We start from the raw sequence: 288,358 nt of genomic DNA, 5'->3' as shown, positions 1-288,358 counted from the left end.
CAACTCTTGGGCCTTGGACTCTCGGACTGGCGCTCCTGAGAGCCTGGCGCCCGGGTACCCCACACCCCTACCACCTATGGGTAAGACGGCCCTGGTGTTGTGCTATGTATGGGAGAAATGCTAGGCTTTAATGAATTTTTTGCTCTTGGGGTAGGTACTGGGCAAAATTATCTGATGGGATTTAGCAGTCTTGTCCCCTTCTGTGTTTATGTCTTTTACTTCTTTCATCTTTGTACCAAACATAACTGAGCAATCCTGGCAATGCAGTCCATTTCATTATTTTGTATATTAGTCTCGAATCCAAGCTTTAAATGTTAGTTCCATTTATGTTGTTGTTGTTGTTGTTGTTGTTGTTGTTGTTGTTGCTGTTGTTGTTTTTAAATTTATATACTGCTTTACATGCCAAAACGGTGAATATGCCAAATTGGAGCATGCACAATCTGTGGAGGAGCTCAGCCTCATCCCTGTTGTATGATACCTCCAAATATTGTCTCTGTGATGTATTATGACTGACAACCCTGCTTGTACAACATATTTAACTGTGGGCTGTAATTAGCTGGGGTGAAATGCGCCTGACTGCGCTGCAAACTCCAACTGCAAAATTTATACCTTCAGCTGTGATCTCAAGATATAGCAGTTATCAAAATAGCCTTAATTGCTCTGCCATTGTTTGATGCTCTCGCGTGATTGATGCTACACTAAAGAAAATTGAAGGGTATAGTTTGTTTTAATAAAATGGTATGGTTTCATTTCATTACAGTTGCCTAATGAGTGCAAATCCATTTTGTTATACCAAGAATTGTCTCTGTTGGAATCTTTGTGAGATATTTAGCATGTTTCCTGGCACCATTTGACATCTACTCTGCATAATTCTTTATTCTACAAGGGCCCATTTTCTCCCTTGAAACATATCTAGAATTCTTATTAGGGATACTGACACATTGCTATCAGAACTTATAAAAGAAAAACCATGATTGCTATAATTCCTGAGGCTTGTGTAACATAATGAAAGGGTGCATCGTTATCTATGGATAACGATGACGTGCTTTTCCAGTTTTAGATAATGCAAAATGTTGCTATGTATCAACAAGGGAGCGTGGCAGTTTTCTTTTCCATGTCCTTTCATATTAATTTAGGATGGTTTAAACGCGTGCTGGTGGCTAGGTCCTGTTAGTCTGAGATGATCACTTGATCTTTCTTTTTAAAAAATAAGTTTTTATTGAGTTTTACAATTTTATATTCAATAAAGTCGTCATCAACACAAGAAAAAAATGTATAAATCCAAATCTCCCCCCTCCCATGACTTCCCTGAACCTCCTCTTCTCGTTCTTTAGTTATTCACCTCTTCTGCTAATTTTGTTTTACCTTAATTTTAAAATCTTTTGACTATGTATTCTCATATTCTTATCATCTTTATACCATATCTTTCAAAAGTGAACAAAGGGCCGACCAAAGTTGTTGACCTTTGAAGTTTTTGAGGTTGAACCTTTTTTTACGATTTTACCCCAAAGTTGTTGAGCTTTTTTTTAGGATTTTACCCCAGGAAATTAACTGCCATAGGGGCCGGATTAAACCAACCGGCAGGCCAAATTTGGCCCCTGAAATGCCCCCAAAATGGACTTTGAACATGCCTGCTCTAGGCAGTGGGAAAGGGAGAGAGAAACAGTTGGAAGATCAACAATATGGAGCTAAAGAAGCAGAAATGGTTTTTGATTTGACTTCCTGCTGAAGCATATGCCTCTTCAGTGTGTGGGATAAGCGATAGGAACCTTCTCAGTACATTCTGCTTGTCCGTTTATAAATCAAATATTATTGAGGCACCACAAATCTCAAGTGTTCCATCATCCCTAGGAAACCGAACCCAGTTGTGTTGTCTCTTCAGGTACAGGGAACACACAACAATGTTTTGGGTGGTGGAAACTGCTGAGGTTGTCCTTCAAGGAATGCTGTGTCATTTCCTTTCCAGGGTTACATGCGAGAAACAAAGGAAGGCTAAAAGTAAAACCTAGGGGTGCTTCCTTCATTGCTCCCATGTGTTCTACCAAACCTGTATCTTTTTTATTATTTTTTTCATTTGCTCCCCTTTTATGTTGAAAAACGTTGCTTTTTGGATTGTGACCTGAAAGGGTCTGTTGACGTCTGAGAGCACGGCATGGAGATTTTTAGTACGGTGCTATATTATTATTTTATAAATTAATTCTGCAATATGGTTATGCTATGCTATTAATAAAAGAGTGTTGCAAAACAAATTTTAAATTAAAAGGAACCATGTTATTTAACCAAACCCCTGTCTCCCCAAGGATCAAGTCATTTTATTCCTTGTGATTTGGCTATTCTAAAACCACAAAGCTGAAAGAGTTTTGTCTCCATTTTATTTTATTTTTATAATGCCACTCAGGGGGAAGGAGCTCTTCCTTCTATAATTCACTCCATGTTTGTATGTGCTTAAAAAATACAATGGGCAATTCTTTTTATTGCACAAACCCTGCATTCTTTCAAATGGAAGGGGCAAACTTGGATCACTCTTCTATCTTTGCTGCAGAAAAGAAAATCCTTTCTAAGAAGTTTCTGTCTGGCGGAGCAAATAGAATATGGCTTCATTGGTCTATGCACACAAAAAAAGGAACATGTGAAAATTGTATTTGAAAAGTCCGGATGGTTTTCAGTTGTTTTCACTGGGGAGCGAGTTGTATTTCTTTCAAGGTGCAACGAGACGACTCTTAAATCTGTATATTAGCCAGTAGGTGGTGCTATTTGTACGGATGTCATCATCTAGTTTAGAAGGGAAGAAAAGCAACGCGACTTTCAGTTCCTGCATAGCTTGCCGTGATCGTATAGTGGTTAGTACTCTGCGTTGTGGCCGCAGCAACCTCGGTTCGAATCCGAGTCACGGCAGAAAGGAATGTGCATATTTTTTAAAAGCCTAAAACAAAGTGCTTTGCAATACTGTATCGCTCAAAGGCTGCTCTTTTAAAACAATTATAAGCAATCGCTTTAGCATGAGGACTGATACTTTTATAATGTTGAATACAGGAGTTTCATTCCAGGCATGCTTTTGATCTAATCGCTATTCATTGATGGAGACTTTGGCACTATCAATATTTAGCTTTATACTAAATAATAATAATAATAATAATAAATTATTTATACCCCATCCATATAATATCACTTTAGAATCCAATCTTTTAACTCAGATGACTATATTCATGTTTATTGTCTGTATATTTTAATCCTCCTCCATGTCTGTGTATATTTTAATTCCCCCACCCCAATCTTTGAACAAATAAAATAAAGACATAGTTTTAAATAACGCACACCAGTTTAATGAGATAGAATAGGTGAATACATACGAACTGACATTATACTTTCAGGAGCTCTTGAAATCTGGAAGAATTAGGGAGTTTACTTGTGTGTGCATTAAAAAAAAATTGTTCTAATACAAGAGTTTAGAGGTTTGTTGGGATATGCCTTCCATGCAAAAATCTGTGGGCTTTTCTGCATCTCTAGTGCTTCCAATCTGGCATGCAAAACACAGAAGACATTAATTTTGTGCTATTTCCAGAATGCAGTGCATCAGAAACTAGCCCTACACACATATATGGGCTTGTTGTATGGAACTTATTGATGCTGGCAGTGTATTAATTAATTTATTTATTTTTAAGAGCAAATAAAGTTTCTTCCCTCCTGCCGTGACTCGGATTCGAACCGAGGTTGCTGCGGCCACAACGCAGAGTACTAACCACTATACGATCACGGCAAGCTACTGGAGAAGTTGCTGCAAGGAACTTGGTTGGTATTTTCCTTTAAAGAGCTGTGAGAATATTGCCACCTAGCGTCTGTTGGCTAGGAAGGCTCATAAATCCCAAAGCACTTCTATGAAACAAAAACAATCAAAAAACAAGGCTTGTGTGAGTGAGCTTTTGATTTTGTTATAATTGTTGGTACAGGGTTCCCAGCATTGTTCATTGCACCGCCATCTTCATAATGACGGTCAAATAACCTTTGCTTCCAAGATGGAATATACTGTATTTTGGAAATGCATTATTTTCTGTTTGTTAGGTTTCCATCTCCTTTGCAAACGATGTTTATAAAGTGGATGATTAAAGCGTGCGGTGCTGAAACAACTTATTTTCTCATTTCTTAGCTGGGAAAGTCAGGACTTTTTTATTTTTTAAAGATGAAATGCACACAAATGCACTCACCACGGGTGAGCTGCTTTTTATCCTCTGCAAAGAGAAAAGCTCAGCACCATCAAATCTTGGAAAGCTCTTTATTTCCTCCCAAGTTGAGATGAGAGCAAGGGTAAGAATCATAGAATTGTAGAGTTGCAAGGGACCCCAAGGGTAATCTAATCAAACCCCCTGCAATGCAGGAATCTCAGTTAAAACATCCACGGCAGATGGCCATCCAACCTCTGCTTAGAAATCTCCAAGGAAGGAGAGTCCACCACCTCCTGAGTGAGACCGAGACAGCGAGACAGCGCTTATTGTCAGGAAATTCTTCCTGATGTTTAGTCGGAATCTCCTTTCTTGCGACATGAAGCCATTGGTTCAAGTCCTGGCTTACAGAGCACTATAAAATAAGCTTGCTCCATCTTCCATGTGACAGCCCTTGAGATATTGGAAGATGGCTATCATATCTCCTCTCAGTGTCCTCTTTTCCAGGCTAAGCATACCCAGCTCCCTCAACCGTTCCTCATATGACTTGGTTTCCAGACCCTTGATCATCTTGGTCGCCCACCCCTGCACAATTTCCAGCTTCTCAACATGCTTCTTAAAACGTGGTGCCCAGAACTGGACACATTATTCCAGGTGGAGTCTGTCCAAGGCAGACCCATATGTCATGCTGAGACTTGAAGACACTTAAGAAGCTTTGAGATATTTCTTAGTATTGTCCAAGTATCTTCCGCTGACCTCAGGGACAAAGCTCTGCTTTTGCAAGCTGGGGAGGACAGATTTCTGCTGGCTACCAAGGACCAGCCAAAAGTGACAGACTTGGGGAGAATTCATTGATAATAGCACAAGTAATACCTTAAGGCAGGCATCCCCAAACTGCGGCCCTCCAGATGTTTTGGCCTACAACTCCCATGATCCCTAGCTAACGACCAGTGGTCAGGGATGATGGGAATTGTAGTCCAAAACATCTGGAGGGCCGAAGTTTGGGGATGCCTGCCTTAAGGACTATACGTGACATTTGTCTACATAAAGAAATGCTGACTTCATCAGAAGCATAAACCCTGGTGGGGGCAGGAAGATTGTCTTTATTGTACAACGTGAGGTTCAGAAATAAATAAACTGAAAGCAGAGAGATCATCATAAATGAATCAATCACTTAGTGTAGATTTGGCCAGTTGACAGCCAACCTGTTCTATGTGTGTCCGACATGTAAATAACCCCCCAGAAAAAACTTCCATCAGTCCCCCAGTTGATAATGGGTCTCATAGTTGGGTTTTTTTCTGGTGGCCTTTAACATGAAAAAGTTTCCCCACTTTTGGTCTAGAGGCGAGGTCCTAGCAGGAAAAGCTACCTCTTCTGGTGTCTTTATTGCAGGATTGTGATATTGCTCTAATAGGGCTGAAAAGGGTGACTGGGAGAAGTTGGGTGCTAAATTTCACATAATGTTGTGGACTAACCAGACAGTTCTTTGGTTGCAGGCTTCTAGGGTTGTTTCATTTTTTTTATGAGTTTAAAAAAAATGTGATTTCCAGATCTTATTCTTCTGTGCAATGTTGAAGGGATTGGCTCTAAAAATAGGCGACACGAGTTTTGCCTTTTGATTCAGTAGCAATGTTAAGGGTGATCTAGCCGAGAGAGTGCGCTATTTGGACAAACAGCTAGAGGATAGCGGTATATAACACAACAGTTATTGTTTAATATACCCTCATTAAATCCAAACTAACTTGAAATCTCAGGCAAGGTAAGTCTGTGAAAATCTAGAAAACGTGATTTTCACATCCTTATTTGAAAGTCTGTCCTGCTCCCACCATTTTATGGGGAGTGCAACTGGGAATACAGAGATTCTCTTTGAATGCCAATTCTCATGCAACTCGCTTCTTTGTACATCAGTCTGCTAGGTATAAAAATGCCAACAAATAAATAGCCTGGTTTGTTCATGACCTGGAAGCTGTATTTTTTATTTCTGAAAATTAATCCAACTCAGAGCTGGATTAGAGATGGCACATCCTTCAACAACAGGCTTGTGGGATCAAAGCAAGCAGTCATTCTACCTTGGCTGGAAATCCCTGTGTTTTTTATGCGTAGATCTGATTCATATCCATAGATGGCTACAATCACAACCATCTGTTTTGAATGAATATCAGTAAATCATCTTGCATCTGAGTCAATCGTACCTTGAAACATCATAGGGTAAGTGGATCAAGCAAGCCTAGGCTTTGTTTGGCAACTCATAATGCAATACCGTACAATTTCTGCGCGGTATTGAAATCACATTTGAGTGCTGCTGAAGCTATTCACAGCATTTGTGCTGATTTCTCTGTTGACAATAGTCTGCATAAAGGCAGCAGTTGATTGGTAAGAAGGTAAATAGAGAATTATTCAGTGATGCTTAATAAAACAGGACAGGGATGTCCAACGTCCAAGAGACTGCAATCTACTCCCACTAAAAAAAAACCTGGCAGTGATCACGATTGACCTGTTGGACATCCCTGAAATAGGACATGGTGGATCAAGGTGTCAAATCTGGAGGAAGCTAAGGCAAGGTAAGAAGAAGTCCCTTGTGGCCGGCTTCCAACACACACAAAATTAAATAATAAAACATCAAACATTAATAGTATCAATCAGATCCTATATAAAAAAAGTCACAATAACCAGGGCTGGCCCTACGGCTAGGCTGGGTGGCGCAGGGTGCCCGGGCGCCTGCCCGCGCAGCTCCGCCCACCCGCCGCGCTGGGAAACGGAGCAGGGCGGGGGCGCCGGAGGGACCCGTCGCACCATGGTGCCAGGGCGCCAAATATACTTAAGACGGCCCTGACAATAACTTTAAAATAAACAACTCATAACCAAATAAAGCAATATGCAATGATGCATTAGAATACAATAGTAAACACTATAATTAAACATTAGCAAGTAATAATTATACAGTTTACACTTATCAATTACAATAAAGAATTACTCATCTGAAATCGATAAGAATAGCAGCAAATCACAATACATAAAATACCACAAATCATACAGGACAATGCAAAAGGATTAAATTAAGAAACAAAGACACACAACTTTTAAAATTATTTAAAACAAAACAAAACAGAACTTTCCTCCCAGCTGCCTCTGCTGTTCTCAAAGTCATGGTCTGGGAAAGAGGAAAAAAGATTAAAGATCTAGGTTTAGTTTGCAAAAGAAGAGATAACACTAACACATCAATTTTTTCCCCAAAATAAAGGGTTAGTGCATACAAAAAACACAACTCAGTCTTTCTTAGGTATAGTTTTATCAATTTCAAATTAGCATAACATGGCACAGAATGACCTTCTGAGGGGAGGGGGCATTAGCAAAATGTCTTGTTATTACCACGGCTCTAAATTTCAGTCTCTGTTGTGAAGTTATTGTGGAATGAGGCTCAACCGTGGCTTCTTCTCCTTGCTTTGAAAACCTCCGGGATGTGATAGATGGGTTTCCAAAATCATCTTCTTTGTTGCCTTCTCAGAATCTTCTTCCTTTGTACTATCAGCCGCAACATGCTGCCTGCCAGCTGTATCACATTATTACTCATGTACGGCACAACAAAATCCTGCCTATAAAAACTTGACTCTCCGCCAGATTTGCAGTGGTGCTTCCATTCCATGATTAAAACTCAAGAAGTGTGAGGCCTACAGAGAGATGATTCCTGCCTGTGACAGTGTCTTTGTTTTGCGGCTGCAAATGTTTACTATAAAGCCGCATGGCCACTCAGCTTACCTATGGCTATCTGCTCCTGGCAAACTGTTTTTGTAAGAATGTTTAGCTATTACTGCTGTGCTCAGTTGATGTTTATCCCATATTACCAGGTTTTGCGTTGTGTTGTGGCTGGAAAAAAATATCATTAATATAATAAACATCTGGAGATGGAAGAGATAACAAACAGAGAAGTGGGCTTACTCATAAGGGGCCTAATCAAAAGCCTAATAAAATTGTTTGAAAATCTGCCATGGAAATTGATGGTTCTTAGTCTAAGGCAGGTAGAGTTGAGTGTAACCTACTGAGTTCACAAGAGACTTGCCTGAAGGTTGTTCATTCATGTAAAATGGTCAAAGAATTAGGAAGTCCAATGGCTCACAGCAGAAACTTTACTCTTTGATCTTAGATGTGTTGTCCTGGTGGTGTTGTGGGGTTTTTTTTTTTTAAGATTATCACAATCTTCTTAATGAAACCAGCATTGTTTCCCTCACTTTGAGGAATTACAAGGAGTGACTGAAAAGATCAGTCACAGAAATCGGACAGCGAGAAATATTCAAACATGCATGCCTTACAGGCCTTCAAAGTAGGCCCCCTCTGATACAATGCACCGTTGGCAACGTTCATAGAACTGTTGGAAACCTCTGGAGAAGTCCACTTTTTATACTGCTTTCAGTTCCCTCATCACAGCAGCTTGGACGTGTGAAATGTTGGGAAATCTCTGCCCTTTCAGAGCAGATTTCTGTTTTGGAAAAAGAAAGAAATTTAGTGGGGCTAGATCGGGAGAATATGGAGGGTGGGACAACTCAGTAACCTCGGTAATGATTTCACACGGAATACGCAATTCTTCTGCCATCATTCGGGCATACAAACGCTGATCCCACACCAATAACTCACAAACTCTGTCAACATTTGCCGCCGTTCTGCTCATTGACGGTCTGCCAGACCGAGGGTCATCTTCGATGGTTTTCCGCGCTTCACGGAAACGCTTAAAACACTCATACACTGTCTTTCAGGTTACACCTTCATCTCTGTACACAATTGTGAGCATTTCATGGGTTTCCGATGCCAATTGTATGTTCAAATATTTCTCGCTGTCCGATTTCTGTGACCATGCACCGAACTTTCCGGTCACACCTTGTATTATTTTATGCTACTGTGGAAGAGGCACCAGTGGCCTTTCTGTGAGCACCCACCCACCAGTCGTTGGCTTAACGTTGGCGCTGTCACAGGCTGTGCATTAAAAAATATTCCTGGTGAAGGAGAAAGGTCAGTTGTAGGATATTCAAAATCAGTACAGCAGCTGTGAAATATTTATTTTTTGAAAAATCTTACAGGAACCAAAGGTGGACGAACAAAGCAATAGAACTGAAGAGATGCAAGTCAGGAAAACTGAGGAACCAAATAGGGAAAAGTCAAGAAAGTGTCTAGGGAGAGGATTGTTTGAATACTGCAGGGAGACACGGGAATCAGAATTTGAATCAGAGTCCTAGGGGGAAAGAGGGACAAGGAGGCAGTAGGGAAAAGCAAGGGGATGGAAACCTCAAAGAAGGCCTAAGAGTTTGTATGGTGACACAAACCTTCATGCAGAATCAGAAATTTTTTTGGCTCTAGGTCTCTGTATCCTGTCATATCCCAAAGGCTTAGAAGCAGGTTGCATGTTTAATCATAATTTTAATACTCACAGTGGGACATAGGAGAGGAGGCCATATACTAGCTGGGGGGGGGGTCCAAAAACATCCCTTACAGAAATTCCTCTTAGATTGTGAGGCACCAAAACTTTCAGTTCTCTTTATGTTTAACAGTTGCGTTTTAGAAGTTTGGAACATCTGAACAAAACTTCAGATGTGCCTTAATTTACATAACTGGGTAATGACAAACCTTGCTATTCTAACATTTCCAGTGGAAGCAAGCAGATAACATTGGGTGTTTCCTGATGAACCTGTTACGGCATTCCCCCCCCCCCCATTTCTTAATGGATTTTTAATGGGACATCTACATGGTATCGCCATCCTTTTGACATTATCCTGTGCTTTTCTTCTTTTCATCCACTTATTTTCTGATAACCTGGGGATGTGGGGAAAAACAGTTTTAATAAGATCTGGAACAGCAACACACACACACACACACACACACACACACACAACAGCACTGTTTGTGTCAGTAATTTTAGCTGTCAGGTTTAGGTGATTGTGGTTTTGAATGCCGGTAGTGACTTTCTTGGAACTTTCTACACCTTGTCTCCTTCTAGTTGTTCCTCGCCAAATCACACCAAGGCCATATTGTTTCAATCCATCATTACTGCCATCCATGCTTTTGCTTCTATCTGTAAAAGCAATTGTGTTGTAGAGCTCTTTCCTCAGGAACACCCCACAGTTTGTTGTTTTCAATTAAAAAGAAATAAAAATGGATATGCTCCTGAATTCTAGTATCTCTTTATAATGAACTACAGTGGTACCTCGGTTTATGAACACAATTGGTTCCGGAAGTCTGTTCATAAACTGAAGCGTTCATAAACTGAAGCGAACTTTTCCATTGAAAGTAATGGAAAGTGGATTAATCCGTTCCAGAGTACTTAAACTGAAGCGTTCATAAACTGAAGCAAACTTTCCCATTGAAAGTAATGGAAAGTGGATTAATCCGTTCCAGACGGGTCCGCGGAGTACTTAAACTGAAGCATTCATAAACTGAAGCATGGGTGTAATTGGTTCCGGAAGTCTGTTCATAAACTGAAGCGTTCATAAACCGAAGCGAACTTTCCCATTGAAAGTAATGGAAAATGAATTAATCCGTTCCAGATGGGTCCACGGTGTTCATAAACCGAAAATTCATAAACCGAGGTGTTCATAAACCGAGGTTCCACTGTACTGTAATAAGCAGCCCTGACCTTCAATACAAGGAGGAATCTGCCAGTTACATTTTTACAAGTGTTATCTTGTGCATTCCATTGTGCAATGCAAATTACAGCGCATATATCTCTGTAGGAAATGAATGTCAGCAGCAAACTGAAACTTACCTTCGCTTTCTGTTTATCTAAGGCAATTTGCTAGGAGGACCAACAGGATTAGAAAGGGAAGTTCCGTTTAGAAAGGAAAGCTCGGGAGGAGAGATATTCAAGGTTCTGAAATGCTAAAGCACTTTTAAAAGAAGCAGCACATGCAGGTCTGCCAAACACCTGTGCTCATGCTCAACAAGCATAATTAGTTACATGGAAGGAATAGGGAAGCTCAATCCAGGAACATCTCATCATGAGCCATCGAGAGATGGGGACAAGAATGGGTGCAATCAAACAGCATCAGCGTTTGATGGTGTGGGTGGTCTGTTGCTGTTCTGCAACAATGGAAAAGCAATGGTCCACTTCCTAGCCTGTGTTCCTCCACCCCACTTAACTACAGCCAACTCACAACTAGTACACATTTAATTTGTGTTGTTGTTTAGTCATTTAGTCGTGTCCGACCCCTCGTGACCCCATAGCATGCAAGGCACTCCTGTCTTCCACTGCCTCCCGCAGTTTGGTCAAAATCTTGTTCGTAGCTTCGAGAACACCGTCCAACCATCTCGTCCTCTGTCTTCCCCTTCTCCTTGTGCCCTCCATCTTTCCCAACATCAGGGTCTTTTCCAGGTAGTCTCTTCTCATGAGGTGGCCAAAGTATTGGAGCCTCAGCTTCACGATCTGTCCTTCCAGGGAGCACTCAGGGCTGATTTCCTTCAGAAATCCTTCTTCTTGCAGTCCATGGGACTCTCAAGAGTCTCCTCCAGCACCATAATTCAAAAGCATCAATTCTTTGGTGATCAGCCTTCTTGATGGTCCAGCTCTCACTTCCATACATCACTACTGGGAAAACCATAGCTTTAACTATACATACCTTTGTTGGCTCCACTTTTTAAGATGCTGTCTAGGTTTGTCATTGCTTTTCTCCCAAGAAGCAGGCGTCTTTTAATTTCGTGACTGCTGTCACCATCTGCAGTGATCAAGGAGCCCAAGAAAGTAAAATCTCTCACTGCCTCCATTTCTTCCCCTTCTATTTGCCAGGAGGTGATGGGACCAGTGGCCATGATCTTGGTTTTTTTTTATGTTGAGCTGATGTTGAGCTCTCCTCTTTCACCCTCATTAAAAGGTTATTTAATTCCTCCTCAATTTCTGCCATCAAGGTTGTGTCATCTGCATATCTGAGGTTGTTGATATTTCTTCCGGCAATCTTAATTCCGGCTTGGGATTCATCCAGTCCAGCCTTTTGCATGATGAATTCTGCTAATAAGTTAAATAAGCAGGGAGACAATATACAACCTTGTCATACTCCTTTCCCAATTTTGAACCAATCAGTTGTTCCATATCCAGTTCTAACTGTAGCTTCTTGTCCCACATAGAGATTTCTCAGGAGACAGATGAGGTGATCAGGCACTCCCATTTCTTTAAGAACTTGCCATAGTTTGCTGTGGTCGACACAGTCAAAGGCTTTTGCATAGTCAATGAAGCAGAAGTAGACGTTTTTCTGGAACTCTCTAGCTTTCTCCATAATCCAGCGCATGTTTGCTATTTGGTCTCTAGTTCCTCTGCCCCTTTGAAATCCAGCTTGCACTTCTGGGAGTTCTCGGTCCACATACTGCCTAAGCCTGCCTTGTAGAATTTTAAGCATAACCTTGCTAGCGTGTGAAATGAGCGCAATCGTGTGGTAGTTGGAGCATTCTTTGGCACTGCCCTTCTTTGGAATTGGGATGTAGACTTGTGTTACCACAGCTTTATGTGTTTGGCAGTCAGCCAGCTGAAATTGCACAACCCCGGCGCAAGGTGCAAGTCAACTTTATACAAAGTGGCTCAGAAAAGACTGTAACTTGGTGGCAGGGCTGGAAATTGCTGCTGCTGCTGCTGCTGCTGCTGTTTATTGCTTATACTCCGCCCATCTGGCCGGACCTCCTAAGCCACTCTGGGCGGCTTCCAACAGAATATTAAAAACGCGCTAAAACATTAAACATTAAAAACGTCCCCAAACAGGGCTGCCTTCAGATGTCTTCTAAAAGTCAGATAGTTGTTTATTTCCTTGACATCTGATGGGAGGGTGTTCCACAGGGTGAGCGCCACTACCAAGAAGGCCCTGTGCCTGGTTCCCCGTAAGCTCACTTCTCGCAGTGAAGGAACCGCCAGAAGGCCCTCAGATCTGGACCTCAGTGTCCGGGCAGAACAACGTGAGTGGAGTTTCTCTTTCAGGTATACTGGGCTGAGGCCTCTCTCTGATTGGCAGCAGGTCTGACTCAGCAAGAGGCAGCGTTCTATATGCACAACTGATATCGCATGGGTGTCACTGTAGGCATGATCACTCGTGGAAGTCGAAAGAGTGTCTACCCAGCGGGCTAAGATTTCATTATTCTTCCTTGCACTGATATACCATAGATGATTCTTCAAGTCAACAAAATGTCACACTTCTGGGAGCAAGCACCATGGAACAGAATGGGACTTAGTTCTGATAAGGGTAGGATTGCCCTACATGATATTTACCGTAAAAAGCTAGGCTTCAGGCGCCTTCACCATTTGAGGTACAGCATGGAATGAACTGGGACATGGCCTTTTCTGCAGTGGCACCAAGGTTCAATAATAAGGTTACCAGATGCCCCCATTTCTCAGGGACAGTCCCCAGATTTACAGATCAGTCCCCTGACAAAATCCTATCATTCCGACTCATTTCAATGAAGTGTCTTCGGATTCATTGAAAAAAAATCTGGTAACCTTATTCTAGAAGGAATTCCATTGGTGGTGGTTTTCCTGCATTGAGCTGTAATAATAATAATAATAATAATAATAATAATAATAAATTATTATTATTTATACCCCGCCCATCTGGCTGGATTTCCTCAGCCACTCTGGGTGGCTTCCAACCGAATATTAAAAATAGTGAAGCACTGTATCATTTCAAAGGTGTTGTACTAGTGATTATTGTATATTGTATATTGAGGTTATTACTGCTCTTCTACATTCCCTCGTTTTGTCGATTATGCTTTTACTATACATCCGGTGGGATATAAATACTTCAACAGAACAAATAAATAATAATGTTAGCATGAACGACATGAACAAAAATGGCAAATCCTAGCTTGTTACCATTAGTTTCTCTTCAAATGAAAATTTCTCACTGTATTTATTTATTTCAGATTTTTTGTATTCAAGTTTTCACATGCCCACATTAAAAGAGTCTCTCCTGGTGTGTATTATTTGTATGGCTATCACATCAGTGCCTCTATACGTTTTCTTGCTTCCTTTAAGACAATAACAAATGTTCTCAACATCCTAGATTGCATGTGACTGCTTTTAATAATATAAAATGTCGATTTCCCCCCCCATAAATCGACTCAACTTTCACCTTTTTTAAAGAAAAGGATCTGTCCTATATGAAAAATGTTTTTTCATTATTTTTATTAGGAAAATATTTGTAGAGAATACTTTATGTCACAAAGCCCCTATCGCTAGTTGGCAGTAGAAACAGGATAATAAATGGCTGTGTGTTACCACATTATAAATCAATCAAGGGTTCCATGTGAAATCATACAGGAAACCTCAAAAGCGAAGCACAAGCACTTATTAATAACATCTGATTCCTGAGATTAATCTACATTATAGCTTAGAATCACAGAGCTGGAAAGAGACTGAAAAAAAAAACCCTGAAATAAATTGTGTCATTCCTTCCTGATGATGCTGAACATGGAGGAGTGATTATTTTAATTATGATCTTCAGCGGGATAAAGCAATAATCAGTTTTAGAATGGTTTGGACAGGTCCTCAGAGGTGGGGGTGTGTGACGATGGAATAAAAGAAATCCCTTCCTAATGGGTCAAGGTAACGTGGAAAAGAAATATTAATATATGCTGAAATTCCAGGATCGGCTTTATTCCTTATTAAGTGCAGGCACTGTGTTTATGACACCCACTTCCAGCATAATGACTGTGTACACTGATTAGCTGGAATGCATGCATGCCAAGTCTGCCAGTTCCTCAGATTGTTGGAAAAGAAAACAACATGCTCGATCTTTGGTCGAGACACAAGAATAGAGATCAGACCGATCTGGTGCATCGATGGCTCCACCTAGGTTGGCAGTGTGGATCTATGGGGAAGTGGTAGAGAAGGTAAATATAGAATAGTACAGGGGCATAATGTCGCTCCTCTTTCCCAAACTCTAGGTTAAATCTTGCACTCTACCAAGTGTTTGGTAAGTTCATTCCCTTTGCCCTAATCTTTGCACCTCCTAAACATGGGGTTTGTCAAGCATAGCTGCCAAGTCTCCCGTTTTTCACGGGAAACCCCCGTATTTTAAACCGTTTCCTGCTGGCAGCCCGGATAGGAAAAAATCCCGTAAATCCCCTGGATTTCCTACCTGCCATTTTGGGTCCTGGTGCCGCCCGATTTTCGGTGCCCAGACATGGGTAGCGCGGCACCGGAAGTCGCTTCTACGCATGGACATGCGTAGAAGCGACTTCCGCTGCCGCTCCGCCCATGCCTGGGCACCGAAAATCAGGCAGAGCGGCACCGGAAGTTGCTTCTACGCATGTCCAGACATGCGTAGAAGCGACTTCCGGTGCCGGGCCACTGCTGATCCCACATTTTTCAGCGGGAGACTTAGTAGCTATGTTGTCAAGTCTGTCAAACACCTCACAGTTTGCCAGACAATTTTTATTCATGACAATAAAATAAAAAAGAGGAAGTTCACAAATTGCTGCAGAATTCATGAGGGGGAAAATGAGAAACCAAGAGAACCAAAATGGTCAGATTCTTCCATCCCTAGAGATAGTGAAAGGGAGTCGGATCCCTGGGGTCTGGCAGCTAAGTGATTCAGCAAGTGATTTCAGGCACTGTGATAATTCCACACAGCGGAGCTGGGGAGCTGGAACAGAAAAAGGCTTTAGGAGTCCAAATATCTCAAAGGAAATTCCAGGATAGATTGGATCAGGGGGGCATAATTCTCCATTTCCTACACCTAGTATGAGTCGTGTGGTCAAGGTGATAGGATTTTCTTGTGCACACAGGTGGTGGGATTCACTCCTTTGACTAGAACTAGATTTGAGCAGGCTCCTCTCCTGAGGGCCAAAACGTTACAATTGTTTTCAGATCGCACTGATTGGATTGCACAAGGTCATGACTGGTGACATCACTTCCATGGAGATGACCAGTTTAATTCCTTAGGCCATGTCCCCCATCAGGTCTCAAGCAGCCCCCTTACAAAGTGAATTAAACTCAACCCATTTTCGAGCCTGACTGTAGCCGGCCTGCCAACAAAAGGAAAGCAAATTCTGTTTCTACGTTGGCTCCGTTTGCATCACCTTATGGCCTTGAAACAAATGCCTCTGGAATGAATAGTCTAAGGACTGTGGCAGGATGTCTTAATTTAGAGATAATCAAATCATATTATCAATGATCCGTAAATGATGGTTGACTTTGGAGTGCAGTATCAGCAGCATGTGGGAGAGAAGGGAATGGGGTGAAGCTTGGGCCACGGCTGAGAGCGACTGGCTGGTGGCATGATGATGAAAATAGGAACCTAAAGGAGGCGGATGTGAGGGACAGGGGATATCGCGAAGTCCCTCCCCTCCTGAGTTCAAGCCCGTCCCCGAGCAAAGGGGAAAGCAGGGAGAGTTCCGATTCCAGTGGGGAAGCAGGAAGTCGTGTCCGAGGCTCAGGCAAGGTAGAGGAGCCAGGGTCCCAGGTGGGACAGGAAGGGGCAAGCAAGGGGGGAAGACCCATCCCTCCAACTCCAGAATTACGCAGGAAGAGGAGGGGCAAGAGGATGGGTCTGCCAAAGCTTTTGTGTTGGAGAAAGACGCGCCAAAAGCCATTAGGAGGTTCTGAAACCGACTGACAACATCGCTCCGTGTAAATAGCAATGACTTGAGCACTGTAAATACGCAGCACCAATAAAAGAATAAAATGCAGAGCTGCGTAGCGTCGTTACTCTGAAGTAGTCCACTCCGGCCACTGTGACAGCAACCTCCTAATCATTTTTGGGCTACTTCGGAGTTGCCGGGATGAGCGTGTCCGAGGCGGAGAAGTGGCGGCAGATCGCTGAGCAAGCCCAGCTAGAACTGCAACAGCTGTCGCTGCAGGCGCAGGGAGAATTGAAGGCAGCTAAAGAGGAGACTAAGAAGGTCCAGGACGACCGGCTACAACTTGCGGAACAGGTGAGAGAGCTCCAGGAAAAAGAGCAGCATTTAAGGGCGGTGGCGGTAGACCTCCAAAACAAGCTGGATGCAGAGAAAAACAAGGCGGGAGGGGCTCCCCAAGTCCAAGTGCTGCCAGGAAGGAGAGCAGGGACCCTTGTAAGCAAGTTCAATGGAGACCCGAAGGAGTTTCAGGGCTTTGAGACTGAGATCGTGTATGCTCTTGAGCTGCACCAGAATGAGTTCCCCGATGATGAGCACAGAGTAGCGTTTATTGTGGAACATCTCACCGGAGCAGCCAGGGAGTGGCTAAGACCATTAATCGCAACCAAGAATCCTTGCATGAAAAATGTCCAACAATTTCTAGAAGGTTTGAGGACGATGTATTCGTCCGATAGTCATTTGGACCAGACTAAGGAGGAACTGCATAATTTACGCCAAGGAAATATGACAGTTCGCGCATATTGGGCGAAATTCACCATGCTGGTGCACAGACTGGGGTGGGTTTTGGATTCGCCTCCCATGCAAGCTGCGTTTTACTTGGGTTTGAGCGAGGAGGTGAAGGATGAACTCTCGAGAGGTCCAAAGCCCAGTACTATGGATCAGCTGAGCAAAGCAGCTCTGGCGGTGGGGGTGAGGCAGGAATCCCGGTGGAACGACAAGCAAGCGACGCGCGCAAAGCGGGCTTGGTTCCCACGGTCGCAGGAGAAGCCGCTCCCTCAACAACCCTTTCAGGCCACGCCTGGAGCCAGCCAGGACCAGGAGCCCATGCAGATTGATAGCGCGCGCGCGCGGGCTTTTCAAAACCCAGCGGCGCCAAGACGCAAGGAGGGAAGGGGCGGGAATTGCTTTCTCTGCAACTCACCCCAGCATCTCGTCAGAGACTGCCCACATCGCAGGGAGTGGCAAGGAAAGGCGGGAACGGTGGTGCCCTCCCCCACTGACGCAGCACCACAGCAGGGAAACGGGAAAGCCTGGCTGCAGGAGACAAGGGGCAGCAGCCAGGCACAGTCAGCAGACAACAGCCCCAGCCCGCCCACCCGCACAGAGAGGTGCAGAGCCAGCCCACCCCTCCCAGAGCAGGAGTGGTTCTAGAAGTGACGCTAACGCTCCCAAATGGCTATCCCCTGACGGTCCTCGCCTTAATTGACAGTGGGGCGTCCGCCAACTTCTTCTCGAGAAGCTTTGCAGAAGAGCACCAAATCCAGCTTTTGCAGTTGGATTTTCCTCTGCACGTAGCAACCATTGACGGCAGGGAGCTGCTGGGCGGGGCCATCACACATCAAACCCCCCCCATGAGAATGACGGTGGGAAGGCACTCAGAGACACTGGCGTTCAACGTCACCACCATCTCAGACCCCCCCATCGTCTTGGGCATGAGCTGGCTGGCGCGCCACGACCCCTCCATCAGTTGGCACCAGAGGTGCATCACGTTTGGGTCAGACTTTTGTCTGGAACATTGCATGCAGCACCAACCAGGGGAGGGGCCTCCGATAGCCACGGTGGCCACCATGCATATCAAAGGGGGTGAGGCAATACCCAAGCAGTACTGGGACCTGCAGGAGGTCTTCAGCGAAGCGGAGTCCGACCACCTACCCCCGCACAGGCCTTTTGACTGCCAGATCAACCTGGTGCCAGGGGCGACGATACCCCCAGCCAAGCTGTACGCCATGTCAGACCAGGAGCTCGAGGATCTGCGCGCTTTCATCGACAAGAACCTCAAGCGGGGGTTCATAAGGGAAAGCAAGGCAGCAGGGGGCAGCCCGGTCTTCTGGGTGGACAAGAAAGACACGCAACAGCGCCGTCTTGTGGTGGACTTTAGACGGCTGAATTCGGTGACAGAGCCCGTGGCTTTCCCCATGCCCAGAGTGGATGATCTCCTGACAGCGGCACGCAGGGGCAAGATTTTCACCAAGCTGGACCTAAGGGGGGCGTACAACTTGATCAGGATCCGGGAAGGAGATGAATGGAAAACCACGATGTTCACGCCTCTGGGCTCTTTTGAATATCTGGTGATGCCCTTCGGTTTGCAAGGGGGCTCAGCATGCTTCCAGGCCTTCATGCACCACGTCCTGGGGTCCCTCCTCTTCAGGAAATGCTTGGTCTTCCTAGATGACATCCTTATCTACTCGAATGACCCAGTGCAGCATGTGAAAGATGTCAGAGAGGTGTTGCAACGCCTGAAGGAGAACCACCTGTATGTGAAGCTGGAGAAGTGCAAGTTTCACACCAAAGAGGTGGACTTCCTGGGCTACAAGCTGTCAGACAAGGGGCTGGCGATGGACAAGGACAAGGTGCAGGCCATCCTGGACTGGCACAGCCCCAGGACGCGCAAAGATGCCCAACGCCTACTAGGCTTCGCTAACTTCTACAGGAAGTTCATCAAGAACTTCTCTCGCGTTACGGCTCCCATCACGGACTGCCTGAGAGGCAAGCAGAAGTTCAAGTGGACACCAGAGGCGCAAGCAGCGTTCGAAAGCCTCAAGAGAGTGTTCGCCTCAGACCAAAACCTGTTCCATGTGGTGCAGGACGCGCCCCTACGCATTGAGACAGATGCTTCTGAAAAAGCTGTGGGCGCAATTTTGTTGCAACTGGACGCCAACAGGGAGTGGAGACCCTGTGCCTTCTTCTCCAGGAAGCTGACACAGCCTGAACGCAACTACACAGTGTTTGATAGGGAACTTCTTGCGATCTACGCTGCGTTCCAGCACTGGCGACACTTCCTGGTGGGCGCGAAGCACCCCATCCAGGTGTGCACAGACCACAAGAACCTGGAGTTCTGGAGAACTGCCAGGGTGCTCAACCAGCGGCAGATACGGTGGGCAGAGTTCTTCTCGAACTTCAACTTCTCCATCCACTACATCCCGGGGGAGCAGAATGTCAGGGCGGATGCCCTCTCCCGCAAGCCAGAGTACATGGAGGAGGAGGCGCCACCAGCCCCAAGGCACATTTTCCCCCCGTCGGCATGGTCCTGCGGAGCAGCTGTGGTGAGCGAGGCAGAACTCACAGCACTGACGGCAGCGGATGAATTTGCCAACCGCATCTTCAGAGAACTGAGAGGGGGGAGGGAGCAGGCAAAAGACTTTGCAGAACGCAGAGGGCTGCTTTTCTACAAGGGTGCGCTGTACCTACCCACCACCCAGCTTCGACGTACGGTCCTCAAGCAGATGCACGACAACCCTACAGCGGGGCATTTTGGAAGGGACAAAACCGCTCACCTAGTCATGAGACACTTCTGGTGGCCAGGGGTGCGGGAAGATGTTCGAGACTATGTAAGGGGCTGTACCACCTGCCAGCGGGCGAAGGTGGTCAGAGCAGCGCCACCAGGGTTGCTGGAGCCCTTAGCCACACCACACAGGCCGTGGGAAGTGGTGTCCATGGACTTCATCACAGATCTGCCTTCGTCCAGGGGTAAGACTGCAGTGTTGGTGGTGGTGGACCTTATGTCCAAAATGTGTCACTTTATACCGTGCGCCAGGGCAGTCTCGGCAGAAGAGACAGCCAAACTGTTTGTTGATCACATTTTCAGACTGCATGGATTACCTTTAAGGGTTATTTCGGATCGTGGCCGCCAATTTGTTTCCAGGTTCTGGCGGCGGCTCATGAACCTCCTGCAGGTGGAGGTCAGCTTGTCGACGGCTAGACACCCGCAGACCAACGGACAAGCGGAGAGGGTCAACGCCATTCTGCAGCAGTACCTGAGATGCTACGTCAGCCAGCGGCAAACGGACTGGGTGGATCGCTTGCCACTAGCAGAATTTGCCTACAACAATGCAGTGCACGTCTCCACAGGGGTGTCGCCCTTTAAGGCCAATTACGGGCGCGACCTCAGATCTTTCCCAGAGAGGGAGAGGGAGGAGGAGGAGGAGGAGGGCCCACAGGCTGAGGATTGGGCAGAGGAACTGGAGACGGTGCACCAGCAGCTCAGAGAACACTTGGAGAGGGCCAAGGAAGCGTACAAAAAGGGGGCAGATCGCCACAGGCGACAAGGGGAGGTCATCAGGGTGGGGGACAAGGTGTGGTTGTCCTCGGAGGGCCTTCCCACCAGAGGGAGGTGCAAAAAGCTGGCACCCAAAAGGCTGGGCCCCTTCACGGTCACGCAACAGGTAAACCCGGTGGCATACAGGCTGGCACTGCCAGAGGACATGAGGGTGCATCCAGTGTTTCATAGATCGCTGCTGTCGCCGTACAGGGAAAGCAGCAGGCTCCGAGACAGCGAACAAACCCCCGAGGGAGGGGGGGAGAGGGAAGGCAGGGAGCAACTCAATGAGGCCACGGCCATCCTGGATTCAAGGTGGGGGGTGGGGGGACTGGAGTACCTCATGGCATGGGAGGATGCTCCACCGTCCCAGAATGAATGGGTCCCAGCCACTCAGATACAGGAGGAATTCTTGGTGGAAGAATTTCACGCCCTCTTTCCCCACAGACCCAAGCCCTGGCACATGGAAAGGGAGGGGGAGGAGGAGGAGGCACGGGAGAGCAGCTCACCATGGCGCTGGGAAGCGGAGTTTGAGGAACCAGAGGATGAGGTATGGGTGTCACCGAGATCCACCCAGTCAGAGGAAGGAGCAGATTGGCAGAACGTTTTTACCCCCACCAGCTCTGACGCCACGGACTTTTTGGGATTCCCGTCCGCCCAGGCGGAAGGGGGGGGCTCGCAGGACTGGGGGGAGGTATTCACACCAACGGGCTCGGAGAGCACTGAGTTCTTAGGCTTCCAGTCGTCACCGACACATGGGGGGGGCCTGGGGAGGGGTGAAGGAGAGCTTGGGAGGGGGGTGGATGTGAGGGACAGGGGATATCGCGAAGTCCCTCCCCTCCTGAGTTCAAGCCCGTCCCCGAGCAAAGGGGAAAGCAGGGAGAGTTCCGATTCCAGTGGGGAAGCAGGAAGTCGTGTCCGAGGCTCAGGCAAGGTAGAGGAGCCAGGGTCCCAGGTGGGACAGGAAGGGGCAAGCAAGGGGGGAAGACCCATCCCTCCAACTCCAGAATTACGCAGGAAGAGGAGGGGCAAGAGGATGGGTCTGCCAAAGCTTTTGTGTTGGAGAAAGACGCGCCAAAAGCCATTAGGAGGTTCTGAAACCGACTGACAACATCGCTCCGTGTAAATAGCAATGACTTGAGCACTGTAAATACGCAGCACCAATAAAAGAATAAAATGCAGAGCTGCGTAGCGTCGTTACTCTGAAGTAGTCCACTCCGGCCACTGTGACAGCGGCTCTTCTGGGCTTCAAGAGGTATAGGACCAGGCAACATGGGTGAGGAGAAGCTGCCAAGATCAGGTGCTTCAAAAACTGGAGCATCAATTTTGTAATTTGCCTAATGTTCTGAAATCTTGCAATCCATTGTGTGAAAGAAAGAAAGAAAGAAAGAAAGAAAGAAAGAAAGAAAGAAAGAAAGAAAGAAAGAAAGAAAGAAAGAAAGAAAGAAAGAAAGAGTCAGGGAATTCAATGGAACTCAGTTCCGGCACTTCTCAGGTGGGTTCCAGAACGCCATTGCACTGCATATAGTGCTCTTTTTCTAGAAAAAGAGGTGCCGGAACTCACCATGAATGCCTCCCTCTTTCTCTTAGAATGGCAATGGTGCCCACCCGAGAGGTGCCGGAACTGAGTTTCAGTGAGTTCCAGCTGGAAAAAAACCCCGGGGAGGTAGACAGACATATGTACAGTCAAACCTCCTTTCTCGAACGGCTTGGTTGATGAACAAATCAACTCCTGAATGCCGAAAACCCAGACATAAGTGTTCCGGTTTTCAAATGTTTTTTTCATAAGCCGAACGTCTGATGTGGCTTCTGCTTGAGTGCAACCAATCAGAAGCCACGCCTGCAACCAATCAGAAGCCACACCTTGGTTTTCGGATGGGTTCGGGTGTTGAACGGACTTCTGGAACAGAGTAAGTTTGAGAGCCAAGGTACCACTGTATAGATAGACAGACAGACTTCAGAAAAGACAAAGCGCCTTATGATAGCATTGTTTTTCTCATTTGTATTGACTTAGGATGTTGAACATTCCCACTCCAGTATTAGACTAGTTTGTGTTATCAGCAGCGGAGGAAGCTGCTCGGGCGCCTGGGGCAGCATGGCCAGGGATGGGGCAAGCCGCCCATAGGGGCAGGGCACACTGTGGGGGCCCCTGAAGATTGCCTGCCTCCTCCCACTCAGCTGCCCTACAGCTGGGGGGGAGGCAGTGGGCGGACCGTTTGGGCAGCGTGGAGCCTGCACGCGCCCAAGCCATCGCGTCTCTCCCAGGAGAGATGCATGGCTCGGGAGCGTTGCAGGCCCCGCAGTGAGTGCCGCCTGGCATTTTGTCACCGTCCTCAGTGGTGAAACCCGGGGCGGCCCACACCCACCACACACCCCTTCCTCCACCCCTGTGGCCATAATCTGAAGTATTAGGAGACTTCCAACTGCCCATTGCCACCAAATGTAGACTGCTTACACCATGGGTGGAATGATGGAATCATTCCTTGGGTTGATTCAGCACTCAGCCTCGCCCAACCCTTGCCTTAGAGGATTTTGGTGGGAGCTACATACTGGTGTGATACCAGGGAAGGACAAGGGCAGGAAATTTGGCTGGAGTGATCTTTATTGGACACCATATAATTTATGTTCCGGTACTAGACTCGGTGTTCTTTTAAAAGTAGCTCCGAGAGGCTCTTGTAGGTGTAAAGTTGAACACAAGTATTCAAAATAAAGAAATAATAGTGATCTATTTTACACAGTTGCTATTAAGGATTTCTGAGGAAATGCACACTAGAATAAATATTAAGTATTATATTGATAGGTAATTATGAAATTATTCCCCAAACTTAGAAGAACAAAGGAAAAGGTGAATACAGAATTTGAGCAACGGGGTCCTGTGTGAACAACATTCACCTTCCCGAAAAATACTTTCCTCTGCCTAGGGCTGAGTTCTAGATGGGCTTTTCAGTAGAAGCTGGCTCTGTGCACAATACTGATTGGCTGAAACCCGCAAAATCCCCAAACCAATCTTGGCAAGCCCCGCCTCCTATAAGCAGCTTTTCAAATACTTTATAATTGATATTGCTTTTAAAAACTCACAAAAGAAATAAGAGGACAACTGTACATTTAATTGGATCTATGTACATGTGGCACATTTAAACATAAAGGCTGGAACAGGGAGATAAAGTATGACAGATGAGCAAATCGTTCAAATTGCTGGTATCTATCATTCACATTGGACGTGGGTGGTGCTGTGGGTTAAACCACTGTGCCGCTTGGGCTTGCCGATCGAACGGTGGGCAGTTCGAATCCCCGCGACGGGGTCAGCTCCCGTTCTTCGGTCCCAGCTCCTGCAGTTCGAAAGCACGCAGTGCAAGTAGATAAATAGGCGGGAAGGTTTATGGCATTTCCGTGCGCTGCTCTGGCTTCACCAAAAGCGGCTTAGTCATGCTGGCCACATAACCCAGAAAAACTGTCTGTGGACAAACATCTGCTTCCTCGGCCTTTAAAGCGAGATGAGCGCCACATCCCCAGAGTCATTAGCGACTGGACTTAGCTGTCAGGGGTCCCTTTACCTTTACTATTCACATTGCAAAGGCAAATAAATTCTGGCCACATATAGGGAAAATATGTGATGATTCCTGTTTTAAGGCGGGTTCTATGCAACAACCACAAATCCGACATACGAAAAGTGGAGGCCGAGAAAGAAGTATTCAGAGAAAGAAACTAGAGGCTCCATTTGGACTAAGGGTATGTTTAGCTGTCTGTCTGTCTGTCTGCCTCCTTCTCAATGGTCCACCTTTTTTTTTTAAGATGAAGAAACTTTTTCCCTTTCACGCCATCCTGCTCAAGAGAGGCAAACGAATGTCAGCAGGGCATGTTGTGTCTCCCTGCTTAAGAACCCTTCTGCATGAGCAGCTTGAATTCTGAGTTGTGTGACCTTCTTGTGACACGATTGCAAAGTCAGTTTGGCTGTACACTTTCCTTGCTGGAATTTCAAAGACGTGGCTCTGGCAAGGAACTTTCTTCCCTTCCCTGCTTTTAAATTAAAAACAAATAAAGACTTCTCCCTAATGGCTTTTTAGGCGTAGTGACTGCAGAGTGAATCACTTCTCTGCTGCTGCTGCTTAACCACAAGTTCTCAAAATGAGCCACAATTTTGTATCTCCGAAAAAGACAGAAAATACCAGCTAAACACATTCCTGTTGACAAGGGTTCAGCTCAGGCACAGTGACTGAAGAGTGATTAACTTCTTCTGCTGTTTGACTGCATTCTGACCCGCACAAAATTGGATTTAAGAGCTCACCCCATGTTTTAGTGCTTTTAGCCAATGAATAAATTTGGAAAGACTTCATGGATACTTAGGGAAATGGAGCTACTCAATGCAGGCTCACCCACACCATCACAAAACTCTCCCTGTAGCTTGCCCGTTCCTGATTTTTCTGGGCTATGAATCACATGCTATTTACTATGTCCTGTTGGCAACCCAAATGTCCTGAAGCAAAACCCCACTTTTTTTAACAGATAGTGATGTGGAAAGGTTTTGGGCCCCCTCAATATTGAGCAGTAACGCCACACACCACGCCAACACATTGTGTGTGATGTCAGGACTTCGTGCGATGTCAGCCCCCTCAATAGCTGGGAGAAGCCAGCAGGGGCGGAGGAAGGGGGCGGTGGGGGCGGGTCACCCCGGGTGTCATCACTGAGGGGGGTTACATTTGGCGCGCTGCCCGCCCATGACTCCCAAGCCTACCCTGAGCCGTCGGGGGAAGGGTTGGAGCTGCGCTGCCTTGCCAGCGGCCTTCCCCCTTCTTTTTGACAGCTCAGGGGAGGCTTGGGAGCAGCGTGCCATAGCCCCCCCGTTCCCGGGCTGCTTCTGGGGGGGGAGCCTCCCCTGAGCTGTCAAAAGGAAGAGGGATGGGAGGGAGGCTGCTGGCAAAGCAGTGCAGCTCCCTCCCCGCCTCCCGCCCAGGAAGCAACCCGCCATGGGTGGCTTGCCTGCTGGGACGCTGGCCCCGCCCCCATAGCCCTGCCCCTGGGTGCACAGCATGGCCCCACCCCCAGGTGCCGGAGCAACTAACTCCACCTCTGCAAGCCAGAGCTTCTGGGAGGGGGGGAGAGGCAGCAGAAGCCGAGTGTAGTGGCAGAAAGCAATGCCACCAGTTTATGGGTTGGTGATGAAGGGTCGGTGGGCAGGTTTTCAAAATGAGCAACGTGGCACTAGATTTGAGAAACAAATAATCAGGGCATGTGGTCCTGTTGCAATGGAATATGAGAACAGTGAAGAAGAAGCAGTGGTATGGAACATGGAGGGCAACAAGGCACATACAGATTTGGAAAATGGGAATTTTCAGAGGAGGTGTGGAAGAGCCTAAGATTATGCTTAAGAGTGTGGGCAACTGGGCATCTCTACAGAGAAGGTGCAAACCTGCTTCTCCCAAACACTCTTCACCATCTCAATGAGAAGTGGCAGGACATAGAGTTTGTGCTTCTGATTTGTTTGAGTATATGTGAATGTTATGGCCAAAATAAAAAATAAAAATGTGCCAAGGGAAATCAGTGATCAGGATCTCCTACTTGGTGAATTTTTGTTTTTATTTCTTACTTCAATTATTATTATTATTATTATTATTATTATTATTATTATTATTCTGCTTCTGGTAAAACACGAAAGGTGACTTTCAACAATAATTAAAATGGTAAGACTACAATATAAGGTAGCTAGAAGCAGCAGTTAAGAGCAAGCCATTAAGATTCAGCAGAACAAATAATCAAAGCTTATTGACCGATTTACAGATAATTGGAAAGCTGCTGTATGAAACTGCTAATATGATTGAGGAAGTCGTGCTGGCGCTGAGCAAGGGGCATATGGCACCTTTCCCCTGGTGTAAGTCCCTTCCCCAACCCCTTCCCATTTCTTATTAGTTATTGATTATTGGTCTTTTGCATCTTTTTTTAAAAAAAACCAACTGTAAACCATCTTTGGAATTTGTTTAAGGGCAGAGTATGAATCCTTGAACTGAATCAATGAATGAAAGAATGAAGGAGGCAGAGAGGTACAGATAGCATGGGACCACTTCCCCCAATCAAATTATCAGGCCCACAGGAAGGGTGGTTTGTTTTGTCTAAATGACACCATGGGATATCTTTGAGTATAGATATCTTGCAACACATATGGCCCAGCTCTTGATGAGGCATGAAAAGTAGGAGACAAGTCAAATTTAAATCACACGTGCATGCTAAATGTTTAAGGTTTGATGCTTAAATTACATAAAAGTCAAATATGACACCCAGTTTGAGCTCACTGGGGATTTTTGTGGTGGGGTGGGGTGGGGTGGGGTGGGAGCCCAGTATACCTAAGGAGCATCTCCAGCCCCGTCGTTCTACCCGGACACTGAGGTCCAGCGCCAAGGGCCTTCTGGTGGTTCCCTCACTGCGAGAAGCAAAGCTACAGGGGACCAGGTAGAGGGCCTTCTCGGTAGTGGCACCCGCCCTGTGGAACGCCCTCCCATCAGATGTCAAAGAGATAAATAACTACCTGATATTTGAAGACATCTGAAGGCATCCCTGTCCAGGGAAGTTTTTAATGTGTGACATTTTAATGTATTTTAAATCTTTCTTGGAAGCCGCCCAGAATGGCTGGGGAAACCCAGCCAGATGGGCGGGGAGCAAATAAATTATTATTATTATTATTATTATTATTATTATTATTATTATTATTATTATCCTATCTGTGATTGTTGTATGAGGTAACAAGGAGATTTTGGGAACCACATCCACCAGTAGGTGTCTCTAGAAGCCTCCCTAGCTATTTGCTTTAAAATACCTCATTTTGCATATACAAGCGAGCATTAGCAAATCCCAGATGTTTCTGCCTTCTAATATAGAAATGCTTCTCCCCCACCCGACAACAACCAGACAGCGTATTTAATTTTGAAATGAAACAACTGTTTTGTTTTGAAACAGGGTTTTTGTTTAATTCTCCCTTCCAAACTGGACATGGGAAACTGAATGGGTTGTTGTTGTTTTTTAAAGGAAGAAGGTTAATCTGCACATAGCAAGAATCCAAAAAGTCATAAATACCTGGAATCCATTGCTACATCCAGAATATATACATATATTTAAATGCAGGTTTGCTTTATTGGTGTTAAATGTCCAAAAATGTCTGCTAGTTCAAGGTCCCCACTCCCTTTCACACTCACAGCCCTTAGCCAGCTCCTTGAAAGCAGATGTAAAGGGTTGGCGTGCAGTTATCAGCAAATGTCTTACCGTGTCCTTCACCTTGTTGTAAACATCTGGACGTGGATTTATGGACCTCTCATGAATTTGTCAGCAAGCTGGTTTTTGTGAAGCACACGTGTGTCTATGCGTGTGTGTTTTCTTATTGAACAAATTATGCATTTAAATACACATCAAACACATTTTTAGCTCAATCTCTCTTCCTCTCCCACCCCCACCCCCACCCCGGGCTCTCTGTCAAAAAAGATGGTCCATTTCCTCAAATAAAGCAAGCATCATAAATGCAGGAGTCTGGAAGTGATTACGACATATTTAGAAGTTAAAAGGTAATCATAATGAAATCTTGCAGACAATGGTCTCCATTCTCACCAAGTGATCAACAGGGCTATTGTTATGGAGGAACACACACACACACACACACACACACACACACACACACACACACCCTTCAGCGATACAATACAAAACAAAGAGGCGGGAATCCTGCAGCATTTGGAATGTGGTGAGGAGCCTGTGGCCCTTCCAGATGTTTCTGGACTTGAACTCACATCAGCTCCCCGTGGACACACAGCCAATCGTCAGGGATGATGGAAGCTGTAGTCCAGGCATCCCCAAACTTCGGCCCTCCAGATGTTTTGGACTATAATTCCCATCACCCCTGACCACTGGTCCTGTTAGCTAGGGATCATGGGAGTTGTAGGCCAAAACATCTGGAGGGCCGCAGTTTAGGGATGCCTGCTGTAGTCCAACAATGAGAAAAGGCCACAGGTTTCCATGTCTGCCTTAGAATTATTATGCAACAAATGTAAGGTAAATAAATAGTAAAGGTAAAGGACCCCCGGATGGTTACGTCCAGTCAAAAGCGACTATGGGGTAGCGGTGCTCATTTCACTTCAGGCTGAGGGAGCCTGCGTTAGTCCACAGACAGCTTTCCCAGTAGTCATGCGGCCAGTAGTCATGTGTGTGTGTGTGTGTGTGTGTGTGTGTGTGTTAGGGAGGGTCAGTTCCTGACCATAGCTGTCAAGTTCTCCCTTTTTTTAAGGGAAATTCCCTTACGCTGAATAGGCTTCCTCGCGAGGAAAAGGGAAAACTTGACAGCTATGTTCCTGACACTTATTAAAGATTCGGGCTTGTAGGACATGTGATCATAAAAAAGCACCACTAGCAGGAAATCAGGTGCTGGAGAATATATTTATTTCAAGCCTGACATGTTTTGGCCTAATATATGGAGTTACTTCAGGGTTCCATGCAACTGATGGAAACAGCTTATGCAAAATATTTCCCCAAAGAAGGATTAGTCTGAAATGTGTTGCACTTGAAATAAATCTTTCCGCTTGCCTCGTAGGACATGGGCCTAACGGCTCCAGCATCCTCCAAGTTGCCCTCCTTTGGGCTTCAGGCTAAAGAGAAGGGCTGCTTCCATTCAGCCTACAGTAGGTGTTCATCCCGACTGGATAGGTGCTTAGGAATGTGTGCTGCTGTCTGCTGCCAAGGATCTCAAGAGAAAGTTGACCTGAGCCTTTTGAGAGTTTGAGGTGGTGTCAAATTATGGCTGTTTCTAAAAAAACCACAATTTCCCTAAATCATTATCTCTTTCAGTGTGTCGGGATGCAAGGAACCCACCTTGGAAATGGGTTCCATACGGCATTTTGTGTTCTTTTAGATGTCAACTTTGCAAAATGTCACCAACACTGATATTGACATATAGGGCTAGATTAATGCCTGGAGGCACAGGTCCTTAGCTTACGCCCAGTAACAGAAAAAAGCAGAAAGTGGGTTATTTCATTAAGCGTTTTCATTAATCACCACCATGCCACCTTTTCATAGCTCTTTTTGAGAAGTAGAAAAAGGCATCTTTTTACTAGTGTTGGGTGAACTCCAAAATCCAGGTATTTTTCATCAGTTTTTTATAAATAAATCCCCTTTATTTCAGTGTGTCTTGCATTTGCATACCTGCATGCAGGATTGTAGCAAAGAACAGCATTGCTTACGCAAACAGAGCAGCTCCCACCAAACTAACTTCGTTGTATTTCTTTTTTTTCTGGCACCTTTTTATTTACATTCAAAATCTGAGTATGTAATTGTATTGCCTCACTGTTCTATATTTAAGAAAATAAACCCAATGTGGTTTCCAGTAACAATAAAACACAAGAAAATAATAGTCAGTTCAAAAATGCACCATAAAATATATCAAAGCTGCTCTTCGGATCTCCAGAAAGAAGAAAGAGGAAAAGTTCTGGAGTCTTGACACCACTGTAGAGAAAACCTTGCTCTGTTCTGTAACTGTTCTTCCTCCTCCTGTTATTTTCCTTACAGATGGAATCCTGGGAAAGGCATCTCTGGAAAAACTCAGAAAGTGGAAGTGGGATTATTCAGGGGAGAGGAATATTATGAATACAAGCCCAGTTGAAATCCATGAGAATGGTGTCAGTCCCCCAAGTCCAATAAGACGGAAATGCATTTTTCTAATTGGCTGGTACACTTTAAATCTCTGTGCACTGCAACAGATGCTTGCATACTTCAGGTATATAGCCAAACATAAGGTAAAGCAGTGTGTCTCCACTCACACTGTTTGGGCAAGTATCCATAGACTGGAAATATTCTTATCTCTGAGCTGAACTTGCAGAACAAAGTAAATAGGCTCAGAAAAGAAGCCCTTAGGTTTCTATCCCACTTTAGGTTGGGAACAGGTGTTCCAGGCAACAGACAAAAGACACAGCACAAGTTTTAACAAGCTACCAAATAAAATGAATGAAAGAACCAAAAATCTGGACATGCATCCAATCTTCACTCATTGTGTGCTGAGTCCTGCACACTGGGTTTCAAATCTATCATCTGCCTCATTTGCAACCCCACACATGCAGCAGCGCCCTGTTTCCTTGAAGCCAGCCGCAATGTGGCTCTCCCTTGCACTGGACATTTCTGGGTGATTCTGTGAGTTTTGGGGCGCAGTCAAGAGCCAATGGCAAGGTGTCAAAACACCAAGCAAGTTTGCATTTTCACTCTTGCAACTGCCATTGGTGATGTTTCTTCTTGACCGTTTTTTGCTTTCTAATAAGGTCAAGAGTAAAACAAAACAAAAAAACATGGCTCACGCAGAGCTGTTCATGGGGGAAAGATGCAAGGAAACTACAATGAATATGGGCTGGAACTGATGGGTACTGAGTACGGAAAACATTATGGAATTCCAGCAAAGCATGTTTTGTAAATTCAATATTAGCCTTAGAATGCAGCAGTATATCATCATGGCATGGTAGTTCTGGGGGGGGGCACATACTCTGGTTTTATCACTGGAAGGAAAGCAGCCATGGTGGCCACATAGCAGTGACTGGGCATCCTTCCAGGCGACCATTTGAAGCTGCCAAGGGAAGTGATGCCAGATGGAATATTATTATTCTGCCCAACTCCCTGTATTGATCTGGGCGCACTCACGACTAATGCGAACATTCTGGCAGAGGGCATTACTCATGGCATTAGAGATGATAGATGATAGATAGATAGATAGATAGATAGATAGATAGATAGATAGATAGATAGATAGATAGATATGATCTGTAGTGGCAAATTGTCCTGTTTAGCAGAAATAAAGGTTTTTGGAGTGTGGCACAAGGGTGTGAAAAATAAAGATTCAGGACTGGCTAGTCAGCCTTCCCTTCTCCAGCTGATCCATGCTGAAAATGTGCCTTATTGCCTCTTCTCTTTGCTCCTCAAATTATTGATCTGATGAGCAGGGAGCGTAACTTGCCTCCCCATCAGTGCACTAAGCTTCAGGGGTGCATAGATCTGTATTTTTATTTATTTATTTTTTGCTGCTCCCACCCAAACTGGTTAGTCTCAGGAGTGCCAGATATATGGGGCACAAGGGTCTTCATCCTGCTAAATAGTTTGAGGCTGGGGGCAGAGCACCCCCAATATTGATGGGTCCACCATCCCCTGCTGCCCCAGGCTTGAGCCAGCATGCTGGGCTGGAGCCTTGGAGGGCGATTTTTGCCCTCCCCCCCCCCCAATCACCAGAACGTCTTGGTAGGCATGGCCCATTGTGGGGCCCAACTCAGTACTCCTAGTTGGTCTTGCAGGCTGGGGGAAGACAAATATACTTAGAGGGTTTTTTAGGGCCCTGATCCAGGGATTAGCCACCCTTGATATAAACACACGATTCATCATTATTTCTTTTATTCTTTATTAAGATATTCCACAACAGTCTCATGGCACCGTTCACAATTAAAAATAGAGTGCACCAACAAAGACACAGTTCCATATGCAAGAAATAAATCTATAGGTCACAAACTGGATCATTCCCGGATCGCATGTGGGCAGAGTGCTGTTGGTCTCATGTGCAGCCTGCAAGCTACCCTCGGGCGTCTGCGTGGCCACAGTGAGAACAGGATCCTGGAGCAGGTGGGCCATTGGCCTGATCCTGCAGGCTCATCTCATGTTCTTACGAAAAGAATAGGGAGTGCAGTTACACACTTAGATCCCAGCCTCCTTTTTGCGCTGTCGATGCAAGAGCCTGTTCTGAATAAAGAACAGATAAAATCCTCAGCATAAAATTTCTGGGTCTCTACAAGGCATGCCTGCTGTACTTCCATTGGGTCTTCAGGTCAGTGGGTGGTTCCTTCGACAACGGTACTGATCCCGGATTTTTCAGCGGGAGACTTGGCAGCTATGTACAGACCACGTCAGTACCCTATAGCTTGGGGTACGATGGGCCCCATTCATGTTCTAACACAACTGGTCCTTTGGTATCATATTGGTTGTGCGTAAATAGAGTTGGCTTGAGATCAGTGCATTTCATGGGCCATGGCTGCCTGTAGTTGTACACCTGTTTGGGACTCAAGTCAGAAAACCCAGGATGCCTAACTTTCCACTGGGGGGGGGGAGAATACTGCATTTCTAGTACTGCACTTATCAAATGATAGCCTTTGATAAGATGATTGCAAAAGATCCTGCCTTAGAAACAAGAGACATTTAAAAAGAATTTCAAATTATTTATGGTTTTTTTCTAAATCTCATCATTCCCGGAGGGCATTTTATTAGGCTGAAATTCCTTCATGCCCACATATCTTTAGTTGGGTTACAGCAATGTTATGCATTAGAACAGGGGTCAGCAAACCTTTTCAGCAGGGGGCTGGTCCACTGTCCCTCAGACCTTGTGGGGGGCCGGACTATATTTTGGGGGGGAAAATGAACGAATTCCTATGCCCACAAAGAACCCAGAGATGCATTTTAAATAAAAGGACACATTCTACTAATGTAAAAACATGCTGATTCCCGGACCGTCCGCAGGCCGAATTGAAAAGGCAATTGGGCCGCATCCGGCCCTCGGGCCTTAGTTTGGGGAACCCTGCATTAGAATCAGAAGGTGTGAAGGTCTCTGAGGCCCTTTTTCAGCTGAGGAAAAGTCACATGGCTTCCAAGTCGCCTAGATTTTTATTCACGTCTCGATAGCATGAAAGGGTGGTTGGCTTCGCTGCCTTTCTCAGAAGGCAGCCCTTCACTTTTTCTTCGCTGCAAATAAAATGGAGGGCCTCAGATTTTATGCTGTCTTTTCTGGTATGTAATATTGCGAGTAGATCTAAATGTTTGGGTGAGTGCCCAGTTTCAGATGTCTAAAGCCTCTGTTGAAAGCGATGGAGACTGCCTGCTGGCCAGGTTTTTATGTAGGCAACTGCAGATTGATTATCTAATGGCAGTGCTAGACTTTGATCATGAGCATCTAAAGGGAGACATATCAGTAGAAGCCCCCGTCCCCCGTCCCCCGCAGCCCCACACTCCCAATCCATAATTCCGATATGTTTATATATACAGTTCTTTTTGCTTGCCACAGAGCTTTCACTACTAATGGCAGAGAGGTATGAAGGGCCCTCCCCTACCACCCCTCATTTCTTTTATGCACTGGGAGATAGAATCACTGCTAGAGGAAATTGAGCAGTAAAACATATTAACCATTTACGGCATAGCTGACTTCTTAGTCTTTTTTGGATGGGTGTGAGGATGAAAATTTCCTTTCTCGATCTCTCTGTCGTTAGTAGGTCATAGTGCTTTTGGGGCTCTAAATGAGACAGAACATTTTTTTTTAGTGGTTGTGAGACTTTTCTGTCATTTTGTGTTTTGTGTTTGGGCACATGTGTTTGTGCATATGCCGTGGGATTATTAGAGAAGACACAATATGTTGTTTCTTCTCTGTGTGATAGTTTGTTCCGATGACAAATTGAGGTATCATCTACAGCTGCGTTGGGTTTCCCTTAGCACGTTGAGACCGCTTGCCAAAAGAGGCTCAGATTCTTCTTTCAGACGCTCATCCCTTCCAGAGTGTATCATGAGTCTTCCTTATCCACATGGGAAGCCCCTTCAGAACAGTGACACTTCACATCCCCACTGTAATCTCTAGTGCAGTTGGCCACTCTTTCCAAAAAAAGTGTCAGGCACTGGTACAAAAAAAAAACCCTTCTATGCAATTGAGAGGATCCATATAAAGCAGGCCATGCTAAATGTTACGATTGAACACTGGAGATCCCCATGAGAAGCCTCCGCCTCATAGATAACTTTAAACACAGAGCAGCCTTCAGAGCCTTGCCTCCTAATGTTGAGTGTGACGTCCCTATTTCCATTAGAGAAATGCTGGACAGTTTGGAGTTATGTGACCCCTGAGCCAAGGAGATAAGTAACTGCTATAAAACTTTTAGAAGACATCTGACGGCAGCCCTGTAAAGGGAAGTTTTTTTAATGTTTAATGCTTTATTCTGTTTTCATATATGTTGGAAGCTGCCCAGAGTGGCTGGCGCAACCCAGTCAGATGGGCAGGGTATAAATGTTGTTGTTGTTGTTGTTGTTGTTGACGTTGACGTTGACTTCCCTATTTTCATCAGAGAAATGTTGGAGGGTATGGTGTGCATGGCGCTGTGGTCTAAACCACTGAGCCTCTTGGGCTTGCTGATTGGAAGGTCAGAGGTTCGGATTCCCGGGATGGCGTGAGCTCCTGTTGCTCTGTCCAGCTCCTGCCAACCTAGCAGTTTGAAAGCACACCAGTGCAAGTAGATAAATAGGTACCACTGTGGCGGGAAGGTAAACGGCATTTCTGTGTGCTCTGGTTTCTGTTATGGTGTTCCATTGCGCCAGAAGCAGTTTAGTCATGCTGGCCACATGACCCAGAAAGCTGTCTGCAGACAAATGCCAGCTCCCTCGAACTGAAAGTGAGATGAGCGCTGTAACCCCATAGTCGCCTTTGACTGGACTTAACCATCCAGAGGTCCGTTACCTTTTATTATGCTGTGGGCCTGTGGCAGGGCCTTCTCAGTTTTATTCCTGTATAGCACATAGCTATTTGCATAGCAAAAAACAACAACCAAACAACCTGTATTAAAATGACTAGGATACTTACGAATTCCAAGCATTTGATATTTTGAATGATTGATAGGAATATCATACAGGTTCCTGATAACTGCTTGATATGTTAGGAGCTGGAGCAGAAAGGATGTTGTATGTTGTGAATAAGAAAGATGTCCACAATAGAAGAATGGGGAAATAAGATGCACAGGTATGCTATTTAACGTATTTTGTAAGAACAAAAGAAGGTGGACTAACATTTGTTCATTGCATGAAAAACAGCTCAGCAAAGCACACTCTTCCAGCAGCGTTATCCATGTATTCCATTTGGTTTAAAGCAGCCAGTTTGTATATTTTATATGTTATTTTGGATATTCTTGAAAGGTAAATAACTAAATATGGTTTTATATTAGTACTGAAAGTGTTAAGGATCAAAGGTGTAAGCCTTTCCCTCCATCAGTTTTTTGTTCAGGCTCTTTAATACAGGCTCATGTAACCCAACACTACTTTCTACTTTCCTTTTTATTAAACCTGCTTGTTCCCAAGTTGGGAACAAAAATGGGCTCGCAGATTTAACCCTCTGTTTGATTGTTGCTTTTTTACTTGGAGACTTTACAGTGCAATCTGGTACTCCACTTACACTGGCTGGAGAGGTAAAGGGCACCAACGTCCTTCCACAGGGGGGGGGGGCATTGGTTTCCGGGCGGGAGTTGATCACAGTGAGGGTTTGCCAAGCGTGCCTTCCTCTTAGCACATTTCTTCCTTGTGTCCTGAGTTCAAGTGTCTTCAAATCCCATGACACCTTTAGTAAAGGCTGTTCTCCAATTGGAGCACTAGCAGGCAAGTGTTTCCCAATGATGTTTAATGGCGGAAACCAAAATCCTTTCTCTCTTACAGGAGCTATTTCTCTAAGGCAGGCATCCCCAAACTGCAGCCCTCCAGATTTTTTGGCCTACAACTCCCATGATCCCTAGCTAACGGGACCAGTGGTCGGGGAATATGGGAATTGTAGTCCAAAACATCTGGAGGGCTGAAGTTTGGGCGTGCCTGCTCTAAAGGCATTGTTCCCAATGGAACTTTCCTCTTGTTAAGCTATGGAACAGGTGCCCTGTGTGTTTTCTTGCAAAGCTGTGTGTGATGTAAGGGTATTCCTCCAACTTCAGGGATTCCCAGGGTGTAGGCATGGTAGCTGTGCTTGTGTTGGGGGCATCCCCAGTGAACCAAACTGGCATGGGAACTGTGGTTTGTTTCTGGTGGGTTGTGCCTTGGCTATGTGAAAGAACGAGTGGAAATGCTCTTCTGCCACCATGCATGGATTGGTCCCTGATACAAGGGCATCGTAAATATGTAGTACCACGATTGCTTAGAAATGACAGTGTTGCCATAGATAATGAGGCAGTGCCTGTCAGTGTTAGTACATTAGTCACAATTTAATCTGAAGAAGTGTGCATGCACACGGAAGCTCATACCAATGACAAACTTAGTTGGTCTCTAAGGTGCTACTGGAAGGAATTTATTTTATTTTATTTTGTTTCAACCATTTAAATTGATATTGTTTGCCGCTTTGCTGCGGGAAATGCCTAGGATCCTGACTTCTAGATTCAGGGAGCCCCACTGTGACGATCCCTGATAAAACGATATGTGAAAACGTCATAGATCCTTACGATCCAGATTACTGCTTTCTAGAAACTTGCACACTTATGTAGGGACTGAAGAGCGCCTGAGCCGACATTTTATTTTATTTTTTGCCATAAGTTTGCCATTTCAGGCTAAAGAATGAGCGTAATGGATACTCCGTCAACTGCTGCCAGGATATGGCCTTTAAATCTGTGTGGTGCTACTGGTACATATTGACACACATGGTGCGTTTGCCCCCATGTGACTGCTTTCTGGGCACAAATTCTTAAGGAAATCGGAAGCAGCATTGGCTGTTCACCAGCCTTGGACCCCCAAATGTTGTCTTCTCTCTATTTCCTTGGGAATTCATGCTGATCTCCCTTCACAACCTTTGATAATTTCCCTTTTAGTTGCCGTTAGACTGGTTGTAACACTGGGTTTCAAGGATGTTTCTGTTGTTAATGTGAACTGCTGAGATCAGAAAGCTTTGTTCTTAGCCATCTCAGAAAAATCAACCCATCATCTTAAGGTTTTGAAGCGGGCTGCTAAACCAATGGACTTTGTTGCCACTCAGAGGACTTTTGTGATGCACATGAACAAACAACATATGGAGCCAATTATCCCAGTGAAATATAACTTTATTCGGCAATACCGGTATCTATGACATATGACTTCGTTTGACTGATAGGTATCAATCATGCCCCCTTCAGCCAGTGCTTAACAAGATGCCACCCCTCCTTTTCATTTATTTCCCTGTGTCTCCCGTAGCTGCCTTGGTTTTCTACAAAGCCATTCTGGGGGCTTCCCCTCCCTTTAGTATTTTTTTTTAAAAAAAATTATTAAATTTTCCAAATAAAATAAAAAAAGAAAAGTTCATTGCATTTCATCTTACATTCCCATGTTCTGCATTGTGATTTATTAGTGTTGTTGTCCTTTTTAAATCTTAATAATAAAAATTATTTTAAAAATAGAAAAAGAATATATTTTTAGCAGGAACAAAGCCAGCTTTTTTTCATTTTTCTCATAAATGAAGTAGATGTTTATTTGAACTGGAAAGTCAAAATGACTTGTCCTGGTTGACGTAGAAACAACAATAAAAATATTATCTATTATAATAGTACTAAATGTGAATTATGTATTATTATGCACTTTTACATTCCCAAAAGTCGACTGTGCACATTAGTATTTTAAGTACATATGTATACTTTCTTTATATAGTATACCAAACACAATAAATAGCTCATTTTCACATACTAGCCTCGAAGGCCTAGATCAGATTTAAGTTAACTCCTACGTGGTGCTATAATTTTATTAAAGAATGATATGCAAATGCATGTCTCAGGGTTAAACAGCTCCATGGTGCAAATAATGACCCCTGGTCTCACACTGCTTTTCCTTATTCTCAAGACAGATTTGCAAATTTGCACTATTCTCTTCTTTTATTGGGGGGTAACAAAAGTGAAAATCTGGTATACAACACAGCAATGTAATTTTGGCCGTGGTGGTTGCATCCTGGTCTCTGTCACGTTCTTTCTTCGGGAACTGAAATGTATAAGCTGAAACAGAAGGATCTCAGCCCCACAGGTTGCCGTCGCCATTTACCAAAGATGGGAGCTTGGCCAGGAATCCAGGAAGGATGCATGTGTTCGACGCAGTCAGGTGGACCAAGTGAGAAAACTGGGAACTGCTGTCCCTCATGTGTGTCACATCAAAAGGCAAGAGGAGAAATCCATGTAGCTTTTTGACCTTAACAAAGAGCCATGTTTTAGCCTTTGAGGCTGATAGGCTCACTTCAGCATCCTATTGCTGAAAGAGGACCCCCTCTCTTGTGTAAACTGCTGTAGCTGTTGCAGATTATCCTGCTATATAAATGGGAATATGCTGGGATGGCAGAGGCAGAATGAGTCCTTGCGAAGTCCTCTAATTAGTGCAGTGTGAATGTGGACATGTGCTCATAATCACAATCCACCATAAAATGAAAGCTTATGCCTTAAGACAGTGTTTCCCAACCTTGTGCCTCCAGATGTTTTGGGACTACAACTCCCATCATCCCTAGCTAGCAAGACCACTGGTCAGGGATGATGGGAATTGTAGTCCGAAAACAGCTGGAGGCACAAGGTTGGGAAACACTGCCTTAAACCACCACCTCAAATATTTTGAGGATGTCCAACCCTTCTCTATTTCCATGTACATTATATAAGGTCAGATCAGATTATGCACTTATTTCTTTATAAGCAGAAATATGAAATTACAACATAATCTGATCTGACCTTATACAATGTACATGGAAATGGAGAAGGGTTGGACACCCTCAAAATATTTGAGCTGGTGGCTTAAGGCATAAATTTTCACCTTATGGTGGATTTTTGGATAACGAGAAACTCACTACAATGATGTGATTCTTAGGAAATTATTGTGAGAACTGGCTTATATTTTTGTGATGATTCAGTCTGAAGAGACAGTTCAAACAACCCCCAGTGCTCTTGGCCATGCTGAGATCCTAGAAAATGGTTACTTGTTGCCAGAATCGGACCCATTAGGAATTAGCACACACAACTAACCTTTACTTGAACCCCTCTGGGTAGATAAAATGTGTGTTTGTGTAATGAGATATTGCAATACTAATGGAGTGCTTTTTAAAAAAATTGGACCTGACAATTACAGATGCTTGTATTTCTAAAGGGAAAAATATTTCTGGTCCAAAGACTGCATAAAAGAGCAGCACAATTATAAATGTAGATGCAATCTTTTTTTATATAAAAAAAATTCGTTTGAGAACAGGAAGACCATGCTACAGACTCTCTTCCCAAGGTAGGGTATTGTAGTAGTAGTAGTAGTAATAATAATAATAATAATAATAATAATAATAATAATAATAATAATTTATACCCCGCCCATCTGGCTGGGTTTCCCCAGCCACTCTGGGTGGCTTCCAACAGAAAAATAAAACACAGTAATCTATTAAACATTAAAAGCCTCCCTGAACAGGGCTGCCTTCAGATGTCTTCTAAAAGTCTGGTAGTTGTTTTCCTCTTTGACATCTGTTGGGAGGGTGTTCCACAGGGCAGGCGCCACCACTGAGAAGGCCTGTTTCACACTCTCCCTTCGCCAAACAATGGGAAGTTCAAGGGGTCAATGGCATTTGGAGGAGAGAGTGCTGGAGGTTTGGGGTGACCGTGCAATAATTTGTTTCTCTGCAAAAGTATTGGCTAAGCAAATATCACACGTGTGTGAAACCAGAGGCAGGAAATCCTAGTACCAACAGAATGTTAGTCCCCCACAAAGTTTCCAAATCAGCTATCAGTCAGATTTAAATTATTGCTACTGCACACTCTGCTTGTGGATTTGATTAGCAATCTTCAAACATAGTGCTTTTCCCGTATGTTTTAGATTACAGCTCTCGTCAGCCAATGGTCAGGGATGATGGGAGTTGTAGTTCAAAGCATCTGCAGGACACCAGAATAGGGATTGCTCAAAGTAGGTACGGTAACAGTGGCTGCTGTTGTCCATTGAGAGTCAGGGAAGTCAACAGTAGGTGGCGTCAGAGCCAACTACAGGTGGAGCCAACATATTCTAATTTTATACGCATCCTGCTCTACGCTGAGCTTTGCAAGAGCAATATTGCAACTCAGGAGGAGGAGGACACCAATAGGCAGTGCCACCCCCTAGGCTGGCTGTATGTAAGGTGGCAAGCAGGTGGGACCAACTGAGAAGAGACTCAGGCCAGGTGGTCATCTTCTGAGGCTCTTCTTTGTGTGCTTCCCCCATGAGACGTTCGGTGGGTGACAGTTCGAAAACGAGCCTTTTCTGTGGTGGCTCCCCATGTGTGGAACACTCTCCCCAGCGAGGCTCGCCTGGAGCCTTCACTACATATATTTAGGCACCAGGCAAAAATGTCTCTCTGTAACCAGGCCTTAGGTAGATTAAAATTCTATGGCCTTTTAAATGTGTTTGTGGGGGGGGGGCTATTGGTTTGTTTTTGTTTACTTTTGTTATGTATTTTGTGTTCTCATTTTGTATTTTTATGTTGTGAACCGCCCTGTGATGTTCGGATGATGGGCAGTATATTATTATTATTATTATTATTATTATTATTATTATTATTATTATTAATTTCCAGATAATTGAAAAGCAAACTGCCCTCTAGTGGTTACTGTCACCCATGAATTTCCAGGCCATGCCAATACCGGTAGTAGGAACAGAGTCATCTCTCCACTTTGCCAAACACAATAGCATGACTCACAGTTTATGAACCTTGTATGTGTTGGTGATAATTTACAACAATAACAGTGCCATTAGTAATAAGCTAAGGCAGAAATCCAAAACACACAAATGAGGATATATGTTTCATTAAAGTCAATGGGACCTAATTCAAAAGAAATGCTTTTAAGACTGAGACACTACTATTTTTTCAAGGTAAAGTGACTCCCTTCAAACACAGCTCAATAAGCCTCTTATTTGCCTTTCTATTAAATCCAGAAATTCAACAAGCGGGAAATAGAAGCTTTTGCAGTAAAACCCCTTACACGTTTACTCAGAAGAAAATCCCATTGTTTTCAGTGGGCCTTACTCCTATGAAACTATGCATAGGGTGCCAGCCTTGGTGTGATGGGCTACATTATAATCTTATGATCATTCTGGAATATATTAAAGCGGGCTCCTATACCTTCAGGAGGCAGAGGAGGAGAGAATCTCAGGGGTTTGTTGTGAAGATAAAATGGGGGAGCAGGAGAGGCCACATTTGCCACCTTGAGGGGGGGAAGGTGGGATATAAATAATATAATCCCAAAATAAGTCAGTTGTTGGTTTCTGCTTGTTCAGGGGGGGGGGGTTGCTTGCTGTTTTTCTTTTTTAAAAAAAAACATAAATGCTGTTATCACAGAATCTACGTTCTTCAGTTGAAATTAATTGCACAGTAAATTTATATAAAACGTTTGCATGTTTTCCTCCCTTTGACTCGTTTGCTTTGCATACCTGTGGGAAGGGGAGGGGTTCTTGGAAAGTTTGGAGCTTTGTGCTTAGTTTGCTTTCACAAGGGCTGAGAAAAGCGGGTTTGATCTTCGGAGTGGGGGAGCCAGCAGGATGGAGAAAAAAAATCTGCACAGGTAGAGAGACGTGCATTTCCGGGGTGTAGATCTGGCACCTTAAAACAGCAATTTCCTTCCATTCCCCCATTGCAATCTACAAGGTGGTTTGTTTTTTTTAATGAAAACGGCTAGCCTGCCTTCACATTTTCTTGCCTAGTTTGCCAGTGTGTCTCTGGCCGACCCCGAGCTTCTGGACTGCGCGTGAAACATCGGTAATTTGTTTGTTTGAATTCCTCGGAAGGGAAACGCGCCGCTTCCCTGTCGCTCCGCAGCCGCGAGCATTTCAATTCTCTGACACCAGGGGGCGGGGGGGTCCCTTTCCCTAGGCCTGCAAGAGAAGCGGTGCGCGGTAGCTGGCCCAAACCTTGAGCTTCGGGGGTTCCCAGACGGGGTCCCCGGCCGCCTCCTTGCAGAGGGACCCTCTGCCCACTTGCTACCTGTGCCACCTTCCAGGGTTTAGCAAAAGCCCCGTTGGTTCCTCGACGCCGGGCACAGAGAGAAAGGGGCGCCTGCGCTGCTGCTTCTCTGCTGCACGCATCCTTCTCTCTTCCAGGACAACTTTTGCCTCTTCCGTCGACTCTGAGCGACTCCAAAACCGGCCGTGGGGTGAGGAAGCTTTCCTTTCCATCAAGAATATGGTGTGAAATATGGCAAGAGTGCAGGAAGAAGACGGGGTTGTCCAGTTTTGTTTTGTTTTGTTTTGTTTTTCCTTATTCTTTCTAAGATCTCCCTTGGAAGTCAGGCGTTCTGTGGAAAAAATAGGAGACGCACTAAAAAACTTCGCTCGCAGATGTGCATCGCTTGGGCGCAATCATTTGCAGGATAGCTGGGGAGAGAGCGACGTCCCAAGAGGCTTCCTCGTCGTAGGAACGTTTAATGCCACCCCTTTCTTGAAGGAGAAGCGGGGCTGTTTTCAGGGCAGCCCCCTTTTGGATACGGGGGGGGGGGAGCCGCAGGGCTATTTCCTTCCCCGGTTCGCCTGCCTTCAGCACACAAACTGTTGTATGTTGGTGAGCTCCAGCATACTGTACCAACTTGGTGCATGCCCTTCGGGTATTCGGATGCGAACGTGCCCATATCCAAGCACGGCACCTGAAGCACCGAAATCATGGGGTGGGAAGGGACCCCCAAGGATCAATTAGCCCAACCCCCTGAAATGCAGGGATATGCAGCTTAGTGGAACCTGCTGCAACCTAGGCGTTATCAACACCACGCTCGAACCTACCCAGCGTCTCGCATAAAAAGGGAGAATGCCAACGAGCCTAAACATATTTAACTCCTACGGAACTGTGATTTGGAATAATAATAATAATAAATTTAAAAAACCACATGCATCCTCTTTCTCTGAAAGATTATTTCACTAGCTACACTTTGTGAAATCTTTCTCTCTCTCTCGTGATCTGAAATAGGGTCGCTGCAGGGCAGGGGTGCCAACTTGAATAAAATATTGCGGGGTGCCCAGGTAAGCCCTGCTCCGCATAATCGATAACATAAGGTGGTGCACGCACACTGTTTGAATGGCAATACCCATCAATATTTTATTGGGGGGGCTCCTATGCTCCAGGGGTTTGACATGCAGTATGGGTGCCCCCCGACGGTGCTGCCTGCTGCCCCAGGAGGGTTGGTAGAGGGCACCCTCCAAAGGCAGGCTCGCCACGAATGCCAGGCTGCTTGGGGAAGCCTTCGCCCAGGGAAGGCACCGCTGGGTCCTCTCCGTTTCTGGCGAATAAATAACGGCGGCCTGGAGGAGAGGCGACGCCCTTTTTCCTGGCAGGCGAGCCTAAGAGGAAGACGGCTGCCTGGCAGGCCACGGGAGACTCCCGGGCAGCCAAGGAAGGAGACAAGCACCGGCTCCAGTTTCTCTGACCCCAAACTACGAGGCTCTGGGGAGGAGATGCAGGACCTGGGCACGGCTGCAGCGTGGGGGTCCTATGCCCTGGGCGCAGGAGGAAGCTTCTGTTGAGCCCCCGACAGAGTTGCTTTGGGCAAGAGCTTCTCGGTTTATCCCCCTGCTAAAGCCCACTAAGTCTGCGGGATCCCCGTGGCTTAAGAGGTTCTCTCCTGCTTGCCTCGGAGGCCGTCCGGCCCGGGCTACAGCCTTGGGAAACGCCGCGGCCGAGCAGGCCCCCGGCGGAGGGGTTTGCGCGCTGCTGCATCCTAAAGGCTCCCGAAAGCTATTCGCCGACGTGCGGTTTCCACGGAGGGCGAGGCGACTGTCTGCTTCGCCAAGTGGGAGCCACGGGCCTGATCCAGCACCAGGGCTCTCCTTGCCCGCGTCTCCTGTTCTTGCAGAGAATGCGTTCCGGTGGCGCGTCTCTGACCACGGGCAGAGTATAGAGGCAGACCAAAGGGCACAGACCCGTCTCCATTTCGTTTAGGAGCAGATAGGCGGCAAGGCTACGGCAGCCTCCGTGGACGCCTGCTTTCTCTGAAGTCAGGCAAGCTCCCTCAAGGCTTCGCAGCCCGCAGCTGTGATTCGCACCCAAGCCCCAAAGGCAGAGCGGCGCGGTTGGGTGGCCTAGCTGCGAGAAAGAGACGGGACTGGACGGCTTCGCCCCTGTGCCGGCCGCCTGGGGAGTCAGTGCCTCCTGGCGCCCTTGCGGCTTACTCCCGAGTAAACATGTTGGGTTCTTCCAGCTAGATCCCCTGCGTTGAGTTGTTGGGGGGTAGAGGGGCCTTGCTCCCAAGTCCGTGTGCGCGGAGTTGCAACCTCGGGAGCGGTTTTTCTCGAGAGGGAAAGTGGCGTCGAAGAAGTGGCGCTTCCCTTTCGGCGATCTTGCTTGCTTCTTTTCCCTGAGCCGAGCGACGGGACGAGGAGGCTGGCGGGAATCGCAGGAGGCAAGCAGCGGCCGATGCTGACCCGGCCGCGGCGAGACCTCCGACTGCCCCCCAAGCAATGGACCCGGGGGTCTCGCTTCCCACCGACAACGCGTCGCGGGTGTGGGTGACCGGATGGGAGGGGTCCGAAGCATCCTTCGAGGCCTTATGACCTCGAAGTTGATCGCCCGCCACCTAAAAGCGAGAGTCAATGGCGAGTTGCGCTGAACTCCACCCAAGCGCGTGGGATCCTGCGCATCGCGTGGAATAAGGCTGTGTAAACTCACTAAGCAAATCTGTGAAAAATTCCCCTGGATGAATTTATTGAGAAGCAGGTTGTAAGGCAGAAATATTTGGTAAAACACCTTAAAAAAAACCCATCCATTCCCTTCCGTGGGATTTATCACTGGGACTTCAACAAATTACTCTGAAAACAACGGTCCTTGTTTCCAAGCACGGGGGTCTTGGGCTGCGACCCTCAGGACGAATAGACTTAGTTGGAAATCATTCCCAGCCCCCTCTAAAAATGCTCACGGGCGCAAACTCCACGGAAACTTACAGCGCTTACTTCGAAGTTATCGAGCACGTTGTGTAAATGCGTCGCTAGTGATGATTCTGGCTTAAGTAGGCTGCGGATCCGGACGTCTAAATGTCCTTTTTTACCACTTGGGCGGGGTATTTAGGGCTCCCAACTAGTATCCTTGCGGAATAGTTTGTTTCCGGGAACACACAAATATCTGTCCCAAAATGTGTCCAGTCCATATCTGCATATGACAATAATATCTGTATATAATAATCGAATTCCCGGAGTGGGGGACGAGAAATGTTTACTCCAACTTACTCCAACGTGGGATGTGGAGAAAAAAACGTGGGGAGACGTATTATTGCTTAAAAGGGAGGGGGCCTCCAGTTTACCGGAAATGTTTAATTGACGGTGACTGCCTAGTTTGAGGGGGGGGAGGGGAAGCCCCACGGGGAGGTTTGTAGAGTAGACGACGAGAGGTGCCGTTTTCAGGCGGGAATAATACAATGATCCGTTGAGATCTTGTCACAGAGATGCAGCCCTGTGCAAAACCCAACCCCAGCCCCTCTTTAAAACCGACGGCAGGTGACGCGAGAGGGAGACGAGTTTATTATTATTTTTGACACGGGACAATGCCAATCAAAGTTCCCTTCTTGTGACAGCCACCCCCCCTTCCCACGCAGATTCCCTTTTATTCTTTATCTCCCCCCCCCCAAAAAAAATAGTTATCAGGCTGTCGGACTATTGCCTCGACGACAGGCCAAACCTGCAGTCTTTAAATATCCGGAGCCGGGACAGGCAGGCAGGCGGCGGCAGCAGCAGCAGCAGCAGCAGCGGAGAAGTTGTGGGGAAACATTTTGTCCCGGTTAAAAATAGGCGCCGCCCTTCCTCTCCCTCAACCCCGTCGAGCGAACACGCCTGGACGGGGCTACCCACGCCCAGAGCCTGGTTCGTGGCCTCTCCGTCTCCCGTCAAGACGCGGAAGCGGGTCGGAACACGAGCGCGGATCCCGAAGCAAGAAGCAGGTCGGAGGAGGAGGCTGTGCCCCAGTAGCAGCCCTCCCCGTCCCATGGAGGGGGGGCGGGTGTCTGTCTTTCTGTCTGTCCTTTCTCTGGGACTCGTCCCCGAGTTATGGGGCCGAAGAGAACAACGCCAGGCTAAGCGTGGGAAAGAGCCTCGGCTCCCCTCCCGCCGCTACCTGGAAGTAAAACTACGAGCTGAAATACGGTAGTCCAACTCGGCTCAGCGAGTAACTTTGCTATAGTCAAGAAGATCCGAAGCGGCGGGGCGGGGTTGAGAAGGAACATCCCGCTGCTAAGGCAGCTCTCTCTGCCCGCCTGGAAGGAAGCCCCCCCCCTTGACCCCCCGCCCCTGGAATTTACTCCCAAATAAACGTGTTGAGGCTCCTCTGCGTCTTTCTGCTTGAAGTTGTTTCCCTAGGCAGCGCGTCTCCTCGAGCTTCCCTGTGGGAGGCATTTCCTTGGGAATGAAACGGGACTTGCTCCCGTGTAAACACGGCTGGGATCGGAGTGCTAGAGAGCTGGGGGTTGGGGGCGACACGGCAAGGAAGCTTCGCTGGAGACAAGCGGAAAGACACACACCCTGTTTGCAGCTAGGGGGGAGCACCCCCTCCCCGCCTATCCTGTTTTCGCAGGGCGACAAAGGGGCGCCCCTTCGCCGCCTCGGATACCTACAGGACTCCTCCGGCCCGCCTTTGCCAAGTCTCCTAGCAGGAGAAAGAGGAGCCGAGGGCGACCCAAGCAGCCTCTCCACTCCGCTTAAGCGCAAACGCGCGGGGAGAGTTGTCTTCGTTCACTTCCTCGCCATTTGTTCAGTCCGAGGCCAAACTAACGCCTCCTCCGGTTTCCTTTACGCACCATTAACATGTTTTAAATGGCGCCTCTTCTTCTTCTATTATTATTATTATTATTATTATTATTATTATTATTATTATTATTATTATTCCACCTGCTTGAAGGGCCATCTTAAACCTCGCTTAGAGTACCCCGACGATTTGAGTAGCGAGGATCAGCTTGCGTCGGCGGGGAGGAAAGGAGAGGTAGAGGGGTTTTCCTTGGGATGCGCCCCAAGAAGATGCGCTCCTCGGCTTGCTTCGACCGAGGCGCCTGCCCAGCGAAGTTTCCCCAGCAGCAACTTGGTGCTGATGCGCTCCTGTCGCCCTCGCCCCTTTTCGCCAGCCTGAGTCTCGCCTGGCACCCGTTCCCACGTGCGGGAGAAGCGCATCTCCGGCTCCGGCGCCTCTCCTGCAGCCCCTCCAGCCGCTCTTGGGACAGTGCGAGTTGTGGGTCGTTGCTTAGGCAGCTTCGCCCCCTCCCTGCGCGCCCCACTTCCCCGCGTCTCGCTCGGGCTGTTGGGGAACGTGCCTGTCTAAGTTGCTGTCTAGCTGGTTCGCACCGAGCCGCGGGAGGAGCTTGGGCTCTCGTGATGTCTGGGGTTCCCTTTTGGCCCTGCACAGTAGCTTCCTCGTGGCCACGACAAGCACCTTGTGCGCCTGCAGCGGGGCGACCTGTCTCCCCCTGCCCTGCCCTGCCCTGCCCTGCCTTCCACTCCCTTCTCCATCTCCAGGAGCGAAGTCTGCAGGAGCTGAAGTCTCGCAAGGCAGCAATGAACCGCCCAGCCCCAGGAGGTGCAAGAGGAGGACGCCTCTCGAGGGTCCTCTTTCCCTGCGGGGGCAGCGCCACCCACCGCCCTCGCTCGCCTGCTCTGAACCAGGGGCCAGCCGGCCACGGGACCCCTCCATGGATGGCCACGGCTGGGATGCGCTTGGCGAGCGGAGAGGCCGAAGCAGGGCCCGGCGAGCTGCTCCTCCTGGCAAAAGATGGGCGGCAGCAGCGCAGGCCGAAGAGGCCTGGAGGCAGTGCCGGCTCTCGCCTTCGAGGGGCTCCTTGGAGGAGCGGCTGCTGCGCTGCATTTCTGCTTCGCGCAGACTGTGGACGGTGGCATTCAAACAGCCAACCGGGGCTCGCTCGCAGCTGCTCGCAGAGGCGGGCCCCCAAAGAGCCTAGCCCGCTCTCCAAAGTAGCAGGGGAGCCCACTTGAGTAACATATTGGGGAGCCCAGGTAAGCCCCGTTCGTCACACATAATCGATCACAAGATGCGGCACACGGGCACCATTTGAATTCCAATCGTCTCCAACTTTTTTGGGGAGCGGGTAGGCCCCCTCAAGTGTTTTATAGGTTGCGAAGGGACCTCGGCTCCAGCAAGGGGAACTTCAGGTCCTCCTTTCCCTCCTCTGGCCCTTCCCTACCCCGCCGCAACTGCGTTTGCATCGCGTCTATTACGCGTTGGGCACCTTCGTCGGCATTCAGAACTGGGGTGCGACGCACGTGGGGGTGCGCTTAGGTAGCACCCCCACCCTCAGTGGCAAGGGGGCAGGACCCCAAGGGATTCCCGGAGGTATAGACTAGCCCCGTGGCTCCCCCCCCCAAAAAAAATCAACAACATTGCAGAGCCCGATCCAATGCACGTTTACTATGGGGGAGAAAGTCCCGCTGAATCCAGTGAGGCTTGCTCCCTTGCCAGAGCGCGCAGGAACCGCAGCAGCAGAAAGGAAATCTCAGGCAAATGAATGGGGCTGAATTTGGCTTTGGGGTTGCTGCGGAGTCACTCCGCATTGGAGGCCCAAATCTCTCTTCTCTCCCCTGGCACGGTATGACCTTTAACGGAACTTGCACTTGGTGGGATAAAATGGCACTTAAAGAGCAAAGAGGAAATGAAAAAGCGGCTCTGCTCGGGCTTTGCAGCGGCCTCAAAGTCTTTGCTGCCGGCTCCTTTTTGCCTGAAGCCGAAGTTTCAGCGAGCTGGATCCGGCTTTTCCTTTTCTGCAAGGCCCTGGGAAAGGCATTTGCTGGAAGAGACGGAGGATCGCCGTGTGGCGCGTGGCAAAGCAGGATTCCTGATCCGTGGTCTTGGAGTATCAGGGAGAGGAGGGGGAGTGTTAAAATGACCCCCCCTCTATCTACACATACACCACATTGAGGCTCCTGAAGGGAGGAGTTTCGCCGCCGCGCTGATCCCCAAACTGCTGCATTTTGCAGCCAACCTCAGCAGATCCCCGCACTAGGCAGCCAGCTGCCTGTCCGAAGTGAGGCAGATCCCTCGCTAGCCTGGCGCTGGGGAAAGAGCCATGCCGGTGCCTAGCGGGGCAAAGCGAAGGAGAACAGGACGATGGGACGGAGAGGTCTAGGGCGCCCAGAAGAGGAGGAAGAAGAAGAAGAGGAGGAGGAGGGAAAGGCTGTTGCAGTTCGCCCTCTTCGCGGCCCTATGGGGAGGGAGGAAGAAGGGCTTCCCCTGCTGGAACAGTTTCCTAAGGCTCAAGTTGCGTTCGTGGGGGGTTTGGAGGAGCCCCACCGTTCTTCCCCTAGCTCCTGCTGAGCCTCTTTATTCTGACTGAACTGGGCGTCCTGCCCCCTAAAGCCTCGTTCCCTATGGAATCTTCTCCCTATAGGGCTCAGGTCTACCCACAGGCAGGAGGGTCTCCAGCCCCGAGCCTCGTTTCCTTTGGGGCTGCTCCTCTCTTCCTTGGGGCGGGATCGGGCTCCCTGGTGGTGTCACACAGGGGACAGGTGAGTGCCGCCTTTTTTGTTTTTGTGAACATGATGGCACAGTCTTGCTTAGGCCGGAAGACTTGAGGAAACTGCTCGGTGTAGGAAGAAGACACCAGACCATCGCATCACCTCTCGCCTTCCCCTCACAGCCCATAGTCGCTTTAAACCTTTCCCCGACGGCATTCCCTTTTCCCTCCCTCTCCATACACTCTCATAGGCTGCCACCGTTTATCGACGACAGCTTTCCGGCAAGAGAAATGGGAGTTTCAGGAGGTGGATCAAATAACAAAGAACCAGAAAACGGAGCTCCTGCCAGTATTTTGTTAGTCTGTGACAAGGGGGTGGTGACTACACGCACACACACGCGCGCACACGCTTTTGGGAAATGCTCTTGAGAAATTGTTGGGCTTCCATAAAATGTTGAGGGTCCCATAAAATGGAAGGGAGAAATTGTACTTTGCAGTGGCCCAGAGATCATACCTGAGCTTAGGAGGGGATTTAACGCATGTGAGGATGGCAAGAAGTGCAAACTTGTCTGTTGTTAGTCTCTCCCTTTGGGGGGCAGCATTTTCAAAGCACAAGGAACAGGAGAGAACAAATATATGTTAAGAAATAACATCTGACGTGGAAAAGCAGTTCTTCTCTGCTCCCATAACAGAGCTTGCTTGCAGCACCCTTTAGCCTGTCGTCCTTGTCATATACATGGGGAGTTTAGCAGCTTGCTTCTACACAGCCTTTCTCATGATTAGGGGGTCCATCTGCCAGCAGCTTGCACTCCTTGGTGGCCATTGCAGCATATTAAAGTCACTGCAGGCCTGCAGAAGTTGCCGGTTCATGGCAAAGTTCAGCTTGGCTGAAGCAGTGCATCTCAAAACTGCATGCAGTGCAGTGGGGCAGCCTCTCCCTCTCTCTCTCTCTCTCTGTGTGTGTGTGTGTGTAAAGAGAGCAACATATCCTACAGAATCTGCAGCCTGCCTGGGGTGGCGGTGGGGGGGGGAGGAGGAAGGAGGCGATGGTGGGAGGGGAGAGAGAGAGCCAAGCAAACAGGACAACCCAAACAGCCGAGGCGTGTGCATGGAAACCGAGCCTTGTGTGCCAGCAGCAGCCCATTCCTTCCACACGTCTGTAGGAACAAGCCCTTTTGTTGTAACATCTCCTGCCACATCTGCATCTGCTCCTCAGACATTGGCATGTTTGGCAGGCTTTGGGCAGCAGGTGTCAGGCAGGGAAAGGGAGATACTCCCAGGGACCAATGAGATTGATCTGCAGTGATTCCCAAAGTCTTTCCCCTTCTGTGAGAGTTCCAGCTACTGCCGCCTTTTGGAGTGCAGGCCGGCAGGGGAGAGTGTCACTATCCAATGGCTGGAGATGTCAGGTTTTCAAAAAACAAACAACAGAGGGAGATGACTGTCTGTCCTAGAATATGCACTTTGCTCTCGCGTTTTGCAAAGTGGCATTCTGCAGAGCAGAAGTGTAGAGGAAATGAAGGCCTCTGGATTCAAGCCTAAGGTGTTGCTGTGGTCTGGATCAAGAAATGTGGCAAGTCCTTTCCTTTGTGGTCTTTGGCATTCACTTTTTCATGGAGAGGCCTGGTTAGAATTGATTATCACTCCAGCCAATGAGAATTTTGTTGCTGGAAGCCATGCATCAATAGGGCTTGTGCCAATACTTTGATCGCTTGTTGGACTGTGGATATATTATTTCAGGTTGGGCTATTTCTTCAGTGTGCAGGACTGAATGCAGTGCCCTTATATTGCAATTCAATTCTGTATTCTTTTTTTTAATCTTTGTTTGGTATTGTATACGGATGCTAGCTTCTAGTCGGTTACTTGCTTCAACAGTGCCCACATACCATCAGTAATCACTGTGATGACATAAGGTGTTTAAGTAGGAGGTTTTTGCCCTGTTTTTATTTCAAAAAAAAAAAATTAAACCACAGATTTCAACACAGATTTCAAAATGCCTGCAGGTGCCTACTGCAGGACAAAGTTTTTTAATGCAAAACTGGTGCAAATTTTTTTAATGCAAAATTGTATACTGTGCATTCATTGATATTGCTATAGCAGTTTCATCTTATCCATGCTATCCTAAACAAACAAAAACTTTTAAAAACAATATTCTATGGGTTTTATTTTAAATAAAAAAACATATTTTTTATTTGCAGCACACATTTGATACTTGGAAGTGAGAATGTACACACATAGGGATTAATGGATAATAGTCTTTGTCTGAATTCGAAGTGGACCGTAATCATTTTAATGGGATTTTTTGTTTAGTTTTTCCAGAATTAAAATTACGATAATACGTCGTCATCTTGCAAAGCATGTGAGGAAAAGCACAACTACACATTTACATTTCAAATCCTACTAAAAGGGGGGGGGAGAGATGGTTGCACTAAGCAATAGAAAAATGAAAATAGAGCAAACTTCTGAACATTTGTTGATCACTTTTCCTTTAAGATTATTTATATAAATGGGAAGGGGAGGGGAGGTTCTTTTATTGTGACAAACTCCAAAACCTTTCAATAATAATAATAAAAAGATTATTTATATATGTGTGCTTCTTGTTTACATAAGATATTTGGGGACAGTTTCCCAATCCTGCCTAATGTTGCTCCTGAGATAGATAGATAGATGATGATAGATAGATAGATAGATCCTTCTTCAGTCTCATAAATTTCACTTTGGAAAAACAGAAGTATCTTTTTCTAGTTTTCCTTCATCACAATTCAGACCCTGGACTGACGCAGCTTTCCTTTGCTTGACCCAGTCTGACCTTTGGCTGATGGCTCTGAACTCTTCCCCACGCTGCCTTTTGCTGTGTTGACTGCTTGATGATAACAAGATGCAAGAACAGATGCATGTTACAGCTTATCATGTGACGGTCTATTACAAAATTAGGGTTGTTAACATATTAGCCAGCCTCCCTGTGTGTAGCAAATTAAGATTGCATCACCTTACTTTATCTGCTCGGTTCTTTCTGGAAACGTGGCCTTTGGGGCTGACACACTTTATGCCAGATTAAGAACTGTCTCGCTCTAGGAAATCGTCAAAGAAGACCATATAAAGGTGCAGATAGTTTTAATAGGAAACTGAAAAAAATGAACCTGGAGTATTAAAGTGCCTCGGGGTACCCTGTCTTCAAAGGTTTCACATGTGTCTGTCTGCATTTCATCTGTGTAGATTTTTATCTCTCCAATTCAAGAGAAGTCTACTCTGTATCTGCTACAAGACAATCAGCACATACACAATCACCAGGAAGCTTGCCTCAACCACTATGACCTACTGGGCAGTTACCCAGTGCCAGAAAAATACCTGAATTTTGGGGTCGCTCCATTTCTCCAGTACAGGAGAGCAGAGGAGTGAAAATTCTCAGCTTTGGTCAAACAGTGGAGCCATCACAACCTGCAATTTTACCTGGAAGAAAGTAGGAGGACAAAATTATTAAACTTGTGTGATTTCCCAGTCTCTTTCCTTTGTTTTCTTTTGTGAAGTCCATCACAATGGTGCTCTGCCGATCACCTGACTTGATAATAAAATGTTGCCAGGTAAAGGAAGTCACAAAAATATTAACTTTTTGTCCTGCCTCTTTTGGTGAGATGTGAGCCTAAATAGTCGCTTTAAATACCCTTCTTTTATGTTAAAGGCATTTCCCAACTCTTAAATCCTTAATTGCAACTATAAAAAGTGCCCAGGCTCTCCACAATTGAGATCTTCGGACTCTTTAGATGATTTTTCTTTTTTTTCTAGGCTGGTTTATATATAGACATGTAGAGATTGAATTCCAGCTGTCTTAACTTGCTATAGTTTTTAACATGTCCTTTATCTATTTTGATGTAAATTATTTCCTATATGGGTTTTAATGTCATAAATTCAAAACAAGTCCTTGGGATTGTTCTAAGGAATCTCTGTAGCTGAGAACATAGTTCCTAGGAAGATGTGGGGGAGGGGGAAAAGGCAATCATGTATTAAACAATATAGGTCTTTGTACATTATATCAAACACATTGAATGTAATGTAAAACCAAAGCAACTTCAGATGTGCTAATGTGTCCTATAAAACAAAAGGAGTTTTAGTGGTATAAGTTTCATGTTGTACCACTTAAGATTCCAAGTGAAAATTAAAGGTCAAGCTGTAAAGAGATCATATTACAATAAATAACAACAGTTTAAAATTCATTTGTTTCTGTGAAGCATTACAGACTATTAGAACTTGGTTGAAAATGACAATAATGGTTTGGCGAAGTGAAGTTACTATCCTGTGTTCTGTTTACCTGGGAGTAAGTCCCCTTGAACTTAGTGGGACTTACCTCTGAGCAGACAAGCAAAGGCTTGCATTGTAAATTGACAAACAGGTTTCAGCTCAATAATACTATATATTTTTCAAGTTAACCGATTGTTAACAGCAGGTGAAAAAAAGTTTAGAGCAACCTCCTGAACAAAAGAGGTTTCTTCTAATTACCTACGTTTATCCATTTTCTACCTTCTCTCTATAGTAGCCCTGTGTTCACTGGTTATTCCATAAGAGACATTTCACAGTGCAATCCTACACAAGTTCACTCTAAATTATTGTATGATTTAGTGCAGCAAAGAAATTGCTAGCATGTTTGCAAAGCGAAGCAGGGTCTGATACGGCTTCAAATTGGACGGGGAACCATGTGCATTGCAGGGGGTTGGTCTAGATGACTTTCAGGGTTCCTTCCAACTCTATTATTCTGTGACACACAGAAGAAAACCCAGTTCAGATTAATGGGGTGTAAAGGTGTATAGGATTGCAGCCTCAATCTCTCTATTTTGGAGAGTGCTGCCCTTACTGAAGCGATGATGAGGTGGGGAGGGGGAATTAGATCTGTTGATGTGAATATTTGTTGTTGTGGAATGTTAAATTTGTGGAGGTTGTGTTGAAGCACAGTTAAGTAGATTCAACTGAAATTTAAAATTACAAACTGGCTGCTTTGTTCTCCGGATCATTTATTCCGAAGATACTCCCATAATACAAAATATATTTCTGAAGTTTGCAGCCTACATATCAATAACCTCACTATAATCTGTTTAATTTTTAAAAAGCACAAGGAAGTAGTGTACATTTGTCCACATCAAAGCTCATTCTTCTCAGGGTGGCAAGTTGAATTATATAATAAGGAGATTTTTTTTCTGATCGTATTGTTTGTTTAAATATTTCATTTCACTCTGCAACTGCATTGTTTTTACATTCAACTCAAATGCATGGCCCTGTGTTTGTAGGCTTCTTGCACATGAATGCTATGAAATTCAGGAATCTGGGTGTCAAAATTAGGGTCATGGCATGAAACTTTTTTTTAAGGCTCTTGGTAAAATGATATATAAATGCAAGCTTGCATTTATTCTGGGCTTGCCGAATAAAAGTCTCTCTCTTTAAGGAGCCTGTGTCTCTTTAGTCCATTCTGTTAGTGCATTGCTAGGCCAGGTTATATGAATACAAGGTCACCATATATGACACTCATCAATGTTCTCCCTTTTGACTTGCAGGATTCTCATCACTGATGAGGTTTCAGGCTTTGCCTTTAAAAAAAAAGTATAAAAAAGTCCTAAAGCCCCAAATCTCTGTAATGTATTTGCAGTCATTTTAATAAAGTGTGCTATATAATGTACAGCATTCTTGGTCTGTGGCTTTTAAACTTCTATAAACCGGGGGGGGGGGGGGGAAAACCACAGGTTCCCCCTGGCATGGAAAAAGGCCTGCAAACCAGATAATTGACTGGATGTTATGTAGTTTGCAAAGTCCATGGCACAGACCGCCTGAGCAATCACTTTCACTAAACAAAGGGAATGCAAACACTGTACAGTGCAAATTCCCCGCCCCCCCCCCCGCAGATATTTTTAATGTGGGTGGCTGGGGGGGGGGGAGGAATAAGACCCAAGCAATTTTCTGAGTATTTCAAGCTGCTCTCCGCCCCCGAAGTTTTGCTAATGAATTGTTCATGTGAACACTCATAATTTTTTTAGAAGTTTAGTTTAAATTAATAACCAAAGGGTTGTATCCAGCTCCGCTCCGCTCAGATTAGAATCGCTGGAGTTAATTGACCAAAGTTAGTCGTGGCCATTTATTTCAGTGAGTCTACTCTGAGTATAACGTTGGATAAATTGATTGTAAGGTCTTGTGCTACACTGACAGTATTTGCCCATTTCACAAATAATTTTCAACAGTAAAACAACAACAAAAGACCAGTTTAATTTGAAAGGCGAAGCCTCTGAAGTCATTGTGACTGAGCTAATGCATGAGCATCTGGATATTTTATATTATTGCTTATAATAATATAAGTTGATAGCTTTAAAAGGAGTGTTTTATTCCTCTGTTGTCTATACAGTACCATAGGCCATGCTCCAGCCTAAAAAGTCTTTTTAAATGGTGCAAGAAGAAATTTATAATTCAAATATCCGTTTATGTTACAGTTCAATATTTATAGCTTGAAACATTTGCAATACGAAAAGACATTATAATTTGTTTTTTAAATCATTATTTCTCTCTTTTGTATTGACCCGGCTGGTTTTTGTTTTTGTTTTTGCTGGAAAGAACATATTCATACAGTTCTACTCAAATGAAATATGTTGGAAACCAAAGATAGGTCAAGTAAAGCTATTATACTATGCCAGACTGCTAGAAAGGAGGAAACATAAAATGCAATTGTTAAAAAAATTGGATGCCTTTAGAGGTTTGCCTCTTGTTTCCAAATTTAGCTGCGTAAATGAATTGGCAGTTTGCAAAAGCTCTGGCCGGGTGTATTTCTACAATGAAGCTAATTCTGTATTCCTTGCACATCTGATCTTTCCATTAACTTAGCTAGGAGGTGGGTGACCCAGACTCTTACAGACAGGTACCAGTTTCATGAATGCTAACTTAGTGTCAGCTCTCCACTGACCATTTATGTTTTAAGATTATGGAAAATGATGCTGCAAACTCAATGCTATGTTTATTATTATTATTATTATTATTATTATTATTATTATTATTATTATTATTATTATTATTATTATTTGCAGAGACTGTGTTAACTTTTATTTAATCAATTAAAGAAGGGGGGAGAGATAACTGTGTGTTATTGTTTAAAAGTACTACCACTACAAAAAAAACCTATTTATTCAAAGATGGGTTTTTTTGTTCTTTTCTTACCATTCTCATTTTCCGTTTACAGCAGGCGTTGTTCTGCTGTTATCAAGTAATCAGGTTGTTGTTTTTAAACAAATACTGTATTCTGCACTCCCACAAAGCAATACTGGGATTTAACGTAATTTAACTTTTAGGAGAGGGGAAAATGCCTCGGTTCTTTTTCTCTCCAGCAAGCGCGCACCCGTTTGCGCACGCACACACACACACTTTTGTTTAAGAGTCTGCAGACTTCTTTGACATGCGGTGATTTCAGGGTCTCTGACCTGTCTGGAACGGCATACTTTATTGCGGGTCCCCGGCTCCGGTTCTCCGGCGCTGATTGGCTGCTCGGATATGAATATGCAAAAAAACCTCTCCCATGCCCTCCCTTTTCTTCTCCCTTCCCTCCCTCGGTCGGTTTCATGCAGCCGCCAGGCGGAAGCGAAGAGCCGCTGCTTCCCACGGGTTCCGAAGGAGGGAGGAGGGGAGGAAAGGAAGGCGGGAGGAGGAGGGAGGAGGAGGAGGAGGCGAAAGGCAGCTTGAGAGGGCGGTGCTTCAGGGGAAGCCGCCGCGGCGCTGGCCAATAGGAGCGCGGTGGAAGGAGGCCAAGACGCGCAAGGGGGGGGGAGAGAAAAGGGGAGAAAGAGGCAGCAACACACGCACAGGCGCACACACAAACACACACACGCACACGCACACACACGCACACACACATAGAGACCAGCCCCGCTGGAAAAAAAAAGGGCTCAGCCTCTCCTGGACCACGTTCAAGTCAGCAACCACAGCGTACTCTCTCCAGCCTTGCAACTCAAAAGAGGAAGGAAGATTGAAAAAGAGGGAAAGGAGGAGGAGGAGGAGGAGGGGGCCGCTCACTGCCTGTAGACTTTTTTTTTCATCTCTCTTTTTTTGTGTGCCTTGGCTGCTTCTCCTCCTTACCTATCCCCCCCGCAAAAAAACTCATCAAGATTTTTCTTCTTCCCTCTCTCCGATTGCCTTAAAAACAAAATACAAGAGCAAATACTTCTCTTTCTTCGATTTTTTTAAAATTTTGTTTTTTTTTTAAAAAAAAACAAAAATCTCTGTCGATCTACCTATCCATACGTTAAAAAAAAAAGACAAGAGGTTTTACTCTGGGGAAATCCAAACTAAACAAACAAAACTAAAAAAAAAACAGCACCCCTTGAGAAACGCAGGCCATTTGTTCACTGAGAAATGTGAAGCCAACGGTCCCGTGTTGAGTTACAGAATTCAGGATCCCATACGTTTAATGCAATACAGTACAATGGTATGTGGCATTGGAAACGATACTGTGTTTCTTCTTTTTTTCCTTTTTTCCTTCCGAACTTGCTTGTTGGCTGTTCTCCTTTCCCCTCCCCAACCCCTTTGAGATTATTGTGTCTTTTGGTTTGCAAAGTGGGGAGGCCGTATATTCGCCCCCTTTTGTCAACGTAGATCATTTCTGGGTTTATCGGATGAGCTCTAAAAGTAGTTGTGTTGTGTGTTGTGTTTTGCTGCTGCTCCCCCTTATCTCCCCCCCTCCACCCCCCACCCCCCAAAGTCTTGGCAGCTTTTGTATGTGGGTCACACTTTGAAACTGTCGGTGGGAGTTTTGTGTACAAAAGTGCTGAACTTGGTAACATTTCCTGTTTCCAACTTTCTCCCCTCCCTCCTAACCTTTCGCTGACGGGTCTCCGTTAAACACTTGGAAAGATTAAACACGAATTGTGGGTTTGATTCATTTTGCAGCTCTGTAGTCCTTTTTTTTTTTTTGCTTGTTGTAGATGTGTGCTGTTGCGTCCTTTTGCTAATCTGGTCTTTCCTACCCATGGTGTGTGCCCTCCCCCAATTAATACAAACGTAGCTTTTTATTAGCAAAAGCATGCATGCATCTGCATTTTGTTTGACTCCAAGCTAATATGGAGATACAGTATCCAACAGTATTGTTTATTTTGCACCTCTGAAATACTATTTATTGTGTGTGTGTTTGGGTCTTTGCTCGCTGTATCCCTCCGCAGTTCTCAACTGTTGTTGTTGTTGGGTTTTGTTTTTTTTTTTTTCCTGGGAGGTTGTGCATTTTCCTTTTATGCTTTTCCTTCCTATTCCCCGGGTCTGTGCCTGCCTCTTCCCGCTTGTCGTCTCTCCGCCTGTGTCTGGGCCACATTTTAATGCACAATATCCCATCCATTAAGTTGTGGTTGAATGCGGAGTGTGTGAAGACTTGGCAGCTCTTGGCTTGAAGGGGGCGGGGAAGCCAGTTCGACTTTGACACAAGATGCCGATGTGGCGTGATCTGAATTATTATGAGGGCTGCGAACATGGCCATCTTTTCCTCCTCCGCCTCCTCCTCCTGCGGAAATGCTGCCATTGAACTTGAGACGGGACAGACAAGATCTCTCGGATCCCCCCCCCGCCCCGCCCCGCTTGCAGTGCAGTGCAGTAGCTGGTAGAGCAAAAGGCGCCAAAATACACAAGATTAACGCGAGCAATTCTTTGAAGTGATCCTGAGCAACTTTTAACTAGGAAGCCCAGGAATAAAAATAAAATAAAAAAGCAACTACAATTAGAAACTTTTTTTTAATGCAGCAGTTTTAGAAAAAATGTTATAACTGGTTCTTTAGGTAGTTTCGGATCAATACATTAGTGTTTCCTTTGTTCTTACTTGGTGAAAGTGAGGGTTGAGTGAACTTGACCTTTTTTTTGCAGCCAGGGCAGAAACTTCTTAAGTTGTGTAACGTAAGACGTTGTGGTTTTCAGTTTTATATTTGAGGTCTGATGTTTGCATTTTCTGGTCTGCGAAATGGAGGAAGCTCGGTTATTAAGAGACACCATCAAACCATATGTGGACAGAGGTCAAGCACACAGGCTGTGAGGGAGATATGTGTGCGCACACCACAGACATTTAAATAGCTGCGTACTCAGAAGTATGCATGAATTATGTGCACACATTTCTTTGACTAGGAAAACTTTTACTAAGCGAGGACATTAATTCGCAGCTTAGTAGCCAGGGTGCAGTTTCGCTCAGTGGCGTTTTTAAATAAAATAAAATAAAGAGTAGCGCCGAAATGTAAACGCATAAAAATCTGATGTGCATTTAGAAATCATGGCAATTCCATTTATTTTTTCCAATTGCAGTCATTTTCTAATTCGGGTTAAAATTAAAATCCTTTTTGCTGAATAGGTGAGCACATGTGCGCTTGCACATGCAAAAACACACCCATGCCCAGAGAAACAGTTTGGCGAAGATTTGTAGCACAGTATTTAACTTGCTTTTTATTTTATTGTTCCAAGGAACACTGACTGTGTTCCTGATTTAAAATGTACAGTATTGCTGTGTTACGAATCTGCATGGTGTGAAACTACAATGCTTGTAAATGTTTTTAAACACTCTTAAGTTTAGTTGGAAGACTGATTCCTCACACAGGAATAGCTTTAGAACACAAATAAAGATTTTTTGAACAAGATACAGATTTAATTTTTTTTTAAAGTATCATGAGTGAATGGTAGCTTCGTCCTAATGTTATATGGGGATAATAACAGCAGTATGTAAATAGGAATGAACTAAAATGCAAAAAAAACTAAAATATGTTTTAATGTATAGAGGGGAGGAAACACATCTTTATGTACCGTAATAGAATTTGCTGAGATAATGTACATGTTGCATCTGGGTTTTACAGTGCTGTTATAAATAAAGTAGAGCTTTGTCACACAATGGACAGACTCCCATGTTATCAGTGATCCAGACATAGGGCTTTCCCATTCTGCTTTCTCTGCCCTCTTAGAAATATAATTGCCAAAGCACTTTGGAATGTGCGTGCAAAGTTTTGCAGCATCGTGCGTTAAGGCAGAAAGAATAAGAGCATTTTGTTTCTGAGCCCAATAGAATGAAACACTGAATTGTCGTCTAATAGTGGCTGGGGTGTGGGGTGGAGAGAGCTAACCAGACCTTTCAGAGTTTCTAGTTTTTGATTAAGCATACAGTTGAGCTGGCTAACCTCGTACGTTGCACTGAAATCAGTGCTGCTTGCTCGGTGAGTTTCAACTGTACATACGCTTGAAATCTAGGCAGACAGATTGGTATGCGACGTCTTTAATAACTGTGCATGTTTATACTGGCAGTAACATAATTAACATTGTAATTTCTTAACTTAATGTTGTCCCCCAAGACAAATATAAATATATACATATGTCTGGGATGTCGGGAGCAGGGGTGAAGAGCAAGTCTAAGTAGCCCAGTATTCTTTGCTATCTAGACATATAATTAGATACAAATAAGGTATGTGGCTATGTTAAAAAGGTACTTTTTGTACTATGGAAAGCTCTCTGTGGCCTATTTTAACTCCCCCCCCTTCTCTTATTCACAAATGTCTAATCCTTCCCATCTCAGGAAGACTGGAAGTGTTCCACTGTAGTGCAGGCAATGCAAGACTCTTAAGTGGATTCGCTCTCTCTCTCTCTCTCTCTCTCTCTCTCTCTCTCTCTCTCTCAGTATTCTGTGCTGTCTGATTCTTGGGTTCTGAGGGCATACTTTCAAGTACTATTTAAGACAATGCTATATGTTTCATTCTCAAACGGACCAGCTAAGTGACTGCTTATATCCCTCCACAGAAGTCAAAATTAAAACTTGCTATCAGAAATCATTACAGAATTGTGGACATGAGGGAAACAGTTGCAGGGTTTCCATGTGTTTTGAGCACCATCAAAAGATAAATATTCAGAAACAGACGTGCATAAGAAAAGGAAATGTACTGAGAGCTGTACAATTGGTTTCTTTAAGTCATATGGTACATTTGTGTAGAATTAAAGGAGGACTTCTTCTATATTTTCTGGCAGTGTATTCCTCATATTTGTCTTGCCTTCCTGTGTTGAATTATGCCTACTTAAGGGCAATTTGCTATGTTTTGCCTTCTGCAGAGGAGCTATTTCTCACAAAACCTATTGCGTTAATTCAGCAAATGACACTCTACAGTAAAATATCCTCCAGGAGCATGTTTGGGGTTGGCATGTGTGTGATACCTGTTTATGCTTCTGTATATTCTTAAGTAATTACTGTACTCTATATCCTCGGGAGAAACTTTCTGGAGCTGGTGAATGTTGCTAGCATGTGGTTATTATGCTTAGATTATTAAAGATGGGCATTCATTTTGATGAATCACAAAATAATTTCCCCTCCCTTCTGAAGGATGTCTTTATGGAATGGGCTTGTTTGCTCTTTGCTTTCAGTCTTGTTCCTGGAAAAGCCTGCAGTTGCACTGCTGTTTGTTAAGCTCGTATTGCTGGTTTGTCGGTGTCTCAGTGAGTGAATCTGTATCTGTCGGGCACCTGAGGACAGACATACAATCAAAGTTTTCAGGAGGCTCCCCATCACTGCGCCAGAAGTCATTGAGTTCTCGTCTCTTACTTTATTTCCTCTTATGGGAAATGAAGATTGGTTATCTGTGTTTTCACAGCTTCCTTGCACTATGAATATGTATGCTACGTGTGTGTAAAAGGGTCGCTTCCATAGGTGACTCTGCCCCCCTTTTATGTATTGTGATAATGCCAGCAGCTGTGCACCTATCAGCTGTGAGCCATAGCAATTAGCTTATTTAATTTACTTCTCTTGACATGACCAAAAAACATGCTATGGATGCTGTTCTTGCCACTGGTGGCATTGGGTTCTTGTGTGTGTAGCATCTATGGTGATTACGGACCAGAACACATGTTGCTGTCACTACCTATGAAAATGGCCTATCCTTAGGTTATAACAGTTTGAATGACTTAACCCAGGCTTCCTCAAACTCGGCCCTCCAGATGTTTTGAGACTACAATTCCCATCATCCCTGACCACTGGTCCTGCTACCATAGCTAGGGATCATGGGAGTTGTAGGCCAAAAACATCTGGTGGGCTGAGTTTGAGGAAGCCTGACTTAACCTATACAGCCTTCATGTTACAAAGCTGTTCACCCTCTCTAAGTGTCCAGCAAGGATGAGGAGCTGGGCTATGATAGTTGAGTACAACACCTCAAGTGCTTCTAAATTGTGCAAGCAAACTGGGCTAAGTTATCATTGAGTGACCAGTGCTACAATAAAAACAGTATGGGTGCTCCAGCCCTTGGAAAGGATCAAACTAGCCAATGCAGTGTGATATACGATTGCAGGTGGGACTGATCCAGTGCAAGTCTGGATATTTATTCTCAAAACCAAGTGAAGCTTTCAATTTAGTTTCTATGTTGTGGTGTTTTCTGTTTGTTAGCGGTTTGAGATCTCCCTTCAAAATCAGTTTTGTACTGATTCACGATAGTTTTGGACAGTTTGGATAGGTATGATCGCCATCTTCAAATATCTCAATGGCTGTTGCATGGAAGAGGGAACAAGCTTGTTTTCTTCTGCTCTAGAGTCTGCTCTAGAGGGTAGGATTTGAACCAATGGCTTCACGTTACAAGAAAGGAGATTCTGGCTAAACATACAGAAGAACTTTCCACAGTAAGAGCTGTTCGAAAATGGAGTTGACTCCCACAAGAGGAGGTGGACTCTCCTTCCTTGAAGATTTTTAAGCAGTGGTTGGATGGCCATCTATTCTGGGTGCTTTAGCTGAGATTCCTGCATTGCAGGGGGTTGGACTAGATGACCCTCAGGGTCCCTTCCAACTCTATGATTTTATGTACCATGAAGCTTGATGTTCACATTGAGAACGTAATTCTAAGATTGAAAGCTAACTTGGTCCACCGCCCGCTTTCAGAGATGAAAGGAAGGAGACATTTAAAATGTATTCATTGTTATTACACAAAACTGATGGACTTGCTGCGAAAGTTCAGTTACATGGAAAAACAGAATTCTGTGCACATGGTGCATGTGAGGCGGTGAACAGTGGCAGATAATTATGAAACAATGGAACCATGTAAATGGAAGTACTCTGCCCAAGCCCCGGTTAGGTGATCAAAAAATTACAGGGGTGTGCTGCTGGCCCCTTGCAGTCCTGTGATCTCCTTTGACCCTGACATTCACATGTTAGGTGTGGACATCTGTACAGGTGAAGGCTATGCCTACATGTATAGAGCTCCCCAGGAGTTGGGACCCTGACTGTGCAGAGGTATTACGAAGACCTTCACTTAGACCCTCTGTGTCTTAACACGTGTGTCAGATGTGGGGCCTGTTCACCCTTGAGGGTGAGGACATCTGCACAACCCTACTTCCCCTTGATCACATAGAGACTCCTAAATGTGAGTAATGTGTGAGCAAAGAGCACTTCAGACTACCAAATGTTCTTCACATTGCAACAGTCTTTCCAACAACCCTGTAAAGAGGTAAGTCTGCAGTATTATCTCTGCTGGACAGTAGCTTGTCCAAGGCCACTGAAAAGTTCATAGCTTGAAAGGGATGCTACAACCCGAGACTTCTGAGATCACACAAGTGCAGCGTGATCGTGAGTGTTTACCTGGGGATCCCATTCGGCATCTGGTTGGCTACCATAAGAACAGGGTGATGGATTAGATGGGTCATTGAGCCGGTCCAGGAGGGTTTTCTTATGCTCTTATGGAACATCAGTTCCAATGAAACCCATTGGTCTTAAGTCTGGGTTCAGGCCTGACCATGAGACTAAGTCAGCCTTGGTTGCCCTAATGGATGACCATTACAGAGAGGGTCAGGGAAGTGTGACCAATCTTCTGCTTCTTGACCTCTCTTCAGCTTTCCATTGACCGTGGTACCCTCTCCAACCAGCTCTGGAGAATGGAAAGGGGGAGCCTTGTAATACAAAGTAGTTCCTTCTGACTCTACCTTTGGGTCCGTTTCCAGAGAGTACCATTGGGAGAACGCTTTTCAGCCCCCTGGTAGCTACGTTATGGGGTGCTGCAGGTCACTATTTTATCTATTAAATAGATATATAAAGATTTTGGCTGCTTTGTATACATATTTAATCTGGGTCATTCACAAAATTGCTATGTCTATAGTTCAGTGGTTTGTGTGTGTGTGTGTGTGTGTGTGTGTGTGTTTTTTATAAAGACTCTTGTTGTTCAAGAGTCCCAGCAGTTGGAAAAAGGTATGTTCAGGTATGTTGGTGAATTTGTCTTTTATGGCAGTTTAATGGAGGACATGCTGAATGTTTATTCACAAGGGAAACTTCAGGTCTTTAAACCAGAATTGTCGCCCCTCCCCACCCTGCCTGTAGGCCTTAGAGCATTTTCGGATATTTTTTAAAAAATTGTGTGTGATTCACTCTATCTAAAGTGAAGAACGGTACTCTAAAGTAGTCACTTTACAGCACTCCTTAATAAGAGAGGAAAAGTGTTATTTCTATGGGTTTACACCAATGGGAAGTGCACCTACCGGTACAGTTGAGGTGGGCTGCCTTTGAAGGGTTAATCTGTTGGACATAGCCATTTGCTTTGACATTACCTGCTTTGTACCAACCCCTCTGTTTCCTCCCCCTCCCTCTGGCTTGTAAATTTATGGCAATTGCAGCTGCTCGACTTGGCAAGCTCCCCTCATTAAGAGACCCCTTTGAGAAAGGGTTGTGTTTGAGTATTTCCCTAATGAGGACAGGACGGGGTTAAAAAGTGACCATTTCATGGTTGACTTGAACCTGCCTGCTTCTCTTGATGTGTCGTTGTGAAATGCCTGACGTGAATAAATCCCACTTTGCAAAAAAGAAAAAAAGAAAAAGGGAAAAAGGAAAAGTCACTGGTCCCTTCAGGACAGTTTACACAGCGGGGGGAAGGGGCTGGAGGGAGAGGCCAAGGAGGAAAGTTTACCTGAGGCAGGAGGCAGGCAGGCGCTGGCCTGGTGGAAGAGTCTCGCTTTTGCCTGTTTTGGTTCATCAGGTCAAAGACTGCAGAATTTGAGGCAGGGCAGGGTGAGCGTTGGGCGCGTTTAAGCAAAGGAATGCCCCTTATACAGCTGCAATGTTCTAGTGCAATAAGTTGGAAAATAAATTTCCCAGTTGGCAACCTTAGAAGGCTGTCCTTTTGCAACCTCCCCTTTATGTTGTCAACCCGCGAGGGGGGTTACTTCGAGTCTGTTGCAGGAAAAGAGCGAAGAGCCCTGCAACACCTTAAATGCAAAAAATAATAAATCTTATGGCACACAAGCTTTCATGGACTAGGCTAGACCGTGCACGGAGCAGCTGTCCTCAGGAGTTAATATATATGTGTGTATACCTGGATGCAGAATGAAAAGGGGACACGTTCCCAAAAGTTATATTCCCGGATCTTCGCACCGTGTGAGAACCTGGTCGGCCTGCGTGTTTTTTTTTTTTTTATAGTTCGCTTGCATTCCTTGAAGCGAAAAAAGGCTGCAACCCCCGCGCGCGGGCGCGCGAACTCTTTTCAGTTCCCTGGCACGGACTGGCTGGCGAGATTGAAAGCAGACTAGTGTGCTGCTACCGCGGGCTTTTTTCCTTTCCTCCCCCCTCAGGAGGAATCCGCCACCCATTCCCTCCTTGAGCTGAGGGGAGAAAAAAAGCCCGCCGGAGAGGGACGGGAAACCAGCCTATCCGAGCAGCGCACACGCGCGTGAGCGCGGCGGCTCCTCTGCCGCCGGGCGGGGGATAGGGGCCACGTGGAAGGGGCTCCCCGGGAGGAGGGCGTCTCCTCTCCTTCCCCCCTCCCAACTCCGTTCCGTCACAGGGTGTCTGCAAGAGCACGCCCAGCCCCATATTGCAACGGGGGGAGAGAGAGAGAGAGACCCCCCCCACTTTGCCCCCCCCCAAGCACTAGCTACACAATGCAGTGACCTTGGCTCCACATGCAAGGCGACAGGGTAGCGAGGTTTGTAGACGCTGCCCGTGCTGGGAATGCCTCTTGCAAAGGAAGACCCTCCGGCGCACATTTCCTTGCCCCCACCCCTCTCCATTCTTGTTTGGCTAATTAGTGGCGAGCTGGCAAAGTTTCCGGCTTTGTAGCCCCCGCACGTCTCCCCCGCATCTGCGAGATCGAATGTCCACAGAGCGGCGGACTTTTTTTTAAGGGGGGGTTGCTTCCCCCCCGCACTTTCCCTTTTCTTTTTTGTTCCCTCTTCCTCCTCCCCACTTTTTTCTGTGCGGGAATTTTCCAGCGGGAGCTTTTCAGGAGCGAAGTTGGGCTGTTCCCTTCTTTTGGCGCTCTCGGGGAACTTGCGCTTTGCAAATAATCTCCCCGCCGCCGTCCAACCCCCCCCCCTGTCCACCTCTCCCCAGTGTGCGTCCTCCTCTCCCAAACCCAGACGCCCCCCCTCTCTCCTTTCCCCCAGCACAGAGTTCCCCCTAACGGTTAACCATGGGGCGGGAGGGCGAGAGCGGGAGAAAGTGCAAAAGCATGTTTGCGAAATGGGCAGCAGCCGAGCTCTCGTACAGTGCGAGATGATGATTAATAAAGAGGAAAAAGGCACGGCGAGGGGAGGGGGCTTGGAAAGGAATGTGTTTGCAGCAGCGGCGGCGGCGGCAGCAGCAGCAGCTGGGGGAGGAGGAGGGCGAGCATCGATGGTGTAATGAAATAATAAACCGAAATCCTGGAGTCTGACGGGGGGACGGGGAAGCAGAGCTTGAGCGCGGGGGACGGGACGGACCCGGAGAAGTGCGCTCGGTGCAATGCAAAAAAACCCCACCAAAAACACGCACACGCACACACCCTCCCCTTCTTGAACGTCCAGGTCTTGCAGAAAGGAGATCATAAAGGAGGGAGGGGGAAGAGGGAGGAGGAGGAGGAGGACGGGAAGAAGAAGAAGGGGGGGGAGAAGAAAGAGATTGATCGTTTTGAATTTTCAAGAGATCATTTTTATTACAGTGGGCGTTTGGAAAGCAGGCTCTGAACATTATCCACAGAGAAAGGGGGTGGAGGGTTGGGAGGGGAGAGAGGGAGGCACAGGCTGCTGCTGCTGCCGCCGCGAGAGGAGCCCGGCGGTTGCGCGCTGCTGCTGCCGCTGCTGCGAAGTGTTTTGCAGCCTTGGGGGGACGCGCGCGCGCACACTCCCGGGCTGGCGCTCGAGCGCACAGGGCTTCTCTTCCTTTGCAAAACTTTCGCCTTGCCATCACCGCGCGCGCCAGGATTTCTTTCCCGCTCCGCTCCTCCTCCTCCTCCGCAGCCGCCGCAGCAACCTTGAACTTTGGCAACGGGGTTTGACAGTACCGTGGTGTATCAACCCCCGCGCCGCGACAGCTTCTCCAAGAGCGATTGCAGATCCGGGAAAGAAAGAAGTGGCGGTGGTGGTGCAAAACGCAGCGCGAGCGAGGGAAGGGAAAAGTCTCGCCAACCCCCCCTCCTCCTTAACTCCTGCTGCATTCCATCCATTCAGCCCCCCCCCCCCCCGCACACCATCCGGTTTCTCTCTCTCTCCCCCCCCCCAGCCCCAATCCACCAGCAGCAACTGCAGCAGCAGCAGCAGCAGCACCAAGCCGGAGTCTCCGAGACACAAGAGGGTTAAAAAGTGCAGATTGGATTTCACCCCGGGAAATCCAGCGCTCGGAGTGAACTTGAATCTCTTTTGGCTATTTAAGGAGGACTGGGGTTTGTCGGGAACTCGCGGCGCTCCGCGGTCGCTCCTTCTTGATTCCGATTTCGCCCGATGACTCTTAACATGAACAGATGAGACCGTTGCGCTTTTGATACTTTTTCTCTCCGCAGAAGCGCATTCTCAGAGCGAAGTCATGATGTATTCTCCCATCTGTCTCACTCAGGTATATATTAATCGCTTTTTCTTACAAATCCAAAAAAACCCCCCAAAACAAAACACGAAACTTGCGCTCGGCAGGCGGGTGGGTTTGTAGGAGTTGCAAACTGTTCGAGCCGCTCGGGACTTTATGGGGGGGGGGGGCTCAACTGTGTTGCATGCGTTTTGTTAAGTTGTGAAATCTTATCTCTTCGAGGTGTGTGTGTGTGCGGGAAGGACGCGGGGCGGAAGAAGGAATGCAATGTTTTATTTTATTTTATTTAAATGCCGGTGTTGTTAAATATTGTTAAATTGTTTCTGGAGGAAATAATCCCAGTGGTTATATATGAGAAAAGTCTATAATGAAAACGTAGGTACGAATCGTATTGATCTAGACCAGAAAATACTATTGCTGCTACCAGCTCTTCTGTTTAGGTATCTCCGTGAAAAAAGGAGAAAGTGTTCCATTATCTTTAATTAACCATTGACAGTGGCAACATAATAGGATCCCATGCTGAATTTTATCATATACTAGTGTATAGCCTTTCCAGTAATGTGAGGTTCGTTGGAAAAGAAAAGAAAAGGTCTCTGAGCAGTAGGAGTTCTCATTTGGCTATCCAGTACATTTTTCCTGCTTTACTTCGGTTTTTTGTAACTTTATAAAGTCGATGTCCAAGGTCAAAAACAAAATTAAACTTTTGCTGTCACTTTTGGCCTGCAGGCTTGCGTATTCTTTTGGATGTTAGAAAGAGTCATTTTATGTACTGCATATAAATTCTACTACTTGGTAGAGCATTTGGACAAATAATGTTTTAAAAAAGTTTTAACTGCAAATAGCTTTGATGCAAAGAAGGTATTTATAGTTTTAACATATGGTGAGTCTTTTGTGATGATTGGCAGGATAAAAGCTTTAGAATAAATAAATAAAAGAAAAAGATTGCAGATTCTGATCCGATATAAATTGCAGCATAGTGCCATGTGAGATGTTAAGGGTCTACAGCATGTAACGTTAGTAACATTATTGTTAAGTGGTCAGAGTATATTTCAGGTAAAATGTGAAGCTCTAGGTCAGTTCTGAACAGTTCTAGTTAAAATCTTAGCAGGGTGCAATTTGAATGGTTTAATCTGCAATTATATGACTAATAGGTGTGGAAAGAAAAGAAGGCTCTGAGTTGTTTAATATTTCTGTGGCATACATTGTGATATAGTTAAATAATTAAGATTTCATTTGACAATTAGAAGCCATTGTGGTTCCAAAGGACTGAGGCATTCACAGCATTGTGAATGAAGATTTAAACAATGATAAGGCTTATTCAGTGATTGGATACAGTCATGTAGCTTTTTGGCTGACACGTTTTTTATTGTTTATATTTTGTTTGGCATCAAAGTGTGATTAACTTGGGGATCTTTTCGGCAAGGGAATGTAAACTTCATTGGTGCAAAACAGGTGGGAAAAGGTGTTGTAAGATATTTGAAACATGTCAAAAAAAAGTCAACATCCCAGCATATAGGTATATTGTAATAGATTTAGACATACAGCATTACCAGATTTTTTTCATTCACTAGGTACTCTGCTGCGTGCAAAATTTGATACTTCCACCTCTGTATTGGGAACATTTGCATAGAAATAAGTTTGGCTACTTTAAGTGGAATTTACTTAAAAAATACAGGAACGTTGCCTTGATTTCATTATTTGGTACTCTGTGCTGATACAAAATATGTATCATAATTTACCTTCAAAGTTGAAACTATAAAAGGCACCTCCAGTTATAATGTATATGTTATGGTTTGTTGTTATTTCCCGCCTATTTGCCTCCTTTCCTGTGTGTGTGTGTTTGTTTGGTTTAGTTTTTTACAATATTTTCACAAATGCTGTTGAGTGAGTTCTATCAGTTGTGTGACATAAGCATCGTTAAATATCACTTTTGGTTTATGCAAGATAAGTAGTTTGTTCAGGTTCAGTTTGTATACAGCCCACTGCTCCGAACAGTTTCATGGCAAACCTAGCAATACATTGTTTTAATACTTCTCGAGTGGTTTAAAGACATACCTCCAAGTTTTGAAATGAAGTTTTGTACGTCCAGCGTTTTTCTAAGTCCTATTTGCTCTGTCAATTTGCAAGTCACTAATTTCTGAATACTGAATGGCATATTGCTGTGCCAAATATACATTTGTGGGGGGGAAATCTAGCAAAAAGGCACCCCAAAACTAGCGTTCCCCCCACACTTGCACAGCGATTGATGTTTGTTGTGGTTGTAGTCCCGACAGTGCTTCATAGAATATCTGTGCACAGTAATCTTAGGAGCTATTGGAGTAAAAAAATTAAGTATGTCTGACTTTTCCTCTTTTTCTTTGAAGTGGAAATGTTAGTGTGTTTTAAGAATGTGATCCGAAGCACACCAACTTTGGATCACACTCAGCTACACTCAGTAGGACAGAACAGTAAGTGAGATGTCAGCTGGAATTTCGTACCTATGAGATCTATATTTGTTATGCAGAATGGAGGATTAGTAATAGAATACTTCCCTCCTCAGTTTTGTACAATTAATAAAAGCTTTTCTTTGCTGAGGTCTGTGGCATAGATGCTAGATGCTTTTTAACGCTCACATTCTAGGAAACTTTTTAATAGTTTGGCTGCATAAGTTGTCCAGCAAACCTAAAGGTTTTGCTATAATTTATTTCTCTTCCTACATTGCTTATGATTCAGTTTAGAACAGAAAAGTCAATTATAGCAGCTTGCATACCTTTAAACATATTGTTATGGAGTCATCTTTTTTTTTGGGGGGGGGAATAGTCTCCTACATCTACTAGAAAATGAATCGATGGGAAGGACAGAAGGTGTTATGTGAAAATACTTTTCCATGTTCCTATTCTGGACAGAGAACTTGACCATTTTATACTACAGTTGCAGAATAGATATAAACCATTTTAAATAAACAATTTTTGTACAAACTGTCCATGCATACAAGTTGTCATACAATGCGTACAATGTACAAATTGCCAATGCACGTTAGAACATTTGAAAAGCTTTTTCTAACCGTATCTTCGTTGCAAAATGCAATTATGATCACTGATTATTCATGTTAATTCTTGCCACATGCAATTGCAACATGCATCTTTATTTGCAATGTTTCGTCTGTCAGTACCCTCCGCAAAATACCAACTTTCATAAATGACCCTTTAAACAGTTTTGAGGAGAATGTCTGTGATGTCAGATCTCAGCTGGTTAAACTTTGAGTTGTTTATTTTCAAGCATTTTTTTAAAAAAATATCGCAGGTATATATTGAAGGTTATAGAGTTATTCTATGCTACGACAAAAATGACATGGTTTGGTATTAGGGTTTAATTTTTATTTTATTTAAATAACTGCTGTTCTTACTTCCACTTTCATGACAGTAGATATGTTTCCCCATAGCTTTGCATCCATTATGCTCCTGATTTTAGCAGTTCCTTGCATAGCTGAAATATGCAAAATTTAGGTGTATTGTCTGGACCGAAATAGTAAGTTCCATTGAATTGGATGGGGTTTACTTAAACATGCTTAGAATGGTGCTTTATGGCAATATTTGGTGCGTGCCTAAAAGTCAAGCTGAAGTCCGAGGCTTCACAATTTTCTTGGTAAGATCCACAACACTATACTTGGACTATATCACTGACAGAATAGGGCACTTCCTTGGCGTCAGTGTTACGCGATCTAAAATCTATTTTGCACAGTAATTTTAAAACTACCAGATACCACCGCTTCACTCATCCCTTGCAAATCGGCCTGCTTTGCCACTTTCCTTCTACTGTATATGTATTATTAAAGTCCAGAGTTCTGTAATAGCTGTTTTGCATAGTCAATTCTTTTCTGAAGCAAAGAAATAAACTGTAGTAGTTAACAAAAAGAAAAAGAAAGAAAAAGAAAAAAGCATTGAGATAAGGAAGTCTTATCATGGGCTGTGGTTGCTCTTGAGCTATGCTGCCTTCCCACACAAAGAGCAGTTTGTGGTTTAACTCTTTCCATGGTGTAGCCCTCAAAGTGACAGAAATCTTCAAAACTCTGCAAGGAAACTATGATTCTTTTGCCACTTTGCTTCACTTTATATTGTGATGATTTTTGAGTTTTATACTATCCTTTCTGTCTTAGTTCATTTCCCTCTCTATAGAAGGGGAAGGTTTATGTTTTTAAAAAACCAAACCTGCAGTAATTCGGAAGACCTCTGTTTTCTTTACTTCTAAAAATGCAAGGCCTTAGTATAAAGAACATTAAGTAACAAAAATACAAGCATAGCTTTATTTGTTAAGTACTAAACTCCTTGGGTTGAGAACCAGCAGCTTGCACAATCTATGCAGTAATTATAAAAGCAGTAAAATATACTCAATCTTTTAATCTAATGTGCACCTGCATCCTATATATATATATATATTGTATATAAAATAGTTCATTTAAATCAGTTTGACCTGCTTTCAAATTTAACATGTGTTACTACCAGTGTGTATTAATATTTTGCCCTTCTGAAAAATACAATTTGAATTTCTAAGGGAACAATTGTAGCATCAGCATTATATTCCTTGTAACATGACTTCGGCATTTAGTTTGAAAGTACATTGAGTGATTTTTAAAAAAATTAAAAACAGTCTAAGAAAAAAAACACGCCTTTAAAACCACTCAGAAATGCATATACCAAAGGCTGGGAAGCAATAATATTCCCCTTATTTTGGCACAGTTTTCTTTCAAAACCATACAGCAACTTGCCATGTGTGTTTAGGCTGTTTTGGTTACAAAACAATTACATACATGACAGAAAGAAATGTCTATAAGATACAACCTTGAGGTGAGCATCTTCCGCTTCACAAAGTAACATAATTGCTGAAAGTAATGAATAGAATCTAAATTGCAATAAATATCAAAATTAGGAAAACAATGTATGAATCTTTATCCATAGCCTGATGATAGGAAGAGCTCTCTAGAACTATAAATAAATAACATGTATTTTAGAAAAGCAGGATTTACCCAACGATGCAGTGTGAATGTCACTGTGCCACAGACTGCTGAAGCACAAAGAATGCAAAGTTTGTGCCAAGTTGTCCATTTTCATTGTACGCCTGAGATAGATTTTTTTTTGGGGGGGGGAGGCCCAAATAGTTGCCACATACTCGTGACCAGCTAACAAATTAACTAACACTGTAAGGCTTTGAACCCCCCCCCCCACAGTAAAGTGGAGCAAAATTGCTGGGACAGCAATAATGATGCGATTTTAATTCTTAAGTGCGTCAAGTTTTGTTTCACAAAGTTATGAAAGGAAAGGTAGAATTGTGCAGTGCATAAAACTTAAGTGGTTGGGCTCTTGTTGTACATGATGTTCCTTCTTGCCTCCTTTCCTTAATTTCCCCATGTTTTCCGAAGGCATCATCAGCGCTGGAATGACCCTGTTTCAGCGCTGGAATGTTGGGCGATTGATAAGAGAATGGATCAAATTTTATGAGCGCATGCTCTTTGCTGAGCTATCAGTCTCGCGCCGACAACATGCTCCAAAAGTGGGAAGTGTATAGCACCACACTTATCACGCATACGCTTTGTGTTCCTGTGCCACGGGGAAGAGAAATGTGTGGTGGAATTCACACCTACGTTCTTAAGGGTTCTGTTGGGATGTCTTAGCAAAAATGGTACTGTGGCTTGTCGCACATCTGAACTGCAAATGTTAGAAGCCACTTACTGCTCTATTTTATTTTAAGAAGCAGTTATATTTGAGTTGTCATTTGGGGACCAAAGATGAAGGGGTGTGTGCGTTGGGGGGGGGGGGAATCTGATGCAAACCAAAACTCCATGCGAATTCCAGAAATTAAATGTGGAAGTATTTTTGGAGCAGTTATTTATATTTTTTTGGAAGTTGGAAGTGTGGTTAAATAAAACAAAAAGGGCCTAGCGCTCATGGTATTAAAGCCTCTTTTTTATTTTTATTCATTTTTTACTTTAGAAATGGAGGGGAGGGAACTGTTGCTCTTGCCTTCACCGTGCAAACAGAACTGATCTTTCTGTTTTCTCTCTCGCCCCTACCTCACCCTGTTCTTCTCCCAACAGGATGAATTTCACCCATTCATTGAGGCACTTCTCCCACACGTCCGTGCAATCGCTTACACTTGGTTCAACCTTCAGGCTCGAAAACGCAAGTACTTTAAGAAACATGAAAAGCGAATGTCAAAGGACGAGGAAAGAGCGGTCAAGGATGAGCTACTTAGTGAAAAGCCTGAAATTAAACAGAAGTGGGCTTCCAGGCTTCTTGCCAAGCTGCGCAAAGATATCCGCCAAGAGTACCGGGAGGATTTTGTGCTAACTGTTACCGGGAAGAAGCACCCGTGCTGTGTGTTGTCCAATCCTGACCAGAAGGGTAAGATTAGGAGAATCGACTGCCTGCGACAGGCAGACAAAGTCTGGCGTCTGGATCTAGTCATGGTGATCCTCTTTAAAGGTATCCCTTTGGAAAGTACGGACGGAGAGCGGCTCATGAAATCCCCCCATTGCACAAATCCAGCACTTTGTGTCCAGCCACATCATATAACAGTATCGGTCAAGGAGCTTGATTTGTTTCTGGCATACTACGTCCAGGATCAAGGTAGGTTCCCTTCCGTGTATGAATATGTTGAACCCTTTTAGATCTTTCTCCTTTAAGCCAAAGAATATGCACAAACATATATATATATATATCCCTGCATACATGTACACAGGTGCATGCTAATTTGCATATTTGTACATTTAAGTGGCATGCATGTCTGATAACGTTGGTAAATCTATTGATACGAGCAAATGAGCAAAAGCTATATGCACTTATTTAAACATATTCATATCTGTTTATTTCAAATCTTGCCTCCTATCTCTTTCATGGTTTTAGCAAGGAAACGCTCTAACCACTACAAAAAAGATTCAGTTTTAGAGTATGGCCTATGTAGCATCTATATATTAATATGCACTAAGAGTGCTCGTTGTATGAACATCTCGTGTTCTTCAAGGCACAATTGGTGTTCGTAGCTTGGTCTTCCTCCAAATATTTCTGAAAATTATAATTTCCATAACATACACAAACTTTAAAAATGTTGCTTCAATATGGAAATGTGAAGTTACATTAAAATGTAACAAAACACATAAGCAGTCGCTATCGGAACTGTTTGCATACTTAGATTATTGCTTTCCATTTTACATATTTTCGGTAATAAATCCCAGGTAAATGAATGTTTTGTTTTCAAGTCGTACAACAGACATGTTTTGAGAAGAGAACCTACATCCCATAATGTTTGGAGATGGTGGCTTTTTGCATAAATCGGCCTGGTGTTGGAAGGAAGTTAAAAGAAAGACAGTCAGGAGGCCATATTTTTGGTCCAAGTATAAAAGAAGGATATGTTATGTAACTCAATGATGAAATTAAAAGTAAATAAAATGGGTGGTGGTGGTTTGGCCTGTGATTTTCACCTACAATTTAAAATACTTCGAAAATTGAATGTTCTGGTTCAGTTTCCATGTTTCCATTCTGGTCTGCCAGGCTTAGTACTAACCTCACATGGAATCGTTATATAATAAAATATGATTAAGTATCTATTGTAGGATTAATGTGTACTAATGAAAATACTTTCCTGTTCTCATTTCTAGCAGTAAGAAACATAAAGAGAATTAAGGGCCCCAATTCAGAGCAACTTCAATTGATAAAAGTCCCATTGAAATAACTGGACTTAAGTTACCTCCGATTTCAATCCCATTGGTTTCAATGCGTTTTAAAGACAGTAAAATAAAAAAATTCCTTCAGTAGCACCTTAAAGACCAACTAAGTTTTTATTTTGGTATGAGCTTTCGTGTGCATGCACACTTCTTCAGATACAGTGAAATGTTTTAAAGACAGTTAGCTTCCTTCCAGTTGTGGCCCAGCTGTTTAGCTGTGATTTTCACCTGAAGATTATGATACAATCCTATGCAGGGTTGCAAAAGAGTAAACATCTTTAGGATTGTGCTGCAAATTAATCTTGGAAGAAGGAGGAAATAAGCTATGGTGTTTTCATATGCATTTTGTTATATATATGCTAACACAAATGCATTGTGTTAAAAATGGTTTGGGGTTTTTTTTGCACCTCAAAAGTGGTTTTTAAGGAAGGCTATAACCAGGTGATGTTTGCATCACTGGAAAGACAAATGCAGACTTTCTGCAAATGTAGCTATAGCATCTATTGTACCTGCCTATCTGTTCTTCTTTCTTAAGATGCTGTGCTTTGAAGTTGATACATATTCCCCTTGAACTGAGAGCAGGGTTGGGATGGAAGACACCATTTTGCTAGTGATACCTAGTAGATGTTTTCAGTTTTCACTAAATAAGCCTGAAACACGCAATCATTGTGAATTTTTCAGCCTTTCTGCAGTTACTGCGAAAAATAACAGTGGATGTAAAGTTGGTACATATCTTTGCACCAATTCACCTTGGGGAGAACATTCCATTCATTGCATACTATGTGTCTTCTTTATATGCTATCAGGGTTTTGTTTTGTTTTTTTTGTGGGAGGGAGAGAAATCTGCTAAACGACTAGTATTTCTATGCTTGGAATAATATGTCCTTAGCTGTTTTCCTTTATATATATAAAAGATTCTTTTTCTTTCTTTTTAAAATTGTTCTCAGAATAGTCCGCGCTCTCAATCTCATTTCTGTGTTTTGCCAGGCAAGGCACCAAGGGCTGCTAGGCTTGCAAAAGGTATAAGCACAATGTCAGTCAGAGTAATGATCTCTTTTATAGCGGATTGGTCTTCTATTTTGGTATATGAAAAATCTATTTGGTAATGCCTCATCAATAAGGCGTAGCAATCAAATCAGTTTGTTGGACAGGGTGGGTTTTTTTTTTTAAAAAAAGACAAAGTTCTTAAATGAATGAAAGGATAAAATAAGGCGCATGTTTAAATGTTGGCGAAAAGCATGTGGAAGAACAGTCTGAGTGCCAGTAATGGTTGCCAGTGGCACCAAGATTGGCATCGAACCCTCTTTGTTTAGCCTAGAATGCCTGTGATTTGTTGGTTGGCATCCGCATTGCAGAGCAGAGAGCAATGTTACAATATATTGAGAATTTCCTGATCTAGAAATGCCAGTCCCTTTTTTTGTGTGTGCTTTGACAAAGAGGATTTCTTCTACTTGCGACCCAGATCTGTACTGGAAGAAGAAATATAGACCAGTCTATCAAGTTTTTTTGTCATTGACTAGCTTTATCTGACTCTCCTTCCCAGCCATTTCTCTCAAAACTCTGCCTCTCTCTCTCCCTCACTTCCTTTTTCGTTTTTTCGCTATGGGTCTACTCTTAGAATTTGCAGGACACAAGCGAAATTAAACGTTACTTGATATGCTTGCTTGCGTTCGTACCACTTTTATGGGGAAACAAATGAGGATAAAATGATTTCCTAGTCCACAGGTGTTCGAAACACGCAGCACGGAATAAATACTTAATTTTTTTATTAAAGAAAGGTTTCCCCCCTTGTTCTAGTGTTCCTTGGATTCATCTTAATGTTAAATGTTGTGAAAGCTATATATTGCTTGAAGGAAACAGGTTCCGTGGGCTTGTTTCTGATGTTTGGTTCAGGCTGTGTTTCAGTCCATAAAATCATTTGGTAGTATTTGATTCAATCAGTGCAGCCCTTGTGCTGTGTTCCGTTTCTACATGAACCGCCATTTTGTTTGTCAAGTGCCGGCAGAGTGGGGGGAGGATAAAGCAGACAATGTGCTTGATGCCAATAATGGTTGCCAGTGGCACCGAGGTTGGCATCAAACCCTCTTTGTCTAGTTGCTGAATGCCTTTGATTCGTTGGTTGGCATCTGCATTGCAGTGGGCACATTGGAAAGTTTTTTTGACAATCGCTGAATGAAAGCTGTTGTATTTGTTTGCCGCAGTAGAACTTCAGATAATAGAAACCCTTCGTCTAATAGATAACTCTTCCCCCCCCAGTTCTGTAGTAGCAGATTGTTAAAGTTCCAGTTCTTTCTCCCCCGAAGCACACTTTTTTGTTTGTATTTCTCTTCTACAGAATTTAATTCTTCCGTTGTCTGCTATACTTTTGACACTCAAAATACATTGCATGGCATTATTATACATACTGTAAGCTGTATTGTACAGCTTGAAATTATCGATGTGCTCAGTTTATCTTTTGTTGGTCTGTGCGCGAAATAAAGTTTGATACTGATACTGATGACTAAAAACAATGACATCATCTATATCTATCTATCATCTATCTTTCTAAGCTTGTGTAGGTCTTGGTATGTGCCACATAATTGCCACATGTTTTTCGTTCTGGTTATATTACACTGTTCCTATTTTCGCACATTGTTTAAAAGTAAGATATGAAGAGAGTTGTGAAAAAGCTTTCATTTCCAAACTAAGAGTTCAGCAGAAACTCGCCAGACTTTCCAACAAATAGAAGTAGTTCTGCCAAGTGTGTTTACTTCTGATGCACTTGAATGTCCAGATTTTAAAACCTCAAAATACCGTTCTGTTTAGCTGCACGGGTTGGCTAGCGGAGACCAGTGAAAAGGCCAAGTCATTTCTGTTGATGTTTCCTAGATGGTTAGCATTAATACTGTTTTCTGACTAACCACCATTATCTTGTTAATTAGTAAGATGGATTAGCAGTTCTACCCAAAGGGCTGCACTAAAGGAAGTCTGGCTTGCGTGAGCCCCTGAATCGCCAGACTGTGTCCTGTCTGGTATTAAAAAAGGGAGGGGAAGAGGGTGATTGCTGGGGGGGGGGGAGAGAATGGTGGACCGAGGAACTGCACAGACAGCAACTCTTCTGGGTTGGCAAGCTACTTCAACATTATCTTGGAGGAGTGGCAGTACCTGACAGCATAAAGGCATTTTTTCCTGACCATTTTACTCAGAGCTGAAGTTTCAGCGGCATACAAGTTTTGCATTAACTCGCCCTTCGCTGGTATTCAGTCTTGCTTATTCAACGGTGCTTATTCAAAACTTAGCGAACTCTGAGTTTAATGAGATTTGCTTCCAGGAGCTGTGGTCTAAACCACTGAGCCTTTTGGGCTTGCTGATCAGAAGGTTGACGGTTTGAATCCCTGCGACGGGGTGAGCTCCCGTTGCTCAGTCCCAGCTCCTGCCAACCTAGCAGTTTGAAAGCACGCCAATAAGTGCAAGTAGATAAATAGGTACTGCTGTGGCAGGAAGGTAAATGGCGTTTCCGTGTGCTCTGCTGGTTTCGGTGTTATGTTGTACCAGAAGCGGCTTAGTCCTGCTGGCCACATGACCTGGAAAAACTGTTTTTGGACAAATGCCGGCTCCCTCAGCCTGTAAAGCGAGATGAGCGCCACAACCCCAGAGTTGTCTGCGACTGGACTTAACTGTCCAGGGGTCCTTTTTAAGTGACCAGTAGATTGCTGCGAAATTGGCAGCATCTTTGGAAAACCCAGGCAATACAGTTATCTATGTTTTGTTTTGGGCATTTCTTTTTGGGAATCGCATTTTAAAAAATAAATTTGGCTTGACAATGAGTGTGAAGTGAAACAAAACTTTTTAAACCCAATGCAGTCTTCAAAATAGTGGCGGGTAACCTATGGCTCTCAGAAGGTTATTGCACTGCAGCTCTCATTTTCCATGACCATTGGCCATGCTAGTTGGGGCTGATTCCAACATGGAAAACCATAGTCTACCTCCCTCCCACTTGTAGACACAGTACTTGAACACAGCACCATTATTGTAAAGGGCTTGATTCCAAACTTCACTGCAATGCCCAAACATAGATCAGATCACACATTTCAGAAGTTCACAACAGAGTAAGGTTGCATGGGTAGATATCGGCTAAGACATTGGCCCAGCCACTGATATCCCCCTGTGTTCCATTTCTGAAGAGCCGTGTGGGCTCAATCGTTCATGCAGTTGTTGTCCTGAGCCACAGGACTAGGCAAGCAAGTAAGCAAGTAAGTGGGCTGAGTCTGCTTCTGCTGTCACCATCATCACAGTGTCCTCGGCGTTGAAGGCAAGGCTGACATGCCTAGATGACCATCTGATCTGGTCTCAGCCACCACTCCTGAGCATGGGAAGCAAAGTTAAAAGGTATAGGACCCCTGAACGGTTAAGTCCAGTCAAAGGCGACTGGGGTTGCGGAACTCATTTTGCTTTCAAGCCGAGGGAGCTGGCATTTGTCCACAGACAGCTTTCCGGGTCATGTGGCCAGCAGGACTAAACCACTTCTGGCGCAATGGAATCCCATGACGGAAACCAGAGCGCACAGAAATGCCGTTTGCCTTCCCGCCACAGTGGTACCTATTTATCTACTTGCGCGGTTGGCAGGAGCTGGGACAGAGCAATGGGAGCTCACCCTGTCACGGGGATTCGAACTGCTGACCGTCTGATCAGCAAGCCCAAGAGGCTCAGTGGTTTAGACCACAGCACCACCCGTGTCCTATATTAATAATAATAGTAAGATGAACAGTAAAAGCATAAAAACACATAAAATGAAAGTATCTTAAAGATAATCAATTGCATATTGAATGTTGGGGTGCAGTGGTACCTACTTATCTACTTGCACTGCTGTGCTTTCCAACTGCTAGGTAGGTGGGAGCTGGGACAGAGCAACGGGAGCTCACCCCGTCGCAGGGATTCGAAGCACCGACTTTACGATCTGCAAGCCCAAGAGGCTCAGTGGTTTAGACCACAGTGCCATAGGATGGGAAGTAGCTAGACTGGTGGCTGGGAGCAGCCACTGGGACCATAAAACACCAGTCCTGAATGATCTTCATTGGCTCCCGGTACGTTTCCGAATACAATTCAAAGTGTCAGTGATGAGCTTTAAAGCCCTCAACGGTCTTGGCCCTGTATGCCTGAAGGTGCATCTCTACCCACATTGCTCAGCCTGGACACTGAGGTCCTCATCCAAGGGTTTTCTTCCGCTTCCCTCGCTGCGAGAAGCGGTTACAGGAAACCAGGCAGAGGGCCTTCTTGGTAGTGGTGCCCTCCCTGTGAAACTCCCTCCCTTCAAGTGTCAAGGAGATAAAGAACTATGTTGTTGTTTAGTCGTTTAGTCGTGTCCGACTCTTCGTGACCCCATGGACCATAGCACGCCAGACACTCCTGTCTTGCACTGCCTCCCGCAGTTTGGTCAAACTCATGTTCGTAGCTTCGAGAACACTGTCCAACCATCTTGTCCTCTGTCGTCCCCTTCTCCTAGTGCCCTCAATCTTTCCCAACATCAGGGTCTTTTCCAGGGAGTCTTCTCTTCTCATGAGGTGGCCAAAATATTGGAGCCTCAGCTTCACGATCTCTCCTTCCAGTGAGCACTCAGCGCTGATTTCCTTAAGAATGGATAGGTTTGATCTTCTTGCAGTCCATGGGACTCTCAAGAGTCTCCTCCAGCACCATAATTCAAAAGCATCAATTCTTCGATGATCAGCCTTCTTTATGGTCCAGCTCTCACTTCCATACATCACTACTGGGAAAACCATAGCTTTAACTATACGGACCTTTGTAGGCAAGGTGATGTCTCTCCTTTTTAAAATGCTGTCTAGGTTTGTCATTGCTTTTCTCCCAAGAAGCTATACCCCAAGAAGCTATATATAAAGAACTATACTGTACAACTTTTGGAAGACATCTGAAGGCAGCCCTGTATTGGGAAGTTTTTAATGCTTGATGTTTTACTATGTTTTTATATAAGCTGTAAGTTGCCCAGAGTGGCTGGGGAAACCCAGCCAGATGGGTGGGGTATATATTATTATTATTATTATTATTATTATTATTATTATTATTATTAGGAGAAACCAAAAGTTGCAGGTCATTCACCATGCTGAATGGAGAGACCATGCAGTTCCATCTCTGGTAACCTGATTGAGTGACTGCTGGTGACATTTGATAGAGGAGTTTAATGGAGCTGGTCTTTCAGCAACTAAGAAATATGTGTTTCCAAGGAACATATATTGATTTTGCTTCCTGCTCCAGAGGATGCTTAGGGTCAAACTACACATAATGTTAAATGCATCTACATGCAGATTTCCCCCCCTAAAAAAAATGCAAGTTGCATCAGCAGGGGGGGGGGTGGTGTTTGCTGATAATTAGTAGGATCAGAGAAGGCACCGAGAGGGAACTTGGCGCCAGTGCCAAATTCGCTCTCAATACAAATAAGGGGAGGGGAGGGTTAAATTTCATGCCTGCTCTGATGCTGTTAATTATCAGCCCCTCCAAGCTGATGCAATTTGCATTTAAACCCCCCCTGTATGTTAAATGAAAATATGTATTTAAAGCATCAAGTTTGGCCCTTAGTTCTTGAGATATCTAACGGTGTCAGTCCAATCAACTCTGTAGACAAGATGCATCTTATTCCCTTTGCATTTGAAATACGATGTGTGCTACACAGTTGCATTCTGAATAATTCGATAATTTTTAGAATGCTGCATAACTTTTTTTTTCTTCCATAAATGGGAAGCGTGATATGATGGTGAACACACAGATAGGGAGTTACGGCCCACGCTAGATCGCTTGTGCCATGCACACATATCTGCGAGCATGCGCCGTTCGTATTTTATGCATTCATCTAAGAAACACGACAACAAATTGGCCCCAAATAATTGTGACAAGGCATTCGAGGGATGACCTGGCCCTTTCAAGATCTGCATTTGCAGGAAGTTCAAAGCACTCCCTCTACTATGAATATGGGCACGCACATGCAGATTTCTTAATTTGGAGGAGGGACTAGACGATACCGATTTTTGGACAGTAATACAATACTGCGAATTTTGAAAAATTCACATTTTTAAAAAAATGTTAGCAGCTTGCATAGTCTGAGTACAATCTTATGCTCATTCCATGTACTTAAAGACAGTGGGGCTAAACAGACATAACTGCAAGTGGGTGAAGGTTTTAAGGGTTCATTAGACAAGTCAGGCTGTCATCTTTAGTGGCTTGAAAGCTATGATACGAAGAAACAATTTGCATAATTGTGTTTTGAAAGGAAGAAGACTGTTTATACGGAATGGCTTAGATCCAGAGATGCCTTGCATGAGCGGAATAGTACTTCTGCTTGCACAGGGTGTAGTCCTCTGATGTTCACATCTTGCAGACCCCTGGGCCCCTTTCCATGCTTTTCCAGAGGGGTACAGCGGGGTTTAGCGGAGGGGAGGGAGGGGCCAGGAAAAGCCCGTTGCAGAGCTTGAATTCTACTCGGTCTTCTCTGGATCCAGTCCAATGTGGCGTGGGTGGTGCTGTGGTCTAAACCACTGAGCCTCTTGGGCTTTGCCGATCAGAAGGTCAGCGGTTTGAATCCCGCAACGGGGTGAGCTCCCATTGCTCTGTCCCAGCTCCTGCCAACCTAGCAGTTCGAAAGCACGTCAAAAAGTGCAAGTAGATAAATAGGTACCGTACCTCTGTGGCAGGAAGGTAAATGGGGTTTCCGTGCGCTCTGGTTTCCATCAGGGTGTCCCGTTGCGCCAGAAGCGGTTTAGTCCTGCTGGCCACATGACCCGGAAAGCTGTCCGTGGACAAATGCCGGCTCCGTCGGCCTGAAAACAAGATGAGTGCCATAACACCATAGTTGCCTTTGGCTGGACTTAACTGTCAGAGGTCCCTTAGCCTTTTATTTTTGTGTGTGAGGACAGTAAGAATTTCGATGGGTAGCAGAATCTGCACACTTACTAAGAGGTAAATCTAACTTAATTCAGCGGACCTTACTTTTGATAAGTTATGCACTGTTAACACTATAATCCGAAAATACCTACTAGTTAGTAAGCACTACCAGACACAATGGGACTTATTTTAGAGTAAACTTGCATAGGATTGTGGCCATGCTTTATCCTACTTTTGGTGTTGAAATTAATGGCAGATCTCCACCCAATTCTGCCAACCCTCCATATGATTTTGTTGCATATTCAGACTTTACACAGAATTGAATTGAAATAATTGCATTTTAATTATTTATTTAAGTAAGTGGGAGGGAGGAATGTCAGAGGTATAGCACTGATATCTTACGTTTAGTCTATTCTTTTGAAGTTTAGTAATAAAACTTTTTTTTTAATGAAGTATGTGAGGGATTAAATTTAATAGATTCATGCCTGGGAGAAAAGTAGTTCAATAAAGGTTACCAAAAGTAATCTCAATAATTGAGAGGCATTTCTGCTAACAAATATATTTTAATAAATGATAAACTACCAAGCTATCTATCAGGTCAATCTTCTGTTCAAATATAACGGCGCAGAAACCTGTAGTTAACTAGTTTGCAGGGAAAAAGAAGTTTTGCTCTGCGTCATATATGGGTCGAATTCTTGTTACATGCAATTGCGGGGGTGAGAGCCCTGCTCAGTACTTTTGAGATTAAAAAGTGTGAAAACCATTCTTAGTCAGGGCAACTTGCATTTCATCATGTTGACATCTGCAGTTTCTAGATGGATTACCTTAGATTTGTTATGCCATGTTAAAAGCCTTGTTTTACGAGGCCAGTCTCAGTTCCTGGCCTCAGTGTCAGGAACCCTGCTATGTGATGCAACATGTCGCGTTAGGTTTAATTGACCAAAGCTGATTTGTTAAAACAATTCATTTGAGCAAGTAACTTATGCCCAGACCAAATTGCTACCTGAATCTTTTGACCTTGACTTGTCTGGGTCACGAAATGGCTACGAACTCGTTGACCTTTCCGTTTGTGTGGAAGTGTCGCTATTTCTTCTGCTTCTTTTATGGTAATAGCTGACAAGAAGGCTTCAGCCCTGACTTCACACCCCAGTGGGCTTCAAGGCAGCCTCTGGTATTGCTGTGTCTCCTATTTGATGTGGGCCTGGCCGCAGTCTTTAAGTTTGCTTTTGTCTGCTGACAATGGCGGGGACAAATTGGCAGCCCTTGTTTGTGCAGAAGGGATAGGAAAAGGAAATTCTTCCTCCTGGAGGGATGTGGACGTCGCTTTGTTCCCCCCACCCTACAATCTGGCACAATTTTAAGATGTGCATTTTTGTGGGCGGGAGGGAAGCAGTTAGGTGTTTTGAATTCTCTTTTGTGCACATTGTCATAATCATCTGTGTTTCATAACTGCGCAGTCAAATATGGTCAGAAACTAGTCAATCTTCAAAAAGATTCCATCTTTTAAAGGCTTCTGCAAGTGTTTGCATCACTTCAAGTTTAGTAGTCAAATGAATTTGGGATTAGTGTATAAGGTGATTATCAAATACAGAGCTAGTAATTAGAGCTTCATGGGACATTGGCTTGGGGAAAAATGATGGAATGCTTTAAAAACAATACCTAAACATAGCTGTGGTGATACAAGTTAAGGTAGCATCAAATGGGGAGGCTTAGGTCATGAATATTCTTACACAATTTAAAATAAACCTGAATTTTCTTATGTTGGATTTCATATTAGTGACCAGCAATAATATATTTCAGCCCTTGTTTGAAATCTATAGAAAGGTGTAAAAGGTAAAGGGTAAAGGGACCCCTGACCATTAGGTCCAGTCGTGACCGACTCTGGGGTTGCGGTGCTCATCTCGCTTTATTGGCCGAGGGAGCCAGCGTACAACTTCCAGGTCATGTGGCCAGCATGACAAAGCCGCTTCTGGTGAACCAGAGCAGCACACGGAAACGCCGTTTACCTTCCCGCTGCAGCGGTACCTATTTATCTACTTGCACTTTGACGTGCTTTCGAACTGCTAGGTTGGCAGGAGCTGGGACCGAGCAACGGGGGCTCACCCCGTCACGGGGATTCAAACCGCCGACCTTCTGATTGGCAAGCCCTAGACTCTGTGGTTTAACCCACCGCGCCAACCGTGTCCCTCTATAGAAAGGTGTAGGCAGTATTTATTTTCCTGCCTTTGGAAAGACTTCAGCTGTTTACCTGTCATTTCAGCCATTGAAGTCCTGCTTAAATAGCTGGTTTCTGGCAGATGCATGGATCCTTTCCATGACCTCGAGACTGTGCAAAGCAGAGAATCCACATGATAAGTGGTGCTGCACCAGTGGGTGTAGCCACCACATGCTCCCACACAGACAGGACATGCTCAGCGTTCGAAATCCACCAGGTGCCATGCTATCAGCCACTTGCGACCAAGTAAAGATGCCTGGGCGCCGGGATGCCACTCGATGTCTCCACCCTCTGGAAGTGCATGCCTGGGGATCCTCGGATCTTGACCGTTTTCACACACCAGCAACACATCCTGTTATATTTTATCTGCGCAACCAGAATGAATTTCAGGGACCAAAAAGTCGCATTTGAGCCGCCTGGCCCCCAAATGGCAACTAGGCATTCTTGTTCTGGCAACTGTAACCATGGTTTAAGGAACACACAGAGAGCTCTTTGCTCACTGCAGTTCTCTGCCTATTGTTTACTTTTGGCAGATTGCCTCTGTCAAAAATCCGTCTGCCATTGAGAGTGGAGCAGAAAAAAATTGATTATGGGGCCCAACGAGGCCCTTGTGCTAGGGGTTAGTCGCCCTTCTGCTACGTGTTGAATCTGTTTAACGGGTTGGAGAATCTGTTTATGCTCTTGGTTTACGTGGAGACTGCATAGTTAAATTATTATTTCCTACTTTCAGTCAAACGCGCCTGTCTCTTCCTTTGGCCTGTGACAATAAAGATGATCCTGTGGCAGTCTACATGCACAAGCCTTTTCTTTTGCATTGCGTGTTAAGATCCCAAGACCTCCCCCAATAAATAAAGATGCAATTGACACAGAATTTAGTTTAAGGTTATTGGCATAATTTTGGCCACAACTTTATTGATTACAGATCGTGAGTGGTTTGCTTACGCATTGGTTTTCGACTAGCTGCACCTGACCTCAGCAGGGCAGCACTGACGCTTGGACTCCGGCAGAGGTCAGTAAGGGAAAACATCCTGGGGGAACATTGGACCAGGCTCAGACTCTCAGGGGCTCTGGTGTGGCCCTAACCCTTGGAAGGGGATTGGACAAAAGCAAGGCGAGCCCCTGGATTCCTTTAACGGAATACCCTTTCACGGACAACCTCCCCTCCCCTCCACCTTGAACCAATACCTAACTGTCAAACCTTACAAAGTTGTGACTATTTGCTACGCGGCAAGCGAAACCCAAGTGGCACCAGCCAATCAGCCAAATGGGAAAATTCCTACTGGATCCCTGCCCCAAAAGCAGACAACCCATGACAGCCTAGCAAGGTCATAATGAACCCTAAATATAGGGAGGTTGGGCGGGTGATCCGATGCACGAGGCGAAAAAGAGGAAGCTCAACGCAACATGCAGCGATATATATGGGTTCCTCGGTTAATGCATGAAAACGATCCCATTGGCCAGATTTACCCCAGCAACTGAGATACCACCGATTGGGTTGTTGTGGCTATCCAGTCGCTCCCACCCACAACGTCCGTGAGGTCAGGCTTGGTGATCTCACCGCAACGTATGCTCTCTGGGAGGAGGACGCGATTTAATGTTGTAGCCGCTTTTAAACAGGACGAGAGAGGGAGAGAAATGGATCTTCAGCCTGAAATGGATGGCACGGCAGCGGGGTATTTGTACCCTTAGGTGCAAAGTGACGAAACCCAAATTGCCAGGGCGGCTCCCTTATCTGGATTCAGACCCTGGTGTGAGGTTGGCGGGGCACTTTTACCTCCTCCCACAATTTAATGGCCCCCTTTTAGAAATGTCCCTGCCTGCATGTTTGCAATTTGCACTGGGAAAATCTCCCATTGAAGGGACAGGCTGGCAGCGCTCAGCCAGTTGGCACCGTCAGCGAGCTACTCTTGCAAAGGAACAATTTCAAACTCACTTTAAGCTCCTGAATTGTTCCTTTGTAGCTGCAGGTGGGCATGGTTTAGGAAACAAACCTTTCGGGCCAACTCAAGGCCTGTGCTGGGCTTGGCAGATGCCTTCTGTGCCAGATTTTAAACGCCTGTTGAAAACTTTTCTGCCAGGTGTACACAGGCAATTAAGAACACGTATTTCCAATATTTAACAGGTATCCGTTTTCTAACTTTATTATATGATTTTTATTGTACTGCTTTATGTTTCGTTTCCTTAAGCCACTTTTATTTTTTTTTATTAAAAAACGACAAAGTGGCCTATAAATACTTCTCATAAATAAATATTTTTATAAACCTCCTGCAGGCTGGAGATTTCCCACCCCTGATTTAAGAGTTCAGATATGTAACTTACACATTGGATTGTTTGTTCCTAATCTTGGTTCTCTTTAAGAATTATTTAGCATTGCCTCAGCGCTGCGGTTTCCACTGGATAGAAGAGGGGGCTTCATCCTGAACCACTTGAGCATCTCATTGAGCTCTGTGCTACTAACAGGTTACTACTCAGATATATACATGCTTGACCACTTTGGGCCCCTTTGCTGTTGGCCAGCCTTCTGAGGGCAATTGCTGAAGAGCAGAGGCAGTAATTTGTTTCTTTGTTTTAAAAGTATAAGATGCTTAATACTTTGAAAACCTCTAAGCAGTGTACATTCTGAAAAACAAGCAGTATATCATTAAAACGAAAAACAGGACCTAAAAACAATAAAACAGCAGGATAAAAAACACATACAGTGGTACCTCGGAACTTTAACGGCTCCCTGCTTGAACATTTCGGCTCCCGAACGGCAAAAACCCAGAATTGCTTCTGTTTTCGAACGTTCCTTGGAACACGAATGTCCGATGCAGCTTCTGCAAAAACCTAGCTGTCGGCCAGTCAGAAGCTGCGCCTTGGAACTCGAACGGTCTTCCTGGAACAGATTACGTTCGATTTCTGAGGTACCACTGTATAAGCATATGAAAGCAAATAACATTGAAATTCAGAGGATTCAAACACATAAAACAGGGTCCAACCTTGTGTTTCAGAGAAAGCCTGGACAAAAAGACACATCTTCATATGGCACCTGAGCCCGATGCTGAACTGATGATTGCTACTCCATGTGTGACTGAAGGAATGCCATTTCACAGTATGGAGTAATAGAAAATAAAAAATGCCCATTTGGGGATCACTAACCTATGATTTTCTGTAGGGTACAGTGCAATGAGTAGAATTTGCCCAGGTGATCTAAGTGATCCTACAGGTCTGTTCAGGGGCAGGTAGTCTTTCAGGTAACTTGGTCCTGAGTTCTTCAGGACTTTTCTTTGTTAACAAGACCTTGAACATGCCCAGTAGCTGACAGGCAGCCCACTATAGCACTGAGCTGGGAGGAGATCATACCCTCCAACATTTCTCTGATGAAAACAGGGATGTCCTATTCAATAATAATAATAATAATAATAATATTTATACCCTTCCCATCTAATTGGGTTGCCTCAACCACTCTGGGTGGCTACCAACATATATAAAAACATAACAAAGCGTTAAAGCTTAAAAATATTCCCTATACAGGGCTGCCTTCGGATGTCTTCTAAAGGTTGTATAGTTACTACTCTTCTTGGCTCGGGAGTTGCATAACTCCACACCCTCTAACATTTCTCTGATGAAAACAGGGACATCCTAAGGAAAAGCGAAGCATTCCGGGATCACGTCAGAAACCAGGATGGCTTCTGTAAATCCGGGACTGTCCCTGGAAAATAAGGGACACTAGGAGGGTCTGGATCTCTTCTTAATGCCCTGTGCTATGATAGGGAGATAAAGCACTCTTACTGCCCTTTGGAGAGTGATTTCTGGAGAGTAAAGAGAGCGCTTTAGCTTCCCCTCACAACAGTGTGCAGAGTTATTTCCCCCCCCCCCCCCGCATCGCATATTAGGAGAGTCACCTCTCCCCACATCCCTGTGCAAAACCCTCTTCTTCCTTTGCGTGTGTAAGAGGGGTGGGTTGGAAGAATAACATTTGCAAGAGGAAGAAACAATTTTACTGGCTTTTCCAGAGACTGTTGGTCACTTCAAGGTGCTGGCCAGGCCTGATTTTGCTCACAGCCCCCCCCTGCTTTTGCAACCCCTTAAAGCTAGGAAAGTGTGAGTACCTACCCAGGGAACCCCCTCCCCCAGTTTATACAGTTTGCTATTTAAGCGCTTGCCTGAGAGCAGGTGACGCTTGCTGCAGGCTAGTGGCAAACTGCAAGCCTGCGATAAAAGAGTCATTGAGTGACGAAGGTGTCTTGTACGCCTGGTGGAATTAGTTGTTGGCACTATTCCTAAGCGATCCATGCAGAGATGACGTGGCAACTCGATGCCCAGAGGTAGGGAGTCTAGCTTCTCTGGCTGTCCTCCCAGCCCTCGATTGCTTTTTAATAGCATCGTGAAACCTATTGCCTGTGGTGGGCTGCTTTGCCCCGTCTAATGGCCCTGATCTTATGAGATAGCCAGTGAACACTGGAGGGTAGGGCACCCCTATTTTCATTGGAGAAATGTTGGAGGGTATGGAGTTATCCAACCCCCGAGGCACTTGCGGGCAGCCCTGTATGGGCTTTCTAGCTTTTTGAACTGCTACAAGTATTTAACATTCATTAAATAGCTGCTAAATGCTCTGAGTGGCTGGGGCAACCCAGTCAGATGGGCGGGGTATAAATACAATGATGATGATGATGATGATGGAATAGGATGTCGCTATTTTCATCAGAGAGTCCCATGGACTGCAAGAAGATCAAACCTATCTATTCTGAAAAAAATCAGCCCTGAGTGCTCACTGGAAGGACAGATCCTGAAGCTGAGGCTCCAATACTTTGGCCACCTCATGAGAAGAGAAGACTCCCTGGAAAAGACCCTGATGTTGGGAAAGATTAAGGGCACAAGGAGAAGAGGATGACAGAGGACGAGATGGTTGGACAGTGTTCTCGAAGCTACCAACATGAGTTTGACCAAACTGCGGGAGGCAGTGCAAGACAGGAGTGCCTGGCGTGCTCTGGTCCATGGGGTCACGAAGAGCCGGACAAGACTAAACGACTAAACAACAACAATTTTCATCAGAGAAATGTCATGGGAAGTCACCTGTGCCCTGCTGGTCCTTATTGTGGAGATCATGCAATGTTGATTCTCCTCCCCACCCCATACGCAATGATGATGTATACCTGGAAAATATCCAAAGCATATACACACCACACTATCTTGCACATGCACAAACAGCATATGCACACACGGAAAGGTGTTTCAAAAGAAGTTTGCCCACTGAAGGCCATTTGAAGCTACACTGGGCATGCCTAAACTAGCTATTGCATCATGCCCTATAGCTAGAAATCCCAAGTAAAGGATACATTTGGTTATTGCACTTAACAACTTGATAGACTTTAGTAAGCAGCTGTGAAACTTCTTACAACTTTAGGATCTGGGTGTTGTACTTTGCTGTTGGGCTTTCCTAACAGGAATTTGCCCCCCCCCCCAATTTTCTCCAGCAAATAAATTAATAAAAATTGGAAGTGAAACATAAGACTCTAATTAGGAACTTGAAGTGTGGGGGGCTTGGGCCATTTGGCTTCTTTCTCATCTACGGTAACTCTCCCCTTTTAATTCCTTCCTCCAAAACAGTGTTTTGGGATTCTTAATAAGTTAACGTGTGAAAGTTAAAAAAAAGATATAAGACACACACACACACACACACACACACACACGAACATTGAAATGGGACCTTCTTTCCTTTCCTATCATAACTGCTTCTGTTCAAAATATAAAAAAATTCCTTCCAGTAGCACCTTAGAGACTAACTAAGTTTGTAAGTGTGCATGCACATGAAAGCTCATACCAATGACAAACTTAGTTGGTCTCTAAGGTGCGACTGGAAGGAATTTTTTATTTTGTTTCGACTATGTCAGACCATTACGGCCACCTACCTGTAACTGCTTCTGTTCAGTTAGTTGCAGCCAAAGAGTTAATGTGAAAAATTATGCCATTGTTTTCTTGGTAGTTAAAGAGTAACTTGCACTGTTCAGAAAAGAGAATTCGAATAGTTATTTGGCTGCCGGGATGAAGCCACAGCTTTTAAAATAATTTGTAATTTCCCGCCCCCCCCTCCCTCACCTTCAGAAGCGAGTTTCAATCCTGAAATCTGAGTGGTATATTTGTGTGATTAAAGTATACATTACAAAAATATTTAAAGGAAGTATATAAATTATTTACCAGAGTTGTTATCATGGTAACCAAAGGATGCAGCCCTGTGCAACTTAGACTGTGCGCATCCTATTGATTCTTAATTGTTCTTAGGCTTGCAGTTGAAATCATGAATAAAGGATGCAAATATAACATTATTACAATTTTGAACTATGTAGGTTAAGTAGCATTTCTGCAGAATACCTAGAGACACATATCTCATATCTGTTACCTTATACAATTATTTGTAAGTGACGTTTAACCTAGATTCTTTTTTCCCCTTTTTACATGATCTATAGTTATGCTTAAACAATTTTTTGCTCTATTTATAGACACTACATAAAGGGGAAAGCTGCTTATAGTAATATGAGGATCACTGGTCTCTCAGTAATTAAATAGACTTGTTATACTGCATTAATCCTTTTTGGAACATTTGGAATGACTTCTTAGCACTAACAGGCACGGTATTAGGGCCTTCAATTAATCTCTCTTTCTCCTTCAACATTTGTCTAATACAAAGCAGGAACCCGGGAAGTTGTACTTGGAGATCAGATCAAAATTTAAATTGCCACACAGAGCTATTGAATACTATGAGTTGCAGAATGGGCAGGGGAACTTTCAGATTCTGGTAAATAACAAAGTGTGTCTCTTTATAAGGAGTGTGAAAACCTTATCTATCAGTTGTTTACCAGTTGGAGTGCGTTAGGGGAATAAGTTCGACAGCAGTCTTACGGTTTCAAGTGCACCAACAACTGCGGACGTCGGTGGAACATAGTTGGGTTCTTACGGACTCTTAGCATCAAAATGTTGTCACTAACAGTACAAAACATAGTAACTCCAAGATTCGCTCCCCAACACCATTGACTTCCCCCAATCGTTTGAGCAGTGTGCCAAGGACACCCCTGTTACTAGCTATGCAGGTCAGATAGGCAAGCGGAGCTGTGAGAGACTGTGGTGTCTGAAGGAGGGGTTTAGATTTATTAGGCACCAGGGAAATATTTTGGAATGAGTCAAGCCTGTACGAAAGGGATTGGATCCACTTGAACCAAAATGGAACCAGCCTCATGGCACTAAATATCAAAAAGGTCACAGGGCAATTTTTAAACAGGCTTATTGGCGTGTGGGGAAGGCTGGGAAGTATCTGTCTTGAGGCTGGAGCAACTCTCTGTGAGAAAAGGCTGCAATGTTTGGGGTTTTCTTAGTTTCTTCCCCCCCAAAAAAAGCTATTGACAGGGAGACATGGTAAAAGTTTATATAATTACAGTATGCATAGGGTGAAGACAGTGGAAAGAATCCACCTTTCCTCGTGGAATACTGCCAACTTGGGGTCATCCAATGGTACTGATTTTCAGGAGGGTCAGTATAAACAAAAGAAGTTGTGGGTTATATCTTCATGCAACACAATTTATGAAGTTCACTGCTACAAAGCGGGGTGGTGACTATTAGATAAGTTGTCTCTCAAAGAGGATTAGAGAAATTCCTGCAGAATTTATAAATTCAAGTATATCAATGGCTACCACTCATGGTTTGTTTATTGTACTTGCAGTAACCAAGTTCTTAAGACAGCTTATAAGAAGAAATAAAGCAATTTAAAGTTCAGTAACAACAAGAAGGGGCCTTCAGTGTGGGGTTTCTTGAGGTTCAACTTTATCTCCCATGTTGCTTAACATCTACATGAAAAGGCTGAGTAGGGTCGCCCGGAGTTTTGGAGTTGTCAGCAATCAGCTTTACCTCTGCAGGTGTGGCAGTGGAAGTGCTGGACCAATGTCTTGCCTTGGTAATGGACTGGATGAGAGCCAACAGATTGAAACTCAATCCAGATAAGGCTGAGGCACTTTAAGTGGGAGGTTGCCTGAACAGATAATACATAGCTTGAGGGCACTTCTGGATCATTGCTGTGGCTTCAGGGGTGCAGAGTACCTTCCACCAGCCTTAGCTGGTGACCCAGCTGTACCCCTATCTGGACAGGGATAGCCTAAATTCTGTTGTCTATGCTCCGGTAATTTCTAGGCTGGATTACTGCAATGAGTTATACATAGGGCCGCCTGTGAAGACGGTTCAGAAGCTTCAGCTGGTGCAGAATTTGGCAGCCAAGTTGCTCACTGGATCAAGACGGTTTGAGTATATTACACAGGTCTGGGCCCACCGATTCGGGCCCAATTCAAAGTGGCAGTTTTGATTGCTACCGCCTGAAACGGGTCAGGACTGCAGCACTGCCTCTCCTCCCCATATGAACTGATGTGGATCCTGAAATCATCTTCCGAGGCCCTTTTTTGTGTGCCTTCTCTATGAGAAATCTGGAGGATGGCAACACAAGAACCGGCCTTTTCTGTGGCTCCACACTTGTGGGATGCTCTCCCCAGGGAGGGTTGCCTGGCACCTTTGTTACATATCTTTAGGTGCCCAGGGAAAACCATTCCTTTCCTCCCAGGCCTTTGGGGTTTTGGCTTTGGTTTGTTACTATGGCACACATTTTTGTGCTTTTATGTTGTAAACAGGCCTCTGATTCTCGAATGAAGGGCTGTATAGAAATTTAATTAATATTAATAAAAGGGAAAAAGGTAAAGGACCCCTGGACGGTTAAGTCCAGTTAAAGGCATCTTGCTTTCAGGCCGAAGGAGAAGCCAGTGTTTGTATGCAGACAGCTTTCCGGGTCATGTGGCCAGCATGACTAAACTGCTTCTGGTGCAGTGGAACACCGTGACGGAAACCAGAGTGCATGGAAATGCCATTTACCTTCCCGATGCAGCGGTACCTATTTATCTACTTGCGCTGGTGTGCTTTCGAACTGCTAAGTTGGCAGGAGCTGGGACAGAGCACCCTGTTACAGGGATTCGAACTTCTGACCATCTGATCAGCAAGCCCAAGAGGCTCAGTGGTTTAGACCACAGCGCCACCCGTGTCCTATATTAATAATAATAGTAAGATGAACAGTAAAAGCATAAAAACACATAAAATGAAAGTATCTTAAAGATAATCAATTGCATATTGAATGTTGGGGTGCAGAAGCAAAACACCACTGAGTACCAGCTGGTGGAAAGGAACGATGGGTGAAGTCTACTGGCTTCATGTCTTTTCAGGTGTTCATTGGCCAGTGTGGGGAAACAGGACACTAGGCAAGGTTTAGTCATTTATTACACTTCACCTTGCCTTGTCTCCAAGGAGCTCCCCCTTGTCTTATCTTCACAACCACCCTATTAGGTTGGCAAGGCTGACATAGAGTGTCCCCCAATGAGCTTCATGGGCGGAGTAGGAATTTGAACCTGGATCTCCCGGATGCTAGCCTGACACTCTCAATCACAACATTACACTGGACATTGTGTCGCTTCTAGCAAGCTGTATTATTCACGGTGATGTTGGAACTGATCCGTGATGTCCTTATTCTCTGCTGCATGTACAAAACACACCCTGAAGTGTACTTCAAGGATACCCTCAACAGTGGAAAAAAGACACTATGGTGAACCCACTGATGGTTCATCAGGTGACATGCTTCAAAAATCCTTGTGGACAGGAGTTTGCATCACTTTATATCACAAAATGCACCCAACCCTTTAAATATCCGCCCTTTTCACTCGTTTCACCTAGCGGGCGAAGGAGGGGCAATATAGTATAGCAGTACTTCCCTTGAAATGATCCCTGTTTGAGGAACACACAGACCATTCCCTTGAATAAAGCAAATTCCATCTAAGGTGAAAGGAGCCTTTTTGCGAGAAAAAGCTTTTTGCCAGGCAGGAAAAGGGAGGAAACGGCGAGGGAAGCCATAATCGCGTACTCACAAGACCGAGCTCCATCAGCTTATTCCGTAGACGGACATGGGTTTGGGAAACAGGAAATGCAAGTTGGGTTAAACAATAGTTAGCCTCTGAAACACATAGTTCAGATGCTCAGTAGGGAATGAATGAATGAGGAAGTATTCTACCTTCTAGATGCTCGCCCAGTGCCCTCGTTTCTGCCTTGGCCTCCCCGCCCCCTGTTGTGAGTAGAGAGCCTAATCGCTTGCAGTGGAGCTGTGCTTCTCAATTGTTTGTTCTTTTGCATGTGCCTAGGCTATGATCTTGCAAAGCAAAAGAGATAATGAGTGTTAGCAGTCGGTAATTGCCTAACATTCACCAACAGTTTGTCCCTGCATGTCGGGTCCACAATGCAGGCTTCCCTTTCTGCAGAGCATATATTTGCCCTCTGTTCAAGACACTGCTACTACTAGTTTTGGATGGAGGAAGGATTAGTTAGCAAGCAGCTTGCACACATTGGATGGGGGCATGGGAGACTTTTGCACCAGTCTTATTTCGAGGCATGAGGTTCTCCTTCCTTGGTGTACCAGTGTTGGAAGTTTTGTCCCTGCATCTTCAGTTGCGTTATCTGCATGGTTTGAAGAATTTGCAGCTTTCCCTGAAAGTGAGCAAGTAACCAGTGGCGAGAATCTGGATTTGCCATTGCTCCATTTCCCCCCTCCCCCTTGGATATGTTGCTGCTGCGGTGCAAACACATTCCTTGTTTAACTGACCAGGGACGATTTACTATGAGTTTTACATAAGCGTGTAAGGAAATGAACTTTAATCTGGTGGGTATAACGAGAGTTCAAGCATTTTACATTTAAAATCCTCTTCTTTCTCTATTTGTACTCTTCTTGGTGTCGACAGATATCCTTAAAACCAAGTTGTGACCATGTAATTGTTTTGGATCTTGTTTTAGACATTGGCAGCATGTTGCGGCTTTCCCCTGACCAGTTGTAATGCTGTTCTGTTTTGTACAGTTTGATACTATTTTAAATTTTATTTATAATTTTCATTTATATATGCTACAAGAATTATTTTACCAAGTTTTAACATTTTCAATTTCAACTCTTCCCCCTCCCCCTTTTCTGTGGTTCCTTGCATTTAATTTTGTCCTTTCCTGCAGGCATACTCTAAATTGCCTTAACTTATTCTTTTAATCGTCTCTCTCTCTCTCTCTCTCTCTCTCTCTCTCTCTCTCTCTCTGTGTGTGTGTGTGTGTACACACACACACACACACACGTTGGCCCTGCCACACATTGCAGTGGCTCAGTTTGTTAAATGGAGTCTCAGAGTCCCACTTCAGACTCCCCTCACCTTCAGAGTCCCCCTGTTTTTCGTGTGTTATGTTTACATAGGCACATCCCTGTGTCTCCCCCCACTCTGTTCTGTCCCTCCCCCCCCACCGGTTCATCCCTGTGATTGGGCCCACCCTGTCCCAACCTGTGACCTATTCAGCCCCCCATCCCCCACCCAGGCAGGCCCCTACCTCCACTTGGCCTAGTCTGGAAAGTGGCCTAGTCTGCAAAGCCGAGGCGAGATACTGTGGAGAGGGCAGGTTTCATCCCTGTGTCTCTCCCCCCCCGTGTTCTGACCCATTACCTATCCCTGCCCCCTATTCACCCCCCATCCATCCCAGGCAGGCCCCTACCTCCACTTGGCCTAGTCTGGAAAGCGGCCTAGTCTGCTGCAGCCTATTCAATCTGCTGGGCAATGTTGGGCCTTGTTGCTACAAAAGGCCTGTTTTCAGTTGGTTGCTGTGGAATTTTGTGATGTCATCTGGTGGCGCGGCTTTGGAGGCAGCAGCACGTGATCTGCCTTTCTATTGGATGCTGCTGGAGTCTTCAGACCTTCTGCTGGTGATGTCTAATTTTGGCGCCAATTTTTGTGTTTAATCATTATTTTAGGTGTGAAAGGTGTGCTTTTTTGGGAAAATTTTTTATGCCAGATCCCTCCCTGATGGGCAAGGTATGTTGTGTCCTAATTTGTTGGAATTCAGTTCAGTGGTTACGGAGGAAGGGTGTTACATCCGTGCACGCAGTGGGAACACACACACACACACACACACACACATTATATATTAAAAACTGCAGTTTTGTTACAGTAATCCTGCCAGTGTCTTGATCTGTTTACAGCTTGTTTGTAAATACCCAATAAACCACCTCCATTCCTTTCTAAATGTCTGATACTATTTTAGGCCATGTGCCTTGGACCAGTCAGCACAGCCAGAAGCAACGCTGTAAGGGAATTGAGCTGGATCATGCAAATGAGACTACTGAATAGTAATAGTTATGGGCAATATTTTGGAAAACACCAATTTAGTGACAGTTTTATTGCTGCAAATGTATGTATGAAGTCCCTTGATTTCATTGTAATGCACTGGAAACAGATGTCAAAGTGTCCCAAACTGAATTTAATAGTTATCTACATATCAGAAAGAAACTACAAACAAAACCATTTAGAATTTTGTTGTTTAATCCTGTTAGAGGATCTGAAAAGACACCCCGTAGAGTAAAACCATTTTATACTCCTCTTGGCTTTTTATTTTTTTTAAAATGAGAGCAGGACAAGATGCTCGTGATAAATAGTAATTTAATTTGTAAGCATTTTGAATTCAGACAGTGCAGCAGTTTCCCATTCATTGCTTCACTGAAGTCAAGCCTCAGGGCTGAATCTTTTGTTTTTTCCAAAAAGAATACTGGACAAGAACTGGAGAGGGCAGATTCAGGGTTAGGATATCATATCTCAGGACATGGGCTGGGCTTGATCATTCACTAGAGTCTCATTCTATGGCATGGCTCAAGCATCACATTAAAATATAGCTATAACTCAGAGAAGCTATGGTTTGATGTGAATGTCCAGGTTGCTCGTGCATGCTGCTGAAAACTTCTTGCTCTGTTCCTGCCTACTGAAGCACCAAATCTGGTTTTGTGGTTTATTTCCCTCAAAACAAACTAAGCATTAAACCTAGAACAAACCTTGATTTGTCGCTTGTGGTTTGTTGTTGAGAGGTCAAAAAAGCTCCCCCTCTATCTATTCTCCTTTTCCTGCATATTGTATTTTAAGCATCTACCCAGTGTTAGAAACTGAGATATGAGAGTTAGGAGCTAAATGGCACCTTAAATCTAGGTTAAGGGCGCAACAACGGAATGTCTAGGCGCACTTTTTTTTTTTTAATAACAAGAATACAAGAAGCTGAAAATGAATGAACTGCTGCTAAAATCTTATGTTCATTTTTCGTCATCTGAAGACTGCAAAAAACAAAAACAAGGCCGTGCTTCCCCTTGCCCGGCCCCCTAATATTCTTAAGAGGGTCCCTTCTCCAGTCTTCAGATAGTGGCGAGAAGTGGGGAGGCAGAAAAAGACCCTCCTTTCCTTCCACTCTGCAGTTTTAATCTGAAATCTTATACCCAGCACTGCGCCCAGAGCTTAGAAATGGCTCGCACTAATGAAAGCGTTGCAGAACGCGCCTAGAATAATGGGAATTTCGAACGCTGCATCTACTACCTCTGCAGCCAGTTTTCTTTTTGTGGGGAAAAGAAGACTGTATTCTAGGGATCCCTATTAGTCCTTCCTATTGTTTAGGTTCTGTTATAGAGGGCCTATAAAGCTGAGGGTCGTTTGTAGGATTTTTAATAGGTGATTTGGAGAGAAGTCTCATTTAAACGGTTTCTTTAAGAAACAAGCAAGTGTGTTATTGCTGGTTCCACAAATCTTGGCTTGACTTTGTGGCCGGATATTATTTGTGGAAGCAGCGTCATCTGTGTGTACCAAAGAACTTGGAGTGGAGAGGAAGGCTGTTTTGCTTCATGCTGATTTGGCAGAAGGCTAGAACAGCAAGCTTATGCAAAAGCACTGTGCAAAACAGAATGCCCGAGCCCCAGCCTAGCGGGTGCACAGGATTTGAGGGAGGGGTGTAGTTGTGTTTCACCTTGTGCAGAGTTCTGAATAAAACAAAAAAAGAAAAACCTGCGCGAGTCTTTTCCATCACCTTCCTCTTGTGTTCTGGGATATCCAAACTGCCTTCCTTTCCACCTGATTCCTATTTATAATTTCCAGGCAAGGCCAAATACAGGCATCTTTCACCCTGCATATGGCTCCTTTTTCTTTCTTATGCAATACAACCCCAGGCTTTGCCCAAATGCTTAGAAAGCACAAAAATACTGTAATCAGAAAGGGGGGGGGGGAACACACACATGCAAAGTTGTCAACCCAAAAGCAAGGTAAATCCCAAATCACTTTTATCCAAAGTGGAGTGCGAAATGAATCTATGAATCTAAGCCCCCCTGAGATTTGATTGCATTCCTCGGGAGAATGCATCATAGAGGACCTGTTTTTAGTGTGACTAGTATTTCTTAGTACAGTGGTACCTCACAAGACGAATGCCCCGCAAGACGAATTTTTTGCAAGACAAATGCGTCTTGCGATCTGATGGTGATCATAGGAATGCATTGAAATTTATGGGCAAAAAAAGAAGTTTCAATGCATTCCTATGGGAAACTGTGATTTGCAAGACGAATTTTTCGCAAAACGAATTGACTCGCGGAACGAATTAAATCCGTCTTGCGAGACACCACTGTACCAGATATTGTCAGCACTGCAATAAGTACCAACTGGCTTTCTAAAAGTGTTGCTGTGCATTTGTTTCAACTGTCATTTGAATGCAAACCTTGTATGGACCTAGGGAGGCTTCGGAATTCACCCATCTCTAAAGACAGTCATGTTGACTCAGAAATGCTATGAGCGACATGGCCTTAACAATCCTGGGATGCAACAGTGAAGAGAGGGAGATAGAGAGAGAGACGGACGTCACTCAATAAGAAGAATCCCCAGTTCTACTGCTACAGCTGAGGTTACAGGCAGTGTTCAGGGAACAAAAGCATCCAAACCCAAAATTACAAATCCAGTGCCAAATGTTGAAATTTCTCTGCCTTTTTTGAAAAGAATGTTTCTTGGACCGCAGATCTTCGCATCCTTGAACACGAATGTTTAGTTTGACTCTGTGGATCTAATGGGAAAGGCCCATTCTCCAAAGCACAGTTGACTCACCAGCCATTGCCCACTTTCCATTCAATCAACAGCCATTGTTCGCTCCCCATCCGCAGGGGGCTAAGTGAATTTGAGCCACACCTCCTGACCTGATTGGCTACCACAGTGTTGTGGTTTAGTCGTTTAGTCGTGTCTGACTCTTCGTGACCCCATGGACCATAGCACGCCAGGCACTCCTGTCTTCCACTGCCTCCTGCAGTTTGGTCAAACTCATGTTCGTAGCTTCGAGAACACTGTCCAACCATCTCGTCCTCTGTCGTCCCCTTCTCCTAGTGCCCTCCATCTTTCCCAACATCAGGGTCTTTTCCAAGGATTCTTCTCTTCTCATGAGGTGGCCAAAGTATTGGAGCCTCAGCTTCACGATCTGTCCTTCCAGGGAGCACTCAGGGCTGATTTCCTGAAGAATGGATAGGTTTGATCTTCTTGCAGTCCATGGGACTCTCAAGAGTCTCCTCCAGCACCATAATTCAAAAGCATCAATTCTTCGGCGATCAGCCTTCTTTATGGTCCAGCTCTCACTTCCATACATCACTACTGGGAAAACCATAGCTTTAACTATACGGACCTTTGTCGGCAAGGTGATGTCTCTGCTGTTTAAGATGCTGTCTAGGTTTGTCATTGCTTTTCTCCCAAGAAGCAGGCGTCTTTTAGCTTGGAGGAACTAGCCAAGAGGATAAATTTAGAGCCAGCTTGCAAAGGAACCAACTTGCACAGCAGGATCGTCTTGTGTTCTTAAGACTCTAAGAACCGATATACAATGTTTGCTTAATTAGCAGCATAATGTAGTTGTTTCTTAGACAATCTGATACATTTGTAGAAGTTCCATATGGCACTATTTAATTATTTTACTTGGGCAAAAATCTTTTCAGCCTTTTCACCTGAAATTTAACCTTCAAATTTGTCCATTCAAAATGTGTTCTGTACTCCTTTTGGTTTTGTTGCTAATGGATTGAAGTGGTTAAGCACAGGTAAGCACGTAATTTTGCCCGAAGTAACTGAACATTTAAAAGTTATTGTGAAGTACCATTTCAAAAAAAATTTCCCCAGAACTCCACATAATAATTACTTTTTAATTTTTTAAAAAATGCCTCTTTGGACCATGGAAATCAACATAAGCCTTTTGTTAATCTTCCTAGCTGTGCTATTCAAGCTGTTATAATTCCATGGTCATAAATAACCTTTCCATATATCTTCTTGCAGCAACACCACTATAATTAGAAAGTCTATAATAGAAAGTTACTTTATATTCTGGAAGATGTTTTCCGTGATAATTTCATAAACGACTATTTGTGTTTTAATTCCTGCTGGAGCTCTGAAATCATTACATCAAATATAGCAGATACTTGTAAATACCTTTAATTCATATATTTAAAGCCTTGGACTCTATGCCTGTTAATACTGGAAATAGTAATAATTGGGCCATCTTTTTAGAAGATGCCGAGATCTGTTTTTAGGGTTTCCTGCTCTCAGTTGTTTGCCCCGGGCTGTGGTAACACCACATCCATTTTCAGTAATAGCATTTAGCAGCTGGTATTTAATAGAAGTTAAATATTAGTAGCAGCTCAAAAAGCCAGAAAGCCCACATTTAGGGTTGGCCCAGCCCATGCCATCTGTACCAACTATTTGAGAAGCAGTGAATGACAGTTGGTTCCATAAATGAAACATCTCCCAGGATATTGTTACATGCATAGAATAGAGGTCTTGGTGGCCAGATAGACATTTATTTGTTTTAATATGCAGAATGACTACTGCTCTGGCCTTAAACTGTGCCCCAGTTCAAATGGGCCGGCCTGCTTGGAATTGGCACCCATTCTCTAAAACCATGCTCACCTTAAACTGATTCCATGCCGATAATCTAGGCAACCTGTTTTTCAGGAAACCGGTAATGCATGGCCAGTTACATGGGTTGAAGCCAGATAAAGTTACCCACGCTTTAGGCATTGGCTGGCTACACACACACACACACACACACACAAAATGATTCACAATATATTGCCAGCTGAAAAACTACCAAACCGATATCACAATATGGACTTCGGACTGGCTTTGGACGATATATCAATATATCGCCAAGCCCCAGAGGCGTCTCAGGATGTCAGAATGAACAACGGAGTACCCTTTAGGGTCCCCATGTTGGAATTATATGATTTGATGCATAGCTTGGTGGAAGCTTCTTTGAATGTCTTTGATAAATTGGGTCCTCCCTGCAAGAGAGGGCACATGTTGCGGTGGGGCCCGACAATCAGGCCTAGGTGTTGGGACGGGGACTATTGGAGCAGCCACAACACCCTATTGCTGATCTCTCTGACGGGGTGCACTTGGGCTAAGGGCATGCCAGTCATAAGAGGCAGAGAGACCACTACTTAAGCGCTGCGCGTGACTCTCGAGACCCTCTTCTCGGGTCACTGTGCACCGAAACACCCGCCCACCTCTCCCTAATTTAGGGCTTGCGCTTGACCTTGCTATGCCGTTGTGTGTCGTCTGTCATTAGGACAGGGGCACGACAGGAATTTCCCCCACTTGGCTGATTGGCTGTTGCCACTTGGGTTTCGCCTGCCGTGTAGGAAATCGTCACAACTTGTAAGGTTGGCGGATAGGCTCTGGTTCATGCTGATAGGGGTGGCAGGATGCCTAGCCAACCCTATCCTTGGGTATTCCTTTAAGTGGAATCCTAGGACTTCTGGTTTGTCTTCCCCAAATGGGGTTGTGCCCCTCTCCATGCCCCTCTCCAGAGTTCAGGGGCACAACTGGGGGAATCATGGGCCGGGCTGCGCGAGGGCCCCCGGCCCAGATATTCACCAAGGCTGACTCATGGTGCGCCCAGAGCCTATGCAACCACTCATTTGATTTCTACGGTAATCAATAAAGTTGTGGCCTAAATTCTGCCAAAAACCAAACCAAAATTTGAGTCATGTCTGAATTTATTTCTAGGCCGGGTTAAAGGGTCTCCACATGCAAGTAAGAAACTATTTTGCAGATAAGACCAGAATAGGGAACAATAAAAAACGACCTTTGATTCTGTATGTATTTTTAAAGTCAAAAACTAACAGCCTTAATCCAATAGATGCTTACGTAATAGTAAGCTTTTGCATAAAATGGAACTTGCCCCCAACAAGTGAGCCTAAACAGGAATTAAAAAGTGTGTGTGCATTTAGGAAGTGTGGAAGCACCTTGGTCACAGCCACAATTGACCTGGTATGCCTGTAGCTGTATCCAAGTTTTCCCTCCTCATTATGTTTGTTGTATCTTTTACCTATAATGTCAAAACACAATTATTGAGATTGGGTATGCTTACTAATAGCAGTTTATCTTTGCCTGCCTTGCAGACAGTTTAAAAGCCAACAACTATAATTATATCCATGTTTTTTAATGTAGTAGCGAGCTAAGAAAAAAGAAGTTGTCGTAAGCAGTCGGTGCCGTGTAGTCAATCTGAATTACAGGGCGGAATTCTCGCAACACATTCTTTTGGTTTTGCAATGACTGTAACTTAAATTTGGTTTTGAGGATTTTACTACTGCCTGTTGTGTTTATGTGACCACATAAAGAGCAGTTAAGTCCTGTCATTCTGGACTGCTTTCCCTTTCTATATTGATGTATGTATGAATGTATCTTTACCCTCTCATTCCTAACCATGTGATCGAGCAAAGACATGAAATGCAGGTTCTGGGCTGGCTGCAGTCCTCAAACTACTCCTGAGTAGACTTCCCACAGGATTGCTATGTAATATATTGAACATCTATAGTTGAAGACTTTTTTTTGTCTGTGTATGTTTTTATGCAATGAAAGGAAATAACATTGTGTTACCTATCACTGTGATAGTGTCGTCACCATAGCTGCCAAGTTTTCCCTTTTCTCACGAGGAAGCCTATTCAGCATAAGGGAATTTCCCCTAAAAAAAGGGATAACTTGGCAGCTATGGTCGTCACTGGGATGAAAATGTATTATTTTTGTGAGACGGAGATGCAGTTAAAAGTATAACGGAAATTACTATTCTGCCGCTCTATCCAAACATTCATTGCGAACAGTGAAAGAAATGATTTAAATGCTTTGTGAAGTTTTGCATATGGTGGGGTATCTTTTTGGCAAATGTTTAATCCACTAAAAAACTGTTAACAGACCAATACTTGGGGGAAAAAAACAATCATTGATGAAGGAAGGAGTTATGCAAAACACAAATGAAAGAGATGAATAATGCATAAGAATAATATGAACTACTGGGTAGGAGTGAAGGGAAAATATCCAGGTTGCTAAATGAATTAGTTTGTAGTACACAGGCTGTTTAAAATACCCACAATGAAAATCTGTGGATGTAGTATATTGGCCGGAATCCAAGGGGCTGTGTGTAGCATTCTGCATGTACACAGTGACGTAGCGTAGGTTGCCAGTGCCCAGGGCCATGCGGAGCAGTGGGAGGGAAACGGACGGAGTACGCACGTGCATTCAGGAGCAGAGTAAGGGGGTGCGGGGGGGGCAGACTGCCCCGGGTGTCACCACTGAGGGGGTTGACAAAATGGCGGGTGGTACTCATCGCGGGGCCTGCAGTGTGCCTGGGCCATGCGTCTCTCCTAGGAGAGACGCGGTGGCTTGGGCGCACGCAGGCTCTGCGCTGCTCCAAACAGTCTGCCCGCCACCTCCCCCTCAGCTGTATGGCGGCTGAGTGGGAGGAGGCAGGGAGACTCCTCGGAGGCCCTGCGGAGCGTCCTGCCCTGGCTGGTCCCGCCCCTGGGCACAGGGCACACGTGCCACCCCATGCTCAAGATCGGCTTGCTCCGCTGCTGCGTGCATTCAACTGCCTGGCGGCATCCACATCACCCAGGAGATTGCAGCTGCTGAGATAAGAGAAAGAGAGTTGTTCCGTTGTCTGGAGACGTCGCTTCCGGTTTCGCATGGAGAAGCTGTTTCTCAATGGAGCCCAGAGACGGAAGTGCACAACAGTATTGAGGCAGTACTGGGTGTTGAAATTCTGAAGATGTGAAGAGTATAAATGGTTTGAATTCTAAATCCCACAGAATCAGTACTGCCCACACTGTAGAACTTGTTTTGCATTCTTGCTGAATTCATTGTCATGCTAGTGAGGAAAACAAATTAAACTCTCAATAAGACAATTATTTTCTATTAACACGTGCCCCAGAATTTAGTAATGGTATTTCTGTTCCGTGTTCTAAAAGAATGCCCAGATTTACCACATGTACCTTTTTAGCAGCGCCATGACAAATAGCAGCAGCTGTATAAACAATTTTTTTCTGTAGCTTTCACACATGGGAGCCAATTAACAATAGACCATTGTCAGTGTTGTTCCAACTTACGAAAAAGTTTCTAGATCTATTGCACTTTTTCCACGTGTAACTTTATTATAATTATTATTTATTCCTGCCTATAAACAGAGGGGGATTTAAGACTGCAAGTGGTTTATGTTTCCTTAGCATTTTGTAAGCGGCATTTAGGTTTTGGCCTTTCTGTCTCCACGAAGAATCTTAAAACCCATTTTAAGATTTCAAAATGAAAAGCCTGTGATTTGCAGGTGGTGTAGCAACGCCTGTATCTTAAACCAGTTCCCTTTAGAAATTCATATAGAGCTAGCTCTTTAAAAGACTGTGACTCTCACTTCAGGCCAGAAACAGGAATGGATGCACACTCTACAAATGTTGGCTAGAGTGGCTAGATGCAAAAGTGGAGAGGGTGCTCTCTTTCAGAATGTAAACTTGTGGCATGACAACAGGGCCGTCTTAAGTATATTTGGTGCCCTGGCGCCTTGGTGCGACGGATCCCTCCGGCGCCCCCGCCCCGCCCCGTTTCCCAGCGCGGTGGGCGGCCGGAGCTGCGCGACCGGGCCGGTGGGCGCAGCACACAGTGCGGCTGCCGGGGCACAGCTCTGCGGCGGGTGGGCGGGCGCAACTCTGCGGCAGGCGCCCTGGCGCCCTGCGACATCCAGCCTGGCCGTAGGGTCGGCCCTGCATGACAAGCTGCACCTGCTGAATGTCTGTCTTCTACACAACTGTTAAAGGTACAGGATCCCTGTCCTCCTTTGCATCTGACAATTCTGGTGCAGCCCTAATCGACCCTTTAATTCCCTGGTATGTATTCAGTTCCGTAGCTGTCAAGAAGTAGAGGGTATACCATAATTCCTTGAGGGTTATCATTCTTAAAGTAACACTGAATGTAAAGGTTGTGTGCAGCTTAAATGTACCATATTTTTCTGTGCTTTTTGTAAAAAATAAAAAATAAAATAAAAAGGCAAAAATTGGGTGTCGTCTTATACACAGATAGTGAATTGAGATTGGCAGCAGGAGATTGGCAGCCGTGACTGGGCGGGTGATTGGCGGCTGTGGCAAGGCCTGCTGGCGATTGGCTGTGGATGCAGCAATTGGGCAGGCGGTTGGCGGCTGTGGAAAGTGGGCGGTTGGGCGGTTGGTGGCGGTGAGTGGGCAGAGAATTGGCGGCTGCAGCGAGGTGTGCGATTGGCAGTGGCTGTGGGAAGCGATCGGCAGTGGCGGGCAGGCAGGTAAGCGATTGGCAGAAGTGACCTCCCCCACCCCCACCCCAAAAGATAAACAACTTAATTTCTTAATTTTGGGTTAGAAAAAATAGGGGTTGTCTTATACTGTACATGGGGGAGTCTTATACATGGAAAAATATGGTACTTCATATCTGAGCCTTTGTCAGGAAACTTTGATTCAGTAGTACTAATCAAAGACACTTGAAAATTCAGTGGTTTCTGATCTGTGGCTGAATGACGGGCTGATATACAGCTCAGATAAGTTACTCTTAATTATTTCACCTAGTAAGCCTCATGAAAAACTTTAATTACCAAATTCAGACTAGACTATTGTCACCACTTGCCAAATCTTCCGTCCTCGCGCATCTGTCTAATCCCCATTCGAATGCCAGAAACAGAAGCACATAATATGGCACAACACCAAAAACATGTCTTGGCACACTTCTGGAGATTCTTCTAAATGATTGTGTTGTGTTGTCTGTGTGTGTACATGTGCATACATGTGAGCTTGAGTAGATTTTAAAATGATTATGCCCAAAAATTACGTACAGCGACGTATGTTTGAACTTGTGATTTGGTCATTTTGATAGTTGTTATGTACTGAGCTGAATCCTAGAACAATAGGATTCAGAATCAGCGGGAGCTACCCAATCCAACTCCAGGTGGAAGTGAATCCTCAACCTGATTGGCCTGCTGGAGCAGCCAATCAGGCGGCTGGCAGAAGTGAATCTGCTACCTGATTGGCCTGTAGGAGCAGCCAATCAGGCTGCAGGCAGAAGTCAATCCACAATATAATTGGCCCACAGGTGTAGCCCTGAAGTAGCCAATCACGCAAGGCCCATTGTGTAAATAATGTATATAAGCAGACGGTTTTGGGGAAAGAGCCATTCGTCTTCTCTTCTCCTCCTTGATGACTATGAGCTGAATAAAGAGCATGAAATTCACTCTTGACCCCGAGTATATTTCAATAGTGATTCTGCAAGTCGCTACTGGGTTAATTTCACTGCGTAGCTTCCTCTTGTACTACTCAGTGATATAAAACTTGGTACCTTAAAATTACAAACAAACAAACAAACATGGAATACGCTAATGTTGAATGGTCGATACATGCTTAGTTCACATGATTTTTCATCAAGCACAAAATACGTAATGCATATATCACGAACTCAAACAGTCCAGAGCAAAGGTTTTTCTTCTTAATTACAGCCATTAATTGTTAGTCCCATCCGTTTTTGATGTATTCACATGAAAAGCCATGAATCCCAAGGGCTCTTGGATACACTTATCTCACTCTGCAATGAACTTACAATAAATTCCTTCTTTGTGATGTGGCTCTCTGTCCTAAAGGTATACTGCTTCTTGAACATTTCGTGTAAATACTTAACAAGGACAAAGGACCCCCCAGCAGGTTAGAAGACATTCATTCCCAATCTTTGAAAAAAATTGCCTGCAATTTACCCATTCAAGAGGCTCATTGTCCAGAGGCTTGCTTTTAGTATAAACAAACATACAGTTATTGCGATATACCTGAAACGGTTTAGGCATTTAAATTCATTCAAGCATACATAGCATATAGAGACACATAATATATTGCGAAAGAAATCCAGGTCTTGAACTTGGCCTGTGTCGCAGTAAGTGCAATTTTATTCTTTCTGTGCTCCGCCCTTTGGTGCAAAAACAAAAACAAAACCAACAACAAAACAACAACAACAACATTTATTGCATTAGCTGTATGGCCATAGCACAAGTACAAACAGACAGGCAACTGTTGCACAGCAATTGTTGTTGTTGTTTAGTCATTTAGTCGTGTCCGACTCTTTGTGACCCCATGGACCAGAGCACGCCAGGCACTCCTGTCTTGCACTGCCTCCCGCAGTTTGGTCAAACTCATGTTCGTAGCTTCGAGAACACTGTCCAACCATCTCGTCCTCTGTCGTCCCTTTCTCCTAGTGCCCTCAATCTTTCCCAACATCAGGGTCTTTTCCAGGGAGTCTTCTCTTCTCATAAAATACAACAAATACAATTAGAACATTAAATATAAAATCCAGGTAAATGCAACTGGTTAGGTAAAGGCGAAAGCAATGTGTGTTGGCTAAAAATATAACAGGAAGTTACATAGGACTAGGGCCTGGCTGGTTGGCCAGGAAAGCGGCCCTGAGTTTAAGGGCCTGTAAAATATAGATAGCTACGTCACGTGAAACCAAGGGGCAAAACCAACCAGGCAAGAATTCAAAGGTTGCCCATGCGCATTGCAGTTGTATTTCTCCCATGGGTAAATTATGTGTACGAGGTCCACACATTGGACCCGAACTGTTGAACTTACTTCAACAGGCCAGAATGTTAGAGAGTAAGTACAACATTTATTTATATGGAATGGAATGGAATGGCCCATAGAAAACAAAGGTTTTACAGGGGTCTGTAAAAGGTTGGTGAGGCAAGACTTCCCTCTGCAGAAGATACTGTTGATACTTCCTCAGTCAAGCTCGTTCTGTATGCTTACTAATTTTTGCTTTTAACAATTAGTATATTTTTATTATTTGACAGTGCAATCCTACATATGTTTACCCCATTGTCTCCAGTGTGTGTGGGGGGTACTCTTTAGTATATGCATCTAGGATTCCATCTTTGATGACTTATTTTTGTCTAAAAGGCTTTTTGTCTAAAACCCAAAACAAAAATAAGATTAACAGGCTTGTTATTCCATCTCCCTCCCTCCCTCCCTCCCTCCCTCCCTCCCTCCCTCCCTCCCATAACTTCTATTTATTTTTAAGAAAGTGTTATGTTGACTCTGTTCCAGCCCTTTGGTAAGGAAGCAAACTGAATATTTTTGTTAGAAGAACAATTCAATATTTGAGCTCTTTTAGAACTCTTATATGTACTGTCCAGACTCAGTGATTTGTTCATTTTTATCACTTGAACTTCATCTCTTGCCTTCCTTGGCAAAAAACACCCAACCTCCCCCCCCCTTTGCCTCTTTTCCAAAGTTAAAAACTGTCATAAAGAATTCAGTTAAATTTCCTGCCATCTATCTAGTCCTTCAGTAATCATTTCTCACATTTCTGCACTGGCCTGAGTGTTTTCCTTCTGACATATTTAAGAAACAGTGCTTATTATTTTGTTTTCATGTTTTATCAAAATGTCCCCTACTCAAAGTGGTGATCCTTGGACGGATTGACTGAATGAAACATTGACCATAAGGACTAGATGATCCTCAGTTTCCCTTCCGACTCTACGATTCTGTGGTTTTATGAGTCCCCAGTGTCTCCCATCATAGCCAAGAGACCAGATATGTTACTGGTCCCTGGCGCATTGAAAGAGAGAAAAATGCAGGTCTACCACATCAGATAGTTTTAGAAGCACTGTTCTATGGCTCGATAAGTCCCCCTCTTTTATTGTCAGTGATTACAGCAAGTATCTCTCAGCGCCTATGGTGTATCTAAGCAATCTGGATCTGCCTAAATATCATAGGGCATTCACCCTGACTCAACGCCAGGTTCTTGAAGAAGTATATCTGACGAAGAAGAGGTATCTGTAGAAGTGTGCATGCACACGAAAGCTCATACCAATGACAGACTTAGTTGGTTTCTAAGGTGCTACCGGAAGGAATTTTGTTTATTAAGGTTCTTGAAGGTCGCTATAGAAAAATCCCATATCTGAAGAGATGCTGTACCTGTGACTCTGGCCAAATTGAAACTGTAGAACGCATGCTCCTCCAATCTACGCTCTGGCCTTATTTTGCTTATACTCCAGAAATATACAGCCGTACCTTGGTTCACGAACGCCTTGCAAGTCGAACGTTTTGGCTCCCGAATGGTGCAAACCCGGAAGTGAGTGTTCTGGTTTGCGAACGTTCTTTGAAACCCGAACATCTGATTGGGATTGCGATTGGCTGCAGGAGCTTCCTACAGCCAATCAGAAGCCGCGCCTTGGTTTCTGAATGTTTTGGAAGTCGAATGGACTTCCAGAACAGATTCCATTCGACTTCCGAGGTACGGCTGTAGTGGGAGTCCTGAACAGTTTCTTGCTACTCTGCTGCTCTTAGATAACAACACTGGCTTAGCACATAAGGTGGCCAAATTCTGCATGCCAGCAATTAAAGTGTGACATATATGGCTAGTACTCAGGAGTAGTATATATCGACGGATGGTCATCCCTAGTTCAAAAGGGTTTCCCTTCTGACGGATAAATGAACAACTAGAATGCTTTTTTAACTATATGTACTTTTATTTATTTTAATATGTTCTGAGATTTTAAAGTTTGTAATTGGTCATTGACCGCAAAAAATAAAATAAAAAATGACTTACTTACTATGGCTTAATAGTGGATATTGGCCACAACCTAATTTGGTCTGAGAGATTTAATTCCCTCTGTTCAACATTGTCTGCTAATCCTTTGATATTACATATTCAGATGAAAGGAGAAGTGAAATATACTTTTGTATATTGCAGACCTTAAATCTGCTTTAACTACTTTCTGCGCATTAAAAATGCATGGCAGCTTTTATCACAAGCTTCTCAGAAATGTCCTAAATTATATTCTGCTGCACATATGGATTTCCCATACATTTTGTAATTAAATTTTTATGCGCAGCATTTATGTTTTTAAAAACACCAAGTAGTCTTTACTTTGCCTACCGATCTTGCACTACCTCTGCGATGGCTGGTTTTACTTCTGATTGTTAATGTTCACGTTGTCTCAAAAGACTTTGTTTTGCTAGTTTTGTGTGTATAATTCCCTCTCCGTACAAAATATGTACATGCTTTTGGTGTGTTTGCAGATAACATCTGTAGTTCATGGTCTTATCTGCTGAATGTCATCAAAGGTGAAAAAAGGGCTGTTTCCCCCATAGTTAATTGTGGTGAAGTGCCACCTTATATTTTACTGCATTTAATAGCTCCAGGGCGCCAAGATCATGTAGCTCTCTCCCTTGAGAATGGGACTTTTCCTCTTTAGCTTAGCTCCAGGAAACTTGAACATTTGTGTTTTCAAGCCTGCATACCATTGGGAAGGAAGCAGGGGTGGAGATGTGTACTGAGATTAAGTGGATATGAGAATAAGTTTGTTGTGTGTGATCTAGGATCTGCAGAATTTTATGAAACACTCACTCCTTCTGGCATGCGTTCTGGTTTCTTAAAAAGTATGCAGACAATAGCTGCAAAGTGATTCATCTTAAAAGAGGGAGAGAGTATAATCTATCAAAAGATGCCTTGGCATTCATGCGCGCGCGCGCACGCGCGCGCACACACACACACAGCATTACACATAGCCAAAATAGAAAGCAAGAAATAAAGAATCGATGAGAAGGTAATCTTTATTGCACCAACAGATCACATAGTTTAAAGATTTCAACCCACAATACACATTAAAAGGCCCCTGACCATCAGGTCCAGTTGCGTCCGACTCTGGGGTTGCTGCGCTCATCTCGCTCTATAGGCCGAGGGAGCAAGCGTTTGTCCGCAGACAGCTTCCAGGTCATGTGGCCAGCATGACAAAGCTGCTCCTGGCGAACCAGAGCAGCGCACGGAAATGCCGTTTACCTTCCCGCCGGAGCGGTCCCTATTTATCTACTTGCACTTTGACGTGCTTTCGAACTGCTAGGTGGGCAGGAGCTGGGACAGAGCAACGGGAGCTCACCCCGTCGTGGGGATTCGAACCACTGACCTTCTGATCAGCAAGCCCAAGAGGCTCGGTGGTTTAGACCACAGCGCCATCTGGGTCCCCTTTATTCAGCTAAGCAGAATCAACAATACACATTAGCATCCTGTAATTTTTCTGAATGATGTTTGGAGAGGTAAACTGTATAATAGAAAGATTCTCCCTCCCATATGCAGAGCTACATGTGGCAGTACCAGACCACTGTGTCTGCAAATATACCAACAGCAGGTTGTGGGTGCTGAACTCTTTTCATGCTCTCTGTTTTTGCTCTCCATAATCCCTTCAGTCAGACTTGGAAAAATGTGAAATTGCTTTCCATATGAGAAAGGGGTTCCCCCCCCTTCAAATGATATCTATTGTCAGCTTGTCAGAGACCAAAAGTGCAGACATAGGAAGGGGTAGAAGCTGTGAAATGTCCCTTGATTCTTTTTCTGTGGACTACATAGTTGTCATAAACCATTGTGAAAGAATTCAATAATTTGTGGGAACCAGCCATTAAAAAGGCTTTAAAAATATTTTGAAGGGTGTGACAGTTATTCTTCCTACACCCCCTACTGTGTTTAAAAGTGGGAGTCCTATTTTACAGTTAAGGCACATGAATTCTGCACATATGGTTTACTTTGATGAATAAATTTAAGGGGGAGGGGAATTAAGAACTTTATAAGCTGATACTTGTGACCTCTTGCCATTATGAATATTTAAGCATTATGGGAACAAGGGGAGATTGTGCGCTGGAAATGGATTCCAGATTTATCATGCAGGTTGGAGCATGACCGTCTGATTTCTAAAGGCTTCAAGAATTTTGAGGGTTGTTTCGGAGATAAATTTAGGGTTTCCGTCCCAAACAACAAGCTGACCTCTAAATCGATTGCTCAAGCTAGCAGTTCCAGGATGTGCCATTTTTGTTTGCCTCTTCATTCTTTCTCGATATCTTAGGTGCTTAGTGCGAATTACACACAACTCTTTTTTTACCACTTTTCAATGCAACTCCATGTACATTTGCACTTTGTAACAGGACTGTTTTTTTGTTTAGCTCCTCTTTGTCGACCTAGAACTTGAAAGCATTTCTAAACTAGAGAAGAAATCAAACACAACCGATGCTTTTACCACTAAAAATAGGTAATTTTGTGCTTGGTTTTGCTTTCTGCATTTTACAATGTGCAAGACCCAGTGCCCAAATGTTACCCTCGGCAGTTTGCCGCCGCAGAACCATTCCCCATAGCCAACTCCTATGTTGCATTGGTTGTGTAGAGATATCCTGCAAGAATTGGGTAGCTTGGACCATGCTCACTTTGCTGGTACTGGCATGAAAACATCCATGCAATCCTGATATAAAAATGCTTTGGGTTGACACCACTGCTGGTGCAAGCAGATCAGAGCCTCGTGCAAGGAAATTCCATAGTTCCTCTTGCATTCTCCTGCATCTCTGGAAAAGACTTTCCTGACTCAGCAGCTACTCTTGCCCCATCCTAAACCACATGAAATGCAGCAGACGGTTGAGGAGGGTGCAGAACAGATAAGGAATGCCGCTTGGGACAAAGAGGTCTGGAAGTTTGCATTCAGCTCCCGGTGTCCTGAGGTTCATCTCTTACTGTACAGCAAAACAGACACACAGGCATGTTTTCGTTCTAGCAGTGCTTTGAATGAGCAAATTGCTGCAAAGTTTTATTTTACAGGACAGCAAGGGCTGCTGCTTACCCATATTTCGTAACACGGGGAATTGTGCACGTATGACTACCGGATGACATGAATGATGTGTGCTCCAAATAGTATATATCTATAAACGAGCGGACCGAAAGGTGAAATATTCCAAAGAAAAGTAAAGTTTACTGAACTTTATGTGGCTTTCCGTTGCAGTAAGCTATACTCTGGTTAATTTTTACGGTTTCAGAGCTTTGAATTTGGTTGTGTTAAAGTCAAAGCATCGGTACGCCTGAGGGTTGCTTTATTTTGACATGAAAAATTAGATGCACACTGTGATCACAATTCAGATCTGCAGAACGAAAGGAGTTATGTCTTTTATATATTAAAAAACCTTAATCAAAGTATACTAGAAATTTAGGTACCTAGAGTAAACTTAGGTTCTAAAAAGGATAGTCTCATCTGACTCTTTCTTTTTTGGAGATAGCTTAAGAAAAACATAGGGACATGTATTTTGGTTATAATTTTCATGTGCATATGTCTTAACATTCCCTTTTGTTTTGGAATCACATGCTCATATCATTCAGAAAACACAGGAGAAAACTATACGGAGCTTAAGGGCATCTATTATTGGTATAGTTTCCCCCAAAGTGCACTGCTGTGGTTAAAGCATTGGTGTTGATCATTTCCCGTTCTTCCTCTTAAAGTTGCCACAGTGTTATAATGGAGAATTAGAGCCTCCCACCCTCTCTCTTTCACCGTGGTTTCATTGGAAAATAAATGAACAACCAGATTATTATTAATCTTGAAGGTCATTGTCCCCTGCTGGCTTTATAGCCTGGTTGTAATTTCTTTTTGGGGTTGCAATGTACAGTATGTTTATTCCTGCATGTGACGAGCCTTCAGTCGTGTGTTCTCTCTGAGTTAAAATGACTCAGATGTCATAATTAATTTGATGAGCAGGTGGGGGTTATTAGCCCTGTGCTTCACTTGCTAATAGCTGCACAGCTTTTCTAAAGTACTCTTTCAACTAAAGAGGCATTTCTGCACGCAGAATAAACACTGCCGCACAAAAGCCTCAGTTAGATAACTATGCATGGGTTTGAAAAGCTGCCAAGCAGATGTTGTTATTGGAGCTGGCCCAGAAGAGATTGGGCAAGGCAGATGCGAGGTGGGGTGGGGTGGGGGAAGAGAAGAGGTTACTTATAACCGAGACACTTTCTTTGCAGCGGTTGAATAATTTTTGTGGAAATGGGAGGTGTCTTCCCACAAACCAAATCCATAGTTAGCCGGCTTCATGCTCACTCTCGAAGACCCGCCCCTCAACTGTAAATAAATGAGATGGGAAAAAGCTCACTCCAACCCCCACCCCCCCACCCCCCAGCATATCCATATGGGAATGAATCTGAACGTTCACCCAGCAGCCAGAGACTTCTGGTTTGCATTAAATTGGCTATGTGCAATTTTTGAAAGGCCTACAGAGACTTAGCTTCATACCTATCAACATATGTAATGAGTGCTGCTGCTCTGACATTTACCAGAACTCATAGGTTCTGTTGCATTACTATAAATTAGGTTGTGCAAATTCAAGACAAAATTGTGTTATGTTTCCTGTCACCTCTTGCTTTATTTTTATTTTTTTCCTGTTGAGGCTTTTCTTCCTTATTAAGATATGACAAATATCAAGTGTTAGACTAATTTGTTACGGTTGGACAGCTGGAGGTTGGAAGAAAGAGGGGGATTGCATGGAAGAGACAAATAGACCGGGCTGAAAATGAAGCTGATCTGTTTCTGGCCTCGCATTGTCCCCTCTGGGTGCTTTCAGGTTAAAAAGCACCCCTCTCACTCTCTTTTCCTTCATTTCTATAATATCGTTTGTCCGGGAATTTAAAATGCAGGGTGAATGTTGCTGAGATCTGCTGGATCCTAACTTACTCATCCTGGAGATCTTGGGTTTGGATTGCTCCCTTATTTGATGACCAGTAAATTCATACCCTCCAATATTTCTCTGATGAACATAGGGACGTCCTATTCAATCATGATGATGGGAGAGATCATCATCATCATCATCTGCCCATCTCACTGGGTTGCCCCAGCTACTCTGGCTTCCAACTTGTATAAAAATAATAATACAACATTCAACACTAAAAGCTTCCCTATACAAGGTTGCCTTCAGATGTCTTCTAAAGGTTGTATAGATGCTTGTCTCCTTGGCTTGGGGGGGGGTCGCATAGCTCCATATCCTCCAACAGTTATCCGATGTAAATAGGGACATCCTAAGGAATAGGACCCGGGTGGTGCTGTGGTCTAAACCACCGAGCCTCTTGGGCTTGCTGATCAGAAGGTTGGCGGTTTGAATCCCCGCGACGGGATGAGCTCCCGTTGCTCTGTCCCAGCTCCTGCCCACCTAGCAGTTTGAAAGCACATCAAAGTGCAAGTAGATAAATAGGGACTGCTCCGACGGGAAGGTAAACAGCGTTTCCGTGCACTGCTCTGGTTCACCAGAAGCGGCTTAGTCATGCTGGCCACATGACCTGGAAGCTGTCTGCGGACAAACGCCGGCTCCCTCGGCCTATAGAGTGAGATGAGCGCCGCAACCCCAGAGTCGTCCACGACTGGACCTGATGGTCAGGGGTACCTTTACCTTTTAAGGAAAAGGAGGACATCCCTGGATTAAATCAGAAACTGGGATGGCTTCTGTAATTCCTTGACTGTCCCTAGAAAATAGGGACACTTGAAGGGTTTGTCCATTGTTTTAAGTTGCTTTATTGAACTTCATAACAGTATTTTTTTTTGTTACAATGTGATATTATAGATGTATCTATTTCTAGACTATAACAAATGTTAGAAGTTCTGTAGACAATAACAGGAGAAACCAGTACAACCCCATTTAAAATGTTCAGAGAGAGGCCACCACTTTGCTGAAGCTAAGGAGGTCTGGTTCTGATCATTTGTGAGCTTGGTAGCCACAACTGAAAAGGTCTTACTCTTGGTGGAAATCAGTTTTACCAGCTGCAGGAGAAACTTTTTGGCAGATATTAAATCCTTGGGAAGTTCATACAGGAGATAGTTCTCCTAGCAGTAGGGATCAGGCAATAGGGATACAGTGGAACCTTGGTTCTTGAACTTAATCCGTTTCAGAAGTCTGTTTGACTCCCAAAACGTCTGAAAACCAAGGAGCGGCTTCTGATTGGTGCAGGCGCCCCGGAAACAATAGCCGACAGACGCATTGGATGTTCAGCTTCCGAAAAATGTTTGAAAACTGTAACACTTCTGGGTTTTTGGTATTCGGGCGCCGATTTGTTCGTCAACTAAGCCATTTGAGAACCAAGGTTCCACTGTATTGGATATTGAAAGAAACTGGAGGGAGACTAGAGAAAGGACAGTGTTGTGGGTCTGTTCTGTTTTTATGTTTGAGGATGGTGGTGGTTGCAGTGTATGTGTGTAGTTGCTGGGGTGGGAAACTGGATATGGCCAGCGGGCCAAATCATTATCTCCACCACCCGTCATGGGCCAAGACTGAGATGCTGGCAGAGCCACTCAGCTGTCAATTGCCTAATATCACAATGACTTTCTTTTTCTTGCACGACTCTTGCAGAGTACTTTGCAAAGTGAAATGCAACATAATGCTTTGCAAGGGGCTTCTCAGGACCTGACAGCCATGTGATGGTTGGGCCTTGGGAAGTGCCTTTCAAACCACTGTCTTGTGCAAGGCTTTGGAAGGGACAGTCAGCAAGACCTAAGACTCAGCGGAGAGCCTACAGAACCTTTCTCCCCCCTCCTCTGTAGCATAGTGGTTAAAAAAGGCGAGCAACTCATGCCATGCTGTTGCATGTTCAAGCCACATCCTAGACGAGAGGTAACACATACGTAACTGCTTACATTCTCTCTGCTATGCTTTGTGGGATGAGTCTGCAGTCCCCAATTTTGGGGTAGATTTTCCTTCTTTTAGAAGGTCTGCTTTGTTCATAGAACCCATTCTGCTTCCAAGGTGATTGACATGTGGGCACTTGAGTTGGGGCTCCTACATCAAAATGTTGCAGCACGTCCTCACCACATAACAGCAGTGCTGTTGTTCAAGTTTCCAACCAGCCATCCGTTTTCGATGCTACCAGTCCATCCACACTCATACCAGTTATCAGCTCTTCTGTTCCAATTGACACTCGTCATTCTGTGGCTGTTGGACACCCTCAGTTTCCATTGGTCTGTCTTTTTGGTGTCTTTTACCCCCTTAGGCTTTTAAACCTTGCGGTTCTCTCCAGAATGCTGATATCTCTTTGTTTCAGTGACCACATATCGTCCCATTGCTACTCACCACCTGTCAGAGGACGTGGTGATGTTCCTGCTTACCTCTACCTGACAATTGGTGGTATTTTGCACCAGCTGAAGCTTCAAAAACTGCACTATTTGGAATATACCACCAGGGTATGAGCGACAGTGTCTGCCTTCCAACAGAACTGTTCTCGCAAATCCGTCATAATGCAGAAAAGTCACCTGGTCTCCTTATTGTGGCTCAGTAGATGAAGCACCTCTTAGATTTTACAGCTCATGAGCAAATAGTTTAAATTAAGAGGGGGGAAAATAAGATAAATTTCCAAATATCAGACATAGCTTCCTACAACTCATTGTAGACAGAGGAATATAATATGAGTTCCTCAACCACCTGTCTGCACCATCAACATAGGGTTTTGTTTCTCTTTTTCTTTGTCATTTTTTTCCAGTTTTCCCTTTTCAACCTTCCTGTATTGTTCAATATATTACTCGAATAGACAAATCGGTATATGAGTAAGAAAGGGGTGCAGGAATTGCAGACTCATGGAGGTTCCCCTCCCAGGGTCCAGGGGGCGATATTGCTATGTGGGAACCAGCGGGTGGGGGGGGGTTGTAGCTGGGGAGGAAAGAGTTCCCCTGTTCTGTGATCTGCCCCAAAATCTCCCTCCACAACAATTTGGCTAAAAAAAAGGGAGGGGGCTTCCACTGGTGGCAGTGGAAGCTTTTACAAGGACTGAAGAGAAGAGGGAGCTGGGAACAGTAAGAAAGAAAAGGGAGGGAAATGAATAAATGCTTTTTATAATTTTATGATTGTATAATTATATCTCAGTGGAGGAGAATTTCAGAAACCTTTCAGGAAACAAGATAGCAAAAAATAAAATAAAATTGGACTTGGGTATAACTGAGTTGGCTTTTTTAAAGGTAAAAAGCTCTACCAGTTGTGAATTGTGTTCTTGAGTACTGGATCATCACTCATTTCAACCAGATAGAATCATTTTTAGGAAATCCCTAGGGGATGTTTCCTGAATTGTTACTCTAGAGCTGTTACGTTACAAGTGCTGGGATTGGTTGCTTGTGGGTGATTCTATGAATCTATTGTTCCTTGGGCGTTGCGGAACGTGCTAGTGGAGACTTGCTTTGCTTTTCAAGTATGGAGGAATCAAATTCAAGTCGTTTTTAAAAAATCAGATAAATGGAGTATACATGAATTAAAATAAATCTTTTTCCTTTTCCTTTTCCTTTTAAGACCAGCGCGCCTGATGTTTAAGCAATATGGTAGCATTCAGAAATGCACACTTCTGGAAGGCCTTGGGAAAAAAAGCTGTGGCAGGACCCCCAGTGTTTAACAGTTTGAGACCCTTGACCTACGAACAGTTTTAACAGATGTTTCGTTGAAGAGATATGTGTTGACACTGTAATTCTTTCCCCCCACTCTTGGAAGTGTGCTTCTGGACTATCAGGAGAACCCATTTATTTAACAACAACAACAACCTATTTAGTTCATCTACAGCCATTCATAACTTGCCCAGAGCCAGTGATCAGGCAGTCTTTTGCAGGCTTTCATGGCATGGGCTGTGGAGACTTGCCCTCCCCTCAAGATACACTTTAATTTTAATTTTAATGTGAGATATCTTGATTTGAGAAGTGTGGCTTTCTAGGCCGGCCGACAGAATGCAGAGGAAGAAACCCGAGGGTTTCTAATTGAGCTGGCTCTGACTTCTCGAGACTTACCTAACTGCTGTGCTATTCTGAACTCCAGCCCCCCCCCCTCCGAAACCCTCCCTCTCCCCATCAGCTTTGATCCTGGCAACTAAAGTTCATTCCATAACTCAGGTCAGACAGAAATGATGCATTGCATCACAGCTGCCTTTATGAAAGTGTTTATTTCATATCTGAAATGTTTTTAATATACATTTGCTCTGCTATGACTTGCAGGAGGAGAAAGAGAGCAGTTTTACTGGAGGCGAAACAGGCCACCTGTGAAAACTAATTGCAGAGGTTGCATTGTGTCGGTATCTGTAGGAACAATCCGGCAGGAAGAAAGTAAATGTTCTTAATCGGGAAGCAGATTACCTGCATGACAAAATGTCCTCCTTAAGTAATACAGCGATTTGAAATGGCCCCTCGTGAGGGTGGGGGTGGAGGAGAGTTCATTCACAAGCAGGCTTCTTATCCCACTAAAACCGCACAGAAAAAAGAAAAAGAAAAGCCCGAGCAGGCGCTGCTAAATTATTTGATTGAAGATTGCATTTCGGTACATTTGCGAGAGTGTAATTTCAACGGAGAAAAATTGCTGCCAGTTGAGACCCCCGCCGGTGTTGCTAATTTCAGTTGGTAGAGCACGAGACTCTTAATCTCAGGGGTGTGGGTTCGAGCCCCACATTGGGGAAACGATTCCTGCATTGCAGGGGGTTGGACTAGATGACCTCCGAGGTCCCTTTCAGCACTGCAGTTCTATGATTCTGTGAAGCTATATGGAGCAAGTGTAGTCCCTAGGCAAACAAAAGCCAGCACAGTTAGTGCAGGGGCTCCCATTTTACTGGAGTGACACAAGCAGCCAGCCTTAAATTGAAATCCAGATCTGTCGCTTGCCCTTGCTTTCCTTATGTGCACGATGAATTGTATCCTTGGACCACTTTGCATGGACACAGGTGTGCATTTTGTTCTGCTGCCATCATCACAGAAAAGTGCTGCTGTTTCTTGGATCCGACAGAGGGGCAATTCTGCTGTGGTGTTTCTCATATCCGCACAGTTCTGCATGTGGGAAGCGGTAGGAGGGGTTACCCAGAGAAAAGAAGTGGCCCGGTTGTAAAGATAAAAAGGTAAAGGACCCCTGGATGGTGAAGTCCAATCAAAGGCGACTATGGGGTGTGGCGCTCATCTCGCTTTCAGGCCGAGGGAGCCAGCCGGTGTTTGTCTACAGACAGCTTTCCAGGTCATGTGGCCAGCATGACTCCAAACCCCTTCTAGTGCAACAGGGCACTGACGAGTGCCAGAACCCACGGAAATGCCGTTTACCTTCCCGCTGCAGCGGTACCTATTTATCTACTTGCACTGGCATGCTTTTGAACTGCTAGGTTGGCAGGAGCTGGGACAAAGCAATGGTAGCTCAGCCCATCGTAGAGATTTGAACCGCTGACCTTCTGATCGGCAAGCCCAAGAGGCTCGGTGGTTTAGACCACAGCACTACCCACGTCCCAGTTGTAAGTGTTCCGGTTGTATGTGTAAACCGGCTGTTAGTATCTGGTTCTGCTGGTTCTGCTAATACAATTGCTTCCGTGCAGATGTTTTTGTAAAGCGCTGCTTCCTCCTTAACGCTGCTGCATGTTGAGCTTGAGATTCCACATTACACCTCTTAGTTCTTTTCATTCATTATTATTTGCCGTTCAGCTGCCCAGATGGCTTCTTCAGGCCTGTGTTGATGAATTTGCTTTCCTTTCCCCTTTCCTAATACTCTACACATGTATTTCATTTCATCTTTTGTGACCGTGGACAGTTTACACAGACTTTAATAACACGGGGTTGTTGCTTTTGCCACGTTTTCTTTCTTGATGGTTGTGATTTGTCACATTCTCTGTTTTGCTCCTTAGATGACTGTGTTTCATACTAGGTTTCCTGGGGCACTTAGAACACTGCCTGGCACAATGTTGTCCAGCTCCTTTCTGGAGTCTGTGGGTGGTATTGTTATGTACAAGCTAAATAGTCAAAAGTCTTGTGCTACGTTATAATAAGCTACCATGCAACAGAACAAATGTATCCCTTGATCCAGCCGTTTCATTATTCCAAGGTCACTTGAGTTTTCCTGTCTCTGATTTGCTGTTCCTGAGGGAGTGACCAGTCTGAGATTTCATGGCATTGCCTTTAACTAATTGGAAACGTGCAGTTTTTGTGTGTCGTCTTGGGAAGATTATGCAGAATGTGCATATTGGCTTTGGCCCTCTTTTCTCTTGTAGGTTGGAGAATACTTTTCTGGAAATTATATTTGTAGAAAACAACAATTGTCATGTGATCTACCAGGAAAGATGAGATGTCCAAGAAATTGGTTCTTCCAGAGATGAGACCATGTTGTGTTATCGAAACTATAGTGTCATTAGGAGAAAACCTGCTTAACATTGTTTAACATGCACACCTTGTTCTTCCTTTGATGTATAAGAGTTGGATTGTTATCACTAGATGTCATAAAAATATTTTTATTGTTCATAGGTTGTTATCACAGGTAGATAGCAAATGGTATTTGTCACTTAGGAATTAACCCTAAGCATTGTGCTAGTAATTAATTGCAGCTCAGTGGCTGGTACCTAACAATACCTAAGGCAAGACCCAAACATTAGTGATACACTAGGTATTGCTCAGAGAACTAATTGATGTTTGTAGCTTTGTCAGAATGAATGAGAATCGTGGCAATGCTCCACACCAGCTACATTCCTATGGCCTCTGTAATAAAATATATGAGAAACATGACAAATAACCTTACACATGGCAAGGTGTCTTTGGCAAGACAAGAAACTTTACCCCAAAGTCCAAAATATTGTTTTTGAACTTTGCACATGTTAAGTAACTGTTGTGTGTGGCTGCCAATCATTATGCGATTTGTATTTTTATAAGAATTGTAAGCTGCTTTGTGGAACATGTTCTCAAAAAGCAGATTGTAAATCTTTTAAATAAATAAAACCTGGACTTGCCACTGACTTTACCCTCAACGGAGTGTCACACAGTTAATCTGGTCCCCTAATTAATGTATCAATATGATCCCGGTATTTACCCTGTTTCTCATATTTTAAGACATACCCATAAAATAAGTCATAGCAGGATTTTTAAGCATTCAAGGAATATAAGCCATACCCCGAAAATAAGACATAGTGATAGGCGCAGCAGCAATGCCAGCCGCGGCAGGAGGAGGAGGAAAAAAATAAGACATCCCTTGAAAATAAGCCATAGTGTGGTTTTTTGAGGAAAAAATAAATATAAGACATGTCTTATAATATGAGAAACACGGTAAGGAGACATAAGAACAAGCCTTCCTCAACCAGGTTCCTTTGAGGTGCTGTTGGACCACAATTTCCATCACTCTTATCATTGGCCATGTTCAGTAGGGCTGATGAGCATTGTAATTCAGTAACATCTGGGGAACAAGAAGTTGGAGAATGTTGAAACTATCATGTGTATGTTTTTTAAAAAGATTGTTTGTGAAGAATCCTTTGTGAGTTGTTCAGTTGTACCTGGCCATGTTAGTTAACATTTTGGGAAGGTGAGTGTTTGCTACTTTATGATGGCTCTTGCTGGTTGCGCTCGACTTATTGGAAATTAGGAGTCCTGTACGAGCATATATCTGCGGACCCCCAGCCTGATTCACATAAACCAGATAAATTTGCACATGTGTTCTTTCAGAGCTGGGTGTTTTTTGTTTGATATTATTGTGATTCAACTCTCACAAAAAGCAATACAATTATTTTAGAATCCTTTGAGATGGGGTAACTTCAGAATACAGTCGTACCTTGAAAGTCGAACGGAATCCATTCCGGAAGTCCGTTAGATTTCCAAAATGTTCGGAAACTGAAACACAGCTTCTGATTGGCTGCAGGAAGCTTCTGCAGCCAATCGGAAGCTGCGGAAGCCCCGTCGGACGTTCGGCTTCCAAAAATAGTTCACAAACTGGAACAGTCACTTCTAAGTTTGCAGTGTTTGGGAGCCAAAACGTTTGAGAACTAAGCTGTTCGAAAACCAAGGTAGGGCTGTATAGGTTTCAGTTTTTGTGTTTGACCCATGCATAATTGCTGTTTTGAATGCTCCTCATGTTAAAAAAATAGCAATAAAGGAACTTTCTGCAGGTGGAAAAATAGCACATTAGTGCAAAGAATAGGCTCATTCTACCTGAAACGCTTCTAGGTTTTATGGATACAGGACACCCTCTAAAGCGAAACAGGCTCAGGAAGTTCATATATATTTTGCTTCAGATGTTCTATAGATACTGCTGCGTCCAATGGGTTGTGTCCAACACTGAGTTTGGAGAAAGGGCTTCTGCTCATGCAAGTTGGAGCCTTAAGTTCCCACCCTTCTCCCTACCTGCTATTCCAGAGAGTTTCCCAACCCACATGAACAGCTTTTCAGGAACTTCATGCACCCTTCCCTAACTTGGTGTTCTCCAGACATTTTGGAACCAAAATATCTGGAAGTCACCAGGTTGCGAAAACCCACAGCTACAGGAGATCAGTGAAAATCAGCTATCCTGCCTTGCCAAGTAAGAACTGTATTGCACTGGTGCAATTTTTTAGCTTGGATCAAACCGAATGAGTTTGGACCTGTAATTTCTCATAAACCGACTTCTTGCCTATGCCTTGGAATCTATTTCTACAACTTTGGAATTTTCGTTCTAGGCTTTCCCAAGTTCCTTCCTCTGACAATGTGGTTGGAGCCAACTAAACCAGCCGTTTGCCAACTGGGGATTCCCCTCCATAATAATGATCACTCATCTGGCTCAGTCACATAAGACAATGGCATGTAGCTTGAGATAAATTGCCCACTATAGTTTACAGTCTTCAGCCAAGTTCTGTCAATTGGCATAGCAGTTATGTGTAAGGGAAGGCACTTCAAACTGTCACTTCCAAGATTTTTAATGAGGGGAAAACACACACACACACACACACACACACACACACACACACACAACTTGTTTAGATAACCAAGTCTTAGAGTTATCTGGATAAAAGAATGTAACTTGGATTGTCAGCATTCAGAGATAGATAAAAGCAAAGAGAAGGAACATCAGGGAGCTAGTGGATTCTAAATTCTTACTGTGAAGAACTAGCAGAGAAATAAAAAGCCCATGAGACATTTCTTCTTCAAGCATGCCAGTCAGATAAACTGGAAACACACATCTGTTCATATTTCATTTCATTTCACTTTTGATTTGTATCCTGCCTTTCTATATTACTATAAAATTACCATTGAAGTTGTTAGGAGGTAGTGATCAGTCAGACTTCCCCTCCTTCACTCGGTTATTGCACATTGCTCTGAGGTGGACAGCCAGAGATGTGTAAGACTTTACGAGGAAAATCCACCTGCATTTAGAGAATCGTGTGTTTTGATGCAACTTGTCGTGTTGCAGTGGGTTTCTTTTGCTTTTTGCTTTTTTAAAGTTACCTATTTAATGAGAATTTGGCTGCAACCACCTGCAGGTATTCTTGCTAATGTTTATTAAAGAGAGGCATTTTATGGGATTTTATGGGATCTTTGCAGTTTGACATTTTATGGGAGTTTTTGATCCCTCGCAGATTGCAAAATCCCTTGAGCGTCGGAAGAAAGTAGTTTCTAGGACAACATAGAAATGTGGCTCACTTCTGCACAGATATCTCTGCCTGTTAGCACTTGACATATAGAGTCTAATCTTGCAAAGGTAAAATAAAAAAATTCCTTCAGTAGCACCTTAAAGACCAACTAAGTTTTTATTTTGGTATGAGCTTTCGTGTGCATGCACACTTCTTCAGATACAGTGAAATGGAAGTTTCCAGGCACTTATGTAGAGAAGGGGTGGGGAGGGGTGGGGATGGGGAGGGGGGATCACTCAGAAGGGTGGTGGAAATGGGTGATTGACTGACTGATAGCTGTTGATGACTGCAAACGACTGCAAATGGTTTTGCATGATGAGCAATTAAATAGTCCTGAGATGGTGTGTTGGATGTTGTTGGGGCCAGTAATGGTGTTGTCTGGGTGTATGTGGCAGCAAAGTTGGCATCTGGGTTTATTGCAGGCTCTGGTACCAGAGTCCATGTTAAGTCTGGTGGTTGTATTATTGTGGGTGAGGAGTTGTTTAAGATTGGGTGGCTGTCTGTAGGCAATGAAAGGTCTTCCTCCCAGAGCTTGAGAAAGGGAGCGGTCATTGTCCAGGAGAGGCTGTAGATCTCTGATGATGCGTTGTACTGTTTTAGCTTGGGAGCTTGCAAAGGTGTCACTGTGAGTATTGGACTTGTTCCCAGGTATAAGTCTGCATAGGACTGAAGCCTAGTTTTATTTGTTTTTCCGGCTCTTCCCGCGCTAACACGCTTGCCCGATCCTTGCAAACCGAAGGGAGATGGGTCCCGTCCCCGTCCCCCCCGCCAGTAGCTGGATTCATTTGCCATTTTCGTCCTGTTAGGGTAAGCCTAGATAAGTACTAAGGAGGCTTCAAGAGACTTCCTCCCTTCCCCAAGTACACTGGATGGAGGGGGGGGGGAGTACGCAGCAGCACCTTTTGTGTGTGTAACCTCTTGAAGTTAAGCACAAGGCTTGTTGATCTGATAGGTTGTTTGCATATCATTTGCTGAAACCTGAATGACTGGTTATTCTGGTCAGGAGAAAATAGCACTGACATCATGTGATCCTGGCAGAATAAAAGCCACATTGGAACTTAGCCTCCAGATACCCAAGGGGGCTGGCAGCAGTCTCAGTGGTTGGCTGAGAGCCCCATTGAGCTCACTAGTATAATCAGTTAACTGCTGAGCTGGACAAGATACCCGGTTTTATTTTATTTTTCCCCTCTTTTTACAAGCTCTGTCTCAAAGAATGATGGGCAGTGAGCCACTAGTATTCTTCCTAGATCAGTTGCTGGAGATTAACTGTTTAGCTGCTTCTCCTCCTAAACAAAGGAAATATTGTGAAACGGGAAAAAAAGCCTTTCCCCTCCTGTCACTTCTTGAATGACTTTATCTTAAACAAATACATTTAATAACATTAGGTTAGAACTTCCGGCTGATTCCTTTCTCCAAAGTTTCTTTTATATATTTTTTTAACCGCTGTTGTCGTTTAATATTTAAATCTTGCAATCTGCTCATTGCTCAGGCTGTTAAAAATTCTGCGTGGCGAAAATCATTGGGGGAGGAAGCTATTTGGAAAGAAGCACCAGAGGATTAGTTCTTTTTAGCTTGTAGATTTGCATTTTATATTTCATAGAATGCAGAGTTGAGTTGGGACCGTGAGGATCATCTAGTCCATGTGTAGGCAAACTAAGGCCTGGGGGCCGGATCCGGCCCAACCGCCTTCTAAATCCGGCCTGTGGACGGTCCGGGAATCAGTGTATTTTTACATGAGTAGAATGTGTTCTTTTACTTAAAATGCATCTCTGGGATATTTGTGGGGCATAGGAATTCGTTCACCCCCCCCAATATATAGTCTGCCCCCCCCCCTCAGAAGGTCTGAGGGACAGTGAACCGGCCCCCTGCTAAAAAAGTTTACTGACCCCTGATAGTCCAACCCCCTGCAATGCAGGAAACTCCCCCCCCCCAAAGTGAGGCTCAAACCCACGACCCTGTTATTAAGTGTCTCATGTTTTACCGGCTGATTCGGCTCACACCTTTTCAGCTGAGACTCTATGAGGCAAATGAAATGAAAATCAAGCGAATAATAAAGCAGCAACTGAAACAATATTCAAACCTATTTTGTAAAAGAAATCAAAACAAATCAAACAGCTGAGCAGTAGCAAAGACAGAAACCCAGCAGCAGGTGTGCAAACGCTAGGGATCGAAGGTGTCTTTGCCCCTCCCCACCCCCATATGTGTTTGAAAGGAACCTGGCTCCTTCAGTGTTGCGGGGACCGACCTAGCCTAGCGGACGGCTGCACCTGCCTGTTGGGAAATGCGCATGACTGACGCAGGCTGGGCCACTTCAATCTTGGGGGCAACCTGGCGCCTTTTGCCCAGCAGTGTCCCAGGGAAGGAGATATCTTCCAACTCAGAGAGCCTCAAATGTGCTGTGTGGAACATTCGGCAAAATCAACTGCAACGAGGTAAGATGTACTCCTCCAGGAGAGAGTTCAAAGCATCTGTGGCCCAGTTGAGAAGACTCCATCCGGTCTACTTGACACACTCAGGGGATCCAGAGCAGGGCCTCTGAGGATGATTGTGAAGTGAGGACAAGGTTCCTATAAGGAGAGGTGAGCCTTTAGATTAGCTTTCACTAGGATGTTCTCACCAGCTCCAGTCAACGTGGCCTCGTTGGCCGGGGCTGTTTGGACTTGTAAGCTTTCCGATTTAACAAAGGCTGGTTTTTAGAGGCAAGTTTCTTGCAAGTTTCAAAACTGTTTTCTTTTCTGAACTGCTTAAGGCAAACGGTGTGATATGGTATGATATATCCACCAGGTAGCTTAAACCGCTCCTTTTCTATCTTGAACTCCATCCTTCACTTTTCCCCAGTGTTGTTGACTAGATATGATTGTCATACAATAATGCTCGGAGGAAATCTTGCTTGACGGGTTATGTTTTTTATTTCTCCGGTATAGGGATACAATGGTACCTTGGTTGTCGAACCTAATCCGTTCTGGGAGTCCGTTCGACTCCCAGAACCGTTCGAAAACCAAGGCACGGCTTCTGATTGGCTGCAGGAGCTTCCTGCACTCAATCGGAAGCCGCGTTGGACATTCAGCTTCCAAAAAAATGTTTGCAAACCGGAACACTCACTTGTGGGATTGCGGCATTCGGGAACCGATTTGTTTGGTAGCCAAGCCATTCGAGAACCAAGGTACCATTGTACTAGGTTAGATGGACTGATGGTTTGACTTGGTATATGGTGGCTTCTTAAGTTTCTATATTCTTATTGACAATTAAGTGTCTTTTCTCTCTCTCATGAAAATCATGCTATGGAGAGTACTTTTAATGTTCTGCCTCTGTATCTGCACATTGGGGAAATCTGTTGGCAGAAAACATCATTTTGAGGCACCAACCCAGCTCATGCTTTCAATAGTCTTGTCATCTCTGATTTTTAGCTACTGGGTTTTTTAAACTGACAGCTACCTTTTATTTCTTCATTACTTGATATTGTTTGCAGCATGTTGTTTTGAATCGTAAACGGCACAACTTGTCTGTTTGTAGGCTTGGATCCTAACTGTTCACTCCTTTCACGACAAAAGTGTTGTGGTCAAGGAGGCTTATATAAATGCAACACTCTTTCTCTCTGAATGGAAACTCCCATTGGAATTAAATGATTTCATATAGTAATCTTATATCGTTCTTTTGGCAAGTTCTTCCTTTGCAGAGTGATAGAAAGCCATGATAAGTCATCAACAGGGGGCAATCATTTTGGATTATTTCCCATGTTATTGCAATTTTTTAGTTTTCGGCTACTTATTTCCCTTATTTAACTTTGCAGCCTATTAGTTATATATATATATATAAAAGTGGAGCACATTGGAATAGAAGAGAAACTCTTTAGCCCATAGTACTAGAATAGAACTACGATTTGTTTCCAAAGCATTTCTACACTTGACGTGGCACTTTCTTGACTTGTGCATACATGCACACATGTGCCGGTGATTCATTATTTGCTGAGCAGAAAAGATAGCCTTGCTATTTGCATGCAAATTATTTTTGGAGATTACTTAAGGGATGAAAGCGGCGGAAATTATTGGAAATATTTGGAGCAAATCCTGTTAGTTGGCTCCAGATCTTTTGCACCTGCAAAGCCAGATAATGAGCAGTTTGCCTCCTGGTGTTGTGAAGGTGGCCTCCTTGCCAGGCTTTAACAAATCCTGGGATACTCTTCCCCACTTCCTTCTCAGTCCTCACAACATCGATGCCGTTGTCACGTTGTGCAGCTACTAGAATGGAAGATGAATAGGTACAGAAAGCTGCAAATGGCAAATGGTCAGATCACCTTAGTACCCACATGGAGACTGAATCGTGATTTAGAGTTTTGTCCCTAGCAGAGAAGAATGGCAAACCAAGCCGATGGACTATGCCGAAATGGCATAACTGACTGGAAAACTCAGAAACCAAGAGGACAAATTTTTTATTAAAGAATGGGAAATTTTTATAAGTTATTTAGGTGACCACTGTAAGCAGATGGAAACAAGATCAGGATTCTGAATCACCTGTGGTGTAAAAATTACTAGGGATAACAAGGTTTGATGGAAAATTTGGAGTATGGATGAATATGCAGCTGCAGATGCTTAAACTGAGACTCCATGGGGGTGGGGTGGGGGGGAAGTCCCGGGATTTGGAGAATCTCTCTATATAGATATGTAAATATTAGTTTGTTCATTTACACTTTGTATTTGTAAAATAAATTGACAAAAATTCATTAAAATAGTGATTTAGAGTTTTGTGACTTGTGAAAATTGAGAGAGTAGATAGGTCACCTTAAATCTCAAATCTGGGTTAATTTGCAATAAACCTGAAAAACTAAGTCCTGTTAATGCATGCATGCCTGTTGCATGCCATATGAATGTGATACAGGGCATCCTTGTTTTTGCACGGGGTTCATGTCCAGGACCCCTGCACATGTCTCAGTTCTGCCCCTTTTTGTGGCGTCTTTTCGGAGTCTTGGGGTCACTTCTGGATTCAACACCGTGCGTGCTTGCGACAGCATGTCATTTGAACGTGCCTAAATCAGTTGTTGCCTGTACATTTGGAAAATAGAAAATAGGTTAAATTAGTTGTGAGATTTGGTGAACTGTCATTCTCATGTTTTGTATTTGTTGACCGGGGGTGGGGGGAGTTAAGAGAACTACATTACAGTGGTACCTCTGGTTAAGAACTTAATTCATTCCAGAGGTCTGTTCTTAAGCTGAAACCGTTCTGAACCTGAAGCAGCACTTTAGCTAATGGGGCCTCCTGCTGCCGCCACGCTGCCACCGCACGATTTCTGTTCTCATCCTGAAGCAAAGTTCTTAACCTGAGGTACTATTTCTGGGTTAGCCGAGACTGTAACCTGAAGCGTTTGTAACCTGAAGTGTTTGTAACCCGAGGTACCACTGTATAATTACTGATTAGCTACCACTGTGGGTTTACTATATTATTCTAAATGTGCTTTTGCTTATCGTTGGGTGAAGGAAATGTATGCCCTGTGTTCAATTAATGTTTTATGTAGTCTATCCTAGTTGTGTGTTTCTCATTCTCGAAAAATAAAAAGGGGAAAACCTTGCAAATTAACTGCCGGTATAATTTTTAAATATTTTAATGTATATGCTTCCACTCACTGCCAGTCCTTCATTATTAGTAATGCTTTTATTATTGCAGAAAGCCTGTTCTTACACATACTTACCTGAGCACGTGAAGAAGACCTCTGCCTTCACATAAGAACAAGAAGGCTCCCTTTCTGCCAAGAGGTTGTGCTCCCCAAAATTCTCGAGTTCTCACATTCTTTTAGTCACAGAGAGAACTGGTACTTTTATGGCCATAGTCTTTTCAGTCCCTCTGCATTGTTTCTGTCAGAATCGTTGGGAAATAATGTCAAAGAATTCTTTGAACGGTTCCTTAAAACTTCTATATATGATTTTTGTTCAAGTCTCTCAACATTTTAGGTAAACCAAATTCTCATAGAAACTGTAAGTTGTACAGTCTGTGACTAATAATGAAGAAATGCTTTGTTGATTGTATACCAATGCACGATAAAGGCATAACTAGAAATCTGGTACAGAAATATAAATAATACTTATCTTTAAGACAGCATCTGTCATCTGCTTCAGCAGACAGCATTTCTTTCATTCCTGCAAAAAGAAGGAGCTGAAATATTTGAGTAGCTTTGTTTTGTGCTCTATGAGGCTTAATCAGTTTTTATTAAATTCTAAATTAAAATTTGGCTTTCATAGTCTCCGCCCCTCCCCTTAGTTGTTCTCTGAAATATGGAACTGGAAGAAGGATCACGATGGCTTCAAAAGTATAAATAGAGGTGGCAGAGTCCTGCTAAATTTTATTTCAGAGGGACTTCAGTCATTTTTCAGGAGCTCCTTTGAAATGTCTGTTTGCATTGCGGCGTATCGAAGAGCAGTTAAAATACTGTTGGTAAATAATTTCCCCTGAGAACCTCCTTTTAAGTGTTGCTTAAAAATAACAGTCCTGAAAGGGCTTTTTACGGGCATTCATAATGTGCGGTTGTACTAATTAGAGCTTCGTGGTAGCTTTAAGCATGAACTCGTCCTCATGTCTTCCTTGGAGTTGTGCAAACCATACTCTCTAAAATGCAGGGAACTTTCAGTTGGTAATATAGCCAAGGGCACATGACTTGTAAGTTGCAAAGCATGAAGTTTAAAAATGCATCAAACTGAGATCCGGTATGGTTCTAATCAAACCAATATAAGGACTTGTAACCAGATAGACTAGTCAAGCTCGTGTGTATGGAAAAGATTGGGTTGGTTTTTTTTGCACCCTTGTGTATGCTTACGAGGGAGTAATCCCTACTGCATACAACGGGGTTTACTTCTGAGTCAACCTGTATTGCATTTCCTCATTTGCCTCAGACTCCCCTTGCAGCAAGGCTATTCGTTTTTCTTGCCTTTGAATCTAGACTAGTGCAACAATTGGGATAGCTCAGTTGGGAGACTGTCATTAATTTTGCACTTGTGGGTTCGAGACCCGCACTGGGCAAAAGATTCCTGGTTTGGGTTAGAGGACCCTTGGGATCCCTTCCAATTTTATGAGTCTATGTTCTGCAAAAGCTAAATTGTAGTAGGCACACACAGTTGACTGATCTTCCAAGTTGGACTGTCCCTTTTTTAAAGTGAGAGTTTACAGTGTTTTTCCTCAGTGCACCCAAATTCTGTGGCGAATGGATTTTTTAGTATTCCTCTTGTGAATCTTATGTGATCGTATAATGTAGTTCTAATAAGGTTGGTACGTATTTTAGTATGGAGATGTCTTGAGTTTTTGAAACTCTCTCCAAACCGGGGGTGATGATGGCCAAAGAAGAGCCTTCAAGTTTGGAGGGGTGTGTTTGTGTGTTTCCGGCAGGCGGACAGTACATACTGTATCAGCGTTTGACAATACTGTACTGCCTTAGACATACTGCCAAGCGTTTGTAACAAGATAGAGCTGTTACTGTTATTTGGTTTTTCAACTTTCCTTTTGCATACTCTACATTTCTTTCCTATTCTATAAACAATGCACTGCATACTTTTTGTACTTGTGTAAACAATTCAGACTTGTAACTTGAGAGGGACCCGAAGTCCTCCGCGAGCTGCCCTTCCACGTGATTTTATTTCAAAGCACTTCTCCTGCACAGCACTCCCCAGAGTAAAAACGAAGTAGAGATTTGTGCAAAACTTCTGTGTATCTCATTTTAAAAGAGAGAGAGAGAGATTTATCGCTTTGTGCAATTGCAGTCACGGCAAGCAGACATTTCTATTACGTCAGTGTAAAAGAACTCGGGCTTCCACTCATTATTTTAGGTCAATATTAATTAACAGCAGCCTGAGCAGGAGCAGTGAAGAACATTATAGTTAATGGTTGCAGCTTGACTTCACTTACCCCATCCCACCCTGCTGCCCTGCTCAAAGTTGTGGAGAATATTCCTACATTATGCATTGTCCCTGTCACTGTTAAGAAAGGTAGAAATAGACCAATGTATATATTTGGAGCTGAGGCTCCAATACTTTGGCCACCTCATGAGAAGAGAAGAATCCTTGGAAAAGAGCCTGATGTTGGGAAAGATGGAGGGCACAGGGAGAAGGGGACGACAGAGGATGAGATGGTTGGACAGTGTTCTCGAAGCTACGAACATGAGTTTGACCAAACTGCGGGAGGCAGTGCAAGACAGGAGTGCCTGGCGTGCTATGGTCCATGGGGTCACGAAGAGTCGGACACGACTAAACGACTAAACAACAACAAATATATTTGGACTGTTCCTGCTTCAAGTGACCTTTCTTCTTGGAAGTTCTGAAAGCTCTTACCTAGCTCAAGATAGACATCTGAACTAGCCAGATGTTTAACTGAGAATCAATCACAGTCAGTCCATCATTTGAAATATGAGACATTAGAGCCGTCTATCTATCTATCTATCTATCTATCTATCTATCTATCTATCTATCTATCTATCTATCTATCTATCATCTATCTATCTACTATCTACCTACCTACCTACCTATCTATCTCTCTATCTATCTCTCTATCTCTCTATCATCTCTCTATCATCTCTGTCTATGTATCTATCATCTATCTATCTTTCATCTATAATAATAATAATAATAATAATAATAATAATAATAATAATAATATTTATTATGTATACCTCACCCATCTGGCTGGATTTCCCTAGCCACTCTGGGCGGCTTCCAAAAAAAAATACAATACAATAATCTATTAAACATTAAAAGCCTCCCTAAACAGGGCTACCTTCAGATGTCTTCTAAAAATCTGGTAGTTGTTTTTCTGATGGGAGGGCGTTCCACAGGGCGGGCGCCACTACCGAGAAGGCCCTCTGCCTGGTTCCCTGTAGCTTTGCTTCTCGCAGGGAGGGAACTGCCAGAAGGCCCTCGGCGCTGGATCTCAGTGTTCGGGCTAAACGATGGGGGTGGAGACGCTCCTTCTTATCATCCATATGCACCTATAAAATAATCAGGCATTTTGGTGGTAGGTATCAACCAACAATACCAGTGTTATGTGGTCTTGGCGGCCGCTCCCAGTCACCAGTATAGCTGCCGCATTCTGGATTAGTTTTAGTTTCCGGGTCACCTTCAAAGGTAGCTCCACGTAGAGCGCATTGCAGTAGTTCCAGCGAGAGATAACTAGAGCATGCACCACTCTGGCGAGACAGTCTGCAGGCAGGTAGGGTCTCAGCCTGCATACAAGATGGAGCTGATAGACAGCTGCCCTGGACACAGAATTGACCTGCGCCTCCATGGACAACTGTGAGTTCAAAATGACTCCCAGGCTGCACACCTGGTCCTTCAGGGGCACAGTTACCCCATTCAGGACCAGGGAATCTTCCATACCTGCCCACCTCCTGTCCCCCACAAACAGTACTTCTGTCTTGTCAGGATTCAACCTCAATCTGTTAGCCACCATCCAACCTCCAACCGCCTCCAGGCACTCACACAGGACCTTCACCGCCTTCACTGGTTCTGATTTGAAATAGAGGTAGAGCTGAGTATCATCTGCATACTGATGGACACCCAGCCCAATCTATCATCTATCTATGATTTTTCAAACATTTTCACAAAATACTTCAAATCCAATGTTACATTGTTTACTTTCCACCATCACCTCCACAGTGTTTTTATACCTTTCCCACTGCATTATATATTTATTACGAAAAGTTTCTCCATTACAATTATTTTACCATTTTTATTTTTTTCTTGAAATCCTGCCCGTGATTTCATTTGACTGTAATTTTTTTTAAAAAAAATAGTCCACAAAACGCCTCCATTCTTCTATAAAGCTCATCATTTTGATCTCTTAATTTCGCCGTCAACCGAATTTCGCTGCCACAGCGCAAAGTTGAACAATCCCGTTGTAATTTATGGTGTGGAGGAGATTGTGGCTTGTTAGCAGAATTCAGGGTTTCCATGTTTTGTTTTGTTTCAAAACAGGAAAAGCTCACCATGAGTGGAGAAATCCTGGTTAGTTCTTGTTTACTCCTTTCTTTCAATAGTCTCTCCCACATGATGAAAGAGATATGTGCTGTTACATAAGATTCTGTTAACATTCAGTGAAAGAATTTCACATAGTTAACCAAACTCAGATACTGAACTGAAAAGGAATGCAGGCAGCGCGGTGGTTTTCGTAAGATCACCTCACATAAACAAAACTTTAATTTAACAAATGTGTAGTATGCACAATTAAAATTACTTCTGGAAGTAGTTTGCGTTTACTGAATTTTTAATCTTTTGAAATAAATAATTGGATCTAGCAGTGATAACTTAAATCATTAAAGATCTCATGATACCTTTCACAAGGTGAAATTGCATTAATTAAAAAGATTCTTAGCTACCCACTTTTGGCTATATGTCAATTAGATAATTATATTCTGTCAACATTAATTATCTTGCTGTGTTAGTTAAATGTGATATTCTTAACTTCCTGTCCTAAGTACCCATGCCAATTTCCTCTGCAAATCTACACCGCTTATATATTTTACCTCAGTAAAACTGCATTTTAGGTGTGTGTGTGTGGGGGGGGGATTTTTATAAATGATAAAACAATATGATGTTTTTATAATAACTATCCATTTCCATTTCCATATCCGTATATCATTACATCTAATTCTGAGCTCAGGCGGAAAGTGCTGATGGGATTGCATAACTGACTAATCAGAGGTATGTAGAGACCTGCTCAGGGAACCCCTGAGGTTTTTGGTTGTTCAGTAAATATTTAAAAAAAGAAAAACAAAACCTCAGGTGGTAAATAAATCCCCAAGCTTTCCAAAATAGCTAAATGAAGACTGAGCATTCCCAGTAAACCAGGCATGTCCAAAGTCTTTTGGGGGGTAGGGCTATTCCAGCCCTCTGGATGGTTTAATCCAGCCCTTGTGGTGGTTTATTTCCTGGGGTAAAATCATAAAAAAGCTCAACTACTTCAGTCCTAAAAAAAGGTTAACAACTTTAGTTGGCCCTTTGGTCGGCCCTCACGGCCCTTCACATCATCAAATCTGGCCCTCTTTGAAAAAAGTTTGGACACCACTGCCTAAACCATGAACTTGAGTGTTAACTGGAAAAGAAAACCAGAAGATATATGTTTACAATGGGGTATCCTAGACTGGTTGGAACCTCAAAGAGCAATATTCATGTTAGGAGGTGAGTGTATTGCCATTTCTCTCTTTCTGCTCCCATCTCTGCCACCTAAAGTCATGACTAGAAATAACCACATGAATCCATGTGGGTTTTTGATATGCCTTGAGCACCACCGCTAAGCTGTGGTTTTTTTAAAGCCATGGTTTATTGAACAAACCACGAGTTGTCTCACAGACAAGCAAAGAAGCCATAGCTTGCTTCTTCAAAGCTTGGTTTGTTTTCCAGATGCTCTTGCCTTCTGTCTTGGTTGCTTGTTGAGTGTCTGCAGCAGGGCAGCCAGCCAAACCGTAGTTTACCAAGGCTGTTTGGTTCAGACATAACAGCAAGCTATAGTTAAAACAAGCTTTAGTTTTGTAAGCCAACAACAAATCGTGGTTTCACACCATCGTTTTGTTTCCGCGAAATAAGCCCCAGTCAGCGTTCTGGACCGAGTTCAGATACAAACAAAGAAATAAACTTGACTATTTAACCCTGGCTTAGCATTAGGTTCGGATCTGGTCAGTGTGTTTCATATTGCCTAGATACCCCTGTTGGGTCCTTAATCCACCAAAAAGGACCAAAGGGGAAAGGGTATAGTAAGGGCAGGGGTGAATCTGGGTGAGTCTCAAGAGGGGAAGTGAGAAGAATCGTAGCTGTAGGAGATGGAGGAACACCCACCTCACCCAACTTAAGGAATTTCATAGGCAGTTCAGAGAAAAACAGCCTCTCAGATAACAAATCATTCCGTTGCAGGATATATTTGCAGCAAATCTGTATTTTTTAATTTAGATTTCTTCCCTGCCCTGTCTCAGAGGCCTGGAGCTTATGATAATATTACTGTATCTCGTTTTATCCTCCAAATAACCTTATGAGTTAGATTATGCTTCATAAATGGTGAGGCACATTCCAGGGAGCTTAGTGGCTGAGTAGGGCTTTGAAAACAGGCCTCTTGGCATTCTGTCCCACATCATATTCCAGATGTGGGGATAAGGGCTGAGTGACAGGGCCATGTCTATCAGCACTTTGTGTGTTGATGGCCGGGCTAGGATTTTAACTGGGCAGTTCCCAATCTTACACCTTCTGGCTCCTAAGCACACTCTCTTCACGACAGCAGCGAAAAAATAAAGGCTGGAAAAGCTTTGGAGCTAAGGCTTTATCTCAATAGCCGGTGGTATTTATCAGCTTTTTTTCTTTTTTGAGTGAGGAATAGAGATGTAGTTCCAAGGCACTGACTCATGTGGCCGCAGCAAAGTACTAGGGATACAGCCATTTCCTACTTTTGTTTCAAAATGAACTCACTGCGCCTGGCGGATGCAAGTTCTCAGCTGCAGGGCCTTGCGGAAGGAAATGCTTTTCGTCTTTATCGATTACTGAATACTATTTACTCAGTATTTTGTGCTTGTAAGTGGTAAACAATGAGCCACATTGCTTTCGGTGTGCGTGCGTGGATATTGCAGCAACCCGTAGCGATCAGAAGGTGATCGGAAAAGCGAAGCTTGCTTTGGGATGGCAGGAGTACAGTGTATTTCTCACGAGAATTTCAGGCAGATCTGGGCATACTATGTAGGCTGGACACATACAACTCAAGTTAACCACAGAAAAGCATTTTTGTTACAATTCTTACGCACTGTTTTCTTTTTAAGACAACCTCTTTTTCCTCTCTGCTCCATAGTTCGTTCGTTCTTATCTTCCTTTCTGCTCTGCCTGTCACTGCAGATCTGTGTGTGGACCCATTCTCCACTCTGCAATCCAGAATGCAATCTTTTTTCTTGTTCTCTGCACAAAGTGTAATAGAACTGTAGAATTGGAAGGTACACCAGAGGTCCTCTAGTCCAACCCCCTGCAATGCTCTTCCTTCCTTCCTTCCTTCCTTCCTTCCTTCCTTCCTTCCTTCCTTCCTTCCTTCCTTCCTTCCTTCCTTCCTTCCTTCCTTCCTTTGTGCAACCTATCACTACACTTATGTTGCACCCTCCCTTTCTCTTGGTATTCTGTAGAATTTTCTTTTGCATCTTTTTGTACCACCCTAGCTGACTTTACATTCCCATCTCTGTTGCACCTCAATTTCTTTTTTTCCACTACACACACCTCTGCAAGGCTATTCCTTAGCTGTCCCCCTTTTAAATATCTCCCTGCCCACAGGTCTCTCTCTACCAAATTGTTCCTCTTTTTCTCCTAACCCATCAGGCGGTCTGTGTTGTTATTTCTTAAGTTACCCTGTTTTCTTCCTTCAGTTTTTCTTTTTCTGTTGTCCGCTTAACTTCTACTAAGTTCAGTGGCAAGAGCGTTCATGGCTTTCATTCAGGAACTTATTTGCTTGTTTACGTTTATTTTAAAGCGTTTCAAACTTGCGATAACACAGCCCACCTAATTGAGACATAAAAAGCAAGGTGTTTTTTTTAAACAGCAGCAACAACAACAACCAACCCTCATCATAGCTTTTATTTCCTAACCACACAGCTAATAGTATAGATTGTGCTGTATTTGTGTTGTGTAAATCAAAAGTAAGTTACCAGTACTTATTATTAAATTATTATTTAATAGATGGGGGGTAGAGGATAAAACAAAGTTGCAAGCATAGATCTGGAAGCCATGCGGTGAAGAGCTAGGAAGCTACTGAGGAGCAAAAGCTCATGTTTTGAATGTATAATGCCAAATTGTCCTTCCCCACCCACTTTTTTTTTTTGCTTTCTGTCTGGCTTTTCTGTTTTTTAAAGACAAAATTAAACACAGTGGAGTTTACTGTTTGCTAATCGCCATGTGTTTACGTTCTCTTCCAAAACTTTTAAGTTGCCAACCAATACATTTCCTACCCGGCGCTATGAATCTGTCCAAATAAACATGGGAAGTCGTGAAACAATGACACTATAAGAAAATACATCCTCATTCATGAAAGTCCACCAAGATTTTCATGCAATTTGGTTGCGAAAGCAGAATGTCATGTCGGTTCATAGGAGGGGAAAATGGATATGTTACGATCTGTAGTTGTGAAAGACGTGAGCGTTCATTACTTCGTAACCTGTTAACCTCTTTTTTTGTTCCAATGAAACAGCCCTTTCAGATATCTTTTTAGTGTCCAGTTGTGAGGAGCTTGCCCAATGTCGCTTCTCATTTCCTACCTCAGTTTTACTGGTTTGTCAGTGTCTTTCTTCTTCAGCTTGAAGAGTCATTTGCAGGAAAAATGGCTGAGCTTGCCTTGCAAATTACCCGCTTTTCAGTGTTCGAGTTTGGGATTCTGGCAATGTGAATGGGGAAGGTGTCATACCATTCTCTCTTATTTTTGAAGTTCTGCGGTGACTTGAGGATTATTATGTTATTCATTTTACTTAACTAAATCAATGTACCACTTGGTTGCAAGGAAATCACTAAGCAGTTTGAATAACCCAATGGCACCATCCATGCAGAAGAGTTATCAGCAGATGTGAGGCAATCCTATGAGGACTGAGCTTGTTTAGTACCAAGAAATAAAGACTGGCTCTGAGAGGTGGGAGAATTTAGGAGGAAATAGAAAGGTGTATTCTAGAAAAGGGCATGGCTGACTCACTGGAACAATATTAAAAAATTCTTTCCAGTAGCACCTCAGCGACCAACTAAGTTTGTCATTGGTATGAGCTTTCGTGTGCATGCACACTTCTTCAGATACCTCTTCTTCATCAGATATACTTCTTCAAGAACCTGGCGTTGAGTCAGGGTGAATGCCCTATGATATTTAGGCAGATCCAGATTGCTTAGATACACCATAGGCGCTGAGAGATACCTGCTGTAATCACTGACAATAAAAGAGGGGGACTTATCGAGCCATGGAACAGTGCTGACTCACTGGAACAATATTAAAAAATTCTTTCCAGTAGCACCTTAGAGACCAACTAAGTTTGTCATTGGTATGAGCTTTCGTGTGCATGCACACTTTTTCAGATACCAAGTGTGCATGCACACGAAAGCTCATACCAATGACAAACTTAGTTGGTCCCTAAGGTGCTACTGGAAAGAATTTTTTTATTTCGTTTTGATTACATCAGACCAACACGTTTACCTACCTGTAACTATCACTGGAACAATGATTAGGATGGGAGATGGTTTATTAACTTTGTCTACTGCCCTTCAGCTGAAGATCACAGGGTGGGAAAACTGCAGTTTATACCATGTATAAACAATTGGTGCAATACATACAGTATTTAGTATTCTGATATCAGAACCCTAGTAACACAATTTAGCCTTTGCTCATCTTGTTGAGATCTCAGAAGAAGGCTCTTCTGGGTGTGTACAGTCTCAGGAAGGTCACATCGCAGCAACTAAGGGAGAACATTTTGTCTTGTGGTGCCTAGCTTCTGCAGTCACCTCTCCCCTGAAATGAGATGGGCACCAACTCTGCTGTGTTTTTGTGCTCTCTGAAAATGTACCCATTCACCTAGGCCATCGCTGGTTGTGGATACTAAGCCATTGAGAATCATTTGGCTACTATTTCTTTTTTCCATCGTAAATGCCTGTGAAATTTTAAATGAAGGGAAGTATAAATATGTTTTAAATAAGCAAAACGGGTGGTTAACTCATGGCCCTGAGAGGTTGTAGGACTCCAGTTCACATCATCCATGACAATTCACTATCATGGGCATAGCCAGGATTTATGTTACCTCTCTGGCGGGAAGGTAAACGACGTTTCCATGCACTGCTCTGGCTCGCCAGAAGCAGCTTTGTCATGCTGGCCACATGACCTGGAAGCTGTCTGCGGACAAATGCAGGCTCCCTCGGCCTTTAGAGCGAGATGAGCGCGCAACCCCAGAGTCGTTTGCGCCTGGACCTAACAGTCAGGGGTACCTTTACCTTTGCCTTTGAGTGTATCTGAAGAAGTGTGCATGCACACGAAATCTTCTACCCAGAGTTGCTCTCTAAGGTGCTACTGGACATTTTATTTATTTATTTCGACTGCGTCAGACCAACGCGGCTACCTACCTGAATCGAGGTCTGCTATGTTCAGCTCTTTAAACTGCTCTTTGCTGAGCTTCTTCTCCTAACACATGGCGTTCAGCTTGGGGCAGCTGCCCCTGGCTATGCCCACGTTCCCTAGGATCGCTACAGCTGATGTAACTCAGAGTCCAACAACATATTACCAGCAAGAGCATAAACAGCTGCCTTGCTGGTTAAACATACATTAGTACTCAGGGACCCCGTTTGCCTGAAGTCCAAAAGTTCAGATAATATGAAATATTTGTTGATTTCTCAAAGCCCGTTACCTTCCGAGGAGCAGAAGAAATGCCATGCAACCCAGACAATTGTGACCCTTCTTACTTAGCCCTTGGCTAATCTCACTTTTTTTTCTTTATTCCGATTGCTTAATAAGCTCATTCCAAAGAGCAGGGAATGTTTCTGAATCTCAGCACCCGTTATACTGTAGTTAAACAACAAACTTTGCCTTGGCCCACGTGCTTGGGCAATACGGCAAGCACAGAGTTAAACAGGAAATTGGTTCACATTGATCTTGCCATTCAGAGTTGTAGGGCCTCTAATCCCAGGCAGATGCCTTCAAAACCGTCTCATTATAGTTCAGAAGTGGTCCAAGTGCGAGAGAATTCAGCCGAGCAGAAGTAGCACAAACAACTGACTGTGGAAAGGTGTCCGGTCTATCGTTAACTTCAAAACAATGTGCATCTGAGATTTCGTACCCAGGGAAACTTGAAAATATAATGTTTTTTCTCAAGAAGGTGATGTCTTACCGGAGTAGCTATTTCGTTTCACAGCGGGATTCGTGATGATATTTTGACACAGCTTTTTTTAAAAAAACACAAAGAGAGGTAAAACTTTGATACAGCTTTCAGGCATATCCCGACATTAAAAAAAAAAAAGCACTTACGTTCCCGTAATACTATATTTAGCGAGTAATAAAAGGGAAAAGAATTTAGTCATTTGCTTTTGTTAACTCCATTTATTTTCCTTTTTTTTTTTTTTTTGGTTCATGGTAGAAATAGAATAGGGTTTTGTTAACAAGAACGGAAGATCTGCCGCCTTCTAGAGTATAGCCTCTTAATGTGCAAGAGATTAAGTTGTCAGTTTACATACCCTGCTTTTATGCATATAGCTCTGCTGTATGCACCTTCACACGGCTTGTCATAAAACATATAATTAGCTGTATTTCACCACCAGCAGTCATTCTTTAGTTGCAACCAATCTTTAGCTCTTACCAATTTAAGCAGGGGAATCATACAAAGAAGATGGAAAACACACCTTTGGGGTGGGGGAAAAAAGCAGCATTTTAATTAATTTTTGTATTGCACATTTGAGTAGATTTGAAAATACAAATAAAAACACGAAAGGATGCCCAAGGCGAGTCATTTCCAGACAATTCAAATAGCTTAGAGGAAGAATTCAGGATATAACAAGCATATTTTGCTCCCTATTCAGGTTTACCCTAGTAATGCAGGTAAATACCTTTTTTAAAATACTCAGTGAGACTGAGGCCGTCTCCCACCATGTGTACCTGTAGCCAAAGATATGACAAAAGGGTTAGATTGCACCACACCGCCTTGCAAAACTTTGTGGCCAGCTTTACCTAGCCAGCCCTTCTCAGTAAAGGAGGGCCGAGACCTCTATCAGCGACCATTTTCCAGGTGGCTTCAGTCTGAAGAAATACTACCAGACCTTTTGGACAGAGTTAATCCTGCATATCTTGGAAGGTAGGCGAAAAGACCAGAAGCTAATGATCGCCTTTATAATTCAGCAAAATTACAGTTGTAATACACTAGGAAGTCAATCCGTTCTGGAGGTCCGTTCAAATTCTAGAATGTTCGGAAACCAAAGCACGGCTTCTGATTGGCTGCAGGAAGCTCCTGCAGCCAATCGGAGGCCGTGGAACCCCTGATGGACGTCCAGCTTCCCAAAATAGTTCGCAAACTGGAACACTCACTTCCGGGTTTGCGGCGTTTGGGAGCCAAAACGTCCGAGTACCAAGGCGTTTGGGATGCAAGGTACGACTGTATGTGCTATTTCTAAGCGGAATGGAGCATTCCATTGCTAACGGGAAAATGCCCTCGTTGGGGTACGTCTCTGCTAGCACTGTTAGGCCTTTTCTTTATATGCAGTTAATATTTCACATTTGGTATGAAGGGTTGCATAAGCCATGAGGCTCTTTTCCAGCTACAGTTAACTCTGGCCAACACATATTGAAACCAATGGTACAAGTTGCAGGTAACTTATGCTAGACTGGAGCCAGTTCAGTTGTTTGCTATGATTAGCGATGTTCATGGTCATGGATAAATAACAGAGCTTGCTGTTCTTCTGTATTACTATTAAAATGGCATACAGGCATAGCTGTATTCCCAGACCCTGAGATCATCCTCTGAGGCCCTTCTTCCTGTGCCTCCTCTGACTGAGGATGGCAACACAAAAACGGGGCCTTTTCTGCAGTGGCTCCCCGTCTGTGGAATGCTCTCCCCAGGAAGGTTCGCCTGGTGCCATTTTTGGCAACACAAGGCAATGAGTATCCCCAAGTTTTCTGGTAGTACACATGCTTGTTCATGTGGAGTGGGGAAGAATCCGCTCTCCCCCTTTTTTGTTTTTGTAACCAAAGTAAAGGTAAAGGGACCCCTGACCGTTAAGTTCAGTCGCGGACAACTCTGGGGTTGCGGCGCTCATCTCGCTTTACTGGCCGAGGGAGCCGGCGTACAGCTTCTGGGTCATGTGACCAGCATGACTAAGCTGTTTCTGGTGAACCAGAGCAGCACACAGAAACGCCATTTACCTTCCCGCCAGAGCAGTACCTATTTATCTACTTGCACTTTGACGTGCTTTCGAACTGCTAGGTTGGCAGGAGCAGGGACCAAGCAACAGGAGCTCACTCTGTCACGGGAATTCGAACTGCCAACAGCAACTGAGGGCAAGCGCACTCTTTAGTCTGTGCTTGTTTAGCACTGTGATGAGTTAATGAAATGGGAAGAAACGCGTAAGTTCAATAATCACACGATTTAAGGTGGTCCGAATTGTGTGTGAACTTGCTTTGAGTATTTGGCAGAATATTTAGGAGACAAGCACAACTAAATCACAGGACTTCCTTAAACGTTAAAGGGTGGGCCACCTCACTCTCTCCAGATTTAGATCAGTAGCAATACTTCTATTCTGTTGAAGCATAGTTGTGTTTTGAAAAATTCTTCTAACCTGCCCACCCCAACCGCAGCAAATTCGCTTTTGCCGGCTTCACGTTGATGACCTGCTTAGTTCTGAAGGCTTCTGTGAAACCATTTTGGTTAGCCTAGCTTAGGTGACATGATACCATTGAAAACTGGATGCACTCAGAAAGCAATTCTGTTGAGTAAAATTTGAACATGGTTTTCTGCTAGGCCTGGCCTCATGATATATAAATCAAACAGTGAATGCTCTGTTCCATTTTTTTAAATTTTTTTTTGTAAGTTTGTGTCCCTCTGCTGTTGGAAGCTGCATTTATCCAGGGGAGGTTTTTGTCAGTGGAACAGAGAGGGAGGCTATATTTGCTTATTTCTCCTCCCTACAGCCCCAATATCTGCTCCAGGGAGACCATTTCAGAGGCACCCTTCAGAAGAGCATGGGAGCTGCTTTGGGGTGGGGGCTACAGGAGGGAGGGAGAGTCTTTGAAAAATTCATCCTTCCAGGTTCCACCGAAAGTAGCTTCAAAGTGTCAGTGGAAGAGGGACCTCATTGGATGCAACCTATAAACACTCGGGACTTCATTTCCCCTTACAAATAACGGGAAGTTATAGCTTGTATAGCTATAATGATGTCCTTTTGAATTTCTTGAATAAAATGGTAAGTCACCCTTACTTGCCTATTGGGCTAAGTTGTGAACAATGCTAATTTATTCCGAGCTTTACTGTATACTCATGTTGAAAGGTTCAAAATAAATTAGTGCTTGCCGAAGTCATGCTCTCAAAACTCAAACACGAAGTGAGCCAAACCACAAGCCTTTATAACATCTGTATCTTAAGACATAAGCTTCGGCTGGAATGCTGCCCATAGCAAGAGGACGGCTAAAAGCAATGCACACATACACGTTCGCAGACGTTTCCCACTTATGCAGATAGTTGTATCATTTTAACCAACTCGAATTAGCAGCTCAAAAAGGAATGCAAGCGTACATTTGGAACTTTCAGTTAATTCAAAAATTTTGTGAAATTTGTGCATGAAATTTTAGATGGGGAAACCCTAAAATAAGGGGCGTAATTTGAGACAGTAGGATTGTATCTCGGAAGGCAGTCTCGATTCCCCTATCCCTGCTTTTTAAGGTCACTAGGAAGACACACAACACTGTGCCTTTAAAGAGGCTTGCCAGGGGAGGAAATCTGATTACACTGGTACCTTGGTTTACAACCATAATCCATTCCCGAGGTCCAGTTGTAAACCAAAACAGGTTGTAACCCAAGGTGCGCTTTCGCCAATGGGGCCTCCCCCCCAAAAAAGGGGGGGGAAGGGTTGTAATCCAAAAAAAGGGACATGCACTTCCAGGTTTGACGTAGTTGTAATCCAAAACGGTTGTAATACAAAACAGTTGCAAACCAAGGGACCACTGTAATACCAAGTGCAGCACCATATGTGTCCAGGTACAGAAGCGGTAATGATACCGTAGAATATTCATGCAAGTATTTCATTTGGCTTGGGCGACCTAATTGGCAGATGATCACTGGAGAAGTACATCTTATGTAGGTTCTGATGTGTGTCATGGGAATGGGAATCCAAGCCCCCCCCCCCAAGTTAAGGCTGTTGGCCCCTTGTTGCAATGGTCAGCTGGTTAATTTACACTGTACTGCTTTGCAGAATGCATCTTGAGAATGCATTTCATGAACACACATTTCAGGAGAACCAGTGCAGTTGCAGTGTAGTAACTAGAGATCTGGACCTGGGAAACCTGGGTTCAAATCCCAACTCAGCTCAATGGCTGATCTTCTGCCAGTCACTTACCTTCAGCCTCACCTACCTCATAGGGTTGTTTGGGGAATGAAATGTGGAGGAGGGCCACCTCGAACTCATGGAAGGAAAGGTGGATAAACGTAAAAATAAAGTAATTTTGAAAATGATCCTCCTGCACTTCTCACATTTTAACTATAGTATTTGCAACTGCCTATAGAAAAAAGGGTTTATTCATGGCTTCAGCGCAGGCTAACATATGTCTGATTAGAGCAGAAACTTGCGTTCTGCAGAGAAACCTTGCTCTAGATTCCCCCCTCCAGTTCTCTCTTGAGCATTGTTCTTCCCACTGCACCCTAGCACTCCACATTCCAGGCCTTTAATGAGCACCCCCCCCCCAAATTTGCCTTACATGAAAGCTGCACTGGATAAATATTGAAATAGTTTTATACGGAGATTGCCAGTAGATAGAATTTTTACATTTTTAAATGAAATCACACCTATAATTCAGGTCATAAAGGTGAATGATCAGTATTGTGTGACACTTTATAAGGTCCTCTGTCCTTTTCACTATGTTTTTAGTTTTGAAAATGCGCTTTCTTCAGATTTGTATGACACAATATTACATTACATTACATTACACTGGGGGGGTGGTGTGTGGCAGGAAAACTGTGTGAACAATTTTATCATTTAATCCTTTCCACTCATCAAAATACTTTTTTTAAAATAACTGATTGTTATCCTTTATTATATTGTGATAAGAGATCTATAATTCTTTTTTTTGGGGGGGGGATTAAATCTAGACCTGGCTGTGCCTTTGTCTATGTAAAGTTCCATTCGGTGTTGCCTTTTCACTTAAAGGACCCAAAACACAAAATCCATTTTCCAAAGGGAGATATTTCTAATGTCATGAAACAAATTAGGAGAGAGCGAGCAGATGGTATTATAAAGCTTAGGGGGGAAGTATAGTACTTTAATACAAATTGTTAGCCAAATGTAAAGACAGCCACTTAGCTACCAATTGTTGAAATTATTTATGTCTTCATAATAAGACTATTGCAGAAAGGTAGGATTCACTTAAAAAAACCACACACACACACACACACACACACACACCGGGGGGGGGGAGAGAAAGTGCATTGTTTTGCATTTAAAGTAGGCTTAGCATAGCTTAAGCAGTTGTAGCAAAACAGTTTGTAATCATTGAAAATGCATTGTGTAATTTCTGGTTTTCGATGTGGGCACGTTAACCCAGATGCAGTGTGACAGCCTATTAGCGAAATAAACCGGTCTTCATCACTTGGAATATTTTGCCGTTTCCTTCCCACTTTTAACTACATTAGTTTTGCAAAGCGTCAGGGTTTTAGATTGTGAATCAGAACTTATCCCCATCGTGCTTTGACTGAGCATCAACGCATCCGTTAACCAGTTCCCTATCCAAAGTGACGTTTCCATACAGGCAGCCTGCTGTTTCATTCTTAACCACAAAGCAGCCTGAAATGACTTTACTTCTTTTTACAACTTGCAAGGAGTTAATGGACTGTGCTGGCCCCCCGCCAAAGCTTTTAGGAAACTTTATTAATGTATTATGAGTTCGGGACACCATAGTGGGGGATTTAATTTGATTATTCATCTTAATGAATAAAAATATGTGTGTACAATTAAAGTCGTATTATCAAGTAGTTGCCTTCTAGTAAATGTTTGGTCCGCCTTGGTCCTTGGCCTGTTGTTTCATTTGCAACTCAAGCTTTTGTCTTTGTCCCAGAGGTGTGTGTGCTATTTTAAAGGACAGTCTTCAACTTTTTTTTAATATTTGAGATGGATCATTTGAGTACTTCTACTGATAACCACTGTTAAGAGTCTTAGCAGTGCTGTGTAGGAAACAGACACAGCAAAGTTCACGTCGGGTGACAAAATGTGAGATAAATGTTTGTCATTTGTCTGTTTCTCACCACTTCAGCACAATGGCATGACAAGTGAAGCCTCCTAAATTTCCCTCTTCTGTACACCACTTGGGGCATAGCAGGAGTCCTTGTTTGCATCTGGCATATGGAAATTTTAAACTATCATCCACGTTATTGACAATATTCCTAGGTCCTTTCTTTGCAATGTCTGCTGCCATCTTTTTAAGCCGGAAGGTTGAGATGTCCCTTTCCTTTCCCACACAAGGAAAATTGACCTTTTAAGGTAGCATTCGTCAGATTTCCCTTGACACCTTTTTCTTGGAGGCTTTCAGGGTTCTAGAAACTTCAAACAGACCCTTCTGAAATGTTGCTTATTCTCGATGGAAGCTCCCTCGTGCTCCTTGTGCTTGGAATGGTCTCAGGGTTTTGAAATGGTTGCACTTTGTAAAGGCAGGGACGGCGATGCGTTTGCAAGGAATATGAAGAGCACATTTGTTGCATTTGGACATTAAACTAGCCTTGGCTAACAACAACAACAACAACAACAACAACAACAACAACAACAACAACAACAACAACAACAACGTATTATTAGCCTCACTTCTTGCAGTGAGGGAACTGCCAGAAGGCGACCATGTTTAATATCTGAACATGCAAAATACAGCATGGTGTGATGCCACAGAAAATATGCAGTTTTTGCTAAAGGAACTTTTTGCTTATCTTGTTGATAATTGCTAAATGGCAAGAGATCATTTGAAGTCCACTTGATAAGATTAACACTTAAAAATTTACAGTTCTTGTTTAGTTTATAGATGGAGATTACAGATTAGCAGACTGTTTTTAATGGATGTCAGCGATAAAAAGTGAAAGTTACTCAGCATATCTAACTGATAAGGCCACTTTTCAGATAAAAAAATGTGATTGGTCGCATTTTAGAGGTGGGGAAGAGGAGGGGAAAGAATGCTTATTAACGATTAATGAAGAATACTAGAAGGAATTTGGGAACAACGAAACCCTGTGTTCTGTGGGACTTTAACTCCAGGTCACCAGCCACTTGCTTTACAAGGACGGTGAAGTTGGATAGCTCTGTGACTTTGAACCCGATTACTAATCAAACAGAGGGTTAAAGTCCTTTTATACAAATAATTGTCTTGATTGGACCATCACTCTGCAGCAGAATGCTTTGTGGGGCAAACAACCTAGTGTGCAGAGTGCTGGATTCTATTTTGGTTTTTTGGGGTTTTTTTAAAATATAAAACCAATAGAAGTTAAACTAGTTTCTGCGACCAGAAGACTGAGAATGTGTTATTTTTTTAAAGCCATGCATTTACGAAACTCCTTTATATTGAGTCATAACATTTGCGTGTTGAGGTCCCCAAGCCACCCGCAAATAAAACACAATTCACACATATTTTTCGTTTCAGGTTTTTGGCATAATTTTTGGGCCACAACTTTATTGATTACAGAATGTGAGTGGTTGCTTAGGCAATTGTTCGCGACTATCTCTTCCCAACTAGAGGTACCGTAGGAACAGAACTGACGTCCGCAAGCCTGCAAAAGTCAATAAGGGAAAACATTTTGGGGAGAGAATAGAGTTGGGTGCCAGACCCTCGCCTCTCTCCAAATGCTCCCAGGGGCTCTTACATGGCCTTGGCCCCTTGACAGGAGTTCGGACAAGAGCATGGTGAGCCCCTGGATTCCTTTAACGGAATACCCTTGCAGCAGCAGCATTGTAGGGGCAGGAAAAGCCAACCAAACCCCCCTCCACCAACCAAATTTAACCAATGCCTAACTGCAACCTTACAAGTTGTGACGATTTGCTACGCAGTAGGCAAAAACCAAATGGCCCTGGCCAATCAGCCAAATGGCAAAAATCCTACTAGACCCCTGCACCAAAAGCAGATGACCCCATGACAAGAATAGCAAGGTCAATGTGAACAGTCCTAAATATAGGGAGGGTGGGTGGGTGATCCGATGCGTGCAGCGAAAAGAAGCAGCTCAACCAGTGGCGGAGCTTCATGCTCCGGCACCGGGGGAGGGGGAGGGGCTGGCACGCGTTCTGGAGGCAGGGCACGCCTCCCGGAGGGGCGTGGCATGCGTTCTGAGGGCGTGGTGTGCGTTTTGGGGGCGTGGTGTGCGCCCGCGATGGCACCCCTTGGAGCCCGCCGCTCGGGGTGGCTCGCCCCTCCCGCCCCTATCTTCCTACGCCCCTGAGCTGAATGCTGCACACAGGGAATAAATAGTCCCTTGGCTATTTAATAAATTGCAACATCAAATTCTCCCCAACGACCAAGAGGTGCCCAGTAAGATTTGTGGCCATCCAAACTAACCCGCCCAGCAACAGAGGGGTGTCTTGTTTGCCCCCACCGCAACACGTGCTCTTCATGAAGGAGAACATGCTTTGCCAACCTAGTCCAGTTCTTTCTCTGTAACTCTCCAAAGACCTCTGGCAGAGAACTCTCCCAGCTCTGCTACTTTTGATCCTTTATCTGAAGATGCCAGGGTTGTATCCTGAGAGTCATGCTAACATTTGAAATTATAGTCCAGAAGTTCTTCAGCAATGCATTAAAGATAATTAATGTTGCTTTAGATTGGTGATTCTACCCAAATTGCATGCTCTTACCATTCTCCATGGGACCCAGGTGGCGCTGTGGGTTAAACCACTGAGCCTAGGGCTTGCTGATCAGAAGGTCGGCGGTTCGAATCCCTGTGACGGGGTGAGCTCCCGTTGCTTGGTCCCAGCTCCTGCCAACCTAGCAGTTTGAAAGCACCTCAAAGTGCAAGTAGATAAATAGGAACCGCTACAGCGGGAAGGTAAACGGCGTTTCCGTGTGCTGCTCTGGTTCGCCAGAAGTGGCTTTGTCATGCTGGCCACATGACCTGGAAGCTATACACCGGCTCCCTCGACCAATAATGCAAAATGAGCGCGCAACCCCAGAGTCGGTCACGACTGGACCTAATGGTCAGGGGTCCCTTTACCTTTACCTATCAATCTCCATACGATATAGGCATCTGGGAAGGAGGAGCTGGCACGTATAATCTTAATGTTACTCAAAAGAGCAAATTGGTAAATGTTTCTTTACTGTTCGTTACACACCCTGTGTTCATCTGTTGTAATGTGGGAATAGTCCTAACGGCTCCAATGCAGCTGCGGTGATTTCTAAATCAATTGTTATCTAAAAGTGAAATCAGATTATCAACATCTCTGGGATCAGAGGGCCAAGCATTTATTCTTCCTCCAAAAGTATTTGCCTTACAAGGAATGAAAATACATGTTGCACTCCCATCTAATCCTAATCTCGATGCTCATTATGATTTGCTAGCCCGTTAAACTCCGGGAGTAAACCTTGCAAACTGAACATTCCAGATGCTGCAGAAATTACCTAAGAAACTGTTCATTAATCCATAAAGAAAAGGGTTTTAGCTGTGCATTCTGTATCACTTGCTTTTACCGAACGCAGATAAGAGTCTAAAAATCATTGCTTTGAAGCTCTGTCCATTTATACGCTAAAGTTATGATACAGTGATTCCACATGGGTAGAATAATTGCTTTATTACAACGTGGAAGGAAATGGGATTCTACGAAGGAGAATAGCAGTTTCTCACTGAAATGAATAATGTGTTAGAAATCTTAAATCGTGTGCTTTCCTGTCATTTAGATATTGGGTGTTTGGGTAATGATTTCAAAGATAAGTGCCATTTAAACAGAATAAGAGGGTATGTGTCAAAAATGCCCAGCTGCTATAAACTGAAAGGCTGCTTGTCTTAAGCGATTTCCAAAAACAGGTTTTAAAATGGTGTATTCCAGATTACTGTTGTGTAAATCTAATGGAAAGTAGTATAGTGGTTCAGTTTCTGAGCAGTACAATTCAGGTTCTGTTCAGGAAATTCTTCTTCTTCTTCTTCTTCTTCTTCTTCTTCTTCTTCTTCTTCTTCTTCTTCTTCTCCTCCTCCTCCTCCTCCTCCTCCTCCTCCTCCTCCTCCTCCTCTTCCTCTTCCTCCTCCTCCTTCTTCTTCTTTTTACAACTCGTAACTTTTTAAACTATATTTTTTATATTACAGTGCATCAGAATCATTTTACTCTTTTCTTCCTTTCTGCAGAAGCAGGGTTTCCCAACGTGATTCCGTACAATCAACACAGCTTTAAAATTAGGTTTGGCTTTTGCCCTTTGCTCAGGACGACACACTAGGTCGACGACATTTCAGGATAAACTCTTTGGCAGCCATTTTAGATGCAGCCTGCGCTGAGAGCACGCCGGCTGCCAAAAATTGCAGACGCTCTGTGCCAAAATACTCTTGGCAGTAGAGATAAACTTTGTCGAGATACACAGTCCAGAAATATCTTATAATTACAAAGCACAGGGGGCAGAATGTTTTTACAATACAGCTGTGCTAATGTAAACATTTAATTTGGCAGCCTCCTTCACCCACTTTACAATTAACCGGGTTTATGCAGATACTTGAGGTCTGTAATAAACTTTATTGCTACTTCTCTTGGAGTACAGTTTATGAAACACAGATTTGGGGTGGGGGTGGGGGTTCTGTTCATTCTGCAGAGCAGGTTGAACATGTTACGATGCCCATAAAGGGGGAAGCATGTGTCCCTGTTTCAAAATGCCATAAGGTTTGGCATCGCTAAAATACTCGGCATCGAAAAAAGCAAGGGTTGTCTCTCCCTTTGGCTTCTCCCAAGGAAAACAAAAGGATATTATTAGAAAGAGGTGAAATCTATCAGAGTTGCCAAAGATCGCTTTGCATCAGGGATTGTTGCAAGAGACAAAGTTCCCTGCATTGTATAAAGGTATTTGCAGTGCAAAGTTTTCATTAATGGTTCTTCCCCTGTTGTAATTATAATAATTCTGCCATAGCCAGTGCCAGATTTACGTATAAGCTAAACAAGCTATAGCTTAGGGCCCCACTCTCTTGGGGGCCCCCCCAAAAAATTAAAGGGGAAAAGAAACGCTTCCAAAATATAAGATAAAAAAACAAATACAATAAAACCTACATACAGCAACAGTGTTTTGTGTTGGGTATGGACGTATTAGGTCCGTAAATTACCATATAGCATATATTCAACCCAAAAAAACAGCGACAATTTGTTGTTGACAAAGGACAGCTGGACATAGAAAGGGCCCCATTACCTTCAGTAACTTAGGGCCTCATCAAACCTAAATCCGGCCCTGGCAACAGCTGTGATAATTTGTACCACATAGGAAAAGCAACACATTAGTGGGGAAGTCCAAAGGTCTTTATGTTTATTCCAAATTCTAAATGCAGAAGATTTTGGAAACTTTGCACAAAAATTGTTCAAATGAACACTTCGAGTAACTCCCTCCCCAACATTACATGCTGACTAGAACGCTGTTTACCTTCCCGCTGTAGCGGTACCTATTTATCTACTTGCACTTTGACGTGCTTTCAAACTGCTAGGTTGGCAGGAGCTGGGACCGAGCAACAGGAGCTCACCCCGTTGCGGGGATTTGAACCGCTGACCTTCTGATCGGCAAGCCCTAGGCTCTGTGGTTTAGACCAGAGGTACTACTGTACTTATAATTATATAATTTACTGTATAAGACAATGTTTTTTTTACTCTAAAGTAATGTTCTAAATGGGGGGGGGCGTCTTATACACAGATAGTGCAATTGGTTGCAGCCACGAGCTGGAGCTTGTCCACGGCAATTGGGTGGGTTGTTGGTGGCTGTGACAACGGGTGCTGTGGATTGCCTGCCGTGTTGGCAATTGGGCATGCGATTGGGTGAGTGATTTTTGGAACACTCCCCCCCAAAAGAAGCTGAACAACTCTGGGCAATCCTTCCCCCCAAAAGCTCAACAACTCCGGGCCATCTCCTCCCCCCCCCATTTCCTTAAATTGGAGTCCCCCCAAATAGGGCTCGTCTTATACACAGAAAAATACGGTACATACATAAGAGTTGCAGATTGTTAAGCAGCCAATATGCTATAAATAAAATTGATGGCTACAAAGATATAGGCTCCGAGGCAGTATGCCCCATGGAGAAATTCACGGCGACTTATCTGTGCATAACACACATGCCAAGATTCTTAGTTTCGGAAGTGATAATTACTTCAGTGATGTAAATCTTAAACATGCTGTTGATGCTACAACATGTCTTTTCCTTCCTTGACCCACAGAAGTCACGATAGTGAAACTAGATAGCAAGGCATCAACAGAAGTCTCCTTCCGTCTCGATAGGTTTATTTCTATACATGTATGAATTAATGCAATTTATTTGAATGTGAAAGCTTCTTAGCATATGATGAAACTTGATCGGCGCTTCGGAACAAACACCTCTGTTTGCTGTGATTCATGCCAGATTCAAAATGATAGCTCTGTTTTGTAAGGGAACTCAACTTTAGAAAAGAAACGATGTGGAAAGTTAAATGCGGCCATTTTAAGGAAGCGTTTGGATAAGGTCAGGGTGATCGGTCAGGGTGACCCCTTCTACTTTGGACCCCTCTTGGCTGATAAAAACTAGCAGCGAGAGGATGGTGGGCTGGACCAGGGAAGTGATTAATGCCTCCCTCCCAGAAGGTGTGCTCCCATCCTGCTTGAAGGAGGCAGTGGTAAAACTGCTCCTCAAGAAACCCTCCCTAGATTCAGAAAACCTAAGTAACTACTGCTCAGCCTTGGGCAAGGTTCTTTGAGCCGAAGACCAGAGCCAGGTGCTCTTGGAGGAAACTGATTTTCTACATCCATTTCAATTGGGGTTTAGACATGGTTTTGGTCACCCTGTACGATGAGAGAGAGAGGGGAAATGTGTCCCTGTTATTTCTCCTTGACCTCTCAGCAGTTTTTGATACCATCAACCATGGTATCCTTCTGGAGGGGTTATCTGAGTTAGGGGTGGTTGGCACCACTTTGCAGTGGTACCGGTCCTACTTGGATGGTCATTTCCAGAAGGCGATGCTTGGGGAGTGCCCTTTGGCCCTGTGAAGCCTTCCATGTAGGGTTCCTCAGGGTTCAGTTTTATCCCCTATGCTGCTTTAGCATCCACATGAAACTGCTGAGTGGAGTTATCCAGAGTTTTGGATCACGTTGTCAGCAATATGCTGTTCTGCTTCTCCTTTACACCTGCTAGTTTGGCAGTGGATGTGTTGGACCATTGTCTTGCCTCGCCAGTGGACTGGGTGAGAGCCAACAAAAGGAAACTCAATCCAGATAAGACTGAGGACCGGTTAGCTGATGGTTCCCTAGGGTGGATGGATTGGAGGCTACCTGCTCTTCAGGGGCTTACACTGCCTCCGAAGGAGTGGCCACGTAACAGTCGTACCTCGGAAGTCGATTTCCAAAACGTTCAAAAACCAAGCCGCAGCTTCTGATTGGCTGCAGGAAGCTCCTGCAGCCACCCGGGAGTCACAGAAGCCCTGCCAGACGTTCTGCTTCAAAAAATAGTTTGCAAACCGGAACAGTCACTTCCGGGTTTGCGACGTACAGGAGCCAAAACATTCGGGAACTAAGCTGTTTGGGAACCAAGGTATGACTGTACTTCTGAATCATTGCTGTCACTAGAGGCTCAGGTGGCCTTCCATCAGTTTTGGCCAGTGGCCCAGCTGCACCCCTATCTGGATAGGGATAGCCTAACTTATGTCCTGTATGCTCTGGTAACCTCAAGTGGTGGCTCTCTGTTTATGGACTGCTCTTCCCAGTCAGGCCTGCCTGGCGCCTTCATTACATATCTTTAGGTGCCAGGTGAAAACATTTCTCTGTAATCAGGTCTCTGGTTATTACCATTCTATAGTTGTTTAAATGTGTTTGTTGGAGAGGGCGTTACTGGTTCGTTTTTGTTTTATTATGATGTTGTATACTCATTTTTATGTCGTGAACCATACTGTGATCTTCAGATGAAGGGCAGTATACAAGTCTAATGACTAATAATAATAATAACAATAATAATAATAATTTGTTGGGGAATACGCAGCATTTGAAACTGAATGTCTGGCCTGTATTCTTTAGTATTCTGAGAGTGCTGCATGGTTTGGTGCAAATTAGTTTTCCTTCTTCCTTGTATCTAATGCTAAAAATGCTGCTGTGTTCTTCCTTTTGAAAACACATAATAAGTAAGGATGAATTAAGTACTCCATGGTACAGTAGTATATGGTTTAAACAGATTAGGGTTTGGCATAGCATTCAGGTTTATCAGGCATTTAGAATTTCGGATGTACAATTCATCAGTCTTTTTCTTGGCAATTATATGGGCTTCCCCCACAGTTTTTGGTTTGGCAGTGAGATAGCTGGTTCACCCTGTTGCAGAATTGCCTGCCAAGGAGACGTGGCCAGCTCTCTACTTCCTGTCTTCCTCTTTGTCCTGGCCTCGCCTTTGCTGAAACTGCCAAGTCATAAATGCCAAAAAGCTTCTTGCAGAAAGGTCAAACTACTAGTTTGGAGTCACCTGTGCCAATATTTGTAGTTCTTTTTTATCTTTTTTATGTTTAGTGTAATGAAAAAAGTACAAAACAGTTGCCAGAAGAGTATCTAGGACTTTTTGGATAGTGTTTGCGTGCTGCACCATTGCCAACTATTTAGGGTTAGTCAGCATAAGGTGTTTGAAGTTAGACTTCTATTTAAAACAGTGCCAGATGCAGAAAAAAACTTAACACACCCCCAGTTTACCCTGTGTTTTCTCTTTGGCTCTTTTCATTATGCAGCGTCGTGGCAGAGGTTTGCTGAAATAGTAAAGTGATGCAAAAAATGCTTCCCCCCCAGTAGGCTACAGTAAAATGCAACTAAAGTTCTGGTGTCTGCGGATACATTGTGACAACTAAGTAGGAGTCACATTAATAGGGAATAGTGTCTGTGTGGCTACCGTATCATACGCTTGAGGTACTGAGATTAGATTTTGTATTTAGGAAGGGATACAGATTGACAAGCATGCATTGTTTTTGTTGAACCGTAGCATGTAGAACTGTACAGTTCAAAACCACAATGCTTGTTTACAAAGCTATTGTACTACCATCCTTACTATATGCTTGTGAAACATGGACCACTTATAAACACCATCTTCAACTCCTCAAAAGATTCCATTCCATATCTGTAAATATTCAATAGTTCATATTCAATAGAAATATTCAATTTCTCAATAGTTTTTCAGAAGACACTGTCCTTGAGACTTTGGGGTGTCTTCCGTTGAAACCTTTGAACAACTATTGAGAAAACTTTACTTTTTAGACTTTTGAGATGTCTTCTGTTGAAACCTTTGAATAACCATTGTGAGACTGACCTTTGACGCCCATCTTGAACACATGGCTTGACGTTCTGCGCCACATTGTATATATGAACTCTAATAGAATTATTTCTACCTTTTGAATGAAACCATTATTCTATTATATATGCTTTAACAGTTATTAGCCTATATGTTGGGTCTATATTTCTGTGATTTGCTAGGACTCAGCCTTGTTGGTTTCAGATTTTAAGACTGGAATGCTTCCATGCAGATGCTCTCATTTTTAACACCTGAGTTATATTCATTCTAGATCATTGTTTACAGTGGAATGGTTGGGTATGACTATGGACAGTCACCTGTAATGGCAATGAATGCATGCTACTCTGTGCATTTGTCCTGAAAGGGTCTTTAGCCTTGTTATGCAATCAAAGCATGTTCAAGCAACGAATTATTATTATTATTTATTTTTTAGCACGCTCCAAGCAAGCACACACAAAATATTTATGGGGGCCTGTAAGGCATAGCTGCCAAGTTTTCCCTTTTCTCACGAGGAAGCCTATTCAGCATAAGGGAAAATCCCTTAAAAAAGGGTATAACTTGGCAGCTATGCTGTAAGGAACTTCTGGGTTTTCTGAGGGTAGCATCTTTCTCCCCGATACAGAAAAACCGAAAGCAAAGCCTAAAATATTGCCAGCAGGACCATTGCTTCAGCCAGAAGGATGTTCCAGTCATGTAGCCATTTATAAGCCCACAGTGAAGGAGTGGGAATGGCTAAAGATGGATAGCCTACGTTGGACAGGGAGTTTGTATTGGCGCCATCTTGAGGTGGGATGAAAGACTAAAACCCCAGCACCAACCAGGAGGTGGAAGTGTTGGAAAGGAAACTCCTGAGGCTGAGCAGAGTGCCCTTGGAGACAGTTCAGAGGGGAGACTGAGGAGGAAAGCATGCACATAAATTCTGTGGTGAAAATAGTTTTAAAATGCATTTTTTTAAAAATCCTAATTCTAAGCATTAGCAAGCCAAGCCTGGGCGGTGTGTATGGAGATGACAGGACCCCCCCCCCCTCAGCCTTGGTCCAAAGGAAAGGAAAGCAATACATTTGGCACCAGCTTGGCTGCAGGAGTTGTCGGAAGTTGCCCCATGCTACAGGGGATGCCATTACCCTCATCTCTTGACGGATGCCTCCTCAAAGGAATTAGACCAGCCTCGATTAGAAGGAGAATTTTGGATTAGTTGGACTATTGGTCTGATCTGGCAAGGCAGTTCCAATGTTGTGGCGATTGTAACTTCTAAAATGTCAGTTGGAACCGCTGCCAAGTCCAATGATTCAACAGAAAGAGAAGTGAGAGATAAACATATACAGTGGTACCTTGGTTTACAACCATAATCCGTTCTGGAGGTCCATTTGAAAACCAAAACAGGTTGTGACCCAAGGCGCACTTTTTTTTTTTGCCAATGGGGCCTCAAATTTTTTTTGTAAACCCCCCCCCCCAAAAAAAAGGGGTTGTAATCCAAAACAAGGTTGCAAACCGGGACACGCACTTCCGGGTTTGACATGTTTGTAATCTAAAATGTATGCAAACCAAGGTACCACTGTATGAAATTTGTTGGGGGAGAGGGAAACAGAGGGTAGTGTGTTGATAAATCTTTTGCAAGAGGACATTTGTTTGCAAGGCACAAAACTGATGCTGATATTGCTTGCGCATTTTGCAGTCGTAATATACAGACAAAGGTGGCTAACTGCCACGGCTGATTCAGACATATATGTTCACCCCTTTAATTCCTGTACATACTATTACTTCCAATATCCCACGTGGGCAGAGTGAATTTGTAGAAATGCAGTCGCTGTTACTGTGTGAGATTCGTAAGAGCTGTGCCATGTGTTTTAGATTTCACAAGATGCCAAACTCATTTTATTGCATACTTGAGGAAATATCTTTCTGGGAACATGTGCTCTCATCTTGATTACAGTTTTTTTCCCTTTATTATTGTGCTACTGACTCATCTGACTAATCTTGCCTGCAAGTGTTAACTGACTTGCAGAAGTTGAAAGTGTGAGAAGAGCATAACTCAGTGCAAGATCACTTTTTTCCCCAGCCAGTAATTTCATGGAAGATTTAGTAATAAATTTTTAAGCAGTGTGGATTGCATATGTCTACATAGATGCATGACTAACGAGAGTTCTTAGTTTCTTTTCAGGGCACCCACAGATTGCTGATCCCATCACTGACCACATTCGTTGCATCTCTTCTCTTAAAGAGTGAGATGAATTCTCATAACAAATGAGATGAACGGCTGCTCAGTATGTTATGTTGCATCTTTGGTACATAAGGGGATGCACAGCTTCACTTGGCATCGATATATAGTTTGAGCTGTTTTTTTGGGAGGAGGAAATAACCGAGAAGATCTGTGTTTTATAGCACCATACGTGTTTTGTTATTTTGAAATATTTAGGGTGGACTTATTGTGTGGTGCCTTGTGTCCAGATTTAATCTCTGGCTGAGGTTGTTGAGCCTGCTAGAGAACAAGCAAGTGCCAATTCATACTAGCACTTTTTAAAGTTTATGTTCGCTCCCCACCCCTGTGTCTTAAATGTGTTAATGGCACACACAGCTAATAGATCGTATGAGTTGGTTGTTACAGTCTGTTGGCATGTATGTTGGCATGCTCTTTGCAAAAGGATCCATGCGCTTCAATTGTTCGAGAGCCACACACCTGTGATACTTTCCCCCAGTGTTTTTTCCCCCTAGGGAAAAAAGTGCTGGAACTCACTGTCTCAGGCGCCATCTTGAAACCAAAATCATGTGATCAAATTCCAGGCTACATCTTACAGGGAGATTCAGATTGTCACTCCCTGCGGCACCTTCGCTCATTAACAGGGAGCAAGGCGCAAATGAACTCTTCTGGGCTGAACTTGAAATCCTGTTGTTTTATACCAGGGATCCCCAAACTAAGGTCCGGGGGCCGAGCAATGGGAGCTCACCCCATCGTGGGGATTCGAACCGCCGACCTTCCGATCGGCAAGCCCTAGGCTTTGTGGTTTAACCCACAGCGCCACCCGCGTCCCCTTAGGTTGCCTACCCATGCGCTAACTAAAGGGATGCTCTATTTGCAGATATACGGTTTGCTCTGGAGATGTGCTTCATGGCTTTCACTTACTGTTTTTATTGTCTTCACTTCTTGATCCCTGACACTCTGTGTTTATATTTACATGAGGATGATACTTGATGTACTGATAGGTTGGGAGGAAAATGGCATAACAAATACCCCTCTTTCCAGGAGAATAAAAGTGTTTCCATAATCTCTGCATACAAACAAGTCATATGTGGTGGGGGCAGCTGGACGAAATCTCTGTACTTAGTTTCTACATTATATTCCCGTAAATATTGTGTGTTGAACAAACAAATGGAAATTTATCTGAAGATTGCGACTAATGCTCCAGAGTTAGACATATTATACTGTACATCGAAATGTGATTCATAAGATAGAAATTCACCGTATTCTCTGATAGATCCCAACAGCTGACTTATTTTTGCCTGGGAATCTAGCACATCTCTTTAAATGTTCCCCTTTGAAAGGATGGGACTTGAACACTCTGACCTAGAAAATAGCATGTTTTGCCACGAAAGCTAGGTTCTGTCTTCTTCATGTGTGTTCATTTTGCTGTACATTGTTGCTTTCGTTTGTCAGGGGAATTATTAGAAATACTTTGTGCAGAATTTCCTCTCCAGCCGATTTAGGGGTGCAATGCAGCATTTGTGAGGGGCAGCTGTTGTGTGTGGTAATGTGCCCTCATAGCTCTGCACATTAGGTAACCCCTTTTGTGTGCACAGTAAGACTGGGTTCAAAGAGGGGCTGATCCATCATTTTTGCAGCAAATACATAGCCAAGGGAATTGAGAGAGTTGTGATCTTGACCCAAATTATACCCCAGTACCAATGCATCTCATATCGTAGAATTGTAGAGTTAGATGGGCCCCAAGGGTCATCTAGTACAACCCCATGCAATGCAGGAATCTCAGCTAAAGAAGCCATGATAGATGGCCACCCAACCTCTGTTTAAAAACCTCCAAGGAAGGAGAGTCCACAACCCCCTGAGTGAAACTGCTCCACTGTCAAACAGCTCTTACTGTCAGAAAATGTTTCCTGATGTTTAGTCAGAATCTCCTTTCTTGCAACTTGAAGGCATTGGTTTGAGTCCTGCCCTCCAAAGCAGGATAATATAATAAATAATATTAAACCGGGCTCAGGGCAGCTAACAACCAGTATAAAACATTGATTAAAAACGACTTTAAAAACTAGCTTAAAAACAGCATAAAGTACAACATAAATATAGCATCACCAGGGCTAACTGACCAAGTTAGTCCCGCTAAGGCCAGCAAGGAGACCAGGGAAGAATTTAAATGTGGAGACCCAGAAGAGTTTCTTCATAGAAAAAGGGAAGGGAAAAAGGAATGGAGGATTAGGCTAAATTGAAGGCCAGACGGAATACAAGTTTGTTCCCTCTTCCATGTGACAGCCCTTGAGATATTTGAAGACGGCTATCATATATCTTTTCAGTCTCCGTTTTTCCAGGCTAAACATACCCAGGTCCTTCAACCGTTCCTAATCAGGCTTGGTTTCCAGACCCTTGATTATCTTGGCTGCCCTCCTTTGCACACATTACAGCTTGTCAAAAACCTTCTTAAATTGTGGTGCCCAGAATTGGACACAGTACTCCAGGTGGGGTCTAACCGAGGCAGAATACCTGTAGAATGGTACTCTTAGTTCCCTTGACCTGGACAGTATACTTCTGTTGATGCAGCCTAGATTAGTGTTTTTTGATGTTGTTGTTGTTTGCAAGAACTCATTGCAGTGCACATTCACAAATGACTAGTAGGCACCTGCTTTGTTAGTGTTGAAATGCTGCTTATGTTACAAAATATGGACATAGAACATTCACTTCCACGCTTGATGATCTGATGTTTGAAGACAACATGAATGTATCTTGCTCAGAGTAAGGTGGTCACGCCTCTAGGCTCCCAGAGAATGTAAGATTGATAAAGACAAAGAGCTTTACATTTTTGGCCTTTGCCCCAGTGCCATGAACACCTGTAGTTTCACAGAACTGTATTCTTCATTACAGTGGTACCTTGGTTCTCAAACTTAATCCGTTCCAGAAGTCTGTTCCCAAACCAAAGCGTTCCAAAACCAAGGCACGCTTTCCCATAGAAAGTAATGCAAAATGGATGAATCCGTTGCAGACTTTTAAAAACAACCCCTAAAACAGCAATTTAACATGAATTTTACTATCTAAAGCAGGCATCCCCAAACTTCGGCCCTCCAGATGTTTTGGACTACAATTCCCGTCTTCCCCAACCACTGGTCCTGTTAGCTAGGGATCATGGGAGTTGTAGGCCAAAACATCTGGAGATCCACAGTTTGGGGATGCCTGATCTAAAGAGACCATTGATTCATAAAATGAAAGCAATAAACTGCAGATCCATAAAATGAAAGCAATGTACTGCAGTCACACAATCAAGCAATCAATAGCTGAACTGCATTCCACACAGTCACAAAAATGAGCTGCAGAAACAAAAACGCAAAATAAATAGCAAAAACAGACAGACCTCAGTGTAACATTGAAAACGGAAGCGTAACACTCAAAATGGAGCACGTTTGGCTTCCAAAAAAAGTTCGCAAACCGGAACACTTACTTCCGGGTTTGCAGTGTTTGGGTTCCAAGTTGTTTGAGTACCAAGGCATTTGAGAACCAAGGTACCACTGTATATAGCCACCCAAAAACTCACGGTGAGTATAGCAACATATTAGGAGAGCAAGTGTTTTCCCATGTTGGGAATGCATGCTCTGTTCCCAGAGCAGAACAAACTGTTGGAACCCTTTGCACGAGTTCTCCATTGTTCACACTGTACAGCTAGACCACCTTCAATTCTTTCTTACAATTCAGTAATAGCAGCCAATACATTTCCTTCTTAATGACCTGGAATCAAGGTTTTGCTGGGCTTTCCCTGTCCCCACCAACACAACCACCACACAGTAGAGTTTTATAGCAGCATATTACTGAAAGAAGCAAGGGCAGGCTTCATCACAGAGGATAAGGGCAGGGTGCAATGTTGGGAATGAAGTTTCTATTTCTCCCTCCAGGGTTCTTAAGTCTGGAGTATTTTGTTCCTTCCACCTGTGGGGTGTGTCTAAAAGAATCTCTATTGTGTGTTACACCCTTTGGATTGAGAAACATTGCTCTAAGCTACCAACCTGTCAAAGTTGTTGTTCTCATCTGCTCCCTTCCCCCCCCCCCTACTTAATTTCTGGATTGTTTTCTTAGTTCGTTTTCTTCCTGTAGTAGATTTCCAGCTGCTGACGCTCAAAACTCAACATTACATTTTCAAACTAAAATTGTAAATATAGGATCTCTACTTAAGAGGTTCTCTTATCACTTCAATGGCTAGGAGGTTGAAAATTTTAAACAGATATACCACTTCTTTTTCACTTTAAGGACTTGGTAAAGTAAGAAATAAAATGTAATAAGGCAATTGGAAAATGGAGTTATTCTGCAAACTCACAAAGGAAGAGATTTTTGTTGGTTTATAATGGTTGTGTGGCGAGCATAATTAGTCTTGCCAGGCCTCCCCATTTGGCCAGTGATTTTGATTGGCCAAAACCACACCATCATCTGGTGTCATTACCATCAAGCTTTTTTAATTGGTCAGCTTTTCCTGCTACCCTTCATGGGCGTTGTAGAAAAAATGGGGTTGGCTTTTACAGCCCAACTCCCAACAGAGAGACCCAGTGTCCCCTATGTCCATTGTCAGGCAGGGAAGAATAGATGGAGGCAGGATCCAGAGCAAGAAAGGAAGATCTTTAGTTTTTGGTTGCAACAGAGTCCCCCCCCCCAATTGCAAAGAGGCAAGAACCCAGAGCAGAGGTGTGCAAGAACCTTTAAAGACTTCAGAAATTGCCCAGCCCCTTAGCCAAAGGCCACCCCAAAAGCATCATACATACATCACAGAAAGAGGCGGTCTACAACAGAAATTTGAGAGTGTGGCTTGCTTCCAGGCTGACAAGATACCAGATAATGGTCACTGATCGCATTACCATCACATTGCCAGTCTGGCCATTCTTTTGAGATGGTAAATCCTTTAGTTCTTGAATCCAGGTCACAGGCATACCCGATTCGTACCGAAAATATGCCCTTAAGACAGGATTTGAAGGATTTGTAAGTGAAAGAACTATTGGGAAAGGTTTCTCCAAGATGTTTCCTTCTGCAGAGGAAATATTTAGAGTCATTAGGAGAGCCAAGATGGCTTGGGGGATTGTTCTGTGTGCTAGTATAAAGTGTAATTTTCGCAGGGAATATTTCCTAAATTTTGAAGGGCGAAGGATTGGTTTCCCGTGGAGTGTGTGCCTGCTATGTTTGTGCACCTTAGTTTTATAACAGGGAATGACAAAAGAAGGTGACAAATTCAAAAAGCGCCCAATTCGAGCCAGAAAGGATGAGCTGGGACCACACAATTCTTCCTTCGCAGCTGTGGCTCAAGTTAAAGCTAAGACAGCAAAACAGGAAGGAAGGGTTTACATTTGAATCACCTGATGTCACACACACCTGCCTACCCTCCATTCCCCACTCCGCTTAATAAACACAAGAGGATATTGTTTCACATGTGTCTTAGGTTGATACCAATAACTTTCAGCAAGAGAGATTCTACTTGCATCAGATCATGCACTGTTTGAGATACTGGTGGAAGTACGAAACAATATATATATAAAAAATCCTTCCAGCAGCACCTTAGAGACCAACTAAGTTTGCCCTGGGTTCCTAGCCTGCATATAGGGTTGCCAGACTCAATAGAGGTCAGGATTTATGTGCCTTTACAGTGGAACCTCGGTTTATGAACATCTCAGTTTACGAATGTTCAGTTTATGAACGCCAAGGAACCAATCTGGAACGGATTAATTCACTTTCCATTACTTTCAATGGGAAAGTTTGCTTCAGTTTATGAACGCTTCAGTTCATGAACAGACTTCCGGAACCAATTACACCCATGCTTCAGGTTAAGTACGCTTCAGGTTGAGTACTCCGCGGACCTGTCTGGAACGGATTAATCCACTTTCCATTAAACACTTAAGTTTAAGTACTCCGCGGACCGTTTGGAACAAATTAATCCACTTTCCATTACTTTCAATGGGAAAGTTCGCTTTAGTTTATGAACGCTTCAGTTTAAGTACTCCGCGGACCGTTTGGAACAGATTAATCCACTTTCCATTACTTTCAATGGGAAAGTTCACTTCAGTTTATGAACAGACTTCCGGAACCAATTGTGTTCATAAACCGAGGTACCACTGTAATTGCCCTGCTCTCTTTTGAGTCTGGAAACCTTAAAGAGAAACCAGCAGACCCTTTGCTTGGAAATTAAACAAAGGGTCTGCTGGTTTCTCTTTAAGGTTTCCAGACTTGAAAGAGAGCAGGGCAATTAAAGGCACATAAGTCCTGTCCTCTATTGAGTCTGGCAACACTACCTGCATATCAGTGACTGTTCCAGCAAACGGAGAACTAGCCCCAGGTTGGTGAAGAAGTTTAGGGAGGAAGAAAGAAGACCAGGGCCCCAGGCCGGTAGGCTGGGCGCCGCACGGAAAACATGCTGCGCCCTGCGAGGGCGGGGGCACCGGAGCGATTTCCGCCCCTCAGCGCCAGGGCGCCTGACCTGCTCGAGACTGCCCTGAAGAAGACTGTCTCAGGACAACAAGTATGCAGCCGCTACGAAAGGAAGCAAAAGCCTGAGATTCCTTCTGTGAGAACAGGATGAATTAAAAGTAGAATGCATGTGTCATAAGGGAGGGGATGTGAAGATTTGTAACTGAAGCCGAACTGTCACCTGGTATGAGTTCTGCCATAAAAAAAAGGTGTGGCAGAATTACAGGTAAGAGGACTACTCATTCCAATTTCAGACACATACGCCTCTGTGTCTTAGTTGCTGGTAGTCATAGGAGCATAGGAAGCTACAGAGTCAGACCATTGGGTTCAGCTGGCTTAGTATTGTCCATGCTGACCATCAGAGGGTTTCCAAGCTTTCTAGCCCTACCTGGAGATTCCAGATATTGAACGTAGGATCTTCTGCATGCAAAGCTCTACCAATGAGCTATGGCCCTTCCACACTGGAGAAAAGTGTTGTCGTACTCAGGTCTTGTTCGTCGGGCTTCTGATAGGTGTTTAGTTAAGTCCCTGTGGGAACAAAATGCTGACCTGGAAGATCTCTTGGTTTGATCGAGCAGGGCTGTTTTTATGTACTTAAATGTACAGGAATCTTGCCCTATGAACCAGTGACTATCTTATTCTTATATTTCTTCTGCTAGCTGATACTTAGAATCACATGAGAAAAACCAGGTTTTTAATATTATCGATTTGTATTTTGCCTCAGTGGAGAAAGAGCAAAATCTTAGTAGGTGGGATGGGAGAGTTTTTGGAGGGAAAAAAGCTGGGTCACACTCCAGTGTCCATATTCTAGTACATGTCATGAAAGAGAGACCCCAACTTTATGAGATGACACATTAGAGCAGGCATCCCCAAACTGCAGCCCTCCAGATGTTTTGGCCTACAACTCCCATGATCCCTAGCTAACAGGACCAGTGGTCATGGATGATGGGAATTGCAGTCCAAAACATCTGGGGATGCCTGCGTTAGAGGATAGCAACAACACCTTCCCAAAAATACATAAATGAATTCAAAAGCAATTGCATCTTTAGACTAGGTTTCCCACGTAGGCTAGGAAGACTGCATGCATATTTTGTTTTTTTGCCTTGCAATTATTCCGTTTCTTCCTCCCCCAATCCAGCTGTCCTTGCCATATTTAACAAACTCCCTTTGGTTTATTATAATTGCATACAAAGTGCTGTGTGGTTAACTTGAAGGGACTTTATAGGAAAAAGCTCAACTATGATGGGTTCTGTCTTGCTGGAACCAGCAATTCTTTGAATTATTCTTTTTTACACATCAAAGAGTGCTGCAAATGGAGGTGCCTTTGCTAGAGTTCACAGGAATTAAAAACCCTACTGGTGGCAGCATGAGAGGATGTTTTTCAGGTGAGAGCAAGAAGAATTTTACTCATACTCACTTTAGGTAACTGCAGAGCTGACCTGGACCTAGTACCAAACATGTGCTGTAAACTCAGGAACAAGCTTCTTAGTTTAATGATGTGCAGAGAAAGAGTGAGAAAGGCAGGGGAAGAAGCTTCACTTCCTAAGATGAGGGGGCGTGGCCTAACTGAGTCTATTTAGCAATACAACCCTCTGGTGCTTATCCCCTTCATGCACAAACTAGCAGTTGTGCGTAGTTATGTTTGACTGCAATCTCCCACATAATCTAGGAACTTTTTACCTTGTAACTAAGGTGGGGATTATTGCCTGTGCAACTTTTCTGACCGATGTATGGGAAAACACATGAATCTGATCTTTGGAGAGTCTGTAAGAAAACTTACAGGGTGGTTCATAATGTGTATTTTTAACTTAACCAAACTTGTGGTCTTTTTTCTATGCTAGGAGAAGTGGGAAATTTTAGAAGGAATTTTAAAAGGCACATTTTAAGGCTTTGCAGCTTATATCTACATGCTTTCTTTGCTGCGTATTTAGAGACTTTAAAATCTCTGCTTGTTTTTTCTCCCCAAAGGGTACTTGCCCTAAACCTGGATCTTGGTATCCAGGGAATTCTCAAGTTATACCAGTTTTTTTCCTTGAGCCAACAAATATATTCTGGACCCATGTTGTTCAGAGCTTTGTATATCAACACAACAACCTTGCAGTTGGCCCGAGAGTATAGCAGTATAGTCTGCTAAATTGAAAAGAGGATTTTACCACACCATACGTGCAAATTTCAAGTGGAAAGTGGAATTTCAAGTGGAAAAACAACACAGATATCTTATGTGGCCCCTCTTTCTGTCTTGATTTTAAAGCCTCTTGGCACTTCTCCTGTCTCTCCTGTTGCATAAAGATCTTGTAACATTGCCATCCTTTTTCTACAAGCAGTTTCTGTACTTGTCTATCCCAAGGAAGTAAGTTTATGCTAAGGTCGAAAGCAGTTTCAGGAAACAGGAAGTAATGTCATGGAGAAAGAGAAAGAAATGAGAGAGGGTTGCTATCCTAAGCAGCTTAGATGTTAAGTTGTTGGGGAGTCATCTCATATTTATTTCTTTATTTAAGCAAGGAGCTGAAGGCAGTTCACAACAAATATGAAACAAAAAAATTAACAATTTGAAATATTCCTAACAAATCACTACTAAAATTCATTTGGTCAGGTATTTGTGAATCCATTTCTGGGATCCTGTGCCTTTCATAATAGGTACAATAAAGAAAGGAATTACCGTAACATATAATGTGTTGAGGGAAGAAAGCAGCGTGAGGCTAAATGAAACTGAGGCCAAGATCTGAATTCTAATTTAGGAGGATGCAGATTATTCATTACAATTCAAATTGTAGAACAATATGAGAATTAAAAGAAGCAATAAAATATAATGAAAAACCATCCAGCATCTAGCACAATGCATTACAATTTCTACAAAAAGGTAGAGGAAACATTGTGTGGGGTGTCAAGACGCTCAGCAATTTTCAAGTGGTCCATGGCGGGGAGGGGGGGGGAAATCCAGGAAAGCGTGTTCTCCATCATGGAGAGCACGGGTTGCGGTGGGGGCAACCAATACTGTTGCTGGACAGGTTAGTATAGATGGCCACGAATCTGATTGGGTGCCCCTCAGTTGTTGGGGAGAATTTGGTGTAACAATTTTATGAGTGACTGTTGAGGGGCTATTTATTCCCTGCGCACAGCGTTGAGCTTCCTCTTTTCGCTGCACGCATCGGATCACCCACCCAGCCTCCCTATATTTAGGGCTGTTTGTATTGACCTTGCTATGCCTGTCATGGGGTCATCTGCTTTCGGAGCAGGGGCCTGGTAGGAATTTTGCCATTTGGCTGATTGGCCGGTGCCATTTGGTTTTTGCCTACTGCGTAGCAAATCATCACAACTTGTAAGGTTGCAGTTAGGCATTGGTTAATTTGCCCCTCCATTGCTGCTGCTGCATGGGTATTCTGTTAAAGGAATCCAGGGGCTCGCCATGCTCTTGTCTGGACCCCTGTCAAGGGGCTAGGGCCATGTAAGAGCCCCTGGGAGCTTGGGGAGAGGTGAGAGCCAGGCACCTAGCTCTATGCTCTCCCCAAAATGTTTTGCCAGCGGCATTGCTACGTTTGATGCATGCATCGTACGTAGTGACGCCGCGCATGCGCACTACGTAGCGACGCCCCGCCCCGGGTGCATGTCATGTTCGCCGTTCTGGGTGCCCGAGTGGCTTCCGCCTGGCTGATTTGTCTTGTGTCCCTGTGTTCAGGAAAGGAATGAGATGTGCCATGGGGGATGTAGTGAGAATCTAAGAAACTTGCCTTTTGCAGCATTGTACAAATGCTTCCACAAGCGGTAATGTATGTGTTTTCAGAACAGTGCTATAGTGGTACCTTGGTTCTCAAACTTAATCCATTCTGGAAGTCTGTTCCAAAACCAAAGCGTTCCAAAACCAAGACACGCTTTCCCATAGAAGGTAATGCAAAGTGGATTAATCCATTCCACACTTTTAAAAACAACCCCTAAAACAGCATGAATTTTACTATGTAACGAGACCATTGGTCCATAAAATGAAAGCAATAATCAATGTATTGCAGTCACACAATCAATCAATCAATCAGTAGCTGAACTGGGTTCCGCACAGTCACAAAAACAAAAGTCGCAAAAACAAAAAAAGCAAAATAAATAGCAAAAAGAGACAGACCTCAGCGTAACACTCAAAACGGAAGTGTGGCACTCAAAATGGAGTATGTTCAGCTTCCAAAAAAAGTTTGCAAACCGGAACACTTACTTCCGGGTTTGCAGTGTTTGGGTTCCAGGTTGTTTGAGTACTAAGACGTTTGAGAACCAAGGAACCACTGCATTTGGTTTTTACATTGTTTATTTATTCATAATTATTAACATTATTTCTTCCACTTATGCCCTTCCTTTCTGTCATCATGGAACCCAAGGCTGTATTCATATGATTCCCATCCAGGTACTAACCAGACTTAGACTTGCTTAGCTTCTGCAAGGCAGTGTCCTCACTTGCCTCCAGACTAGATCCTGGAATCTTGTACTCCTGGATCTTTGGATGCAGCCCAAAGAATTAAGGCGCAATTGCTCAACCAACACAAGTGACAATAAGTCCTCTAATGATGTAGTAGTTCTATAGCAGTTCACTCTTATGCACAAGTGGGAGAAAGTTCTGGGCATAAGTTTTGCTTTTCCAAATAAGAAGATGCAATGCCATTCTTCTGTGATTGAAGAGGTCTTCTTGTATGGGAAAGTGCCCTTTTGAATCTAGATTCTTGTTTCCAACAATATGCATGGACTTGTTTTTGATGGAACAATTTGCAATTAAATTCCAGACATTATTTTGGTTCAGCTAAATTTCTCGATACCATATCTGATAAATGTATATGCTCTTTGAGTTTCTAGCCATTGACTTCCTCTCTCTCCTAATTAAGTCTTTCGGTATAATAGCATTCCAGGCCTCCCTTTCTAAAAACATGTCACAAATTTGTTATATCCCTGAATATAAAAGATTGCTTACTTTCTAAGAGCCTATAGATCAGGCCGTAGTAGAAACTATGCGATATTTCTCAGATGGGCAAGATTAAACATCAATCACCCACTTTCCTTCAGATTCTTGCAAGTTTTGCAAACGAACTTTATTCTTTCATATCTTTTTACATGTAGCACAGGAGACCTGCGTAAATCTTTCCTTAGAGAAGAGATCATCTAATGTTACATGATATTTGAAGTTTATTTCAGACCCATGAAAAATGTATACATTTCCTTAAGTTCAAAGTTGTACCAGTTGCAGGAAACCATGGGGGGGGGGAGTTATTGTGCTTAGATTCTGCTTGCCAATGTAAGGACAAGTTACTGGACTGAGTCGACCATTCCTACCAGGCTATTTTTATGATCTTACAAAAACAAAACGTATCTTAGTAAAAATGTATCCCATTAAAACCCAGCAACGCCACGTGGCATAGACACTATTTTAAAATTAACAAGCAAGGATTAACATTTCGACAAACCCCATAAATGGCGTGCAACACTGAAAAGTTTGCTTTGTGGGATATGAATTCTAATAAGCTTTTGTAGTTCCATTAATTTCTTTTCATGTATATGAAAACTGAATTTACTCCCACTGCTCTGCTTCTTCTTAAGTAGGGCAGTTAAAAAACTAAGCAAGGGCTGAGTCAGTTAATTAATTTAAATGTGATTACAAATCAAAAACACATTACATAATGTTGATTTAATTGCCACTTTTATTTACTTAATTAAAAGCACTCTGTAGAAAAGTGAACAGTTTTGACAATGGCTAGCTTGGCAAATGGCATAAGGAGAATACGCTGCCGCTGCAAAAGCTGTTGGTGGAACTTCAGAAGAGATGTGGCCAGAAGTGTTTTAAAACCATCGAGCTTCAAATGCACACACAAAAAAACCCAGGGTCACGCCGTAAGATCCAGGTTACACTTTTGAGGTTGCAACTCTGAAAAGGGTAGGCAGCAAAACAATGACTTGATGCAAGTGTGGTTAGATGCTTGGTGGCTTCTGCCAAGTGGACTTCCAGAAGGAGGGTTTATGATGGGAGATAAAAATATGAGAGAGGGGGGGAGGGAGGGAGAGAGAGAGAAGAACATCTGGAATCCCTTCTCTAAAGCTTGACACTATTTAAATTAAAAATGTTGTTGTTTTGTTGTTTAGTCGTGTCCGACTCTTCGTGACCCCATGGACCAGAGCACGCCAGGCACTCCTGTCTTCTACTGCCTCCTGCAGTTTGGTCAGACTCATGTTTGTAGCTTCGAGAACACTGTCCAACCATCTCGTCCTCTGTAGTCCCCTTTTCCTAGTGCCCTCAATCTTTCCCAGCATCAGGGTCTTTTCTAGGGAGTCTTCTCTTCTCATGAGGTGGCCAAAGTATTGGAGCCTCAGCTTCAGGATCTGTCCTTCCAGTGAGCACTCAGGGCTGATTTCCTTCAGAATGCATAGGTTTGATCTTCTTTCAGTCCATGGGACTCTCAAGAGTCTCCTCCAGCACCATAATTCAAAAGCATCAATTCTTCGGCGATCAGCCTTCTGATTAAATAAAAAATACTTGGAATAAAATAAGTCCTAAGCATGGCTTTTTGCCAGAACTCGCTGGAGCTCAATTTCAGGTGGGTGCCATTGTCATTCTAAGAGAACAAGGAAGAAGTTCATGGGTGAGCTCTGGCACCTCTTTCTCTCAAAATAGCATTGGTCCTAAGTATTTTGAAGAATCCAATAAAGGAGACAGGTAGCCAGCATATCTCAGTATTTTTGTATGCTAGAAGAAATTCAGTTTTACCGAGGCATTTTCAGTTCTCCCCAAAGGTCTAGTTGAAATGATGTGTCTTCAGACTGTGTCATAAATGACATAGCTTCTTGGCAGTATAAGATCGAATTTTCCCAAAGGATGGTGCCTGGATTTTGGGGCCTGGGAAGATTTGCATGTGATACAGCTCACAGCAGTGAGATCGCATTAGGTGTTGCCGCCCTGGGAGATGGAAGGAAGATACCGTACCAACCAAGGAAGAGTGGCAAGCCAAACTAATGGAATACACAGAAATGGCAAAACTTACGAGAAGAAAATAGCAATCAAGAAGAAAGTGTTTTTTATTAAAGAATGACAAAGTTATGTAGAATCATTAAAGAATCATTGTAAACAACTAAACACATTGGCAGGATTAATTTAAAATCAAGCAGTTAAAAGGGAGAAAAGTAGAACTAAAAAAAAGTTGTTAAGGGGGTGTTGCAGTTTAATTAAATGAATTAAATTATGTAACCAGAGAAGGAGAGGAGGGAAGATGAAATTAGGGCTATAAATGTAAAGGATGATTGTTAAATTGAAAACTGGAAAAAAAAAAGTGTTTCCACCTTGCGTTCCGCTGGACTGAGGGTATAAATTTAATAAATAAATATGAAGGTGTTTCAGAAGGCGACAGCAATGTTTGGCATACAGTGTGGGCAAATAAAATTCTTGTTCCAATATTTGGTTTCTTACACCACAATCCTATGCATATCTCCTCAGAAAGTTACCTTCATTTAGATTAATGGTGCTAGCTTCAAGGCCAGCATGTACAGTGGTATCTCGACTTACAAACGACTCGACAACCAAATTTTTCAACTTACGAATGGGGGTAATGGCTGCGTGCTTACGAATGTCTCAACATAAAAAAAAAAACCCCGCGGCGGTTTTAGATAGGGATTTTTCGACTTGCGAATTTTTAGATAGGGTTGCTTCGACTTACGAATTTTTCCATTTTCAATGCATTGCTATGGGAAATTGTATTTCCAATGGCGTTTTTTGACTTACGAATTTTTCGACTTACGAAGTTGCCTTCAGAATGGATTAAATTCGTAAGTCAAGGCACCACTGTATAGGATTGCAGCCTTAAAATATCTGGAATGTGGAACACTAGTTCCAAACTCTCAAATGCTGTGGTTTCTTTTCTTCCTAACTTCAACGAAGTTGCTGGGATCGATCTTCCCTCCTTCCTTCCTTCCTTCCTTCCTTCCTTCCTTCCTTCCTTCCAATTGGGGAGTTTTCAAAAATATTTTTTCTTCAATGAGATTTGCAAATACAAAACACACACACACACAAAAACCCCAACCCAGTGTAAGTGCTGTAATGATTTGTAGAATGCATATGTGCCTAACTCTGCAGAGTTATCACAGAGCACGCCAACAGGTTGCTGTTTGCGGAAAGGGGTGTAAAAGAGCTATTTAAAATGCAAATCATACAGATCGTGTTGGTTCAAAGAAAACTAACCCAGGACAAATCAGTAGCAAGTTGCTGATACGTTTCTTCAATTTCTTTTCAGATTCTGGACAATCAGGAAGTCCAAGCCACAATGATCCTGCCAAGAACCCACCAGGTAAAAATGAGTTCTAGGCCGTTTTGCAATTGAACATTGTTTGAGAACAAAGATCGTACTGTTAATGGTTAAGAGTGTATAATTGGTCGGTAACCTATTTTGTTCTGGCAAGCGCAGTTGTGATTAGGGTAAGCTGCAGTTTCAATTAGTTCTTGCGGAGCAGCATATGCCTCAGTCATAGTTTCATCGAGATTCTGGTTAATGGAAGCTAGCTTGCTATTGGAAAAGGGGTGGGGTGGGGAAGTAGGAAGTTGCATTCCAAATTATGTTATTTTGGAAAAAACCTTGTATTAAATTCTGCATTTTTTGTTTGCTGTATGAGAATGAAACATGAGGTAGCACTTAAGGTGAATGTTCGTTCCGTCAGTGAAATGATATATTCTTGCACACAAGGGACTGTTCTCCCACCACCACTGCACCCTCCCTAAATGTGTTTTAGGTGTCCCCCTAACCAGTGCTTGTTTTCTAGAAAAAGAGGTCCTGGAACCCGCCATGAATGCCTCCCTAATTCTCTGAGAGGTGCTGGAACTGAGTTCCAGCTGGAAAGAAAGGCTTGCCCCATACTCTCTGTAGCAGATGTGAGAATGGCACAGGGCACAGAGAGGGAGAAAGCCCCATTATGGAAGGGAAAGACTACCAACGTACCACTGTACAGTATAGCCCCACCTTGTGTGGGGGTTACGTTTTGGGGATGGTGCATGACCCCCTTGGAGCTACTTCTGTGTGACCATCCCTAACCCTCCAGCTCTTTTCATGCCAGGTAACTCAAGTGGACCCATCTTGAAAAGACCCCTTTAGCTTTGGAGGCAAGGCCCTCTGTGCTGTTTTTGGGATGCTCTCATGAGATCTCATGGGGCCGCTTGAATTCCTGCAAGATCTCTCGTGCATATCTCTAGCCTTCCAGAGCTGGCATGCTGAGAGGTCCTTGCGTGGCAAGCAAGGCAGAGAGCTTAAACTCTCTCTTGGATAGACTTCGGGCCTGTTCTGAAGCCCATTTTAAGGGCTTAAAGCAGTAACCGTTGCAGTTAGATTTTAAATGGGACAAGGCGGGAGAGAGAGTTTGGTGCCAATGCTGTTTGTGGAAGATGATGTAGTTAAGAAATGTGTGGAGCTTTCAGAGATTGGGTATGTAAAAAAGACACAAGCATTTTAGTGATTGGGTATGGAGCATGGGTAGGCAAACTAAGGCTCGGGGGCCAGATCCGGCCCAATTGCCTTCTAAATCTGGCCTACGGACAGTCTGAGAATCAGCGTGTTTCTACATGAGTAGAATGTGTGCTTTTATTTAAAATGCACCTCTGGGTTATTTGTGGGGCCTGCCTGATGTTTTTACATGAGTAGAATGTGTGCTTTTATTTAAAATGCACCTCTGGGTTATTTGTGGGGCCTGCCTGATGTTTTTACATGAGTAGAATGTGTGCTTTTATTTAAAATGCACCTCTGGGTTATTTGTGGGGCCTGCCTGATGTTTTTACATGAGTAGAATGTGTGCTTTTATTTAAAATGCATCTCTGGGTTATTTGTGGGCCATAGGAATTTGTTCATTTCCCTCCCCCTCCAAAAAAAATATATAGTCCTGCTCCCCCCCCCAAGGTCTGAGGGACAGTGGACCGGCCCCCTGCTGAAAAGCTTTTCTGACCCCTGGTATGGAGAAATGGTGACATTGGCAGTTTGGGGCTGGAGTTACACTGATGGTTTTGGGATGCTGGTAGCTAGTGAGTGAGGAATAGGGGCTTCTGTTTTGGTGATGCGATTGGGAAAGATGATGGAGGGAGAACGGGGCTGGCAATTTTTCCGGTCATGTTCATGATATTGTGCTTTTTATACACAATTTAAGAAAAAGCAACTCTTTCCATGCTGCCTCAGTTTTCCACAGCTGTCTGTTTACTGTGAACTCACTAATCAGAGTAAGCAACAACATTCTCTCAAAGAGGTGAAGGAACTATAGTTTAAAGGTGTACAAGCTCAATCTTGTATGCTGATGCATTTCTGAAGATGAACTGGGACGAAAACAAACCCGGCACATATTTTTGGTATTCACCGCTGTTGTTTTCATCTGCAAATGATGCATAATGGATGCTCACCGCTTCCCCAGGGGGCATCTGTTGCGGACCCTTGCTGTCTACCGCTAGCCAGACCCGTGGGGGAATTCCCCTCGGCCATCATGACCACCAGGGCGTTACCTCCCTGCCAGTAAGCCAGTCAGGGCCCGGATCTTGGGGAGACCCTCAGCTAGGCATTGCCCACATTGTTTCCTTTGCATTGAAAGGAACGGTGTGGAATAACAATGTAATGAGTTACATAAAATGACATAAAATAATAAAAATTGTTCTCAGCTGCTGCTGAGGGTGGAACCTGTTTTCCCACTTTGTCAAGTTGTTCAGGTTTTCCATTTAAAAATGAGTGAGAAATTAGCTGTTCGAATTTTTGTAAGGAGCATTTGCAAAGTTCCAGAAGAGAATGCACAAATCTTGAGTTGGGCTTAGGAGGATAGAAAGCACCTTGCCTTGCTTGAGAGAATTCTCCAGATTGGATACACTCCAGAATAGGGATGCCAATTCATTCAAAGCTTCTGCAAGGTGGCCCTACGGGAGAGCAAGATCAGCTGTACTGATGGTCTCTCTCCCACTGGTCTGCTCCTATCCTAATGGCCTGAAAACCACCTCGTTGTAGGGCAGGTTTGTATTTGACTTTAAAAGGAGCCTCTCTGATAGTGTGATCATCTTGGTGCAGCAGAAGTTGCTGACATTGTTCTAGTGCTGCCTCCATGACTTGGCCGTCCTCCTGGTGAGAAAAGAGGAAGAGCTAATGCCTCAATGGGCAGCAACGGCCTTTGCTATGTGTTGAGGGCAGAGTTGCCTGAGGTCTTTCTTCATTGGCATTTACATCCCATCACAGTCCTTGTTCAGTCTAGGGCTGCTTCCCGTGGTCATTCCAAGCATCTTCTGCCTTGTCCACCACCGTGGAACAATCAGGATATTCTGCGAATGTTCTGCTTTCCTATTCCTACTGGCATTTCAAAACGAGAGGGTGCTCAACTGTAGTCACGTTAAATTTCTCTAAACAAATTGCAGCAATGGCTGGCTGTCTCATGAGGGGAAGGTTATAGGGGAGGAATGGAATTGGGATAGGAGCCTGTTGCCAAGCAAGACCAGGATTCAGTTCTTCAGGAAAAGCACACAAGAGCCACTTCATATTGAGATCAGTTTTTGTTCTTTGTACCACACTTGAAACACGAGCATCTGAGGTGGAGCAGGCAAACAGCCGACAGTTAACAAACCATCCTGAGTTCACACATAATGACAAGCCATCTGTAGAACAAGTCTAGTTACATAAGCCAAAACCAAACCGTGGCTTATGATCATGGTTAGCTGGAAATAAACAAAGCATGGCTAAGCTATTGGGCTGGTCCCACAAGGTAGAACAAAGCATGGTTAAGCTAAATAAAACATGGCTCAACACTGTGCACATACCAGACCATAATTTCCTTGTGGGGGCATGGGTTTCCTTATTATTTATTGCTTTAGACAGGGAAACACAAAGAGGTAATGCATGAATGTTAAACACCATGCGGCCACTGGTCTGACAGGCCACAGAGATTATTAGATGAAAGTTTTGGATTTCCCCCACCTCCCTCCATCTCTGATGGTAGGCAGGCAACCTCGCCTCCCAGCAGGACCACTTCTGTGCCATGCTTTGATCTGCATCCTGATTATGAAGGAGCCAGTATGTTGGCAGAAATTTTTTACTTGAGTTTTGGATGCCATCACCTTCTCAAGGGCTTTGCCAAGGGGGAGAGGGGGGGGAAAGGGAGCCTGGAAACTGTGTAGTTGTTGGCAAGGCTGCTGGCACTGAAAGTTGGTTTCTCTATGTTTGGCTAGACTTCTGCATTCTTTAGGATGTCTGGTAATTTGCCTTCTTAACTAAGGAGGAGAGGGCAGCTGACTTTGCCAAACAAAAGAACATTAGGTACAGCTGCTAAAATTCTCTTGTAATGTATTCCTGAAATTACCCAGTGTTGTACAGTATTGGTAATACCAATACAGCAGTGAGTGTGATTGTAATACTTTTATGGTAGAGTACTTCCCACTGCTTTTCATCTGTTGTTATTGAATTAAATGACGTTTATTCCTCAAAAGTTTATTTGCACTCTCCCCCCCCCCCCCTTAATCATTTGTTGAAGTTGTGCATAATAGGAACTGGCTAAAATTGCTGACTCTGTTACTTAGGTGGTCCTTGTCTTAGCACTAATACTTCTTCAGTATTAGGCAATTAGGGCTGGGCGATACCTGGCTTTCAACTTTGTGATATATCACCAGCTAAACATTGTGATATACTGATATATCGCAATGTCTGAAATTAGGATGGAGCTTCGTGGTTTTTCCTGCATTGTGAATTTTGCATAGAGCACACACAAATCACAATAGCAAATCTTCTGTGGACCTCCTCCTTTGTGTGCTTCCTCCTCAAGAGCTCCAGAGGGTGGCAACACGAGAACGGGGCCTTCTCTACAGTGGCTCCCCATCTGTGGAATGCTCTCCCCAGGGAAGTTCGCCTGGTGCCTTCATTATATACCTTTAGGTGCCAGGCAAAAACGTTCCTTTTTAACCAGGCCTTTGGTTGACCAGATCGACATCCTATACCCTTTTAAGATGTGACTCCTTTGGGGTGGGGGTGCTATTGGATTATTGTTCTTATTTTGATTTTATATACGTATTGTGATGTTTTCTGTAAACCACTCTGAGACCTCTGGGTATAGGTGAGTACAGTGGGACCTCGACTTATGAGCTACTCGACATCCAACATTTTCAAGTTACGAGCGGAAAAAGTGGCTGCGCGCTTACAATTTTTTCAACATCCGAACGGAAAACCCATTCGTGGCTAGATGCGGTTTCCTCAACTTACGAGTTTTTAGATGCGGTTTCCTCGACTTACAAATTTTTTCCAATGGGAAACTCGACTTATGAAGTTTTCGACCTACGAGTGTGCATTCGGAACGGATTAAATTCGTAAGTCGAGGTCCCACTGTATATGAATTCAATAAATGAATAAAATAAATATTGCCAGGTCAAAAATTATGAAATCACAATCTGTCCATCACAATAGGTGAAACCTGTTTTGGATGATATATCCGTATATTGCCAAGCTCTAAACACAATACATCTAAGACAGAGGTTTCCAACCTTTGGGGTCCACGCCTCCCCCCCCCAACCAACTACATTTTTTCTGCGGCACCTTTTGTGAGGTCCAGGAGCCCAGTTATGTCCCCCCCTTGCTTGCAGAGCTGGCAGCCTCTCACGCTTTCTCAAACACCCTCCCTTGTGGGGTATTCCTTCAGCCTCCTAACTTCTCCCGTCTCCTTAGGAGTGCTCTGGGCAGCCACAGCTTCTGCCCCTGGTGTCTGAACTGGCCCCCCTTGCCCCAAAGAGAGGTGCCTCCTCTCACTGCCCCACAGGGGCTTGAGCCAGCACCCCCTGGCCAGTCCCAGAGGCACCATTCCCCCGGGGAGCTTGTAGCCAGGGCTGCTGCAACAAGCAGCCCTGCAAGCCTTTGGGAGGCAGAGACATGAGAGGGCATCAGAGGAAAGAGGGATAGAGGCCAGTTTTGCCCGTGGCACCCCTGACCACCATTCAAGGCAGCCCAGTGTGCCATGGCATACTGGTTGACAACCACTGCACTAAGATGTTTCAAGTCTGGACCTTGGTGACTGATGCTCAGTAATGTCTGAAAAAGTCGGTTTTTGAGATGCTATGCAAATGCTGAACATGTGGTTGTTAAATAAATAAATACTGAGGTTCTGTACCTTTTCAAAAACACCAAGAGAATAACCTTTCTTGGCGAGCAGTCAATAAAGAAAAAAGAACAAAAGAACTCTAAACTACTTTTCTTTATCCTGGAAATCAGCACCAAGGACAAGTAGAATGCCAATTTCCCATCAAGAAAAGAGGTGCCATATAGCATGGGGGGTGGGGTGGGGGTTAGGAACAATCAGTGCTGCTTAGGAACAATACTTGCTGCAAAATCCTTCTCTTTAAAAGCACTCCTGCTCTTCCTCCCCCCCTTGCCCTTTTTTTTTTTTTGTAATTGCAAGGTTCTGAGCAACCATGTTTCCATGCTGGGAAAAGTTGCACCTATGAAAATGCATTGCTTCTATCTACCAGTATTCCATTTAAAGCTATTCTGCGGCTGAATTAACATATTGGATGATATTAGTGTTCTAGAGTAGTGTAGCTCATGTAACAAAGTGAGTACATAACACCAGGTTCTGGAAATGTAGTAGAAAGCTATTCCCCTGTTTTTCTTTAAGACTTACGGAAAGCTGAAGCTGAATTAGATTTCAAGCATTTTTAGATTTCTGAAAAAAGGGAAGTTTGCTAACCAGCTTCAAGTGCTAGTTAAAGGTAAATGTAAAGGGACCCCTGACCATTAGGTCCAGTCATGACCGACTCTGGGGTTGCGGCACTCATCTCACGTTATTGGCCAAGGGAGCTGGCGTACAGCTTCCAGGTCATGTGGCCAGCATGACTAAGCCGCTTCTGGCGAACCTATTTATCTACTTGCACTTTGACGTGCTTTCGAACTGCTAGGTTGGCAGGAGCTGGGACCGAGCAACGGGAGCTCACCCTGTCGCAGGGATTTCAACCGCAGCTCTGTGGTCTAACCCACAGCGCCACCTGCGTTAATTCTGGTTAAACAGGGAAACCTGATAATCCTTCGTGTTAGATAATGTGCTCCTTCTTTCTTTCTTCTTTGGCGATCACTCTTAGCCGAGTAAGATTGTCTTCCATGAACACAGTTTTAACAGTGAGTCTGTAAGTGACTGGAGGCCAATTCTGGATCTGTACGTCCTTCCACAGTGGAGACATAGGTTTCCAGGCAGGAATTGATCATGGTGAGGATTTGCCAAACATATCTTCCTCTTAGCTCGTTTCTCCCTTTCGTTCTTAATTCGTGCTTCTTCATGATGGTTTTGGTGGAGGCTATTCTCCAGTTGGAGAATTGGGAAACACTCCCCAAGTGTTTCCCAATTATCTGTGGCTTATACTGCATATTTTTAGATTTGCCTTGAGAGCATCTTTAAGCTTCTTTTGTTGTTCACCAGCATTGTGCTTTCCATTAAGTTTGGAACAGAGTAGTTGCTTTGGAAGATAATAATGAAGTATCCAAACCACATGACCAGTCCAACAAAGTTGATGTTGGAGAATCATTGCTTCGACACTGGTGATCTTTGCTTCTTCCAGTACACTGACATTAGTTTGCCTGACTTCCCCAAGTGATGTGTAAAAAATTTTTTGAGACACCGTTGGTAGAGTCTTTTGAGGAGTTGGAGATGGGGTTTATAAGTGGTCCATGTTTCACAAGCGTACAGTTGGTAGTACAATAGCTTTTTAAACAAGCATTTTGCTTTCCTTGCGAATGTCCTGGCCCTCAAACACTTTGCACTTCAAACGGGAGAAAGTTGCACTCACAGAGCTCAGGCGATGCTAGATTTCAACATCGATGTCGGCCGTTGTGGATGCTTGGAGGGTCTGGCCCACTCTCAAACTCTTAATTCTGGCTACAAGATGGAGCCCAATAAAATCATCCCATGGTGTCCAGCATGCCAAATCATTTGCTGAAACTTAGCAGAGGGGAAGAAAAAACATTCACTTCCTCAAAACAGCTTGTGTTTGCCTTGGAAGTAGAATGCCTCTTCTGGCTGTGGATCCCAGGGATCTATCAGAATACTCTGATAGATGTGGTCAGCAGCCTTGGAAGAGCTACGTACCCTTGAGCCTGGCTATACGGGCTATGTAATGGTTTTCTGTTGGCTGTTTAGGGCGGGGCAAGCATTAACATGGCTCCAGAATTAATCTTTTAGTAGTACTAGGTGGTCTTAAATCTTTATAGCTCTTCTGAAAATATAATTAGTAGTTTTTTATTGAGTTGCATGTGTTTTGAGCATGGATGGCTGTATTATTTTACTGCACTATAACTTACCCTCTTGCGGACAGGGAACTAACCTGTATAGCAAGAAGGATAGGAAAGATACGGCCTGAGAGTCCCTTGCCTCTCTTCTGCTTAAAGCAAAATCAACGTGTTGAATGATACAATACTGAAAACACTTTGGCACAATGTTTTTGTAAATAACAAATGGACCAGAATCTATTTGTATAAATTTTCTTGCATAATAATAATATAATAATAAATTATATTTATCTACATCACTATTTGCTTATTCATTGTTTCTTTTCATTTCTAAGAAGTAACTGATCTTCCGGTTCTGCAGAATTAGTTGCTAAACTCATGCCTCTCATGTGAGAAATCGAACACAAGTTTAGAGATCCTGAAATAGTTTGTTGATGAACTTCAAAATTTTACTAACTTCAGTAGCACAAAACCTGCACAACTCCTGTAGTACTAGGCAGAGAATCTGTTCCTGCATAAGCCATTCCCATCCTACACAATACTTTTTTTTTCTTGCAACACTCAGCATAGCATTTTCTCTGCTTTTGGTTTTTTTTATGTGCCAGTGTTTAGTGTCTAAAAGCACATTTTCTCGTTGTAGGAAGATGCTTGAAATCTTAACAGTCCCACAAATTTCAATGAGCTACTTGGCTCATTCTTAAGGTTTAGCCAGTAGTAGGAAGACGAACCAATGTTTATGAAAACGAAATGCCACACATGTCAGTCGCCGATCTCATAATCTTTGTAGCACCATGAAGAAGCTGGAAATCCATATAAGCCAGGCATCCCCAAACTGCGGCCCTCCAGATGTTTTGGCCTACAACTCCCATGATCCCTAACTAACAGGACCAGTGGTCAGGGATGATGGGAATTGTAGTCCAAAACATCTGGAGGGCTGAAGTTTGGGGATGCCTGATATAAGCCATGGATCACACACAAACCATTGGTATCCCTAAAGCTTTCATAAATTAATGAAATGGACTTTGGTACTGTTGCCCATGGCACCTGACTAACAGATGGACCAACACTTTCAGTAGGCAGAGAAACCCGTTGATTGGAAGCTGCATGGCTTTTGGACCAAGAAGTTCCCAGTTTTTAAACATATTGGCTGCAGTTGGTAAATCTCTGTTGGAGAGAAGGTTCTCTCTCTCTCTCTCTCTCTCTCTCTCTCTCTCTCTCTCTCTCTCTCTCTCTCTCTCTCTCTCTGTGTGTGTGTGTGTGTGTGTGTGTGTGTTGTGTGTTGCTGCAGGGCAAGAACTCTGATGGCACCCTTCCATATTCAATTATAAACTGAGCTGTTCCTTCCTGGAATGATTGCAACATATGAGGAATTTGTTGTTATTCAGTTACCGTTGATAGGCAGGTGCTACACTTTACAAGATCCTACATGTGAATCGATTATACATAAACACATGTATTAGTCGGGGAACCCAGTTTCACCAACTTATTGTAGCACAGCTGGAATTGCATGAGATCATTGCATTGCCTGTGCAAGTCGGGGAGGCTATAGCAAGGGGGTATAAGGAGCACTCGAGTTGTGCAACATCACAACTTTGCGGTGGTACAGCTGCAGCATCCACATGCAGTATTACAGGCCCAGTGGCCAAGCAGAGGTTTTTGCCCGTTTCCTTGCCTAGCACCTTCGACAAGTTCTCATCAAAACACATAGACACCCAAGAAGCTTTCCTAGTTAACATTGCCAGCACCTCAAGTAACCCAAACCATTAAATATGGCCCAGATTCTTGTGCTAACTCCCTTCTCGGTGCTCCCAGATCTGTTTATCAGTGTTAGGAATTCCCCAGGTGCCAGGCACATTTTGAGACTGGCAAAGGTCCAGTTGCAACCAGGTGGAGATCTGTGGATGCCAGGTTGGTAAATTACATCTCCATCTGGCTGGCCCCCTCCAGCTTTCCAAAGCAGGTAATCACAAGTGCTTATTTATTTCCCACCTTTTCCTCCAAGGAGTACATGGTTCACACACACACACCCTCAGTCAATCCCTACAATGACTCTGTGAGGTAGGTTAAGAGGTTGTGACTGGCCCAGGGTCTCCCAGTGAGCTCCACTGAGTGGGGATTTGAACCCTGATCTTCCCAAGTCCTAGTCTAAACACTACACCACACTGGTGTTTTAATGTGTTGTAAATCACTTTGAGATTTCTTCTCTGTCAAATATCAAGCTGTATAGAAATGAAATGAATAATAATGGTAATAGCTTTCATTGTAAATATAAAAAAGGTGTGTCTAGACCTTCTGTTGTGGTGACCGCGTCCTAGGTTTAAGGCACCATTTGGAAATTAGATTATATTTCTGAGTTTCCAACATGGCTGTTTATCTGAGGTATAGCAGAATCGTAGGTTTAAAGACCTGAAATAAAGGCCACAGTATTACAAATAAGAAGAAAATAAAAATAATTTTTATTAGATTTTCCAATTTAACAACATCAAATCACATTGAAATTATTCCCAATTACACTTTATATTACAAATCCAAATTAAGTATACAATTCCAATTAAAGGAAACATTCCAATTATGCCTAATTAAGAAAATAGGTGTACAGTGGTGCCTCGCTAGACAAATTTAATTCGTTCCATGGGTCTTTTCTTATAATGAAAAATTTGTTTAGCGAATCCCATAGGAATGCATTGAATTTTTTTTGCCCATAGGAATGCATTAATTGAATTACAATGCATTCCTATGGGAAACTGCGATTCGCTAGACGAATTTTTCATAAAACGAATTCGTCTAGCGAGGCAACCTCCGCTCGAAAAATCCTTTCGTTAAGCGGAAATTTCGTTAAGCAGGGCATTTGTTAAGCGAGGCACCACTGTATGTAAAATTTGTCTGGGTCTATACAACATTCCACAGCATAAACGAAGATATGTACCAAAATGTAACTGAAAACCAGACTTCCTTTTCCTGGAATAGGAAAGGGCAGAATTTTTACATGCATAATTTCAGGATTCTTGAAATTCAGAAATCCCTTTTCCACAGAAGCCACCAGTCTACTTTTTTTGACTCAAGAGCAAGGAGAAATTCCAGTCCTTCTCTGTCTGAAACTCAAAATCTCCCTTAAATTTCCCAGGTCCAGCCCTTTAATAGAGAAACAGGAAAAGACTTCCTAGTGAGAACCTAGAAAGCATCCTTCCGCCTCACAAAATATACCAATGCACAGCTAACATATTCTTAGAGAGGTTGTAGGAAGGAGTACGTGTAGGAGACCCAGCCAGAAAGGGGTTTATGCTTTAATGTCATGTGTTAGAGCAAGGATAGCCAACTTGCTAGCCCTCCAGATGCCGTCGGATAATGACTGTCATCACTCCTGCCCATTGACCAAGCCAGCCAGGGCTGAGAGGAATAATAATAATAATAATAATAATAATAATAATACTGTAATAATTTATTATTTATTATTTATACCCCGCCTATCTGGCTGGGTTTCCCCAGCCACTCTGGGCGGCTTCCAACAAAATATTAAAATACAATTGTCTGTTAAACATTAAAAGCTTCCCTAAACAGGGCTGCCATCAGATGTCTTCTAAAAGTCTGGTAGTTGTTTTTCTCTTTGACATCTGGTGGGAGGGTGTTCCACAGGGCGGGCGCCACTACCGAGAAGGCCCTCTGCCTGGTTCCCTGTAACTTGGCTTCTTGCAGTGAGGGAACCTCCAGAAGGCCCTCGGCGCTGGACCTCAGTGTCCGGGCAGAATGATGGGGGTAGAGGCGCTCCTTCAGGTATACTGGACTGAGGCCATTTAACCACCCAATTGCCAACTGTCACCTCCTTTCCCCAATACCATTTATTATTTTTGAAATACATTTACAAAGACAATATAATGACTAACGATATATCACCTTGGCTATTAAGGCCACCTCAAACAAAACTTCCTCAGAATTAATTCAGATAAGCAGAAACACAATTTTAAGTGTTCTCTGATTCCCACCCCCGTTCAAAACCTGTACATATGGCAAGCTAACACAAGGCTAAAAGAAAAACACTTCTGTGTGACGTTTGAATGTTCCTTTTGCCGCAAGCTTTTGGTGCGATTCCAGAGATATAAAGCTTCAGAGATGCGATTCCCACCTGGATTCTGAAGTGATACAATCTCATAGGGTGTACGTCATGTTTTTCATGTTTAAGTTACATCTGCTGTGGTGCTGACAAATCTCATGATGTGAGGCGCTCCTAATGGTGTAGTGCTTTCTAAGAGTACTTGCTACATGTCTTTGTTTGAACTTGATAGAAAGGATTGCTCAAAGTTTGTAGGGATATTCGCTATTCGCCCATTGCACATCCGCCTTTACAATTTTTGTTTTTCATAATATATGTTTCTTGGCTTTATCTCTAAGTTGAGTTTGTTTGTGTGTGTGTGTGTGTGTGTGTGTGTGTGTGCGTGTGTGTGCGTGTGTGTGTGTTTGCTGACCCTGTAGTTCTATAATAAAAGCCAAAGAGAAGAGCCATTCAGTAGTGACTGAATAATTCACATTCATAGAAACCAATTTATAGAAACTATACCAATTATTTGCCATTTTTAAAAGTTCTGTTCTGTAGTTCCCAAGTCCATTCTCAGTTCCTGCTGTGCTGTCTCACCTTGCTGTTGAGAGGATGACAAGTCCCAGCCTTGGACAATTGTATTTCTGTCGGTCTCTGAACACCTCAGAAATACAGCATGACATATGTTCCCAGATTTCCTTTTGAACCTGGAGATGGAATTGCTGCAGAACCTCCTCAGGACACCTTTGCTCTTCCATCAGTTTTCCAGCAGTCTCTCTAGCTCCAAAGCTTGCAGTTGGAAAGGGAGAAGGGGGTTATTACCTTGTGCTTAGTTTTGGGGGCATAACACAATGTTGGGAACAAGTCCCTGCCAGTTGAGGGAGAAAAGGGGACCTGATAAACATGGCCTTTTTTGTGGTGGCTACAAAGCCCAATCAAAATGTGCGAATCCCTTCATAATCGGCGTGTGCCAAACCTGTGGTGTGCCAGTGTTGCAGCTGCTGGGTGACCTTGGGCTAGTCACACTTCTCTGAAGTCTCTCAGCCTCAGTCACCTCACAGAGTGTTTGTTGTGGGAGAGGAAGGGAAAGGAGAATGTTAGCCGCTTTGAGACTCCTTCGGGTAGCGATAAAGTGGGATATCAAATCCAAACTCCTCCTCCTCCTCCTCCTCCTCCTCCTCCTCCTCCTCCTCCTCCTCCTCCTCCTCCTCCTCTTCTTCTTCTTCTTCTTCTTCTTCTTCTTCTTCTTCTTCGATAATTAAAGCATCGTTTTCTTCTGGTCAAGCTAAAAATGATTGACCTTTCCTTGATTACATTTGACTGGTCAATTGGCCAGATTTTTTTGATTATTTTTTTAACTAGTTGGATGCCTAAGTCTAAAACTCATATTAGGTGGCATCTGAGCACAATTTGATTACTTCTTTCTTCATGATCTGTCCAGTATCAAGACATAGTCTGATGAGCTAGTGTTCAATGGGCCCAGAAGGCAACTCTAGACTTTGAAATAATAATAAAAACCAGTATAGCTTTATTCAAAAATTTATAATTAAACTGAAAGATCCTTAATGCACTGACTGAAGATTTGTAAATACCAGACCAGGTATTTTAAGTATCTGGAGAACTAAGCCCTTTAACAAAAGTTGCTGTTGTGATTTAAATGTTCTGAAAGAGGTAGTTCTTGGTAGGATGAAATATTTTATATCATAAACCTTCAAGATTTACAGCTAGTAATTTGGTGTATTTGAATGGAGGAAAATCCATTTTTAAGCACTAGCTTTCATTCTGAAAGTCCACATAGCCTTCAGGTACTTCTTTTTTTACAGGCTTTGTTATGACAACTTGCTCCAAACTTGTCTTTTAAGAGATGGGCTCACACAGTACTTGGGTCTTTGCCCGGTATTCACAATGACACCAGCCTCATAATTGTAGTATTAAAGTAGGGGTTTTCACATCTCCTTAAAAAAGAAGAAAGCAATTAACCTCTCCAGCTCTTTGGTCTTTAAATACGGAGGCATCTCCTTTGATGATAACAAATGGCATTGTTCAGATTTTTGCAGGAAGATTCTTTTCCTCCACCAGATTTAAAAGTTAGCAGCGATAATAATTAGTGAATTATACTATTCCACATGACATTATCTCTTGGGCAAAAGGAGTCTTTAGTCAGTGAACGATGCTAGATCCTTATATTAGGTTTAAGTGCTGTAAAATCTGGCCACCAGACAAGGAGTAAATGAGAAATATTTGCCAAGAAGTTCTATTTAAAAGTATATTACGAGTTAATGCAGGAATTACTTAGGTTGGAGTCCGTGATAGATCCTGTTGAACTCAGTAGGACTTATTTCTGAGTAGGCACGCTTAGCATTGTAGACATGCACGGCATTTTTGAAGTTAAATCACCATGCAATGTTGGGGGGGGGAAGAATTCTTTCTTTTCCCTTGAACAAAATGTGATGATAGAAGAATGAAATGTTATTCTCAGTGGAGGTTAGCATCTAGCATCTAGCATAGCACATGCATACATAACAACAATAGCTTTTTTTTTTGTTTTCAAAGTTTGGTAAGAACTTTCCGCTGCTTACCTTTTGCCGCCTCTACAACCAAATCACAGCAGGTTGCAAATATAGAGTGATTTTCCGTCCCAGCAGATTGCAAATATAGAATGATTTTCTATCACACAGCTGGAAGTCAAGTACCCAGCCGCTGTGGATTTGCTAACTAGATCTCCTCACCAAATCCTCTTGGTGCTAGAACATATTGTGTTTACCTTCCTGTACTCAAAGGCACCTTTGGAACGCAACTTGCAGAGCAGAGTGCTTGGGGATGGTGTGTAACGCAGCACGGCGCCAGCTATGTGGTTACTCTCATTTAAGCTTTTAAACACTCGTTTAATATTTTAAATAGAAACTGTTGGTCTGCTGCGTTTTCAGAGCTGGTTTTGCTCTCAGTATCGCTTTGTCTGTGTAATGAAAAGCGGGGGGGGGGGGCTGTTTAGGCTGCTTCCTTTTCCCAGGTCAAGGAATATACAAAAGCTATGTAAAAGGGAGAAACCTTTTTTTTTTTTTTACACTGATCAAAGAGAAGAAAGGTTTTCAATTTCCTTTTCATTGCTAAGATGAAGTTAATTGCTATTTATTTAATGGTGGGCAGAGTATCCCCTCTTCTTCTAACTTGGTTCTCCAGATTAAGGTTACCAGACGTCCCCCTTTTCCCGGGGACAGTTCCCAGATTTACAAATTCGTCCCCATACAAAATCCATTGAAGTTGAAAAGTGTCCCTGGATTCATTGAAAAAAAATATGGTAACCTTACTCCAGATTGCATGTGGTGGAAATTAAACACGTAGGCAAGTATATTCCAGCAACTTTTCCCCCTTATCTACTAAATCCACTGTCCAACAGAAGCAATTTTGTTTTCTTGTGGGGGCTGTTGAAGCACAGAAAATGGATGCTAAACAAAGTTTAATACTCCTTTTCTCTAAGCTCAGCTATTTTTCCCAGTTTAGGGTTTCCACATGTGAGTTTAAAGTGGATTAAAAGCTCTCCCCTTTTTCTGCCAGTTAATTTGGATTTTTCCAACCCACAGATAACCCAATAAAGGAAGAGAATCTAATTTCAGATTGCACGTTACGCAACTGTGTGAATACACTAAGGTGCATTGTTTGGGCAGAGCTTTACTTTTGTGGTGACGTTTCCTCGAGTGCTGTCTATCACCTTACTTCTGCTTTCTTGAGCGCAACCTAGCCATTTCATTTCATCAGTCCAAAGGAAAGCATGCAGTGTGTTTATTTTCACTGCTTGTTGCTAAAGGCAACTCCGTGGCGCAGTTTCTTAAATGTTTTAAACAGCTGTTTCGTGCAAAACCTCTCCACTGCAAAATCGCTGTATTGAAAATACAAAAAAGGAAAAAAAAATGGTCGTTCAGGCGTGGGGGAAATCACCAGGTACAGGAGAAAGGAAGGAAAGTGGGAAAGAAAAATAGCAGCGCTTGTCCGCTCTTTAAACACTCCCCTCAAATCGCTTTCCCTATCCTGCAATGGCCATGTGCGTCGTCAATTTTATTTGCAATGCATTTGAACTTATTTACAACCCGAGTTGCAACTCAGTTTTGTGCGTCAGGAGGAGGGTCTGGAGATTAAAGGGCCTTGCATCTGCTCCTGCATGACCATTCCTTGCTCTGTTGAGGTGCTTTTTGGTGGGCTGCTAAATCTCACCTGGCTGCCTGTAAGGGGAAAATAGATATCCGCTCCACTTCCTAGTGGGGAGGACTTGCGGTGGACCACGTGGCCAACCACTCCCCTCTGGGGGTGGGGGGCAGAGTCCCGCATCTCCCGGAGGTCCCCGGCCATGTTATTGTTCCACCCAGCCAATCCGCTGGCTGGGGCGTGGCGTGGCTGGGCCCCATTTAAACCGTGGTGCGAGCCAGAGAGTTTCCTTCTGGCTCGCTTCCTCGATCTCCTGCCCTCCCTCCCTATTTTCAGGTTTTGATATTTGCCTTGCTATGGACCTCAGTTGGCCGCCATTGAAGGGCCTGGTAGGAATTTTTCCACTTGGCAAATTGGCTTGGGCCATTTGGTTTTTGCCTACCTCGTAGCAATCGTCACAACTTTGTAAGGTTTGGCGGTTAGGCATTGGTTGATCTTGTGGTGGGGAGGGGAGGTGTGGCCATCGCCTGCCCCTCCAAGCTTAAGGGTATTCTGTTAAAGGAATCTGGGAGTGTGGCTCTTGTATGAAGCTTGGGGCTGGGCTAGGGCCATGCCACGACCCCATCAGGAACCCAGGGGGAGCTCGAGTTGGTTTGCATCGACGGGGCTCCCCCTATTGGTGGTTGACCCTTACAGGACTCCCTGCGTGATGGGCAGGAGTCAGATATTGTTGCGTCAATTCTAGTGCCTAAGCCAATACCGCTCACATTTGGTAACCAATAAAGTTGTGGCCTGAATTTGCCCAATAACCATTAACCTAATATCCTTGTGTCTTACGCATCAAGGAGGGGGTGGCTATGGGGTCTCGACACACAACAGGTGCTGCCTCTCCATTGCCACTCAGCTGGGTAAAACGTGCACATTTTAAGGCGCATCTAGTCCTGCCCACTGCAATGCAGGAATCTCAGCTAAAGCATGCATGGCAGATGGCCATCCGACCTCTGCTTAAAAATCTCCAAGGAAGGAGAGCCCACAACAGACCATTCGACAGTCGAACAGCTCTTACTGTCAGAAAGTTCTTCCTGATGTTTATTATTATTATTATTATTATTATTATTATTATTATTATTATTATTATATTTTAATTTATATACCACCCTTCATCTGAGGAACACAGGGCAGTTTACAGCATCGAGAGACAAAAATACGTAACATAACAACAAAATAATAACAGTTTTTAAAAATCTGTTTGAGTAAAAGGTTTGCCATTTTAGCCACTTTGAAACATACTTGAAACATTTGCTTGTGTGCAAGTTTGGTGTTGCCTAGGTCCGGGGGGGGGGGGGCAGTTTTCCAAAACAAATAGAAAACTGATCAAGAAAGTAATTATATGCTATTTATTTGCAATAATCTACCAATCTAGAAAGTCTCATAATAATTGGCAAATTCTGAAAATTTAGTTTTGTAGAATTTGAGTGAAGATTTGAATTTATGAATTTTTTTTTCATCCCATTGTAACTAATTGTATTTTCATGTTTTCCCTTCCAGTGTATCTTGAGGATAGTTTTGTAAAATCTGGAGTCTTCAATGTATCGGAACTGGTGCGGGTGTCGAGAAGTAAGCTTTATCTTCTTTTAACCTATAGTTTTGTGTATTACAACGTTTCTGGCTAAGAATCCGAACTCCAAACCACAGGAAACATTAACATTTGAAGCCAGTGGAACCCTAGCCTTGAGTTATAGTGAAATCTTCTCCCCCCTTGGCCTCCCATTGTTGAATTGGCATATTCTGACAAACCATCTGCTTTTAAAAATACAGGCAGTTTTCACGGGGATATACGCATTGTTTAGTGTGTATACAGTAGGATCTGATTATATATCTGATTAGTGAACCCTATGAATTTCACTAAATGACTTTGAGCAAGCGGCTAACATTCTGACTTGCCCTGTAGATAAGTTACATGTTTACAGAGTATATTTAATAAATTAATCCCATTCAATGAGGTCCACCAAATATGTACGATTATGGCTGCAAACATATGCACACTTCCTTATGAATAAGTGCCATCAAACTAATTTCTGAATAAACCTGCAAAAGATTTCAGCCTTTGGTTGAAAGACCAGGGTAAGATTGACATTTAAGTAATAGTTTCAGTTCTATACTATTAGCTTTGTTTTAATGAAGTATCAGGTTGATCTGTTCAGACAATTTATTTTCTACAAAGGTTTGCATACCAAGTTTAGTTTATACTGATGATTGCGAGGAAGTAAAAAAAAAAAAGCATGGAAATCAGTTAAACAAGGAATAAGCTTTCTTATGCTGGCAAGAAAGACATGTTATAAATGTTGTTGTTGTTGTTGTTGTTGTTGTTGTTGTTGTTGTTGTTGTTGTTGTTGTTGTTTAGTCGTTTAGTCGTGTCCGACTCTTCGTGACCCCATGGACCATAGCATGCCAGGCACTCCTGTCTTCCACTGCCTCCTGCAGTTTGGTCAAAGTCATGTTCGTAGCTTTGAGAACACTGTCCAACCATCTCGTCCTCTGTCGTCCCCTTCTCCTAGTGCCCTCAATCTTTCCCAACATCAGGGTCTTTTCCAGGGAGTCTTCTCTTCTCATGAGGTGGCCCAAGTATTGGAGCCTCAGCTTCACGATCTGTCCTTCCAGTGAGCGCTCAGGGCTGATTTCCTTCAGAATGGATAGGTTTGATCTTCTTGCAGTTCATGGGACTCTCAAGAGTCTCCTCCAGCACCTCATGAGAAGAGAAGACTCCCTGGAAAAGACCCTGATGTTGGGAAAGATTGAGGGCACTAGGAGAAGGGGACGACAGAGGACGAGATGGTTGGACAGCCTTTAGTATTCTAAATTGCATTAAAGTCATTCAAAAATATGCAGCAACAATGAAAACTTCCAATTTCAGGTGCATTTGGGATAATTACACTGTAACATGAAACAATTAGTTTAACGTTCTGGGCCCTTAGCCAATTAGCAAGTAAATTATATGTAAACTACCCCAAGAATTTGATTGAAGGGCACCAAGAAATAATAAATACACACATTTGTTGTAAATAAGTCATGTAATGCATGCTTGTATTAATGAAACTGAAAATAATGTATGGAACATATTAATGTATGTAAAATAAGAGTTTGTTTTCCAATCAATATTCTGTTTCATCAACTGAAACAAGCATGTGTTTATGGTGCATTTAAAATAATCCCATTTTTTGTGTTGTTGCGTCCAGAATAAATACATTTAAAATTGTGTAACAGAAGTATTGTACTTGTGACAGTAATTTTCACTTTTTTCATGAAATGTTGACGGAACGGGAGAACTCATAGAACTGGTTAATCACATAACTGTCTAGCTTTCCCCTGGTTATGGGTTAATTTTTCCTCGAATTATGCAACTAGGAAAATTAATTTCCTCTTGCTTCTCATTAGACAAAAATATAGAGAGAACTTCATTTAAGGGTGTGCTTTTGTTAGTGTTAAAGGGACGCAGGTGGCGCTGTGGGTTAAACCACAGAGCCTAGGGCTTGCTGATCAGAAGATCGGCGGTTCGAATCCCTGCGACGGGGTGAACTCCCGTTGCTCGGTCCCAGCTCCTGCCAACCTAGCAGTTCGAAAGCACATCAAAATGCAAGTAGATAAATAGGAACCGCTACAGCGGGAAGGTAAACGGCGTTTCCATGTGCTGCTCTGGTTTGCCAAAAGCGGCTTTGTCATGCTGGCCATATGACCTGGAAGCTATACGTCGGCTCCCTCAGCCAATAATGCGAGATGAGCGGCGCAACCCCAGAGTCAGTCACGCCTGGACCTAATGGTCAGGGGTCCCTTTACCTTTACTTTTGTTATTATTAAATTGCTCTTTAAAGCCTGGTATGACTATCTTAATGCTGTGTTCTTTAGCGCCTATAACCCAGGGAGCTGGAGTGAACTTCCCCATTGGAGAACTTCCAAGTCAACCATACTACCATGACATGAACTCGGGTGTAAACTTACAGAGGTCACTATCCTCTCCACCAACCAGGTGAGCATATTGTTTTTAAAAAGATCTAGCTATTGTTAGGGTGTTTTTGTTGTTGTTTTTGTTGTTGCTGCTGCTATTTTTTGTATTTTTATTTTTATATCTTATGCTTTATGTGGAAATTGTTTAATTCAGCAGTGTACTTATTGATGTGTTTTATTTACAGCTTAAGATTACCATTGTTATATTTTGATTATGCAACACTTTTTATGTCGTATGCCGCCTTCAGCATAGTTTTTAACCGCGGAAAGGCGGCGTGCAAATTAAATGATGACGAGGTGCAATATTGTACTTCTTAATTATGTGTAGACTAGTAACAGTTAAATATTTCCAATGCTTTCTATTAAAATGGAAGTTCAAATAGGTGTGATACATTTTACATTATGAAGAAAGTCAACAAAAGAGAGTGGAAGCTTTCAAAGCGATCATTTTGTCAAACAATAGCAGCCACACTGGGCAGCTCCCAACAGAATACTAAAAGCATGATAAAACACCAGTCATTAATGATACATGTTAAAATATGAGTGACACTCCACACACCTTTGTGATTCAAGAAATCTTAAATAAAAAGTCAGATATTAATAATAATAATAATAATTATATAATTTATACCCCGCCCACCTGGCTGGGTTTCCCAAGCCACTCTAGGCGGCTCCCAACAAAAAATTAAAAATGCAATAAAACATCCAACATTAAAAACTTCCCTAAACAGGGTTGCCTTCAGATTTCCTCTAAAAGTCAGATAATTGTTTATTCCCTTGACATCTGATGGGAGGGTGTTCCACAAGGAGGGCGCCACTACCAAAAAGGCCCTCTTCCTGGCTCCCCGTAACCCTACTTTTCGCAGTGAGGGAACTGCCAGAAGGCCCTCAGAGCTGGACCTCAGTGTTCGGGCTGAACAAGGGAGGTGGAGATGCTCTTTGTAAATCTAGTGAGATCCACGAATAGTTTTGGGCTTGACATGCCATCTGGATCAATAGAGGTGCCTGTTGTTGCTTTTAAAACACCATAAAGGCATGTTAAATTAATGCTTCATCTTATATATTCACAGTAAGAGACCCAAAACTATATCCATAGATGAGAATATGGAACCAAGCCCAACAGGGGACTTTTATCCTTCCCCCAATTCACCAGCTGCTGGGAGCAGGACATGGCATGAAAGAGATCAAGGTGAGTAAATCCATATCTTTATAGAGCTTCGGACTCATTATCATTTGCGGAATTTTGTTTTACCTCATAAATACATTCATGCAGTTTGAAATGGAGATTCAAATCTAAATCTACTACTAGGCTGAAGTATGTTCCCAGACTTTTCAGACTTAGTAGTGTTCATTAGTCATCATTAACCTTAGCACCATCCTTTTTGTAAACACCAAGATATTGTGAATATGCATACCAATCCTTTTGCTAAAACAACAGTTTTCACTGGAAACGAAACCTGTCAAATTAGGGGGTCAGGATAGATATTAATTTATTCATCTGACTCTCTGGCTAGCGCAATCCAGCAACGCTGGTAAATAATTGAATAAATTATTAAGCTTTCACCATATATTTTATAAGAAAATGAATAAACATTCTGCCTTGTTTCTGTGCCTTTAATAGCAAGTTGATATGAAAACATTAATAAAGTAAAGCTGCCTATGGCATGAAGAAAAATAAATGCCTTCACTTATTTTATTTCCCCATGTTGTTTTGCTAATAGAGGTTCGGAAGCAGGTCCAGAAAAGATCTAATAGCCTTAACCCTGGTGATTTGCCTTCCTATTTTATGCTCCCTAATGTCTTGAGATTTTCAGTTTGCTTCGTTCTTAAATTATTTCTGTTTATCTTTACATATAAGCCAATGAACATACTAGTTTACCCTCTACTGCCCAGTAACTGCTATCCTGAAAGTTATAGACATTTAGCCAGCAATCATGCCGCTCACTGTCCTTGCATGTAACAAACATAACAAAGTGACCTTCCGTTTATCATTTATTATTTTTATTTCCTTAAGGCATCCATATAAAGCGTGCATAAAAAATTAATCAGGCAGAAAATAAAATAAAAATTCACCTTAAAACCAAATAGAAACTTGAATACTTCCTTAAAATTCCCACTTTGTCATGCGCCTGAAGTTCAGCAAGGAGTGTGCATGTCGAAACTGAGTTGGGAGGGAGTTCCAGAACAACTGAATGCATGGCTTCTGGTAGTTCAGTTGTAAGGAGGAATAGCTCACTGCCTTGATAGTCAGCCACCCTTGGCATGGCCAGTCATTTAGAGTATCTTTTAAGAGCAGACATATTGAGAAGTCTTGGTGGCATCCTTTGGCTTAGTTGCAGGGGTGCCCAAACTTTTTTCAAAGAGGGACAGATTTGATGAGGTGAACATGGGTGAGGGCCGGCCAAAGTTGTTGAGCTTTTTTATGATTGAAGTTTACCCAAGGTTGTTGAGCTTTTTTAGGATTTTACCCCAGGACATATACAGCCACGGGGCTCAGATTAAATCGATTGGCGGGCCGGATCAGGCCCCCAAAACGGACTTGGACATGCCTGGCTTAGCGGCACAGATCCAGGCAGAGGCTTAGCCACCCCCTGTTGTAAAGGGACATTTTTAATTGGTTTTATCAACCAGTTGCTTCCCCACCTTCCCTTATGTGAGAAATATCTGAAATATAAATGGGGTACTTGAATAAAACAGTTTTTTACATTTGACTTTCTCTTGATACAAGTGATACCCCATATTCCTAGCTAAGTGGCAAGAGTAATAAGGCCTGATTGAGTTCCACCTCCTCAGCGCCACTGTCTTGCCTTGTCAGAGGACATCAGTGGCAGCTGTTTTCTAGTAACTGCCAGCAAGGGAGGGCTTTCACCACAGGCTGAGCGAGATCAGACTGCTGAGCCCCAAAGCCTTGTTTTAGATGACATCAGCATTTGTTGCTGGCAAGTCTTTCACTGAAGTCCTCTGACATCATCACTGATGTCCTCTGACATCATCACTGATGTCCTTCTGTTTATCTTCTGACATCAGTGCATGGAAGTGGGGTTGAGGAGTTGAAACTCACCTAGCACATAACAGAGGCAAGTGAAGCATATCCGATCAGCAAAAATCAAACTTCCTTAGTTCTGGCTGATTGTCTCTGCCAGATTTCATGCCCTTGTTTGCTATTTGAAAGACCTGTGATATTACACAGAAAAGTGCATGGGTTACTAGAATTAGGTATTTTTTTTGGTAAAAGAATATAACTTCTCCTGAACCAGTGAAAGTTACCCATTCTCAGACGATCCTTATCTTTCATCTCATCGCCTTATGATGTTACCCAGTTTCCCAGTTGAAATTAATAACTATTTCAAGCTTACACATAAAAATGAATTACATATTGTATACGGTATGCAATAGCCTTTGTTTCAGATTTATATTGATCATGGTTTTTTTGCCTCGTTTCTTTTTAACATAGCATTAAGAAGATGGTTTCTGTGCAGGGTTTTTACTTCAAGGGAATGTTACACATTTTGGCGCAGTTGTGGTACCAACCATAAAAGTTCCATTTTAGTTATCTCTCAGCCCCTTTTGCACCCCAGTCAGTATCCCCGTTCCCCCAAATGATCTTTTTACCGCATGTCGAAACAATCTTTTATTTGGGCCAGTTTTTACATTCTTCCCACTTACCACAAAATATAAATTCAGAATGTACTCCCTCTTCCATAAAATTTCTATAAAGAATGCAAGATTTATTTGTATCTTTTTATACATATATTTGCAAGCATGGGATTGGGCTTAAAATAAAAAAAAGACTCACCTATTTGTATGATCACTTCATGAGGGGAACAGGAAGGGGAAATGCAATGTGTGATGGGAACACCATCTGAACAGATGCTCTGTTTTGTTGTCGTTGATTTTTTGGTACTGATTTCATGAAAAGTCACCCAGTTCTTAAAACCTGAATGCTTGTATCAAGAAGGATAATCTTTTAAGTTCCTTAGCATGGTGGTCTCTGCATAATTCTAGTTGTGGAGTGCAGAGTTCTGTGGTGCCTAAGCTTTGGTGACCTACAGTTAAGGGAAAAAATGGGTCTAAATGGATTCATGGTAAAAACCAATCATTTAAGGGCCCAAGGTTATGGAGTAGCATAAGTTCCTGTGCCCCCCCTTCTTTATTTGGCAATTGTAAGTATAATCAACAATTTGAACTGAGGCATAGGAAAACATAAAGGTAAAGGGACCCCTGACCATTAGGTCCAGTCGTGACCTACTCTGGGGTTGAGGCGCTCATCTCGCTTTACTGGCCGAGGGAACCAGCGTACAGCTTCCGGGTCATGTGGCCAACATGACTAAGCCGCTTCTGGTGAACCAGAGCAGCACACGGAAACGGCGTTTACCTTCCTGCTGTAGTGATACCTATTTATCTACTTGCACTTTGATGTGCTTTCGAACTGCGAGGTTGGCAGGAGCTGGGACTGAAGAACGGGAGCTCACCCCATTGTGGGGATTCGAAATGCCGACCTTCTGATTGGCAAGCCCTAGGCTCTGATCGGCGAGCCCTAGGAAAACATATCAGGGCGATAAATCATTTTCTCTCTCTCGTGGTATTTGAAAAAAGCAACCTTTGTTATTCTTTTAGGATCTTAGTTCCATTGCTTTAGTCCTGCTCCTGTAATAGACGTTGATATAAAAGACATTGCTGGTGGCTATTGCCATGTGAATTACACAAAAGACATAGGCTAAAATGGGCAAGTAAATGGGTAAACATCATGTGCCTATGTCTGCAGAGGCAATTTTCAAAAATGGTCATTGCCCACCCTCTTGGAATAATTTTCCCATGCAGATTTATTATAGGGACTGGACTGTTTTACTTTTTTGCAGTCTAACCTTTGACTGATAATTCATATTAGTTTATAGTCATTATAGTGCTGCATGGATGTGTTTGGAGTGTTATTAGCCAATTCCTTGCTATGTGTTTTAAATGGTTTCTGAATTTATTCCTATCCTGTCTCTTTAGTTTTAAGAGATGTTTGTCATGTCACTTAAAGGCTTAAATACTTACAATTTCCGTTGATGTGCTTCAATGATAAGCATGGCCTTCCATTGTAAACTAGACTGCCAGGCGTAGCATATCCTGAATGTGCAGACACAAATGTGTTTCCAACTTAGAATAAGATTGGTTTGGGATAGGCAGCATGATCAATCTTTTGGAGGAAACCTTTGACACATTCTAGGTTCCTCTCCGAGGCCTGGGTCCTTGGAGTTAAGTAGTTTCACTCAATCCACTGAACCCAGACTTCCAATAATGGTCGTCAAAATACCTGTCGTTACCTACTCAGTTCTAGAGAGCAATAGGATTCTTTATTGTGTACATCCACACAAGACACGTGGTTTGAGAATCCTATCAGAACACAACACACTCATTCTCTTCCTCATTGCACCCCCTTCACTCCTCGCTCAGCTTTACTCTTTTTTACACCCCTTTTATCTGTCAAACTCAACTCCGACATTCTATATCTGGGGCTTGCTTCACTCAGAATTCCATCACACTCACCTGTTGTCCGTCATTCTTCCACCCAAGACATTGTTATGTTGCATTATCAGAACAATACTTTTCCGGTCTCCTGAAATTCAGGGGCAGATGTGTTTATTACAATGAATAGGCACATTTGAGGTTTGGTTTTGTGTCGACTTCAGCATTGAGAACTATGGTTTTGATGTTATGAGTTGGTAAGTACCAAGGGACCTGGTACAGCTCATCCCCAGGGTCTCCATACGAGAGGACTCGGGTCACATCACAAAAGGAAAAAGAAGAAACACTATTGGCCAAATTGCTGCTTTCATAAGATTCTGAGGCTAGTGGCAGAAGATGAGATTGTTTGTAACCTCAGTTCCCAACATCCAGTTGCCATAAGAGTACAGTCATGTACTAATGGCAGGCACAGCTTTTCTAGAAGGTTCCTGAAGCTCAGCAGCACCTGAGATCTTTGCTCCACAAGTATGAATATGCAGAACCACAGTTACTGGTAAGTAATTCTTCTTTAAAGAAAAAGAAATGATGACAATCTTATCACAGTGTGAGAAAAGAGAATTTTGTGGGTTAAAAATATATATTCCATGGAATTTATGTTTCACCGTTTATTAAAGATTATTAAGTTAAAAGTCAGTGGTTAATATGTTATTTTATCTCTTGAGCCACGCTACCTTTTTGCACTCTCTCTCTCACACACATAAATATGGCATCTGATATGTTAATTACTTTAACATAACCCCCCTATTTATTCATTTAACTACTTTGCAGATTAATTTGAAATAGTATATGTAAGTACGTGTCAGGAGCGCAAGAGCTCAGTGCGCATGCCTTCTTCATGAAGTGCTCAAAAATTAGTGTGGGGACTTTGCAGTTCATTTAATTGGAAGGGAATGTGCAAAGCACTGACACAAAATAAAAGTTCAAAAGCACAATAATTTCACAGTAATAGACTGATCCGGTGCTGTTTCTGCCCGTGAGGTGCCTTCCTTGGCTTGAGCCGAGCTGAATCTCTTGGAGATGAAAGTGCACTTAAAACAATCTGTCAAAGCATGACACACATTTTGGCCAGGATCCCAGAAGCTGCTTGGGGAGTAGTGGGGTACCTGAAGGTGCCTGGAATTTCAGATTAGAAATCCTGGCAACCAGAACCAAGCACATCACTCCCGAATCACCATAATGGTTTTCCAGAAAAGAGGGAGATGTTCTCTCCTCTTCCCAGGCACCACCGATGCAGCTGGCTATTTGGTAATTCTGCAACTTCTAACCTAACTGTTGTCAAATGAAACAAGTTGTTCTATAAACCTCCTAGGGTCTGGCTGCCTTTGCTAAGTACAGTGGTATCTCAGGTTAAGTACTTAATTGGTTGCGTGCCGAGGCACCAAGAGGACCCCCCAATAACTCACACAGACACCATAATTTTTGTTAAGGTTTTTGGCATTAAAATTTGGCCACAACTTTTTTTATTAAAATACAATCAATTAAATGTGAGTGCTTGCTTAGTCATTGGTTCCCAGCCATCTGTCTCCCGCCTGGGACAGATCTGACTCCCTCTAGCCTAGTAGGGGAGTCAGTAAGTAAGCAGCCCCTGAGAGAGGACGGGGCAGGGGGGACAAGCCCTTCTTTGTCCTCTCCCCAGATGCTCCCCGAGGCCATAGCTGCCAAGTTATCCCTTTTTTAAAGGGATTTTCCCTTATGCTGAATAGGCTTCCTCGCGAGAAAAGGGAAAACTTGGCAGCTATGCCCGAGGCTCATGTGTGGTCCTGACCCCTAGCGGGGATAAACAGACAAACATGTGGAGCCCGGGATTCCTTTAATGCAGGCATGTCAAACCTGAGGCCCTCCAGATGTTTTGGACTACAATTCCCATCTTCCCCAACCACTGGTCCTGCTAGCTAGGGATCATGGGAGTTGTAGGCCAAAACATCTGGAGGGCCGCAGGTTTGACATGCCTGCTTTAACGGAATACTTCTATATGGCAGCAGCAATCACATGAGGGTCAGGCCCTGCCAAAATCTGTACCCCTCGACCAATTATTTGAACCAATGACTAACCGCAACCTTACAAGTTGTGACTAATTGCAGTATGGTAGGCAAAAACCACCTGACACCAGCCAATCAGTCAAGTGGCAAAATCCCTACCAGGCCCCTGAATACAGGCGACCGCCTAGACAGGCACTGCAAGGTCAAGCAAAGGGGCCTAAATGAAGCGGAGGGTGGGCGGGAGATTCGAAGCGAGCAGCAAAGAGGTAGCACAAACTGCTCCTTCAGCTTAAACCAAGCAAGGGCTGTCAATCAACAAATTGCAACAAGGAAAAATCCCCAGCAACAATTAAACCACCAATCAAAGCCAAATATCAGACCACCCCCAAGGCCCTGGGTTGTCTTGTTAGCCCTGCCGCAACCCATGCTCTCTCCTATGGAGAGAACCTGTTTTCTGGAAGTCCGTAGTTAACCTGAAGCGTACTTAACCTGAAGCAAACTTTCCCATTGAAAGTAATGGAAAGTGGATTAATCTGTTCCAGACGGGTCCGCAGAGTACTTAACTTGAAAGTACTCAACCTGAAGCATACTTAACCCGAGGTATGACTGTAATTTGTCCCTTGAGTGAGAAATCTATACCATGTTTGCTCAGGGATGGTGGGCTTGGTCCTAAACTGAGAACCCTGATTTCCAATTGCAACGTACTGCCGAGGCATTCCAAAACCAAAAGACACCTTTTGGGTTGGACACTGAGACAGTGCAGGGAGCTGCAGACAGAGAATGAAAAGGAAAGATCCTGTCTGTACACACACAAAATGGTGTTTCTTGAAAGCACTATTCAAAGCTAGGAGGCGATATGAAAACGAATAGTCACTCCATGATTAAAATTGGTATGCAATGCGACATTTCCTTTCCATCCTTACCCAGTTTTATGAAGTAATGAAATTATAGTTGATATTGCTTACTGTGGGAAATAAATGCATTCTTAAAAAAAAAACACCCTTTGATGGGAAGAGGATCTTGCTTAGAAAAGGGGACAATTTAAAATGCAACAGGATGCAAAAACATTTGCCATTGAAAGGACTCTGCAAAGAACTGGCACGGGTTAAGAAGAAGCCATACCCTATATATTTAATAAAATTTGTTTCTTGGAAAACAGCAGCAGTTTCACGGCTCAACAGCAGTTAAACTCGTTGTTAACGTTAGAGTAAGACAACATATTTACTCGGGCGTGGAAAGTAATAGGATGTTATGGTGTGTTCCTCGAGCATTGAATACAGATATAAAGATTTATTTCAAATTGTACATTAGGGTGTACAATTAAATACATTTTAATTTTACAGTTTCTTCATCATGCTCACTTTCCTATGGTTCTTCTGCGTTCAACAACAGCAAACTAGTACAACCCCAGCTTTCCATTAAAACAGAAGTGCTTGGATCCCCTTCGCCTGTTCTTCACCTTCCCCCTGCCGGACTTCCTTGTGATGAGGAACAAATACCTTCTGCAGAATATCCTCCTCCTGGACCTCTGCCATCTTTTGCTATCTCCCCATCTTCTGGACTTGCTTTCCCTGGAATTCCTTTAAATATGGGGCCATCTCCCGATGGGCCTTTCCTTATTAGACCCCCGTCTCACGGTTTTTCTAAAATGGAAATCTTAATTTCAGAACTTAGAGAATTAAAAGGGGAGGTACGTAGCGCTGTTCAGGAACTGAAAACCATAACTGGACAGCTAGGCCAGCTGCTCACCTACACAGGACAGAAAAATGCAATTCCCAAGGCACACAGTGAAGGTTAAGCCCTATTTTTTCTCCCCTGGAGAAACATTCTTTTCCTGGACAACACATTTATTCCCTAAGGATGCCCATTTGATTTGTTCCCTAAGGATGTCCTTACAGGATGCCGATTTGATTGTGTTAACTGTGTATTCTGTCCTAATGAAAGCATGACCAAAAGCTTCTTTTAAGAGAGTTATATATCTATATTCCACTAGCAATTTGTTGTACTGTTGTAAATATTTAACATCTCACGATATATCCTAATAAATGTATACATGCACTATACACCAGCCTTTATTGTGTTTTATTTCAAGTTCTTACCATCAGCTCTTGCTTTCCTAAAACGGATCCCTGCAAAGGAGCGGTTTACAACATAAAATGAAACAGAGCGGGGGAATAACAGAAGGAATAGAGAGGGGAAGATAGCTGGCAGAGGACGAGTGCAAGGAAGGGGGATCCTCGCAAGTCAAGGGGAGGACTAGGCGATAAAGATCCATAATACGTACAGTGGTGCCTCGACTTACGAATTTAATCCGTTCCGAAGGCACCTTCGTAGGTCGAAAAATTCATGAGTCAAAAAGCGCCATTGGAAATGCGATTTCCTATAGGAATGCATTGGAAATGGAAAAATTCGTAAGTCGAAGCAGCCCCATCTAAAAATTCGTAAGTCAAAAAAACCCTACCTAAAACCGCCGTGGTTTCCATTCGGGTGTCAAGAAATTCGTAAGCGTGCAGCCATTTGCCCCATTCGTAAGTCGAAAAATTCGGTTGTCAAGTCGTTCGTAAGTCGAGGTACCACTGTACTGTATAAAAAGCATCCCAAAGCATTTGTCCATTGCAGAGTTTGCACATGAGAGTCCTTGTAATCATGACCTGACAGATGGATGCCTTCCGTATACCTCTTGAGTAAAAACCAACCAACCAGGTAGGGCCATAAGATATTCTGGCCGTTGCTGGATTGGAAGGTCAGCTCTCCCAATACTGGGAGGCTCGTTGTTGCAAAAGCTCTGTATGTAAGAACCGGTGCCTGAGTTACCTTTCCATCCTCTTCCATCCCAATCCCTTTTCCTTTTGTGTTGCGTCTTTTTAAATGGTAAGCCTGAGCGCAGGAATTGTCTTATTATGGATATTTGTAAGCCGTTCCGGGAACCTTCCCCCCCCTCCCCCCAACTAAAGAAAAGGGTTAAATCCTTTCAACAAACCCATGTAAGAGGTTCCATGTTGCTGGAATATAGTTCAAAAATATGTTCATATCAGATAGCCAGGTCAGTAGCTAGTTGTTATCCAGATATGAACCTCAATAAATAAATAAAAAAGAAAGGAAAAAGGCACAGGTAGGCATCAACTGTTTTCTTGCTGCTTTGAATTTAAGGCAATGGACACTCCTAATCATCCTCAGCAATGTCTGTTGCCGCCTGGAGAGCTTTGGGAATGTAATTTTCCTCTGCCTCTCGGCTCATTGGATTCAGATGCCAAGCACTGTAAATACTTTCCCTGTCTCTCCTCAAAATACAATACAGCGGACGCTCGGGTTGCGAACGTGATCCGTGTGGGAGGCACGTTCGCAACCCGCATCATTCGCAACCCGCAACGCTGCGTCTGCGCACGCGCGGGTTGCGATTTGGCACGTCTATGCATGCACAAAACGTAATATAGCGCTTCGGCGCATGTGTGAGCGCTGAAACCGGGAAGTAACCCATTCCGGTATTTCCGGGTTCAGCACAGTGCGCAACCCGAAAACACACGAACTGAAACGTCTGTAACCTGAGGTATGACTGTATCTCAAATTATCTGATCAGAGAAGCTGCTGCTTTAAAGTCAAACCTACAATCAACCGCCCTGATATCTTCTGATGAAGGGCAGTATATAAATTTAACTAACACCACCACCAGCATCAATAATAATAATAATAATAATAATAATAATAATAATAATAATAGCAGCAGCTAGGGCTTTTTCCAGCCTAAACTCGCTGGAAATCAGTTCTGGCCCCTCTCAGGTGGGTGCCATTGCCATTATAAAAGAATAAGGGAAGCGTTTGTGGAGAGTTCCAGCACTTCTTTTTCTAGAAAAATAGCACTGATAATAGCCGAATACTCGGTCGAACAATGGCTTTCTAGGGTCTAACCTGAGGACCAAACTAGATATGACATGGGAGATCTGTTATCAGAATCTCCTGTGATCTTTAGGGATTTTTAAGCTAGGGGCAGCTGCATATATCCTGTCATAGACTTAGATCAGGAAGCAGCATGGGAGGAAAGTGATAAATATCCCTCCCTCGACACCACTTCAACGCAGCCATAGGGGGATGCTAATTTGTAGGCAAGTAAAGAAATTGCTTGGGGGGGGGGGCAAAATCACCCTACATTTGTCGCTCAGTTTCTGAACATAAATTTATTTCTTGATACTGTAATACTTACTACCATATTTATTCAAATGTAATGCACACCTTTTTGGGCCAAATTAACTTCGTGAAAATTAGGGTGCACGTTAGATTTGGTGGTGCATTACATTCGAGTAAATACGGCAATTCGCAGACACTGAAGACGGTATTGAGCCATGACTTGCTCAGGGCAGTCATATGTTTATTCCCAAGGAGGAAGCAGTTTGGGATTGGAAAGGAATGTCTATAATCTGATCTAGACAAAGGAAATGTTACCTTGATGTATGAAATTAAAATCGATCGCAATAATATAAGCATGCTTAAGTTTAAATCTGGTCTTTTCTCTTTTCTCTCTCTCCTGTTTTATGTCTGTCGCTGTAATCATCCAGAACTACTACAGTTTCAAACAATTCAAGCCTGTTGACCCAGATTGGTTGTTAAAAAACCTATGAATATAAAAAATTTCTTTTATGCTAACAGAACATTGTGGCCCCAATTTACATACGAGCCCATAGTTTTTAGTAGCCTTAAATGTCCTTAATTGTATTGGATTTCAAGCTGTGTTTAAATGTGCTGCTTTAAAATTCATTTCAGTTCCTCAAAGGAATCTCCTAAAATGGAACATTCAACAGCAATCCAATACACACTTACTTGGGAGTAAATCCTATATAACTCCATAGGGCTGTATTCTGCTGTTAGTAGTTTTTCAAACTGGCTAACACCAGGACTAAAAAAATACTGATTTTACTTGATTGATTTGTGCTGTAGACCAATATTTCTTAGATTCTTAATACTAATACACTGCACTCAGTAGCATTTTTGTTTAGTGTTTTGTTTTGTTTTTTACCCTAGAGGCATTATGAACCTCAGTGATACGCCAGTTCTTAATGGACAAACAACATATTAGCCAGTATCAAGTGCAATACGTTTGGCTTTTACAATTAAATTTCCTCACAGCCACCAAGGCTTTGCTTTTTTGCTTTTAAAGTTCTGTCTCTGTCGGTTATGAAATTATCTGAAGAAATGACCTAGATGATGTAATCCACAACATTTTTCTGTAGTGTATAAATCTAATAGCCTGTTGTTAGTTTTGGGTAGGATTTTGTAATCGGGTGTTCTTAACAGAGTGATCTTGCTAGTACAGTCGTATTATAGGTATATTCTACAGCATATTGATCCTTCTAATTTTTGGAGAACATTAGGAAAGAGCTCATCATCATGACAGACAGGTTGAGGAGGCTGCCCGAGTGAAGGCCTGTGTAATTCAAGGATCTCTTGGAACTGTATTAACACATGTGTGCACTTTGTGGTGCTGTGGTCTAAACCACTGAGCCTCCTGGGCTTGCTGATCGGAAGGTCGGTGGATCGAATCCCCACGACAGGGTGAGCTTCCGTTGCTCTGTCCCACTTCCTGCCAACCTGGCAGTTGGAAGCACACCAGTGCAAGTAGATAAATAAGTATCGCTGTGACGGGAAGGTAAACGGTGTTTCCCTGTGCTCTGGTTTCCGTCACAGTGTTCCATTGCGCCAGATACGGTTTAGTCCTGTTGGCCACATGACCCGGAAAGCTGTCTGTGGACAAACGCCAGCTCCCTCGGCCTGAAAGCGAGATGAGCACTGCAACCCCATAGTCGCCTTTGACTGGACTTAACCGTCCAGGGGTCCTTTACCTTTTACCTTACTTTGCTCATGGATTCATAATGCTCCTTTTTAGTGGAGCATTCTTACCCAAGTGTTGAGGTCAGCTTTTGCCTTCACCTTGATTGTTTCTCCAAGTGCAGCTTTTATGCGGGGAGTGAGGAGGGAATTAAGGGACAAAAAAAACCTGTCTCCCAGTTTGGGCAGAGTAACTTTTCTGCCCATGCATAAGCTCTGTACTATGAACAAACTTACATCAAAGTATGGTAGTCCATCTCTTTCCTAGGCATATATGAAGATGACGTCTTTTACCCTTCATAGTTAGGGAAATTAATCCTCTGGCAACTCACCAATGCTTTATCTAGCACCTGAAAATGATAAAATACAGTCCAATTTGTAATGACTGTTTTAAGTCAGCGAGGGGTTATTTTTTATGTATTGTATGCATTTAGAGTCAGGTACTAACTTGTCCCCCCCCCTTTTAAAGAATTTTCTTAGGTGTTAGAATGATTCCTCCCTTCCTGCTTAATTAGGGAAGACTGAAGAGGAATAAATAATTCAGTCAGGCTGGCATTTCCTGAAATAGTTGGGTCCATTTGCAGAAGATGCAATCTGTGGTTGGTTTGTTTTTTTAAGTATTACTTTTGCGCCACTTGAGCATTGTACAAAAAAGTGAAAATAAATCGATAGATGGTGTTCTGATTGCATAAGGCACCATGCACATCCTTTTATGCAAGAGGAAACAGAAGAACTGTGATAGGGCACGCCTATTACAGCACTTTGAACTCTTGCACAAATGTTTGTGGAATAACTCCTAACTATAGTCCTTCTGCTTATTGTTACTTGGCTTCAATGTAGTGCTCCTTGCAGAGAAAGATTTCATTTAATTAAGTAGCTTGAAGCTGCGACTAAATGGAGGTGGATTTGGGAATTAAGCCGGGCTGGCTGCAGTAGATGCAAAACTATTCTTTCTGCGTCTGTGCCCCTATTCCTTGGTGGCTCTCCTCCGGCAGATTCATGGGAAAGTGAACATGTTGTGTTGCTGCCTGTGAAAGGCGAGCAGGTGTCCAATGCAGGCAGGTGGGTCCTTGAACTCTGCCTCTCTCACAAGTTGACTCCAGGAATGTTCCATTAACAGGTGGCTCGCTGATTGGGGTGTGCCATGTGACATTTATCGAGGGAGCCCCTGGGATGGCAGGCAGCTCCATACAGAGGCAGAGGGCCTGTGCTTTTGATGAGGAAATTGCTGAAACTCATGTCTCATTAGTGTTTCCTAAGGTTCTTTGGAAGCAAACAACAGTTTAATTAAAGTCTGACGTAAACACATTTCTGCACTCCTTCCCCGCAGCATTTTATCACATTAGAATTGATCAAAATAGTTGCCTTGGGCTGACTTGAGCAGATATACATCTGGAGCGCCATTTGTGCAAGCTGCCGTTGAGCTGCCTACATACATTATGCTTCACAGCAACTCTCTCTCTCTTGCCTTCCTTTGTAGATGGAATTACGTTGTTGGGAGATGAGTTGATCTAACGTTCTCCCCCCCCCCCCAATTTGCATAAGCCTTTATCCCTTTGATGTGCTAGTGTTTTAAATTTATAACATAACGCGGTCCAGACATGCATATTCTTTACCTTTATAGTATTATGCAAGAATAACTTCCAAGCTTTTAATCTAGCCATACTTCCGTTTAATTCCACCACCAACTCAACACCAGTTTTATTCAGAGACATGTATGAATGTTACGATCTTGTGTTGTATTAGCACAACGTTCATTTCTAACTGGTGTCAGCTAAAGATGCCAGCGCTTATAATCCTGTAGAGAAGCGTTACCAGTAATTGTTTATCTCCCCTCCGTCCCAAATGAAGGAGATAGATATGTCGTTCCCATTCTGACACAGTCCTGTTGCATATTCTTTCCCAGTTACTCAGTATTATCAATATATATATATATCAAACTGAAGATGTAGAAGAATGGATTATTGCATTTTAACAGAGCACTAAAAAGGTATTGTAAGAAATGTCATTTACAGAACATTAGTTGATAAAACCGGTGCTGAAATAAAAATTGTAAAATGAACAAATGCTGTGGGTGGTTGTACAATATCTCAGTACTTAAAGACTTGGTGAAGACTTGAGCCTATGGAAAGAATAACATTGTAGGTGCCTGCCAACCCTCAGTGAGGAGGGCATTCCACATTCGAGGCACTAAGAAAACTTGTTCTCCTAATACTCTATACTTGGATTTGGGACACCAAGAACGACCTATCCTTCAGAACTTAACAGCTGGGCAGGTTTTCCTTCAGATATCTGGGTCTTTATACATCTACAGTATAAACAGCATCCGGTTGCCCACTGTGAGAACAGGATTCTGGCCCAGATGGGCCATTGGTTCAATCCAGCAGGCTTTTCTTATGTTCTGAACAACCTGACCACGTTGAATTGGGCCTGGAAGCCCATTGCTAATCCCGTGGAATTGCAGTAATACGATTCCAGCTGGCTGACTCGCTAACCTGGCCACCGCATTTTGCCGTAACTACAGCTTCTGGGTCATCAGCGAGGGCAGCGCCATGTAGAGTACATGCAAAAAGGGAGATTTACAGTAATCCAAGGGGGAGGTTACCATTTTAGTGCTTTTTGCCCTTGAGGTGGCAGTTGGGTGTGGAGCTTGCATCACCCCCACCCCCCACATACCACTTTAACGGACTGTCTTCTTAGCGCTGAGATTATATAAGTATGCAAGAGTCACCTTGCCGAAAGGAAATTTTATTTAATTTTATGAAGCGAATGTGTATAATGGCTTTTGTGCTGGGAGTAGAAAGGGTGTTGTTGTGTAGCAAAACGAAAATGTGCTAGTCAAAGAAGAAGGGTGCTGCTATTTACAACTCTTGTAGATGCAAGTTTATGTTATTAGATACTGATTTCAGTTATACATTGAAGTGAATATTCATTTTTTCAGTATTTTGTCTCACTCTTCCAAGTATTTCAGGGCCATTATGCTCACATCAGCACAGAGAGGTCAGTTAGGCTGAGAAAGAGCCCCATGTTTTCTTAACCCACAACTCTTTAAAATTTACACAAGGCAAATTAATACTTAGTTTTGTAAAATGGCTTTTTGTAGAGCTTTTCCAATCTTTTGATACATGCAGGTGTTTTTCTTGAATAATATTGGAGACACACGTCAAACTACACTCAAAAAGAGTGTCTTCTTTGTATGTCTTCTCTGTCTACTCTCCAGCAAGTGGATGGACAGGCAGGCTGTGAAAACTAAGCATGGGAAGGGTTCCTCCAGCTTGCTTCCTGTTCATTTGCTTCACATTTCTAAGATTTTTCAGAAAATTCTTGGAGTCTTTCCAAGAGTTTTCTGAGGTCACTTCCAGATGAACCGTATATTGAGCAGCCGCCCAGATTTGTTTTCGCGAAAATTGTGGAGGTTATACGCTGTTGTTGTCAAGTGGTTGTTATGCTCCACTTTTCTTACCGCAAAAAGTCTGGATCGTGCTGGAAGTTGCTTTATCTCAATGAACACACCACTTATCTTTGCTGTGGGCTATGAAGGTGCACTCTTATTCTGCAGGTGGCATGTGCTGGCATCTACCCAATTGTGTGAAAGATTCACGCCCAAGCTCAACCTTCTGGAAGCACCCTTAGAGAGAACTGGAAAGGACGCTTGAGTCTTTGGTAGCTTTCTGCCAGCCCCCAAGTTCTCCATAATCACTCTGCCTTCTCCCCCCCCCCCCCAAAACTCCTCAGTTTACAGAGGCGGCGAGTGATTGCAGGATCGTTTTTTTTAAAGATTGAAGTGTTTCCAGCAACAATGAAGGATTCTGAGCATACTTAGAAACTTCCGTTACTGCCAGGAACCTTGGGAGCGATGCTATCCACGTTTCCTGTTTTGGTATACTGAACAAGGATAAACTGAAAATTTTGGTTTTCAGGGCCACAGTGGTAATGGGTGGCTTAAGAGTGAAGCTTAATTTTGCCGCAAGTCCCCCAACACACACACACACACACACACACACACACACACACACACACCACAAGGTTAAGTTTGGGAAAGGGGCAATCAGTGGATTCATCCTATTGCAAACCAGACTGAAATTTGCTGGGGGTCTGGGCTCATCTCAAAATGGGCTTTGTCAGTGGAGTAGAACCACTTCAGATTTATAGCCCCCCTGCTTTTGTGGCATGCTCACCCCAGTAAAGTCTGCCCGGTGCCATCATTAACACTGCATTTGTTCCAGGCAAAAACTTAACGCTTTTCTCAGACATTTGATGAATTAAGATGATTCCCCCCCCCTGCCTACTAATGGTACATTTTCATTGCTGAAGTTTTTACTGCTGTTTCATTGGGTTTTATATAGGTCACTCTACGGCTTTTAATATAATGCAATGTTCTTCTCTTTTTATCATATACGATGCTGTATTCTTTTAATTGTTAAACGTTGCTTGGAGTTTCTTCGTGTGCCGAGTGACTGATAAACAAGAATGGTGCTATGTGACCTCTAGGCTAACGTATCTATTATGTCGTGTCGTCACTGCAGATATGTCTTCTCCTACAATGAAGAAAACCGAAAAGCCTTTGTTTAGCACTACATCTCCCCAGGATTCTTCACCAAGACTGACCACTTTCCAGCATCACCATCCAGGGATCCCGGGAGTTACACACAGTGGTGAGGATGCAAGAGGGATGGAAAAACTCTGAACCCTGGGCTAGTCTTTCCCCAGCCACAATAATGCCCCTTTTATTGACTTAATGCTCAATTTAATGTTCAGCACAAAGTTATATGAAGGAAGAGATTCTGAGAAGTTCAGTGTGCTTTAGCTAGAATAAATCTCTTGAAACCAGGGGAAAAAAACCACTTTCACAATCCCAGAAGTTTATTTACTGCTACATGATATAGTTTCCTGGGATGACAAATAATCTCAAAATGGATGTGAATCTGTAATTATATGTTACTTGTTAAATATTGTTCTCCTGTGGAAATTAATTATCACAATGAGGTTCTAGTGATAAGGAGATTGACATGCAGAACTTGAGTAAAATTATTTCCTTGAAAATAAGTTCAGAATAAAAATAAGGGAATGCTTAGGTTATGAATCACAAAAGCTTACAGTATTGATAACTTCCTAAATTTAATATTGCCTTTTCCAAGGGTCTTTCCATTAGTAAGCCATAGAATACGTTCCATAGGTGCAGTATTACATTAATAGCACAATCTCTTGCATATTTTCTTGGAAATAAGTATCATTTTGCCCACCCATGTAAATGTGTGTTAGGATTGCAGCCAAAGAGGTAGCATGCAACTTGAACAGGCTTATTTCAAAGGCTTAAAAAAGGGTGTTCTGAAAGGGTGAACTATAAATAGGGAAGTGATTTTTCTCCAACACAGATTTCCTCAGTTGATAACAAAATAGTTCCTCTCCGTTTCCTTGCTACTCTAAACTCAAAACATGGAAGGATTATTATTATTATTTGCTTAAACAACTATCCCTTAGTGTCGCATTTTTAATTGCCGCCTTCTTTATTAAGAGAGATCCCAGAAGGACCTAGGAACCATCTGAATCTTCTCCTTCGGGCACATAATAGCCCGAATAACTGCACTGAGAAAAGAATGAATGGGATCTAGAGGAAAGAGGTTGGGGAAATTAGCATAAGCAGAGGAGAGAAAAGAAAAGAACACTTATAGAAGAAATGTGTATTTGTGGAACAGCCATATGACCCACAGAAGAAGAAAAACTACCAAGGAAACAAAACTGCTCAAGGAAACGCCAAACAAGATCCTTCAAAATGTCTTGCAGCACTTCACATTTGTATCTTTTTTAAAAAATTGAAAGCACCCTGAAATGGCTTCCAAGCTTTCCCCTGTCTGCTACGAAACAAGCATACAGTCATACCTCGGTTTAAGTATGCCTTAGTTTGAATACAGTATTTTCAGTTTAAGTACTCCGCGGACCTGTGTGGAACGGATTAATCCACTTTCCATTACTTTAAATGGGAAAGTTCGCTTCAGGTTAAGTTCGCTTCAGGTTAAGTACAGACTTCCTGAACCAACTGTGTTTGTAAACCGAGGTACCACTGAAATTGATATTATAAAACTGACTTCATGTTGATAGTACTCTGCCACATAACCTGAGTACTTACAGGCTGTTAGGCTATACACAGACCAATGTATTTTAATACTTTGTTGGAAGCCGCCCAGAGTGGCTGGGGAAACCCAGCCAGATGGGCGGGGTTTAAATAATAAATTATTATATTATTATTACACAGCAAGGTGTCCCCTCCCACCCATGTTTAAAGCCTCTTATTTATGCTGCTGTTCACACTACAAAGGGAGCAGGGTGCCAAATGCACTGACGCTGGCACCTGCGCATGCGTTGTCATCGGCGCATGTGCCACAGCTTCCTGGAATGCACACACCTCAGCCTAACTGCAGCTTCTGTTTACCAATTGGATGGAAGCTAGTTTGAGGCACAGAGCATTGACCAGGAGTATTTTCCAGGAAATACATCTGGATTGTGGCCAACAGCATGTGCGCTTGACTTCAAAGACCAGCGGTGGGAGGTGTGCTGGAGCCAGTGTAAGCAGCAATGTGTACACAGCATTAGTATCAACTTTATCTTTAGCTGAAATGCTGAAGACAGATTGTTGCACTTAGGAAAGCGTCGTCATAAAGTTTTAAAGCAAAGCACTTAATATCTCATGAGCTGCTGGAGTTTTGATGCAGTGATGTGCTTTGGAAATCTATAGATACTGTGGAGCACTTTCTCCCTTTTGGTGTATCATTCCACAAAGGTCTTCTAGTCCAACCCCCTTGCAATGCAGGAATCTTTTTGCCCAACATGGGGCTCGAACCCGTGATCCTGAGATGCAGAGTCTCATGCTTGAGCAGCTGAGTTATCCTTCACACATCATCCCCTTATATAAATAGAATGTGATTATTGTGTACATGTGGTGACATACATGTAGTCCCATGGACTGCAAGAAGATCAAACCTACCCATTCTGAAGGAAATCAGCCCTGAGTGCTCATTGGAAGGACAGATCCTGAAGCTGAGGCTCCAATATTTTGGCCACCTCATGAGAAGAGAAGACTCCCTGGAAAAGACCCTGATGCTGGGAAAGATTGAGGGCACAAGGAGAAGGGGACGACAGAGGACGAGATGGTTGGACAGTGTTCTTGAAACTGCGGGAGGCAGTGGAAGACAGGAGTGCCTGACATGCTCTGGTCAATGGGGTCACAAAGAGTCGGACACGACTAAAGAAGAAGAAGAAGAAGAAGAAGAAGAAGAAGAAGAAGAAGAAGAAGAAGAAGAAGAAGAAGAAGTGACACAATTTCCATGCCCAGTGCAACAACTCTGTAGTAACCAAATATTATGTATTACAGTGGTTTTAGACATTACATACACTCTTCATGGAGAAATTTGTAGGGTGCAGGAGAATTCAAGGGAAAAATTATGTATAATATACGATAACTATTTTTGTTCAGTACTGATATCGGCATTGGGAAGGCATTTTCCTCAGCCCAAAGTTGAATATTCATTAGTATTTTCACAATGGGCAGCTAATTATTCATAGTGTTATTGCTTAGTAATCCTTCCCCTACCCCCAACATACCGTATTGGCCTGAATAGAAGCCACACTTTTTTTATATTTGCAACCTTATGCCACCGGCAAATTGGAGCGGCTCCCCCCCCCCTCAGGAAGCAGCCCGGGAGCGTAGAGCAACAGCCCAAAGGCCTCCCACCACTCGAAGCCTCCCCTACATCAGATGAGAGAAGGGGGGAGGGGGAAGACCGCTGACAAAGCAGCACAGCTCCCCCCAGAAAGCAGACTGGAAGCGTAGGGTAATGGCGCCCATCCTATCCGAGGTTCCCATACCTCCCCAAGCCGCTGAATTTTACGGGTGCGGCTTATATTCGGGCCAATTTGGTACATTAGCAGGGGTGTAGCACAAAGCATTGTGGAATCATTTGCTGGCTCTTACGACTCTTTGTTTCCTCCCACATAGAAAATTACTTTGGGTCATACTTGATAACTAAAATACGTTTTCCTTAGGGCGATGATTTCTATTTTTAAAGAAGGGTCTGAATAAAGTATGTGAAATGTGATGATTTGGCCTTTTATGCCTTTAGAAAACAGCAATGGTATATTTAATTAACAAAAACTATAGAACACTTGATTTTAAGAAAACAAAATGTTACAAGTCAAGTGTTTTTGAGCAACATGAGAACAAGCCTTTTCTGCAGTGGCTCCGCATTTGTGGACTGCTTGACGCCTTCATTACAGTGCATAGCTTTAGGCACCAAAAACATTCCTCTTCTCCCAGACCTTTGGCTAATTAAGCGGTCTCCAGTCTTTTAAACTATGTGTGAGCAGTTGTTTGTTACAGTGATATATATTTTTGTGTTTTTATATTGTTAACCACACCGCGATCCTCAAATGAAAGGTGGTATGATGATGATGATGATGTTGTTGATGATGGTGGTGTTGCAGATGAAAAATGTGAAGAAGGCAAGGAAATGAATCGTTATTATTATTTGTCTTGATACGGGTTTCTCTTGCCATGTCATTGATGCAGAGTTTTACCACAACGAAAGGTTCTTAACAAATTCTGTTTTTCTTATCTCTTCTAGTCATCTCAACTAGAACTCCTCCTCCACCTTCACCTTTGCCATTCCCACCACAAGCTATTCTCCCTCCTGCTCCATCTAGCTACTTCTCTCACCCAACAATCCGGTATCCTCCTCACCTGAATCCTCAGGATACTCTGAAGAATTACTCTTATGACCCGTCCAGTCCACAAACCAGCCAGGTACTGTAGCGCGCGCACACACACACAAAAATAAATAAATCTGTGAGTAATCTTAGGAGGAGTGTGTTCTATGAAAGTTCTTTTTTAGATTTGATTGTTGCACCTGTGGTCTACAAGCTGAGTCTTGCAGCATAATTAGTTCAGCGTCCTTCTAAAATTAACTATGGATGGATAAAAGTGGAATGATCACTTGTAGTCCTATTCCAACCACTCTTGCTTTTGTGGATCACAAATTATATTTGAAGGACAAATAGGGGGTAGTCCTATATTTATTTTCCCCCACCCCCAACCCAGGAGTTCTGAACTCAGAATTATGCCATGGTTTGAGTCTTGTGAAATGATAACTGTGGGGAAACGACAAGGGAATCATCTGTGTACGTCGTCCGTAGTTGACAGTGTGAGCTTGGGTTGTATACAAGGTTTTCTTGATTCAAGCCTGTGGCTGGTAGAGAGCGTTCTTACTTTGTGTTTAAGTTGCAACCGTTTATGGCAGTAACTGTGGGTAAAACATAGGGATGAAATGCTTGCTTCAGGGAGAAGCAAGGAATGTGCTAATGTAAACCCCACTAGAGAGAGCAGTTAATCCTATTTATAGACTAGCCAGTGTTAGATAAAATCCTCTTGAGTTGCATGCAGCTTTGTAGTGATTTGCATGCACTCGGCAAATCTTTGAATTAGTGGTAGTGGTGGGGAAGTTAAGTTAATAAGCATTCCACAAAAACTGAAGGCTACATTTCTAGTTGTTGTGTTTTATATATATATATATATATATATATATATATATATATATATATATATATGGTTGCAAATAAATGTGCAGCAGTTCACATGTGTTTCCAAAGCAGTAGTGAAGTCATTTGTAACAGACTTTTGTGCAACAACATCAGAACGTGTCACATGCAATCTAGTCGGACTGAAATATCTGCAGTGTGTTTTATTACAAAGTTCAGTTTCTGGTTTCACTGTCTTTTCCTCAGTGCTCCTGTCAAGTCTCATAGTTCACATTGGGTGTATTTTAGGTGAATTGCAAGCAGATCTACTCCATAACAGATAGTAAAGCACGTGAAAATGTATTTTTAATTTCCTCTTTCCTTTATAGCTTGAAATTGTTTTCATTCTGTTTTTAGCACTTCAGTCTGTATGCCACTTTGCGGTTCCAAAAGAGGTGTACAAGAAAAGTTAGAGTAATACAATTACAATAATATAACAAGAACATACCGTGTTTCCCCTTTTTTAAGACACCGTCTTATAACTTTTTTCCCTCAAAAAAACACACAGTGGCTTATTTTCAGGGGGTGTCTTTTTTTAAAAAAAGTGCTGGTACAACTGGGACCCACTGGCTCAGGACGCTCAGTGCTCTCTTTTGCGCGCTGCTGGGCGCGTTGTTGGCGCTGCCAGTTCCGAGCGCCTGCAGGGTGGGGTGGGGGTGGCAGTGCTTTAAACCCCCAACCCTTTAGAAAGCAATGGAAGTTATGGACCATAACAATCCTTAAGAGGCGCAGGTCTTAAAAAACCCCTGGTATCACCCTTGAAGCACAGCCTTCCAAAGTCAGGGGGGAAGAGGTCTGTTTAGACAAAGGAAAGGATCGGGGGTGATTCTGCGCCCTGGGACCCACAGAACTACTTTAAAAATCCCAACCTGGGGGGGGGGGTCAAATAGTGAAGCCCCATAGCCCTGTAGCAACAGAAGGCACATTCTGAAGCACCCGAGCTGTTCGGTTCCATAAAAAATCCAGGAATTGTAAAATTAACAACAATAATGGGGGGCACTCTATCCAAAGAGTTAAGAAGGAATGGGAAAGTGTTGAGTTATATATGGAAAAATATGGAAAGGAAAGTTAGTTAAAGATAAAAAATAAATAATTATCGCAAGGGAAAAAATAACATCATAAAGGGTAATAATATTAAATATAAAATAGACAACACAACAGAAAAAGCAAGTATATGACTAAATGAGATCGCACAGGAGTGAGGGAAGTGGGGAGAGATGGAGGGGGGTAAGGAATGGAAGGAGGCAATGGTTGGAGGAGGGTATAGGGGGATGAATTAAAGGAAAATTAAGACTGAGAGGCGCATGGTTTTTGTTTTTTAAAGATGCAAAGGCTTGCAATCAGCCAAAGTATAGAGCCCAACTTCCAGGAGACTGCGATCTACTTGCGGATTTATAAACTGGAGGTGATCTACCCCCGTTTTATTGGTGTTCAGGTCAGAGTTGTTTTTAGAGAGAGGAAATATCCCATTTTTGAGGTTAAAGTAAAAGTTCCTGACCTTTTTTTTATAATGAGGAAATGCTGCTAAAACTCCGTTCTTCATTCCACGAAGGGGAGAGGGGGCGGGGCCGGGTGCTCAAAGACAAAAGAAATGGAAAAGGAGATAGCGATCAACTGCAGCCTCCTGCAGCCGCCGGGAGAGGCAGGGGCTGCAGCCGAGTGCTGCTTCGCAAACAAACGGGGGAAAGTGCTTAGAACCCAGAGAATCCAGCTGAAAAACACGAAGCAGCAACAGCAATTGCACACACACCATCCCAAGCCAGCACAGTAACCAAGTCTCAAAAGCAAGAAAGGACTCAGCAAACACTGCTGCGGCCGGCGTTGCTGCTGCTGACTCGGGGAGCTCAGTGCTCTCTTCCGCACAGCGCCTATCACTATGGCTTATTTTCGGGGTACGGTTTATATTTCTCAAATGCTTAGAAATGCTGCTATGGCTTATTTTATGACTACGCCTTAAAAAGGGGGAAACACGGTAGATACAGCGTTTAATTCAAGGCAGCATAAAATACGTACCGGCCGGGGAGAACCAGCAGCTTGAAAGCCTGGCAGAATAAAAATATTATGGCTGCTCTCCTAAAGATTACTGGAGTTGGAAGTGTTTCCGCAAGAAGAGAGCTTTGCAAACTGCAGCTAACACTCAGAACACACTGGTGAATTCTTCTAGAAGTATTCTAAAATACTATCCTTGAATTTCAGTTCTAGCAGGCAGATTCACTATTCCTTGTGCTTTTCAGCCTTCAGGAATTACTAACGCTGCCTTGCCAGAATTGAGTTTTAGTTTATTCATTCGCATGCTATCCATTCTTGAATTCAGACTGGTGCTGAAGGATTTAACCATTACACCTGGGTTGTCTGAAAAAGAAGCAGAAATGAGCATGAACCACATATTGATGATACCTTATCCCATAAGTTTAATGTAGACATTATTCAGCTTACAGATAAGATGGAACTCTGTGCGACAGAGCTGCCAAAGTTCAACAACAATACCTCAGCATCACTTTGGGCAATATACCTAGGATATAATAGCAGAAATGCCTATTTACTGTTTTGATTGTAAATCTGTTATTTGCAGATGTGAAAAGACAGAGCATGTGATTTGTATGCTATAGCAATAGGATTTGAGAAAGAAAGAAACTTTTCTATATTCAATGAAAACTTGCTTCCTTTGGACAGTTCCAAAAGCCATTGTAGCTATTGGATTTCAATGATGGAACATTTTCATCCCACAGTAAATGTACGCTCTTACATGCAAATAAAAAGTATTAATAGCCTGATCCTAAATATACTTGGAATTACCATAAGTCTCTCAAATTCCTATGGAATTTACTTTCAAGTGTGTGGATTGTGTTACAGCCCAAACAATGCAGAGAGTTGTTTTCCTTAGAGTGTTAATCCTAATTCTAAATGCTGCATGTCACATTTTAGTTAGAAATTGATGTCAGTGTCTGGATTAAATCTCCAGCAGTCTCATATACGCCCACCTATTTTTTTCGCTTAGACTGAAACGGAATTGGGACACATAGAAACTGATTTTATTTTGTGTAAAGTTTCCATGAATAATAAAATCTAATTAAGGCATCCATTAGAAATCCTTAATGTTAATTCAGTGTGGAAAATCTAAGAGTTCTATTGTTGTTGTTTTCCAAACTGATGTCTCAATTAGACATTATTAAGCATAAATATGCAAATTAAAAATGGGTCTTTCAGTGTTGTACATTTTTCAACTATTTAGTGATTGCTTTACTTAAATTTCTGTTTTGTAGATAATCTTTTAAACCTATCACATATTAGTAAATTGATAATACTTAAGATTTTCAAGAAAACTTTCAACTTTATAATTGATTTCATACCCTTTTGATGTTCTGTTGACAGCAGCGGATCCCTCTTTAATACTGGGAAACATATATAATTAAGGGGATAACTCTCAAGCACCATTGTGTCTCGAGAGGAAGCATCTCAAATTAAAATAATGATTTACTAATAACTTAAAACACAATTTGCTTTGGAGAGCGGCAGCTTTCTTCCTGTATAAATATCAAGATCCCCTGCTTTCAAGTTTTTTTTAAAAAAAAAGTTTCATTATAAAGACACATTAGAATAAGATGGCAAGGGCAAAAATAACGGTTGTGAATGTCAATCAAACTGGCCCATTGCTACTTTATTGGAATGTTAGTATCTTTTCCCTATTGCATAACTACTTAGTTCTTGCTTGTTGGTTTCATGTAATCTTGACCTCCCCCCAATATATGCAAGAGTTTCACATTTATTTGTTACTCGGGTCTTCAAATACAGTTCATTGTCCACCTAGCTGCTAGATTCTAGTACATCCCTTGCAGGAGCAGAGTTGCAAGTGCTCTGTGCAGTGCAGTTGTGAAAGTGACGTGACGTTGCTAGTAATGCACGAAACGTTATCCAAAGCAAATGTTTCACTGTAGTGTTTAATAGCTATCCTATTTTAATCACTGTACCAGTTAAAAGTGCTCCCCTGCTGACAGCAGTAGAACAAGCCGATCGGGCGCCTGGGGTGGCGCCAGTGCCCTGCACCCAGAGGTGGGGCCAGCCAGGACGGGATGCTCTGCAGGGCCTCCGAGGAGTCTGCCTGCCTCCTCCCACTCAGCCGCCCTACAGCCGAGGGAGAGGTGGCAGACGGACCATGTGGGGCAGCATGGAGCCTGCAGGCACCCAAGCCACCACGTCACTCCCAGGAGAGATGCGTGGCTCGTGTGTGCTGCAGGCCCCGCAGTGAGTGCCGCCCGGCACTTTGTCGCCCCCCTCAGTGGTGACACCCGGGGCGGACTGCCCCCTTCCTCCACCCCTGCCTGCTGGTATAAGGAGTCTATAGGCCTTTGCAAAATATAGTAGTAAATTGGCCTAGCTGTTACCCAAGCAATTCCCCACCATTGTTGAACCATTTGCTTTATATCAGGCATCCCCAAACTGCGGCCCTCCAGATGTTTTGGCCTACAACTCCCATGATCCCTAGCTAACAGGACCAGTGGTCAGGGATGATGGGAATTGTAGTCCAAAGCATCTGGAGGGCCGAAGTTTGGGGATGCCTGCTTTAGATGTTAGAAGCATTGCTGTTCTCACCTGGATCTCACAGTTTAAAATATTACATCTGTTCAACCGCAGCAAATTCCATATACACTTACTAACTCATTACAACACTGGTTACCATGCTGTTGTCTTTGATTTGGGATTTGGGGCAGCGTCAGAAAGTGCCTTTGTGGCTCCCAAGGTGGGCATGTGCATGCCAGGTGTGCCAGCCCAGTCCGTGCTGCAATGCCAGCCCAATCCACTTTGGAAGGCTGGTATCGAAGGGTGCATAGCTGTTGCATCCTCCTCATGCCACTCTGCCAGCTCCCCCCCTCCCACTACGCCCCAGATTTGGGTAACGGTTGCTTGAAAACTACAGCCCAGTGGTTGGATGTGCCCACTAACTAGTTGGGTAAGCATAAAAGGAAAAAAAAATCTATTTGAATACCATTGTCCTCTTGAAAACATGAGCCAAATTCATTGGCAAGCGTTGGGCTGGATATTAACATTTTATCCATTGACGGAAGGAGTGTCTGTTCATGAAAAAGAAATTCCGTGAGCAGAAGCTCTTTCTGGTCCTGCAATTGAGTGTTTGGATCCAACGAGATGGTTTTTACACAGAGGAAAGGGATACTTACTCTAGTGAATCTCAGACTGTTGATGAAGTCTACACTGTTACCTTTGATATTTTGATAAGTTTGGAGGCTGGATGAATAGAGATTGGTATTTTAAACATTGGGAAGGACAGACTTCAGCTTTGTGAGATTTGTTTCGTGTTTAACTTATTCCCTGAGATTCACCCACAAAAGATATGTACTTAGAATATTTAATTTTTTAATGGTGCTTCTGAGCAGCTGCTGATCTTAGAAGATCAGAGTTGAGCTGCGCAAACAGTACTTTCACACATAAATCCATTACTGGTTACTCCCAATTTTTCTTAATTTCAGCATTCTAATTTACATTAAGGGAGTCACTTGTCATTGCAGTAGTTAAACTGGGCGGCAGAAATTGTTGCTGATCTACCAGTAGATCCCAATCTGCTTTCTGCCCACCCTTATATTAAACAGCTTTGTTTTTTTAATTATATTTCTGAGTGCCTTGGAGTTATATTCTGCAAGATTGGCATCAGCATGTAAAGTCCTTCGGCACACAATGATGCTAGGAGAATTCTTTTTTCTTTGTTCAAAAAGAAAAGAAAAACCACATAGGACGTTTCAGTAACCAAAGGGAATTGTTCTATGCAATAGTATGCTTTCAGCCAGACATCTACTCTTTGTTACATGTAACATACAGTTTTTTCTTTAAATAAATTTGGTTACCATAGCTTATAAAAACTGCATCTGTACAAATGTGATTTCAAATTCAGTTATACTTTCCCCACTTCTCAAAGCATATTCATTCACTTGGTTTTCAGGGATGTATTGTGATAATAGTACTATTTTTTAGGTAGCAAAGAACTGATAACCTAGCAGTATTGACTTAAAATTGAACTTTCCCTCCCCAACGTTTTTTTAGATTATCTAATTTAGATTAAGACAACCATTCAAGGTTGCCCACTGGAATTTTGAAACTAGTTGCTTTACCACTGCACTGATTATACAGTGGTACCTTGGTTCTCTAACTTAATCTGTTCCGGGAGTCTGTTCGACTCCTGAAACCATTTGAAAACCAAGGCACGGCTTCCGAAAAACGTCCAGCTTCCGAAAAACGTTCACAAACTGGAACACTTGGGAGCCAAGCCGTTCGAGTACCAAGGTACCATTGCAGTGAGACAATCACAGTATTCATTTGGATATTTTAAGTGAAATCAGTTTGTTGTTCTGTATAGGACAATGACAATAAAGATTATATCTATCATCTATATCTATCTATCTATCTATCTATCTATCTATCTATCTATCTATCTATCTATCTAATCTATCATCTAAGGATACAGAGCTAGAGGGGATTTCCACAAGGGAAACTCTCTGCTGTTTTCTCAGTGTAAGTTAGGGTTGCCAGACTCAATAGTGGACAGGACTTCTGTGCCTTTAATTGCCCTGCTCTCTTTTGAGTCTGGAAACCTTAAAGAGAAACCAGCAGACCCTTTATTTAATTTCCAAGCAAAGGGTCTGCTGGTTTCTCTTTAAGGTTTCCAGACTCAAAAGAGAGCAGGGCAATTAAAGGCACAGAAGTCCTGTCCTCTATCGAGTCTGGCAACCCTAAAAATAGTATGTATTAGTGTTTCACGATCATTAGCTCAGTAATCCTGTATAAGGCAGGCCAGTATTATTCTTGTATTAAAGATGAGGGACTGAGGCCAAGAGAATGGCAGAGAGAGTAGTACTAGGAGCTGGTAGCAACTTCCTTACGTAAGAGGTGCTTTTTGAATTCAGTGAAATTATTTTACTACATGTTATTATGTTGTGAGTTTTAAGACAGCAGCTTTCTGTCGATTCCCATGTAGCATAGGGGAAGACCCCAAGTTAACTTTATATGAATTTTTAAGGTTACAATCATGATATAAGAATCAAAGCTTGTTAACAGATTTAAAGAGCTGTGTGTTAAATATTTTGAATGTCTTGAAGCACTGGAATTCTTAGATATTGTAAGCAGTAATTACTGTTTTTAAGCAGTATAGAAGTTTCAGATCTTATATGTTTGAAAGCAGCAGCTGTTGTGAATTGGGTGGCCAAATACGGCCTTTCCCAAATCAGTAGTAGGCTATAAAAGTGGTTCAGTTCAGCCATTTAGAGGGTTAATTTTCTTGGTGTGCCTGGTAAGGGCCAAGGTCCATATGAACCATTCAATTTCTGTTCACTATAATCATTTGGGAACAGTAAAAGGCGATACATTGTTTCAGATAGTGTGGGCCTCCAGCTGTGTCTATTTAATTAATTTGAGCTTGCTTTTTGGTAACAGAATGCTTAAGGAAGCAGTTGATTCTGTCACCATTAACCCATGTGTTCCTTAAAACATTTTTTGCTTTTTTGTTTGTTTGTTTTAAAAAATACGTTTTGCAAAGGAAATCCTAGTGGATGTTTTGGAATTACAAAATGTTCTGTGAATACACAGAACAATTAGCAATGCTGCAATTAGAAGAAGACTTCTATCACAGTTATCAAACTTTTCCAGAGCACAGGTACCATAAATGTATATGTATAATGTGTAAATGTATATACACAGTTGTGAAGGTAGAGAAAATGAGGTACTCATAGCCATTCTAACTAACGGCACAAGCAACCCCCCCCCCATTTAAAACTATAACCGCCTTGAATGATTGCTCATTAAAACCATTTTGGGATTCAGGAAGAGTAGCCTCAGATATTGTTTGGAGACGTTTTGCTAAGGTCCTTCCAAGAATTTTGCTGGCTGCAACTAATAAAGAGATACCTCGATTGTTTCCACAATCCATTCTATCACCTTTAAGAGAGAGAGAGAGAGAAAGAGAGAGAGAGAGAGAGAGAGAGAGAGAGAGAGAGAGAGAGAGAGAGAGAGAGAGAGAGAGAATTTTGGTGTCCCTAAAGTCTGCTGGGCTCTCCTTTCTCTCCCAGATTTTTTTGATTAGCTTGTGAAGTTGTTGTGTAAGTTTGAAGACTTCAACAGGTATCCCATCAGGTCCGCTGGCTTTGTTGTTTTTCATTTGGTTAATAGCTGTACACAACTCTCCGAGATCTGGAGGTACCACAAGCTCATCTCTAGTTTGCTTTTGCAGAATTTGTGAGAGGACCTCAGCAGCTATGGGGGAGTTGCGATTAAGGAGATGCCGGTAATGTTCTTTCCAGCGCACTACAATAGCTTCTTTATCTTTAAGTGTGGTACCGTCTGTTGAGCGTAGGGGGCATATGCCATGATTTATTGCCCATAGATGGATTTTTGGCTTTAAAGAAACTCTGTGCCGGCTAAGTGCTGGATCTCTTGAGCGTTGTTTTTTTTTTATCCTCCAGGTGTTCTTTAGTTTTCTGGTTCTTCTTTAAACCTCAGTCTTAGTGTTGGCATAGGTTCCCCCCCCCCTTTAGTGGCACAGTTTCTATCTCTTTGCCAGATCTGAAAGGCCTCCCTTTTCTTGTCAATAATGCGTTCAATCTCACTGTCATTCTCATCAAACCAGTCCTGGTGTTTCTAGGTTTGGTATCCAATAGTTTGTTCAGAGGCTGCAATAATGGATGTGTTTAGCTTGGTCCAGTGTTCCTCGATGTTATAGGGGAACTCCGAAAGCAGATGGTCCTTAAGAGTCATTTGGAAGCAATCCCGCTTAATGGGGATCTTGAAGGGCTTGAGTGTTCATTTTGCACCTTGGTTTCCTTTTTTGAAGCCTGTGTTGAGGTATAATCTTGATAGCCATTGTGGAACATATTAATCATTGTGGAACATATTAATCTGTTCGGTACTTGTCATAGCTTGGTAAGGAACACATTACAGTACAGCAGTCTTAAGGTTGGACAATTACATGTTCTAAGAGGTGCCAGTGGTTCAACGAAGGGTGCCTCTATGATGTTTTAAATTTATTTTGTTGTCGAAAGAGTGCGTTGGTAATAACAAGGTTGTGCATATAGTCAAAAGTAAGATTCTATTCTGGTTGCTGTTGCCAATTCCTTCTTTCCCAATAGTCCCAGACCACGGATCAAAATCTCGCCCAACTCTTGTATTAAAATCACCCAGAGACCGGTAGATTCTTATCTGCTGCAGCCTTCATCCGCCTTCACAGCCATTGTGACATGCCGCTTGTTATCTTCTGCCCGTTCTGCCATTGAGGAATTATTGGATCGTTCTTTGTCTAGCTCTTTCCCTTTGACCTTACCGCCTTGGGTGACCCTGCTGGGAGTACGTGACTCCCAACGGGTTCAGTCACAAGGGTCATAGGAACATGCAAGCCCACTTACCATGACAAGGTGATGATCCAGCAAGTGAGACTAACACAAATAATAATAATAATAATAATAATAATAATAATAATAATAATAATAATAATTTATTATTTATACCCCACCCATCTGGCTGGGTTTCCCCAGCCATTCTGGGTGGCTTCCAACCGAATATTAAAAACAATACAGCATCAAACATTTAAAACTTCCCTAAACAGGGCCGTCTTCAGTTGTCTTTTAAAAGTAAAATAGTTGCTTATTGCCTTGAGATCTGCTGGGAGGGTGTTCCACAGGGCGGGTGCCACTACCGAGAAGGCCCTCTGTCTGGTTCCCTGTAACCTCACTTCTCGCCATGAGGGAACCGCCGGAAGGCCCTCGGTGCTGGATCTCAGTGTCCAGGCTGAATGATGGGGGTGGAGACGCTCCTTCAGGTATACAGGACCGAGGCCGTTTAGGGCTTTAAAGGTCAGTACCAACACTTTGAATTGTGCTCGGAAACGTACTGGGAGCCAGTGCAGATGTCTCAGGACCGGTGTTATGTGGTCCCGGCGGCCACTCCCAGTCACCAGTCTAGCTGCCTCATTAGAAGATCTGCCTGTCTTACACACTTCAGCATGCTGTTTTCATCACTTTTTTGCTTGCTCTAGCTTTGCAATGTTGCTCTGAAAATACCCCGTGTTGCTGTTTTATTCAGTGACAAATACTGTAAATTTAAAAACTACGTATGGCCAAGATTTCATTCTAATAATATTCAGTTGCAACAAGGCATGGGGCCTCCGTACCATAGCACCTCTCACTGTTCCATTTTCTGTGTCTCATCATAACCTCTGCAGTCAATACACAACCTGTTTGTGTTGCTGTTTCGACGTTAAGTTCATAAATCAAACATGTGCAGACAGGTGGCTTGGTGGCTGCTCACCAACTTTGGGATAAATTTATTCCCAAGGGACACCAGTTCCTGATGTTTTTTTCCAAGATACAAGTGATTTGTTTATTTATTTTAAACTTAAGATGAGCACTTCGCATCTGTGAATATGGATTGGTTTGTTTTTGCTGTACTACTCAGCCCCTACTGTCATTAATACTTTTCACTAAATTCACTTCCTTTTACCATTGTGTTTGTGGTATATTAGTAAGAATATATTAATACGTTTTCGTTTTCTGGAACCTTCACTGAGAAAGGATATAGGTGTGATTTCAGATGAGTGCTGTGAGTACCGTGATTTAGATTCCCCCAAACATTTGGGAACAGTTAATTAAAGCCTTAGAAATCACCCAAATAGTCATACTGTCGTACCTTGGAAATCAAATGGGATCCGTTGAGAAAATGTTCGGAAACCAAAGCACGGCTTCAGATTGGCTGCAGGATGCTCTCCTGCAGCCAATCGGAAGCCCCGTCGGACATTCGGCTTCCAAAAATAGTTTGCAAACAGGAACAGTCACTTCCTGGTTTGCTGCGTTCAGCAGCAAAAACATTCGAAAACTAAGCTGTTTGAAAACCAAGGTACAACTGTATTAACTAATTAAATTAAGGAAAAGGCCATAGATCAGTGGAAGAGCCACCTGGCACCTCTAGGAATATCTTATGTCTGAAATCCTGGACAGCTGCTGCTTTCCAGTACTAAGCTAAATAGATCAGTGGTCCAACACAGTATAAGACATTTTCTAATTTAAGTGTATGGCCAGTGTGACACCTTGCCCCTGCAATTGAGGGGGCCGTCATGTGAGTCAGCATGCCCCATGACATGCTTGTGCCATGCACATATGACGTGAGAACACCCCGCAGTGTACATGTATGGCTGCCGGGGAATTTTGAGGGGGGCTTGGCCTCCTTGATAATTTTGGGGGGCCCTCAGACCCCCCCCAGCCCTCCCTAGATGGTGCACCTGGGGTATGGTGTATTTGTCTCAGCAAATTTAGCAGGGAAATTGAGTTATTTTAGTACGCATTGCAACTTCTTCTTCTTCTTCTTCTTCTTCTTCTTCTTCTTCTTCTTCTTCTTCTTCTTCTTCTTCTTCTTCTTCGAGTAATTTGGATTCGTTTTTGTTTTTTAAGTGCTTTGTTGGGGGAAAATGTTTAGATGGTAACCCATAGCAAATAAAGAGAAACTGGATGTTTAAACCAACAGCATGAACTGTGGGCTACTCCTATCATGGGGAAAGCTTAAATGTGACTTGCAAATAAGCTGTTGCATCCAAGAACAAGAAGACAGCTGAACTGTGTGCATGAAATTCTGCGTATGTGTGCATGTGTGCAGGGCCGGCTCTAGGTAGACCCCCGGTGGCGCGGTGCGCCAGGCCGGTAGGCAGGGCGCCACACGGCAAAGCCGCTCGGAAACCATGCTGCGCCCTGCGAGGGCGGGGGCGCCCAAGCGATCTCCGCCCCTCAGCACCATGGCGCACGACCTGCTTGAGACTGCCCTGCATGTGTGTGCATGCGTTTATTTATAAATGATCTCTCTTCCAGCTGGTAGCAGAAATGGGCTTAGGTTTTCTGCAGCGACTTCTTCCCATCAGAATTATGTTTGCTTGTATCTGGTTCCTGTGTCGTGTCCAGTCATTATATACAGTTCTTGATCTAGCCACTTTTCTCCTTCCTGAACGCAACTTGACTAGTTAGTGCATTTTCCAGTGAGCTATCTAGGTTTTAGGCATTTTACAATTATATTTCAGTAACCTTCTAATGCAAATAGCTGAAGCAATCAGTTATGAAATTGGTCTGATTACCAGAGAAGTGAAAAGATGTTGGAGGGCAGAGGAATTAGTGTGTTCATTTTATATCTGAATTGTTTCGTCTGTTTGCTACAGAGCAAAACAAGCATGCTGATTTCCACCTTCCAACCACTCTCTAGTTATCAGACCAATTATTAATCAGCCGAAGGTGATGAATGAAGAAGAACGTTTCTATCCATCACCCAAAAATATATAATGAAGGGACCAAGCTAACCTCCCTGGGGAGAGCATTCCACAAATGGGGAGTCATGATAGAGAAGACCCATTCTTGTGTTGCCACCCTCTGGACCTCAATTTGTACTGTTTTTTTTTAAAAAAAGAAAACAATAACACCACCAATAACACTTCTGTCAGATACAATAATGGCCTTCATTGGTGAGTTTCTTATAAGGTAAATAGGCTTTTGGAAATATTACCTTCATGAGAATCACAAATCCCTAAATCTTCTTTCCTTTGCAAATATGATGATGGTGATGATAATTTATTTATACCCCACCCATCTGGCTGGATTTCCCCAGCCACTCTAGGCAGCTCCCAACAGAATTAAAACACAATAAAATATCAGACATTAAAAACTTCCCTAAACAGGACTGCCTTCAGACGTCCTCTAAAAGTCAGATAGTTGTTGATTTCCTTGACATCTGATGGGAGGGCGTTCCACAGGGTGGGTGCCACCACCGAGAAGGTCCTTCTGCCTGGTTCCCTGTAACCTCGCTTCTCAAGGGAACCGCCAGAAGGCCCTCGGAGCTGGATATAGATGCCAGAGTGACACACTACCGCATTGGGGTTCTGGAAAACCCTAAAGTAGATTGCTCTCTTGAGCATGACATGTATATTTCACAAGGCGTTCTTCTGGTTTTGTTTTGTAGCCTAACAGCAGTGGTCAAGTAGTAGGGAAAATGCCTGGCCATTTTACTCCAGTTTTGGCACCCTCTCCCCATCACAGTACGGTGCGGCCTGTGACCCTGACCATGACAGACACTAAGCCCATCATTACATCCACTGAAGGTGAGGCATCTTCACCTACAGCAACCAGTAAGTATTTTTCTAGGAAACAAACGCTGTCCATCAAAAATCAATCAATCAAAACCATTTCAAGTTAAGGCCAATATAGGTGCCCTTTCCTGCTATTTGACCAGGCAGATGCTCAAAGTTTGATAATAGAGAACATGGACAAGACATTTACTCTCTACAGTTATAATAACTCAAGTTACTGTATGACATTTGTGACACGGCAATCACACTCTCAGGGCAGGAAATCAAATTAATTTGAGCATCAATTGCCAGGAGAGAATGAAAGCTTGATTATTAATTTAAAGATGGACATTCTTGTGACATTGAGAAGCATACTTGGATTGGAAGCTTTCTAAATTTGCCAACACCTGGAATCCAAAAAGGGAGCGAGGCAGACAGAAAAAAAGAGATTCAGCTGATTCCTCCCAAGTGAGCTTTCATCCAAAACATACCTAATCAGACACATGATCCTCAATTAACCTAAGCATTTTAATTCATTAGAGTTGATACTGAAAAATCTATGTGGGTTAACTATATTTAACGAGAGTTTGATAGTTTTGCATTTGCTAATTTGCTATGCTGAGTACCGTGGGCTGTATCCTACTACACAATTGCACACTTGGAACAACTTTCACATGTGCAGTGCAACCTCCCCTCCTCCTCACCCCCTCCAGTTGCTCTGGGGGTTCCCCCAAACCTCTGGAGCAGATGGGGGGGAAGTGAGGTGAGTAGATGTTCCACACGTGTAATGATTTAGTTGAATACAAGCCCATATAATTATCCTATAGCCTTCAATGGAATTCACAGACATAGACATGCAGACGTATCAAGTGTTAGAGCCACTTCTCAGGAATACAGCAGCCACAAGGAGAGTCCCGGGAACTGCTTCCATATGCCGTGGTAGCCATCCAATTGCTGCAATTAAGTGGTTGCCAGTTAGGTTGTCCCCGTTGAATGAAATGCTCCCGGCAACAGTGGCACACCACAAACGTGTGGTTGGTGGCATGGGAATTTTGCACACAGGCCAAGCCATGCCTTATTTGCTTACATTATGGATGTCACATGATGTTCCCACTACCTAAAAGTGTATCTTGGCAGCTTCCCTGTTACTGTTCTAACACATTGTGGTTCTGCATTAACCTCCACGTTAGTCTGAAATTCAACATTGCAGCTGTAATAAAAACAGCACACAGACAGACACATATACATACCCTCTCACTAATTGAAAAGTATTCCTGTAATCATGTGATGACAAGTGACTTTTCTGCTTAGATACTGGTTTCAAATGAAAAATTCTTAAATGTTAATACCCCCACATATTGTTAAACACGTATGGATCCATCTACATACGGTGTTAGGACAGTAGCAAAATTTCTGTTAGCTTAGATAAATCTAGATGCTGCCCTTTTGTATAATGTCCATTTCATCTAACCACACCAAGAGAGAGCAGAGTATAAAATAATGGAGGCTACAGTCCTGTCGAGGGAGGTATATAAATTCAATAAAAAATAAAATGTACCTGGTATTAAGTCCTGGTATGAACTCAGCAGGGCTTTTGAGTGGACTTTCATCGGATTACACTGTTAGCAGAAGCAGAAGTCATTACCTACTAATTAATGAATTACCGTATTTTTCCGTGCATAAGACTAGGGTTTGTTTTTTTAACCAAAAAATTAGAGTTAAAATTGGGGCTCGTCTCATACACGGGTAGTGTTGAGGGGTGTTTTCTTAATTTGGAGTCCCCCCAAAATACATGGAAGCATCTTATACACGGAAAAGTACGGTAATTAATAGTGTTGTAATATCTTCTGATTTCTTAAGTGTGCACAATTCTTGAACAGTAAAGAAGTTTTTAACGATCTATTCTTATTCTACCCTCAAGAATGGAATGAAACTAGAGCTTCAGATTTGACTCTGAGTATTAGTTGTTTCATCATATCTCATGTGCCTTCCAAGCTATACGGCACTAGTTAAGCATTCACAAAATATTAAAAGCTTAAATAGTGTTTAAGGATGCAAGGGAACCTATCACATACACATCATAGGTGCATTTCTTTGAGGGATGCTACTTTAGGCCTTTGAGAAAGGATATGATTCACATGGTGAACATTGTGTTAGCAACATTCCCTTTGAGTGTAAAGAGCAAAGGTATGCACAAATGGAAATAAATTACATTTATTTCAACATTAAATATTAAAGGAGTTTTACATCTCCAGACTGTATTACTTTATGGTTCTTTAATCTTAACATATCACCAGGAAAAAAAAATGTAAGAGATTTGATCACTTCTATTTAAGCCTTGTTAAAAATTACATTGAATAATATGCACAATGGAGGAATTGCTTCTACGTAACTGGGATTGGCTGATCTATAATACTTTCCAAAGAGATGCTTTCAGTTTTATTTCTAATGAATTAGAACTGGCCAAAAGATAAAAGTGTCACCAAAATGTGATATTAAGATTATGCACAGTGCTGTTATCTGTTCCTAGTTGTATATCTTTATCCTGATCAGTACATACCAAAGTTGATTTAAATGGCCTCTTTACACAGCATTTCACAAGTAAAAACTACTTTTGCTGAAATTATATGGAATAACACATGTTCCTCCTTCAAAGAAATGTCGCTTTACATGTAAACATGTAATCAATTTTTATGGTGGTTATTCAGTAAAATATTCTTTTAAAAGGAAATCGATAAGACACCATTTGTTTGTTTGTTTTAAATAGAAAATATACTACCATTTAAATTGATCCTTTAGTGCTTATCTATTTGTTATTTACGCAATTGGCAGTAGGAAGTTAAGGTCCCCTTACTATGAAATTGATTTGGGTAATGTAGATATTTTCAAACTAGGAATCAGAGTAGAACAACCAGCTTCTTTTGACACAATCGGAAGTTAATGACTTTCATTCAACACACAACTATTTTCAATTCAAAAGGGGAAAGGTGAAGCACTCCATTAACCACACACACATGGGGGGAAATGTTTTAGGAGCGTCTACATTATAGGTCAGTTTTCTAGAACTTACACTATATACATTTGCTCCACAGTTTTCTGGTGTACAAAGCATGAACATTTTAAATACAATATTCATACAATAATTAGATGCTGCTTATATTAACTTCCAGAAGAGGGATTCCTAGATCTCCCTTTAGGAGGAAAAAAGGGGGGAGAGACACCTTTTATGCCTCATTAAAAAAATAACCTTATCCAGGGCTTTTAATCAGCTGGAACTCGACTCCAGCACCTCTCAAGTAGGCGCCATTGCCATTCTAAGAGAACAAGGGAGACGATCCCTCTTTTTCTAGGAAAAATAGCACTGGCCTTAGCTCAGTTATGTTCTAAATCCGAGTGGTAATAAGAATATACCTCATTCTACTGTAGCAAATTATTAGTCTCTGAAATTTGTTGTTTATGTGGCTGCATTGAATGAGCACCTGGCTGCACACCTCTTAAAGTGAGCTGGCAAAGAACTCTTGTATCGTGCAGAGAAATTGTCACTAGCAAGGAAGGTGACCCTGCCTCCATTCAGATTCCATTGAAGTCCATAGGTGTTATAAAACTATCCCTCGGTCAAATTCGTTCTTCATAACTCTGAATTTCTCGTGTTTAAATTATACAGGGTAGAAATGGATAGGTGTCTATCTTTATCAATCTGTTTTGTTCTTCCTTAATCAGCCTACACAGCCTCAGGCACATCCCAAGCCAATCGATATGTGGGACTAAGTCCAAGAGACCCTTCTTTTCTACACCAACAACAGGTGGGCAAGTTTCACATAGGTATAAACAGTAAAAAGACGAGTATTTGCAATCAGTCCCTGCATCCGTGTTGCCATTGACCTTAAAACTAGAACAGGATGACTACCCTTAAACAAAACCTATTTGTATTTCAATATTTGCATAACTACAAGATGCTTCCATAGGGTTTTGTAAAGGCTTTTCCACGGTGAATCTTTCAGTTACGTGATTTCTAAACTCCTGGAAGTTGAATATATATGAATGTCTCTGTGAAGAAGCAGTGCGACTAATCAGAATTAAGTAGGATTAAGTAATACAATAGTTGATTCTCCAGCTATTTGATATCGTTTGATATTTGAACGTATACATTTATAGTTCTGAAAGAATAACAATACAATAAAATTCAATTGCAGAACATCATCATTCCTAGATTAATACATTCGGAGTGTATTGTTGATTTTACTGTGACACGAGCTCCTTTTTGTTCCAATTTCTTTTACATCATTTACATTTCAAGTAGCATTTTAGATTTCACACCTCATTAATGCTGTAAATTTAATGAAAATAAATTGTTCGTCCAAAATGACAGTTAAAATTAATAGTGGCTAATAAAACAACCCAACCCACCTTCAATTAATAGTAGGGGCATGCGATACTGCCATACTGCTAGTTAGGCATAGAAGAAAACTAAATTCTGAAGCGTCAGAATTAAAATGTGCTTCATGATGATGCAAGAGGCTGTTTTTACAACTTGCACAGTTCTGAAGCCTAACGGGCATAGATTCATATCACCACTTGTTCCCTATCCATACATTCTTTGTATGGTGATATAGTTATACTGCTGCATTTGTAAATTGCACCTTAACCGCCGAGGCCCGAGTGGCGTTATATGTATACCTTATGTAGAATTCAGTGAAACTTTACTCAAAATAGCTGATGCACAACAAAGGCTTTCTTGTTCTTTTACCAGTGAGACTTCACTGAAAACATCTGCAAAGAGAAAATACCAGATAATGATTGGCTATTTCAAACCAACTATTTAAAGTTTCTGATATTATGCTTATAATTTGACCCGTATGCAGTCAGTTGATTTTGAGTACATGCTTTCCTTTCTATAAAAAAAACCAACACTCTTTCCTACACTGGATTTAAGAAATCTCATGGAACTGCAGTACTGTATTGACTTTCTTTTAAGCTATGATAGGCTGCAGTCCAAACCCCTGATCTTTGCTGCTTGAGAGGATTAGGATTTCGCTTGCTAGGGTTCATGCTGGCAGAATGCAACATAAGCCCCCCCCCAAGAAAAACCCAGAATGTTAGCAGCGGGGGAGCCGAACAGGGCCAGCCATGTTTGTATCTTCGGAGACCATTTGGGCTCGCTTCGCTGCACCAGACTTCTGGCTGGCACAGCAAAACTGAAGAAGAAAAACCACACTCCCCAACTTTACACCCCAACTTTACACTCCAATATGTCCCAGTCCCTGCTTTGCCCTTCCATCAATTAAAAATGGGAGCAACACAATTCCACATTCCTCAGGACTCTTTAGCAATCTTAATAATATGTGTAAATAAGCTCGTCGCAGATTGGCAGTCCTCATGCTACAAACTCCATGTTTGCTCAATACATTTTCTGATTTATTTTTATTTTTTTATTTTAAAATATTTTTGATAGATTGGGTTGTATACGACTGTGTCCCTCTATCAGTGGAAGGCTCTTTGACCAAGCATTACTTTTGTTGGCTTTCATAAACAGAAAGGGTCTGTATGCGTGATGTGTGTGATTTTTGCATATCACCCTTTTGTAAATGCAAATGGCAGAGCCAACTGTTTCGAAAGTACCCTAGCTCTCCAGAGCAGATTTTGGGGTTCAGCAGGAGGTTGCAGAGGGCATGAGGTATTAACAAAAAATAGTATCCCACCCCTTTCCACTCAAGTGAAATTTTGCCCGATAAAAAAAAAAGAATTCCCCTGGTAGAGGCACACAATGAGATACAATCCAATATCAAGACATTAAGAAAATGCTATAAATGTGTCTGTATCTTGTTCATGCAGAAAGATATTCCTGTAAAGGTAAAGAGAGGGGAAAGAGCTGAAGAGTTTCATAAAGTATTACTCTTTAATGGGTATGAACTTGTTGAGAGTTGAAAAAGCTCATTACAGTGGTACCTTGGTTCCCAAACGGCTTGGCTCCCAAACAAATCAGCTCCCGAACGCCGCAAATCCGGAAGTAAGTGTTCCGGTTTGCAAATGTTTTCCAGAAGCCGAATGTCCAACGGCTTCCAATTGACTGCAGGAAGCTCCTGCAGCCAATCTGAAGATGTGCCTTGGTTTTTTGAATGGTTTCGGGAGTCGAACGGATTCCCGGAACTGATTAAGTTCAAGAACCAAGGTTCCACTGTATAGATCCTAGAAATCAGGCAGTAATCTATTTGCACAGTGCAGGAATAGGCTCCCTGTTTTACCTCCCACCTGGCTCCTAAAATAGCTTGTGATGTGAACATGCCACTTGGAATCCCATATGTGCAATGGTCTGATTTTTTAAAATTGCTTTAAGGTGGGATAAATGTCCAAATTAGAGGTTTTATGTAGGAAACTGGTCACATCAGAGTAGGTGCATATAGGAGGAGGGGGGCCCGTTCCCACTCTACCACACAGATGGATCATCAGGCAAGTATGTGAACTGGGCCAATAGCCCGCCCCCCTGCCATCCCAAATATTCTGCATTGTGTAAAATGAGAGCTTAGAATATTTTCTTTTTATTATTATTATTTAAACGTAACTGCAGTTGGAGAGATGTGAGGTACTAAAAAATAATAATAGTGAAAAGGTGTTTTGCCATTTCCATCCCCACCCCCCACCCTGCTGTCACAATGGTGAGTGGTTGCTCACAAGTAACAATGCCAAAATCCGACCTGACTTTTTACAGGTTTATTGTGCATACTATGTACAGTGCAGAGCTACAAGTTCATGTCCATCTCAGTCACTCGCAAAATCTGGGAGTGCCCCCTTCCGGTTTCGACCCAAGCATAAGAACTTGGGCATCCCCAGCCTCCGCCTCCCCTCTTTGCGTTTGACGCCTCTGCACAACTGGGGTGATGGAACTAGCGCCTCCCTCTCTGAGCCCTCTTGGCTGAGGTGGTGCGAGGGCTCCAGCCCAGCATCCTGGAGCCCCTAGCATCCTGACTGCTCTCCCAGCTGGACGAGGTGCTGCTGGAGAGCAGGGGCCGTGGCTCCCTGTAACCCGATCTCCCTTCCACCTCCTCCCGCAGACCCTGAGGGGACCCCCTGATACCCATTTTGTAATTAATTATATGTTTAGGTGTGCTTTTGTGTACAACGTTTTGCCCCAGTATATGATAATGATCACAAACTCAGTGACTATATAGGAATAAACAAATGCATGGGAGGATAGGTCTATCAAGAAGCATAGCTGCCAAGTCCCGGTCACCAGAATTCACTTCTACGCATGTCCAGACGTGCGTAGAAGCGACTTCCGGTGCCGGCGCTGCCCGGTCTCCGGTGCCCAGACATGGGCAGATTGGCACCGGAAGAAATCTGGGGGAATTACGGGATATTTCGCCATTCGGGATGACAGCGGGAAACAGCTTTAAAAACGGGGGTTTCCCGGGGAAAACGGGAGACTTGGCAGCTATGTTCAGAAGCAGTCTATTACTGAGTACTAGAGGCTGACAACAAACTATAGGGAACAAGGATGCCAACTCTATGGGGCCGAGGTGTCTTCTCCCCCCCAAAAAAAAATCTGGGAGGGGGCCAGGCCATCTCATTAAGGAGCTGAACTCAGGGCAGCTTCAGTGGCCGGTTCCTCCTGAGCACAAGAGGAGGAGCTGCCGGCATTTGAAACTGTGCTGCCCTGGGCTCTGGGCTCAGCCTCCTCCCGGCGCATGTTATCACATACCCATGGCAAGCACCTCTGAAAGGGAATGGCCTTGGCTATCCTGACTTCTTTGTGAGTTCCAGGTTGAACATTGCTAAATGCAACAAGCAAAAGGACCATGGCCTAATCCAGGAAAATACCGTATTTTTCCGTGTATAAGATGCCCCCATGTATAAGATGCCCCCAACTTTGGGGGATCCCAAATTTAGAAAATGGGCACATGCACTATCCATGTATAAGACGCCCCCATATTTTTAACCTTATTTTAAAGTAAAAACAAAACCTGTTCTTATACACGGGAAAGTACGGTAATTCTTGGGTTCTTAAAGATACTTAATTAGGAAATAGGTTACACTTCTGGCTGCTTTGTAGAAATCAGATGCTGCATTTAGAAAGCTTATGAGGCATGTTTAAAAAATAGGATTTCCAACTGCAGTCATACCTTGGATCCCGAATGACTTGTGAGTCAAACATTTTGGCTCCTGAACGCTGCAAACCCAGAAGTGAGTTCTGGTTTGCGAAATTTCTTTGGAACCCAGACATCTAATGCAGCTTCCGATTGGCTGCAGGAGCTTCCTGCAGCCAATTGGAAGCCACGCCTTGGTTTCTGAACGTTTTGGAAGTCGAACGGACTTCCAGAATGGATTCCGTTCAGCTTCCGAGGTACGACTGTACTTATTTGATACATGGATCTTACTCCTAAGAATGCCTGGGAAATGACAATGCATATAATGTTATTGTCTTGTGTGTGGTGGGGCAAGGTGAAGCCCACATGCAGAAATTGCCTAAATTACTTAGACAGAGTAAACGTTATGCTTTGGTAAGGCAGAAATAAGATTGATTTACTATGTCCTTTCATTACTTTACAACAATTTAAAAGAGACCACTTTTCCTGTGGCAGGTCCTAAATGCGTTTGGTTTAAAGTAGGCCATGATGAATGAAAAGGAAAATCAAGGGGTACATGAAATAAAGGCAATCAATCATTTTATATTAGTTGAGAGAAATTCTAAATTAGAAAGCCAATGGTTTTAGTTCCAGAGAGGTGTTTTAAACATTCACCATTCCTTTTAATATACTTTGACCCCTTAGGAATAAATATTGTCACAGGTACATTCTGTGTTTCACAGGAGGAGCTATTGGAGAGATTTATTCTCTCAGGTTATGAGAGGTATTGACGTTTATTCTTGAGTGCTTTTTTATTATTAAGCAGCATAACATAGCCTATATAAATTGTAGTAATGACCATAAATTTAGGCTGCTTGTATAGTTGATGATTCTCCTTAAAAATAGTCTCTTCAAAAAAAAAAAAAAAAAGTTTGGTGGAATTTCCAATGAAGCAATTTATTACTGGAAGTTGCTGGAATGTTTCCATCGATGGGAGCATTATAAATATAATTTCGAGAGTTCATGTGCATGGGGAACCAATATGACAGATAGATTTTAATTTACTGACCAGGACACTATGAGATGCATGTTATTAAACATGTAACTTAATATGCTGATAGCTACAAAGTCAGGGTTATTATTAGGAATCATAAATCTAACCATTCCTTTTTCTGTGGCGGTCACACATTGGCTCCTAGCTACTTTAAATTGCTAAATATTTCCATGCTAAAACAACAATAGCATAATCAAACTTTTTTTAAAAAAAATAAATACAGTTTTTTAAAATGCTGATAAGGCCTATGCAGCTGCTGATTTTTATATCGAGTAGCCAGTCACAGAGTTGTAGAGTTGGAAGGGACCTTGAGGTCTAGTCAAACCCCCTGCCATCCAGGAATTTGTTTTCCAACGTGGGGCTCAAACCCACCCAGATTAAGAGTCCATTTTAATCATTGCTGTGCATTCCTTTTAACCTTTTTTTTTTAAAAAAAATTGCTATATACTGCCCTGGTGTTGTATATAAATACTTTTATAACTAAATAATGTAGACTACCACTTTGAGTCAACTGTGGCACAGATGGAATTATTATTATTATTTTATTATTATTTATTATTTATACCCCGCCCATCTGGCTGGGTTTTCCCCGCCACTCTGGGCGGCTTCCAACAAATACCAAAATATTGTAAATACCAAAATATTGTTAATATTAGTAATCAATCGATTACTCTGGATTCATTTCCTTAACTTTGTTTTCTGGTTAAACAGCAAACATTTTTCGTTCTTAATTTTTCAACCAGACCTTGATGTGGTTAAGCAAAGAGCAATGCATCGAGGAACTTCTAGTTCTATAGAAGCTGCAAAGGGTTTCATAATGAGAAGACTGGCAGATACCTTGTCTGCCTTTTCTTAGCTTTCCTCGGGCAGCCTTCCTGAAACGGGCACGCTCCTGAAGTCTTCACTGCCAAGTCCCATCAGCCCCAGCCGGCATCACCATCGCTCTGAGATGATAGTTGCACTTCAACAACAATTGGTGGGCACTGTCAGGGAGTTGTTGCGGCTACTCCCGAGTAAAGACGCTCCAGTCTGTTGTGTCTTTAAAGGTTTTATTGTGCATGCTATTTACAGTGCAGAGATAGCAGAGAGCATGACGGCCTAGTCACTCTCAGAATCCGGCAATGGCGCCCGTCTGCTTCGGCGCCAGCATAATAACCTGGGCAGCCCGAAACGCCGCCCCTTCGCCCTGCGTTTGGGCGTGCGCCTCAATTCGGGCGCCGGAAGGAGCGGTGTCCCTTCTTCCCCTTGCTGGCTGGGACGGTGCCTGGGCTTTGATGCCTCCCTGAGCCGTCCCTCCTCCTCTAGATGGCCAGACTGGTGCAGGGGCTCCGATATGTCACTGAGCCCTTCCTCCACCGTCTGTTCCCCAGAGCGTTGCCAGGGCTCTGATGCCTCGCTGAGCCTTCCCTCCTCCATTCCGCTTCCCCCTGACCCGCTGCTAGCGCTGTCACTGGGCAAAGTGCTGGTCAGGATGATGAGGGGAGGCTCCCTATAGGGAGTCCCCCTGACAGGCGCCAAACAGGAAGGGGGGTTCTATGGTACACTTTCAGTTTGCGTAGGGCAGGCACATGCAATTTTGACCTGAACCCCCCAAAAACAGGGCTTCTTTCCTAAACAAAAGCTGAACAACTTTGACCTGGGGGGGTAGATCACTGCCAGTTTTTAACTCTGTGAGTAGATTGCAGTCTCTTTGGAGTTGGCCACCCTGGTGGAGGGCAGTGGTTGAGCTCAACATGGCTTGTTGTCAACTTGCTGTAAATAAAGATCAGAGCTTATCTCAGAATCTCCTAGTTCTGGGGTTGGGGGGGGGGCTGAACTATTAATGATCTGAAGTGAAAGTTGCTAATGAACAGGCTCTTTTCCAACTCATACCATTGGCTGGAGTTATAGCCAGGATTTCAAACGTTTATTAGTTTGTAAAGAAGAAACTGGAATCATATTTTCCCCAGATTTATCAACTGCTGTTTTTTAAAAAAACTTTTCACTAGTATGGGCCAGGAAATGACGTGAAACTTAAATATTTATTAAAGTTTTAAAATGCTTTGCAATAGATCACCTTTCCACCGGGGCAAGTGCATTTTCATGACCTAAATGTTGCAATTCTAATTTCTTACGGGGAGGATGATTTTAACAGAGACAATATACCTAATTAAAAAGCTGGGGAAGTGAAAGCAGAAGAGAAGTTTTTTATCATGTTTAAAATGTTAGTCTTCTATGTGCTGGTGTTGGTCCAGTTATTGATACATTCTTAATACCATAGCACTACATAACATTAAGGTATGGGTTTTTACCAGTGCTTGGACTTTGAGTGTGTAGATATCTGTATATACTAGAATATAAGCCTACTTTTTCAGCACAAAAAAATGCGCTGAAAAAGCCGCCCTCGGCTTATACGCGAGTGAGGCGGCTGGCGGCGGAGAAAGGCACAGGACCGGGGGTTCGGAGAAGCTCTGCGCTGCGACTTTCCGAACCCCCGTCCTATGCCTGCTCCATGCAAGGCGGTGGGGAAGAAGCGGCGAGGAAGGGATCCTTCTCGCCGCTTCTCCCCCCACCCCACCGCCGACAGCTGGGAAAGGCATAGGACGGTATTTATTTTTATTTTTGAAATTTACCAGTAGCTGCTGCATTTCCCACCCTCGGCTTATACTCGAGTCAAAAAGTTTCCCCAGTTCTTTGGAGGTAAAATTAGGTGCCTCGGTTTATATTCAGGTCGGCTTATACTCGAGTATATACGTTATATAGGGGTACGTAGAATTACCTTTAGGCTGGCTTGTTGTTGCACCAATGCAGCAATGGGAGATGTAGTTAAAGAAAACTACAAATCTGGCACGCAAGGTTGACATTGCACAGCAGCCATTCCAATTCCAGCAGGAAGTTATAGCTCAAGACACATCTTTTGGCCTTCATATGATTCCATTTATAGTGGAATAAATCTTCTTTATTCAAATGGTATAAGAGGAAGCTGAAACGATAATTGCAGATACTGCCCATGGACTGAATATTGTCAGGCAAAGACTGAAAAGGCACTAGAGATTTTTCTCCAACAAAGCTTTAATAGATTTAGGAAACAAGTTATCGACGCTTCGGGTGTTCGCATTGTGTCTCTTATCATAATTGACAGTTTGACGTAAAACCTAGTCACATGACTGCCAGAGACACAAGCAAAGGGATAAGAGGTCACATTTCATATACTCTCGTTGGAAAGGAAACACATTTAAAGGAAGTTTCAGTCAAAACAATGACAACATGCATATGTTTATAGCCTTCCCTCAGGCAACAAAAAGCAACGCTTGGTCTCATATCACTTGCTGCCTTTTCCATATATATTTTTACCTAAGCTGCTGATCAAAGAGGTGTGGAAGGAATATTAACCTTAGAAACTTTGTTAAGATGTGGGAGAATAATATTAAATGATACTTGATGTATTTAAGAAAATTAGTTGTAGGTTTGTAATTTTTTTTACAAAATACTATACTAAAAATGGGGTGGGTGGGTTTAAATACCAAGACTAAAACAAGCCTGCCACACCATATTTTCCAACTGAACTTTTTGTAAAGTTAAACAACAAATTGAGTTACTCTGAAAAATTATTGCTAGTATATAATGCCATCCTTAGGGACTTGGTAAAAGTGAAAATGATAGCTTTTAGTGTGAGAATTAAGGAATCTGGAAAGCCTTGCTGGAAAACATTTAGTTTGTTATCCAACAGTGTCAGTCCACTTGCCTTTCTAGCATCAGGAATCCAGACACAAGCTAAAAAGTCTCCATGATCTGTCCTTGTCGTCATTTTTAAATCTTTCCCTCAACCTTTTCTTATGCTACTTATCTGGATCAGGCCTTCCATCTCTGAAGTAATTCAGCAACAATGACTGAGTAAATGTGCATTTATGGAAAGAATACAGGTTGCTCAGTGGAACAAGAAATGGAGCTGGTGTAATTGCAGTAACGGTTTGGCTCCGTTAGTGATCTAACTGCAAGTAAGGCTAAGGTGGCTGGCCTCGGTATATTTTCAAAAGCCCACTTTAACTATACAAACTCCACTGGGCATTTATTATAGTGGTACCTCGGTTTAAGTAAACAATTGGTTCCGGAAGCCTGTACTTAACCTGAAGCGTACTTAACCTGAAGCGAACTTTCCCATGGAAAGTAATGGAAAGTGGATTAATCCGTTCCAGACAGATTAAAGTACTCAAACCAAAGCGTACTTAAACCGAGGTATGACTGTACTTTCTGTGCTCCAGCGCGTTCATTGCAATCTTTGGTGAGGTGGTTTCATCAAAGGTTTACTTTCAAGGAAGTGTTTTGGAATATAAATTCCATCGCGTGGACTTTCCAGAAGCATACCTGCCAAGTTGCTGTCAGAGAAATAAGGGACCGGGCTGGAAATAGCAGACCGGAAGTAGCGCTGCCGCCAATTTGGAATTGGGCGGAGCATGCTCAGAAGTGACTTTTGATGCTGTTTTGCCCAGTTCCAAAATGGCCGCCGCGCCAGAAGTCGCACTGCAGCCATTTTGGAACTGGGCAGAGCAGCATCAAAAGCCGCTTCTGAGCATGCTCCGCCCAGTTCCAAAATGGCCACCGCGCCAGAATAAACCAGGGAAAAAAAAATCCGTTTTTTCAGCTAGGAACAGCTGGAAAAACAGGGATTTCCCAGGGGAAACGGGAGACTTGGCAGCTATGTCCAGAAGAGATCTGCAGGTGGAACACTAGATTTCTACCACCTTCCCTTTGCAGTTGCAGCACAACATCTTTCTATGGGTTAGATCCAACAGTGTCTTCCTTTTACAGGTGGCACTTGCTTCTAGCTGAGGTGTCTACAAACGGTAGTTAGGAGGAGGTGACTTTCACCAAATACCCCTACCACTTGCAGGTACCAATGGCTCTTCCTATATATCCTGTAGCCCTCGTGAGTAGATTTTTATGAGACACAGATGGAAGGGTGATATCTCTCCCCTTATTTCAGCCTCTACTGGATCCATACCATTGGATTCAGCCCGTAACATACTTCTCAGCAGAAGTCTTTCCAAAAGTGCTCCCATGAAGGGAAACACTTTGCAGAATAGGAGATAAGAATATTTTACGGCTTTTACTGCCCAAGTACAACACAACTGAAGGAAACTCGAGAGAAACAGAAATATGATGATGAGTGCTTTTGAGTGATCAAAGCAATTCTTATATGTTATCTCAATAATCCTTAGAAACCTTTGAATGGAGGCCAGAATTTATTATCTATGCATTGAAGCGGGGGGGGGGGCATTATTGAAAGCCAGTGACATGCCTGAGGCCGCCTGGCCAAGTTCATGGCTGAAGAGAGATTTGAGCCATTGACTTCTGGCTCACAACTCTCACACTTGGCTACTATAATGAGCCAGCTTTCTTAGGTAACATTTTTTTATATATATTCTATATTTAGAGGCACAAAAAGCAAATTGATTTGGAGGATGAAATAAATAGCATTATATGAAAATTAAATCAGCATGTGCAGTGCAGTTCCTGCAATCCTGTACGTATTTACCTAGGGAGTTAGCCCTATAAAATGGCCCTTCGCAATGGTGGCCATCATCTTTTTAAAAAACCACATCTGTTATATGCTGAATGAAAAGGTTCCTGTTGGTGCATGTGCTTAGTATAGCGATTTACATGCAGGCAAGTTATTGGGTGTGTATGTATTAATTTTTATATTCTTTTATTTTTATATAAAAAAGTATTTGTATGCAGAGCATATTACCGGTGGCAAATATTACAAGCTTTGCCGTTTTCTTAAATTACCATAGGCATTCAGATCCTATTACATGTGTATTATTTATCATAGTTAATTGGTAAGAGGATCTGAAATTATTTAATAAGGCTAGTGTATTGGCACACTTTCTAAACAATATAAAGGTTTTCTACTAGTTTGATTTAAAAGCTTTTGACATATTTAGCTAAGAGTCTAGTCATATTTTGTGCCAAACCATCCCCGCCCCCCTTACTGTAATTCAGAACACAAAGCATGGCTTGAGTTTTCAGCAATCAGGCAAACCATAATTTCAGGATTCTCACCTGTTCTTATTTCTGTTTGCTCAGCACTCTTAGCTACAGTGTCTTCCAGAAGCAGAACAACAGCTGTAGCTCTTGTTTTTCAGTTCACATATAATTCCCACCCATAACTGGCGCTCATCATAGCTTACAAACCCAATTTTCAAACCTAGGTTTCTGATTCTGGTTTGGTGATCAATTACAAACCATTGTTTGTCCATTCAGACAGCACGGGGTACAATTTGAATTGAGCCTGGTTAGGTTTAGTAGATGATTGCACACAAATATTGCAGATGCAACTTTTATAGTTAAAATGCTGCTCCATTAAACTGCTAGTCGAAAGATGTGTCATATATGTTGCCCCCCCGCCCCCCGCCAAGTTTGGCCCCACATCGACACCAGTGTGCTACTTAAGATCATTGAAGTTCAGTGAGTTCCTTCAAGCCCACAGTCAGATTCACTCTGAAAAATACTGCCTGTAGAAATTGTATAGCAGACACCCACTGTCCTCCAGGCATAATCTCTGGTACTGTAGCATTACTCGAGCATTTCCTATTCTGGGCAGGAATGTCTCTCTTTCTGGTTGATTTTCCTGGTGTCCCTCCCCCACCCCCGATTTTTATTTTTTTTAAAGATCCCTCTGAATTCTTCAGATAACGAATAAAAAAAAAACAGTCAGGGAAGGAGGTCCTTTTCCATTTCTGAAGACTCAAGGGCAGGAAACTCCAAGAGGGTAGCAGTCAGACAGGGTCAAGGCATGGATATTCTCTTGTCCTCAGCATATATGTTTTTCAGGAAAGGACTATAATAAATTGAGCTGCTGTGAAAGTCATTCCTCTAACTTTTAGAGGCACTTAAAGCTTTCCACTGGGGGATGGGGAGGAAGAACAGCTTTTAGGTGCAATTAATTACAGTATTCGTGCTAATTGAATTCAAAGTGTGATTTGGTACTCTTTTAACAGTATTCTTATAGTACTGGTGAGTAGGGATTGAAACCATGCTTTTCCTATGCTTTCTCCGTAAGACTAGATGGGCTTATTTTCCTCAAACATAAACATAATCACTGCATCTTTTCAGGAAATCTGCTAGCTCACTGTGGGGCAGCTGCCATATAAATGGCTGGATAGGGTTACAGGAATAATTAGCGAAGAGCAGTCCTCATGATTTGGTGATCTGGGAAGAATTTGTTTCAGCTTACATGTAATGCTTCTCCACTGTATTTTAAAGTCTTTTAAATGGTATTATTTTGCTTCTAGAGCTAGATTAGATTATTTCACCACTGCATGTTAAGTGATGCCATATTCAGTAACACTAAATTAATCAACCTCTATTACAAATGCCTCCACCCTTCTTGAACAGTAAGATAAGGTCATCATGTAATTTTGGCTCCTCTTTCCTTTAAATTGCATGTCATCTGTGTATCACCAAATGCATGCTTTCAAGATATTGATTTTTTCCCCTCCCCCTGTACATTGAATAATTTTAAGTGGTTTTGCTTTTTTTTTAATTCACTATTGAACATTAACATTTCTTTTTTTTTCCCCTCAGCTCAGTTTATAATATAATTAATTGCTAAATACCGGTTATTCTTTTATGCTTTTATTAATGGAGCAACACATCCAAGTAGCATTTTCTTAATGTGAGAAAAAGTAGGGTTTTGTTTTGCACAAGATGTGTTAAGATTTTATTTTTGCAATTGTTTTTTTGTTTTGTTTTGTTTTTTACACTAGTACTACTACTACTTGGGGATGTAAGGTTTGTGCCATGTAAAGTACTAGTTTGCATGCATTCATTTAAATACTAAAAACTGTAGTACTGCTCGATCCATATCTGACTGCTAGGTTTCAATTGACAGCTGAGGATTTGTGACTGGACCTTGAATCAAAACGGCAGGCATTTATACCCCAGTGGCAATGAGGATACATTGGGAATTACTTGGCAAAGGTAAAATTTTAATTATTTCCAAACCTAAACTCTCTTGGGTTCTTCGTTATCTGTTTCAGGTGTCCTTCAGGAATATATTTGTCAAATCTTAACTACAATATATATAGTATATATTTTGTAACGTCTCCTGAATTACATGTTTTAGATTAGCTGAAATGATGCAAATTGAACTTTTATCAGTTAAAGCACTTGGGATACAAAATGTTGGCTGTCAAGTATAAAAGTTTGTGGAAGAATCAAATTTATGGCTGCATGTTTTGAGGCTTGCAAGTTCATAAGAAGAGATTATATGGGTTTAAAAAATATCAAAGAGGAACTGGTACAAGAGAGCAGTTTAGACCAGGCATCCCCAAACTTCGGCCCTCCAGATGTTTTGGACTACAATTCCCATCTTCCCCGACCACTGGTCCTGTTAGCTAGGGATCATGGGAGTTGTAGGCCAAAACATCTGGAAGGCCGCAGTTTGGGGGTGCCTGGTTTAGACAATGTACTCAGAGAAAACAGTTGATTTGAATTTCAAACATAAGTATGTTTACCGAGGTAAGTTAGAAGTCACATGTCTTAAAACTAGCTTTCGTTTTCATAAAGATGTTTACTCTTTGCAGGTGAGGAAAAAAACTATTTCTACAAAAGACAGGGTTTTTTAAATGGTCGTTTGTTAAATCACGGCTTTAGCATTATGTGTGAACAAGCTAAGCTGCTTAACAATGGTTTGCTTACTGCCAACAAGCCACAATATGAAACCCTTGTTTCTTATAATTTTGGCATGGCATTACATGTGAATTTATCTCAGGGATTATTTCACACATCTTGGCAAAGAGTATATTAAGGTATGTCAACCTTGTCTTGATGATCCTCCTTGTCGAGATCACACAACTTGATTCCCCACCACCACACCACACAATAATGTTAGTATTGTCTAACAACAAGAATCCCTCCCCGGTTCTTGGAAAACCATACAAGGTTTCCAAGGAACCACACGTCCTATCGCATAGGCACATTTAGGGCACATATTCACTCACCGTACGCACAGAACATACCTGTTTCTCACACACAATCATATATACATAGCCAACATATTTCTCCCTATTTGTGTGTGTGCAGGGGAAGGTAGGTTTTAGGGACCCCACACTGAAGGCACCCCGGTGCCGAATAACACTCCCCAAGCATCAGCTGCTGAAGATGGCCATCTAAGTAGGACCAGAACCACTGCAAAGCATTGCTGCCGCCCGCCCCCAAACTCAGATTGCCTCTCCAGGGGGATACAGTAGATCAGGCATCCCCAAACTGCGGCCCTCCAGATGTTTTGGCCTACAACTCCCATGATCCCTAGCTAACAGGACCAGTGTGTTGGGGAAGATGGGAATTGTAGCCCAAAACATCTGGAGGGCCGAAGTTTGGGGATGCCTGCTGTAGATGGTATCAAGAGCCACTGAGAGATCAAGGAAGGTTAACAGGGACACATTGCCCCTGTCTCTCTTCCTACAGAGGTCAGGATTATTTATGAGCCCCTAACTTTTTATTTAGATTAGATTTTACAGTCGTACCTTGGTTTTCAAACAGCTTAGTTCCCGAACGTGTTGGCTCCCGAACGCCACAAACCAGGAAGTGACTGTTCCGGTTTGCGAACTATTTTTTGAAGCTGAACGTCTGACGAGGCTTCCAGTTGGCTGCAAGAGCTTCCTGCAGCCAATCAGAAGCCGTGCTTTGGTTTCTGAGCGTTTTGGAAGTGCAACGGACTTCGGGAACGGATTCCATTCGGCTTCCAAGGTACAGTGGTGCCTCGCTTAACAAATGCCCTGCTTAACGAAATTTCCGCTTAACGAAAGGATTTTTCGAGCGGAGGTTGCCTCGCTAGACGAATTCGTTTTATGAAAAATTCGTCTAGCGAATCGCGGTTTCCCATAGGAATGCATTGAAATTCAATTAATGCGTTCCTATGGGCAAAAAAAAAAAATTCAAAAATTTTCCAATGCATTCCTATGGGATTCGCTAGATGAATTTTTCGTTATAAGAAAAGACCCGTGGAACGAATTAAATTCGTCTAGCGAGGCACCACTGTACGACTGTATTTCAAGATAAGTCACTCATTAGCCTCTTGATATAGACTACTTTTAAGCATTGCAAACCTTGCCCAAATATATACAGAGACAGACTTTAGTTTTGTATGGTTTATGGTTCTATCACATTGTACACTTTAATTAAGTGAAAAACAATAAATTTCCTTCACACACACACACACCCTCCAAAAATATAAGCAACATCCCCCCATATATTTAAAATGCCCAATTTTAAGAATACAAGACTTGAAGGAGTTTTAAGTCTTCTTGTATTTCTTCATTAAGTGAAAACACAGTGGAATGGATGTGGAACTGTTGAAGAGAGGTTCAAAGTGCACAGAATCTTGGATATACATTTGTGCTCACCATGGGATCAGAAAAATGCTCTCTGCATGTGGCAGTTCAGTGAATTGAGTCTTTAGAAATGTTTGACGAGAAGTATGAGCTATGACTTGATATGAGAATTTCAGTGGCTGCCCTCAAGAGTCACACAGTGGTCCCGTCAAGGACCAGCTGGGTGAGGAAGAGTGGCCAGAGGCTGTCTCCCAAGAGCCCCCAGGGAGGGCTCCAAAGATGACAAGTTACAGCCCGGACGGCCTGGTGGTGGGACACTGAGGAGCAGTCAGCAGAAGGGACGAGCTGGGAGCTGATAGAAACAGGAAATGGGAGGGCCTTCCAGGACAGGATTGGAAGCATGTATGCAGGCAGTCCCAGTCTTGCTGACTCTCCTTCTCCTCTGACCCCACACTCCAGGAGGGTCCTGCATTTTGCTGAGCAACGTGCCAGACAGACCCAGAGGAGGAACTCACCCCCTCAACACAGCCTTTGCCTGCTTGGGTGGGAACCAGAGTGAGAGGCTGAGGCTAGAGGGGAGGGGCATGCCTAGAGCTTAGCAACAGCAATGCCTTCATTGGGTTAAGACCAACCAGGAACATTGCTGCGTTGTTGTTTTTCTGATAATAAAAAGCTAATTGCATTCTGTGCCTTCCATGTGTGTGCCAGCTCTGTGGATGACCTGGCTCCTTGACAGGTCCTAGAATGCTTATGATTTGAGCTTGCAGCTACCTACCTCCCAATCAGTCTTGGCTGCACTGTTTTTGGTTGCCACAGGGTTTGATCTCTGTAAATAAGGCATAACACCCTAAATCATTGTTGTACCCTTGAAGGAGCCAGCACAGGACAGCTTGCAGTATTTAAGTCTTTCTTAATTGGCAGTGGCTCATGAGCTGGCTCAGCACTGTGGTAGCCCAGGCAAACTATAGCAACAGGGCCATCTTTACTTGGGGATGCAAGGGGTGTGGGGCACCCGGGCGCCGAATTTTGGGGAGGGTGCCATATGTATACCTACTGTATACCAGTCCCTCTCGATCAGCGGCAGTGAAAAGCAATGGAGTGAAAGTCCCTCCCCCCACCGTCGCTCTGTTACTACGTAGCATCAAATATTTCCGATGAGTCAGGAAATGAAAGCATTTCCCCCCGCTGTATCGTTGTTACAACAAGCCCAAAAAAGCTAAAAACTTTGAGTCGTCCCCCCCCCCCAAAGTCAACATTGGCTTCTGCCAAAAAAAGCTCAATAAATTTTAATTTGGAGGCGGCTAAACTAAATTCAGGGGCGCTGGGTGGATCTTTGCACCCCTGCAGCGCATATGCTAAAGACGGCCTGTAAAGCAACACCAGTTTTGGAAGGGAGACTCTGCAGTGCTACTTCACCACGTAAGCCTTTACTGCTCTTAACATCAAGACTAGTCTTGGACCGGGCTCGGCAAGGTTTACCTCACCTGGGCCGGTTCACTCCAGCAAAGATCCCTCCGCGGGCCAGATTGCGTGTGGCTGCGATTTCCAGCATCTGCGGCTGCGCAGACACGATTTACGGTGGCTGCGGCTGCGCAGATGTGATTTTCAGCACCTGAGCATACGCAGGCACGATTTCCGGTACCGCAGAAGCGAGTCCCCACGCTGCACCGTGCCGGTTTAACGCAGCGCGGGGTGACTCACCGAGTAGGCAGCTCAGTTCGGAGACGGTTCGTGGGCCGGTTAAATGACCCCCATGGGCCTTAGGTTGCCTACCCCTGTCTTCTGTATTAGACAAACAATGTCCATAAGGGAATACAGTGAGTGCATCAGAGAAGTTTTCCCATGCTTTGTCTACTCTCACAGTGGGACTGACCTCCTGAAGCCCCACCCAGGCACAGTTGGATTTCCTTCTTTAACTGTGAACAATTTCACTTCCCAAGAAAACAAAGCACTCAGTTAACAACCGAAAATATATTTGGTGCCCTGGCTTCTTTGCAACCCTAGTGCAGAAGACATATAGGGATGTTCAAACAAACCCCCTAATTCATTCTGTACCTATATGTGTGCGTGTTGGGAGGTCGCGTTGTTTGAACACCTCATTGTTTGAAGGCAGGATGCACGAAGCAAGCGGATTTCTTTTTGGCAGTGTGCAAACCAGATTCTTTCTCGGTTCGGAGCAGGAAAACGTCCTCGGCTTGGGGGGGCGGGGCGGGGAAGCCATAGGAACTGCCTTGTTACAAAATTCAAGCCAACACACCAAATATAAAACCGAAACCGAGTTTAAAAAACCCAGCAACGCCTCAGCAAAAGCGTTTGTGTGCTCCTGAATAATCCGAAGCATGTGGAAATCACAAGTAGGCTCCAGTGTAGACTAGCATTCACGAGGCTCAATTTTTCAGCAGCTACTAGGCTGCTATTAATGCAGGGCTGGGTAGTTAGCAGTTTTGAACTTTGGGTGTTTTCTGCCAAGTCTTTCAAAAAACGGTAACAGTGTTAAGGCGCTCATTGTCAAGGTATTGCAATTTATATTTCAAAACGCAAACCTTTTTCAGTGCTATTTGGAGGGGATAGCTGCTAATTTAATATTACTTTTGCTGTGCCCAGGCATTTCCTTCTTTCTCTTTGTTGTCTTGACACAGAAGTACAGTACAACAGCTGGTTTGTTCTTAGAGCTCCTGAGGAGAGCCTTATTCTCAGAGTGCTGAATTTCCTTTTCAGCTGTAGCCGTAGGGGTGTTCTTAATGTTCAACTTTTTAGAGCGGCATTCTTTGCCCCCACCCCCCAAACCCCTCTAAAGAGCTGTGATGATAATGCTGATAAGGCAGTGAGATGGAATAAACTTTGGCATGTGGGGGAAGGGAGACTGAGAATAGCCCTGCAGATTTCGGATTCTAACAAAACAGGCAAACTTTCAAAGAACTTAATCAAAATTAAGTAACATTGTAGTAGTAGTAGTAGTAGTAGTAGTAGTAAAGTTTGTGCTGCAGTTAGCCAAAGGGTTTGCTTGCTTGGGACAAAAATGCAAATTAAACTTTTGCAAACAAAAGCAACGAAACAAAAACATTGCTGATAAAATCATTAGCGGTGGGGAAAGCTGGAAGGATTTGGTTTTTTTAAAATCAGTTTGTCACTATCTCTGTTACACTTTCCACCCAACTCCCTAATAAAACAAGATGTGCAGAGAATTGTGTTTCCTTTCCATCTAAGCAAACATCTTCGGAACACTTCCTAAGAAATTAATTGTATTCCAGCCAGACTTGCATGCTGCCATCCCACAGGAAATGGGTCAGCAATCCATTAAGATGCCATTAGATAATCTAATTTGGAACTTAATCTCTAAATTAACCATGCTCCATACTTGAAGCATACTTGAGAGAGAGAGAGAGAGAAGTTTGTTTGAATCGATAGGGGAGCCGAAGCGTGAAGAAGCCTGTTTGTTTTTTCTGTAGCTGTGGTCACGTCTCAAGCCGTCTGGTAACCAGGAGAAACCAGACATGATGTAATTCCAGATTGAACTTGAACTTCAGGGACTCAGAATGGAGGAACAATGGACCATAGGAATCAATAATGTCCATTTTCCACATGATTATGTTTGAAGCTTTAAGTTAACCTTTATGGAAGAACCGGCAAAAAAGAAAAAAAGAAAAAAAAACCACAACAACACAAAACCATACAATGTGGCTAAAATGAGGGGAATCCACAGACAAAATGTTCGAAAGAAAGCAACTCCCCCCCCCTAGCTGTACTTTGAGAGTTGCATTGCAGATTCCAGCAGGATTAGAAAAGTTCCCGCGCTGCAGTAAACCAGTTGCTTGTTCTAAGCACTCTTTGTTCAGTTAGGTAGGATAAACTTAATCTTATGTTTCCTGTCAGATGATTTTAGCAGTGTTCTTAGAGAAGGATGAGTATGGTTTTTTTTCTTTAAAAAGTGGTAAGAACACCATTTACCCCTTGATGATTTCAGAATATCATTTTTAAAATGTATGTTTGTCTGTTTGTTTGTGTGTGTATAGTGTCTTCTTCAACCTTGAAACTGTTTTTTATACTGTGATTTGTCTTTTCAGTGAGTGTTTGGCATGTTTATTGAGCAATGAACTACTGTGCAAAATTTATTTAAAAGGTTACAGGAAAGGTGGGGAGAGAGATAGTCAGTACTTGTGTGATTCTTTGTTGTTGTTTAGTCGTTTAGTCGTGTCCGACTCTTCGTGACCCCATGGACCATAGCACGCCAGGCACTCCTGTCTTGCACTGCCTCCCGCAGTTTGGTCAAACTCATGTCCGTAGCTTCGAGAACACTGTCCAACCATCCCGTCCTCTGTCGTCCCCTTCTCCTTGTGCCCTCAATCATTCCCAACATCAATCATTCCCAACATCAGGGTCTTTTCCAGGGAGTCTTCTCTTCTCATGAGGTGGCCAAAGTTGGTGATTCTTACCAACTTTAAAAATAACTTTTGAAAAGGATCGAGGCAAGGTTCTGTCACAGAAACCGAAATTGGCACCCTGGAAGCTGAAATGCTTTGAAGTTAACCTCTTATATGCTATTACAAATGTGAACTGCAAAACATTTATCAGTGCAGCTTACTTTGTTTTAGTACTGTCTCATTTCAAGCAAACTAAATAACAGAGAATTTGCCCTGAATCCAGCATGGCGAGATGTGCTTAGGTATCCCTAAATCTGTGTTGGAATTAGACCACAATTTATTTTTGCCTCATACCTAAAACTACAACGTAACCTTAGGTGTTTTCCCTCTAACACAAAAATAAAACATTGCAAACAAATGCATATATGACCCAAGTCACTGAAAAAAGAAATCACAGGAATAGAGTATATATCCATTCTTGGTGAACTGGTAATAGAAATTCTTCTAACTTTTTTACATAAATATGTGTGGCACTGCCCACACAAAGACAATGAATAGTAGGCTTAAGATGACCTACACTTCTGGGGAACATTGTGATAGAAGTTTGTAGACAGGAGCGAACGAAGGCTAACGGACACCCGGGGCAGGGCAAACCGCCAGCTGCATATGCGTTGTGGCGTCGCTACATAGGGTGCATGTGCAGCGTCGCTACGTACAGCGCATGTGTGCGACAGCCCGCATGCGTTGTACGTAGCGGTTTGCCGCCACCCGAGCGCCGTACAGACGGTGGTGGGATCCTCTGCTCGCGGCTGCAGCAGCGGCGGAGGGATCCCATTACCATCCGTGCGGCGCTTGGGCGCCGTCGGCGACAAACCGCTATGTACAGTGCATGTGCGGCATCGCTACGTACATCTCTCGAATGCCATACGGACGGTTGCGGGATCCTCTGCTCGCTGCTGCAGCCACGAACAGAGAATCCTCCGCATGCGGCTGTGGTGGCGCGGTGGCTGCTTGCGCTGCCACACCCAGGTGGTGGGGTGAGCACCCTGTGGGGTGCCTTCTTGTCACCCCTCCAGACATGGCACCTGGGGTACACTGCCCCCCTTGCGACACCATTGTCTGTAGGTTCCTATTTTCAATTTATTGCCGAATACCCATGTACTTGCATATCTAAAGAGCTAGTGGACATTTGGAAAAATTTCCTACAAATCACTGTACAATTCTAATTTCACGTTTCTTCGCAACAGAGACCCCATAAAGAGGGAAAGTTGGTGAGAAGAACATTTTACTAAATAAAATGGCCGGACACCACCCCAAATCTGACACAGTTATTGGCTCCCATTTCTCTCTCCCACTGTAACTTCTCCAGTCTTTTGGGGAGATGAAAGCTTACAAGCACCGAATGTACTGTCACACTCATTTTGCTTTCTCAGCTAAATAAAGGGCAAAATTTACTTTAGCACTCTTGGATATGTTCTCATGAGGATTATGACCATCAGGAAAAGCACTTGATAATAGTTTTCATTACTTCGGCTTAGAGTACATTCATGGCTCAAGCATGGGAAAATGAGGGACACGTTACTCAGAAGTAGATTTTTCAGTTGAGCCTGGTTTGGACTTGTACGATTATTACCATGATGCGGGGAGTGCTAAATTGTAGACCATGCTTCAGGATATTTATGGAAACCTATTCTCCTCTGAGGGGTTATCTATCGCTTGTTATATTTGCAGGAGCAGCAGTGTGAGAACAGAGCAAGCAACGTTTTGAGAGAGGTCCTCCAGATGTTTTGGGACTACAACTCCCATGCTCCCTAGCTAACAGGACCAGTGGTCAGGGATGATGGGAATTGTAGTCCCAAAACATCTGGAGGGCCGAGTTTCCCTATGCCTGATTTAGGAGCTCACTCCATCAGCGTGAGCATTTCTGCCTGTCTATTGGAATGATCTCACCTCTCCTCCTCTCAAATGCTGTCTGGGGATTCTCCTGACACCCCCAAGCCTGGGTTGTGGGGGCACATGGGGGAAAGAAACCGGGGAAGCCCCGCTGAGCTAGCAGAAGTCCTGGCACAGGATTCCGCTGGCGGTTGAATGTGGCTCAATGTTTGTAGTGGAAACTCCAAGACTTGTAGCTTGAGAGAGTGGGAGATGCCTGCCTTCTGTGTTACAGACTCTCTCATAGTGCCAGTGTCCAAGTTCCTTAGTTTGTGCTGGCATTTGCTGTGCTTGGGAACAGGGATCCAATGGCAGCTGACTGGCAGGAGGAGGAAGGGCTAAGCACCATGTTAATCAGGGATAGTAAGATCCCGCAACAACAGCAGCCAGGGACCAATGAGCTCAGCTTCTGGTCTCTAGAATGTATAGAAGAATCTGCGCTAGATCTGAAGTGGGGTCTAAAGGACATTTGTCATTCATGCATGATTAATCTACCCTGTTTCTCATATTTTAAGACATACCCATAAAATAAGCCATAGCAGGATTTTTAAGCATTCAAGGAATATAAGCCATACCCCGAAAATAAGACATAGTGATAGGCGCAGCAGCAATGCTGGCCGCGGCAGGAGGAGGAGGAAAAAAATAAGACATCCCTTGAAAATAAGCCATAGTGTGTTTTTTTGAGGAAAAAATAAATATAAGACATGTCTTATAATATGAGAAACACGGTACATACTGCCACACGGCTATAAGTGCAAATCGGGCTGCCAGAAACATAAGGCACTTCCCAAAGAGGCTGAAGGATACAAATCAACCATTCAGTTTTTCAAAACAGAGGGAGTTTTGGGAGGGAGGGTAGAGAAAGTGATGAGGCTGTGTTGCAGGTTTTTGCTAGGTTACTAGCTCTGTGCATAAGCAGAAAGCTTTGCAAAACAAGAGTCAAAATGGTGCATACCTAAACAATATGTTCACTTTAAATTCTATTCTCTTCCCTTATGCAATGAAAATATATGAATAGCAGTAGAAGTTGAGGTTGCCGTCAGATAACTTGAAATAATTCTGGGGTATCCTTTTTATGAAAGGCACAATTTTCAAATCAGACCCTTTGTGTGTGTGCCTTAGATAATGTTCAAATGCCCTAAGCAGAGCAGAGCTTGGATGAAGAATTATACATATATTCTCCATGTTCCTTCTGCTGTTCTCCCATTTCTTCAGAAGTGACCTTTTGTTAGTGGAAGGAGAGGACATTGAGAACCATTATGCCAATAGGTTATTATCAATACTTCCTTTAGTACTTTTCAGTGAACAGAGTTCTGTACAGTTGCCTCTTTTGTCATGAATTTTAATAGGTGTATTTTATAAACAGTGCTCAGAAATTTATGCCTACATGTATGGCATTAGGGAACCACTTTCCTGAACATTTTATTAATTGGACAGTAACTCTGGACAAAATAGCACAGATTTTGTGTTTGCTGAACTGTCCCACTGGTGATCTCGGTGATATAACCAGGAAGCATTCAGAAGAGACATAATTCTAGAACTGTCTACATGTTACATTTGTCATGAGATTCCATTCAAAAAGCTCCCCAATAACAAATGGTATGTGCCCTATGTAATAATGCTTTGGAAATGCTTGCATCGGTTACTTTAAGACAGTCTTACAAACCATGGCTTAAGAGAATTACAAATGAGCCTACTACTCACTCCCTTCCTCATTTAGTGCTTTACTTTTTGTGTGGGCCAAACCTTAGTTTGCTGTTGCGCTCGAATGCAACAAACTGTGGTCTGATGAGAACACAGATTACCCACAAAACATAGATTTCTGCAAGTTTGGCTGGTGGTTTGTGGACCCTGATTTGTAAGTGAGCTTGCTTGTAAGTGAGCCTGTCTCAGTAGTTCAGGCACAACATCAAATGATGGTTTGGTCAAACTGGGACATTTTTCTTTGTGGACTCTGTGCAGTCCGACCTGGGCATCTGTGCAGAGCAACACTAAGGACTACTTGAAGAACTATGCTTGTAAGCAACCAAGCTGTCTATATGCCGTGTATATATCCACAATTCCATCAGTGGCCGCTATAAATATCCACACAGCACTATCAAACCGATAGTTACGTAAATTCAGCTAATCAATATACCCACAACGTAACTGGCTGTGTTTAACTATATAAATTCTTTATGCATCATATAAACATAACTCCTTTCACATTATCTAATTGAGTAGAAGCAATTAAGGACCAACATTTAGAACAGGAAATACAAATAGATCAGTTCTTATATATACGTAATGTCCAAATAGTAGCTTTTGCATTCCACGTATGTCTTAGCAAATACAAGTGTCAAGCGTATCAACTTTAAGGAGCAGTACTTGCAGAAGATGAACTTTTCTTTGTAATGTTCCACATCTGCCTTTGCAAAGTATGGTTGTTGTATGCAGGTATCAGACAAAGGATATGAAAAATCTTAACATGTGCCTTTGCAAAATATAGTTGTTGTATGCCGGTGTTCTAAATGTTGGTCCTCAATTGCTTCTACTCAGTTAGATAATGTGAAAAGGAGTTATGTTTATATGATGTATAAAGAATTTATATAGTTAAACACAGCCAGCCAGTTACGTTGCGGGTATATTTGCTATAAATATCCATCAGGCCCAGGGAGGAAAGATTACAGATTGCGATGACTACTGTCTGCATTGTAAGGTGTTCTACACAGGAAGGTAGGAACCACTCACTAGAGGGAAGCTGCTTTTGGTGGAATCTCCATGACCGCACTCATAATCCATGGACTATTGCCTCAAAAATAATGGATGAATTTTATGAAGTATCCATAGCTGCCAAGTTATCCCTTTTTTTAAGGGATTTTCCCTTATGCTGAATAGGCTTCCTCGCGAGAAAAGGGAAAACTTGGCAGCTATGGAAGTATCAGTGTGTCATAATTAACTAAAATATATAAAAAAATTGTCCAGTAGCACCTTAGAGACCAGCTAAGTTTGTTCTTGATATAAGCTTTTGTGTGCATGCACACTTCTTCAGATACAGTGGTACCTCAGTTTACAAACACAATTGGTTCCGGAAGTCTGTACTTAACCTGAAGCGTACTTAACCTGCAGCGAACTTTCCCATTGAAAGTAATGGAAAGTGGATTAATCTGTTCCAGACGGGTCCGCGGAGTACTCAACCTGAAGCATACTTAACCCGAGGTATGAGTGTAATTGGTTCCAGAAGTCCGTACTTAACCTGAAGCGAACTTTCCCATTGAAAGTAATGGAAAGTGGATTAATCTGTTCCAGACGGTCCGCAGAGTACTCAACCTGAAGCGTACTTAACCCAAGGTATGAGTGTAATTGGTTCCGGAAGTCCGTACTTAACCTGAAGCGTACTTAACCTGAAGCGAACTTTCCCATTGAAAGTAATGGAAAGTGGATTAATCCGTTCCAGATAGGTCCGCGGAGTACTTAAACTGAAAATATTCAAACCGAGGCGTACTTAGAATCATAGAATCATAGAGTTGGAAGAGACCACAAGGGCCATCCAGTCCAACCCCCTGCCAAGCAGGAAACACCATCAAAGCATTCTTGACATATGGCTGTCAAGACTCTGCTTAAAGACCTCCAAAGAAGGAGACTCCACCACACTCCTTGGTAGCAAATTCCACTGCCGAACAGACTTCCGGAACTTAAACCGAGGTATGACTGTAATTAAGTTCTACTCAAGAGTAGACCTATGGAAATTAATGGGCCCATGTTAGTCATGTCTCTTTATTTCAGTGGGTCTAACTTGTGGCAATTCTATGCTTTGTCTTTAATGTGCCTTAGGGCTCTAACCTAGAACTATTCTTTTAATCAAACAATTTAAGCATCTCGGCTACTACTGCTTTGACATTTTTAAGCACCATTTCCTTAAGGCTAATCTCCCTAGCCTAGTACCATTTCTAAAAGTGCTAACTTGTTCCTAAGAAAGGCCAATGCTGTGCAGCACACTTCTGGTCAGAGGGTTATAAAATTCTTGTGGTATCTGCACAGTGTTAACGTAGGAGAGTTATCCTTCCCTTGGGATTCATAAACAATATTGACAAATATATTACATGGTGCATTTCTAAGAGTCATAAGTTGGGAAGTTTGAGAGGCTTAGATAAACATCTAAATTAAATTTATTAGTCATGCTGCAACAACAATCCTGTTTGTCACCACGATAATTTATTTGATTGAATATTCCTCTCCCCCCCCCCCAAGAAAACAACAAACATAAAATGATCTGGCTGTTTTGCACTCAAGCACTAGATGTGAAAGTTGTTGGAAATACTAGTTTGTTTTTATCCACAAAAATATTGTTGAACATTAGAAAGTTATGAGCCTTAAGAAAACAAAAACCCAGATAAGTTCACAACTTTACTCCTAAAAAGCAACTAAGGGAGGTGGATTCAGACAGCCAGTTTTTTCTACTCACCCGGATTTCTGTCAAGGCATGATCCTCTTTCCTATGGGTGCTTTTCAAATATGTTTTATTCAGAGTAGGCTTATTCCAGTTAATGGTGAGCATGGCTAAGTTAGGTACATTAATTTCAGTGGATCTACTCTGAGTAAACCTTAGACCACCCAATAAGTAAATAATTAAATATTGGCAGTGACTTATCTGCCTGTTAACCGGCATAATATATTCTCCACAGCGAGAATAACAATGTGATCCTGTACATGTCTATGCAGAAATAGGGCCTGTTTTGTTCGGTGGGACTTACAACCGGGTAGCTTTGTTCATTGGATTGCAAGACTGCTAAGGTGCTAGTTTTAGGATCGGTCAATTAGCGTAAATAGCACCTGTAGCAAATTGTATCTGCATGCAGTGGAACTTCGGTTTATGAACACCTCGGTTTATGAATTTTCAGTTTACAAACGCCGTGGACCCATCTGGAATGGATTAATTCACTTTCCATTACTTTCAATGGGAAAGTTCGCTTCAGTTTATGAACGCTTCAGTTTAAGTACTCCGCAGACCGTCTGGAACAGATGAATCCACTTTCCATTACTTTCAATGGGAAAGTTCGCTTCAGTTTATGAACGCTTCAGTTTATGAACAGACTTCAGGAATCAATTGTGTTCATAAACCGAGGTCCCACTGTATTTAAAGTTCATCGGTGAAATGTGATCACTGTTAAGAAGAATTGTTAGAATATGGAGCTGGGTGGTGTTCCAATCTTAATTCTTCTTTTCTTTTTAGGTTATTGCTGCTACCATATTCTAAACTATTATTCTGCTCTCTCTTTTCTTTTCCCTCAACAGTCCTGGTACCTGGGCTAGCTTGGTCCCTTTTCAGGTATCAAACAGGACACCAATCCTGCCGACAAACGTCCAAAATTATGGTTTGAACCTAATTGGAGAACCTTTCCTTCAAGCAGAAACAAGCAACTGAGGGAGATTGAAACTGAACAAAATACTATAAAAGAAAGGAAGACGGGACAAAAAAAAAAAAGAAGAAGAAGAAGGAAGAAGAAGAAGAACCTGAAGAACGAAGAAACATAGACCAGCAATTGCAGCACTTACAATCACTAATTCCCTTAAGGTTGAACTGTAACGGTGTTTTTAAAAAAAGGGTCGACGATATTTCACTGATGAGTAGAAAGATGTTCCTCCTAAGTAGCCTTTGTTCTATGAAATCCACTGGGAAATAGATGTTCTGTCTCTGACAATATATTTTAACTGACTTTCTAGATGCCTTAATATTTGCATGATAAGCTAGTTTATTGGTTTAGTATTCTTGTTGTTTACGCATGGGATCACTATTCCTGGTTAGCTCTCAAAACAAAGGCTAGGAGACATCCACCAGAGCTGCAGGAGAATTGGGGCCAGTGAGCCAGCTTTTCTCAGCACTCTAATTTCTAAAAGTTTTTTTTCTCTCTAAGGAAAAAAAACCAAACAATTTAGCCTTTAATGATCAATCCAAATTTGTTTAACTTTGGCCCTTATAACCCAGCCTTTTCCTACTGCGTTACCTAGTTTGAAACGGTTCAGGAAGTCATTGAAACAAACAGGCATTTTATAGAATTGATGCCTCACTTTAGGTTTAAATAATGTGTTATCTTCTCATATGACCGTAAAAACAAAAAAGAGAAAGACACGAAAAATAACTTTACCCCCCCCCACTAAGGAAAACACTTAGAGGCAAGTGCAATTTTTTTAAAAAGTATATCTAAAGGGGATCATTGTTATAAGTCCTTTAGCCCTTGGACTCTAAATTGAGGGGATTAAAAAGAAGAAGAAGAAGAATTTCAAAGGTATTTTGAACAAATCTATTTTCCCCTCAGTTTTGAAGGGGGGCATTAAAAGGCATTAATTAAATCAAGACAAATCATGTACTTGAGAAAAAAAGAAATTGATTGAAACACAGCACTTATGTTGATTTTAGCTTCTGCCTCCTTTGAGGCATTTTATTTATTTAAAGTTACTGGTTGCATCAAGAAGAACCCCTAGAGAATGGGAAAGGTTCTATAAAACCTTCATCACAGAGACGGGAGAGAGGTAAATCCACATCATAGGGACAAAGCTTACAGTTTACAAACTGGGAATGCCAGGTTGTCAGGTTGGGTGGGTGGGGGGTGAAATATATTTTTTAAAAATGCACTCTTTTAGAAAGTCTGATAACAGGGTGCTGAAATCTTTGCATGGTGCTCTCAGAAATTAGCCTTGTTTGACACACTTCTCATATTGACAGGAACGTGCATGGGCAGATACATTTTGCCTCTGTGTCTCTATAAAAAAAAAATTAATGAAAACTACTTTATCCAGTAATCCTAATTTGCACGAAGTTATAATGTCCACATAACGTGCCTTGCCTTGAAATCTTAAAAAAAAAAAGTGACATCACTACACTTGTTTTGCTGCATTTCTTATCATTTAAAAATCTTTACCATTTTTATGACAAAATATTTTGTACTCCAAGATGGGAAAACGAAAAAAAGAAAAAAAGTGTGACATCATGGATTTTTTAAGCAGTTATAACTTTATCTCACATTTATAAAGCATATCATGGCTGTGTATAGTTGCCGCTTGAAAATTGTAATCGACCAGCAATATTTTCAGTATTTTGGTGTTTTTTCTATTAATCTTTCATGTTTTTCATCTTCCAATTAATATTGGGGGGAGGGGATTCAAATTTATACGAATTATGCAATACCAAGTTTTGCCTATGTAGGTAGTGCTTTTTAGCTGTATCGGTTATTCTAGGTAAGTACACAGATTTAAAAGACAAAAGATTAATGTATGCTTTTTCGTTTGTTCGTTTGTTCGTTTTTGTTTGTTTTAATTGACCAAAGTGGGTACTGCTATTTTTGCAGTGTAATGAGGTCCTTTTGTGTACTGAGAGATGGACAGGGGAATTTTTTGTTTTGTTTATACATACATAGATCTATCTATTCTGGGCGGGTGGGAAGAATTTGTGAACAGTGTAGCTGTGAAGCAGTGCGGCACTGCCAGGTGGGGGCTACAAAGCGACTCTTCTGCCTACTGTGATAAAAAAAATATCTCAAAAAGGTGTCTTCTTTTTAACTTTCCACCTGGGGTGCAAGCTGAAGTCATTTCTGGTTTTAAAACAACAGTGGTAAATAATGACAATGATAAGTACTAATAATGGATTCCGTTGGAGGCAGACTTGACTTGAACAACAAAACAACACTCGATTCCCCCCCCCCCAAGACCCACAGAGAGCAGCAGCCTATTAATTTTTTTTACAAAATAAAAATAATGAATAAAAGCATATTTTGAAGTAGGGATCAGATACACATTGACGTACCAATAAAACCTTTTTTCTTCTCCAAAGTCAGCTTATTACGCTATGTTTTGTATTGCACACAGATACCCAAGCATAAAATACAGATGCATACAGACTCCAACATTTCTCCCGTGAAAATAGGGACGTCAATAATAATAATAATAATAATAATAATAATAATAATAATAATAGTAATAATAATATAATTTTACGCCGCCCATCTGACTGGGTTGCCCCAGTCACTCTGGGCGGCTTCCAACATATATAAAAACATAATAAAACATTAATAAACTTCCCTATACAGGGTTGCCTTCAGGTGTCTCCTAAAAGTTGTATAGTTGCTTATCTCCTTGGCTCGGGAGTTGCATAACTGCATACCCTCCCAACATTTCTCCGATCTAAACAGGGACATCCTAAGGAAAAGTGGGACATTCTGGGATCAAAACAGAAACCAGGACAGCTTCTGTAAATCTGGGGCTGTCCTTCGAAAATAGGGACCCTTGGAAGGTCTAGCCACTGTAACATAGTGAAGTCCTTCTGTTTGAGAGCCTGGTTATACGTGGCATCTTCTCATATTGATAGCAGTTGCTTCTGGCAGTGGTATAACTGGTAGGTAGGAGCCACTGCTGTTAAATTTGTGATATGGCACCCTCTTTTTGCATTGTGTTCCTAGCACTGGCAGGCAAGGGGCGAGCCAGTGCTTCTGAAGAGGCAAAACTGACTTCTTCCCATGCAGCTTGTCTAAAGGGACTCTAAGATTGGGCCCTGTTTCCCTGTTTTCTACCTGGGGGGCAGTGTGGGGAGAGATGTTAGCCCTGTGCAGATTGTAGTATTCTGTGTGTAACAGCTGCTCACGATGGCACCAGCCAGCCTAGCCTAGTATCCTCATTGCACATTATGCATCAAGAGGGGGCTGAGTAGCGTGTGTCAAACTCTTCTCCCCTCCCCATAGAAAACTAGTATCTAGACAGGGCTAATGTGTGTGTTCTTCACAACAGACATGTATTTTGTCCTTGGGTACCTATTATACCTGAATACCGAACGTCATCTGAAAAGCTGTTCCAAGATGTATATACCCAAGACCCACGCTTTTCGGTCTGCCATTGGCTTCGTATGGGCAGGCAATTTTATCTACTATAGCAAAATTACCAAGAAATGTTATCCATTTCGAAAAAGTTTCCCAACCTGTCTTTTTTCCCTGGAACTGACAGATACGTGCCCACAGAGGATGGACTCTATGGCAGGGTGACATTTCCCTTCAGAATAGGAAGGAGAATAGTTTGGGAGAATATACTGTAACATTCTGCAACCGCAAAGTGCTCAGAGCCACAGTGAACACTTTTGGTGCTCCTTGTAGGATATGCCCATAGTTAGTCACTTTCCCACTTCTTCACAGCAGCTTCCTTACGCTGCATCGGAAACCAGTGTAAAAATTGCCTTGAATCTAAAAGAAGCCGACTAAAGATAGCTCAGAAGCCCCACTTTATGGTGTTACCTACCTGTATGTGGCTTTTTGGATAACGGGCTATGTTTCGACCAATTTGCACGATAGTCACCACCTATGGCGAATGTTGCACTTGCTTTTGTGTTCTCCCTTTCGGATTCTCTTTAAAATGGTGATGAACATGACCAGCTATTGAACGTGGGCTTTTTCCAGAGTTATCTCGACTTCCAATTTAGAGGCAGCATCAGTTAGAACATTTTTTAAAGAGAGTTCTATCAGCAAAACCAAATGACAGTGGCAAAGCTTAGGGGTTTTCTTTTTTATAAAAAACAACCACACAACAGCAACACAATTTTTAAAAATGTAAGCTTCATATTTTGATGAATCCAGAATTAATTGACTAAATATGTGGTTATCTGAAATAACTGAAAAGTACAAGGTTTCACTGAAATCTCTTAGGCTATGGCCCCATAAAATAGGTCATTATTGTTTTCCTGGCTTATCAGTTAACAATGAGCAGGTATGGACTATTCAGGACACTTCGTAAACCCAGAACAGTGAAGCTGACTGAAACATATACTTCAGACTTTAAAGTGCAATAATTTAATAGATTTTGATTCCCAAATGAACTCCTGAACAATTGTTGCATTAATGAAACAAATTTATAACAATAGGGAAGATGATCTTATTTATAGAAGGCTAACTTGCTCTGTGAAAACAATTTTGCCCCATTGAATTTTTTTGGTATCCAACCCCTAACAACACTTAATGTGCAAGTTTAGTAATCTCAGGGCTGTGATCTCTGTGGGTTTTTTTCTGCCTTCCTTTTTGACAATACAGCCGTACTTTGGTTTTCGAACAGCTTAGTTCTCGAATGTTTTGGCTCCCGAACACCGCAAACCCGGAAGCGACTGTTCCAGTTTGTGAACTATTTTTGGAAGCCAAATGTCCGACGGGGCTTCCGTGGCTTCCGATTGGCTGTTGGAGCTTTCTGCAGCCAATCGGAAGCCGTGCTTTGGTTTCCGAACGTTTTGGAAGTCGAATTCCAGAACTTCCGGAATGGATTACGATCGACTTCCAAGGTACGACTGTACCCATCAAAAACATACTATTCTTAAATTTTTCCTTAAAGCTGAGAATTCAGTTGTTCAACGAAATGTCGCGAACTCAAATCTAGTCTGAGCCTCCTTCCTTCATCAGGAACTATGACTAAATCAAGTCACCCTGTTCTATGTGCACTGTTCTGCCTTTTATTCAGTTGCTTTGGAGCCCCGGCCCGTTGGCAGTGCTACTGAAGTGTGTTTTCCCCTAGAGTGACGTGAACGTTCGAGGCTTGACTAAGGGGGTGGGGGAGGCAGCGAAGGAGACTGTACATAAAGACATGGCAAAATATTAAATATAGCAATATAGGTGTGTTCAGGTGGGCAGCTCCATTTAAAATATGTGAATGAACCTGTGAAGCTGCAGTTTGAGAAGAATGGAGAATCTTCTTAATGGACCCACCTACCTTGTAGACAGTAATTTGTACACTGTATAGTTTTGTTAAGATTTTCTCTCTTCTTTTTTTTTAAAGCACCCTCGTTTGTAAAGCTAATTTTTAGCAATTATAATGGAAATGTGTGCCATTTCCGCTTTTAAAGTAAACAAGAATATTCCTTGTTTGGAAGCTGGACTTGAGTTAAAACTCTCCAGCTTCTTAATTTATGTATTAAAACGGGGAGAAAATAAATCTGTCCATGTTAGGAGATATTTCGCTATGCTTGAAAAGCATAGGCTACTAATCCTTTTAAAAGAAATTGTAAATGGAGAAAAGTTATATTTTATGAAGGTTATTTTGTTGTATTTAGTATTGGAAAAGTTGGGTTTTGGAGCATTTCAGAATGTTGGAAGCACCACTGTCGTTTTATTTTTTTATTTTTTTTTATTAGTATATATGGCCTTTAGCAAAAGTTTTTGTGATTGTTACATGATGGTATTTAAAGAGTAGGTTCACAGAGCATTCAGGACAGACAGAAAACTAAGACAGTACTTAGGTCTCACATAGCTGTGTCCTCAGGGAGCAAAAGTTTGGATTTGCAACTAGGACATTCGTAAGGACTTAAATGGATGAGATTGCACAAGAACAGACTGAGCTTTGTCAGCAGAGTTTGTGTCCTGTCCCTAAAAAAACACACCAACCCTCTAAATTTTGTGTACTGTGTGAGATTGCAAAGGCTGCAGAGAGCTATCCCATATTTGATGTACAGTATTGACTTCTTTTTTTAAAAAAGAAAAATAAACGACTCTTACAACATTGCTGGCAGTTAATGCCTTTAAAAAGCATGACATTGAATATAGTTTACATGTTCCTTTCAAGGTCTTTTGTTAACATTTACCAGCTGCATGCTTCCTAGGCTCATTATTTTTTATTGGGTTTCTATAGAAAATGCTTAAAAATGGATAAATAAATGAAACAAAATAGAATGCAGGCTAATCACGTTGAACAGTGAAAGCTCATAATTGAATGTCCTCTATGCCGAAGGAGCTGAAACCTGCCTCCTTCTTATTTGCACTTTCTGATAGTCCCCCCTGTTTTATTTCCCCCCTATTTCCTCAAAATTGTGTGGGTGTGCTGGAGCACCGCAGTTGGAGGACAACATGGACCACTGGGTTTGCCCTTTGACCCTGCACAATGACCTTTGCATCAGCCAAACTTATTGCCATGACAACTCTTGTACTGTTTCCATGCCACAGCTCTAATGGTCACATTTGTTAATAGTAAAAAGGGGACAAAGTAGGAGATGGTCAATTTATACATTATTTTTGTTGTTGTTATTGTTGTCGTTGCATTTTTTTTCTCTTCTCCTCTTTCAATGGTTGTAAGTAGTTTTTTTATATATATAATAAAAAGGGTTCCGTAGTTATTACTCTTAGGAATATCTGTGTGTTGAAATTCAAATGTATGTTGAATTTGTGAAAGGAGCTTCAGTGCCACTAGCAAACCCCCAAGCCTTTGACACTTGTATTTGCATGAGTCAATTCCAGGACAACAGCAACAAAAACCCCGAAACAGAACAAGAACGTGGCCTCTGTAAATGGAAAACAAAATGTGAGCTAGTGACACTAAAGCTGGACTTTGTATTACTGTATTTTTGACAGAATGGTTTCGAAAACTGTGCTACAGGGACTGATGTGGCAAATGTGTATCTATATGCAGAAGGACTTTTTTTAAAAAGAGGGGAGGGAAAGAAGTATGGCTTATTATGCATTCTTCATACGAGGGCATTGAAGTTGCATGGACTAGTTAAAAGTTGATGCAAAACGAGAGAGAGAGAGAGAGAGAGCGACAAAAAAACCAGCAAAAATGTTTACCAAAAACAAAAAAAGAAAGAGAGAGAGAGGGAGGGAGGGAGGGGGAAAAGAAGAAAATAAATAAAAAAACAAAAATAAAAAAACAAATGACCAGTGCCTGTTCAGTTTCACAGTCTCTGTTGAGTTCAGTTGTAAATATGTTTCAGATAACATTTACTTCAAAAATGGAAATAAAAAAATTAAAAAAACCGAAAAAACATTGTAGAATGTGAGGGGTAACTTCATCCCAGGCTTAGGCTTCTCAAAAGCTACATTAGATTATGTCTTCATCAAGCTGTTAATTTGTGCTTATATCATATAGGACTTTAGTGAACTGGGAAGAAACGCCCCAAATCTCAATGATATTTCTCCGAGAACAACTTTTGTAGGGCTGTGTGTTTCTTTAGATACATTTAGTACAACTGTAGGTGACGAGTAGTCAGTTATTGCTTGCTAGCTACACACCAAGGTTGATCCATTTTAAAACTTTTGGCATTCCCGCCCCCCGCCCCCAATCTCAACCTCTCCTCCACCCATTGCCAGAGGCCCCATATACTGACAGCTGTACTTCTGGGTTTTTTTTTGTTTCGTGTTTTTTTTTTTAAAAGCATGCACAATCTTGGTGTAATGACATTTTACCCTAGGATGTATTTACACTCTACAAACTTAACTTTTAGAACTGGGGCCTCAGGCAACCAGGGCCCTCTTATGAGCCAAAAGGTTTGCAAGCCAGGGTTTGTCCGGGAGGAGAGTTCTGCCTGTTTTGGAGGACGGGAGTTTTCGTTGGGGTACTTTTTTCTGTAGGTTACAAAAACTCAGCTGCCGCAAGTTTTAAACTGGTGTAAATCAAGCTTGAGTTAATGTGATTTACTGTTATATCCAGCCTATACTGCTAGCAGCTGCTCATACTGCTGTCAATTACTGGAAGCAGATATATTTCCTATGCAAAAACTGTTTAAACAATAAAATGAGCTATGCTACAGCCCTTTGGCCACTGGTGTGTTTTCTTTACTCTCCCTCTAAGAGTAATAATTGGTTGGTAATGTTTTGGAAATCACCCTTAATCTCTGGTTCCTCGGAGCTCAGAGTGCAGAACCAGCCTTTACAAAGTCTCATTCTTTTCCTTAGTTGCATATGTGTAAAGGTAAAGGGACCCCTGACCGTTAGGTCCAGTCGTGGATGACTCTGGGGTTGCGGCGCTCATCTCACATTATTGGCTGAGGGAGTCGGCGTATGTGAGGGATTCCCCGTTTCCCACCCCTCACTGCTTTAACAACAGGCTCTCCCTGTGCTTTGATACAAACGGGAGTAAACCTCCAGTGTCCAAATTGGACTTGTCTCCAGGGTACCTCAGGGCTCTGCGTTCAAAACCTATTGCCACCAGTGGGGTCTCCCTCCCATGGGTCCCTACTGCTACAATTTGCCTCTCCCTTAGGCAACTATGTGGCTCCCTTGGCTTCGCTAACCAGCCCTTTGTATGACAGGAGAAAAAGCCAACAGTTTCCTCTTTCACAGGAAAGCTTTGTTCTCGCCTCTTAGTCACACCTCTGAAGGCACCGAGACACTGCCCGAGTCCACGGACGTTTAGGCACATTTAACTTTATTATTTAACTTGAAAACATGGATTTCTCTGGTTCTTAAAAGTGCATATCTTATTTTCATATAATACAGACTTGTTAATACATCTCCTGCATCTTGATAATAACAGTTATAACCTTTCTTCCCATCCACCCAAATCTAACCTCCTGCTCCCTCTCTAACCCTCCACTCCCCAACTGCCTTTCAATGGTTGTTCCCCCTCCATTTAGAACACTGTCTAGCTCCGCCTCCCAGGGAACACCTGCCTATCATGGGAGTGATAGGTTAACCCGTGATGAATCAGAATCCTCATCAGGCACTATTCAGCCACAGCGTACAGCTTCCGGGTCATGTGGCCAGCATGACTAAGCCGCTTCTGGTGAACCAGAGCAGTGTGCGGAAACGCCGTTTACCTTCCTGCCGGAGCAGTACCTACTTATCTACTTGCACTTTGACATGCTTTCAAACTGCTACACACACCCAATTAAGGCCCAATTTAAAATGCAGGATTAGACAAAAGACATTGGTGTGATGGCTAAAAAGAACCAAATATCTTTTTACAGGACTCTGGGTTTTGGGGTGAGTGTCTTTCATTTTTATTAGTAATCTTTCCGATTTTTTTTATTTTTGGTCCTCTACCACCAAAACCTCTGGTTTCAGGGCAAATTGCAAAGTTTGGGAACCTGAGCTGAGATCTGGCACTACTGTGAAGAGACACTATGCCTTGCATTAGGTTTAAAATATAACATTACCTTGAGAGAGAGAGAGATAAATCTACTTTCAATAATTAAATTTATAGTTGCCCCTGGCAAATGTATGTGTGGGTCCATAACTATTGGACTCCCTCATTTTATCCTAAGCGGTTACACATTATGCTGGCAGAATTATGCTGTTTTGTCAGTATCTGTTCACCACTTGAAGCATTTCCCAAAGGAAAATGAGGAGGAGGTTCTCAATGGTACATGTTTTAATAAAAGAGTAAAATGGGTATTATTTACTGGTTTGGGAAATACTGGGCATGATCCAGTCAGAGTAACGTACTTAACAGTGCAATCCTATACAAATCTACTTAGAAGTAAGTCCCGTTCAATTGTATAGCTTGCAGCCTAAGCCTCATTCATATATCTGGCTTGTTTTGAAGCTGTTCACCACAATTCTGGGTTCATAATACTGAGTTAACTGTGAGTGGACAAAGCTTATGTCTATCATTTGACCCTCAAGCTGTAATTGATTAGGCCTCGAAAACATTACCATAGCCAAAAAGTTTAGCAGGGTATTTATTCCACAAAACAACTTATTTCTGTTAAGGCTTTTCCATGTAATCTTAGTAGCTTAATTAAGGAATATGTAGCACACTCCTCAAAAGAAGACTAAAAATATTAAAAACATCTAATTCAATCCAACTATGTTCCAAATCAAAACAGCTAAAGCATATAACATGCATGAATATGAGCTCTCTGCCTGCTGCCAGGACCCACACAGAATTATCCCACATAGAAAGGGGTTTAAGGCTACAAGCAAGAAAGCCTTGCACAATCCTGCTTGGGAAATCCCAATTCTTTTGCACTCCTGACACCGCTGGGAACAGCTTCAGGGTCCTCCTACATCTCTCACTTCTCGCTACAAGATAAATTCAGGTACAGTATATGCATGGAGGAAAAACCCAACCATGATCATTGAATGATGTTGCATGGCAATGGTTGGTTTACTTGCTCTCCCCTGAAAGGTCCCAGTGTGGGTTACAGCAGTATAATCATATAATTACAAACGAGTAAAAGAAGTCAAGCAGTTTATATGCAATTATAAAAACGAGTAAAGCAATTCCAAGCAAACGCAGCATAGTACAGATTGAAGAAAAGACACTGGGAACTAACGGGATGCCTGTTGCCTTCATCGTCACTTACGTGGAAGCAATATTCCAACTTGATGGACCTTTTTGACCAAACATGGCAATTCAATTTTATATTTCCAGTATTCTCACAATTCTGGGATTGCAGGGAAAGTCTTTGTCAACGTTCTGGTTTATATCATGCTTTCTTAAGAGTTGAGTTTCAGGCCTCTTCCTCACCCATTTGATCGAGGCGGGATAAGCTGAGAGCCTTTTCACACATGACACTGAAAACATTTTCCATCTCTTTGCGGATATGTAATGCACATGGGAAAAGTTGTATCCTAAATTACATTGATCAGCTTGTGCAATTGAGCTGCCTTGCCACTCTTTCCCACTGCAGCTCTCTGTGCCCTCTAACCTGCACACACACACACACACACACACACACACACACAGAACATCATTTGTTGGTTCAACAGTCTTTTCCAGAAGCTGTGGTATATGTGCGTGTGTAGACTTTCCTTTGCATCATTTGAATCAAAGCTAAAAATTATCCCAAATAGTCGAGAGACTGAGGAACACCTTTGGAACTGGACAAAATGCCCAATCTAGAAGAGACATTTTCATAGACAAATCTGAAAATGCGATTGGTTGGCTTCAGAAGCCTTGAATAAATGCTGGCATTTTATTTTAAATTTTATGCCTGTTAGCTCAGATTGGCGAATGAGGGGACCACACATGGAAAGGATAGATTAAAACCTTTTTTTAAAATAGTCGACAACTAAGAGCTTGCTGAAAGGCCAAAGGATGATGATGATGATGATGAAGAGGAGTTTGGATTTGATATCCCGCTTTATCACTACCCGAAGGAGTCTCAAAGCGGCTAACATTCTCCTTTCCCTTCCTCCCCCACAACAAACACTCGGTGAGGTGAGTGGGGCTGAGAGACTTCAGAGAAGTGTGACTAGCCCAAGGTCACCCAGCAGCTGCATGTGGAGGAGCGGAGACACGAACCTGGTTCCCCAGATTATGAGTCTACCGCTCTTAACCACTACACCACACTGGCTCTCAATATTCCGGGGACGTGTGGCCAAAGCCAACATTCATCAACTGCTTTTCCATGGGATTTTGTGGTTGAACAGACACATCATGTGACGTCATTGTGTTTAGCATTTCCCTGTCGTCGTCCCCCATAACTGGCTTACGGTAGAATGGGGGGTTGGGGGGGGGGACACTGAGAACAACCATGTACCTAGCTTCCCCAAAGACACATTGCTAATGAGAAATAGCAGTAGACTTGGGTTGATGAGTGCCATGCTCAGTTCTGTAGGGTGTTGTTGACCTTGAGAAAACAGCTCTGACAAGCATTCTTAGACTTCTGGAGAAAGGGCATTTCACAGCTGGACAGCAACAAACAAGTACATTTTTCCTGATCAGAGCTTATGCCCAAATGGTTCACACAACCAAGATATCACAAGAGATCTACAAATTAACTCTACAATTCTATGATTCTGTAAAAGGATAGTAACCAGGAGGAGGGCTCTAAGGTAAGTAAAGCACTATTTGTTTCCACTGTAACTATCATGAACAAATTTCAATTAATTAACTTCAATTAGTTAATTAATACAGACAGGTTTTGTTACTGAGTTAAGGAATTAAGTCATTGCAGCTTCCCTGGGTGTTACCATATGCACATTCAGGTAACATGTACATGTGGACAGCAAATGAATGATTTGATATCATGAAATTTTTAATAAATTGTGAAAAGCAGTTTTTAATTTAATTGTCAAAAGCTCTGAAATGGTATTTCTTTCTATAAATCAGTATTGTGATTTATTTATTTTTTAAAAATCCAATCACAACACTAGGACATCAAATTTAGACCACGAGAGTGGCGAACGAAAAATGGGGAAATAATAAATGTTTGGATATTGATTGTGGGTTGATATTGATATTGAGGGGCTCAGCTGAAGAACAACTAAAATGAGGCCTAAACAGTCCTTCGAATCTGAGTTCCTGCGGGGAAAATTACTAGTTTCATTGCATCAAAATTGGGGTTGGCAGAAAAAGCGAAGACAACTTTAAGAGAATATTTTGAAAACAATCTAAATCAGGGAACAGACATTAATATAGTTTGGGATGCAGGAAAAGCAGTAATGCGAGGTTTTTTCATCCAACAAAACATAATCCAAAGGAAAGAAAGAGAGGGGGGGAAATAGAGAATCTTTTGAAGGAGCTAAGAAAACATGGAGGGGAGGATAGACTTTGATAAGCGGAATGCATAAAGGAGGGGGAGAGAACAGGAGGTGAAGAAAGAGCTGTGAGTCAATGGGGACCCGTTCCTCATCCTCTGGACCTCCTGGGAAACTCAGCAAACCTGCTGCACCTGGAACTGGGTAAGGAAAGAGCAGCTGAATGAGACCCAGTTGTGGTCAGCCTGACGAAGCACCACCTACCTTGGGGTTGCCCATAGAAAGCAAGTCTACAATGAGAGACTAAAGTGATGTCCACTGTTTCCAGGAACTCTTCTCATTGGAAGACTTTTGTGGCCGAGTTTGTTTGGACCCTTGGTGAGAACGCAGAGGCTGAGATGGAGGGTTTGTCAGAAGGAAAATGATTTGTTTTATATACAGTGGTACCTCGGTTTTCGAACGCAATCCGTTCCGGAAGACCGTTCGAGTACCCAAACGTTAGAAAACTGAAAACTCAGTACGGAAGCCTCAATACAGAAAACTCAATATAGAAAACTCAATATGGAAGCCGCGTGGCATGTTCGACTTCCGAGGCGAGTTAGGAAACTGAAGCATCTACTTCTGGGTTTACGCCGTTTGAAATGTTTGAAAACGGAGATGTTCGAAAACCAAGGTACCACTATATACAGTGTGGTGTGTGTGTGTGTGTGTGTGTGTGTGTGTGTGTGTGTGTGTGTGTGAGAGAGAGAGAGAGAGAGAGAGAGAGAGAGAGAGAGAGAGAGAGAGAGAGAGAGAGAGACTTGGTATTAATGTAACAATTTTATATGTAACTGTGTATTCTTGCAATATTTTGTTTAAGATGTCTGCTGCTGCTGCTTCAGTTTATTCGTACACCGCTTGGAGATATTTTAAAAACATATTAAGTGGTATCAATTATTTAATCAATGGTTGCATTTGAACCATAATTTTTGCCACAATAAAGTGCTTAATCCACTTTATATATGGGAAAACATATATTGCAAACAACTGTGACATGTTTTCATGATGCAGCCGTGTAAAGGGCGGCGACCTTTAATCGCTAAATGAATCTGTTAAAGTACTAAAGTAGACCTTTGATTGTGGAAGACAATATTAATCCGGGAAGGCAAATTTTAAACAGGGGTTTGGTTATGTTTTGAAGCTTTACCTTCATACAGGTGTTCCAGTCAACATGAGGTCTGCCTGATGCTGTTGGAGTTCAGCTGTCATGAACGTGGCCACTGTTGGTTGGGGTCAGTGCCAGATTTACGTATAAGCTAAACAAGCTATAGGTTAGGGCCCACTCTCTTGGGGGCCCCAAAAAAATTAAAGAAAAGAAACCTGGATGTACATTTCCAAAATATAAGATTAAAATAAAATAAAAACCTACATACAGCAACAGTGTTTTGTGTTGTGTTGTGTAAGGTCCTATGATGTAAGTACTGGGCCCTGCCTGCTAGCCTGCCCCCTAAAATATTAGTGGTTTGCTCACTTCTATATATAGGGTGCCTACATTCTGCAGGTGCAAATGGCTTTAGATACCTAAACAACATCTCATAGAACCACAGAATTTCAGAGGTGGAAACAACCATGAGCCCCACCAGACCAGGGACTTAATTCCAGCTGGGGGGAGTCCCAACTCAAGGCCATGGTGGCTGCATCTATGTGGACAGAATGGGTACCATAATCCATGGGTTAAGCCCACAGGCAAGGATGGCCTTCTTCAGAACCACTTTGCACCATCCCTTTAGCCACAAGGCCTGGACTGTAGGTATCGAAGCTTTGGCTTTTAGTCTGGGCTTTCTGCCAGTTCATATACTGATTTTCCATAGCTGAAGGCCTCTTTTGGAGGCTAAGATTAAATTCGTTTTTCAGATGCAGAACCAGAGGAGCTCCATTGCCACAAGGTATGAGTGGATGCTGAATTAGCCTAGGCCACAAACGGGGAGCCTCCTTATTTATTAAAAGTCAGGGAGGCTTATAATATTTCAAAACACAAATGAAACAAGTTCTACTCAACTACCTATATGCTTTGCTGCTACTCTACGCTGGCAGAGGGGCATTAAATCACAGATCTGTCTGTTTGCCGAAACACGGAATCTGTGCAACTGAAGCTGCCCTGCGACTGAAGCTGATCATCCGACATTGCAAGTCCCCCGAACTGGCAAGCAATGCCACATCCACAGAGTGTGATAAAAAAAAAGTTGGAAGGGACTTTGGAAAAATCAGATTTCTGAGAAACGCTCCTCCCCACAACCCCATTTCACATGTGAAGTTTATATGGAAATATAGCAGTGCCCCAGGAGGGCTTTTGAGTCCCGTGTTTGGGGGCTGAACAGTAAGAATGCCTAGTTTTCAGGCTTTTTTGGGGAGGGTGTTGTCAAATACATCCAGTGAAAACTACTAAATTCTTGGGGATCCAGACCATGAGGGAATACCTCAGCAATTCTGTTAACTCTGTGGGTCAGCCTTTCAGTGGATTTCAAGGATCTTCGGCACAAGCATGCATGCCCACGGTTGAAGTCCTTGTGTGTATGCATCCACACCAGGCACCCCCAAACTTCAGCCCTCCAGATGTTTTGGCCTACAACTCCCATGATCCCTAGCTAACAGGACCAGTGGTCAGGGAAGATGGGAATTGTAGCCCAAAACATCTGGAGGGCCGAAGTTTGGGGATGCCTGATCTACACAGACTTTGTCCTACTGTCTGTCTGGCTTTTTCTACCTATCCTTTCCATGTGTGCTTATTTTTTATCCTTCCCAACCTATCTTTTGTGTCCATTCTTTCAGTTTCATTCCTCCTCTTAGACATTCTCTCTCTCTCTCTCTCTCTCTCTCTCTCTCTCTCTCTCTCTCTCTCCTCTCTCTCTCTCTCGTCTGTCTGTCTGTCTGCCTGCCTGCCTGCCTGCCTGCCTGCCTGCCTGTCTCTTTCTCTCCCCTACACACATACACCAAGAAACTTATTGTGGCAAAGATAGGGAATCTCTGCTTTGAGTCAGATATCCTGCTGCGAGTCTACAGGTCCTAACATCCTGCGTGTTTTACGGCGATTGCCTGGCTATGGGAGGAACAGCTCAGAGGTTTCTCCCTGCCATACCGTGTAGCAAAACAATGGGCTCCATTGATTGTGTTTAGTGGCATTGCAGGCTGCCAAACCCCTTTGCACATTACTGTGGGCAAGCAAGCAAGGAAACTTAATGCGCAACAGGACCAAGGTAGGGATAAAATGAATTAGATTGCCTCAGCTCCGAGGCAACCTGCCAGCTGCAGCATTACAGGGCTGGAGCTATACCAGTTGTACCTAAGTCATATACAAAACTGTACAGATCATAATCAGCAGTGGATTATCATTAGGGGATACGGGGTCTCATTGCTGAGCTATGTTCGGGGCCCTGCAGTTCTCTGATCCGCATACATATTCCTGCCTGTGGTCGGCGCTTAGAAAGCAATCGTACGCCTACACTGGGAAATTGCTTCCCCTTGCATGTTGAAACCTACAATAGTATCTCATGCCAGTCAGGTTACTGAGATTTCAAAATTCCCTGTGGCTGAAAAAATAGCCACGGGTCTTCTGCCATGGGGTGAGGAAACAACCACTGTTCTGAGCTGTAGATACACACACACACACACACACACACACACACACACACACAAAATACTGTATATCTATATATCTAGAGCTATATCTATCTATGCACAAGCCTGATAGAACCCACCATCCACAAAGATTTGTGTACTAGCAATGAAGAGATAAAAATATTATTATTTCGGCTTTGTACTCAGATAAATTTTCTACTTATTACAGCAGGACCTCAGTCTGGCTGGGTTCCACCTCAAGCATGATTAATCTAGCCCTGTACAAAATTATCATGTATATTAAAAGAAACAGCAGCGGTTCGTATTTGTGGAGTCAACAAAGACAACCATTTTGGTTCTTGAAGCAGTTTTCCAGCGAAGTCAGTATACCTAAGAATGGGTTCAGAAATATTTATGTCCACACTTGCTTTAGTCGAACTGAAACCTAATACAGAGCTTTAATAACCACTGTATTTAGTCAAAGTAAATTTGTAGATGTGCCAGTGGCAGAGCCATAGCTAGGTGACATTGCGCCCTGGCAGAACCATCCAGATTGCGCCCTAGCCACAGACAAATTAGCTCTTCTTTCCGCCTCTCCTCCAACCCCCACCTCCACCCATTCAATTCACCCTCTATTTAAAACCTTTTCTTATGAGGCAATAATTGACATTTTTATTTATAAACATATTTAAGGACATATCTTTAAGCTGATTTTGTGTGTGTGTGTGTCCCCACTTGCGCCCCTGGTGGGGGCCTACCTCACCACTCCCTAGCTACAGCCCTGGGGCAGGGCTGCCTCAAAACATTTTGGCACCTGAGGTGAATCACAAAAGGGTGCTCCCACCCTCCTTGTGAAGAAGGGGTGAGTGAATATCTACATTGGGGACAAGGAGGGACAGAAATCAAATGAAACTTACCCAATGGTTGAAGTGGGAATTAAAGACCGTTGTAAGGGGGACTGAAGGTGCCCACTCTGAATCATGCCAGGCGGGTACAGAGCTCAGGAGACCCCAGAGGGCAGCCCCCGCCATTTCCTCTCTGTAGTGGTGGGAGGAGATAAGCAGTGCCTCCTGTTTACTGAGAGGCCCCTGTAGAGGCAGCATTGCTGGGAGGCAAAGACGCACAATGCCAAGGAGTGTGCTGAAGCCATTGCTGCTGCTGCAGTGGGGCGAAGCATTCCTTGGAAGCCAGATCTGCTGCCCCTGTGGATCCTGCCACCCGAGGTGGTTCCCTGGCCCTGCAAAGGCACATACTCTTTCCTTGTAGCTGGCACCACCACCTGAAGTCCACAGGCAGCTGCTGCGATTCCAGCTCCCTGGTGGTTCACAATGTCCTGGACTCTCCTAAAACAGGCGCACTAGGGTGAAACCCCCTCAAAAATTATTTCCTGTAGCACAAATGGATGAACTTTTGCCTATTAATGACTAAAATGAGGTATAGTCCATTGAAATATTTAAAAAAGGTCATGCACAAACCGTTTTTTTTGTATGCCGTTTTACCGTTTCATTAAATTGTATTAACAATTCTATACAGTGGTACCTCGGTTTATGAACACAATTGGTTCTGGAAGTCTGTTCATAAACTGAAGCGTTCATAAACTGAAGCGAACTTTCCCATTGAAAGTAATGGAAAGTGGATTAATCTGTTCCAGACGGTCCACGGAGTACTTAAACTGAAGTGTACATAAACTGAAGCGAACTTTCCCATTGAAAGTAATGGAAAGTACATTAATCCGTTCCAGACGGGTCCGCGGAGTACTCAACCTGAAGCGTACTTAACCCGAAACATGGGTGTAATTGGTTCCGGAAGTCTGTTCATAAACTGAAGCGTTCATAAACTGAAGCGAACTTTCCCATTGAAAGTAATGGAAAGTGAATTAATCCATTCCAGATGGGTCCGCGGCGTTCGAAAATTCGTAAACCGAGGTGTTCATAAACCAAGGTTCCACTGTATATATTTCGTATCAAATTTGGACACAACACCACATTCCACAGTGGGGAGTGTTCTTAGCAACATAGGGTATACAAATGTTACACCTGCACAAGGTAAAAGCTCCTTTTGGGGACCTCAAAACTCAGCCAGCAGACTCTGCCGGACATGGTGGGAAAAGAACCTACAGGAGACGTAGCAAAACATCGTCCTCTATACTGTTACTGCAGCTAAAAAAAGCTTCCTTGTGTGCTTGATGGCCCTATATAATGTTGCATATATGTGACTCTAAAGCTTGGGTTCAATTTTATATCTGCTTGCAGTGACTTCAAAAATGGTCAAAAAACTGATAAATAAAATTTTTAAAATCATTTTGTGCGTGAGGTTTTTTTTAATCAAATCTCTTTGAAAGTATGATTTTATCTAATCTTTAATGAAAGCTCATCAAATTGTGATACAGGGAAATGAGGTTGTAAAAACGTCATCTCATCACCTTAGCGTGCACACATATATAAACACAAGGCCCATAGTGGCTTCAGTTGGCGGCCTTCTTTAGTTTAGACTTCTGGAACTCTGTGGCGAAGAAACATGCCTGCCACCTAGAGCTGCCATTTGCCAGGAAGGGAAGCCCCTCTCCCAGGACTGTCCACACCATAGCAGAATGGTGGCACACCACTTGGCAATTCGATAGCTGATTCACTGTGCATCCATACCTCTTGAACAAAGAATTTATCCTCTAAATATCGGGAAGGGGGCTAAAGGAGAAGGGGACAGTTTGAATCTCTAGATTTTACACTTGGTGTCCCTTGGGTCTCTTCCTTTGTGCAATATACCTCAGCCCAGTATACCCGAAGAAGCGTATCCACCCCCATTGTTCAGCCTGGCCACTGAGGTCCAGCTCTGAGGGCCTTCTGGTGGTTCCCTCACTGCGAGAAGTGAGGTTACAGGGAACCAGGCACAAGGTGTTTTTAACCTTCTGTTGGAAGCCGCCCAGAGTGGCTGCAGAAACCCAGCCAGATGGGCAGGGTAGAAAAAATGAATTCTTATATTATGATTATGATTATGATTATGATTATGATTATGATTATTATTATTATTATTATTATTATTATTATTATTATTATTATGGGCCTTCTTGGTAGTGGTGCCTGCCCTGTGAAATGTCCTCCCATCAGATGTCAAGGAAATAAATGACTATCTGACTTTTAGAAGACATCTGAAGGCAGCCCTGTTCAGGAAAGTTTTTAATGTTCGCTATTTTATCGCTTTATCATCATCATCATCATCATCATCATCATCATCATCATCATCATCTGTCAGGGGGACTCCCTACAGAGACCCTCCCCCAGTCATCCTGACCAGCACTTCGCCCAGTGATAGCGCTAGCAGCGGGTCAGGAGGAGGGAATGAGGAATGGAGCAGAGTGGAGAGAGGGTTCTCAGAGGTGTCAGAGCCTCGACACCGACCCAGCTGGCCAGAGGAAGAAGGACAGCGCAGCGAGGTGCCAGAGCCTCTGCAACGCTCCAGCCAAAGGACGGGAGAAGGAACGCAGCCCCTTCCGGCGCCCGAATTGAGGCGCGCGCCCACACACAGGGCTAGGGGGAGGCGCTTTGGGGTGCCCAGGCTTTTATGCTGGTCCAAGACGTGATGGAAGCCATTGCCGGGTTCTGAATCGGACTAGGCAGTCATGTTTTCTGATATCTCTGCACTGTAAATAATATGCACAATAAAACTCTGAAAGACAGAGCAGACTGGAGCGTCTTTACTCTAGAGTAGCCGCAACAATCCCCTGACATCATCATTATTAATATTCTGTTGGGAACTACCCAGAGTGGCAGGGGAAACCCAGCCAGATGGGCGGGGTATCAATAATAATAATAATTGGTAATGATAATGATAATTTGCCCACACTGGAATCCTTCATAAAAACAGAGTATGTATCATGGGAAGAAGAGAGATAGCAAACAGCTAATATACAGCTGCCAATGATGGAAATATGGTGTCAAGACACAGATTTCATTAGAATACGGTTAGCCAATGGGGTGCCCTCCAGAGAGAGATGTTGGAGCAATTCCTCCCTTACCTTTCCTGGGGCTAGTTACAGGTAGGTAGCCGTGTTGGTCTGAGTCGAAGCAAAATAAAAAAATTCCTTCAGTAGCACCTTAAAGACCAACTAAGTTTATATTTTGGTATGAGCTTTCGTGTGCATGCACGAAAAGTTGGTCTTTAAGGTGCTACTGAAGGAATTTTTTATTTTGCTTTCCTGGGGCTGCTTAAGAAAGACCTGTGTGCCCTGAGGGAAGAGAGAGACGCAAGGGAGCCCAGCCCTGGGAGCTTGTGCCCTCAGCTCCCAATTGGCTTGAAAGGGCTCTGGCATGCCACATTTTATATAAGGTATTTTTAAAGTATTTTAACATAGAAGATATAAAATCATAAAATTGTAAATCGGTACATGTGCCTTGGCAGAAAGGCAGTATATAAATCCAACAGATAAATAAGTAAAGTATTACTAGACCAGCAACCCTGACAAAGCTGCCAAGTCTCCCGTTTTTCGCAGGAAACCCCCGTATTTTAAAGAATTTCCCGCTGGCAGCCCGGATTGAAAAAAATTCCCCCGGATTTCTTAACTGCCAGGGAGGCTCCATTTTGGGTCCTGGCGCCGCCCGATTTCCGGTGCCCATACACATACCTGCCAAGTTCCAGCCTGAAAAATAAGGGATCGGACCGGAAGTAGCAGACCGGAAGTAGCGCTGCCGCCATTTTTGAACTGGGCGGAGCATGCTCAGAAGTGACTTTTGATGCTGCTGTGCCCAGTTCCAAAATGGCCGTCGCACCAGAAGTCACGCTGCAGCAATTTTGGAACTAGGCAGAGCAGCATCAAAAGTCGCTTCTGAGCATGCTCCGCCCAGTTCAAAAATGGCCTCTGTGCCAGACTAAACCAGGGAAAAACAAAAAAATCCATTTTTTCGGCTGGGGACAGGCGGAAAAATGGGGGTTTCCCAGGGAATACGGGAGACTTGGCAGCTATGCCCATACATGGGTAGCGCGGACATGCGTAGAAGCGACTTCCAGTGCCGCGCCGCTGCTGATCCCGCATTTTTCGGCGGGAGACTTGGCAGCTATGAACCCTGATCACTGGCTGCACTAGGTGGGGCTAAATGAGTTGCAGTCTCCAACAAGGTTTGGAAGCTGTCATGTTGTCTGTAGTAAAGCAAACTGAGAAAAGCACCGATACCTGAAGGATCAATATTTTTTTTAAAAAAACATGAATGCTAGTTAAGGTTTTCTTTTTTTCTTTCCCCCCCAGCTGCAAGCAAGATCAATAAACCACCGTGTTTAATAAACTCATCATTTTTATTTTTATTTCTGGAGTATTGTGCTGAAATCACTGCTTTGGCTCTCTCTTTTTAATTACAGCTTGTTTGTAACCCTGATATATATATAGGACACCAGGGAGAACTCTGAGACTTTAATTTTGTATCCCCCTTCCCTCCCGTCCTCTATGCCAAAAAAGCATTTTATGAAGATTGAAATTTTAGCATTCACATAAACAATAAAAACAATAGCTGTTATGTCAAACTTCAAGGCATCTGTTACTGTATTTTGCAAATTTGGCATTAATCCTGTGTCATTCTTAATTACAGCACAGCATGGTTTGCATTGTAATTTCACCTTTTACCGTATACTGTAGAGATCTCCTGGACTTTTCAGAGCAAGAGATAAAATTGAAGAAATTAGAAGACGTCAACAACACAGTGATGGACTGGTCAGAATGCCACCAACTGAATGAAATGTTTAAATTGGAGAAGCAAAATGGATTTATGAGTTCTCAATTTGAAAGAGAACTCAGAATGACCGCTTCCCCAACATAAAGGGGAGGCGCATTTTGCGCAGTCGTGCGCAGCCCCCCCTGGGAACCCTAGGGCAGACCTGGAAGTTTGGAGGCTGGCACTGCCTACCTGAGGCTGGAGGCTGGAGTCACCGCCCACTCCATCAGCCGACCAATCCGGCCGAAGGGGGCGTGTCAGGGGGATTGGCCAGGTAGGATCAGGTAGGCTTACCTGCACACAAAGAAGAGGAGCCATTCTTGGGAAGCAGCCGACGGATTCAGAGCTTTCCCACCCTCCACTCCCTAACTTTATGCTTGCTGTACAGGTTATTTACTTCCACAGGCTTCTTGCTTTTCAGGTTTTTATTCCACAGGCGCACACGCACGCAGGCGCTGCTACGACCGGTCGCTGTTAAAGGGCTGGAAAGGACTTTCCCTGCATTGGCAGGTTTCGCCTTCCCCATAGCAATTCGTCACAACTTTGGCGATGCAGGCCTTGGGCGGAATCCTTTAGTCATTTACATAAAGGGGAGGGGCGTGGGGGCGGTGACCCCCCGCCCTATTGCGGCGGCGATAACAGGGTTCCCGTAATCGGGCATCAAGGGGGGCATTTGGCGATGCCACTTGGCTGGTTATTGCCCTCCCCTTCCAGCGGCGGCGATCGGGGGGGCGGGCTATCTGCTTGAACATATGTTCTCCAGAGTTAGCCCAACCCCCACTCATGCTGGACAACCCTGAAGATCACCCCACCCCCGGCTGGGGGCTGGGAGGGATATACGCCCAATGCCTGCGCCAAGGTCTTCCTACATCTGAATTTTAATAAAGTTGTGGCCAATTTTTAATCCCATAAATACGTGGTCCTGTGTCATTATTCCACTCGGGGCTGCCCTGGGGGCTGGGAGGGACTCCGCCTGACTGCGCAAAATACAGAAAAACTACTTTCCAGAATGTATAAGCTATTATTAGAGTGGGAAACAGAGGTCTCCAGCTGTTTTTGGACTACAACTTCCCATCGTCCCTAGCTAGCAGGACCAGTGGTCATGGTTGATGGGAATTGTAGTCCAAAAAATAGCTGGAGACCCAAGTTTGAGAAACACTGCTCTACAGAGAAGTGAGAATGCTGAAGAGGAAACTAGTGACATTGCTAGGCAGGCAATGCTTGTTTGTTTATTTGATTTATATACCGCCCTGCACCCGTGGATCACAAGGCGGTTTACAATATAAAGCGATTATGGCCTTGGCTGGCTTCCCCTTGGGCCCCTGTGGGTCTGACTGGGCCACAAGTTGTTGTACCACAGAGTTGGAAAAGGGGAAACAAGTAGCTGAAGAAATAAAGAGGTGATGGCTTCTTTGCCTGTGTGCTTTATCTTTAAATAAATTGGCTACACCAAAAAGAAGTAGTTACAGGTAGGTAGCCGTGTTGGTGTGACGTAGTCAAAACAAAATTTAAAAAAATTCCTTCCAGCAGCACCTTAAAGACCAACTAAGTTTTTTATTTTGGTATGAGCTTTCGTGTGCATGCACACTTCTTCAGATATCAGAATAAAAAAAACTTAGTTCGTCTTTAAGGTGCTGCTGGAAGGAATTTTTTTATTTTGTTTTGACCGAAAAGAAGGGTTTTTTTACACCAAGAACTCTGGCCAGAAATTTCAATGTTAGGAAAAAATCCTACTCATGAGTTACAGTTAATTAAGGTATGTATTCTGGTAAGACTAACAGTCTTAAGCAGAACAAATGAATACAAACAAGAAATGAGCTTCAAGTACACTAGTGTATATGTAGAAAATCATAGTATATTACAGAGTAAGAACACAAAAGATATCAACTAATAATATCAGTAAATATCAGTCCGATTCCAAAAGTGTTCAAAAGGGTCATTTTATATAGAGCTGGAATGCCGAGTCGATTCAGTAAAAGAACCATAGCTGCCAAGTTTTCCCTTTTCTCGCGAGGAAGCCTATTCAGCATAAGGGAAAATCCCTTTAAAAAAGGGATAACTTGGCAGCTATGAAAAGAACCCAGGACAGGGCCCTGTTTTCATGTGGACGTCTTCGTCAGCTGGTAATATCAAAAATATCAAAATTTGGTAAGGAACCAAATGCCATAAAATGCTATGTGATACTATAAAACGTAAGCCATGCCAATTGAGAATTTTGATGTAATCTATGTATTATTTGTTATTATGTGATATTTTGAACACTTTTGGAATCGGACTGATATTTGCGGATATTATTAGTTGATATCTTTTGTGTTCTTACACTGTAATATACTATGATTTTCTACATATACACTAGTGTACTTGAAGCTCATTTCTTGTTTGTATTCATTTGTTCTGTTCAAGACTGTTAGTCTTACCAGAGTACATAGCTTAATTGACTGTAACTCGCGAGTAGGATTTATTCCTAACATTGAAATTTCTGGCCAGAGTTCTTGGTGTAAAAAACCTTCTTTTCTGTATGCTTTATCTAGCATTTAGTAAGCTTTTGGTGGCAGGGGCCACATCATTGTGTATCTTCATGATGTCTACTTTAATGAACCTAGTGCCTTCGCTGGTGATTCCAGATGTAACTTTAATAGATATAATAACTGGGGAGGTCTGCTCAAAAGGCCCTAAAAAGTGGTGTTTATGAGACAGACAACCTGAGAGGCTTGCAGAGAGGAAATTGACCCTGATTATTTGAATACTGCAAGTCTGCATCTGCATCTGCAAGTCCACGGTAAAAAAAGCAAGACTTTTCTTATTTCCCCCTCCTAATGTGGATGTTTATGGCCCAGCTCTTGTATAAATGGAGTTGGCTCTGCGTGATCCAGGCTGTGCAATATTTGTTGGGGAAAGCACCACAATTCTGAGGAAATCAGATTGGCTCCCCGACTTGGCGCATGGAAGTGTTCATTGCGCAAGTTTCTCAGCAGGTCACCATAGAGCCAAATTCTGTGCTCGGCACATCTGCATGGTTATATGAGTTATATTGAGAAGCAGGTGCCATCTATCTGGTCCCTAAATTCCCAACTGGTTCTTTAAATTCTGGTTCTGCATA

At 43.1% G+C, this 288,358-nt stretch overlaps 1 protein-coding gene, 2 long non-coding RNA genes and 2 other non-coding genes across 12 annotated transcripts; 3 read left to right on the top strand and 2 right to left on the bottom strand.

Annotated features, from left to right (window-relative positions):
• Positions 1–2,823: 2,823 nt before the first annotated feature.
• On the top strand, positions 2,824–2,895 carry TRNAH-GUG (transfer RNA histidin (anticodon GUG)). Its single transcript has one exon. It is a non-coding gene; the product is annotated as a tRNA-His (tRNA).
• A 790-nt stretch (positions 2,896–3,685) lies between these two features.
• TRNAH-GUG (transfer RNA histidin (anticodon GUG)) lies at positions 3,686–3,757 on the bottom strand. Its single transcript has one exon. It is a non-coding gene; the product is annotated as a tRNA-His (tRNA).
• Positions 3,758–42,083: 38,326 nt separating this feature from the next.
• LOC118097583 (uncharacterized) lies at positions 42,084–46,844 on the bottom strand. The gene is made up of 2 exons (XR_004694070.2): positions 46,361–46,844; positions 42,084–43,001 (listed from the first exon to the last, which is right to left on the bottom strand). It is a non-coding gene; the product is annotated as an uncharacterized LOC118097583 (long non-coding RNA).
• An 11,138-nt stretch (positions 46,845–57,982) lies between these two features.
• On the top strand, positions 57,983–271,349 carry NFIB (nuclear factor I B). Of its 8 annotated transcripts, none has more exons than XM_035140574.2 (12): positions 57,983–58,572; positions 74,951–75,482; positions 176,017–176,070; positions 193,697–193,765; positions 196,052–196,172; positions 197,221–197,339; positions 213,984–214,112; positions 218,076–218,254; positions 232,006–232,171; positions 235,832–235,914; positions 249,099–249,187; positions 263,109–271,349. In XM_035140574.2, the coding sequence occupies exons 1-12, from the start codon at positions 58,555–58,557 to the stop codon at positions 263,236–263,238; spliced, it is 1,689 nt and encodes a 562-aa protein (XP_034996465.2). In that variant the 5' UTR covers positions 57,983–58,554; the 3' UTR covers positions 263,239–271,349. The 8 variants fall into 8 exon arrangements, with proteins under 8 accessions (XP_034996465.2, XP_034996466.2, XP_034996464.2 ...); XM_035140575.2 differs by lacking the exon at positions 57,983–58,572 and adding an exon at positions 68,089–68,913 and having other exon boundaries at positions 232,006–232,144; XM_035140573.2 differs by lacking the exon at positions 57,983–58,572 and adding an exon at positions 68,089–68,913.
• LOC132591229 (uncharacterized) lies at positions 110,867–140,538 on the top strand. The gene is made up of 2 exons (XR_009556842.1): positions 110,867–127,082; positions 127,632–140,538. It is a non-coding gene; the product is annotated as an uncharacterized LOC132591229 (long non-coding RNA).
• Positions 271,350–288,358: the final 17,009 nt, after the last annotated feature.

The sequence above is a fragment of the Zootoca vivipara genome, chromosome 16 (genome assembly GCF_963506605.1).
Source record: "Zootoca vivipara chromosome 16, rZooViv1.1, whole genome shotgun sequence".
In the NCBI taxonomy this organism is placed as follows: domain Eukaryota; kingdom Metazoa; phylum Chordata; class Lepidosauria; order Squamata; family Lacertidae; genus Zootoca; species Zootoca vivipara.
This window is presented reverse-complemented; position numbering and strand designations above follow the sequence as displayed.

Excerpts from the sequence above, each read along its gene's own strand:
- NFIB (XM_035140573.2), top strand. The coding sequence starts at position 68,884 with ATGATGTATTCTCCCATCTGTCTCACTCAG. Across the intron at positions 176,071-193,696 it reads TCCTGCCAAGAACCCACCAG|TGTATCTTGAGGATAGTTTT; the intron begins GTAAAAATGAGT and ends TTTCCCTTCCAG. Across the intron at positions 235,915-249,098 it reads CTTTTCTACACCAACAACAG|CTGAGGATTTGTGACTGGAC; the intron begins GTGGGCAAGTTT and ends TTCAATTGACAG.